Source organism: Microtus oregoni, unplaced genomic scaffold (assembly GCF_018167655.1).
Source record: "Microtus oregoni isolate MIOR12 unplaced genomic scaffold, Mior012 000005F_ref0000423, whole genome shotgun sequence".
NCBI lineage: Eukaryota > Metazoa > Chordata > Mammalia > Rodentia > Cricetidae > Microtus > Microtus oregoni.
Window position 1 is genome coordinate 13671272 of NW_024543064.1, and position 256820 is coordinate 13928091.

A 256820-nucleotide genomic window follows, 5' to 3' on the forward strand; every position below is an offset into this window, starting at 1 on the left:
TGACTTCCCGCCTGCCTTCCCTCGGTGCCCCAAATTTCCCTGTCCCAGATTCTCACGCATGCGAGTGACTGTGACCTGCAAAGGTCTGGCAGTCATTGCGTGCAAAGATACATGCATGCCAACACCCTTACTCCAGTCTCCGGCGGCATAGGACGTCGTCCCGTTCCCCTCTAGGCAGATCCAGGGCTTCTCACCCGCCTCTGCCCGCAGTCTTTGAGCCCGCTGGGCCACTGGCAAACTGAGATTCAGGGACGCGAGGTAGGCTGGGGGAAGAGCAAACAATGACCCTCCCAGCATGCCTGTCCTCAGCCCTGTCTAGCCACCTCCCAGCACCACATTCTCACAGGCTGCCATGATGTCGCTGAGCCTAGAACTGGGGGTGGGGGGGTGGGGGAATCTATCCATCATTTCTCCCAGCTGCCTTGCTGCAGTGTGGAGAAGCGTCTATTTAGAGAACGCACCTATCCATCCATCTGTTCATTCATTCACTCTTCATTCATTCATTCATCCAGATGACTTCACACCTACCACCCTAAAGTCAGTGTCTCCTGCAATCTCCAAGCATCTCCTGCCCCCACTGCAAGCATCAGCATACAGCAGGTGCCTACTTAAGTATTAACCACACTTTACAGAGGTCACTGAGACCTGAGCCATCACCGCCATCTCAAAGCATGCTCTAACCAGCCTTCCAAGCTCCTGGCCTTTGATCCTCACCACAGACTTCACAGAGGACGGACACCACCCTTGAATGCCTGTGGCTTACACCGTCAGCTCTTAACCAGATGTGTGGTATGTTCTAGATTCTTCCAGCCACATTTTTTTCTTTTCACTGCTATTGTGTCTTGTTACCAACTTGTGTGTTTGTTGTCTGTGTAAGCTAGTGGGCAAGTACCCTGTCTTATGGGGACAATGCCTTAGTGACAGAGAAGACAGCAGCTTGCCCTGTGCCTCTGTGACTGCCGTGTTTCAGGTTTGGTCATGTTGCCTCCCCTCACCGCCCAGCTCCTTGCCCCCTGACAAATGGCCTCAGCTCCAAGCTCTGACAATTCCCATGCGGCAGTCTTTCTCCTCTGAACCCAGCCCTATATGGTCACTCTTCTCAACTCATGGCCTTTAGTGCTTTCCTTATCTACCCGCTTTGCCTGGAAGTGGGGAGCTCTTGGGATCCCACATGGACTGAGCATAGAACTCTTGAGGGGGCTGTGACACTGGGATGGTCCCTAGAACCACTTTTATGGTCACTGGTCTTTTGAATGCTAGTCAGTGTTTCCTTTGATTCTGAATGACGTCCTTGTCATTTTTCACCCATAGAAATCAGATGTATCTGTATGATAGGTGCTCTAAATATCCTAAGCTACCAGCATTCTGAAAGTTGGACTTACCGCTATATCTGTTTGCTTGGTTTTTTAGTATATGGGAGCATTCCAGTTACTAGGCAAGTCACATTCTTGCCCTAAATTTCATTTTAAAAAATCACTTGTGTGTGTCTCTCTGTGTTGTGTGCAAGCACACACATACCACAGCTTCAAATATTGGTCCTTGCCTTCCACCTTACTTGAGATAAGATCTCCTGTCAGATGCTCTGTATGCCAGGCTTGCTGGCCCTGGAGGTTCTGGTGATTCTCCTGTTTCCTCCTGTCTTGTAGGAGCACTGGAATTACAGATGCTTGCCACTGCATCCGGTCTTATATGAGTCCCAGGGATCTGAACTCAGGACCCCACACTTGTGCAGCAGGGCTTCACCCACTGAGCTATCTCTCAAACCCCATTATTTAATGTGCTAATAAAGAAATAAATACATTGGGAATGGAGATATGGCTCAGCAGTTAAGGGCCCTGGCTGCCCTTCCAGAGGACCCAGGTTCAATTCCCAGCACCCACAGGGCAGCTCACAAAGGTCTGTAACTCCCTCACACAGACATACATGCAGGCAAAACACCAATGCACATAAAAATAAATTTTAAAAAGAAAAGAAATAAATATATCATCATGCAAGTTTGCTTTTTGAATACTTTGGTGACTTGCAGTTTGAACTCTTTTCATTGCATGAATTGTCAGAATGCAAAAAAAAGATATGGTTTTTGTTTGTTCTTTTTCAAGACAGGGTATCATGTAGCCCAGGCAGGCCTTGAATTTCTGGTGGTCCTGTGTCCACCTCCCAAGTGCTGAGATTACAGGCACAGGACATCATGCATGGTTATACACCAAGGCCTTGTGCAGTCTAGGAAAAGCTGCTCTTCCAACAGCAACATCATAATACATTGTTTTATTTGTTTGTTGAGATAGTAAGGACTCTCTGTGTAGCCCAGGCTGGCCTTGTACTCCCAGAGATCCATTTGCTCTGCATATAGATGCTGGGGTTAAAGACCATCATATGCGCCCTCATAGTGCATTCTGATAAAGCATTCTGAGCAGGGACTGAAGACTTCATCAGATGTCTGAGAAGCCCATGGCACGGAAAGGGTTAAAGGGCCATCTTTCTGAAAAAGCGCCATACAAGCTTTTCCAGGAGCACTCCCTGCTGCCAAGTTGCCCTAGCTGGGTATAAAGCCCTCTTGGGGAGGGACAGTCCTGTCCTGAGCACCGAGGGGCTCAGACATCCCATGACCCTGGATGGACTCTTGCTTGAACCATGTCCTGCAATGGAAACTGAGGAAAGAGCTCCTGGAGACACTAGGCCCTCCTGAATCAACGGCAGGGCATGAAGGAGAACATGCTGAACAGAGGCCGGACCTGAAGAGGACCGCAGATCCTTGGGATTGAAGGGCCCCAACAGAGCTGTACCATTGTGCTACCTACAAACAAGAGAGCTGGGATGCCGCTCATTCGCCACAGAGTGGTACCAGCGGTGAGTCGTGTGTCCTGCTCTTTGTGCTTAAGGTGAGAGGGAGAAATACCAACTAGCCCACCAGCTGGGGCACCAGCACCTTCCGGCTTGCCCAGTAGTTGAGGGTTTCCCTTGAAGCAGACTTTCAATGCCCAAACCCAAGATCAGTTGCCCCGCCCTCCAGCCCAGATAGAGCTGGATGCTTCTGAAGCCATGGTTCCTAGCCATCTCTGTCAGCTGGTATTATCATCATTCTGCACTTGTTTGGGGTTGCTTTGGTCAAGCAAACAGAAAGATCTCTGTGCCCATCGTGAGCAGAGCAGCATCTACGACTCTGCCCAGCACCCGCTCCCGTGCCTAAGTTCAGCCTGCTGCCATCCTCCAAGCTTCAGGTTTCAGAACATTCCAATCAGGCTCCTTCTCCAGTGACATGAGAGCGTGCAGTGAGCCATCGTGGCACCCAGGGGAGGGAGTGGTTATGAGTCCTCACAGTGCCAGATGAAGACGCATCCCTGAAACAGGCTTCATTCTAGAGGTGATCCATGGTTCCTCCCCCAAAGAAACAATAATGGCAACAGCGACCAAAAAAAAAAAAAAATTCTTGGCAGAAATGGTGACTAGCGCTCACTTGGGCTCAGTCGCACGTTGCAGAAGCTCATCTTTAGTGGGAGCTCCAGGCTACACACGGCTTTGGCTGTCTGTTGGCTCCACGATTATTCTGGGTGTGTTCACCTTCCTTGAAAAGGGTGTGGATCTCACTAAATTCAGGGCGCCAGAGTGTCCTGCTGGCTGCCCAGAAAGGGCTGGTCTTGGTCAGCAGTCTTGAAGGAGCCCCTGGTGGCTTCGGGCACTTTCCCAATGGAGGATGCCAGCCTGGGTGCCACTGTCTCTGTAGTGTTGTTGGGAACAGGGGACCCGGACTCAGGCACCCCAGGCGATCACCTGTGTGATTCCACCTCCCTAGGCCTCAGCTTTCTCTCTGGGAAATGGGGTGGCGATGGTTTATAAGGCTGCTGTGACATGCTAACTGTCATGAGCAGCATTCTTCCCACCCCATCCTAGATGGCAATGGACTCTGGGCCAAGCCCTCAGGAGGCCAGCCTGGATCACTCTCCAGAGAGCCACAGGGCTGGAGGGCCTTGCCATCGACCTCCATCCCTGTCTCCCACAGACTGACCTCACTCAGCTCATAGGGAATGAAGAAATGACAAACACATATGCAGGAAAGCTAAGATTAGCTAGGCCATGGGCTCCGATGGAGAGACAGCATCAGTTGGGAAATTCAGTGTGTGTTTATTATATACATAGATGGTGGGGGGTGTTAGCTGATGTCAGTGGGGTTCTCTGTTGAGTGCCGTCTCAGGATGGCAGTCATCCTGAGGAGGAAGTGGTGGACACTGACATACTTTCAACTGTGAGCCAGAGGAAGGCCTTGCTGTTGCTATGGGTCTTGAGCCTTGGCGTCCCAAACGTGGCCATGCTCTTGTTGCAAATGCTCACTCATCCAGGGGTACACTCACTCCCCAAACAGGACAGGTATCTCTTGAAGGTGTCCTTTCCCCACCACCCCCTACTCTCGTGACACCATCTATCAAATACTTCTCCTGCAGATGGAGAAGTAGAGGCTCATGGGAGGAAAGGACTCAGCCAAGGATGCAGGGCACAACACAGCGCAACTAAGAATCCAGTTCCAACCTCTCTGCCGAGCCCTCCCGCTCTGCCTATATCTCCTCCCATAACACCTTTGTTTCCTTTCACCCATCTGTATCTCGTGTGTGTAGGGGCAGGGATTGTGGGCACACGTGCCACTGCGGGTATGTGTATGTCAGAGGACAACCTGTGGGAGTTGGTGTAGGTCCCAGTGATGGAACTTGGGTCCTTGGTGGCAGACACCTTTACTGCTGAAGCTGTTTCAATAGCGCCTCCCCTGGCATCTTAAAGGGGAGTGAGGGACAAAGTTGTGTTTTCAGAAACCATAAAATGAGCAGGAAGAGATCTATAGAAGCAGGGGGTGAGCCAGGTGGTGGCACATGCCTTTAATCCCAGCACTCGGGAGGCAGAAGCAGGTGGATCTCTGAATTTGAGGCAAGCCTGGTCTACAGAGCGAGTTCCAGGAAAGACAGGGCTATACAGAGAAACCCTGTCTCGAAAAACAAAAGCAAATAAACAATAAAAGCAAGGGATAGTGGTGACATCACTGAACCCAGAGCCCAGAATTCTGCAAAGCCATTGTATGGTCCTGCTGCTGGGCCTTTGCACATGTGGCCCTCTCTCCAGAACTCAGTCCCCAGACTTTCTGGCTGGCTGACTGGCTCCTGACTTCTTTCTTTGGGACTCCTTCTTGCTTCTTCTTTTGACTCTACCCAGAGGTATAACTTACGTCTGGTAAATGCGCAGGTACTAAGTGTACAGCTCAATAAACTTATAAATGTGTTTATTCACCAGACCACATCCCACACATGGGGGAGCTCCCTCTTGTTCCCCTTCAGTCTCCTGCTCCCTAAGTTGCGAGCACTTTTCTCACACCCTCGATTCCTTTCTGGTCCATTCTGGAACTGCATGTTCTGATGTAGGATGTGCTCGGCTTATTTCTCTCAGCCTGGATGTGAGATTCGCCCCCACATTGTGCACACAGCAACAGTTAGCTCCTCTGCTGTGTGGTGTCACACGGTGTAGACACATCAGGGTAGATTCATTCCATCCTGCTGCAGGTGGACACCTGGGTGGTCCCTTAGCTTGGAGGTGCTGGCATTGCTGCAGACCCTCTCAAAGATGCCTTTGGAAAATTTAGGTACTTATCCATCTGGGGTACAGCCCCAGAGATGGATCATGGCAGCAATGAACTCAAGCAAGTTCAGTGCTAACAGACACGGGCAGACAGCTTTCTAAGCCCACCATTCAATTCACCAAACCTGCAGGAAGTGGGAGTGTAGACAGAAATCCTGAGCCATCATAGCTGCCCCCGCTGCTCTCTCTGCTCTGTGGCATAGCCAAACCTCTGTGACATGTATCCATTAGTATACTGCCCCCTCGCTTCTCACACCTCCGTCTGACCCACAGCTCCCTGGGGAAGATGAAGCCAGGCCGTCACCCCAGCCTTGGCCTTCCCTTTTCCAGATTCTTCCAAGCACCCTTAAAGTCCTGTCTGGAGGACGACACAGGGCCCTCTCTTTGCTGTATACTAACTCATCTGAAGCCCAGTGTTTAATGAGGTGGTTCTTCCCTTGGTGGGGGAAAGGCAGGAATACTGGGCCCACCAATTAAAAGGGGGTGATACCATTGGTAAAGAACCTGTCACACAGCATGAGAATTCCATCACCCACGTGAAAGCTAGGAGAGGCAACATTTCCTACCCCAGTATTACTGTCATTTGAACACAGCACAGTCCACAGAGATGGACCCCAGCCCAAGGAGAAGGTAGGCACCGAGCGCCTCTGTCTGCCACGTGGGCAGCGTCTTTATCCCTCCTCATTACGCCCTGCTCACATCAGCTTCAACAGCAGTGGGTTGAGCAGCACTCAGCACCTGCCGGGCCCCATTCTCACCTAACGAATATAAGCACAGGACCCTTGTGCCCTTTTTAAAGATGGAGAAACTGATGATGGGAGAGGAGAAGCTAGGCAGCCAGAAGTTCCTGCACTTGGGGACCCAGACAGCCAAGGTCCAAATGTGGAGGCAGGTCCTGCATGAATACAGTGCTGTAACTCCAAGGGTCCTGGAACGACAGGGATGGGAGAGTAAGGTGTCCTCAGTGTGCTGGGCCCCTCCTGCCGTCTCTACAGGCTGCCTTTCCTCCCAGTAGAAGACAGCTGGATACATGCACATTTAACCTCCCCAGTGGTGTCATGCCTCAGGGAAAGCCCTCAGAGGAACGCAAGGCAGGTCCTAGTAGCTTTGTGGTACAAATACTGCTGCGGCAATGGTCTTAGCCACAGGACCTCTGGGTGGGAGGTGACCAGAAAAGAAAGGTGAATCAGAAGCCCTATTCCTGTGCCAGCCCTGCCAGAGCCATGAGGAAGAGTAAGGCCCTGAGTTTACCCGGGCCTCAATGACAGTAGGTCTCCTGCTGTCCTCAGCACAAACTTGGAAATCAGTCAACATCCAGAAGTCACTGAGTTAGCTCAGTGACCTCCCGATGGCAGTTTCGTAAGTGCAGACACTTCAGAGGCTAACTCAGCCCACACCTGCCCCCACCCACCAGCCAGACTCAACACAGACGGGACGAACCACCAAGTGCCCAGCGGCAGGTAACAATGGAAGCCTCGGTTCATCCCTATGATGCAGGACTCGGGACGTCTGGAAGGACGACCTATCGATATGGCGGCAAGGAGCAAAGTCCCGGAAGAAGCCAGCTCCTGGTGGTTTACAGTTATGCCCATAGGTTATTGCATGTGTCAACCCTCATCTGAGAAGCTCCTCATGCAGGGGATGGTGATTAACACAGAGACCCACAACGGGTCAAGGGGTAAAGAATATGAAATCATGGGATGCTCAGTCCCAAATGGGACATCTGTGTCACACCCTTTGCTCCGAGACTCGAGGACCGTCTCTGAAGAGAGAGGTGGGGGAGGTTGGGCAAGCCAAAAGGAGTGAGCGACTGTCAGAAAACAGTGCTTTCTGAAGCCAGCAGGGCAGCTGCACATGGGAACAACTCATAGGGGTTGCGGCAGCATGCTCAGGAGCCGTGCAAGCTCAAACCAGACAAAGCCCCAGCTTTCAGAGCTGGTGTTGCAGTGGGGAGGCCGCTTGTTCATCCTGGCTGCCTGGCTAGCTTAGCCCCGATATAATCACACAGAAACTGTATTAATTAAATCACTGCTTGGACCATTAGCTCTAGCTTCTTATTGGCTAACTCATATTAATTTAACCCCTTTTTATTAATCTGTATATTGCCATGTGGCAGTGGCTTACCGGGAAAAATTCCCAGCATCTGTCTCTGGTGGCTTCATGGCGTTTCTCTGACTCTGCCTCCTTCCTCCCAGAATTCAGTTCTGTCTCCCTACCTACCTAAGTTCTGCCCTATCCACAGGCCAAGGCGGTTTCTTTATTCATTAACCAAGAAAAAACAACACACAGACAGAGATCTCCCACACCAGGGTGGGGATAAGATAAAGTCCTACCCGCAAAAATTCCACAAGCTTTTTTGTAATTTTTTTTTTTTTACTGTAACTTTCAATAAAATACATGTAATGGAGCTGGAGAGATGGTTCAGAAGTTAAAAGAGCTTACCACGCTTACAAAGAACTCAGGTTCAGTTCCCAGCACCCACATGGTGGCCCACAAGCATCCAGTCCAGTTCCAGGGCAGCCAGTACCTTCCTCTGGCCTCAGCAGGTACCTGGCTAGCATGTCGTGTACATACATACATACATACATACATACATGTATACATACAGGCAAAACACTAAAGCACATAGAATAGTTTTTGTTAAGTACGTGTAAGGACCAGATGTAGCCTCCTGCAGACAAACTATAATCCCTTCATCAGGAATTTTCTTGTTGGTACAGAATAACCTGTCACTGTCACCATTGGGGTCAAGATCTGAGACACCCACTGGTAAGAGGGGAGGTACTGGAATCAGAGAAGAGAATCTTCTGACTCAGTCATATTTCTGTGTATGAAGCGTCGTTGTCCCCATTTTTGGATGTGGCAGAATAGGTTCTGCAAACATCAGCGAGCATCCTCTCACTCGGGACCCAAAATTCCCAACAATCTGACTCTTCTGTCTGGGTGTCATGAGTCTCATGAAGTCACCTGGAAGAGGCAGCTGGGGGCACACAGTGGTCAGCCTTCTCCACCAGGCCTATGGAACCTTCCAGGCCCTTGACTCACTCTCTCTGCGATCTTAATTATTAGTTTGTCGATGTTAAAGGACGTCTGAAGCCTCAGGGCATTATGGTCTCAGTAGCTCTGTCCATCATTATGATGATGTTTTTTAGAATATATATATTTCTGTGAGTTCCAGGACAGCCAGGGCTATTATACAGAGAAACCCTGTCTTGGAAAAAGAAAAAGAGAAATCTTTGTGTTTGTGTATGCATACATGTGCATGAGTGCAGGTGTGCAGGTCAGAGGTCAGTCCTTACCTTTCACCTTGTTTGAGACAGGATCTCTTCTTCCCTGCTGCATACGCCAGGCTAGCTGCCCATGCACTTCCACGGATTCCCGTCTTCACCTCCCGTCTCGTCGTAGGAATGAGCTGCAATTACAGATGTGCCTGTCCTCCCACATCTGGCTTTAGGTAGGTTCTAGGCATCTGAACTCAGGTCCTCATTCGCAGACAGCAAGCCCTTGCCCACTGTTGACCCCAGAGGGCTGTTAGTACAATCAGCCCCAAGCAGGACTGTAGGAATGACAGCAGTGGTCTGCACCGGCTGTGAATTGTCACCAAGCCATCAAGATGAGCTCAGCAGAGGCCAACAGGCACCCTGAGGCTTCTCAGACACGCTCAGCCATCTTGTTTAGAGCTCCGGATACCAAAGCTGCTTCTGCTGTCACCACAGGCTCTGCCGGTGTCGCATCCACACTGGGGCTTCAGGGACGAACGATCTTAGACTTGTGGGTACAGCATTCAATAGCTCTGATTCCCAAATGAGGCCTTATTCGTACCCCTGTGTACTTCCCCTGTATTTGACAAGGAGAGTTCCCCTCTATCTGTGCTCAACACCTTTTGGTCCCTTTTCAATAGACACAATAGGCCCAGCCCCTGGCCCTTAGCTGGAGCCTACCTGGAATTCCACAGCCCCTGCCTGCTCTTATCAAAGCTGATTTGTGGCTATGTCTATGGGAAATTACATTAATTATGTCGGTTGGTGTGGAAAGACCGCGTCTAAAAGTGGGTGACACCATTCCCTAGGCGTGGGTCCTGGACTGTATAAAAAAGAGAGAGAAGGTGAACGGAACGCATGCTTGCATGCATTCATTCTCCCTCTGTTCCTGACTGTGGCTGTGATGTGACCAGCATCTTCAGGTTCTCGCTGCCTTGACCTCCCTGCAGTGATGGACTGAAGTCTGGGGTTGGGAGCTGAAACAAACCCCTTCGCCCCTAAGCTGCCTTCATCGGGCATCTTATCACAGGAAGAGAGATGAAACCAAGAAGCCTAGGATTCCCAGAGAAATCTTCCAAAAGTAAGCACATCACAGCTTCCAGCATCTGTCTCCCATAAAGCCGTGCTGCCCAACAACCACCCAGGCATATAGGCCTGGGTCACAGCACAGGGCCACCCTGGAGGCTACTGGTAGTCTCCAGGCTTGCCATGTAGCCTGAGCAAGGCGCACCGTCCTCCATTTCAGCTCCTCCCGGGAAAGCGGCCTGCTTTCTCTTGACCTAGATCCTTGGCCACCTTCCTGACTCCTGTCTGTGTCCCTCCCCTCAGGCCAGTGACTCCAAGATCAGCCCTCTGGGTAAGAGCCACTGACCTAGCTATCTAGACGGCATTCATAGAGTCCCTCTCGAAGATCTTGTCTCTACACCTGCTGGGTTCACAACACTGGGCTCCCGGGAGGACGGGGCACAGTCTACTCCCTGATGAACCCCCAGCGGCTGGAGAGGAGGAAAGGAAGTGACTCTGAGATTGCACCGGAGCTGTGACAGGTGAGAATAGACTTCAGATGTGAAACAGACCACCTTGAGGTTAGCTCAGTGTGGGGTGTGGGCTGAGAAGCGTGTTCCAGGCTGAGGGAGCAGCAAGACCCGCCTCAGAGTGGTAGAGAGAACCGTGGTATGCTCTCGGCTGCGGGGTAGAGGGGGCAGAATTGAGGACCCTAAGAGCTGGGATCCTCAAGGACATGAAATGTCTTATAAAGGGTTTGGAGCAGGAGAAACAAACAGGGAATGAACTGGTCCAACCTGTGTTTAGAAAGCAGCCATGTTGGGATTCCTCTCCTTGTTCTCACCTCCAAGTGTCTTCCAGACCCTGCCGCAGCCAGGCAAGGCCACGATGTTCCCAAACCATCCGCACTCCAAAGTGACCAGGGAACACCACCACCCTCTCACAAGTCATAGCCTTTCTCTCCTTCACCAAGACTAAGGACCTCCTTCCTATTTTCTGGCAAGGAAGAAGAGACAGCTCATACCTGTCGCCTCCTCGTCCCCACTCTGTGTGACCAAACACTGCCATTCCTCTGTTGCCATAACTGGACTCTGCCCTTTCCCAAGGCCAGTCCAACCCTTGGGTGTTGGATACCATCTTCCGCCGGGAATATGCTGCTCATTTTGCTTATTTTCACAGCAAAACGTCACCAAAGAGTGGAGCATTTTCTCAAGTTATTTCCATTTAAAGATATATCAACAAATCTAACTGAATACAGAGCAACAAACTATGATATGATCATGAACCAAGAAGAATCTCAGGGAATGAAAAGTAGAGAAAATGAAAATTAAAAGTCAATGGCTAGGGGCTGCAGAAATAGTTTAGTAAGCAAAGGTACTTGCAGCCAAGTCTAATGGTCTGAGTTCGATCCCCAAGATCCACACAAAAGGAGAGGCCTAGCGGGGCAGTGGTGGTGCACGCCTTTAATCCCAGCACTCGGGAGACAGAGGCAGGTGGATCTCTGTGAGTTCGAGACCAGCCTGGTCTACAGAGCTAGTTCCAGGACAGGCTCCAAAATCACAGAGAAACCCTGTCTCGAAAAACCAAAAAAAAAAAAAAAAGAGGTCTATGAAAAGTAGAGAAAATTAAAAATCAATGGCTAGGGGCTACAGAAATAGTTTAGCAAGCAAAGGTACTTGCAGCCAAGTCTAACGGCCTGAGTTCGATCCCCAGGATCCACACAAAAGGAGAGGCCTGACTCCCTTAAGGTTTTATTATATCACTGGATTCAATAGCTCCTAGTGTTAGCAGAAAATATAGCAGGGGTCTGGGGATTTTGCTCAGTTGGTAGGAAGGGCCTGTCTGGTACACACAAAGCACTTGGTTTGATCCCTAGTATGGAATAAACTGGGTGTGGTGGTGCATGCCTTACTCCCAGGAGGATAAGATGTTCAAGGTCGTCCTGCATTGCACAGTGAATTTGAGACCACTGAGCTGCACAAGACACTGCCTCAAAGGGAAAAGAAGGAAAAGGAAAGAATTGGAAAAGAAGAGAAGGGAAGCAAGTCAGAGAGAGCATACAAGGAGAGTGGAGAATTCTTGGGAAGGGCTGCCCAGGCCTGCCTTTGGGCCATATGCTACTTCCAAACTCTGAACTCCAGGGCAGGGTTGACTAGCACCAGGCAACTCTAGACAGTGTGCTGGATTTTTTTATGTATCTTCTTTCTATCCCCCAACCTCACCCCCATCACTCAGAAATGCCCAGTATCTTGGAGGTTGTCAAATTCACACTGTGACCAGGTGGGTCCTCTAGAGAGCGTCACTGACCTACTCACCAAGGGCAAAGTCTATGGAGAGTTACTCAGAAGTCCTAACATGTATAGCCAACATCGAGGCTAACCTTGATGCTGGTTCTCTGGTTTGCTCTGCTGCTCTGAAATCTCAAATCCAGTTCTGGAAGACCTCCAGAAGGTTACTTGGAGGGCTGGCGGTGAGGGGCCACCTGCCTCTAAAGACAAATGCAATAAGCATCCCTTACCACTTCCTCCTTCACCCCCACCCCCAACACTATGAGCATCAGACCTAAGGGGCTGGCACATGCTAGGGAACTGGTTTACTAGTGAGCCACACTCCCATCCCCTAAACTTTATTTAGAAGCAGGGTCTCACTAAATTGCCTAGCTAGTCTAGAACTTGCAATGTAGCCCAGAGAGACTTTGAACTCACCATCTTCCTGCCCCAAGGCTGGGAGGGCATGTGTGTAGCTGTATACCCAACCACAAACAGAGTTTCATCTCTTCTCTGAGATCCTCCCATGAGGGAGACACCCCTAGTGTTCTTGAGAACAGTTCCTCCCTGTGGATGGAAGGTCTTCCAGAAAAGCCTGAGGCAAATGGGGTGTATGAGAACATACCGCTCTGTTGAGCCTGCAAGGACCTTCCCATTTGTGCAAAACAGCTAGACATGGCGCATCAAAAAACCTTCAAATTGCTTTAGCCTAGCACAGACTCGTAATAAAACGTTCTTAAGCAATGAGACAAAGATGTAAAGAAGCACTTACAAGGTTATATAAGAAGAAAACTTAGAAACGAGCTATGCCTCAGGGGATTTCCAAGAGGCTTAACACAATGGAGCCTTTGAGAGAATGCTTAAGGTGCTGGCTGAGGCGGCTCAGCACGGAGAGCTCGACCAACCCTCTAGCCCCACAAGGTAGAATGAGAGCCCCCACTCCTGCAAGCTGTCCTCTGACCTCCACATGAGTGCGCAACACCTGCACGCACTCACACACAGATATATAAAAAAAATGCAATAAAAATAAAGAAAATAATGATGTGGAAAGATAGTCACAAGAAAATGTAAGAAAAATGTGTGTTTCAGTCACTTTTTACATCTTAGGCATACAAAAAAATGGAAATAAATGTAGTAAGACTTTCATGGTGGTTTTATCGGGGTGCTTGTGTTTGGTGTTTGTTAGTTTTGAGATAGATCTCACGTAGCCCTGGCTGGCCTCCTGCTGGCTGCATAGCTCTGGATGATATTGAACTCCTGACCCTCCTGCCTCTATCTCCCAAGTGCATCCTGCAGGCCTTGGCTTAAACACGTCTATGATTCTATGATGTATGTACCTTCCCTCTTTCTTCTTCTTCTTCTTCTTCTTCTTCTTCTTCTTCCTCTTCCTCTTCCTCTTCCTCTTCCTCTTCCTCTTCTTCCTTTTTTAATTTGGTTTTTCCAAGACAGAGTTTCATTTTGTAACAGTCCTGGCTGTCCTGGAACTTACTATGTAGACCAGGCTGGCCTCAAACTCACATAGTTCTGCTTGCCTCTGCCTCCCAAGTGCTGGGATTAAAGGCATTCACCACCATGCCTGACAACATAGCTCCATTTTCAAAGAATTTTCAATGGATGTAAACACTAATACAGGTAAGATACATTAGTTATGTACAATTATTATATGTCAATTTCAGTTTTTAACTTTTATGTGTTTGTGGTATTAGGACTGAAACCCAGGACCTCATAAATACTAGGCAAGTGCTCTACCACTGAGCCCTATCCCCAACTCTTTCATTTGTCTAATTATACAAGGAACACAGAATGACAGCCTCATGGTAAAATAGTCAAACAGAATTCATAAAGCTATCATCATCCACAGCCACCACTGACACCATCTGCCAGTGTCCATTTCCCTCTGGACGTGTGCACTGAGAAGTGTGCAGGCTGCTTTTGAGGCTGGAGAGACGGCTCAGCAGCTAAGAGTACTGGCTGCTCTTGTAGAAGTCTTCGGTTCAATCCAGCATCCATATGGAAGCTCATAACCAACTCGTAACTGTAGTCCCAGGGGATCCAACACCCCATTGTAGACTCCAGGGGTACTTCAGGCATGCGGTACACACCCACACATAGAGGCAAGACACTCGTGCACATAAAATAAAAACAAATATTTTTAAGTAGTCTGCAGCTGTCTTCAGGCTGTTTCTGTTTCTTGTATCTTTTGATTCAGAATGTGGACACTGTACTGAGGAATCCTGGGCACCTTCTTTCCCATAGGCCCAGGAGAGCTTTACATGGTGGTGCAGGGGGATCCCCTCCAGTCCCTGGAACCCACAGCATGTACAATCACAGTTTCCTAAGCAATCCCCAACTGTTGGGTGCTTAGGTTATTCATTTATGGTTCCTGACTTGTCTTCTACAGTCATGGCCCTGTCCACACTCATCTCTCTAGGGAGATTCTGAGAAGCTGGGTCCCTTGTCACACATGTTTTAAGTTTAAGTTGCTAGCCCTCAGTTGATCTCTGACAAACAACACTAAAGGAAGTAGTTTTCCCAGTTCCTTTGCCAACATATGATACCGAACTTTTAAGGTTTTTTTTGTTTTGTTTTGTTTTGGAGTGTGTGTGTATGTGTGTGTGTGTTACTACTTTGATTCTAAGGAAGGAATCAGGGTTACCAAAAGTCACCCTGATTACTCTTTGACCATCTGGTGCTTGACTGGGCTCTTCATCTTCCCCAAAGGATATATCAGACTTCTTTGTCCTCCATGACAGATAAGAAACCAATGTTGGACTCAGTGCCCAGCATTGACACAGCTAAGGCCCTACTTCTGCTGCTACCAGCATCTGTCAGCTGTCTGTCCACCCAGAAGAGACTAATGCCACTGTCTTAGTTAGGGTCTCTATTGCTGTAAAGAGACACCACGACCACAGCAACTCTTATAAAGGAAAAGCATTTGATTGGGGTAGCTTTCATCTTCAGAGGTTTAGTCCATTGTCATCATGGTGGGACATGATGGCATGCAGGCAGACATGGTGCTGGAGAAGTAGCCAAATATCCTACATTCCTGGCTTGCAGGCAGCAGGAAGTGGTCTGAGACACTGGGTGTAGCTGAAGAATATATAAGATCTCAAATATGACCTCCCCACCTTCACAGTGACACACTTCTGCCAGCAAGACCACGCCTACTCCAACAAGGCCACACCTCCTAAGAGTGCCACTCCCTCTGGGGGCGCCATTTTCTTTCAAACCCCCACACTGCTCCTTCTACTCCCTGTAGCTCCAACCCAGGCACCCTAGGTCCCTTTCTCCTGCATGCAGATCAGTGCTCCCTCTGGCCCATGCTAATCCCTCTGATGAAGACCTCCTTCATCCTAGCCTTGTGCAGCCTGTGATGACCTGTGCTCAGAAGGCTCCTGAGCTTGGCTGACCCTGTGCAATGCCAACTTGAAGCTGAACTTGGGGGTTGGTGCATGTGAAGGTGTGGGCAAGCATGCTCACATATGTATGCGCCTGTTCGTGTGGAAACCAGGGTCCAACGACAGGGTCATCAGCAGTCCACATTGGTGTGTAGCCCAGGAGCTCTCACTGGTCTAGAACTTTCTGAGTAGGCTTGGCTGGCTGAACAGTGAACCCCAAGGATATCTCCATACTTCACTATATCCATCTTTCTTATGTGGGTTCTGGGGATCAAACTCGGATCCTCAAGTGTCTTGACTAAGCCATTTCCCTGGCCCCCAAGTGGAAGTTATGAAGGAGGGATTTCATTTGGTCACTTTGTACTGGGTCTGAAAATTACCTTATGTAGATAGTCTTAGGTATGTGTGAGAGGGAGGCAGGCAGACAGACAGACAGACGGAAGTGAAAGCTGCCGATGATATTGACACCTCAGCCAGTCCCCACCCCACTGTTCTGAGCCAGCTTCATATACCAACAAGCCAAGACTTGGCCAACAATAGCCCCTCTCAGTTCCACACATCAACAACATAAACAACCCCTCCTAGTCTTTGGGCTGTTAGCCAAACACCCCCACGCCCACAGGCCACAGCCTCACTCCACTGCCAGGCGTGGGCTCCTCATGAATTTTTCCCAAGGTCCTGTCCAGCTCTTGGGAGACTCAGCTGGCACCAGAGACTGCTGACGGGTGATTTCCATTAGCCAGGTGTATATGATGGGCTCATTCCCACAGCACTGCCTGCCAGCTACATGCTGGACCTCATGCCTGGCAGTGCATAACCCGGATGATAATGTTGACTTGCCTGGGTCAGAGGTTAGCAGCTGGGCCACCTTCACTAAGCCAGACGCCAAGCTGAGTACTCAGTAGATGCTCAGTTAATGCTCCCTAGAATGTTTCTGACTCTGAAAAAAAAAAATCTATCACCCAGTGACGAGAACTGGTCACACACAAGATGAACATAAAAGGAAGGGATGCTAAATGTTCAGTCCGAAGATGACTTCAAGCCATGGCAAGATGGAGATTCTTTATTTTAAAACAATCTCTTTATTTTACATACCAACCCAGGCCCCTCTCCCTCCCCTCTGCCCACTCCTCCCACCTTTCCCCACCCCACCCCCATCCACTCTGCAGAGAAGGTGAGGCCTCCCATGGGGAGTCAACAAAGTCTATCACATCACAGGACCAAGGCCCTCCCCCCTGTATCTAGGCTGAGCTCCCCGCTGTATCCAGGCTGAGCATGGTATCCCTCCATAGGGAATGGGCTCTGGAAAGTCACTTCTTGTACTAGGGATAAATCCTGGTCCCACTGCCAAGTGCTCTCACAAACTGCCCAAGCCACACAACTGTCACCCACATTCAGAGGGTCTAGTTCCGCCCTACGAGGGAGAACAAGATGGGGATTGTTAACTGTAGCTTGGGCCTTCTGCAGACTGGGAACTCAAGTTTCCAGAAAGTGGGGTGGCAAGGAAAATGGCAGACATGTTCTGGGATACTGTTTCCTAAATCACCACGACTAGGGCTGAGGCGGATGAGGACTCTACAGACATTTTCACAGCAATAGAAACCTAGCTAAGCCGGGCGGTGCTGGCGCGCACATTTAACCCCAGCACTCAGGAGGCAGAGGCAGGCGGATCTCTGTGAGTTCGAGCCAGTCTGGACTGCAGAGAGAGTTCCAAGACAGCCAGGACTGTTTGTTACAAAAGAGGGGGGAAAATCCTGATATTCTACAAGTCCAGGGATTAAAGGCATGCACCACCCCACCACTGCCCCAGCAGCCTTGAACTCTTGATCCTCCTGCCTCTACCTCTCAAATCCTAGAATTACACACACCTGATGCTAAATTAGAACTCTAATCTCCAGGATCTTGAATAACACCGAGACCAAGTTGGTGACTCAGGTAACCTGGCTGATGGGAGCGAACTCAGGAGCTACCATGCTGCCCCCCTCTCTCTCAGTTTCTGTGTGGCTCACTCCTCTGCCTGAAAGCCCACTGCTTCCCCACAGCCCGGCCTCTACGCTGCAGCCCCTGCTCGAACCCTCCTTCCTCTGGCACAGCCTGAGTGACTTGGACCAACTCGACTTCTCCCCTCTGTACACATTTCCATCACCCATCCCGCATTCCCTACTTCCCAAGCAGGATCCCCTAAACCCTCCGTCTTTCAAAGCCCAACTGTTCTTGTCAAGGCCATCATGACCTCTGAGCTTCCGAATCCAAGGGTCACTCTCTGCCTCTGTCTTGTGTAACTTGTTACCAACATCCAACACAACTGACCACCTTAGATCTTTCTCCTCTCTTGATTCTCACAACACCTTTTTCCCCAACTCTCATGACCCTGTTCGTCTCATCTTTATTCAGAGACTGAGGGCCTACTATGTGCTATGCCTTACACTAACTCTATAGGTGGTCAATCAAATCTTTGCTCCCTGTGGAGAAGCATTTTCGAGGCAAATTTTTTTTTTTTTTCTGTTATAGTGTGTGTGTGTCACAGAGTTCAGGAATCAGTTCTCTCCTTCCACCCTGTGGGTTCTAGGGACACAGCTCAGGCTTGGCAGCGTGTGCCTTTACCTGACAAGTGCCCTATCGGCCCAAGGCCAATCTTTATCACTGTCAACCACAATGTTGGCTTGTGCTACAACTAGCCGGAAACCCCTGAGCTCACCCTGTCTGGTGACTTTAAAGTCCATCCACATGTTGAGGACTCAAATGTCTAGACTAGCTCTGCCTGAACACTTGAGCTGCCCCCTGACATGACGGTTTGGCTCATCCAGCTATCACCAACCGGCCTCGCTGTGATGAAAACAGCCTGTCTCCTTCCCTTCACTCCCAGCCTGAACCTGTTTCTCTGCCTGTCAGTTTCCATCTCAGTCAATGGTCCCGCCATCCACCCAGTTACTCAGGCCAAAACCCGGAATCATGCCGATGCCTATCTCCTCTCCCAATCCATCAGCAAGCTCCACCTCTCTTCCCCTCTGGCCACCCTGGACTAGGATAGCCTCAGACCTCTTGGACCACCAAGATAACCTCCTAACTGGTGTCATCACCCTCATCCATTCCTCATGTCTAGCCTGAGGGACCTTTAACAATGTAAATGGGATCTTGTCCCTCCTCTCTCTTTAGAGCCCTCTGATAAACAGTGTGGGAGAAGAGGACATTGGCAACATTGTGAAGACAATGAATTAGTAATGCAAATATATAAACAACTCCCACAGGTCAATTAGAAAAAGGCAGCCTGTTGAGAAAAAAAAAATGGGCAAGGGATATAAACAGGTACTTCCCGAGAGAAGCAACTCCCAGTGCCAATAAACATAAAATTAGATGTTCCACTCCCAAGAAATCCAGCAAACGCAAATTAAAACGAGCTGTCGCTTTACACCCAAAACACCATCAAAACTTTAAAAGGCTGACAAAATCAACTCTTGGCAGGGGTTCAAAGACAGAGGAACTTTCAGATGTGGCCAATGGGAATAAAAATCAGCCTGGGGACTTCTGGGAGCCAAGGGACAATGTCTCATGATGCCCAAAATGTGCCTACCCTCGGGCCTGCCAATCACTTCTTCCCAAAGGAGCTATGGAGAGCAGGATGTGGTGGCCCCATCTGTGTATACCTGCACCCAAAAGCTGCTGGCCTCACTGTATCATTGCTATTTTCCTATGCGCCCACCACTACTTGCTGCTCCCCACTGCCCCCACGGTCCCACCATCGCAAGCCAGGCCTCGAAGATCAAATTCAAAATTCAAAGTATAGTTTTTGAGGAATCCAGATCTAGTTTAGCCAAAAGAAAAGTTGGAAAAATTAAGTTGGGAGCTGTCGAGATAGCTCAGTGGGTAAAGGCACTTGCTAAGCAAGCCAAACAACCCCCTCCCTGAGCCCAAAGACCTGAGTTCAATTCCTGGGATCTACAGAAAGGTGGAAGGAGAGAACTGACCCCACAGAGCTCTTGACTGACCTCCACATGCATGTCATGGCACTTTCATGCGTGTGTACACATCATCATCATCATCATCATTAGCAATAATCACTAAATTTTAAAGTTGTTTTTTACTTTATATTTAGATAGTCACAAGCCAGGCACCATCTGTATAGCAATTAACAACAAATTAATCACACTGGAGATGGAGCATAGTGATAGAGTACTCACTTTGCAGAAAGGCTGCATGCTCCATTCCCAACCTTGTTGAAAAATAGATCATGGATAGCTAACTGACAGCCCTATAGCTATTAAACATTGTCAGGAAAAGGAGCAAGCCACGGACAATGCTCACACGCCTCTGTTTGTGAAAGTTTAAAATTCTAAACTTAAGAAGCCACTGAAGATGTGGCTTAGCAGGTAGAGCCCTTGCCTACATGCACAAAGTCCCGGGTTTGGTCCTCACCACAGCATAAACTGGGCATGGTGACACACACCTGTAATTCTACACTCAGGAGGTGGAGGCTGGATGATGTAATTCTAGCACTCAGGATGGTGGAGGTTGGAGTTCAAGGTCCTCCTCTGTTATTCAGAGTTCAGGACTAGTGTGGGCTACACGAAACTGAGGAGAAGAATAAAGAGGAGGAAGAGGGGAGAGAACAGACAGGGAATGATAGCTTAGAAAAATGGCTTTCCATGACCCTCAGTGTAAAACCACAGCCTCTGAGCGGCAATGTGGTCTGCGTGGTCCAGCCCTTGCTCACGCCTCTGGCTCCATCTCAATCCATTCAGTAAGTTTCCTGCCTTTTCATCAGCCCCAGCAACGCTGCATGGCACTTCAGCGTGACAAAGCCTTCTCTGTCATCTCCAGATAGCCATTTGTTTATCTCCGACCAGACGTAAGCTCCGAGGTGAAAGAATGTTCCCACTCTCATCAGTGATGCTCCGACGGGTGGTATGCAGTAGGTGCTTAATGCCTTCTTAATGAATGAGCAGCCGTGACTTCCTCCAGGAAGAGCTTCCTGAATTCCTAGAGCAGGAAGCACAAGTCAGCCCGCATGCAGCTCCTGGCATGGCTGCCTCAGCTGAGGTCTGACTGTGGCTCAGGAACTGGGGACATCTGGGGAATCAGTTGTAGCAAAATGCCCCATGTGTGGGCGTAATACACTCTCTGAAGCAAAGGCTCGTAGTCCTCTCATTCACTATCACACCAACACACATACACATGCACACGCGTGTGTACACACACACATTCACCAACACAAACACAGTCTGCCCTCTGTCAGTGGGTTATAAGTGGACCACATCCTCCAGCCTGTGGATGTCTAGAAGCCATCAAATTCCCTGCTGGTTCCCAAAATGCTAGGTCTAATTGTAATATGTCAGGCTCAGTAAACCCTTGACTGGATGGATGGATGGATGGATGGATGGATGGACAGATAGATGGACGGACAGATGGGGAAATGAATAAATGCTTTGAGGACCTGAGTACTATTAACCCTATGACTATGTAACTCTCAGACTTCCTGGGAGCCTGACACATTGAGATTTGAAAGACCCAAGGAGCCAAAGCCTGCCCTATGAGCAAGAAGGACTACTCATTTGGTTCCTGGGCCCAGTGGGGTTCTAGACATGGCTACTCTTGTGCAGCCCAAACTTAACTCTTGGGTCCACTAAAGCTTCTGTTCTCAATGACCCCGCCTCCCGGAGGAAGGCAAACCTCACTCCTCCTTTGTGTTGCCCTGGAAGGCAGGCTGCAGGCATGGCCTCTTCTTGCCTCTGGACAGCCCTGGAGCAGGTGTGGTGCAGCCCAGATCAATGTGATCACCAGGCCAGGCAGTCCCATGGAAACCCAACAACAAAGCGGCACAACAGACCCAACCCTCCTGGGAAACCCAAGGGGTGCGGAGGGCACCACCTTCAGTGTCCGGAATCCAGACTTTCTGGTGGATCCACTGAGCCGCAGGTGCAGGACACCAGGCCCATTCCAAATAAAGAAATCCCAACCTCCCTAACAAGGTCCCGTCTGTCCATGTACCAAGTCTTTGTCTAAAGTCACAGAATCCCACCTGTCTTCTGTGTGGTGGGGGAAATCTTCCAACCACAGAAGTGTGCCCAACCAATCTGCTTACTCTAATAGACAGATTCACAGATAAGTCATCGTATTCCATAAATGGTAATAGGCCAGAATAGAAATTTTGAAAGGACAAATTTTTTTTTGATATACATGCATATTAAATAAAAGTTGGTCTTAACCCCTTCCCATGGGCAAACATCTCCAGAGAAGTTTGCAAATGCCGCCCAGGCAGGCTGACCCTCGGGTAGCAGAAAAGAATTTTATACTACTGGTGCCCAGGCACCTGCCTACCATGTGCCAGGCCTTGCACTAGATGGTCGACAATGTTCCTTGTTTGGGGTAAAGTCTTGCTATGTTGCCTAGGCTAGCCTCAAGCCCTAGGTTCCAGTGACCTTCTCCCCTCAGCCTTCTGAGAAACTGGGGTTATAGGTAATCCAACACACTTCACTGATGACCTACCTTAGAAAAAAAAATATTTTAGCCTGGCATAATGGCACATGTCTTTAATCCCAACATTCAGGAGGCAGAGAGGCAGGTGGATCTATGAGTTCGAGGCCAACCTGGTCTATAGAACGAGTTCCAGAACAGTCAGGGCTACACAGAAAAAATCCTGTCTTGAAAAACATAGATAGATAGATAGATAGATAGATAGATAGATAGATAGATGGATAGATAGATAGATAGATTTTTATGGTAGGGTGTTTTGCCTGCATGCATGTCTTTACCACATCTGTGTGGACACCCATGGAGGCCAAAAGAGGAAGTCAGAACTGGAGTCACAGACAGCTGTGAGGCACTATGTGGGTGCTGGGATTCAAACCCCAGAGCTCTGTAAGAGTTGTCTGTGTTCTTAACCACTGAGCCACTGCTCCAGCTCTAGCCCCTTGGGATTGTTTCTAATTCCAACTTGGAACTTTAGCTGGCAAATAGGCTGAGCTCAGAAGAACGAACGAACGAATGAATGAATGAATGAATGAATGAATGAACTAAGGCAGACGAATGGGTGAGTGAGCTTCTCGGGTCCCATTCTCTCCTCTTAGTTCCTGCCACAAGAAAAGAAGACATTGAACATTTCTTCAGGGGGTCTGGGGGTGTCTTCTGAAAAGTCACCAGGAACATAGCTTATTCGTATACCACTGAAAAAGGAGTCACATGTTCACCCGTCCAAGTTTCATACCTTGGAGGCTCCCTTTGTAATGGGAAGAAACCTTCAGCACAGAGAGGAAAAAATTGTCCAAGATCACACAGGAGGCAGGAGAAGTACAGTTATTTCAACTACCCTTGGAAACCAGTCTTTTGTTCTCTCTCTTTCTCTGTGTGTGTGTGTGTCTGTCTGTCTCTCTGGGTCTCTCTCTGGGTCTCTGTCTCTGTGTGTGTGTGTGGTTCTGGGAACTGAACTCAGGGTCTTGAAGACCAGACGAGTGCTGTACCACTGTGCTGCACCCAAATCTTGCTCCTCTATGTTGGCTGCTGAAGGCCACAGTTCCTCCACAGGACGGATAAGGGTCTACCCAAATCCATAGGCTGACTAGCCAGGAAGCAGTCTCCCAAGCCCCTGTTTAGAGGGAAATGAAACAGTACCAAACACATTCCGATGATCTCAGTAGATGTCTGGGCGAGGAACCAGGCGGGATCTGGAGTGTTACCCACAGATGACAAAATAGGAGCCCAGGGAGGGCTGGCTCCAGGATCCTGGAGCGTAGTCAGCAAGGGGCTTGTCTGCCTCCTTGCTCACCCTCCCTGGTGGCCCGGTAATGGGCTGGGAAGACAAAACTCAGTCTAGAGTGGGCACAGGGCTGTGGTATCTGGGCCCCACCACAGCCTGGCCCGGCCCAGCCCGCCAGGCTCTCAGCAGACATAATACAAAGGCCTTCTCAGAGAGGCGGACAATTCACCCTTTCAGGAGAGGGCGGCCAGGCAGCCATTCCAACCCCTCTGCTTCCCTTTGGCTCCTTCAAGTGAATCATTCTGGCTAATGACCCTGGGAACAATGAACTGGGAGCAGGTGTGGGTTCTTCTGGCCTAGACAAGGGGCTGGCTCAGAGGGAACACCCATCCCATCGATGCTGATAGAGATCAATGCCGTGGCTGCGTTTAGGACCACAGAGCCACACACCACGGGACCACGGGATCACATCAACTGTGAACATGAGAACAGCAGAAGGCTAGGGTCACAGAAACACAAAAAGCCAGCGCCCTAGACACATCTAAACTCCAAGAATCACCCTGAGTACCTGGCTATTAGGCCTGGCCCTGGGGCCAAATACTTGACTCCACTAAGGGACAACGACACCATATGTAGATAGAAAAATTAACTTATTTCTGTTTAGGCGAAAACTAGGGAGAGAGAAGATCTCAGCCTGCCTCTATCCTGTCTATCGTGGTATCAAAGTATCTAGAAAAAAAATGAAAATCAAAAAGCATCCAGGAAACAGACATGTGCAGACTCAGCTATGTGCTCTAATCATCAGAAGCAGGAGGAAGAAGATCCCAGGCTGTCATGGGAATCAGTCCTCAGTTCACCATGGAATTTCATTGAGGGTCTCTGTGGGCCCTGGAACACAGAATCTAAACCCACCCACCAGCAGTGCCGGACCCTACATGCTGCAAGAGGAAAGAGGCCAAATGCTGTACTGTCTGAAACTTCATTGCTGCAGTTGGAGAAACCCAGTCAGCTGACTAAGATGACAGAGTGGGGGCTCACATCCAAGCATCGCCACTTCTTATCTTTACCATACTTCTGGGCAAGCCAGGTATGGTGGCCCACAGCTGTAGTCCCAGAGATAAGGAGGCTGAAACTGGAGGATGCTGAAGCCTAAGATGGGCATGGATGACATGGTGAGACCTTGTTAAGGGAGGGGAGGCAGAGAGGAAGAGAAGGGGAAGAAAAAAAGGAAGACAAATAAGGAGAAAAGAAGAGGTAGGGGAGGAAGTGAAAAGAAGGGGGGGGCAAAAGACAGACAGGAGGAGGAAAAGTGGGGAGGAAGAGGAAGAAGCCTGAACTTCCAGCCCCTGGTGGGGCCACCCTCTCTGGAGTGGGCACCGTCCTGACGCACTGGGCACCTGTGGTCCAGCCCTGCTATTGTGCTGACTGAGAGGCTCTGGGAGCCTGGTGACAGGATAATGCATTTGGCATGTCAGGACAGGCTGGATTCTTTTAGCCAAACCCCATTGCCTGCCTAATAAGGAAGACAGAGCACCCTGCGATTCTACCTGGGACTCTGCTGACCAGAGAGAGCCGATGTCCTAGGCTTCTGCCTGGGGCATACCCTCACCGGGCATCGCTTTAGGTCACTGCCGTGATGCATGGGAACTCCAGCTCCACTTCCCAAGGGCTTTTTTATAGGCTAGGCTGGCAGATGCTGCTAAAACCAGACAGACTTCTGCCCACTTCCAAATTGCACTCTCAAACTTGTGTGTGTGCGTGTAGATAGGAACACGATGGTCACACATACAAATGCTTCCAACAGAGGCTTCATGGGAAAGGGCAGCATTTAAAACGTCCCTTTAAAGTTAGGTTGTTTTATTTTTGCTTTTGGGAGGCAGGATCTTACTCTGTAGCTTGGCTGGCCTGGAAGACACAGACACCTGTCTGCCTCTGACTCGCTAATGCTGGGATTAAAGGTGTGCGCAACCACACCTGGCATGCCATTAAAGTTTTATCTCTATTAGCAACTCCCGGCCTTTTGCTTCAGTCAGTGATGACAACTGTACCTGTAATCCAACACTCAGAAAGCTGAGGCAAAGGTAGACGTAATGGCACACACCCGTAATCGCGGGAAGCAATGAATCTCTGGGAGATCTCTGTGGGTTCAAGGTCAGCCTGGTCTATACAGTGAGTTCTGGAACAGCCAGAGCTAAATAGTGAGACCTTGCCTTGGAAATACAAAAATAAATAAATAAATAAGTAATCTGAGGTAGAAGATTGTGAGTGTGAAGTCAGAAAGAAAAAATGAACAAAGTATATAAAAACATCTGTTGCCAAAGATTGAGAATCCAGGCCGCCGAGATGGCACTAAGGGTAAAGGCAGACCCGTGCCACCAAGACTAGTGATCTGAGTAACCCCCTCTCCAGGACCCATACTGTCAGCGGAGAGAATAAACTCTTGCAAGTTGTCCTTTTACTACCAGAATGTCATGGTACGCATCCCTATTCGTACACTCACATAGACTAAGTGAATAATAAAGTTTAAAATGCAATATAAATAAATAGAAAAGAGAACCAGGAATATTCTTTAAAAAAAAAAAAAGTGGGAAAGCCAATGAGTAGTTTGTCCCTGGAGTCATATTCCTGATCATTGATGAGAGACAATCATCCTACACAGCACACGCTGATATTGCTGGCTTCAGAAGTTGAATTTTTCTGCTAGGAATTGTGTGGGAAACCATGGATATAAGACCACCATCTTCTCAGAGTGTAGGATGGGACTACATGAGGTTATGCAAAAAGAAACAGGAAAAGTGCATGGCAAGCAATTCCCAGGTCCCGCAGGAACAGAAGGTGCTGGGGTCGGAGCTATACAGTGTGGAGGAGTCACCGTGGAGGCTCCACATAGAGCTTGCACCTTAGATGCAAGCTGAATTGTCCCCAAAGCGAGGGTCAGTCCAGAGGGGACACAGCAGAATTTGAAGACAGGCTTCAAACCAACCAAGCAGATTGGCTGGTAACCAAGGTACCTATGAAAACAAAGGCCAGCTCTAAAGGGAAACGACATGGTAGAGACAGGGCATTGATAGTTCCTGATGAATATCACCCAGTCATACGTTCTACACATGCCAAGAACCAGAAACCAGGAGGAGCACTGAGCAGAAGAAGGGGGTCCAGGGAAGGGAGAGCTGGCGGGACAGTCCTTAGAGGTGTATATAGTCATCACAACAGGGATGAAGGATGTAAAGGAAAGGATCACCACAATGAAGAAATGGAAGATGAAAAAAAAAATAAGAGGGAGATTCTAAAAGTAGAAAAAAAATTAATTCTCTTTTCTTTCTTTTCCAGATAAGATGTTACGATGCAGCCCAGACTGCCCTTGAACTCAAGACCTTTCTACCTCAGTTCTCCACATGCTGAGATTACAGGCATGTACCTCCATGTACAGAAGAAAACCTTAAAGAGAGAAAAAAAATGGCAAATCATGTATCTATAACAATGGCAAGAATTCAGAGACTTTTAATCAGAAACTGTGGTGGCCAGGGGATGATGGGACGGCTCCAAAATGCTGCAAGAAACACGCTATGGACAGGGTCTGAGGTCCAGCAACGAATGAAAATAAAAGCCTTTTCCAGAGAAACAAAAGCTGAGGCCAGGTGCGGTGCCAAACACCTTTAATTCCAAGACAAAGACAGACAGATCTCTGTGAGTTCCAGGACAGCTTGGCCTACATAGACCCTGTCTTGAACAAACAAACAAACAAACAAACGAAGCTAACCACGTCGGTCACCAGCAGACCAGCCTGTCAGCAACAAGAAAGGAAATTCTGTAAAGAAAGGAAAGTGATCCAGGGCGGAAACTCAAAAGTACACAAAAGTCTAACTCAGATCAAAAAAGAGAGCTTGTGAATTAATACTGGGAGAGCCAAGGTTTTCAATCTCTAAAATGATAACTACTTCAAGCCAAAATAATAACAGTACCTGGTGGACAGTTACAGTGTATCTAAAATAAAATCGATTGCAACAGTCCAGAAGAGCAGCCCCTGGGTGGGGTTGCAGCACCACGAGTTTCTTCCTCTTTCTTTTTTTAAAATGTATTTTCTTGTTTTAAGTTTCTTTCTCTGTTAAAGAAAAGCTTTCATTATGTTTCTAAAGCCGACCTGGGACTCACTAAGTAGCTGAGGCAGCCTTCACATTGTTGTAATCCCTTGTCTCAGTCTTCCTGCTGCTGGAATTACCACAAGCCACCATGCCTACCTTCTCTTAGATTTGATCAGATTTAGCAGTGAAGCCCCAGGTCCTGCGTCTGTCTTTATTGGAGACTTTTTTTATACTGATTTTTTCCTTTCTTCCTTTCTTCCTTCCTTCCTTCTGTTCATTCCTTTTGTTTGTTTTGTATACAAGACAGGTTCTCTCTATGTAGCCCTATCTGTCTTGGAACTCTCTCTGTAGACCAGGCTGGCATCAAACTCAGATCTGTCTGTCTTCAAGTGCTGGGATTAAAGGTGTACGTCTCTACTGCCTGACTCTTTTTTTTTTTTTTTAAGTAAAAAGTAAGAGGAATTTGTTTGAGACAGTCTCAGGCAGTCCAAACTGACTTTGAAGTTACTGTGCAGCCAAAGATGACCTTGAACTCCTGATTCCCCTGCCTCTGCCTGCCAAGTAAAGGGATTACAGGCCTGAATCACCAAAGTTGGTTGGAATTTTTTATGATTAACCCAAAGAAAGGGGGCAAAGAGAAAATAAGGGACAAAGAAGAGCTAAGAAGACAGTGGACAGAAAGCAAGATGGCTTAAGTCCAGCCAGATCATCACCAAACGCACACTGTTGGGACAGGGATGTGGCCCAGTTGACCGAGAGCTTTGCCCAGCATGCATGAAGCTCTGGGTTTGGTCTCAGCACCACAGAAAACTAGATCTGGTGGCCCATGCCTGCAAGGCTAGCACTTGGGAGGATCTGAGTTCAAGATTACTCTCAGCTACTAAGGAGTTCAGGGCCAGCCTGGACTACAAGAGCCCTTATCTCATCTTTCAACGCCCCCCCCCCCCCCCCGCCAAAAAAAACTCTGTAAACTGCATGCGTGGTCCTATTTAAAAGGAGAGGTTATTAGACTGGATAAAAGGAGGGGAAAAAACCCTAATTGTATGGTTTGTAAGAAAACTACCAGTCATGCTGGCTCATAATCCTAGCACTTAGGAGGCTGAGTCAGGAGGATCACTAAGAGTTTTATGCTAGCTAGGACTATCTCAAAAATAAATAAATCTACAAGGCAGTGGCGGCACACACCTTGCAGAGGTAGTCAGATCTGTGTGAGTTCGAGGCCAGTCTGATCTATAGAGCAAGTTCCAGGACAAGTTCCAAAGATACACAGAGAAACCCCGTCTCAAAAAAAACAGGAAAAAGAAGAAGAGGAAGAGGAAGAGGAGGAGGAGGAGAAGAAAAGAAGAAGAAAGAAAAGGAAAATTGCTTTACATTTCTTTAGATTTATTCATTTTATGTGTATGAATGCTTTGCCTGCATGTATGTCTGTGCACCATGTGCATGTCTAGTGCCTGAGGAAGTCAGATGAAGGCGGTAGATGCCTTGGAACCAGAGTTATAGAAGGTTGTGAGCCACCATGTGGGTGCTAGGCCTGAACCCAGGTCCTCTGCAAAAGCAGCCAGCCCCAAGAAAATCATCTTAAATATAAAGAAATAGAAAGACACAGAAACGCTAAATGGAAAAATACCTAGTATGGACAAAATACTCCTGGAGAGAAAGCCAGAGAGGTTGTATTACTGTCCCAGTGACTTCAGAGCAATTATCAGAGATTAGTAGGGACATTTGTCACTGAGAAAGAGGGTCAGTGAGTGATGATGATGCTCTGATGCATCTAATGCACCTGCACCTCGTAGCAGGGCTCCAAGGGAGTACAGACGACACACCTGAAGGGACGCTAACAAAGCCATCGTCCATTCTGGAAGCTTCCACACTCATTGTTGATGAAGCAGATGGAAGTCAAAGCCTCAAACACTGTCACCCAGCTGGACCTCGCTGACACACTGAGCACCCCACCCACCTGCAAAAGGTGACATCTCCAGAGTACATGGGACTCAGAGGCTGGACTGTAAGAGAAGCCCCCAGGCATTTCGAAAGAACCCTCATTCTGTAGCGAGATAAGGAAACCCCGTGTTCTTATGAATCAGGAAATAAAAAGCAGGACCTTGAACATACTGCCTCTAAGTTGCAAGGCTGCTGAGAGGTAGCCGGGATGGCTTCTACACTGTCCTGGACTCCTAACACCTTTCAACACAGCCATGAGTCAGGAGGGACTCCAGGCCAGTGCAGTGTGTCACCTGCCGTGAGAGGAGCAGACAGTAATGGCTTAGGCAAGAAGTAGGCTTGTACGTCACCCATCTCCTGGATCCTGAGATGACTCCCACTCCTGATCCTCCTCACAGCAACCCAAAGGCAACTCCCAGTCAAGCCAGTAGCATGTTCTCGGCCCACCTTCACCCCCTGCTGGAACAATCACCCTGAGCTGAGGGCTTTGCCCTGTAGCTTTCTACACCAGCTCTGGATTCTCCCTCAGTCTCCTATAAGGTCTGAAAATCTCTCAGGGCTGGTGAGATGCTTAGACAGGGGTAAAGGTACCTACTGGCAAGTCTGATGACTGGAGTTCAGTCCCTGGAACCCGCGTGATAGGATGGAAGGAGAGAGTCCACTCTCATACGTTGCCCTCTGAGTACCATGTGAATGTAGGGGTGCACACCAAAAGGCGGGGACAATGCAGCAGCCCAGGGATACATAGGGGGAGTCAGCAGTGACAGAGGAAAGGTAGTGACCTCTGTTTAGATAGACCTTTGACCCAGGCTTGCAGTTTTCTGTTCTGAGCATCTTCTCACTGTGCATGCTGAATCTGAGTGGTGGTACACCCTGTAACTCAATGACGGACACATCTCCCTGTGCCACGGGCTTTCTTGTGAACTCAAGCACGTCCTCGAATCCAGTTGACGTAATCACCTCTTCATCAGTCCTGTGTGTCCATCACAGTCCACCGTCTACCTCCACCCCTAGTGTGATCTACCTATCGCCTGCCTTGCCACTGAGAAGCCACACCAAGCCTTCGTATGAGCAGCTAAAACTCCTGCCAAGCCATCCTCATGGTGCCTCCCAGCTTAGGAGACTCAGATCACGTGTAGCCTCTGCCAGGAAGCCTTTCCAGGTACACCAGCCCTTCTCTGAATTCACATAGTGTTCTGTGCAGGCCTGTACCACCATGGTGACCTCAGGACTCTGTGGCCACTGGCTTAGCCCTTTGTGACCAACTCAAGTTTGGCTTTGCTTCTCAGGTCCGAATCCCTGTGGCTACACAGCCCGGCACCTGCCACTCCATGGGACAGGTTGTCCTACTTTGCTTTCTGTTGCTGGGATAAAACATGGACTAAAGCCAACTTGGGGAGGAAAGGGTTTGTTTTAGCTTACAGATTATAGGCCCTCAGCAGGGGAAGCCAGGGCTAGAACTCAAGGCAGGAGCTTGAAGCAGAGACTACAGAGGAATGCTGCTCACTGACTTGTTCCCTAATGGCCTGCTCACCCTGCCAGGCCCATCTGCCCAGAGATGGCATTAACCACATGTGGGCTCTCCCACATCAATCAGAGTACCCTAGACATGCCACAGGCCAATCTGACGGAAGCAATTCCTCGGGTGAAGTCCTTCTTCCCACGTGACTCCAGTTTGTGTCCGACTGTCCAAAACTAACCAGCTACGGATTCTCAGTGGACAGCGGCGGACCAAACAAAAATGAACACGCATATGTCACTCTGGACCCGTTGGGCTCTGCTACAAGCGCCTGACATAGTCCTTGACATAAAGAATGGCCCATGAGGTAGGCACTTTACAGATGGGAAAGAAGAAACGCAGAGAACTCAAGGTGCTTGCTGAGAATCACACAGCAAAAAAAAAAAAAAAAAAAAAAAAAGGCAGAGCCACGATTTAAACCCAAGCAGGGTCTACTCTCTCAGACACCACGCCTCGCCATGGGAGAATGAACAATGAAGCCAGGAACGAAGACACAAGTGACCGATAGGAAAGGATCGCATGAATGAATGCCCCGGCCTGGCATCCTGATGCCGTGACCAGTGCGTTGTCTTTGTAGTCACTGACAACCGCTCTGATGAACACGTCCCGGCTGCTTTCGATCTCATGCCACTTTTCAAGTTTTAGTTGATCCCGAGTGGCCCTTTGCTTGGTTCCTTTACCATCACCTGCAAAACCTCCCCCTCCCCCACACCCCTCCATGGACCCACAGAGTACTGAGTACCAGGATTGCAGGATCACTGAGTTTCAGAGATGCAAGAAACACATAGAGTCTGTCCAGTCCAACCCTCTGCTACATACATGGAAAACCTGGGACTCAGAGAGGCCAAGCAACTTATCTGAGGCTACACAGCTACTACCAGGGTCAGGCGTGGGCTCAGCCTCGGCTTCCACACACACCATTTCCATTCCCTTCTAACCTCAGCTGGATCCAGGTCGGCTAAACACACAGATCAGACCGTCTATGTAATGTGTCCCCCAGTTACTACTGTCACTTTAGGGCAGGCTCTAAGAACTCTTGTGATGGTCTCAAGCCCCCTCCCACACTCCCAAGGCTCTCCTTATAGAGCCTCTCCCTCACAGGAGGGTCTCTGGCAGGCTGGGATCACACGTGAACCCATTACACCTGCCGATCGCTGCAAGGGGTGTGGAGGCACACCTCCCTGCCCCTTGAAACCCCGGGCAGAGCCCTCTCTGGCTCTGAACTGGGTGGGTCATGAGTGACTTCCAGAAGCAGCAGAAGGTGGCATAGGGCACACTGGAAAGATCTACACACAGCCCAGGCTGCCTGGAGGGGTCAGAGGGCAAGAGTAGACAGGCTGCAGGTGACAGAGGACTCACTTTAGTGACTCCCAGGTAGGGCCATTAGAAAGAAGAAGGAGGATGGGTACACACACTGGAAGGCCAGGACTAGGCAGAGCCTCCCACTGAGCAGCGGCCTGGAACCCCATTCATGACCTTCCCAGGAGCCCAGCAGAAGAAAACAGGGAAGCTCTTACCTCTGCATTCCCACAGAGGACAATACCAGCTGTGGTTAGGCTCTCTTAGCACTTCAAAGGCAAATGATGCGGAGAGGGGGTGGGGGTGGGGGTGAAAGGGAAAGAGTGGTAGCTAGAGCCTGGTGGGTAGCTGAAGCTTGGGGTGGGGGTCTCGGGACCTGGAAGACAGTTATGGGCACTAGGGTCTTGCAGGGGCCAAGGGTCCTCTGCAGCAGCCAGTAGCCAGGCCCACTGACGTTCAGGTGGGTGCTATTTTCCCCACCCTGGTACTGTGCAGGGCCTAGTGACATTGGCAAGGCAGGCTCTGTGCAGGATAGAGCATGTTCCAGGAGGGTTGGGGAGGGGTGGACATGCAACAAGCTAAGCCTAGCATCTGGCCACGGCTCGCCCCGCTTATCCCATCCCAGGGCTGAGCAGGGTACAAGGCACGCCAGAGGGGGCCAATAAAGACCTTATAAAGTGAAAAGTGTGTGGTGAGTCAGCCCCAGCTCAGCGGCTCTGCTCATTCACAGCAATGGCATCTCTTTCAGCTCTTTTCGGCAAAGCCTTTCTCCGCACTGGAGGTGAAGTCATCTTTTGGTAAACACTGCCTTGCGGTCAATTTCCTCTGAACTTTCTGCTCTGTTTAATCTGTCAAGCTTGGAGGGGAGCCGGCAACCCGGGGAAGTGCAAAGGTCCGTGGTTGACTCACAGGCCCAGCCAAGTTCAAGGGCTGCCTGACTCTGTCCCACTCTGGCTGTCGGTGCCTGTCCCATGCAGGTCACGTCTCTGGGCCTGTTTCTCTGTGAAGTCGCCACTGTGGAAAGGAGTCTGAAGAATGCACAGCCCCGTGCCCTCTAGCCCCAAACACTTAGCGGGAGCCTCATAGGGATCAGGAACTATGCTGCGACAATGGGGATCCAGCAGTTTCCAATGGGAATACACTCATACATGTGTGCACACATTCTCATATTTAGGCTTGTCCAGCATGTATATACATATATACGGTAGCACATGTGCATATGCGCACACACACACACACACACACACACACACACAGGAGTTATACTCTTTGCCCTTTAAAAAGACCTGTTCTGGGGCTGACAAGATGGCTCAGCAGGTAAAGGCACTTGCCGCCCAGCCTGACAGCCGAGTTCCATCCCTGGAGCACATATGTGGAAGAGAATCAATTCCTGCACCCTGTTCTCTGACTTCCACACTAGAGAGAGAGAGAGTATAAATCAAGGCTAAAAGAAGTTTCTACATGTACACTCTGGTGGGGAGGGCACTCGGGAATCGGATGTGCCCATCAACAAAGAGCAAAGTACTCTGGGATTGGGTGCTGAGGTTGGAACTCCCGCAGTGGAGGCAGGAGCTGGGTCCCAGTTGGCTCTGCACTTGCCTAGCAGGTGTGAGACCCTGAGTTTGGTTCCCGGCACAGGTCTGTAATGGGGATTTCAGCCAGTGGGGAGCAGGCAGAGCAGGCAGGATGTCCCAAGGAGAATTGATGGGGTAGGAGGTGGAAGGGTGATAGGACAGCGCTCAGGCAGAAGCTGAGAGCTGAGCCCCCGGGGTTCTCCCAGGTCAGTAAGAAAACCCCTCTGCTCATCACCCTTGGTCAGGACAGGGTTGTGGGTGGCAGGAAAAGCAGGGGGACACAGAGCTAGTAGCTGACCAGTGTGAACCAGTTCCTTTGGGGAGCAAACATTATGAATTGGTACTATAACTAATTTGGGGGCTGTGACACTAGTCATACTTACAGTTATGATGTGGACAAGAGGCGACGAGTCCCCAAATACACCTGAAGTCACTCTGTCCAACAGTTCTGTTTGCTGAGATCTGATGAACTCTAGCACAGTTTTGTTCTGGTGATTTTTAATATTTCAGTACAATTCATGGGGTAGCAGATTACCAGAGCAGGCTAGCCTCCTGGGTCCAACTAAACTCAGAATTCACTTCCCTAAGGCATGGCACCCACGGGGCTGCCAGGTGGTACCTCAGGGAGGATCAGTAGGACGCTGTGGAAGCTTCTGGAAAACAAAGTACCCACAGCTGTGGCAGTACACATCCTTTTACTTCCGGGGCAGAGGAAAAAAGCAGGTCCCAGAACCAGGCACCATTTCTCTAGAACATGTCTGCTGGGCAGGCCTTCCTTGGCCAGTAGTGACCTTTCACTTGACCTTGTATAATACATGAAGAATGCTGGGGCCAACTGCTCCTTAGAAATATGTATATCAGGGCTGACCACTTCTGAGAATACACAAAGGGGAGAAGAGGAGGAGGTGGAGTGGGGAGAAAACAGTGGGAGTGGGGAGAGAGATGAGTAGGGAGGAAGGTGAAGAGGAGGGTGAGTGGGAGGAGGATGAGTGGGAAGGAGGGTGAGTGGGAGGAGGGTGAGTGGGAGGAGGGTGAGTGGGAGGAGGGTGAGTGAGAGGAGGGTGAGTGAGGAGGAGGGTGAGTGGGAGGAGGGTGAGTGAGGAGGAGGGTGAGTGAGGAGGAGGGTGAGCGAGGAGGAGGGTGAGTGGGAGGAGGGTGAGTGGGAGGAGGGTGAGTGGGAGGAGGGTGAGTGGGAGGAGGGTGAGTGGGAAGGAGGGTGAGTGAGAAGGAGGGTGAGTGGGAGGAGGGTGAGTGAGGGGGATGGTGAGTAAGGAGGAGGGTGAGTGAGGAGGAGGGTGAGTGAGGAGGAGGGTGAGTGGGAGGAGGGTGAGTGGGAGGAGGGTGAGTGAGGAGGAGGGTGAGTGGGAGGAGGGTGAGTGGGAGGAGGGTGAGTGAGGAGGAGGGTGAGTGGGAGGAGGGTGAGTGGGAGGAGGGTGAGTGAGGAGGAGGGTGAGTGAGGAGGGTGAGTGGGAGGAGGGTGAGTGAGGAGGAGGGTGAGTGAGGAGGAGGGTGAGTGGGAGGAGGGTGAGTGGGAGGAGGGTGAGTGAGAAGGAGGGTGAGTGGGAGGAGGGTGAGTGGGAGGAGGGTGAGTGAGGAGGAGGGTGAGTGGGAGGAGGGTGAGTGAGGAGGAGGGTGAGTGGGAGGAGGGTGAGTGGGAGGAGGGTGAGTGAGGAGGAGGGTGAGTGAGGAGGAGGGTGAGTGGGAGGAGGGTGAGTGGGAAGGAGGGTGAGTGGGAAGGAGGGTGAGTGGGAAGGAGGGTGAGTGAGAAGGAGGGTGAGTGGGAGGAGGGTGAGTGAGGAGTAGGGTGAGTGAGGAGGAGGGTGAGTGGGAGGAGGGTGAGTGGGAGGAGGGTGAGTGAGGAGGAGGGTGAGTGGGAGGAGGGTGAGTGAGGAGGAGGGTGAGTGGGAGGAGGGTGAGTGGGAGGAGGGTGAGTGAGGAGGGGGGTGAGTGGGAGGAGGGTGAGTGGGAAGGAGGGTGAGTGGGAAGGAGGGTGAGTGAGGAGGAGGGTGAGTGAGGAGGAGGGTGAGTGGGAGGAGGGTGAGTGGGAGGAGGGTGAGTGAGAGGAGGGTGAGTGGGAGGAGGGTGAGTGGGAGGAGGGTGAGTGAGGAGGAGGGTGAGTGGGAGGAGGGTGAGTGGGAGGAGGGTGAGTGGGAGGAGGGTGAGTGAGGAGGAGGGTGAGTGGGAGGAGGGTGAGTGGGAGGAGGGTGAGTGAGGAGGAGGGTGAGTGGGAGGAGGGTGAGTGGGAGGAGGGTGAGTGAGGAGGAGGGTGAGTGAGGAGGGTGAGTGGGAGGAGGGTGAGTGAGGAGGAGGGTGAGTGAGGAGGAGGGTGAGTGGGAGGAGGGTGAGTGGGAGGAGGGTGAGTGAGAAGGAGGGTGAGTGGGAGGAGGGTGAGTGGGAGGAGGGTGAGTGAGGAGGAGGGTGAGTGGGAGGAGGGTGAGTGAGGAGGAGGGTGAGTGGGAGGAGGGTGAGTGGGAGGAGGGTGAGTGAGGAGGAGGGTGAGTGAGGAGGAGGGTGAGTGGGAGGAGGGTGAGTGGGAAGGAGGGTGAGTGGGAAGGAGGGTGAGTGGGAAGGAGGGTGAGTGAGAAGGAGGGTGAGTGGGAGGAGGGTGAGTGAGGAGTAGGGTGAGTGAGGAGGAGGGTGAGTGGGAGGAGGGTGAGTGGGAGGAGGGTGAGTGAGGAGGAGGGTGAGTGGGAGGAGGGTGAGTGAGGAGGAGGGTGAGTGGGAGGAGGGTGAGTGGGAGGAGGGTGAGTGAGGAGGGGGGTGAGTGGGAGGAGGGTGAGTGGGAAGGAGGGTGAGTGGGAAGGAGGGTGAGTGAGGAGGAGGGTGAGTGAGGAGGAGGGTGAGTGGGAGGAGGGTGAGTGGGAGGAGGGTGAGTGAGAGGAGGGTGAGTGGGAGGAGGGTGAGTGGGAGGAGGGTGAGTGAGGAGGAGGGTGAGTGGGAGGAGGGTGAGTGGGAGGAGGGTGAGTGGGAGGAGGGTGAGTGGGAAGGAGGGTGAGTGGGAAGGAGGGTGAGTGGGAAGGAGGGTGAGTGAGAAGGAGGGTGAGTGGGAGGAGGGTGAGTGAGGAGGAGGGTGAGTGAGGAGGAGGGTGAGTGGGAGGAGGGTGAGTGGGAGGAGGGTGAGTGAGGAGGAGGGTGAGTGGGAGGAGGGTGAGTGAGGAGGAGGGTGAGTGAGGAGGAGGGTGAGTGGGAGGAGGGTGAGTGAGGAGGAGGGTGAGTGGGAGGAGGGTGAGTGGGAGGAGGGTGAGTGAGGAGGAGGGTGAGTGGGAGGAGGGTGAATGGGAGGAGGGTGAGTGAGGAGGAGGGTGAGTGAGGAGGGTGAGTGGGAGGAGGGTGAGTGAGGAGGAGGGTGAGTGAGGAGGAGGGTGAGTGAGGAGGAGGGTGAGTGGGAGGAGGGTGAGTGGGAGGAGGGTGAGTGAGAAGGAGGGTGAGTGGGAGGAGGGTGAGTGGGAGGAGGGTGAGTGAGGAGGAGGGTGAGTGGGAGGAGGGTAAGTGAGGAGGAGGGTGAGTGGGAGGAGGGTGAGTGGGAGGAGGGTGAGTGAGGAGGAGGGTGAGTGGGAGGAGGGTGAGTGGGAGGAGGGTGAGTGGGAAGGAGGGTGAGTGGGAAGGAGGGTGAGTGGGAAGGAGGGTGAGTGAGAAGGAGGGTGAGTGGGAGGAGGGTGAGTGAGGAGGAGGGTGAGTGGGAGGAGGGTGAGTGGGAGGAGGGTGAGTGGGAGGAGGGTGAGTGAGGAGGAGGGTGAGTGGGAGGAGGGTGAGTGAGGAGGAGGGTGAGTGAGGAGGAGGGTGAGTGGGAGGAGGGTGAGTGGGAGGAGGGTGAGTGAGGAGGGGGGTGAGTGAGGAGGGTAAGTGGGAAGGAGGGTGAGTGGGAAGGAGGGTGAGTGAGAAGGAGGGTGAGTGAGGAGGAGGGTGAGTGGGAGGAGGGTGAGTGGGAGGAGGGTGAGTGAGAGGAGGGTGAGTGGGAGGAGGGTGAGTGGGAGGAGGGTGAGTGAGGAGGAGGGTGAGTGGGAGGAGGGTGAGTGGGAGGAGGGTGAGTGAGGAGGGGGGTGAGTGAGGAGGGGGTGAGTGGGAGGAGGGTGAGTGGGAAGGAGGGTGAATGAGAAGGAGGGTGAGTGAGAAGGAGGGTGAGTGAGGAGGAGGGTGAGTGAGGAGGAGGGTGAGTGGGAGGAGGGTGAGTGGGAGGAGGGTGAGTGAGGAGGAGGGTGAGTGGGAGGAGGGTGAGTGGGAGGAGGGTGAGTGAGGAGGAGGGTGAGTGGGAGGAGGGTGAGTGGGAGGAGGGTGAGTGAGGAGGGGGGTGAGTGGGAGGAGGGTGAGTGGGAGGAGGGTGAGTGGGAGGAGGGTGAGTGAGGAGGAGGGTGAGTGAGGAGGAGGGTGAGTGAGGAGGAGGGTGAGTGGGAGGAGGGTGAGTGAGGAGGAGGGTGAATGGGAGGAGGGTGAGTGAGGAGGAGGGTAAATACTAAATGTGCTTGTCTGTGTAAGTTTCCTGCAAGCATGGAGCTGAGACTTTATCACTGAACTCTGATTATTGGGTTAGCAAAAATTTAAATGACTTTTTGGTATAAATAATGTTAAAACTGCTATATGCTGTTTGTTTTTTTTAAATTGTATTATAGATCTTCCTTTGTTAGACCCATGTTTTATTTACTTTAAAATCTATACATGGGTAATTTTTTTAAAAAATCATAAGGCATAATTCCATTTTAAATTTTAGATTGCCATTTTGCTAGAGTTAAAAAAATAAAAGGATGCCACACGTTTTCACTGCCATCTTGATTAAAGGTGACCACGTGGAGTGGGCCTAACAAAACTCCAAAATAGATTGGGGTAAATTTTTGCATGGTGACTCATGTCCCTTTCTAAAAAGTACTTTATTTTTAATATTACAAAAAGACATTTAATAGATTTTAAGTTTTTAAATAAATTTATAAGGCTGTGAAACATCTGTATTATAAAATGTTTTATATTATGTTTATATTGTTAAGGTTTAGGCTATTTGGATAAACTGAGTCATAAATTTTTTGTATTGATATTAAGAAATTTAGACCTCCCCTTCTGGGAAAAAAAAAAAGTTTGTTTCTATGTCAATCACTCTGGGGTAATTAAAAATTCAATGGCCTTGTTGATGATACAGAACAAAACACTTACAGAGAAGCTGGATAAAAACTTGTTCAACTGGTCCCCTTGGTTGACAACCTTGCTTCCAGCTCTAACAATCTTGCTTCTTATCAACAGACTTGACGGCTTTAGTTCAGAACGGGTCAATACTGTTCAGCTGATGGTATTGAGGTTCCAGTGTCACCCCCTTGGGGTCCCTGGACAGACAGGACCCATGATTGAGTCCTGTCATCGGCACTTGTGAAGGGGGAAAATGTAAGGCCTAGCGCAGTTTTCCCAGGTCACCTTAGTTCACACCTGCTAAGATGGGTTCTATAAAGCAGCAGGAAGGTAGACCTTAGGACAATCTAGCTCTTAGCCACCCTCCTGTTCCCATTTCACCTTAGGACCTGTTCCTTGCCTTTGCAGGAGACAGTATTAACAGTTAGATATAAACTTGTTCTGTATTTACCCTCGGAATGACTAGTTCAGTTTCTTTATTAGCTTTAATTCAAAATCATTACAGCGTGTGTAGTTCTAGTCTTGTAAAAGCTACTAACTTATTATAGACTATTAGGAAATACTACTTAGTCATCTTTAAAGTACTGATACGATTAGTTACAGGAATAAGTCTTATTTAGTTTAGTTCCCTATATATATTTTCAAAGTCAAACTTAAAGCAAGTAATAAAAAACAAAGTTTGTCTAATCTGACATACCTAGGCAGCCCTCACACTTCAGAGGTCTGCAGAATAAGGCATTTAAAATAATGATTAAAAAGCTTATGGAGACTCCGAGAACCTAGCAGTAACCCAAGGTTTCCAGAGAAGATTATGAGACACCATGATGTCTCCACCTGGATTACGATGATGCTGACCACTGGGCGAGGTGACCCCCAGTTCAACACCGGCTGCCAGGACCAGGTCCAGACTGTGAACAAACAGCAGGACCTTGGAGAATTGATTGCACCACTTTTGCCTAAACAAAATAAGGTCAGTCTTTTCCATGTCCCTCTTCCACAGAAAACGAAAAGTTCACCTTGTGGGCCTGGCTGAGACAGTAAGACTGATGTTCTGGATATTTCTGCCTCCAATGCTACGGAGACCTGGGTATGACTAACTGTATATGGACTCTGGTCCCTGTCATTTTCAATAGATCTAAAAACTATTTGGTCTGGACTCAAATATACTTTATTTATCCTTCTGGGATCTCTGATAGTATTGATGGCTAGGGCAGTTATAATGTCAGTTTAGCAGCAAAAGGTACCCAGATCCTTCCACAAAGCTACAGACAGCTTGTTAGCTCATGAAAAAAAAAATGTTTTAAGGTCTAAGAATATAAAAGTTCATAAGCTTTAGGGTCTAAAAAAATAAAAAAATATAAATAAATGTTTCTGATTTCTTCCCTCCTCTAAGCTAACAAAGTAATGACTATTTACTGTGTGGGTCGCAAGCTCAAGATTTTAGATCTATTCTGGTTGCCATTTAAATGTGAACTTAAAGGTGTTTAGTTTTTTGATAGGACCCAAAGGTAGGAGTCTATTCTTTCTGTTTACAGATGCCCATTGTCTGCTCTTTCTCTACAATATGGGTTATTTTTTAAGCAAATAAATTTTAACTTCTGTTCCTAGTTTAGACTTATCTAAATAAGCCTCCACTTGGCTGGCAGATGCATCTAAGCATCAGTTGCTGACTACAACCTGCTCTGAATGGTGACGAGCCCTGGACTTCCTGAAAGCTGATGTGGACCAGTCCAGCTGATAAGAACACTCCCTGTTCCTTCAACAAAGTCTGATGAGTGCCCCATTGCTTAAATGCCGCCCCCACTTTTGGCTAGCCTTTCTACCTGCTTGGGTCTGGATAACAATGCCCCAATGTCAGCTTGAAGCAGTTGCGAAAAGGAACACGTCCCATGCCCGTTGCCCAAAATAAGTTAAAAGGCTGATGATACTCAGGGGAACTCCCTGGCATGGGGGACAGGACAACTACCTATAGTGCCTGTTAATATACTAGGTCCAGAGTTGTCAATTGTAGTTCCATGCCTTCTTAAAACCAGAAGCAAGCAGGATGCAAGATTGGGTCCTGTCATGGATGCCTGTGAAGGGGGAAATGTGGGGGGCCAGCCATGATAAGCTAAGTATGGACAGGTCACCCAAAGGAGGTTCTTTACTTGCAACCATTATCATCTGTCAGAGTAAAACTCGGCCATTGATAAATTCTCAGTAGTTTACCCTGAAGAAATGCTTGGCTGCAGGAGGAACCACAAAGTGAGATTACCTAGCACCACCCAGAACAGACCATCCAAAGGAAATGCCTGGCATTCCAACTGCTCCTCCCAGAACACACTCACCACGACACCCCTAGACAAATGTCAGCCAATCAAGGGTCCTAAATCTCAGAAACCCCTCATCCCCACCTTTACTACTATAAAAACCCATTTCTAACTGAGCTCGGGACTCTCTGGTTATTCCAATACATTGGACATGCAGAGAGATTTTTGCAAACTTGATTAAAATAAAGGCTCTTTGCTTTACATATGGGACTCGGTTTCCTTGTTGACTTTTGCGAGGACTTTGCAGATTTGGGCATAACAAAGACCTCCACCCCACTGCAGCTCTCAGCAGTGAGCATGTTCACCGGAGCCCCCAGCACGGGAGAGTCTCTCTGGTATTACTGGCAGTCTTAGAAGTCAGGTGAAAGCAGCTCTGTGGGCACAATGGTGATCCACAGTGGGAACTCTGGATGCAGGTAAGCCTGGATTGTCTAGGCGCTCGGTGATTCAGAGAGCCCTTCCCTCCCTTGGAAAAAGACTCACTTTAAACAAGGGCCAACCACATACTTAGCCACTTCATGCTCCATTACTACCTGCCTCAGTTGACTAGAATGGATTCAGCCAAGCCTTGGGTTAAATAAAGGTCACCAGGAAATGGCAGGCTCACACTTCACTTAGAAATCCATAAAGAGTCTCAGAACCATCAAAGCCTTGTTAAAGGAAGCCAGAACTAGGCTGCCACTGACCCAAGACATTCCCCTGAGAATGCCTTCAGAGCAAAGAAGCAGAGGCACACAGCCCCAGGGAGAATCTGGGCATCTGCACTCACCTCAGCATAGCAAGAGTCAGGGAGAACCAAAACTGGAGCTGGTGTGGGTGTGCATGCCTGTGATCCCAGCCCATAGGATCTGAGGCAAGAAGGTTGTGAGTTCAAAGCCAGCCTGGGCTACACAGCAAGGGCCTGTCTTAAAGGGAAGGAAAGAAAAGGATGAGGGAGAAAAAGGGGAAAGGGATGGGGGCAAGGGGAGGGAAAGAAAGAGGGGGGAAGGGGAACACTTAACATACACTTGCAACTTTGGCTGGGTGCCCTGTTATCTTTGCCCATCACTAGACTCTTCTGGAAGGTCACAGATGTCCCATCTGGAGGGATTCCCTGATGATTATTTTGTCCCAAAATGGAATGAATGTGGGACTTAATGTGGGATGTCCTTCTGTATATGTGTTGTTTCTATTGGTTGATGAATAAAGCTGTTTGGGCCAATGGCTTAGCAGAGTAAAGCCAGGTGAGAAATCAGAATAGAGAAATAGAGAGTAGACAGAGTCAAAGAGATGCCATGTAGCTGCTGAAGGAGGATGATGCCAGAGCCTTACCCTTTGTCGTGATACACAGAATAATAGAAATGGGTTAATTTAAGATGTAAGAGTTAGTTAATAAGAAGCCTGAGCTAAAAGGCCAAGCAGTATTGTAATCAATATAGTTTCTGTGTAATTATTTGGTTCTGGGTGGCTAGGAATGAAAGAGCAGTCTCCATTTACAAAATGATGCCCAAAATGGGGCCAACTACATCCACATAAAATCTGAGAGAGCTTGGGAAGGAATTATAGACACAAAAGAATAGAGTTAAGCACAGCTTCTTGGTAGCAGCATTTTATCCAGTGGGCTCTGTTTGCTAGAAGCAAACAGAGGCATGGTTCCTTTAGGAGGTTTCCTGACTCAGCATCAGCAGCAAAAACTGTGTGGCTCCTTTAAGAGCCGGCTGGCTTCCTGGTTCATGCTGGTCCTGTTACAAAGCACTTAAATGTGGTCTATGAGTACTGTGTTACAAATTGCTTAATGGTGACATAGACCTGCTGTGTCTCTGGAGCTGGGGCGAGCATGGCTTGCGCTTGGACTGAGCAGAGCAAGCAGGCAGGGCCACGGAGTTGGTCCTAGCCATGCCTGCTTAGCATTAAAAACAAAAGGCGCTCCTGATCAGAAAATGATTACAGATACACAATAAAGACAGACTCAGTCAAAAATAAACTTCTGAATAGATCATAATGTGTTTACAAAATGTACATAGGCTTGGGAGAGAAGAAAAAGAGCATAGACAGTTATAAAGAGAAATAGTTTTAAAAAATAAAACAAAGTAGAGACAGTAAAAGTAATATAAAAGAGTACAGACAGTCATAGATTAAAGCAGTAAGGAAAAATAAGCCATGTAAAGATGTAATATACACAGAGTCTGGATTATGTATAGTATTGTGTTTTCTTTGAATTTTTTGACTGCAGAGAGACATTTGATTATGAAGGCTGCTAAGTTAAAGCAACATAAAGTTATCTTGATTTCAAAATTTGGGTCTAATGATATGTTGCTATGGAAAAGAGGTTCTGCTTTTGTTTCCACAAAAGATAAGGCTAATGTGGTTTGATGGAACAAGACCCTCCAAAAGGTCTCTGTGAACCTAAAAAATCCTTCACTTAACAAACACAGGAAGCAATTTGGAGAAAATTATGCCCAAACTCCCCAAATGATTGCTTGTAAATGTTTATTTTCATTTAAAACAGGTTGGTTATAAGTATTTAATGGTCACAGTCAATTTCTAAAAATAAATAAATAAATAAGGGAGCTATGATATAGAGATGAATACATTGTATTGGTATGGATCTCAGTCTATTGATACAAATTTAAGGTCAATTTTGTTACACTATATATATACATATATATATACATACATATATATTTCTACTCTTATTTAAGGTATTATGTCTATGCAGCTCATTTAAGAAATACAGGTTAATAAATGGCCATCTATAATAATCAAACTTTTAATCATGTTAGGTTTTTTAGGTATATAGAGACATATTTCAGTTAGATAGATAATCTTCAACACTTCAAAGCCCTACAGAATATGGCATTTAAAATGTTTTAAGAACTTAGACTTTTCTCAACAGTGAGACATGTCTGCTTCTGGCAGCACCAATTCCTTCAGAGAGGTTGGTAGAATTGAAAAAAAAAAACTCGTTATGGAATTTGCCTTCAATGTGACAAGGTTAGTCATTTGGGCAAGATACTACTCTTACCTGGACTTCTAGATGGTATGCTGTATGAACTGGACGTGTAGGACCCACAGAAAAGTGACTGCTGAACTTCCAAAAGATGGGATGGTCCTTCAGGGTTCCTGCCTCACAGAAGAAACTGCCCACAGAAGAGAATGACTGACAAACTGTCAATATAGGTAAAACAAATCTTCAAATTTCCTGCTTCACTGAAAAGTCTGTCAGATATTATGGGCCTATAGGCTGAAGATGGATGCCCCAATGTTATAAAAGAATTTTGGGTGACTGTCCAAGCAGCAAGATGTCTCTATCAATTCTAGAGTTTTGGAAGTTGCTTACAATGCACTTCCTGTGTACTTAGGTAATGTTATGTCCTTCTGGGGTCTTTGGTGGAGTTTAATAACAGATAGTTATAATTATAATTTTCCTTAGTTATGATAAGAGATAAATTAGGTATGAAACTTTAGATTCACAATGATAGAATAGATGATAAAGCATTATCTTTAATTTGCCAAATGTAAATGGAATAAATATTGTAACTATAATTATTGCTTGATAACTGTTTTTTTTTTGTTTTTTGTTTTTTTTTTTAATAATTTTTTTTATTAAGAAAAGAAGAAAAAAAACATAAACAAAAAAACAAGTTTCCACCTCCTCCCAGCCTCCCATTTCCCTCCCCCTCCTCCCACCCTTCTCCCCCTCCTCCCACCCTTCTACCCCTCCCCCCACTCCTCTCCCCCTCCCTCTCCAGTCCACAGAGCAGTTCAGGTTCCCTGCCCTGTGGTAAGTCCTAGGTCCTCCCCCCTCCGTCCATATCTAGGAAGGTGAACATCCAAAGTGGCTAGGCTTCCACAAAGCCAGCACATTAAGTAGGATCAAAACCCCGTGCCATTGTCCTTGGCGTCTCATTAGCCCTCATTGTTCGCCATGTTCAGAGAGTCCGGTTTTATCCCATGCTTTTTCGGTCACAGTCCAGTTGGCCTTGGTGAGCTCCCAGTAGATCAGCTCCACTGTCTCAGTGGGTGGGTGCACGCCTCGTGGTCCCGACTTCTTTGCTCATGTTCTCCCTCCTTCTGCTCCTCATTGGGACCTTGGGAGCTCAGTCCAGTGCTCCAGTGTGGGTCTCTGTCTCTGTCTCCATCCATCACCAGATGAAGGTTCTATGATGATATGCAAGATATTCGTCAGTATTGTTCTCGGATAGGGTCATTTCAGGTTCCCAATCCTCAGCTACCCAAGGAACTAACTGGGAACCTCATGTTGGGCACTTGGGAGCCCCTCTAGGGTCAAATCTCTTGCTCACCCTAAAGTGGTTCCCTTAACTAAGAATTGTGGTTCCGTGCTCCCCTATCCACCTTTCCTTTATCCTTGATAACTGTTTTATATATGTAATTTTACTATGTTAAAGTTAAAACCTTACTTTTTATTTAGACAGAAAAGGGGAGATGATATGGGATGTCCTTCTGTATATTCACTGCTTTTATTGGTTGATGAATAAAGCTGTTTGGGCCAATGGCTTAGCAGAGTAAAGCCAGGCAAGAAATCAGAAGAGAGAGAGAGAGAGAGAGAGAGAGAGAGAGAGAGAGAGAGAGAGAAGGCAAAGTCAAAGAGACACCATGTTGCTGCTGAAGGAGGAAGATGCCAGAACCTTACAGCTAGAGAGGAGGGGAGGGGAGTGGGGAATGGGAGTGGGGCAGAAGCATCACATCCAGAGACCATGGGATTTTGGAGCCTTGTTTGTTTTTATGTTAGGTGTTAGCCCCAATTTAAAAGAATTTTTGTTAAAGGTAGCCCAAGGGCATTTGAAGATCAGGCTCTGAATCACAAGAGCCCATCTTAGAAGTCTATGCCAAATTTTGGGATTCAAGCCTATAGGAATGTATCTACCGTGTCAGGGCTCTTGAGTCAAACACGGGGAGGGGTTGTGGGGGGTTGTGGGAAATGAGTAGTAGTCATCTCTACCCACTCAGTGCCACCTCAGTGAGAACTTTCTCGATGCTTGTGTCAGGCACCTGGCACAGAACTGCCCGAAAATCGATAAACATAAAATGGGTCCCAGACCCTAGCGGCATGTACTCGAAAAGGAGAACTCACTGAGACGAAGCTGATCTTAGCGTGGTGGAGAGCATGCGTGTGAAGGGTGTTTTCCAACAAGTGGCCCTGGGCCTATGGGAAAAACAGCCCCTCAACCCCGTGGGTCCTCTAAATGTTAAGTATTTTCTGGCCAACAAACCTCTCGGCAGATAATCCCAGTCAGACCAAATCAGACCAAATTAAAAGATACCCAGGTTTAATGGATGGCAGTGGATGACAATACTCCTGGGTAGGCCTGGGAAAACATGGAGAGGGGAAGAGGGAAAAAGGGAGACCACGGGGAACCGAAGACCACATGTTCATTCTCTGGAGGGCAGTTTAAATAGCCTGTGGGAGGGGTCTTGACCTTCCCTGGGGAAGGGTCACCATTTGGTGGTCACCATTTGGATGGTGGAGTTTGGACTGAGGCAACTCCCAGGGGAGGGAGCTTATGCCAGGAGCTGGGTGAAGCCCCCAGGTAAACAGGATCTTGACAGGGGAGAGTTATGCATACAAGTAATAACCAGAAAAAATTAAATCCAACAAAGAAATGGAAGTGGAAAGTTCACTAGAGACAGGATAAAGATGGGGAAATGGTGTGATTAATGTATTCAGTGTGGAACCAGGGGGCAGCGGTGGTGAACAACTTTCATCCCAATACTCGGGAAGCAGAGACAAGCAGATCTCTGTAAGTGTGAGGCCACACTGGTCTATACGTGGAATTCCAGGACAGGCTCCAAAGCTACAGAGAAACCCTGTCTTGAAAAACCAAACCAAAACAATTCAGTGTGGGTTCGGTGAGAATAGCTCAGCTGGTAAACACACCAGCAGAGCAAGGCTGCCTACAAAGATCTCAAGCCCCGGAGCCCATAGGAAAACAAAAGCTGATGCAATGGTTCATGTCTGTAATCCCAAAACTTCTACAGTGAGACGGGCGCAGAGACCAGAGAAACACCCAGCCAGTGGCTCACAGGACACGGAGCTTGGAGCACTCCAAATGGCAGAATGTCAAGGTATCATGGTGGAGACATACAGAGGAAGAGGTCATGAAAAGACAGGAGGCCAGAGCAGGGGTGGAGGATCCTAGCTCCTTTCAAAGCTAGCCTCTCCAGGGTCCCACCTAACTGACAGATTCCAGGGTCCCAGCAGAGGTCCTCAATCTCTTGCTCAGGCATCAACCCACAGCACCCAAAGGCCTACTTCTGCGTGGCTGCTCTCAGGACCAAGCCCCCCCCTCACAGGCATCCTAGGGACCTGAATTGCATCCAGTTAAGCAGACCCGAGTGAGTGAGGAGGCCACTGACCTCTTAGCCATCCTTCTGTATATCGCTGTATCAGCTGACATAGCCACTGGCCAAATCTGAACAGTCTTCACACATCTGTCACTCTGTCCAGGCAGCTGTTGTGCTGTCCTAAGGCAGGCAGGTCAGTTACGTCCTGGAACCTACAACATGGGAATTTATTAGGAATGCAGCTTCTAAGGTCCTGCTTGAACATGGTGGGCCAGCCTGGGCTCTGCCTAACTCTTCAGGCCCTCCCTATACAAAGCTCAGCTGATAAAGCTGGGGGTTGGGGCGACTTGGAGGCCAGGCTTCTCGTAGGGAGCCTGGAAGCAGAAGCTTCCATATTTTGCTGCTCGCCTGAGGCCACCATGACAAGCCTGGGGTCAGATGGAGTTGCATTTGTTGACCTATGGCCACAAGGGAGAACACACCCCAAAGCAAACAGAGGCAAAGACAGTAGTGTTCCAGGCTGTGGTAGAAGGGAATTCAGTCCCGATGAAGCCGTGTGCAAAGGGATCCACACAGTCCAGACCACATGTTCATCCTCGAAAACCACAGTTAAGGCAGAGCCACTGCCGTGGCGCTGCAAGCCAGTAGCAGCTGGGACCTTCAGGGCCTTTCTCCTTTCCTGAGACTCCTGAACCCAAGCTGCTGGCTGCCAATGAATAAAGAGACATTTCCCAGTCAGTGTGAAGACAGTTGTCCCCCACAAACATGGGTAGTTATGACATCTCAGGTTAAGACGTGTTCTCAGTAGTGAGATCTGGCCTCTGCTAACTCTGAAGTTAGTTTGATTCAAGTCTGCCATTTCAGACTGGCCAATGGCTGAACAGAATGGTACATTCTCAATCCAAGGGAGTTTTAGATGTTCTATTATTTTATGTATATGGGTGATTTGCCTGCAGGTATGTCTGTGTACCACCCGCATGCCTGGTGCCCAGAAGAGGTCAGAAGAGGACATTGGATTCCCTGGAACTGGATTATAGGTAATTGTGAGCCACCATGTGAGTGCTGGGACTCGAACCTATGTCTGCTGCAAGAGCAGCCAGTGCTCTTAACCACCGAGCCAATTCTAGCCCCATCTCAAGTAAGTTTTGACATTCTCAGGTTGAAGGTGCTGAATGAGTCCCATTCCTGAAGCACTTTCCCAGAGCCTGGCAAACAAAGTGAATTGTAATTAGTATAATTTTATACCTAAGACATAAGTGAATGCAAGCAGAACAGACGACCGTGGCGTAATTTAATTACGTGAGTATTAATTGAAATAATAAGGGTTGTGGTTAATACGTAAAAGGGGGAAGGTTCTTGTTATTCTTTCCCTTGGCTCCCATTCTGTAGTAATGAAGCCTGGATTAAGGTGAGTGCTTGTAAGCATGATGAGGCCCTGGGTTAGTCCTCTGCACGGAATAAAGCAGCCACGGCAGTTGGCTCTTGTAATCCCAGCACTTGGGAGGTGGAGGCAAGAGGATTAGAAGTTCAAGTTCAGTGTCAGTTAGTTACTGTCCTCGTCAGGGTTTCTATGGCTGTGAAGAGACGCCATGATCACTGCAACTCTTATAAAGAAACATTGAATTGGGCTGGCTTGCTTGCAGTTTCAGAAGTTAACTCCATTATCATCATGGCAGGGAGCACAACAGTGCGTGCAGGGAGACGACATGCTGGCTACAACTTAATCCCACAGTAACAGGAAGTGGACTCTCTATCACACTGAGTGAAGCTTAAGCAAAGGAGACCTAAAAGCCCGCCCCAAGAGCAACACACTTCCTCCAATGAGGCCACGCCTACTCCAACAAAGCCACACCTCTTAATGGTGCCACTCCCTGTAGGCTTATGGGGACCAATTACATTCAAACTACCACAGTTACATAGTGAGCTTGCGGACAGCTTGGGCTACAAGAGGCATATATGCACACACACACACACACACACACACACGCACGCACGCACGCACGCATGCAATGCATGCGCACACTCACAAGTAAGATCCCAAATGGTCAAACTTATGCAGGTTAACCATGCCCAGAGCTGGGCTGGGGGAAAGCAGGATCATATGATGAGATTTGAGTGGCTTCCCCCCACCCCCGCCCACCCCGCCTAGGATTCATGCCCTGGAGGTTTGGTCCCCACTGTGGCAGCTATAAACTTGGTGAGAGTCCCCCAAGATTAGGTGGAAGATGGCAGTAAACCTAGTCACTCCCTTGAACCCCCCTCATGCTGCTCATTGGCCCACACCCCTCCGGCAGACAGCAGGTTCCCTTGCTGTCTGTGATACATTGTGATACAGCCAAGGGACAATGTACCAGGATGTGGGAGCCATACTATTTGGGGCTTTCAGTCACAAGAGTCATGAACCAAATGAACCACTTTCGTTAGGAAGAACCCTGCCTCTGGCACTTTACTGTAGCAACAGAAAATGGACTAGGATACTGGAAGATAAAACATTTAGCATCTAATAAGACAAAATTCATAAGCCCATCATTCCCAGGCTTGCAAACTGCAGCAGTTAGAAGGCACAAATTTGGAGTTAGCAGGCACAGATGTGGCAGTTAGCAGGCACAGATGTGGCAGTTAGCAGGCACAGATGTGGCAGTTAGCAGGCACAGATGTGGAGTTAGCAGGCACAGATTTGGAGTTAGCAGGCACAGATGTGGCAGTTAGCAGGCACAGATTTGGAGTTAGCAGGCACAGATTTGGAGTTAGCAGGCACAGATGTGGCAGTTAGCAGATTGTGACATTTCATGTAGTACAACTAGATCCATTTGTTTAAAAGCTAGAGGAAAGAGCAAACTGTTTGTGTGTGTGGTTTCTTGTTTGTTTTTGTTTTGTGACTTTGGTTTTGGTTTTGGTTTTATGTATTGGAACAGGGTCTCACTACATAACTCGGGTTAGCCTGAACTCATGATCCTCCTGCCTCTGCCCCCTGAATACTAAGATTGCAGGTATGCACTGCCATGCCTGGCAAGACTGAACAAGTTATGTAGAAAATGGAAGATCTAAACAAGATCCAAATCAAGTTCAGAAAGACAAAATGTCTAATGGAGGCTGGAGAAATGACCAGCCTGGATTGGACTATGGGATACTTTGTCTCAGAAACAATAGGAACAATGGGTAGGTAAGAGAACTTGTTAATTAATTTGATGTGGTGTTGGAGTCACAGTGTATGTGTGTGTGTGCATGTATATATGTGTGTTGCATATATATGTTAAAACTATAAAACTGAGCTGGGTGTAGTGGCGCACACCTTTAATCCCAGCACTTGGGAGGCAGAGGCAGGCTGATCTCTGTGAGTTGGAGGTCAACCTGATCTACAGAGTGAGTTCCAGGACAGCCAGGGCTACAAAGAGAAACCCTGTCTCAAAATAAAACAAAACAAAAAAACACTTTTTCTTCCCTGGTAACAAAGCCAGAAAAGAAATCCTGAAAGGACAAGAGCAGCTCAGCGCAGAGCAGGGTGCCACCAGCAGGTGCAGAGCCTTGAGTTTGTCCCAGCACCTCAGGAAGGGAGGGAGAGAAGAACGGAGGCCACGGAGGGAGGGAAGAAGAGATCAAGATTCCTCATAAACACAGAAACAAAAAAATATCAGCACAGTGAACCCAGCAAAACACACGCAGAGGCTGGCACCTTATGGTAAGGTCCATCTTAGAAATGCAAGATTAGTATAACTGTCACATTGGCAGCTGAAGAGGAAAGCCACCAAAAACAAGACAAAACATTCAAAAGAAAAAAATGGTTCAACAAACACAACAGTGCCTTCACAGTCAACCTGCCCTCTCCCCCTATACACCGGGACCACAGGTAGCACCTGACTTCTTCACCCAGTAACAGGCGTCTGTAAAGACCTACAGCTGACACCACTCTTAACAGAGGAATCTGAGCTGAGGCAGGGACGTCTGTGGTCACCCTCTCCGTGCACACGGCTGTCAGAATGGTTAAGACAAAAACCAGAATGGACCTGACAACACCCAGCCCCAATGTAGAGGGACTGACCTATGCTGGCACCCTTCCCATTGGGAATGAGAAGGCAACTTCCACAGCCACCAGAAAGACAAGACAGCCGGGTGGGCTTGCTAAAGTGCAGGCCACTAACTCTTATCCCTAAAGTGCAGGCCACTAACTCTTATCCCAGTTAAGTTGAAGACCCCTCGTCTAAAATGCTCAGAGCCTCAAGTGTTCTCCAGCTTTTGTTTTGTTTTGTTTTGTAAGTATTGGCATGCTCCAAGGAGACATCTTTGGCAGAAGACCAGACTCAACCACAGATCCCTTACATTTTGCCTGCACCTTCTCTACGCAACCCTGAGGTAACCAACTTCCTGCTGTGTTTTAACTGAGCCCCGTCACCCAAGTGGAATTTTCCACTTACGGCATCATGGCAGCTGTCTCCAAGTTTCAGATTTTGAGATTTTTGGCTTTGAGAAATAGGGACGCCTCCACCATCTCTACCTGAGGGAACTGAAAACACATCCCGCAAAGGTTTGTATAAACCCAGAGCCCTGTTCATATATCAACAGGTCGGCACAACCCAGCTTCCTTCTGAAGAACAATGTTGAACAAAACCAGATACGCTGTGACAATGGGCATCAGAAAGGAAAAAACAAAAAAAAACAAACAAACAAACAAAAAAACCCGCAGATACTTGCTACATACCCCTTGGGTGAACCATGTAATGGCATTTCATTTGTATTTTAATAAATAAAGCTTACCCGAAGATCAGAGGGTAAGACAGCCCCACTGGTCAGCCTTACAGACCAGGCAGTAGTAACACACACCTTCAATCCCAGTAGCCACACCAGTTGCCATAGAAACCAGGCGGTGCATGCCTTTAATCTCAGTGGTGCACACCTTTACTCCCAGCCGGAGAGAGGATTATAAAATGGGAGGAAACAGCTCTCAGGCTCAGTCTTATACTGAGGCAGGATCACCATTTTTAGACTGAGGCCGAGGTCAGTGGCTAGGCTGTTTTGCTTTTCTGATCTTCGGGTTGAACCCCAATTTCCCTCTCTGAGTTTTTATTAATCAGGCTTCAGAACCTCAAAGCCATCATGTTAAGAGCACATCCCAAGAACACAAGCTGCAGGAATTTATTTACATGAATTCTACCTCGGGAAGGGAAAGTTTGGGAACAGCTTTAGTTCCAAGGGTGGAGATAGACCACAAAGGGACAGGAGGAAACTTGGCTGTGGTGTGACGTCATCACCACTGAGAGAATTAATTGATGTTCACTGGACAGAATGCTTAACGTGGGTGACTTTCACCGAATGTGCAGAGAAAGTCACCATGGAGTAGAAAGCTACAGGAACAGGCTGGAGCCTGTGACCTAATTCACGTCCGCTCTGACATCCGTGCACCACAAACTGTCAGCTTTCCAAGGCAAGACTGACCAAAAGAGGAGTTACCATGGATACAGCCACCCGGTCCATGGAGCAGGAAGGCGCATGACCCAGTAATTGCAAAACAATATGATAAGGCTCCACTAGAGCCCCAAACACCGAGGGCACTGCACAGGGAGTATCAACCCTTCTGGGATGGGGAGACAGGGTGCTGGAAGGGGCTAGACTCTTAGAAGCTGAGACAAGACTGTGGGGACACTGGGAGCTGAGAGTGTAGGGGCACTGGGAGCTGAGACTGTGGGGACACTGGGAGCTGAGACTGTGGGGACACTGGGAGCTGAGACTGTGGGGACACTGGGAGCTGAGACTGTGGGGACACTGGGAGCTGAGACTGTGGGGACACTGGGAGCTGGCTTCAAGTTCTTGACCATTGCCTTCCTCTTCCTGCCCACCAAAGGGCCAGGTGACTCTATTTTTAAATTATTACATTCTCTTGTGTGTGTGCACTCATGTACATATAAGCATAGGTCATTGTTATTGGTTTTTTCTTACTCTTTTGCTCTTTGGAGGGGGGCCTCTGCTATCCAGCTCCCCAATAACACACACACAGAGACTTATTCTCATTTATGAATGCTCAGCCTTAGCTTGGCTTGTTCTTGCCAGCTTTTCTTAACTTATCCCCTCTATCTTTTGCCTCCAGGCTCTTTCCTTTCTCTATTTCTATATATCTTTTCTTATTTCTTATTTCATGTCTGGTTGTGTGGCTGGCCCCTTCTTTTCTCGCTCCTTCATATTTTCCTCCCAGATTTCTCCTACTTATTCTGCCTGCCCTTTATTCGCCCTACCCTTTATCCTGCCTTGTTATTGGCTGTTCAGCTCTTTTATTAGACCAGTCAGGTGTTTTAGACAGGCAAGGTCACACAGCTTCATATAGTTAAACAAATGCAACATAGAAGAATGCAACACATCTCTGCATCATTAAACAAATGTTCCACGGGATAAACAAATGTAACACACTGCAAAATAACAGGCCACAGTGTATGTGAGGAGGCCAAAGGATGACTTGAAGGAGTCGGTCCCCTTCATCTAGCATATGGTTCCAGGATCAAATTAAGAAGAATCGTCAGGCTTGGCAGGAAGTGCCTTCACTCACTAAGCCACCCCACTGGTCCTCTTTTATATATATATATATATGTGTGTGTGTGTGTGTGTGTGTGTGTGTGTGTGTGTGTGTGTGACATCAAATCCATTCTTGTCTGTAGAGTTTCCTGATACCTTCTGAGGACAGTCAGAGTCCACCTGAGGTGGTGCAAACATTATGTTGGGCCTCTCTAACCTAACTCTGAGGGTAGCCATGGTGAGCATTGTCTGCATGCTGCTAGGATCCCAGAAGCCAGCTAGGATCTCATAGCTAGGGTGGCTATGAGAATAGGGTCCCATAGGGAGGGGACCCTCAGTAAGACCCAATGTGCTTAACGAAGTATCCATCTGGCCAGAGCATAGTTAGCAAGTTACCTTGAGAAGTCACAAGGGTGTGGGGTATAAACTCTGTTCCCAAGGGCAGGGCAGAATCTTGCCATGTATGTGATATTGTCCATGAGTGAATCTAATTGTCTGTCGCATGGGTGTAACTTTGTCCCGGCTACCTCAGCAACCCTGAAGGGCAGAGCCTGGATCACAGGGCTTCCTTATATGCCTAGAAAGGAGGAAACAATCTCATTGCCTGCCTGTTGTACACTCTGGGTTTTTTTTTTCTTTTTTGTTTATTTGTTTTTCAAGACAGGGTTTCTCTGTGTAGCCTTGGCTGTCCTGGAACTCGCTCTGCAAACCAGGCTGGCCTTGAACTCAGAGATTCACCTGCCTCTGCCTCCCACTTGCTGGCATATGTCATCACTGCCCAGCTTTGATTTTTTTTATTTTTTTATTTTTTTGTTAACACACTTATTTGTTTTGGTTTATGTTTGTGAGGTCACAGTGGTATATAGGTCAAAGGACAACCCCAGGCACTGGTTCTCACTTTCTCCCTTGTTTGTAAGGTAGTCTCTTTTGTTGTTTGAAGCCAGGCTGCCTACTTAAACTGGCCTATAAGCTTCTAGGAGATTCTCTGGTCTCTGTCTCTCCTCTGGGGATCTGAACTCAAATCACTGCGCTTGTACGGCAAGCACTGTTACCTGATAGGCTGTTTTCCCAGCCCCCGCCGTGTGGTTCGTGAGCACCATATGCATCCAATTTTATGTTCAGGTATAAACTTATTCCACGCCCCTTTTAGGACGAGGAGATCAAAGTCCAGGCGAGGCACAGTGACTTCGCCAAGGTCATACGGCAATGCAGCCAGGACTTAGCCACTGATGCGCTTTACTGAAGCCCCAGAGACACAGGGTACAAATGAGACAGGCCTGATCAGCCCTGGGAAGGGGCTGGCAATAGGCTGTCTGAGGTCAGTGCCTACTTGCTTCCCTGGCTCCCGGCCTCAGTTGTCCCCGGGTGCTAGGAAAGTCAGGATTATCTCAGGTATGACTAAGGCTAGAAAGATGTACTGAAAGTTAAATCCTCTGACTAAGAGGAAGGAAGGGATGTCCTTGGATTCCCACCCCAGCCCCACACAGTTGTTTCCCAATTCCTTCTACTGGTTTGGCAGTCTGGGCAGGGAGGTGTGGGCCTACAGGATTGCGACAGCCTTACCAGCTCTAGCCAGCCGCCTTGCATCACAGAGGCTGCCCGGGTGCCTGCCATCATCACTTGGACCCTTTAGGGTTTTTTATACCCAGAGTTGAATGTAATTCTTTGGCCTGTATTTGGTACCTGGCCCTTCATTCATCCCCACAATTCCCTGACAGGAAGGGAGGGAGGGAGGGAAGGAGTCTTGCAAGGTGCTTAACCTATAGGTGGGGGTGTTTTTTGTTTTTAACATGCTGGGGACCAACCCCAGGCTCTTCAGCATGCTAGGCAAGCTACCATCTGAACCTCACCCCCAGCCTCTATGTGTGAGATGGAGCTAGAGAGAAAAGATTCTCCGAGGCCTGCTTGCTAAGGGGAAGGAAATGCATTACCTTCCAAAGTGCGTCCTCTTGGTTGTTTTGACGGTGATTGAGGTACTGCACGCCCTTGAGGGTATCTTTTGCACATCAAGAGTTCTACTAGCCTCCTGTAAAGGTCCCGGGAGCTTGTGGGGCACAAGCTTGTTGAGCTTATCTTTCTCTTGTCTGTTAATTAGTCTGTTGTTAGTCTGTCAGTTTGTTTATGTTTGTTCATTCGTTAGCTTTTATGACCCTTTAAAAAAATGTAAAATCCAGGCTGGGACTGTGGCTTAGAGGTAGAACCCTTGTCTAGGTTAAATATATATATATATATATATATATATATATATATATATATATGAATGATCTGGATTTAATCCCAAATACTGCAAAAGGGGGGAAAATGAAGGGAAAGAGAAGGGAGAGGAGGGGAGAGGAATGGAGGGGGGAGGAGAGGGGAGGAGAAAAAAGAAGACTGAGGGGTAGTTCAGTTCGTAGAGTGCTTGCCTCGCACACACAAAACCCTGGTTCCATCTTAGCACCACATAAACTAGATGCTGTGCCTTGGGAAGGTGGACACATGTTCAAGGCCAGCCTCAATACAAGTTTGAGGCCAGCTTGGGCTATATGAGAGAAAGAAGGAAAGAAGGAGGAAAGAGAGAGGGAGAGAGGGCAAAAGAAAGAGGCCAACGTCATTCTCAGCTCAAGCTGCACATGGTCCAGGAGTCTTACATGGCAACCTAGACAGAAGAAAACCACTCTGCTCCCTGCCCCCCACACCCAGTGTGGCAGAAAAAAGCAAAGATCCTTCCAGGGTGCCCACAGTCTACACTGGTGGGTTTTCCCCAAGACCCTCTTTGGGGGGCATCTTGATGATGCAGGCTCACGTTCCCCAATGTCTCCATTTATCCACACATGGGCCCTGGATCCAAGGCCCTGGAAATGAACCTAGGACACCAGTCTACAGACAGTGACACTAGTGACTATCTTAACTGCTCCCACAGTGGGCTCAGGAACTCGCTGCCTGGTGGGGAGGGCAAGGTTTTCTTCTCAGCCACCTCTGTACAGTGAGGGCTGGTACGGAGTGGGGGTTTGCAGTCAGTACTGATGAGCAGGGACCACAGCCTGCCTTGACCCTGACCTCTGGGGGTCAGGACTCGATGGCCTGTGGAATGGAACTGTGTGAAGGCCTCTGTGACCCAGACATCTGAAGGCAGCTGAGAGGGACGCTGTGTAACCAAGCACACATCCTACAGCAGCCAGACAATTGACAGGCAAGGAAAGCAAGGTAATAACCATAACGCACCACTGTGTCCCCAAGTGCAGGCTGCCCCAACCTCAGTATGTCTCTCTCCCCAACCTAACAGGAAGGCTTGGAAGCACAGAGAGTCTGGTGACCTGCCTGAGTCTCACTGCGGGACATGTGGCACCTGGACCTCACACCAGGCCCTCTCCCGTGATGCTCTGGGGAATATCCAGGGCTGGGATGCTTGCTGTGGATAAGGTTTTGCGAGTCTGGGTCAGAACCATCCTCACACACAGAAGCTAAAGAACAAGGTCTCTTTGGTCCTCTGTGCAGGCTGGCCACACTTTGGATGGTGTCATCTAAGCCATGACACGCACTGGGCAAATTGATCTGCCAGAAATCTCAAGAAGTGACACCGGGGTCCGAAATGGGACAAAGACACTGTCAGCTAAGAAAGGTCTTTTCTGTGGCTGAGACCCTGAGCTTGCTGAAGCCATCTTCACCTCTCAGTCCCCTGCCATGGTCCAGAACCTCCCCCTTCCCGCCCTGGACCACTCTTTGCCTGTCTCCACGGCTTTGTCCAGCTTCTCCACTGAGCTGCCAGCACTGAGAGCCATGTCACTCTGATTCAGCCCTCCTAGGGCTTCGGGGTCCTGGTCTGAGCTCTGCGATGTGGTATAGACAATTCCTGCCTGGCCCTGCTGCCTCCTCAGTCTCTTGTCCTTGCTCCCCGAATGCATCTCTGGGTCTTAGCTCCCTGTGATTAGCAGATCTCCATTCTTGCTGGCTTCCAGAGCACCATTCAAGGCTCATCCAACCATCCCCTTTCTGAGAGTCCCCCGCCAGGCCCCTCGGCAATGGAGGACTCCTCTCTCTGAGCAAGGTGCACCCACAAAGAATCTGGCTAAGAATCAACCTTTGGCCCCCAGGACCTGGTTAAAGAAAGCACGGAAAGGAAACCAGGCCAGCAGACGGGCAGGTACCTGGCTCTGCTCACTGACCACATGTACAGGGTCCCAACCCACAGGCCAGCCCAGGTGGAGCTGGGTGTCAGTGGGAACCCAACAGGCCAGGCAAGAAGGTGCTTGCCTGAGACCCAAGCCAAGGGTGACCTCACCGCTGAGTCAGCCTCCCAAACATGAAGGGTGGGGGGGGGGCAGGGGGTCCACCCTCCCAGGAGGGGTGGCACCTGGGACGCTTTTAACAAGCAAGGTGCATGCTTGGGGGCCAAAGAGCGAAGTGGTGAGTCAGGGTCAGGGCACCGCCTTGCCCTTCTAAGGGAGCCACGGTCCTCTCACCTGGCTCTCCTGAGCACATCACTCATTAAGAGACAAAAAGACAAGCCATGGGAGGGAGAGGGCCTGAGCCTGGAGCTGGCCTTGCTTCTCGGAGACAGTTAATGCTCATTCGGAAAAAATGACGATGACACCATCCCGGGCTGAGCCAAAATAGGAGCCCCAGGTGTGTGCCAGGTGAAATGCCAGGATCCAGCCTGCCTCTTCCCCACAGCACTGTGCCCGGGACCCCACCTATCAGGCTCCAAACATGCCTGTCCCTTCACGGGGGTCTGGGGGTGGGGTTGGTGGTCATTCATGAGGTCTCAGTGCCTCCCAGGAGGATTTGGGCTGGGCCGGGCCACCAGTATTCTGGAAGGAGGTGAAGGTGGGAGAAAAGATGTATCTTTCCCCCGCCCTCCCTGCCAAGCTCTTGTTAGGTGCCCACTAAACTCCATCTGCCCCAAGCCACAGAGGAGCTGCAAAGTGGCTGCCAGAGACCCGATGCGTCTTTGTCCCATCACGAGTGAGAGGCAATGCCACCAAGCAGAAGGCAGATGCCACTGCCCCCACAGTATCATCCTTCTGAAGAAAGGGACCCTGTCCACTGTCATTCTCAGGCAGTGGCTGCTCCGTGGGGTCCCCATTGAGGGCAAGTAGGGCAGGAAAGGAGCTGAGCTATGGCTGTGGTCACTGGGGATGGTGGGCCACCATTCAGTGGGGTGTCAGGAAGAATCTGCTCTTTCAAAGCCCCCTTGGGCACCCCCAGTCCTCACAGACACAGGTCTGCCTGCGTTCTCCAGTCCTGAGAGTTTACCCTGACTCCTGAAAAAGGGCTCCCGGGTTCCGTGGGTAGTCTACTCACCCTGGGAAAGAGGGAGCTGGCTCAGCTCGGGTGTCTGTTGACATCCACTGTGCTGAGCCAAACCTAAAGGTGACGGCCATAGGGCTCGTGTGAGGGCCTTGTTTCTAAGGTCTGCTGGGGTCCTACTCTCTAGATCACCCCCAGAGTGTCCTGAGGTGGGGAGGGAGTCTACAGGGGGGTCAGGTTATAGGTGGCCATGAGGGTGGGGATGTGGCGTACAGGAAGCCCTGCGTTGAGTCCCCAGCATGGAGTACACACGGTATCATAGTGCCTGCCTGTAATCCCCACTCTTGGGAGGAGGAAACAAGAGGACTAAAAGTTCCAGGTTATCCATGGCTACAGAGTGACTTCAAGGTCAGGCCTGGGCTACATGAGACTGTCTCTTAAAAAATAAATAAATATAACTAAATAAATAAGATCTTGGGTGAGACCCCAACCCGGGCAACTGGGGTTCTGCTAAAAGGGGTGAAATCTGGATACTACATACCCAGAACAAAGACCATGTGAAGGCTGTGTGGCAGCAAGGGCAGGGGAGTGTCCTTGGCAGTCAGAAGCCGAGAGAGAGGCCCAAGCCATGTCCCTTGGGCTTTCTGGTGGCACCAACCCACCAATGCCTGGTTCTCAGCTCCGGCCTGCCCATGTGGGAGGCCAGAACTCTCTGTTATTTTAAGTCACCCAACTGTGGTGCTTTGTTCTGGCACACTGTCACCTCCAGCCCCTACCAAGCAAGCTGACGCAGCCAGCTGCATGCATGTGTGACCGCCACTGTCACGCAGGGCTCAGAGGGTCAAGTTTGGCTTAATGTCTGTACTTGCCAGCCCTCTACCCTCAGGGGCTCTGCATGAGGGGCCCACGTGTTCATTTGGCACAGGACCCACTGATGAGGGTTTGAGTTATGAGACCTCCCAGGCAAGCCCCTGCCGCAGGTCCAGTGCTTCCCCAATCACCAGGACCCAGCTTGGGGCAAGGCTTGGGTATTCAGTGGGAGTTAGTTAGCCTAGCCAGGCTGTGAGCCTAGGCTGTGACTCCAATGCTCTGATGGAAATTGTTATCGGGCTTCCTCAAGGGCCTGCTTGGGATAAAATACCCCCACCATGGCTCTCAAATCAGACTCTTGGGTGGTGGCCCCGCCAATCACAAATCTTCCTAGCTTGAGCTCATGGGTGTGTGTGAAGCCGGGGTTGGGGTCCCCAGGAGCCAAGAGTCTTAGCCACCTCCTAGACCCACCTAGTTCTTTGCTTCTGCTTGATTTGGGTCTGGTTATCCACCTTCTAGAATAGTTACTCTCTTGAAGGGTTACCCGCCTTCCCCCCAACAGAGCAGACTTTGGTCTATTTTTTGATTCTTTTAAAAGCTAGCCAACAAGCCCTCTGGGAGGCTGGCAGGCCACCCAGGTAAAGTCTTCTGGGAGGGTCTTGTTCCTGCCACTCAGGAGGGGGTTGAGTTAGCTTCTCTCCCACAACCCAGCAGCAGGGAGGAAGCCCTGGGCTGGGAGAGACCGGGTGGAGGCAGGAAGGGGGCCTGTTTTTCAGCCAGCCCTCCTGCCAACCGTTGTGTTTGGAATAATACAGTAACTCCCGGGTAACAAAACCCTGGTCAGATGGGCAGATAAAAATAAAGCCAGGATAATTGAGGCCTGCAGGTAATCCCTCAATCTGACTTTAGCTTCACCTTTTCCGGCCAGTGTGAATTCCCCTCCACCTTGCCCCCACCCAATGACGTGATGTAGTGGTCGTGGGCCAAGAGAGGGGGCCCCTAGAAAGTGATTTGGGGACAAGCAGGATGCCTGAGCCGCCAAGCCTGAGGACCTGAGTTCAATACCTGAGACCCCCATGGCGGGGAGGAGAGAACTGAACTCTGTACATGACAGCATGGATCTTCTCCTTCATGCAAAATAAGGAAATATATGTCATGTAATAGGAAATTCTTCTAATAAAGAGACGAGATGTTTTTGATGGTCCTGAGGAGGGTAGTGCCAGCAGGACCTCCTGGGAACAATGTCATGGCCACTGCTCAGACTTCCCTTTTTTTTAAACTTCCCTCTACCCAGCCAACTTTGCCAGTGCCCTGGCACACTCCTATGGAGGCTACCCATCTTTGAGGTGGGCTGGGTACCGCACCTAGGCCTTTCTTCCTGGCCGAATGATGTTTCCTTACAGCCAGGGCCCTTTGGGTTGAGTGTTTGGCCTCTGTACCTTGCCTATTTAGGTCCTGGTCCAGAAGGAGGTGTGTGCAGAATCTTTCCCGGGAGGGGACACTCCTTGGATATGGGACATTAGAAAATCAGTGAGGAAAGTGTGGCTGTGATCTCCATGAATCTAAGGAGCAGGACAGGCAAGTGACTCTTGCCTGTGTCCAGCCCTGGGCCTCTGTCTCTTGGCACGCACGCGCGCGCGCGCGCACACACACACACACACACACACACACACACACACACACACACACCCTTGGCAATGCTCAGACCGTGAAGCTTGTTGGGTAGTACCTGTGGCTGCTTTGGTCATATTCCTGACATGGGCTCCATGGTAAGCCATCAGCTCCCCTCCCAGCCCCCCTCCCGGAGTAGCTCAGGCCAGCCAGGAAGCCCAACAGTTTGCACCGCTTAGTGAGCATTGGGGATGAAGTTCCTATGGATCTCAAAAAGGGAACAGAGAGTAGAGGCTTGAGGAGCCAGCCTGCCTTCCTAGGGATCATCAGAGAGGTTCGTGCAGGATTCTGGAAGTATTCAGGCGTGCTTCACAGTCAGAGATGGACCTTGGGATGTGGAAGAGCGAAGCAGCCACAGGTCACCCTTCACCTTCATCTGTCACGGTTTTCTTCCTTGCAGGGCTTTCCATGTGTGGCTTTCTGCAGAGGGGAGAGGAGGGAGAGACGCCTCTGGAGTAGGAAGAGGTTACCTGGCCACCTCTTCCCTAGGGTCCTCATTGTTCCAGCCACAAAGCACATAGAAGCCCTTCTCTGGAGGGTCTTGAGTCTCCCTGGGCTCAGGGCACATTCTGTAAGGTCAAGGAACCGGCCACACCTCAAGTGTGTGCACTGCAGAAGCACACAGGGGACTAAGAGAAGGTCGGTGGGGAGACTTGGGGCTTCCCCAGATCACTGGATTGGCACTGTTGCCCTAAGAATGTTACCCAGGCCCTGCCTCCATTCATTCTTTTCACTCAGTCCAGCAGTCAATCAAACTTCCCAGAGACTCAGGCAAGAGGAAGACAAGTTGGCCCATTGGGCAGCTCATCTCTGATGAAACAAACAACCCAGGATAATCAGAACTTGGCATGCTGAAGGCACCATGGAGCTGCCCTCTGACCTCCAACTTCCATGGTAGCCCAGGGAGTTCCCAGAGAACAGGAACCCAGCCTCTCTGTCCCCACCCACCAACAAAGGGTGGGAACCCAGGATGGCATCAGAGCCAGGGCTCCCTTGGTACACACTGCAGCAGTATCTCCTCTGTCTGCCCTGGAAACACTAAAGATGCGTATTGTAGACAGTTCGCCAGGGTTGGAAAGACTGAAGGCCCAGCTCCCTGAGATGGGCCTCAGCGGCCCTTGGTAGTTCATCACTTAGGATCATAGGCAGAAAAGTACTTGTGAACTGGGACTGGGGGGATGGCTCAGTGGTTAAGAGGGTTTGGTTCCCAGCACCCGCATGGTGCATGGTGGCTCACAACCATCTGTATGTCATTCCAGCCCCAGAGGATCCGATGCATTCTTCTGGCCTCCATGGGCACTGCACACGTGTGCTATGCATACATACATGCAGGCAAAAACATCCATACACATAAAAAGAAAATAAACAAATCTAAAAGATTTTTAAAGTACTTATGCACTAGAAAGCATAGGGGTATGCTAAGAACTTAAGTCTTTCCAGAAAACCCTATATTGTTTTATACAGAGCCTCCATGCTCAGCCAGGACTTGAGACGACTTTCAGGAGACAGCCAACAGCATAGGAGGCCGGCCCAGTCAGTGACAGGTGTAGGTTAGGCACTGGGAAAGCTTGGAGGAGGGTGTAGAAGTACAGAATTAGGAAGCCTTGGAGATGATGGAGAAAGTCTCCTGTCAGGGATTAGCCTTGACAAAAAAACACCTCTTGCCAGGGTAGGCGCATGGAGATTTATAAATATTAGTAAAGAATACAAAGACACATGAAAAACAATAAGACAGAAACCATAGACTAGTACTGGGAGGGCTTCCTCACTGGCTACAGATGTTTGGCAGGCACATTCCTCAAGCTGACTGAGAAGTTAGGTTCATAGCCGGGCGTGGTGGCACACGCCTTTAATCCCAGCAATCTGGAGGCAGAGGCAGGAGGATCTCTGTGAATTTGAGGCCAGCCTGGTCTACAAAGTGAGTTCCAGGACAGCCAGGACTCTGCTACACAGAGAAACTCTGTCTCAAAAGTAGAACAACACCAAAAAAGTTAGGCACATGGCCTCTCCGGAAGTCTCCAAGCAGAGAGGTGGATGGGAGTGAGTGAGGAGGAGGGTGAGGGGCAGACAGGACTGGCAAGAGGCAGAGCAGAGTCCTAGTGGCCTGGGGACCCTGAGGTTCTCCTGGTGTCAGGCTTCTGCTTGCCTCTCACAGGAGCATCCTCTCATTGGAGGAGCCCATGGCTCACAGGCCCGCCCTGTGACAACAGCCACCTCCTCAGCCAACCTCCATACCTCAAAGCCAGAATGGAGAATGGCCTGGATTGGGGTCACCCAACAGTCACAATCAAAAACCAGGGTTGAAGAGATGACTCAGTGGTGAAGAGCACCAATTCTTAGCATCCATGTCTGGAGACTCGCAACTGTCTGCAGCTCTAGTTCCAGGGGGCTCTGCTACCCTCTTCTGGCCTCTGCAGGCACCCACAAATATGGCACACAAGTATACAAGAAGTAAACAAATTATTTTAATTAAATTAAGAACCAGGAGGTATGGAGATGCTTAGTCAGTGAAGGGCTTGCAGTATAAACATAAGGACCAGAGGTCCATGCCCAGAGCCCACGTTGGAGTAAGGCTGTGGTGGCGTGCACACCTGTAACCCCAGCTCCAGGGAGGTGGAGACGGGCAGATCCTGGGGGCTCATTAGTCAGCCAGTCTAGCCAGATTGCAGTGCCCTGGGCCAGTAAGAGACTTTGACTCGAAAAACAAGGTAGATGATGCTTAAAAAGTAACAGCCAAGATAGTCTTCTAGCTTATATGTGTACACGATCATGTGTGTGCACGTGTGTGAGCATGATGTGCGTGCACGCACAAACACACACTCTCTCGTGCTTTGTGGGATAGACAAGAGCAATATTAAGTCATTTGGTCATGTGGATGTGGATGCATGTGTATGTACAGGGCATGTGCCTCTGTGTGTGTGTGTGCATGCATGCATGCACGTGCGCACACATACATCAACTCTGCCTGCAGCCAACATAAAGTCTCCCAATCACCGCATGTCATGAGTGTAGACTAGGATGGGTGATGTCAGCATGACTAGACAGCTGTCAGTCACCCTACTAGGCAATGCAGATGGGAACAATATCTAAGCAGTCCCCTGAAGCTTATGACTGGGTCCCAAGGTCAGGCTAGAACCTCGGTTTTTCCTTCTGTAAAATGAATAATAACAGTTCACATACAACACTTACTCCAGTCCAGGCATATGTACTGACTCCTCATTCCAGTGTCTCTGGTTCAACATCCCAACTTACAAGAGGGAGGGCTGAAGCACAGGGCATCTAAGTAACTTGCCCAAGTCACACAGTTAGTGTGTGGCAGAGCTGGGACTCAAATCCAGGTCATGATCTCCCAAGTCCCTGCACTGAATGCCAGGTACCCACTGTGAACCCGAGACAGCCGTGAAAACTAAGGTAAGGACTTTGCCCAAATGCTTGGCATCAGCTGGCACATGGGTAGCATTTGGCTGTTGCTACTTCCACCCTCTACAGAGGTGAGAGGGTGTGGGAAGAGCCCCTGCATGACCTCTCAGAGCCTAGGGCACTCTTGGGTCACAACTCCCAGGAGGCAGTTTCCCTGTGCCACCCCCAGCAGAGGCTGAGCAGGGAATTCTCCCTGCGTCTTCCTCATAGCTTGGCGCGGAGGCCTGGGCAGGTGTGTGATTCAGGCTCTGAGAGCCTGGAGCTGATGGCTCTGGGACAGTGTGTGTCTGAGAGGGTGGCCAACCAGGTCAGGAGTGAGGTGTGGGCACCCTGTCTGGGTTCTAATGATGGCATCATAGATAAAACCAATCACATAGGTCAGAGGGCTCTGAGCCTGGGTGTAGCCATGGCCAGAGACCCATGCTAGTTAGAAGATGGTCACCCCTCAGAGAGCTAAAGATCTCCCTCAGAGAGCTAAAGATCTCCCTCAGGGTTGGGAAGATGGCTCAGTCAATAAAGTGCTTGCTTTGTAGGCACAAGGTCCTGAGCCAATTCCCAGCGCCCATGTACAAGCTGGGTGTGGTGGAACATGCTTGTAATCCCAGCGCTGGGGAGGAAGAGACAGATCTCTAGGGCTTCATGGCCAGCCAGCCTACCTGAATTAGCAAGCCCAGGGTCTCAGTGAGAGACTTTGTCTCAATTGACAAGACGGATAGCACCCAAGAAATGACACCTAATGTCGGACTTCTGGCTTCCACATACATGTGCACACACGCATGCACACACACAATGATCTGACTCAAACTGACCCACCAATAGTTAGAACAGTCCTGCTTTAGGCACAGCCGGAGAGATCATTGTCTGGGCTTCAGGCTCATCCTGTAAGATGGTCCCACAAATTGTAGGCACTTTTGTGGAATTTCTTTCTAGAAAACAAGGTCCCCCTCTGGCTTTGGCCTTTCTTCCCATTTCTTTGGGGGTCCATCGTTTGAACAGCCAGATAATCAGATTGAGAGATACAAGTGTCTCTTTAGAGCATGTTCACTGGACTGGAGAGATGGCTCAAAAGTTAAGGTTAAGATTGCTCTTAAACCCTCTCTGCTTCTTGGATGGAGGTGGGCGGTCCTTGGACTTCCCACAGGTCAGGGAACCCTGATTGCTCTTCGAGCTGCTGAGGGAGGGGGACTTGATCGGGGGAGGGGGAGGGAAATGGGAGGCGGTGGCGGGGAGGAGGCAGAAATCCTTAATAAATAAATAAATTAAAAAAAAAAAGACTGCTCTTAAAGAAGTCCTGAGTTCAATTCCCAGCAACCACAGGGTGGCTCGCAACCATCTAGAATGAGATCTGGCGCCCTCTTCTGGCCTGCAGTCATACACGCCGGCAGAACACCGTATACATAATAAATAACTCTTAGAGTATGACCACTTCTGCCAGACCCATTACCATGTGGCCACCCTGTGCACACAAACTCAGTTGGTCAAACAGGAAACACCCAGGGAACCGCACACCCAGGTGGTAACAGAGGGTCCCTGTCCATGAAGCAGAAAGAAGGATCTGTGACCCCACCCCCTCAGCTGGTGACTGTGACCTCACACCTGACCAGACAACAGTGTGAATAGGGAGAACAATCAGGGCCATTGCTCCAGAGAAAGGGCTCAGAGGGCAGCCACTAAGGCCCATGCATTGGTCTGGGGCTGCTGATTGCATACCTGAGGAGTGAGGCCACCTACCTGTAGGAGTTACCACAAACCTCTGCCCACAGTCCCAGGCCCAGGTTGGCAGGGAGCCAGGATAGAGCTTGGGGAGAGCAGGAGGAAGAGCCCCAAAGCTATCACTTGGACAGCCCCTGCCCAAGGCCTGCTGGATCTGCCGCTGGGCACTGAGTCCAAACCACTGGTCCAGTGTTCTTGAACAGTCCCCAGGGTGATTTTGAAGCCCAGGTGAGGACAGGAGTATATGCATTCCGGCCCTACCCCAAACCGTGCAGCATCCTTCAAGCCAGGGGCCCATCCCTCCTGAGAGGGTTTCAAGACTTACCTAGGAAAGAGTGACAGGAGTGGGGGTCACCCAGGAAACGGGGTCCTCATGATTGTACAGCATGTGCTCTTAGCCACTGAGTCATCTCCCAAGGTTTGTTTTTTTTTTTGTTTTGTTTTTTGAGATACAGTTTCTTTATGTAATCTTGGCTGTCCTGAAACTCACTCTGTAGACCAGATTGACCTTGAACTCACAGAGACCCACCTGCCTCTGCCTCTGGCTTGCTGGAATTAAATGCGCGCACCACCACCACGTGGCTTGTTTGTTTTTTGAAGCAATCTCGTGTGGTTCAACCAAGCCTAGGACGCTCATAGTAGAGGATGGGTTTGAACTTCTTGTCCTCCTGCTCCAACTCCTGAGAGCGGGGACGACAGACGGGCTGCAGCAGCATGTTTGACTTCTGTATTCTTCTTAAAGCATCTACTGTGGTTGAGCGCAGGGGTACATGCCTGTAATCCCTGTATTTAAAAACCTCAGGCAGGAGAATGGTGACTTCAAGACTGTCCTGGTGCCGTGCACACCGTGCCCCATGTCTGCACTCTGTGCACTGGCACCCAGTTCGCAAGCTTCGGGCCAGGGGGCTGGAGGTTAAAATACACAGACACACACAGACAGAGAGACAGCAACATGGGTCATCCTTGAATTCCCCAAGAATGCCCCCTTTATTGTGTTCAGGGGCAGATTATATAGGGATAGCCATGCCCCAGCCAAACCCACGAGAAACTACTCTCCTGCCATCAGGAACTCCTGAAGGTCTCGTACTCAGAGCAGCTGTAGGCACTCAGATCAGGGGATTACAAAAAATTCAGGATCTGGGGTCTCACTGCTCCCAACATCCTGGGTTTCGTGGAAAGACCTTATCTCAAGGTACTGAACAAAAGCAAGACCTGGTGCGATAACCGAGTGCGGTGGTGCACACTTGCCAGACTGTAAATGTCTAAAAACCTGGGGCCAAGGGCTGACAGGGCAGCTCAGTTAGTCTGGCTAGCATGCAGGGGAGCTCTTGCCTTTGATCCTCAGCACCTGAACCAAGTGGTCCAGAAAGTGGAGGCAGGAGGCTTGGAAATTCAAAGTCATGCTCAGTTGTAGGTTAAGTTTGACTTTAGAAAAGATCATGATTCAAAAACAACAAGAACACATTGGGTCTAATGGTCAGGGATGGTGCTACATGCCTTTAACCCCAGCATGTGAGAGGCAGAGGCACACAGAGCTCTGAGTTCAAGACCAGCCTGGTCTACTTAGCGAGTTCCAGGACAGTGAGGGCCACACAGAGAGGAGAGGCCCTATCTCAGAAGAAGAAGAAGGAGAAGGAGGAGGAGAAAGAGGAAGAGGAAGAAGAAGAGGAGGAGGAGGAGGAGGAGGAGAAAAGGAAAAAAGATAAGAAAAAGCAAAAAAAAGAAAAGAAAAAAGAAAGAAAGAGAGAGAGAGAAAGAAAGAGAAAGAGAGAAAGAGAGAGAGAGAAAGAAAGAAAGAAAGAAAGAAAGAAAGAGGAAGACAGACATTGGGTTTGGAAGATGCGTCAGCAGATTTGCCAATCACTGCCAAGCCTAGCAACCTGAGTTTGGTCCTAGAATCCCCAGGGTGGACGGAGAGAACTGACTCCTGAAAGTTGTCCTATGACCTCCACATGTGCATCATGGCACCTGCAAACCTACACACATATGAAATGGGGGGCGGGACATGGGCCTTGCAGTTACTGGAAGCAGATATAAGGACACTCAACAGCACAGACCTTTTAAAATGGGAAGCTGAGCTGGGGCTGGAGAGATGGGTCAGTGGCTAAGAGCACCTGCTGCTCTTGCAAGAAGACCCAGGTTCGATTCCCAGCACCTACCCACACTGCAGCTGACAACCATCTCGTTCTAGGGGATCCAATGCCTTCTTGTGAGCTCTGCAGACACCAGGCATGAACACGGTCAGAGCATATTCATACATGCAGGCAAAACATTCATATGCATAAAATAAAATCTTCCAATCACAACACACACCACTTGGCTATGGGGTGAGGGGCTGAGGCCGGGTGTGTGGCTCCCTGTTGTTCACCTGCAGAACGAACACGCAGGTGTATTTGCACAGGTGTGTCTACACAGGTGTTATCTGCTGCTTCTTGTACCGCAGAGCCACAGTAGTAGTAACTCTCTAGGCCAACACGGAACAAATGTCCCATGCTGGCTTACCCTGCCACCCCCACCCCAGAAGCTGCAGCTGGTGACTAACGGTGTGAGCAACAGTGCTCACACGCACTTGGTGTCTGAGGCAGCCCAACCTGCCCCTGACGGTGCCTTTGTCCTTTTGAAATCACATTCCCTGGAACTGCAAGAAGATAAGAAAGGTCCCTTTCGCTGAGCCAGACTGAGAACCGCCCAGCTACAGCAAGAGAATGGACCTGCTGAGCCAGATCAGCCGAGATTCTGGGCAGGATGGTGGGGATGGACTTGACCTTGGGTGGTGATCTCGAAGAAGGCCTCTGTTCCAAGGAAGTGGGTGCACACTCCCACCAGAGGATGCTGGAAGGCTCGGGTGGGGGCAGGGGCAGGGGCAGGATGTCATCATCAGTTCAGCCTTGTCCTTTGCTTCCTGAGCTGTAAGCAATGTGAATTAAAACAGAGCTGGAGGTCAGCCAGGCTCTGGAAGTCACCAGTTCTCATGACATCTTTTTGGAGGACTTCCTGGAGGAGGATCCTGTTGAGTGTGGAGGGAAATGGCAAGGATCAGCAGGAAAGAAAGATGGATCCAGCAGACAGAGTGAGCTCAGCAGCCACGCCACAATCCCGTCGGTCGGCAAGTGTGCGCTGTGTACGGACTTGCTGAAAGCTGCACTTTATGCTTTCAGTTTTGGACTTTTACCTTTTCAGAGACAATCTCAAGACTGGTCTTAAACTCACCACCCTCTGCCCCCACCCTTCTGCCCCACCCCCACCCCGAGTGTCAGGGATTACAGGTACTTTTTGTTGTTGTTGTTGTTGTTGTTGTTTTGAGACAGAGTTTCTCTGTGCAGCCGTAACTGTCCTGGAACTTTCTCTGTAGATCAGTCTGGCCTCAAACTCACAAAGATCCGCCTGCCTCTGTCTCCCAAGTGCCAGGATTAAAGTCATGTACCACCATTACCTGGCTTCTGGCTTCATTTCTAAACATTCTTTGGTTGTGATCTATGATTAAGTAACCTTATACACTTGGCATCTCTTCTATGAGTTTCTTTTCTGAATTTGGTGACCAGGAAAACTATAACCATCTAGTCTTCAATCTCCGGAGACCTAAGAAGGATGAAATACTACTTGAGTCAACAAGAAGTGCAGAGCAACTTCCAATCTATAGAAAGGACAAAACAGGTAGCTGCCTGGACCATCATCCAAGGTTCCTCCATAATGCTGAGGCACACATCTTCAACCTACAGACCTAGAGCATCTGACAGACTTTTCTGTGGAGTGGGAATTTTGAAGGACTATCGTACCTTGTCTTGGCAAAGTTTTGCAGTCACCTTTTGTTTTGTTTTTTTTTCTGAGACAGTGTTTCTCTGTGTAATAGCCCTAGCTGTCCTGGAACTCACTTTGTAAACCAGGCTGGTCTCAAACTTACAGAGATCTGCCTGTCTCTGCCTCTAAGTGCTGAGATTAAAGGTGTGCACCACCACCACTCAGCCAAAGAAGTCACTTTCTTTCGTGCCCTTGCTTGTCCAACTTGAACAGCATGTTGTCAGCAATCCAGGCAAGAGCTGTTTCTTGCCCAGTGGGCTAACTTTTGCCACAAAGAAAGCAAATTCCATATGGAGCTTCTTAAACGTCTATGACCTCATCTGAAGTAGATTGGTGCTGCCAGGAACAGATGTGTCTCATTGTCATGAAAAGCCTTATGCTATTAAAACATCTTAAATGCCATATTCTGTACATCTCTGAAGTATCTGAAGACCATCTATCTATCTAAAACATATGTTTGACCTTAAAAACATACATAATATAGCCGCAAATCTGATTGTTAGATGACTAACTACTAACCTGTATTTATCAATTATCCTAGATAGTTTATAATAATAACTTTCAAGAACTAGAAATTTATATTACATTGTTAAATGAGCTGCATAGGTACAATACCTTAAACAAGAGTAGAAACACATATATAATACAAAAATAACCTCAAATTTGTATCACTATACAAAAATTCATACCAATGTAAAATATTTAAGACTAGTAGTCCCTTTTTTTGTTTGAAAGTAAATCAATATTCTACCCTTTTATTCTATCATTCCTATACCCCCTTTTCTTTTCAGAACAAGATCCCTGAATCTAATCTCTTTTGTTTAGTTTCCTCACTGACCAATAAATAACTTGCAACCAACACCCCCAAAAGATGATAAACATCCTTAACCCATGGAATGACCAAAAACCACCCACCCTACCTCTTGGGAATGTGGATGTCATGTTTTTTAAATTACTTCCTGTTGTCTGGGGGTGATGGTATCTTTAGGGGACACTGAAAAAACATGAAATAATGATCAAGTACTGGGAGAGCTGGCTTGTTGTTCAGTCTCCATGTGATGGGAAATTGCAGGGCTTATCTGAAGTCTTAGTCAGAGTACTCTATAGGTTGGACCATCTTAGCTAACTGGGGGCTCACACTGTCCAGCCTAGCCAAACCATGGCCAGCTCCGGGTTCAATGAGAGACACTGTTTCAAGAAAGCAAGGCAATGAGCCACAGGTACCCATTGGTTTCCTCTGGCTTCTGCGCAGGCACACATAGACGTGTGTATATCATACCACACACACATATGCAGGATGAAAGGATGGGCTGGATATGCAGCTCTCTTGGTAGAGTGTGATTATGAAGGACCATCGTCAGGCTGGATCTCCTGATGCTCCTGTCGGTTGTCACTGCTGCTCTGATTAGCTCGGAGGAAGGCATTCCATAGTATCTTGCCAACGGAAGATTGCAGGCCAACTTTGTTGAGATGAGAGGGCCATCCCAAGGGATGCTCCCTGCGCTTTGGGTTTGGTCTTCTAATGATGATGTCAGCTTCGGTTGTTGAGGTGGTAGCTGTGTGTGAGCTTTTGTTTGTTTTAGCAATGCTAGGGACTGAGTGTTGTGCCTCACGCATACCAAGCAAGCACTTGCCTACTTATCCACACCCCCAGCTCCAAGTTATTCTTTCTCAAGAAATACTTTGAGAGCAAGTAAATATCCCAGGGCCAGTGAGAGGGTTTAGCAAGGTGAGAAGCTTGCTGCCCAGCCTAGCAACCTAAGTTCAGTCCCTAGGACCTAACTGTCGGAAGGCAAGAACTGATTCGTGCAAGTTGCCCTTGACCTTCAGCTGTGCATCCCAGCCCATGCATGAGTGTGCAATGCCCCCTCACACACACAGTGAAATAAAGAACAGCATTCCCCCTTCATCACACTTCCCACTTACTGGTTCAGTTACAGCAGCACAGACCTGTGGTCTATCGTCAACAATCGGCCACCATTGTCACACTTTAACTGCTGTCCTTTTCTTGAGCCATGGGATGGGTTAGTTTGTAAATTATGTGTATGTATGTGTGGGTGCCCACAGAGGCCAGAGGCATCAGGTCCCCTGGAGCTGGAGCTAAAGGCAATTGTGAGCCACCTGATGTGGGCACTGGGAACCAAACTTACGCCAGCTCCAGGAGCAACAATCATCTGTAACCACTGAGTCACCTCTCAATTTTTTTGGATAGGGTCTGACTATGTAGCTCAGGCTAGTCAGGAATTCAGAATCGTGCTGACCTGGCCTCCTGACTATGTAGCTCAGGCTAGTCAGGAATTCAGAATCATCCTGGCCTGGCCACCTGAGTGCTGAGACCACAGGCGGGCACCACCACACCTTGCTTTTGGACACTTTTTGCTGCTGCTGTTGTTCTTAATAACCAAACACTTCCAAATTTGGTCAGACAGCTACGTAAAGTGGCTCCTGGAACCTGTTAACATACCACCCTTGTTCTTGCGAGCATTTCCTTACTTTTTGTCATGAGGTATCCTGGGCTCATTCTTTTTTCCCCTGTGCTAAAATCAGTCCTAGCCCAAGTCAGTTCCCAGAAGCTGGGAGCGGAATGAGTGTGCACCACACACGCCACACACACACACCCAGACACACAGACACACACACACAGGCACACACACACAGACACACAGACACATACACCACACACACACAGACACACACACACACACCACTTGCCTCTGCAGTTCCATATTCTCAGAATCAACCAATCTCAGATGGAAAGGAGAATACAAAACAAACGCCATTCATACTGAATGCTCACAGGCTTTTTTTTGTCGGCTCATGAGTTATTTACATAGCACACGTATTAGATATTATAAATAACTCAGAGATGTTAAATGTCTATGCGAGGGCCACGGGAAGTGGGGTACAGATCTAATCCCCTCACTTGGGCATCTGGGGCAAGAAGAGTGTGAGTTCAAGGCCAGCCCGGGCTACACAGAACAATCTTGGGGTAGGGAGAAAGGAGGGGAGGGAGGAGAAAAGGGAAGCTGGGAGAGTCATATGTAAATAACGTCCTATTTTATAGAAGGCATCTGGGCACAGGAACTTTGAAAACTGAGGGAGACATTCTCTCTCTCTCTCTCTCTCTCTCTCTCTCTCTCTCTCTGTGTGTGTGTGTGTGTGTGTGAGAGAGAGAGAGAGAGAGAGAGAGAGAGATAAACATACAGTACACATTTCTATCTGTATTTACCCACCTCTCTCTGATATTGAATACAATGAGCTCATACAGGCACCCAAATTTCAAGCCAACCCAGCCCAGAGAACTCACATCATTTAAATTCCTTCTCATGAGAATTTCTGCTTTTATTACTATTGTTGTGAGACAGCTCTCACTCTGTAGACCAGGCTGGCCTTGAACTCACAGAGACCTGCCTGCCTCTGCCTCCTGGGTTCTGGGACTAAAATGGTCCACCATCTGGCTGATTTCCGTCTTTTTGCTTCTTACATCTTTGATCACTGTGTTCAGCACCTCCTCTCTGTCTGTCTCCGTTTCCTGTGTCTCCTTCCTTTCTGTTTCTCTCTCTTCTCCCCTCAGGCCCTGGCACTCCCTGCCAGACCTCTCCCCTACCAGGTAACCCTATCTATTGCCAGGATCTACCCATTCTGGGATACTTATGTCCTATGGACTCCTCAGTTGGTGACCAAGCTGAGATAAAATCCTCGGTCCGTGTGACAGACCCCCAGCTCTTCATCACATACTCCCCGAGAGCTGCAGAGTGATTTCCTGGCTGGCATATATAGGGACTGGAGGGAGTTTGGCTTCAGATAGGACCATCTGGGAGTAGGAAGGGCACCCGGTAGTCCCCTGTCTCCTTCTGCCTCCTGCAGGGCCCACAGGCCTCCCCATGTGAACTTGGGACTGGAACACTTGCTAACTGGCTCTCACTTCTTTATGTACTTACTTATTTTGTTTTGAAGTGAGATCTCAGATAGTCCACGACGACCTTGAGTTTGCTATGTAACTGTGAAGATTACTTTGAATTTCTGATCCTCCTCCTCCCACCCTCGGAGTATTGAAATTAAACCTGTGTACCACTGTGCCTGGCTTTATGTGGTCCTGGGGAATCAAACCCAGGGCTTCCTGCATACTAACACCAACTGACCAACTGAGCCCGTCCCCGGGCCCACAGTTTTCTTTTCCATGGCACTTTACAGATTGCCGAGACTGCGTAAAACTGAGCCCTGTGAGGTCTCAGGTGAGGCTCAGAAATTCCTTCTCCACTTGGTGCTTTGGAGCCTGAGTCTTCAGCATCCACGGTGGTAGCAGAGACCAGGACACACTTAGGACTGCCTGCCAAGGCCTGGGCCTCTGCAACAGCTCCCCAGCTCACACTAATCCGCCTCCTTCTTTGGGGATGTTTGGCTCAGGAGTCTCCTGTCACCCCTGAGCCCCTCCTGGGGAATCCCTGGGTCACACATCATCAGAACAGGCAGCTTGATCCCTGCCCCAGAGCTCAGAGTCAAGGGCTGACATCACAGGGCAGTTTGGTGCCCACACCCCAGTCTCCTGGAACCCACATCCTCCCCTTCCTGGAATCCCCACCATGTTCTTCCTTTCCATTGTAACTGGCATGTCTTGTGTGTCTTCTGGCATCAAGGGTTAGCCCTTTGTTGCCTCATGCTCCCTCATGAAGTCCATGACCTTTCTTAGGACGGTGGCTCCAGCCCATCTGAGACTCACAGGCGGAAGCCAGCAGCAAGGACAGTCAAATCCCTCAGTCAGCAGGCCCCAGTGCCAGGACCGCCTGTGGGTGAGGGCGGCTGCTCCAGCAGGGAATTTGTTCACCTACTTGGGCTTCATCTTAGGCGGGGTGGCAGGCTGGGCTGGAATATTCATTAGGTCCGCACGTGTCCTGGGACTGAGCCACCAGCGCAGCCTCGTGGGAGCCCCAGGGAAACCAGGTTCCTGTGGCCACAGCACTGTTGTGAGTCAACTCCATGCTGAGCTCCGAATGGAGCTCCTGGCCTAGTCCCACGGGGGACACCACTCCTGGGTTCCTCTAAGTTCCAACAGTGGGAGGCAGAGTCCAGGTATCCTCTGGGTGTGGGGTTACACTAAAGCAAGCAGAGGCAATGCCCAGCAGGGAGGGATTTCCAGCAGGCTCAAGACCTCTGCCCACCCTGAAGCCTGCAGGCCCTTACCCTCTCTAGTACTTCCCAAGGGTGCCCAGCTCCTCTTCCCAGGCCAGAGAACAAGGTCACAGCCAGATAAGGGTGGATCAGGGGCAGGACCTTGGCTCTAGAATCCATCCCTGACCCTGGAAAGATGGGCTTGTACAAAATACCGAGTCCAGTGATCTGAGTTCAAGCCCTAGGACGGAGAGAACCAGCTTGCACAAGCTGTCCTCTGACTTCCACACTCATGCCGTGGCACACTTGAGCATGCACACACACACACACACACACACACACACACACACACACACATATTCAACAAATACATGTTCAAAATAAATAAGAGGCAATTGCTCCCTCTGCCCCCAGTTCAGAAGAACTGTGGCTGAGCCAGCCATGCTCATGGCATGGGAGCAGGGACAGGGCTGATGTCAGCGGGTAAGGACTCTGAAGCAAGACAGGACATTAGACAGGACAGGGGACAGTATGGGGTGTTCAGCCAGAGGCCCTGGAAAGGTTCCTTTGATAGTATGATTCGTGCTCTAAGTCTCTCCTGGCCTGAAGGAGCTCAGACAACCCGAGGAAAGGATGTTCAGGCCCTAGGCAGCATGAGCAAAGGCCCTGGGGTGGACAGGGCTCAGTTTGCTAGAGGGAAGAAAGGTTAAGACCTTTCTTATAGTCCAGGTGGCCTCATGGGGGTGCCTGCCTAGATCCCTGCCTAACCCAGGCACAGGGTAAATTCTCTGTTTCCTTTCTCCTACAACTTGGCTTCCCTTGACTCCTGATTTGGGGGGCAGAGCTTCGCGATGTCAAGAACTCCTGTCCTTTGGGAACCCAAAGACTCAGGAGTAGAGAGAACCATGGCTACCTGAACAAGCTGAGAAAATTCCCAAGACATTGAGCTCTGCCCCCGAACCTACCTGAACTCAGGTGCCCAGACACGTGCCAAGCTGACCCTGAGGGCTCCACCCTGGCAGACAGAGCTTGCCCGAGAGGAGATGATGTCATGAATTGTGGTCCTGGGACAAGCTGTGCTGAGGGTGATGGAACAGTGTGTCACCGGCAGGACAGGGATGAAGGCTGGGAATGTGTCATGTGCCATGGACCCCAGCTCCTCTACCCTCCCGGACCTGTCTGGGGACCTGAGAGATGCTGCTGCAGGAGACTTTGCTGAGGACAGGGGGAGATGGGCTGACCTTGGGGAAAGGGAGAAGAGGAATACAGAAGAGAGAGAACAAGCATGCTAAGGAGCTGGGGGAAAAGGAAAGGTCCAGGGGTAACCTTCAGCCTTGGAGGGATTGTAGGGACTGTGGCTGTAACCCAAGCATCAGCTGTTCTACGCAGCCACCTGCAGCTCCTGGGGGGAGCTCACCTGAGCTCACTTGAGATAGGACTTCTCCTGGGGTACTCAAAGGACATCCTTGTGTGAGATGGGTTGCTGGAGAGGATCTCAGTAACAGGGTTCTGTGTCCCAGATTGCATTGGTTTAGGGGGCTGAGGACAGGGGCTTCCTCTGCCTTATCTATAACAAGGTCCAAATGGGCTTCACAGGGGGTGCTGACAGCAGACAGAGTATGGTCTCGTTTCTGTGTCACAGACCTTTGCTAAGGCCTTGGGGTCTGTGGTGACCTGGATGTACACAGACATGTCCTCCACCCCATCCCATCCAGTTCCCTGGTGCTGGGCACTTTAGCCTGATTTCTAGGTGTAAGGCCACCCCCTGATCTTGAACCAACTCCTTCCAGTGTCCCCTGTCCTTTGCACATAGACTGTGGTGCATGCACACTCCCATACAAAATAAATAACAAATAAATATTTAAAGAGGCCCGTAGGCTCAGACATCAGAGAAATCTGGACATGTATTCCAGCTCAGTCCTTCCCTGCCCTGAGACCCTGGAGTAAATGCTACCCTTTCTTGGGCCTGTTTCCTTCTCTGTCATTACAGAACACTACTCTGTGGAGTTGGCACAGGGTGAGAGCAAGAGGAGACACTTTCCAGTGCCTACCATGGCCTGTCCCCTGCTGCAGAATATCCCTTTACATGGTGTGAAGATGCATGCTGTGATTGGTTTAATAAAGAGACGAGGGCTGGAGAGATGGCTCAGCGGTTAAGAGCACTGACTGCTCTTCCAGAGGACCCGGGTTCGATTCCCAGCACCCACATGGCAGCTCACAACTGTCTGAAAATGCAGTTCCATGAGATCTGACACCTTCACACCAACGAACATAATAAAGTTAAATAAATAAAAAGTAAAAAAAAAAAAAAAAAAAAAAAAAAAAATAAAGAGACGAATGGCCAATAGCTAAGACAGAAGGAGGTCAGCTGGGACTTCGGGGGACAGAGAGGTCTCGGGGAAGAAGGAAGAAGTCACCAGTCAGATGCAGAATAATCAGGCTGGGCATAACAGAGACAAAGTGACAAGCACATGGAAGAACATAGATTAAAAAACATGGGTTAATTCAAGTTACAAGAGCTGGTGAGAAACAAGCCTAAGCTAAGGTTGAGCTTTCATAATTAATATGTCTCCGTGTCAATTTTTTGTGTGTGAGTTGGTGGCCTAAGAAGAAAAGCCTTATTAAAACGTCGCCAAATATGGAGCCAGATATAATCACATCAGGCTTGAGAAAGCTTTTTTAAAAAGTTCAGAAAACAGAGTCAAATACGGCTTCCTGGTGACCACAGTCTCTCAGGCAGGCCCAGTGGTGTCCAGAGGTGCAGCTACTGGCTGCTGCCTGCAAGCCAAAACCAGCACCATGCTGAGTCATGCCGGTGGCTGACAGAGCAGTTTAAGATTCGTCTCATGTGGTCAGAGAACGCTATAGGTGCTTGGTAAAGAGGTCCAGATGGGAAAAAAACCTCTAAACAGGTGACAGTGTGCTTTAAAAAGGTGTGTAGGCTTTAAAAAGAAAAGAAAATGGGTAGAGCTGGTCATAGAAAAAATAGTTTATAAACAAGATAAAGCCTTTAAAGAAAAATAAAATAATATAAAAAGGATAAGTCAAGTAAAGATGGAAAATACAGATTCCTATATGGTGTCTTGTTACTTCTTTTTCTTTCTTTCTTTTTTTTTTCTTCTTTTTTTTTTTTTTTTTGGTTTTGGTTTTTCAAGACAGGGTTTCTTTGTAGCTTTGGAGCCTGTCCTGGAACTAACTTTTATAGTCCAGATTGGCCTTGAACTCACAGAGATCCTCTGCCTCCCAAGTGCTGGGATTAAAGGCGTGCTCCATCACTGCCTGGCAGTTACTTTGAATTTTTTTATTGCTGATGAGTGAACAACAGTTGCTGAGAGACGTGGGGTTGTAAGAGGGACTGGTGAATTAGACCAACCTAGATACTTAGGGATGCCTTAACTTTAAAATGGAAGTCAGAAAACATATCGATTTGGGGAAGAGGTTGTGTTTCTGTTTCCACAGGAAATGAAAGCCTGTGGATTTCTTCAAAGTTGATAGAGATCAGCTTTGATGGCGGAAGACCCCCTGAAAATCCTGGCTACAGACATAAAGAATAAACCTAGAAAACTACAGGACAAATGATGTATCTTTTACCTGCTCAAACATAAAAAAAAAAAACATCTTTGGCTGGCTTGTGTACAACACATAGTCCATACTTGTGTTAATATAGATATGTATGTTACCTTTGAAAGTTGTGTGTTTTCAGAGCAAGGGGACCAGATACCAATGAAAACTCGTGGCCCAGGTGATCCAGTCTCTCAGAAGGCCTGTTACAGTTTCCTCAGAGTTCTACATCTAGAACAATTTCAAGGCTGAGATGGTCCAGCCTCACTGACTATTCTAATCAGGACTACAGGCAAGTCTTTCACTGTCCCATTGCACAGAGACTGGACAACAAATGTTATGGCTAGTTCTCCAAGGACTTGACCATTATCTCAATTTTCTCAGGGTTTCCTCAAGATGCTGTCACCCTAGACAATAGGAAGCAGTCTGGATAATATGAAGCCTCCATTCCCAAGAGGTGGGGTGGGATGGACTTGAAGACTAGATATTATAGTTTTCCTTAGTTTTCTATAGTTCCTTCGAAGGTAAAATAGGTACAAAACTTTGGACTAATTAAGAGAGGATAGATAATTAAGAGATAGAGTATTTCCTTTGAATTTGCCAAAAACAAATAGACTGGACATTATGAATGTAATTCTTACCTGGTAATTGTTCTTACTGTTTATAGTTTTATTATGTTAGAGTTAACATAATATTTTATTTAGACAAAAAGGGGTAATGTTGCAGAATATTCCTTTACACTGTGCGAAGATGTGTCACTCTGACTGGTTTAATAAAGAGCTGAATGGCCAATAGCCAGACAGGAAGAAGTTAGGCAGGACTTCTGGAGACAGAACGGTCTCAGGGAAGAAGACAGGAGTCACAGTCAGATGCAGAATAATCAGGATGGGCATAGCGGAGATGAACTAACGAGTGTGTGGAAGACTGTAGATCTAAAAATTTAATTTAAGTTATAACAGCTAGTCGGAAACAAGCCTAAGGTAAGGCTGAGCTTTCATAGTAAATCTCTGTGTCATTTTTTGTGAGCTGGCAGCCCAAGAAGAAAATCCTGATCACAGTCACCATCGACCTCGTCAGCAGCATCAGGCCTTCAACACTGTCATCATGAGATGACAATGCTCTGCCCTGTACCCACGAGAGGCAGGCAGAGTTCCCCGGGCTCTACAGCACAGAGCAGGGGTGTGGTGTCCTGGGCTCATTCAGCCTGGCCACAAGCATGGGTGTCGCCTTATCCTTCCACACCCTGGGCCTTGGCTCCCCAGTGTGTGTTGAACTGACTTAATTCAAGGTACCCGCAGACGGCCTGATTGCTCACAGCACTGAGTGACAACCAGCAGGGGACAAGTCTGGGGACGGGAACCATACCACTGTCCAATCCCCAAGAGGTCCAGAAATGGACAATTGAACAGAGTAAAGTGGAAGACTGGGGTCAGGGGTGTTTCCAGGGACACTGGAAAGGGGCTCTCAGAGGTGGAAACAGGGTAAATGAGGGTTGGGGTGGCCTCCCACGAGGCCCAGAATCACACCTTCCCCCACTTCTGCAGGCCCATGTTGAAGGCACTCTGTGCCTACAGCCAGCCCCGCCCAACCACCTTCCCCCAGCACTAGCAGGAGGCTTCCCCAGCATGTCCCAGGCGGTGCCTTCTCTACCACAAGAAACACTACTAAACTTTGCAGGTGTGGCTCCTCCAAGTCCCCCCTCCTTGATGTCCACTCTGCTCCCCTTCTGTCTTGGTTGTGCTCCCTCAGTCGAGGAGCTTGATGTGGGAGTCCCCTCTGTGTGTTCCTTGTATTGGCTAATGAATAAAGAAACTGCCTTGGCCTAATAGGGCAGAACTTAGGTAGGTGGAGAAGACAGAACTGAATTCTGGGAAGAAGAAAGCAGAGTCAGGAGACACCATGGAACTGCCATCGGAGATAGACATGCTGAGACTTTGTTGGTAAGCCATGATCTTGTGGTGATATACAGATTAATAGGAATGGGTTAAATTAATATGTAAGAGTTAGCCAATAAGAAGTTAGAGCTAGCCGGGCGGTGGTGGCGCATGCCTTTAATCCCAGCAGAGGCAGGCGGATCTCTGTGAGTTCGAGACCAGCCTGGTCTACAAGAGCTAGTTCCAGGACAGGCTCCAAAACCACAGAGAAACCCTGTCTCAAAAAACCAAAAAAAAAGGGCTGGAGAGATGGCTCAGTGGTTAAGAGCACTGGTTGCTCTTTCAGATGTCCTGAGTTCAATTCCCAGCAACCACATGGTGGCTCACAACCATCTGTAATGAGGTCTGGTGCCCTCTTCTGGCCTACAGGCATACACACAGACAGACTATTGTATACATAATAAATAAATAAATAAATAAATAAATAAATAAATATTTACTCTCAAAATTTCAGTGGATCGACATTATTAACCAAAATTTTCTGGCTTGTATTAATTAGAACACCCGTGAAACGGCCCAGGCCATCAAGGGTATGCATATCCAAAAAGTCACCAAGTATCTGAAAGATGCCACTTTGAAGAAGCAGTGTGTACCATTCCGATGGTACAATGGTGGAGTCGGTAGGTGCGCCCAGGCCAAACAGTGGGGCTGGACATGGGGTTGGTGGCCAAAAAAGAGTGCAGAATTTTTGCTGCACATGCTGAAAAATGCAGAGAGCAATGCTGAACTGAAGGGTTTAGATGTGGACTCTCTGGTCATTGAGCACATCCAGGTGAACAAAGCACCTAAGATGCGCCGATGAATTTACAGAGCTCATGGCCGGATTAACCCATACACGAGCTCCCCCTGCCACATCGAGATGATCCTTGCTGAAAAGGAACAGATTGTTCCAAAGCCAGAAGAGGAGGCTGCACAGAAGAAAAAGATATCCCAGAAGAAACTGAACAAACAACAACATAAATTCAATATGAAATAGATGCAGATAAGGTCCCAATGAGGAGCGGAAGGAGGGAGAAGATGAGCAAGGAAGTCAGGACCACGAGGGGTGCATCCACCCACTGAGGCAGTGGGGCTGATTTATTGGGAGCTCACCAAGGCCAGCTGGACTGTGACTGAAAAAGCATGGGAGAAAACCGGACTCTCTGAACATGGTGAACAATGAGGGCTGATGAGAAGCCAAGGACAATGGCACGGGGTTTTGACCCTACTTCATGTTCTGGCTTTGTGAGAGCCTAGCCAGTTTGGATGTTCACCTTCCTAGACATGGACGGAGGGGGGCGGACCTTGGACTTTCCACAGGGCAGGGAACCCTGACTGCTCTTTGGACTGGAGAGGGAGGGGGAGAGGAGTGGGGGGAGGGGGAGAAGGGTGGGAGGAGGGGGAGGGAAATGGGAGGCTGGGAGGAGGTGGATACTTTTTTTTCCTTTTCTCAATAAAAAAAAAAGTAAAAAAAAAAAAAGAAGAAGAAGTTAGAGCTAATGGGCCAAGCAGTGATTTAATTAATACAATTTCTGTGTGGTAATTTCGGGCTAAACTAGCCAGGCAGCCGGGATGAAGAAGCGGCCCTCCTTCTACAGGAGCTCATCCCCAACACCACCTCCTTCAAGAAGTTCCCTTCTGCCTAACCATACAGGCGTTCTCCTTCCCTTGAAGCCCCAGGCTGTCCTTCCCCTTGCTTAGTGCTCTGGTCACTCCTTGCATCTGTCCCCTGCCTGGCAGGGACTCCTGATGTGATCTTGAGAGTCTGGAGGTGGCCTGTGGGTATGTGTGTGGGGAGGGTCCTGCAGGTCAGCCCTGGGCCAACACTATTCACACTAAGACTTACGGGGTTCGTGACAGGCAGCTGGTCCAGGACACACTGATCTCACGTTCAGGTGACTTGTTTGAGGTGTTACTATCTCTTTGAGGATCTGAAATCTAGAGAGGCAGTTTGCTCAAGGTACCCAGTGTGATAGTGGCAGGGCTGGTTGACTGGCACCAAAGCTGCTTTGTGAATTACCCCTGCCGGTAGGCAGGAGAGGTGGCACAGCAGTAGTTAAGATGCTTGATGCTCTTACAGAGGACCAGACTTCTGCTCCCAACACCCACATCAGGTAGTTCATAACTGCTGGTAACTCCAGTTCCAGACTACCTAACACCCTCTTCTGGCCTCTATGGGTACCAGCACACACATGCACACATATACATACGGTAAAAAAAAAAATCTTAAAGAAAAATTACCATTTCCATCCCTCAGGCCACCTCCAGTGTCAGCCTGTAGGGACAAGTTCTTTGGTTCTTCCATCTGAGTTCTGGTGGAGGCCACAGCCTCCCCTCCCAGGCTTTCTTGGGGTGAAGTGTGGTCATATGGTTTAGACTCAGCCAATCAGACACATCTGACCAATGGTTCAAAACAGCCAGGCCATGGGATTGGGAATGGGGCGTCTAGGTAGGGGCTGGTGACAGGGACAGTCATGCCCAGTGTTAACACATCCTGTTAACAAGAACAGAAGGAAGGACTGCGCTGGATGACTTAAGAGATGGGCTGCAGACATTGTTGCTGCCCTCCCACGAACGGGAGCCTGGGCAGCTGGGTGCCTGCTCTGTGCACCCCAGCAAGAACTGTCTATCAAAGCCAAGTGTCTTCCGACAAAGACCAGATGGGTGAGGGCCTGCATTTGGTACATGGGACAGCGAGGAGGTTTATAGGGGCAACGTTTCCTAGAGGGACTACAGAAAGCAGTGGGCTCTGTTCCTCAGGCATGCTTAGGTGGGCTAGGGTCATGGGTGATAAAGGAGCCAGGCTAGGGGGAAGCCCACAGTCATTCAGAGGCCCTAGCCCAGCCCATCTGCTGCGTCAGCCACACCCAGAGCCACATAGCAAGTCCCTTGATGATCTAGGTTAGCGTGTGATGGTCTGGACTCCCAGCTGCTGGCTTACCGTCCTTAGGGTCCAACCGTCTCTACTATAGTCCCGGCTCCCTGGGCCTGGCCCTGGGAAGCTGCTACAACTGGAGTTATGGGGAAACCCAGAGTCAGCCTGCTAAGGGCTTCTCATTCAAGCTACTGCCTAGCTGGATGATGAGTCCTTCAAGGCCACTGTGGTTCAGTTTCCCCACCTGGACAAAACCAGCTGCCGAAGTTGCCGTGAGGACTCTGGTCAAGTGTGAAGCTTCCAGTCCTAAGCTGACTCCGATGGCTGCAGCTGTGACTGTCACTATTACACACTGTGCTTAACATTAAACCCCGAGGGAGGTGTGGCCGCATGCACCTCACAGGTGAAGAGGCGGTCTCAGGGCATGGTGCTCACCCACCTAAGGCCACTCCAAGCTCCTCTTTGAACCCATAGCGGTTTCATTCCTACTCCATGCTGTCTGCTGACAGAAGGAGACAAAAGTCTTCTATAACCCACCGGTGTTCCCTTGGCCACTCTTGCAAGCTAAATCTCTCTCTCTCTCTCTCTCTCTCTCTCATTTTTATTTATTTATTTTATTATTATTATTTGCTGTTTGAGACAGTTTCTCTCTATGTAGACCAGGTTGGCCTAGAACTTTTGATCCTCCTGTCTCAGTCTCCTAAATACTGGGGCTGCAGGCCTATGACACTGTTTCTGGCTTGCTGACCTTTTTCTGAAGCGAGCCAAGGAGCTCTTGCGGGCTTTTAGGCCGCACACGGTGTGTGGTGCCCCCCTGGCTTCCCTTACATACCTGAAGTGTAAATGCACTCACATGTTGCAATTGTCCCGGCCTCAACAGCCCTACTGGAGCAGACGCCCCACAACTAGTGAAGCCAGCCCTTCAGGGACCACAAGAAGTCACTCGGTTCATCCCACACTGAGCTGGGACTGAAGACTAAGATTAGGCAGCAAAGAAACAACGCCCAGGGATGGCGGCCAAAGGGGATTTAAGTCCCAGCTCTGACAGGGTGGCCTTGACCTTTCATGGAGCTGGTCAGACCATTAGGCTTCTCAGCAGCCAGTGACTGTGCCCTGGGAAGCACTGCGCCTCTCGGCTGGATGGGAGCCTCTGAACAGCAAGTCCACCAGCTTTTGACAAAGCTGGGTTCTGAAACTCCCTTCCCCTAGGGTTCCTCCCAGTTTCCTTTTTCTAGAAGTCCTTGACTGGGCTACATTGCCGAGGCCCTTGTGTCCTTTTGGAGTTACTAAGATGCAAACAGGGGCCCACCTGCTGTCCACACTGCTCACCTGCCCTGGCAGGGAAAGCCACAGAGCTCAGCCCTGGAGGTGGCAGTGTTCCCTGACCCAGGTCCTCTCCAGCTTCTCTCTTGGCACTGGGGATCCTGATGGACACTCTGACTCACTGGGCAGCCCTGCAGAGTAACCTAGAGACCTGGTGGCTCAGTGGCCCCATAAAGATCTCTCTTCTGACCCCAGGGAGACACCTCCAAGAACCTGTGACTCCATCTACTCAGAACTGCTGGTGCAGCTGATGGAAAAGCAGGGATCACAGGGAGCGAGGCAGAGGCGCTACAGCCAGGATTAGGACTCAGGGCTGACACCAAAGCCCAGGGGCTTCCCATTTGCTAGGAAGCCTTACAACCAGCATGACCTTCATGACCTTTGACATCATCGCTCCACAGAGTATATCCGACTGGCCTGGCCTGGATGCCTCTTGGGACAGCCGTGTCTCTTCTACACAGCTCGTAACCACTGCAGGATCCTTGGTTCTTGCTGAGTTTTCCTTAGAAGTCAAGCCCCTCCCAGGGTGAAGTCATTTAAACTACAGCCGAGGCATGCCCAGTTCATGCGTGCAGAAACAGCCCAGAGAGGTGAAGGTCTTGGTCTAAGGACACACCCAGAATTGAGATCTGACTCCAGACTGTGACCCCAGAAACTTTGTCTTCCGGCCCTGCAGCCCTGACCTTCAGGGCCCACACACGGCTGAGCGAAAGTGTGGATGGAGTGAGAACCTGGGATCTCAGTGTGGCCATGTAACAGGATGGCTGCTGAAGCACGTCTGCCCTCCCGACCCCTACTCACAGATCAGGGCTCCTAGGCCTAGCATAAACCTCAGCCCCTCGTCATCCCATCCCCAACGCTCCAGGCCTGTCTACTACACCATGTTCACCCGAGATTCCAGGCAGGCATGGCCGTGCTCTGGGCCCCTGGAGCCGGGATGTGACTAAGGGGTTTTCTCATGAGGAATCATGAGCCCGATGGGCCCCAGTGTCCCCACTTCAGGTACTTGGGGGGCTTATACTGTCTGAAGTTCCGTTTTCACTCCGCTCCATGACTTCCCCAAGGCCTCTGTGCTAATGGAACCAGCAGAGTCTCCTACAGCTAGTGTGGGCACAAGAGAACCGCACACTGGTTGCTGGACACATCCTTGGAGAGGCCTCAGGATGAACACCTCTGATGCAGAACTGGCAAGGAAGGGCCTGTGTGCCAGCAGCGTGGGCACGTCCACGGGTGAGGTCCCATTTGAGAAAGTGCCTTTGAGAGCAGGGGTATCAAGCGAGATTCACTGGGAGAATGACCAGTCTGGGGACAATTGCTTCTGTAGCCAGAAGAGGATGCAGCGTTGCCAGGTAACAGGACTGTGCCCGTTTCCACGGACAAGCAGATTACTGCCACACGAAGGGCCGGGGCTGAGAGGCTGAGTGGTTGGGGCTCAGCCTTCAGGGTCTACCAACAAAAGCTACCTTCTAATTGCACTGACTGGTGCCCAGAACCTGTCATCCTAGCTCCCAGCTGGCTCTCGTGGTCTTGCATCTCATCCGCTCTCCGGCCAGAAGCCTAGTTCCCAGCGTGAGGTCAGCTAACCTTTGGCTGTGGCTGCCACACCTGCCCGCCAGGCTCTTGGCCAAACCCTGGCTCCTGAAACCACTGGGAACTGGGACGATCTACATCTGTGCCTAGACAGACAAGGAGTTGGGCTCAGACAGGTGGCACAGAACTGAATCTCACTGACAAGCTGTGCCGCCTTGGGCAAGTGAGCTGTGTTCTCTGAGCCTCGGGCTTCTCCTCGAACCAGGAGCAAAGAAAACCTAAGGATTCGAGATCATCTCAGGTGCAGGGCTTAGAATACTGCAAGGTCCTCAGATTCCTAAAGCCATTAACAGTCTGACGGTGTCCGGACTTGCAGAGACAGATGAGGACAGCAAGAGTGGTTGGACGACAAGGGCACAGGAACAGGAGGTAGAGGGATGAAGCCCAGACAGCAACAAGCACAGACCCCACCCCCATCCCACAAGGTGGTGCTCACTTTCCCACAGATGTTTCCTTGATTGCCCCCATGTCCTGGGACCTCATCTCTGTCCTCTCTGGCTCTGTCCCATGAAGCTCCTGAAGGGGACAGCTCCACCCTCCTGCAGCAGGAAGTCACGGTTCCCACAGCAGCCTGGGTTCATAGGAGGCTGGAAGCAGCGATCCGTATTGGGCCTGGGAACCCAGTGTAATGGATGAGGTGAGCTGGGGACACTGTACTTTTAGTGACAGTTTATTTACAAGAGAACACTTTCGTTTCTGTACCCCTACCTCTTCTCGTGTCCCTCCTTTGGTTCACAGTGACAATTTTAAGTGCTGCTCCAGCCCTCTGTGCCCAGGACAGTAGTCCCTCTCCCCCTCTGCCCACTATCCCCAGTCCTAGATAGACAGGGCCAAAACAAAGGGACACAGACTGCTGGTAGTGAGGTCTTCTGCTGGGCTGGACCAAGGAGTCTGGGTGGGTAGTGCTAACAGAATGAGCGGCAGAGATGGCCCTGTGTCTACACATGTCTGCTTCCTAGTCCGGCCTCTCTGGGCTTGTTGCAGAGGCCATCAGATGAGTGTCAGCCAAACCTTGGTCAGGGAAGGGAGGGGTCCCACCTGAGACAGGAAACACAGAGCAGCAGAGGCAGGGCTAAAGCTAAACAGACATCACCTGGGCAACTGAGCTCTGCTGGCCGGGAGCGTGCATATGTGCACGTGAGTGGGACTTCTGCCTGATACTGAGAGATACAATGGCTGACGTGTTCCCTAAGGGCTCCCACTTGGTCGTCCATGACTCCTTCCAGCCTCCTGTGGTAACACTGCCTGTTAAAACATCACAATGAAGGTGAAGGTATCCTCACACAAACAGGATAGGAACCTTGCCCTGCCCCTCCTTGAGACTCAGGAGCCCATGGAGGAGACTGCTGCCCTTGGGAAACATCCCCCATAGTCTCAAGAGCTCAGGCTGGCCGGAGGCTGCCCCCATTCTGTCCCAGACCCACCTCTGCCCTCACTTTGGAACTTCTGCTCCACGTTATGTGAACTCATTTCTGTCTGACCAGGGGGTCAGATGCCGAACAGAACTATCTGGCCCAGTTCTTCCACACCCCACTGTGTGCCCAGTCTGGTGGTTCCTATGGGCATGGACAGAGTCTGGGCCACATCTGTCTGTCTCATCATGGCTTTGCCTCTATTAAATGAAAAGAGATCAACTTGTCCAATGCAGAAATCCCAAGTGGCCAGAAGACAGAGACTGGGTCTTGGCTCTGCCGTCTCTGTGGAAGCCCCCACAGCACGTGGTTCCAGGGGTTTGGCCTGGGAACTCACCTCCGCCCTCTCAGCTGTCCCTTAGCACGACTGGGAGGGCTCAAATTGAAAAAGATTTAGTGTCCCAGGACACCACAGCCAACTCAGCAAATAAATGACCCTGAAATCAGGCACGGGGCAGGGCTATCTGATTGAAAAAAGGGATACAGTTCAGCAGTAATAGTAGTGGGGGGTACCCCAATCTGTCTACCTGGTAAGGGGGCTGTCTCCCTCTAGGGAACCTGCCTGGTACAGCACGTGGGGCGGAGTCCACACCAACCGAATCCTGGAATGAACATACAGATGTGGAGTAATGACTCCCTTAGCTCTCATGTCCCCAGCAAGCAAATGTCCTCTGAGACACCACTGCCCAACTCAAAGCTGGTGTCAGAATGAAGGCAGAGCCCGGCCCAGGCCTAGTGGGATGGGGGTCACACAGCCCTCTCCCAATCTCAAACAGGGTAGTATACTTGGAGAGCTAGAAGCCAAAAGGGCTGTGGGGGTGATGGTAACGGGCTTGAGCAGTGAGAAGAGCCGATGGCCTTCCTGCTGAATGACTTTGGGGACTTAAGGCTTCAGACCTTGCTCGGCCTAACAACTGGCCTCAATCCCCTAGAACCTGCAGCGGGGAGCACCATGGCCCCAGGAAGGAGGACCGGCTCATCTGGCGTCCTTCATTGTTCCTGCTATGGGATGCAGGTGTGGGAAGGCAGCCTGTTTTCCACTACTGTGTAGGCACAGCCAAGGCCTGGCCCTGGGACCTGGCACGGACCTGCAGGACTGCCGTGTCAGCAGCTTGTCTGGGATGGTGCAGAACCGCTGGGAAGTGCCCTTGAGCAGACACCTAGAAAAGCTGCACAGTGAAATCAAGACACAAATGGGCTGGGCTCAGAATCCTCGGAGGCCTTGTAATATGCATTCTGTGGTAAGTGATGACACGCTACTTAAGCCAAGAGCAGGCTCGAGCGAGGGTGGAGGCTGCACTGTAGACCCAAGCATGTGTGTCAGATGTCGAAGGCCTGGTCCCTGGCTCAGGCTGGCTCTTGATTCTGTAATAAGGACAGACCAGCCAACATCTGAGGGTGTTAAAGCAGTCTTTGAGAACGTCATCGAGAAGGGAAACTGTTTCCAACAGAAGTCCCTACTGTTGACCCATGTCAGAAACACCCGAGAAGGAAAGTGATGCTCAGCTCTGAGAACTCTGCTCTGCCTGGCTCCTCAGCTGGGGACTCAGTTGCCCCAGTGCGGCTTCCCCAGTCTCTGACAGCCATGAGCTACGCTGTTTTGTTGGCTCTCCACTGGCCTGTTCCAGCTCTCTGTGGGACATTGTGAGTGCTATTTGATTTGTATTGCCTTGCTCTTTATCAGCTACTTGCTACTTCATAAGCTCACTTAAAACCACAAGCAAGGCTACCCTAGGTTTTTCTCCCGACGGGACAGAACAGGTCTTTGCAAGAAATAATAAAAAGCGGGAGGGACCTTGTAAAGAGTATTGGTGGCTCTTTCCCTCTCTGCAGGCTTTGGTTAACCTTCTGAAGGTGCTGCATTACTATGAGGTGTGATCAGAAATGGGGCTTGGCCTACAGCAAGTCCCCATCTGCACTGGCAGCCCTTGTCCCATATGAAGTTGCTCCAATTTGTTTCCTATCAAGTGACAGGATGGTGGCTGTCCCCTCCCCCCAATGCCTGAACCGAGTCTCTGGAGTCCAGCAGGGCAGACAAGCGTGTCTAAGGGGGAAACCCCAACACTCAAAGCCAAGGTCTCCATCCTCCTTGCTGAGCCCACCCAGGCATGGAGGCACAAAGAAGAGGGTTACAGAATCTAAGCAGCTAGTCAACAGGCCCTCTTCTAAGGGGAGCTACTGTGTTGTTCTTCTAGGACAGGCAGGTGATCTTCCCAGCTCTGGGTGGCTGCCATTCCTCTTTCATAGGTGAGATGCCTACAGAGGCACCCAGGTGTTAGAAGCAGGCAAGGAAGCCAGATCCAGCTGTCCCAGAGCTAACTCATCCCTCAGTGTGCTTGTCCGGTCTGCCAGGGCCTCGGAACAGTACCCAAACCAATCACCTTTGTCTCACTGTTAGGTCTGAGCACAGTACTTCTGCCTTGTGGCTGCAAAGGCTCTGGGGGAGTGACATGGTGCCTTTGCTGTGCAAGGCTTCCAAATGGAACTGAGGCACCACAGGTCCACATGGTCTGGTCCAGGGAGTGAGCCTTGTGAAGCAGACATTCAGAGGCGCTGATGTCACCCAGAGCCTTTGGTTGAGTGACCCTCTAGAACAAAGGAGATGAGAGCTAGCCAGCTCTCCTTCCCCACAGGGCTATGATTCAGCCTTTTGCTGAAGTCTGGGAAAGGCTCTGGGGAGTCCAGGAGGTGGGGAGCAGGTCTCAGAGGCACCACACTGGTCAACTGAGGTCCCAGTTGAGGACTTGGGGTGCTGGGTGATGCACAAGCTCTTTCTTCACACAGCTGCTAGGGAGGGCAGGCAGAAGAGGCCTAGCAGTGGGAATAGCTATTCTCGCCATCTTGAGTCTTCCTGGGGTCTCTCCTCTCTGCAGGGCAGTCAGCAGGAGACTTTTGAAGCAGATGCTGACCAGGGCCTGCTTTGCTGAGCCCTCTTTTGGCTAAGGACTAAAAAACCATCTCCCCCCCAATCCTTCCCTCAAGATAGCAATTCAAATTCAGCAGTCTTCCTGGTGCATCACCACAAGGCTGAGAGCTCACTGGAGAGCACTGGGCAAGCAGCAGCCAAACCCCCTTTCCAATGTGTACCAAGTCATTCATTTATTTCAAGATGTGCACACTCAAGCTGGCTGGGACAGCTCACAGCTCCTAGGTATGTATAGGTCCTTCAACAGCTTGGGCTACAAACAACTTCATAGCCAACGCAGCACACACACGCGATAGAACAGGAAGTCTACAAACCCCAAGCCACTCCAAGAAAAATGAGGGAGGAGAGGGGGTGCTAATGCAGCATCCGTGGGGGAAGTGAATGCACACGGAGGGGCGAACGAGGGAGGAAGGCAAGCGAGCTTCATTTCCGTGATCTCATTTCCGTGGGGATTGTCAGGGAATTGAGTTCAATAGGTCCTTTAGGAAGCCCTCTGGATCGGTGACTTCTGACAGAAGACCTGGAAAGCAGAGGCAGAGTGGGAGTGTAAGTGGCACACAGTGCCCCCAGCCCCACCGCGTCACAGGCACCTCCTTCACACACAGAACACACTGAGGGCAGCATGCTCCGATGGAACCACTTGCTGGGTTCCAGCAATGGCGGGGAGGTGAGCAGTGTGGCAAATGCACACAGTGATCCAGAAGGGGTGCCAGTCTCAATTCCCTGGAGCAGAGGATCTCAACCGGTGCAGGGGCTTGGAGGTGACTGGAGAGGCTGCAAATCACAACTCTAAGGTTGTTTATTCTTGGTGGGCTCCCGACCCCAGACTGGCCTCAAACTCACTATGCAGCTGAGGCCCTCCTCTGAACTTCTGTGCTACCACGCCTGACATAGTCAGTGTAGGGGACTGAATCTAGTGCTTCCTGCAAGCCAGGCAAGCACTCTTTAAGTTTAGCCACACTCCCGCCCCAGAGCCGTGACCGGTGTGTGTGAACAGCGAGTGTCTTTCTTCATTGCCCCTACCTTATTTTCTAAGACAGGGTTTTAGAGTTTGCTGGCTGGCTAGACTGGCAGACCAGTAAGCTCAGCAGGGAATCCTACCACTGGAGCACCTACCCACACCTGGTTTTTATGGGTGCTGGGGATCAAAACTCAGGTCCCCATGTTTGCACGGCAGACCATAGCGGAGCCGTGTCCTTATCCTCTGTCATCATCTTAAATTGACCAAAGAGGCAAATACCAAGAAATGGTCTTGTGGGCTGGAAGGGCAGAACAGGCAGAGGCCTCTGGCTTCTTCTGGGCTTCAATCTCACCATACCCCCAGATTCCTTAAGCAAGATGCCAGAGCACAGGGGCTCCCTTTCTTCAGTTCTCAGAAAGAGACAGTAGGGAGCCCTCCCTGCCTGCCATGGAGACTAACAGGAGCCTTCTCGGTGGAAGAACCCAGGCATCCTCTATACCAAGTCCCAGCCACCTGATCTCATCAACAGTGCAGAGGGGACACGAAGTCTCAAGTTAAACACGAACGTCCAAACAAGTCACCTCCCAGCATCTGCAGTAATGGAGGCAAAGCAGCCAGGCTGCTTCTCTTGGTCCTGGAAGTTGTTTTGTTCTTGAAGTTGAACAGGCATGTCTGGTATTCTGGCAGTTTAAAGGTCTGAAGTATGTGCAAAAGCCTGGCTTCGCAAAAAGGCTAGAGGCTTACTGCTGCCAGAGCATGCCCAGGTGCCAGGCCTGGAGGCAGCTGAGTCCTTTGCCCCTGCCCCTCTTCTCATTGGCTCTGACAGTCTCATGTGACAAGCACAGGACCTGAGGACTCAGCTCTGAGCTGCTCTTGGTCCGGATTAACTCTGAGGAAAACAGTGAGCTGCTGCTTAAACAGCCGGGCTGGAAACACCATCCCAGGGCAGAACCCCCACTGGGCCATGAAGAACATTTGTTCTCAGAGTGTCCAGAGCTGGGCAAACAGAAGAGCGCATGCAGACAAGATCCCAGGGTTTTAGTGGGTCTCCTTCCCAGAGGACAGAAAGGGAAGAGGGAGTGTTAACAGAAGTGGTCACTCGGCAACAGGGCCTGGGGGACTGTCCCCTGCGTCTGCACACAGTCCCCACAGTGAACACCAGAAGGTCGAGAGGCAGGAGCTGGCCTGGTCCGGCTCCTTTGCTTTGGTTAGCAGCCCTCCCTTCTAAGACAGCACCAGGAGAGGCTGTGCCACAACAGTTAGGAACTGAGAGGGGTCATCTGTAACCCTAGGTTGTTTTTCCCAGGCCTGAGCCCGAGTCACGCCCTTTTCAGATATGAAATCCAAGTAAGTTTCAAAGTATTTCCAAGTAAGTGGCCAATTTGTACAGATGATTTGTGGATAGGAGAGAACAGACTTGAGCTCTGGGAGCTGCAGCACAAATGCTCAGACGCTGCCCTCAGTGAGCATCCTCAAGGCGCTCCATGCTGTCTCTATCTACTTAACATCTGCAGCTGCTGGAGGCAAGGAAGACAAGCGCCCTTTCTCCTGTTAAGCCTGAGCTGTCGCTAAAAGTCAGAACCTGAAAGAGCTTGTCTCTTCTGTGCTACCCATATCCGCTTAACCTCCACAGCCTCCATGACAGCAGCGACAGAGGGAGGCTAAGCAGAGTAGCCCAGACCACTGAGCTCATGTACCACAGGCAGAGGTGGAGCTGGGGAACCGAAGCGCTTTCACCTGTCAGTCTGATTTTTTTGGAGACAGGGTCTCTCTATGTATAACTGACTGTCCTAAAACTTCAGGCTGGCCTCAAACTTAAGAGATCCGCTTGCCTCTGTCTGAGTACTGGGATTAAAGGCAAGTGCCATGACACTCAGCAAGTGGGCTGCTTGAATGAACACCTCTCCTATGACTGGAAGTGGCTACTGTAGGCCTGTTTAACTGCAGGTCTACTGAGTCAGACTTGGGCTTTGCCCCAGAGAAAACTGTGCACTGACCTGCTGCATCGAGGAACTCTGAGAAGGTCTCCACTGGCATGAACTCCTCCTGGAAGGTTTTCAGGGCTTTGTCGGCAGCTTCGTAGATGGGCATGTCATTGTGGCGGATGTACTCGGCCAGAGAGCAGGACCAGCCGCCCTCCGTGTTACTGGTGGGCACCTTCTACAAGGACAGTATGCCACGGGGCCAGTGAGTAACTGAATGCAGCCAGCTCTCTGCCTCCATCTCAGCACTGTGGTGAGTCCACCCTACACGGACCAGAGCCTTCCTAGACTAAGGAGGCCCGACCTCCAGGGCCTACCGGCCTTAGTTACTCTCCACAAGACCCTCTTTGTTTACGCAATGTTCCGTTTGAACCCGTAATTTCAACATGGGACTTTCCCACATCTGCATTTTCAAAACTAGGACGACTGGCACCTCTGGCTGGACCATTCCACTCATTATCACAGGGCTCACCCCATACACCAACCCTCCTAAGACACGTGGGCCCAAGCAGATAGAAAGCAGGACATTCTACTTTAAGCGAGGCTATGTCGGGCAGATTCACAAAGAGTAAAGTGTTACGCATAGGCAAGGACAAGGGTGAGAAGGCTGTCAATGTGCTCAGAGCTCACTGCTTGGAGTGTGCATGACAAAGTGGTCTCAGCTGTGAACAGCTGGATGTGCAGGTCTGAGCTGAGGGTGCATACCTCTCCCCAAGTAGAGACCTTTAGCTATCCAAGGGCAAAGCACCCAAAGTTAGTGAGGAGCGTCGGAATGTGGCCACCAATGGGGTTTAGGCAAGGATGCACACATCCCATACCTCTTGGAACTGGCTGGGCCCTGGATGTTTCCTTACCTTAAACATGTTGTAAATGAGATCAACAAGAGCCCAGAAGAGCAGGGAAGAACGGTAGGCAGAATAGTCCTTCACTGCCTTATCTGTTAGCCTGGAAAAGCAGAGCAAAGACATCTGTAAGGGCCCTGCAGAGACGGGACACTGTACTTGGGGACTGATGGTACCCAGAAGCTGCTGCACATGGCCTGAACAAAAGCAGCTGTGGGCACGGAACGTGGATGCCCTGGCTCCCAGGGCTGCTTTAGGAGCTCATCTGACAGTCTTAGCACTTTCCTAAACTGGGCTATCAGGAATAGGTAGACAAAGGTAGACACGGCACCCAAAAGCTCTAACCTAAGCAAACACAAGGATTCCCTGCTCCCTTGTACTCTGCCCCTCACAAGCTCCCAAATGTAACGATGTCTAACAGTGAAGAAGAAAAAAACAAGGTTCTAACTCAGGCTATACCTGCCACCAGAAATCTACTAGACAGCCAAATGCATCAAAGACGCACTCTGCAGAAACCCAGCAAGCTGATAGGAAATTCACATTGAGCAACCATGATATCTAGGACTGCCCAGGCAACCACACAATACTTCCCAAATCCTAGGGTAATCTTGGAGCTGCTCAGACACCCCTTTATCTCTAACAAGTGTCACGAACACCCGAGTACCTGGCACAGGCTTGAAAGCCAGCAAGTGCTGCATGAACTCATCTGAGAGTCTTAGCACTTAGAACATGGGGGGCACCTCTGTCAAGGTTCAGTCTGCAGTAGATATCCCTCTTGTAAGGGGTGATCCCACTGGGCTCTGAAGGATCAGAATGCTCCAGCACAAGGGGAGAGCTCATTCATGGCTGTGGAAAGTAAAGGCCAGATGAGCCCCTGTGGTGATTTAAGGTCATCTTCTACATCTCACAACGCTCTGGTACATATCCTAGGACCAAAAGACAAGCAGCAGAGTGCTCAGCATCGGCTGATTTAGTTTAGGGCTTGCCTACCACGAGAGGCCCAGCCACAACTGCCTGCAGCAACCGTTTAACTCACAAAGTTAAGCCTATTGGCATGTGCTTCCTGTAGCCTCTGCCGTGTTTCCTCCTGCCCACCTGCTTGAGAGGTGGGGGGTGGCACAGCTGTAAGATGGGACTAAGGGTAAGAACAACCGTCCAGATACCACGTAAGATTCCAGTGGAAGCCTAGACAATTTCTAGGCTAAAATACCCGCTGAATCTATTTTGCTGAATGTTAGACATGCAGAGTCATTAGCTTCTCTTGAGCTCTAGTCTATACCCCCCTCCTCGGTGTGTGTTGTTGTTGGAAACTGAACTTGGAGTCTCACACATGCTAGGCAAGTGCTCATCACTGAGTTATAACCCTGGCCCTTTAAACTATAGTTTTGTGTATCTGCTACTGCCTCCTACCCCAACCAAAATGTACAGGACTTCAAACAGAACTTGATGCTAGCAATAGCACCCAACGCCACAAGAGAGACACCTTCTCCATGCCCTTGGCTGAAAGGCCTCTCCTTCAAGGGTGTCTCAATCCCGGGCAAGCCCTCAGCACCTTTTATAATCTGTCTGGCAAACAGCAGGCTTAGAAGCTGGACCACAGCCGGGCTTGGCCCTCTGTGGCTGTCCTGCTTTGGTGAACATGAGTCTTGGGTGACCCTGCCCAGCTTAATTATTTACAGCTAATTAGGAAAGGTGACTAAACTGTTACACAGAATGGCAATGCTTGAATGTAGCCCAAGCTGGATTTCCTAATTAAGCCATGACCAAATCAGCTTTTCCTCAACTGCTGGGACAGAAATGAGTTCCACTCTTGGCCGATAGAACAGCTCGGGTGGGCTCAGCCTCTACTCCGCTGTGGAAGCCTACCTGATAAGCACATCCATCCTGTGTGCTACAAATGCAATTTCTGTTTCACTTAACAACTTCAGCATCTGAAGACCTAACTTCTGATTTCAAGCAGCTAACTATTAACACTAGGGCTCCTGGGATATCATGGATGTGATATGTTTGGAATGGGGCAGGAATCTAACTCTACTACTTCACACTTGGCTCAAATAGGCTTCTATTGGCTGGAATCAAGATGACAGCAGCAAACTGGTCACTCTGGGGGCATAAAGTATCAGAGCTAAAAGAGGAAAAGCCTCAGGTAGCCAGTTCAGGTACTGCTGTACCATAGGGCATGCCATCACCATGGCTGGAAGGGAGCCTCCTTCTGCTCCCTTCCTGGCCTCGAAGTGTGAAAATGATCCCAGAGTCTAAACTTACGAGTTCAGAGACAACAGCAGGACCACACAAGGACACCAGGTATTCCACTAGCAGAAATAAGCTACCAGGCCACACACTGTGGTGCAGCTCCTGGAGGGTGAGGGTGGGGGGTGGGGAGTAGGGACTGTCCAGGGCCACTAAAAACCCTTGAAGTGGCTGGGTCTATTCTGTGTGTGTGCTGTGACCACTGGGTATTGTCAAAGAGCTTGAGATGAAGGCTCTGATTTCATTGCAGATGGCTCTTTCAGATAACCCCCAACTGACTCAAACAAACAATGCAAAGAACTCCTGCATGCGCTCCTTGATTGGTGCACACACGATTGTGAAGAGGGTCTAGAAAGCCTGAGGAAGGTGTGGCAGATGAGACAGGAAGGAAGGAGGACAATCTTTAGTCACTGGACAAGAAATCCCCAGCCACAGCCACACTGAAACCTCCCTAGTTTACACCAAAGCCAGCAAGAGCCAGAAAGTCTGGCTCCCTGGCTTAGCCTTGCTGCTGGGTCTAATTGCCTCACCAGCCTTATCCCTTGAATTCTGGCTGTCTTCCTTTCTGAATTTTCTACAGATGGAAACCTAAATCTACCTTTTCAGTGGCTCAACACAAGACTCAGAGGGGCTCAAGCAACTGTCAAATACCAGTCTAGACTCTTAGGGTGCCGGCTGGAGCCAGAGTTGAGAGCCAAGTCAAATGAGCACACCTTCAACAGACACACATCATGTGACAGAGACAGCCTGGAAACACACGGGAAGACACTAAATGCTGCAGCTTCCCAAAGCAAGCACTGACCTGGTAGCTCCTCCTGGAGCCACTGCACGGGCATGTGAGGCCACCAGCAGCCTGCGAAGGATCTCCACACGCATGGCTCTCCACTGCTCAGGGGGTATGACGTGCAGAGCCAGGATGGTGAAGTAGTGGGGCCCGTCTACCTCGAAGGCGCTCTCCACCCACTTCTCTTTGGGCTGCTCCAGGAAGCCTTGTAGGTTCTTCTCCTCTCGGGATGTGGCTCGGGTTCTGGAGGATAAGAATTCAGATGGCAGCAAGGAAGGAGCAGGGTCAACCAAGATGGCCCTGAACAATCTTGTGGGTTTGTACTTCCTCCCCTCTAGCAGCACAAGCCTTCTACCCTTTCAGGTCCCTGACTGTCACTTCAACACAGATCCCAACATCTCCTGGCTCTTGGACAGGGCATGGCTACCAACTCTCCACTATGGACTTGTCATAATTTTTCTGGAAGCTCAGGGAAGGAAGGTGACTTACCAAAGTCACCAAACCAGTAAGCTATAACAGAGTGGAAGAGAAGGTTCCATAAATCCCACTATGCGGTCCCCTGGCATTCAGGCTCCCCACTGGGCTGTTTACTTGCAGCATGTCCTCCCTCCCCGTCACCAGCAGTTTCTTCTGGGTGGGCAGCTGTGTGCCAATGACCACAACACACTGACTGCCAGGCATGGTTCTCAGTTCTGCACGTGACTTATTTCATTTAACAGGCATAAATAGCCTGTGAGACAAGAGCTGCCTGTCCAAATGTACAGGAGAGTAAGCTACAATACTAGGATCTAAGCACCATGCTAAGCAAAGATTAGACTGAGGTCCCAGGCCTGGTTCTAGAGTCTGTCATCAACTCTACCCCCTTTTCATGAAAAAGTCTTGCCAGTGGCAGGACCCACACAAAGAGGCTAAGACTCTCCAGTAGTGTCCCTATAACCTACTGGTGATCATATATGAGGGGAAGATAAAACAACAAAAACCCCATGTCCAGGCTGCAGGCAGCGAGCCATAGGGATGCAGGAGGATGGGGCAAAGGTACCCTGTGTCCTTTCGCTTCTACAAAATGGGCATACCCAGGACCAACTGGAACCCCAACTAACTCTCCACCCTTGTCGGGAAGCTCAGACTTCTGGCCACGGCAGTTTCTTCTGAGGTTCAGGTTTTTGGCTCACTAGTAGCTCTTGTGTGTAAACGTCCCATCAGAGGCCCAACTGCCTTATGACCAAGCTCATGCCACTATCCAATGGCTAGCAAAGGAAGCAGCCTATGGCTGAGGAGGTCCTGCCTGCCCAAGGAGACAACAACAGAGCTGACACCTGAAGTCACCAGTTCCATCTGGCTGGGTCAATCCTGGGAAGTGTTTTCTTCCCTGGGTCTCTGCCTGAGCAGTCCACCCTAGCTTATGGCTGCCAAGAGGCATGTCACTGCAAAACCCACAGCCTTTGTCAGGGCCCCAAGAACACTGGCAATTAGCACAGATGGGGCCTGCAGCAGGGTCCAGACAGTAGAATGCCTGTGCTGCTGGCAATGCCAGGTGTCTCTCTTGACAGCCTGGGCATTTGGTAGATGATGTCATGTGCCCTGCCCTGCGATTTAACAAAGAAGCCTGCAGTCTCAAGGTCAGACTTTATCTCACAAGGAAATGGGAAGAAGGGAAAACAAACTGTCTGAGGGGAAAGGACAAGAGCCGACTGACTGCCTTGGTACCTACCTCAGTAGTATGGTAATAGTGTGGGAGGACTGTGCCCAGCCTTTCCATGGCTACCAGCTCTGCCTACTAAAGTCATGGATCTCAGGAAGAAAGGTCTGCAGGCAGGTCTGCACTCAGCCAAATACTCCAAGTGCAGGCACAGAAATACCTTAATGTGCTTCTAAGCCTGGCTGCGAGTGCGAGGGCTTCTGCCCCCTTGGGGGGCCTCTTTGATGCCCCATTTCCAGCACCACAGACACAAACAGTTGTTTCTTCCAGGCCTCATTACTGTTCAGTTGCTTTCCCAATATTCAACCCCCTCCAGCCCCATCCTTGTCAGAAGCATTACTGATGGGCTAAGAAAGCTAGTGTTCCATTGGTGTGGCAGCCTCCATCCCACTGGAAGCCTATCGTTACACCCATGTGCTCTGACAATGACATGATGTGACCCTCAAAACAGTGAATTAAAAACCCTTCCTCAGTAAAAGCTGGGGGATCTAGCTAAGCAGAGAGGGACAAGGAGTGTCAGCCAAGGTAGCATCTGGGGCCACAAGGTACTGACGTACGTGTTCAGGACGTAAAGCACGGTGTGAATGATGTATGGGATCAGGTGGATGTTGCTCTCCCGGCCGCCCCCACCAGTGTCTGCACTGAACGATTGCTCCATGGCGAAACGCAGGAATAGTAGTTTAATGTCATGGATGTTGAGCTGGTACGTGGGTTCCCGCTGGCCCGTACATTCTTGGAGGTAAGTGTTGTGCCTAGGGAGAAGCAGAGCCAACGTGTCATGGAAGCCAGACTCCTAGAAAAACTCTGGGATGGAGTGCAGAGCTCTCTTTCTGGTCACTCTCATCCGCTGACTGCAGAGGTCAAATGGGGGCTGCCAGACAGACCTTAGGACATTGCAGCTGCTGCTGCTGTGACTGCATGTGATCTCTCAATGTGGGTAAGAGGCTCATTTCTTAACTGATAGATGCCATGACACATTACGGAGAAATGTGAATTTACTCATTCTGGTGACAAAGTAATTTATCCTTAAGAAGGATCTTTTCACCCTCCAATATGTTGTGCTTTTTTTTTTTCTTTCTAAATCAATATCCATTTGATTCTGCCTCTTATTAACTGAATGGCCCTGGGTAAATGACTCCCCGTATGGCCCAGATTATTCATGTGTGCAGCAGTAACACAGTACACAGCTGAGTATGCTACCTACCATCACTGTCATTACTGTCGCCAAGTCTCATGTACTAAGTACTTTATACCCCTGGGCTTTAAACTAGAACTCCACATGGCCTCACAAACATACAAGGACCCCAGAGAAGCTTCAGTTATTGCAGTCTAGTATGTGGGAACAGAGAGGCCTTAGAAGGAACTCCCATCCCACCCCACACCCAAGAGTTTTCATTACTTAAAAACACTAGAATCATTGACCAGAAAAGTGAACTTTGGAAATTCTGGTCCCGAGGACTAAGTTAGAGGTTCTGGGTATTACAGGAGAGCTAATGAAAAATCTTGCATGGAACCCAGGAAACCAAGGAGGCTGGTTTTGTTCCAGCAGGTCATTTTACTCAGTCCTATCTGCTCAGAGCAATTCTGTGGTCTGTTAGCACAGGCAGACATAGACATCCACTGAAGTGCCCAGGAAACTGCTCCTTTCTGTGATGAAAACATTCAACACTCACCTTGCTAAACAAGTGGCAAAAGCTGATTCAGGGACGTGGGGGCCCCAGACTGGAAGGAGCCCATTGCACTTTGTGTTGGCATTCTGCAGGGCAGCACTCTCCCACTCTTCCCGGCCTCTAGCCAATCTGGATGGGGACAGGGAGGAGAGCAGGGACAAGTAACTGCTGGGATTACTCTGGTAATGAGACACCAGGGTGCCGAGGGCTTGCTAACACTAACCCTGGCCCTAGGGAGAGAATTAGCCATTTGTGAACTCCATAGGTAAAAGTTTGCTTCATTAATTCAGGCAAGCAGGACTGTTTCTACCAGCCTTGGCCAAGGCCAAATATCCAAAGTCAAACACAGTTTCTCACAGGGTAAGTACAGTTCATGGGTCTATGGGGGCTAAGGGAGACACCCTACTGCTTGGAGAGAAGAAAAGCAGGCTTCAGCCTCAGAGCTAATAACTCCAGCCCAGCAGCCCAGGACCTGAGCCATGGCCCACTCATTTGAAGCAATACAAGTCCAGGCTGGCTAAAGCCATTCTGCAAGAGCCAACACCTACCTGACGGCAGCTAGGTGACAATCGTAGTGCACAATGTTGAAATGGGACACAGTGCTGTAGCCCTGCTGTTTCCGGGGCTTGTTCTCCATCTCTTCCAAAGCTACCCGCTTGGTGAAGGTATAAATGCCTAAGACCTTTGTGGGCTGCAAGGACAATACAGAATTGGGGGGGGGGGTGAGGAGAAATTCCCAGCCAACCTATGCAAGGAAGTGACAAGGTGTGGAGAACTGAGCATCTCCTTTCAGATTGGAAAGTGGTCACTCTGGTGCAAGCATCATTTGCTGCCATAAACTCATGTGAGGCTCAATTTCTCATTGTGGATTTAACAGAAACCTAGGAGACCCCAGTATCCTACTCTTGAACATTCAGTACTGTGAGCTAAATAAACTTCTTTCTCTCCTCCCTCTCTCTCTCTCTCTAGTTCTAGGAATGGAAGTTAGGGCCTTGTGTATGGCAGGCAAGCATCCTATCACTGAACTACACTCCCAGCACCAAACCTCATAATTCGGTGGGGGGTGGGGTATGGGGGGCAGAGATCCCAGCCTATGCCATCTCTGCCTGTGCTTCATCTATCTAGAAGGGAATACGCAGAATTTCCATGGCCACAACTTTACATCAACCGGGACACTGACTCTTCCAGAGTATAGGAGCAAAGCAGGGCTAAAGAGGAAGAGGTCTCTCTCGGTACTGTCAGAAAGCAAACAGGCCACCTCTCTACTGCTCCTTCCAGGTGTCGCCTCACTTGGACACATAGAAAGTGGGGCTCTAATCGCTCATAGTTGTCCCGAACAGAAGCAACACAGTAAGACCTGAAGTCCCCAGGCCTGGGATTAACAGAACCTCAGCTGGAATTCTGGCTTTGCCACATGCCCTACCCATCAGCTGGGGCCTTTAACAGGGTTTAAAGACAAGTGCCCTGGCACTGATAGAGGATGCCAAAAGGTGGTCTCTTTAGGTGCCAAGGATGTTCATGCTTAGATCATTTGCCTTCCTGCCTACAAGGCTAGCTAGCAGCTGGCACTGGTGTCAGTCCCCCAAAGCACAAGCTTATCTTAGTACAAAATGGCTTGCAGGAAACTAGCATGTCTAGACATACAGCCAGGCTGTGCTACTAACAGCCAGAGCATGTGCAGCCATGCGCTGCCCAGCAGCCTTACCTGGAACTTGTATCCCTCCCTGCAGATGCAGCACGTGAGGCCTGGCTCCTCTATTAGCTCTTCCATCTGCTTCAGGAGCGCAGTCTTGGTCACCACTTGGCCCTTTTCATTTGTCTAGAAGGGAACATAGGCGGCATGTCACAAGAGGATTCCCACATGCCTCTCACCCTGGCTTGAGATAACCACACACAGACATAAAGGAATGAAGTGTGGAGAGAAGAGCCCTTCTACTGTGCTGAGAGGGGTGGAACTGGGGCCTTGACAGCCTCAGCAAGTGGCAAGCGCTCTACCTCTAAGCTACACATCTGCTGTCTCCACTGACTTTTATTGAGGGTAAGCCCTGGGATTCGTTCAGGAGCCATCAAAGCAGAGGACACCAAGCAGTGGGAAGCTGGCACATTGCCACGTTGCCATTTGCTACCACAAAGCCCATTTGGTCTGTGCCAGCCCCACCACGACTCGGCTGCCAAGGGCCGCTGTGTTCTGATCATTTACTGTCCCCAGCAAGGATCAAACTGCTGACACACGAGTTTGCTTGTTAAGACAAGGCTCTTCCAGGGCCACTATTTCCTCCAAAGTAGGACAACAGAGCCCTCTGGATCAGTCCTTGTTCAAAGTCCTGTCCAAAGTTTGTAGCTATATGCCATGGTCAATGTGCTTCACTTTTTTTATCTGGAAATGGGTGTAATGATGTCAAGCCACAGGACCACTTGATGGCTTAAATATATCATATATGAGGTTCTTTCTGGTAGTGTCTGGCATGCAGCAAATCCTGAATACACAGTAATTAGTATCTTTACTTTTACTGTTTGCATAAACCTGCCAGGTCAGTTTTCTTCAAGTCTCCAATGTAGTATGGCAGTAGCCACATCTGGAAGAACCCAGCACAGCTACCTCTCTGCCTCTCCTCTGTGCAGCCCTCCCACCATCGTGCCCAGTTCTCCTGGGAAGCACATTCATCTGCCTGTGGGGTTCCTTGTCCACTTAGAGAGGGAGCTTTACCGTCATGCCCAGAGTGCCGAGAGCCTTCTGCCTCATGGCCATGGCCATGCGCTTCTTCTCAGCTCGGGTCTCCCTGCGGGCAGCATCAATCTTCTTGTTCACATCAGGGTGTTCTCGCAGGGCCTCCAGCAGGTTCTCAGCCAGGGTCCCAATGCCCTCATCACTGGATACCTGCTCTAGTTTATGCAGGTTTGTGATGGAGTCCGTTCCAATCAGAACCTGCAAAGAGAACCAGTGAGATGTATGTATCTAGTTATAGAGGCAGCCTTCTACCAAGGCTCAGAGCCTTTGACCATAAGTTGGCGTGCACAATCTGTCCAGTTACTGAGGGAGCCTGTTATCCAGGCCCAGTCAATACTTCATGATCAGTCCAAGCGCACAAGTTTGTGTCACTAGCTTCACAGAAGTCAGAGCCTGAGATTCTCTACTGCAAAAGATGCAACTGGGAGGTTTGGCTGCCAGGGACCTCTAGCTAGCTACTCTACTCATTAGGTCCAGCATTCTCACACACAAAACAGGGACAGTGTCAAGGCGGCTGTAAGGATGGAAGGAGAGGCAGCACATGAAGCACTGTGGACTATGCCTGCGAAGGGGAAGCTAAAAAGAGCTGCTCCTGCTAAAAAACAGTGGGGCACCTGGCAGGGCCTGTGCAGGAGCACCCTGGGGGCAGAAGCCTGAAGTCGCAGGAACTCCCATTGTTCTGCAAATGGGTGCCTGTAGCCATCAAGCTGGTGGCAGTCCGCCCAGTCTACAAGATACTAGAGGCAAAACTCCAGCACGTGGGAGTGAAAACGACAAAAAGTCAAACGGCTAGGCTATCAACGCTGGGCGTGGTAAAGCTGGCTTCAAGGCCCCATGGCCCCATGGCCCCATGAGACGGGAGCTGAGGCAGGTGAAGGGGAAAGGCCTCCAGGTGAGCTCGGTGGGTAGTCTCACCGAGGCATCACAAGTTAGTTAGTGATGGGGTTCACTCTGTGTGATGAAAAACGGAAAACAATAGTGCCAACTTGAGAGGAGAAAGCCTGAGCTGTCTGCCTCAGATTATTCAGTAACTCGTAAACCTGCCCTTCCTACAGGACACCGCAAACTCACACCTCAGCAAAACTGCATGTTATCTCATGCCTCGTGCTCCTAAATGCTGAGTGAGCCCATGTTTAAGACCTAGCAAACTTTTCCACAGGCACCCACACCCCAAACTCAACACCCTAAGTGTTTACTGTGAGCATGCATGTGCGTGCACGGCAGACATGTGCGAAGTAGGAGTAGGGAAACCACAAGGCCTTGTCCACACAAAACTCACAGACAAACAGGAAGGGTGGCTCATCTGTGCAGGACTTGTTCACCATCCCTCTTCTCTCATCCTCAACCTTGTCCATCTCCTCTGATGGAACAACCATTCTTTTCAACACTGAACCAAAGGACTGGGCAGAGTTCTAAAGTTGCCAAGCCCTTTCTTTCCAAATCCTAGTTAAACAACTCCCAGGTCTCTGCTGAGCCCATTCACTAAGTTGCTCGAGCTACCACTGGACCAAGACAAAAGCCCACCATATGGTCATCATCTTTCTAACTTCTTGCAGCAAACATGGCACTGCCTTGGAGGGAGCTCCATATTCCTAAGCCGAGTATGGTGGTGCACACCTGTAATCAGAGCACTTAGGAGCTAAGGCAGGAAAATGGCTGGGCATTTGAGGCTAGGCTGAGCTTCACAGGGAAGACATGGCCAGCTAGCACTGACAGTAGTAAGATGCATGAAAAGCCAGCACATTTTGCCTTTGGTCAAATCACAGCTGTTCCTTGGTACACTACACAAAATACAGCTGTTCCAAAGAAGTGGAAACAATGTGTGCAAAATCTGACCATAAAGGCCTATCATCTGTGGCTATCTGCTGGACTGAGACAAAGGCTAGCAATGACAGAGATTTGAGTAAGACCTTCACTGTATATGACTGAGTCACTACACTTGAGGTGAGTTATCAGAACAGGCTGCCAAACAAGAATGCACCCTATATTCAATGCAGAACATTATGAAAGCAAAATAATTAACTCTATGGATTCTCAAAACTCAGCATTAAACCTTATACCATCTACCTAGAAAATAGCGAGACACAAGAGCCATTTCATGCAAAAGACCTGTACAGATGAAGCACAGGAAGGCAGTGTAGCATCATTAGCCATCGGGGAAATGCAAGTCAAAACCACAGCCATGCAGCACTGCACTCAGCAGCACGGCCAGGGTAAAAATAGCCAGCAAGTGCAGCAAAGATAAGAGAACTGGGCCACTTATGCACGGCTGCCAGAAATGTAAAACGGGCCTGCTACTTCAGGAGAGTCTGGCAGCTTCTTTTTATAACTGCTGTGTGTGATATGTCAATGTGAGCGTAGGCACGTGTGTAGGGGGCAGAGGAAAACTGTCTAAGCCAGTTCTCTTCCTCCACTCTTGTATGGATTCTGGTCAGAAGGTCAGGCTGGCATGGCAAGTGTTTTTACTACTTACTGAACCACACTGCTGGCCTGGCAGGTTCCTATAAACTAAACGTATAGATACTACCAGCCAACAACTACCCACCAGCTACTACCCCAGTAGCTACACACTTTTGGGCATTTCCCCCAGAAAATAAAAACATTCAAACAAAACCTGTCCCTCAATTTCACAGCAGCTTGGTAAGGAGTACTCCAAATGGGAAATGACTAGTTGTCCTTTAACAGGAGGATGGGGACAGACTGGGATGTGTCCCTATGCTAGGACACTACTTATGAATAGAAAGGACACAAAACATGTGCAATGACCCAGAAAAAGCTTCAAAAAATTCAGGCGAATGGAAAAAAACAATCCCAAGGTTACATGGTCCATGGGTCCACCTTCATGGAAATGGACCCCATTACAGAAATGGAGAGCTTAGCAAGGGTCTGTGGGAGGGGCACAGAGGATTGTGGACACTATGCAAGGGCAGAAGAGGGACTCAGTACTAAGTTCACTGTTGCTTTTAATATATACTGAAGTTCAGCAAGATGCTTCTCCAATGCATCTGTAGCCCAAGAATCTATAGCTATCTAAAATGGGGTGGAAAGAAAACTTGAAGCCCACATCATCCGCATGGGACAACACATAGGACAACAGGGCTGAGAAGTCAGGAGTGGGTCACAAAGCTGTCAGCTGCCTGAGGCAGAGCAGAAAACAGTGGTGATGACGTTTCAAACATCCAGCCATCTGTAGTGTCAGCCAGAACACTTGATTCAACTGCAGCATGCCGAGCCCTCACACTGTCGGACTCACTGCACACAGAGAACTAGAGCAGCTGAGGGTGCTGCCCTAGAAGCCTCAGGCCACAGGGTAAGCCACACCATGAGCGACTTGCTGGTTGTACACAGATGGTTTATGACTTTCTCTTGTTATCTGTCTACTCACCTGAGTGGCAGGGTGCTGCATGGCCAATCCCCGAAGAAGCCTCAAAATAAAAGGCAGAGCAGGGCGAGACAAAAACTTTTTCCAGATGTCAGCATCCAAACTGCAAACAGACAACAGCACATGAGCAGCCAGGAAGCAACGCTGAAAATCTGCTGCTGAGTCTGGCTTGTTCAAACAGGATCTTTCATGAATGTACTAAGGGATCAGTAAGGGTAAATCCAGCTGAGAAGTCAGATGAAGATGAGCACTTGAACAGAAGCAGAAAAAGTCCCAGGACTCTACAGTGCCTAAATGGCACTGGACAGGTCCCTGAAGGGGGAGGGACATAGGGCACACAGGAAGCACCACACTCAGACGTTTGAGAAAAATGGTCATGTATGAGAAGGGGGCACAGAGCTCCAGGAAGGGCGCCTTACTTCTTGGCACTGGGGATATGCTTTTTCATGTAGTCCAGAGCATTCTGGGTGATTCCCTTCTGCAGGATGAGATCCTTCAGCTGGTGTCCATTGCTGTTGTTCTTGATACCAGCAGCAATTTTGCAGAAACAATCCAGGAAGACTTTGTCATCCCCACTGTGGTCTTCATCGTACCTAGAGAGCATAAGGCAGAGCTCACATCACCCTCTTAGGTAAAAACTACGTGAACCACTTAGAGGATCTAGTCTAAACTCCTACAGGGAAAGGAGACCTCAGACCAGGACCCTGCCACTCTCCCTTCACCTACCCTGTGCCCAAGCCTGCATTGTTCTTTTGCATCTACGGGCTTTGCAAGTGTAGCTCCCCCAACCTAGTCAGGTCTTTCCCCCATCATACCCTTTCAGTACTGTTTTAATATAATGTGATTTGGTGACTGCCACCCCACTAGACAAAGTCCCTTAAATTCCAAATCACACACACAAAAAACTCAACAAAAACCCAGGTTACTCACTCAGTCTCACAAAGCTAGCTTGGAATTTCTGTGGGCATCCCCCACCCCCAGGCTTGTTATATCAACTCCAGGCTCATACTTATCAAAGCTGCAGTAAGGCTTGAACCGTTCCACCAGAATCTGCATCTTCTCCACCTCTCCAAAGGACAGGTATGGGATGATACGCAGCAGACCCTGGAGCACACTAGGGTTGGAGCGAACAAAGGTGCTGTTGATCTGGTCCAAGAGCATCACCAGTTGATCCTTGTCACCTGTGAGGAGGAGGTTGCCCTGCAACAAAAGAGGATGGAAGTCAGGATGGTGGTTGTAGCCAAGAACTGACCCCAAAGTCAGCCACTCTCACCAGACAGAACTGTTCTGTTCTTTATTTAGTACTTGATAGAACAATAAGCTGCCTGGATTTCCACTGCTGAATTTCCAAGCTGCTGAGATGACCAATGCAACATCCTGCTCCCCAGGAGAATGGAGACTACTAGACACTCCTGGGGTCACAGGCCCCCTAATCACCAACCCCAGAAGGCAGGAAGTCCAGGTGCAGACGGGAGAGACTGCAGTGTAGGGCTGTACCAGTCACAACCCCTCTCAACTCTAAAGTGAAGGGCTAGAAACCAATTATGAGTGAGTACATCCCATGTTCATCTTTTTGGGTCTGGGATACCTCACTCAGGATAGTGTTTTCTATTTCCATCCATTTGCATGCAAAATTTGAGAAGTCATTGTTTTTTAACGCAGCATAGTACTCTAATGTGTAGATATTCCACACTTTCTTCATCCATTCCATTGAAGGGCATCTAGGTTGTTTCCAGGTTCTGGCTATTACAAATAATACTGCTATGAACATAGTTGAACAAATGCTCTTGTCATGTGATAGGGCATCTCTTGGGTATATTCCCAGGAGTGGTATTGCTGGGTCCAGGGGTAAGTTGATCCCGAATTTCCTGAGAAACCGCCATAAAAAAGGGTCACGGAGTCTACACTTGGTGATCCCAAAGAAGCTAAGTAAGAAGAACCTTCATCTGGTGATGGATGGAGACAGAGACCGAGACCCACACTGGAGCACTGGACTGAGCTCCCAAGGTCCCGATGAGGAGCAGAAGGAGGGAGAACATGAGCAAAGAAGTCGGGACCACGAGGGGAGCACCCACCCACTGAGACAGTGGAGCTGATCTATTGGGAGCTCACCAAGGCCAGCTGAACTGTGACTGAAAAAGCATGGGATAAAACTGGACTCTCTGAGCATGGCGAACAATGAGGGCTGATGAGAATCCAAGGAAAATGGCACGGGGTTTTGAACCTACGTAATGTGCTGGCTTTGTGGGAGCCTAGCCAGTTTGGATGTTCACCTTCCTAGAAATGCACGGAGGGGGGAGGACCTAGGACTTACCACAGGGCAGGGAAATCTGACTGCTCTTTGGGCTGGAGAGGGACGGGGAGAGGAGTGGGAGGAGGGGGAGAAGGGTGGGAGGAGGGGGAGGGAAATGGGAGGCTGGGAGGAGGAGGAAATTTTTTTTTTCTTTTCTCAATAAAAAAAGTTAAAAAAAAATACAATAAATAATAAATATATAAATAAAAAAAAATAAAAAAAAATAAAGTGAAGGGCTGAACTACATACTGCCTATTCATCTAGGTCATGCCTGGGTTCCATGAATGAGCACCTTCAGACTGAAAGAACATCCTTGGCAGCTTTGTTCCCCCTGAATGCAAAGGTCTCAGACTCAGTACAATGACATCACTCTGATTAGAGCCCTGGTCACTCCTAACATGAGTTCAGCCATTTTGAGTTGAGTTCAGCTACCTTCAAACAAGCCCATTGTTGGTTCTCAGTGTCTATGGGCAGAGGGACCAGGCCCCCACTCACCTTGTCCTCACTCAGGGGCTCTGCATTGGACTCATCTAGAATGATCTCCATGATGCTCAGCACCTGCTCAGCCACAGCAGCTCCTCCGCTGTCCTTGCTCTCTTGTTCAGCTACCAGAGCCTGAAGGAGGAGACCCAGTGACTGTCAGGACACAACCACAGCCACTCCCTGCTGGTGACCTCCGCTGCCTTTCATGGTCTTAAAGCCCAGTGTGTGTGTGTGTGTGTCTGTGCATGCGTGAAAGTGTATATATGTGTGCAATGCATATCTGAGAGGGAGACAGTGGAAATGGGATGTTCTGGGCCTCATTCTTGGGTGCCCTGAGGAAAGAGAGGCACTGCGTCCTTGCAGTGTTGGGTCTGCTCTGCTTCTGGTCTCAGCTCTGCACTCAGCAGAGGGACAGGAAGCTCGGAGAGGCCACGAGAGCAGCATGCGTGTGAGTCACCAGGAGAGAATTGAAGAACCAGGCTGAGAGCCGAGATCTCTCATTCAAGACTGTCAAAGCCAGTCTTCATCATCTGTGGCCTGCACTCTTACCAAGTTTAAAGTCCCCAGCATGACATTCAGAGTGTTCATTTCCAGCTTAACCAGCTGTTGCCGGTTGACTTTCACCTTTACGCAGTAACTAAACAGCTTCAGCAGCACCTGTGAAGAGAGGCCAGCTCAGAACCACGAGAACACCCACGTCCGTAAAATGTGCAAGCATGAGTGTCAAAAGTGCCTAAGAAGACGTCTCAAACAGTAGATACTCCTCCTGCAGGGCAAGGTGACCCTTAAATGGCGGGGTCAGGTGGCTGGGATCCCATACAAGGTTGGCAGCAAGTACCAGCATTCTCCAGATTTCTCTCTACTACCCTTACATGATAGCAGTGATAGGGGTCCCTCATACATTAGTTGGTGTCCCACCATTCTGGGGAAATCAAGTACCCAAGACTCTGAACTAGTAGCAGACAGAACACCCCAACACACGTAGCCTATGGAGGCCAAGAGCCAGGTAGGGCCACTTAAAAGACACAAGAGTTATTGAACACCCTGGAAGGTAAAGATATTAGTGAAATCTCTGTGGTTCCACTAGAATCCCCTGACTAGTGAGACAGAGGACCCTCCAGGAGAAATCAACATCTATTTAAGAGGCAATCATAAAACAACAACGATGACTAGCACAAGAGCAGTTTTTAGGGGAAACAGTTATTAGTTCCTCTGATACCTAAAGAGATACTGGAGAAGACTGCCACCGCCCTGGTTTTTAGGTGGAGTAGGCCAGGAAGACGGCAGTGGAAGACTTAGATGTCAAAAGTCTGGGATAATGCCAGGTCCTTCACTGGCTTGCACTGGTCTCTGCTGCACCATACTGCCCTCTAGTGACAAGTGGCTCAATGATCACAGCTTTGTGTAGAGAGAGCCCCCACCAGACTGCCCACAACTCACTGTTAGAAGGTGGCGTCCCTGCTTAAAATCTTTGATTCCTGCTAGTCTGTTAAGCATGCATTCTAGACCCCCACACTGGGCCATCACACTGGCCATCTTGTACACTTCTTCCTCATCTTCTTCTTCATCTGGGAGGAAAGGGAAATGAAGAGGAGGAGAGAAATAGAAAATCAAAGTAAAAGGATAAAAACACACAACCCTTCCCTGGGCTGAGAACACGGCTCTTTCCCGGTCTGCAGGGTCATTACTCTGACCTATATGCTCTCACTCCCATAGGAGCCTTGCTCCAAGTGTAAGATAATTAATGTTTTCTGCTATTACAACAAAGTACAGGCAAAAACTTTTTCAACTACTTCAATGGAACAGAGAGCTAAGGCAGGAAGAAATCTAATCTCAAGTCTGCTAACTGCAGCTTGAATGTTTTTATCCCAATCAGGTATCCAAATCAGGCCACGAATGTCTGTCTTTCTTCGCTACAATTATGATGCAGAGCACAGGCTACCATCCTTTGGGACATGGCTGCTCTGGCCAAAGTTCAATATGCAGCACTGTCTATGTGGAGCGCCATACCTGTGGTGGAGTCCAGGGACTCAATGAACTCCTCAGTGGCATCACCCAGCAGCCCCCGCATTCGATAAACAATCCTCATGGGTTCTCCCTAAGCAGAGAAATTTGGAGAGGTAAATTTAAAAAACAAAGTCACTCTTGAACTTGCTCAATGCTGTGGTGATATAACAGTGGAGATGTAAAGCAGCCTAAGTTTCACTTGGTTCAGTGTCTGCTGTAGGCCTGGCACTGTGAAGCACTGCAGAGATGCAATTCTAGCTGGTATCATTAAGACGCTAGGTAAGCACTCTGACAACTAGCCCCCAAATGTTTTACTCCGTGCTGAGTCCTGTGCTGATCAGACCTGTTAGACAAGGTTGGACTGTATGCTTGCCTAGGCTAGAAGTTGAGGCCCAATTCTAAGCCTGTGCCCATCAGGACAAACAAGTGTATCTGGACCAAAGTGTGTGGTTCAAGGTTCAGGAACAGAGAGCAGGTACATCAGTCTTTCTTATGGACGATCACGGTCTTCATTTACGGCACACAATACAGAAGGTTCATCCCAATTACCAAACTGACACCCACAGCCTGGGATTGTCCAGGAGCCGCTGGGATAGTCTGTCTGTGCCAGCACCATCCTGGGGACCCTAGAGGTCCAGCCTCAGTTCAGAGGTGAGAAGCAAAGGTCACTCAAGATTCCTTCAAGTCTACCTGACCCACACATTAGCTAAATGCCTCCCAAGCTGACAAGATGGATTTGCTTCACACACAGAAAGGAAGTAGAGTTACAGTGGCCACACGTAGGTCATGATAAACATCAGTTCCATTAAATCAGTCCTTAAGGCAGAAAAGGCAGCCCACCCCAGATCCCGGAGAGAAAGCAAGCACATACCTCATTCGTGGTACACCAGACCTTCTTGTAAACCTCCGCCACAGGCAGGTCCAGGCTGATGATCTTATTGTTCACTAGGAGCTGAAAAGTAGAGGAGGGGATTACTAACGTGACTGCTTATGACTCCATATAAAGACTGAAGGTGCCTAGGCAAGGGTTCATGGGCTCTGTCAACACTTAGCTCTGGAGAAAATGCGTGTGCACTACACCCAGCATTTTGTGTGCAATGTTGGAGACAAAGACCCTTAACCCACCATGGATTCCAGCTCTGATCCAACTGAAGACTTTTTACCTTGAGCCTATTTTGGGCTCAGCACCAGAAAATCCACCTTTGCCTTTAGTCACAGAGATGGTAACACCAGACCTGGGAAGTCATCTGCCAGAAGCATAAGGCTCAAGGTGTTAACAGGAGCTATGACCCATGTACCAGAGTCAAAGCACCAAGATCCCCGGGGCTCCATTAACCTGGAACCTCTAGAAAACTCCTCCAGAAGCAACAGTAACAAAATCCTACCACTACTCCAAGCAATAACTACCAAGTTTCCTCCTGTTTCATGCCAGGAACTTGTCAGAGTATTCCATGGGTCACTGACCTTATCAGCAGCAGAGGCAGAAGATGGGATCTGCCCCACTTTACAGACTAACTTCCTATCTGGTTAACCAATGACCTACAAGAAACATCCAGGTGCGACCCAGCCCACACTGGTGGTGAGTGACCAGCGCAGTCTCTTACCTCCATCCCACTGTCATCCTCCAGAAGAGCCACCAAGTCACAGTCCTGGCAAATCTTGTTCTTTATGTCCCTCATAAGAGGCCCAATGCCTGGCTCATTGCTGCTATATGGGTTTCCAGGCATCCTGCCCTGTAGAAAGTCCTCTTGCTGGGGATCCTTCTCCAGGGTCACAAAGAACTCAGTGACTTCATTCTCCTCCTAAAGGAAAAGAACATGTCAGAAAGGACAGCAGAGAAGAGTTACAGCACTGACTGTTCTGTGGGCACCAGGAGGAAAACACAGCAAGTGCAGCACACCTTACACTTGCACACTTGGGGACAGTCGCCCCAAGGTCATTCTAAACATGATGTGAGCACCTGAAGCATCATACTCTCCTCGAGGAGAGACAGCCTAATGGAACAAGGTGCTGTCTGGTGAGAGACGGACCAGCCAGAGGCTGGGCAAGAGTCACTGGAGACTTGGAGTAGAGAAGGGGTTTCTCTCAGTGATACACTCAGGCACGTCGACCCCAATGCTCTTTCATCAGTAACTGAGGATGTTGATGTTTCAACAATAAGAAAGGTCTCTGGACCAGACCATAGGAAAGACACATATGTGGCTAGCATGCATATCCCAAGGTATAGAAAAGGAGGAAGACGTGACAGTGTACATAACTGTATTCCAAAACTGCTGCTGCACCTGCAACGGGCTGTGAGATCTAATTTTTAAAAAGGCAAATTATGCCAGACTGTGGTGGCACATACCTTTAATCCCAGCACTCGGTAGGCAGAGACAGAAGGATCTCTGTGAGTTTGACACCAGCCTGGTCTACAGAGGTAGTTCCAGGACAGGCTCCAAAGCTACAGAGAAACCCTGTCCTAAAAACAAACAGACAAGGGCTAATCTTGGCCCACCGTAGGAAGCTACTTCCACTTTTTGTCAGTGGATCTGGTGATAATGATATTATTACAACAAGCACACTGCTTACAGGGTAGATGATGCTGCACAGTCTCTCAAAGATGAACACAGGAGTCCGGTAGTCATCCAGATTGTAGCGCTTGGCTGTCTCAATGCACACAGCCATGAAGGCTTTGGTTTCAGACTCTGTTCCTGCCAGAGAGCAAAGGAGCCATGAGTTAGGAAAATGCTTCAGCCACATGAACTGAGCTGAGACAATGAAACACCATTTTTCAGATTCTGAGTGCCCTACATGGGAATATCAGTAGTCCTGTTGTGATAATCCTACATCCCAAATCAATCCCCTACATCACAGCTAGCTGTGTGCTTTTCTGCTCTCTCTGGGAGCACAACTTCCCTTAAGGAGAAGGAACACACCTCCTTTGACCTAGCATCCTTTCCCCCAAACAGGCTCCCCCAAACATCCAAGGACTTCCCTCTTGGGTATTCAGGCAGATGAGGGTCATTAGCTGAACTCTCCACACCCAGTACTTGAAAACAACTTCAAATCGACAGTGAACTATTACACTAGTGAGGAACAAAAGCCTACAGAAGTAGTTTGGGCCCAGAGAGAAGCAGTCACAGCAGTTTAGGTCTTAAGCTTTAGTGTCCATGGCCTGCCAGGATGGGGAGACTGCATACCCTGCAACCCTCTAGCCATCCCACATCTGGTACCTTAGCAGCATAGCTAAGCTCTAGGTATGAAGATCAACTAGGAACCACTTTCTCTTTTCTCCATCCACACAACTGAAAGCAAACAGTTCTTCACAATAATGGTAGCGAGCAGGGGGACAAATACGAGAGCTAACAAGTCATCCCCTCCCACATGTGTGATGCCCAAACTTTACACTACCAAAGTCTGAGAAAGTTGGATGAAGGCATGCCAGGGACAGCCTAGGGGTCCTCACAGAGACAGCAGTCACAGACCCACCTGGAGAAGACCAGCTTGCACAGGGCCTGAAGAATGTTCTTTTCCTCTGCTTTTATTGATTTTCGCTAATGTCTATGTGTGGGGGTCTGTGGGTCTGTGCATGCATGTGTTTGAAGGAGGCCAGAGGAGGGTGTTGGATTCCTTGGGACTGGAGTCACAGGTGGTTGTGAGCTCTGCTGGAACCAAGTTCAGACTCCCTGCAAGAGCCGCAAGAGCTCTGAAGCACTCAGCATTTTCCAGCTCTTCTCTTAGTGGGTTTTGGTTTTTGTTGCCCCCCACCCCCCAAGATCTCTGTGTAGCCTTAGCTGTCCCAAAACTTGCTCTGTAGACCAGGCTGGTCTTGAACTCAGAGATCCACCTGTCTCTGCTTCCCTTGTGCTGGGACTAAACGTGTGCACCACCACTGCACGTGTTCTCTTAGTTCTATGAGGCAGGGTTTTGTCATATAGCCCACACAAATCCTCCTGCCTCAGCCTCCCAAGTGTTAGATAATAGGCAGCTGCCGTCATTCCCAGCTTCTAAGGAATTTCTACAATAAACTTTAAAAATAAGAAGTCAAAACACCATCCAAATCATAAAACACCAGTTTGAGAACACCACCTAAGAAGCAGAAAGACAAACAGTAGAACAGGCCACAGGAAATTTAAACAGAGTGATCAAGCACAAATACATTTCATAGATTATGAGAAAGTTAAGAAATGAGAAGTCTCAGCAGAGAGGTGTCAGTACATGCCTTTAATCCCAACACTCTGCAGGTCTCTGAGTTCGGCCAGCCGGGGCTACACAGAGAAACCCTGTCTTAACCACTCCCTCCTCAAAGAAAGGAAAGAAAAGAAAAGAAAAGGAAAGGAAAGGAAGGAAGGAAGGAAGGAAGGAAGAGAGGAAAGTCTCTTGGCTACAAAATCTAGAGTTCTAAGAACACAACAGTAGAGTAACAGGATAAATAGTGAAGAACAGACACAGGGTGGAGTTATATAAGGAAAAGGTAGCAAGAACACAGCAAGGCCACTGACATTCCAGATGACTGAAGATACCAGCCTGAGACCTCCAACCCCTTCCTTCCCTATGAGCGCAACCCAGGAAAAGTACACGTGAGTTCAGCCCTAGGACTATAACACTGAGCACCACAGTGCTCTTGAGATAGGCTTCTCTCCCCAAGTGTGAGATTTGTAACCCATTCTCTAGTACTGCGGCACTCAGAGACAGTGCATATGTGCACCTCTGCAGCCTCAAGCTGCCAGGGGGCATTACCTGTGGTCATGTCCTCTAGCATCTCCAACAGCATGTCCTGAGTCTCATCGATGAGCTTGGTCCTCTGCAGCACTAGCTTCCGCAAGCACAGGTACCCATTCAGCACAGTGCCCACCAGGCGGCTCTTAAAATGCCTTTTGATGGACTCCACCTCTACAAAGGAGGAGAGAAGGCCTGCAGGGACAGGGAAAACCTGCTGTGAAATCTTGGGAAGAGAATACGGTAGGCCTGGGCTATCCAAAAGAAAAGGTGAAAAGAAAAAAGCAAGGACTGTGCAAGTGTCTTCCTTTGCACAGACGCTCAATAAACCAAACGGCCAGCAGTGAGGACTCAGAAGTGCAGCCCATCTACGAGGAAAAAAGTCCCAGAGAGAAGTTGACCAGCACCAAGGAGCAGCGGCTCAGGACTAAAGCATACCCAAGACACCCAAGGGAAGGGCTGGGTGGCTCTCTACCTGTGAGACTTTTGAGGGCATAGCCCTGCTGCAGATCTGTGCTCAGGGTGGCCTCCTCCAGGGCCAGCAAGCGGGCGATTTCCTAAACAGGATGACAAGCACAGTGTGACAGGGCCCGCCTCCACCACCAACCAAAGGTGCTCAAAAGTCATGCGTTCATTCTAATCCTTGAAAAATGCCTTTCCAAGAAGCCAAAGATGGCTGGAATACTGCCGAGGAACTGCTTAACCCTGAAACAGCTGAAATTCCCCCAACAGTCTGCCATGGGTCTTCTAGTTACAGTAAAGTCTGGAAAATAATTATTTTCAACAAATGCTTCTCAGAAAACAAGAATCCGACAAAAGAGCCTTTCAAAGCAGAGGAGGAGCTGGGGAAGGGATAGATCACCTTGGTGATGAGGTTGCCTACATAGGGCAGGACTCCCCGAGCAGCCAGGTAGACTTTCCAGTGACATGAGGCGATGAGTTTCTGGTAGAGAGCCAGGTACTCTGCAGCACACTCCCCAGCTACACTCAGCTCGTCCAGGTAACTGTACCAGAGACAGGGCAAGGCACCTTTAGGGACTAACATCACAGAGCCCAGCAGCTCCCTCCTCTATATCTACTGCTCAGCCTCTCTTCCCTCCTTCTTGAGGTGGATGGAGGTCATCTGAGAAACCTCACACTTTCCTTGCTGAAAGGATTCACAACACTTCAGGGAATGGCTGCCAAGCCTCTGAGCACCCGTGTCTCCATGCTCACTGCTCGAGGACTGCAGAGGACAATGAGTGACAATTATGCCTGTGCTCAGAGGCGCTCAATGAATACCCACTGCTGTTTTACCACTAATAGTCCTAAAGCTCTGTGTGGTTTCTGTGGCAGGGACCAAGATGGTTATATACCACTCAGGGGTGCCTCCCAACCCTGACCTATGTATTCACCAGAGCACAAGGAAAAGGCTCGATCACGCTAGCCACTGTCCCAATCTACCCTACCCCCACATGGTACCTGGTGAGGAGGTCAAGGACCTGTTGCTTGCGGCTGGGGACAGTAGCAAGAGCTTCCACGATGGTACACGCTGCTTGCCGTGCTGCCTGTGTCGCTGGGGTAAAGAGTACCTGCCAGACACAGGAGAGAAAATAGGGCCAGCTCAGAGGCCACCCTGTTTTTCTAGGCCCAGAACATGAGCTGACTTCCACACACCCAGAATTCTGACTATTTCTCTGGGCACAGTGAAGGGTCCACACCACCAGTTAACCCAGTACCCAGTGGCTGCAGACTTGAGAAAGGCTGCTAGAGAGCTTCTTGCTTCACAGAAAATTCTCCAAGCAACTTGGAGAACACACTGCCCCTAGTTAGCATTAACTGTTAACTTGACAAAGTGCAGAATTACCTCAAAAGAGCCCCAACTGAGTAACTATCAGATTGGACTGTGAGCATGCCTGTGAGATACTGTCTTGATTGTTAATTGATTCAGGAGGGCCCAGCACGTTGCAGGTGGCACCATCCCCCGGCAGGTGGTCCTGAGCTATATATAAGAAAGCTGGCTAAGGATGAGCCCGTGAGCAAGCAAGCCATAGTTTCTGCTTCAAGTTCCTATCCTTCCGTCAATGATGGCCTGCGTCTTTGATGAACAATCCAAATAACTCTATTCCTTCTCAAGTTGCTTTTGGTTGGTATTTTACCAGATCAACAGAAGGGGAATCAGAATAGTACCAAATGTCAATGAGGGAGGAGAAATCCAATGAGCATTCACATTGGCAAGCCCTCGAGAGTTCTTTCTTGGGGATACCTATTAGTGGGCTAACTCTAGTTGAGCGTAAGCTGAACATCTCTTGCTTAGCAACAGAAAACGAAGAAAGACTTTCTTGAGGGGAGGGGTAGGAATGGGGGTGGTTTGAGACAAGGTCTCACTGTGTAGCCTTGGCTGGCCTGAAACTTGATATGCAGACCAGGTGCCTCCCGGGTGCTGGGATCAAGTGCCTGGCTAAAGTTAATTCTTGAAAACTTAGCTTGAGGGAGGGAAAGAATAGTGAAGCTCAATAACAGAAGGCAGCAAGGGAAATGAATACAGGCACTGGTTTGCCTCTCTGGGGGAACTGGGTGGCATGTCAGGGGGCACAAGCAGCAGAGGCCAGCTGTACTGACCTGTCCCTACTGGGGGCTGCACTCAAGAACTTCCACTGAAAGAACGCAAACAACAGTAAATGGAGAGCGAGAAAGCAGGGCAGAGAACGGCAGTTGGAGGGCACTCACCTGCCGCAGCCAGTTGTTGTGGCCCAGCTTGAGGTCGAGAGGGGTGGTCCTCTTCCCCCGCCGGCTCAGGAACTGTTTCCATCTCCACACATACTTCTCAGTCAAGTAGAGACGGTGGAGCTCTGACTTGCTGGGGGACTTCCCATTGCCATCTACTCCTGCAAGGCAAAGACAGGGGTAAGCAGGAAAGCACAGCGAAAACAGGGGCTGCTGAATGAATGGCTGGAGGGAAGAGACCCACCTCGGGTGGGCAGACACTTCTTCCAGGCTTCGTAAGATGCCTTGGGATCTCTCTTGAGCCATAGCTGGGCCTGGGCATGGATCTCGTTGCAGTATGGCTTCACCGTGGTGAGGGCCTCAACAGGGACATCCTGAATGAGAGAGCAGAACAAGGTGAGATGTAACCTGCATACCTAGGCCCCAGCGTGGAGTGGCACTGACACTCCAGAAGCTTCATGAAAAACAACATGCAGCTCTGCTGCCCCAGCTCTTGCTAATACTATCTGCACCCACGTGAGGTCTGCACCCACGTGAGGAGGGCCATCTCCAAGCTGACGCTGAGGCCACAGACTTTGGAGTGCTGGCTTCGTACAGCCGCACACATGTGACTGCAGTTAAGAGTTTTACTCTCCACTTAATGAAGACTTACTGAGCAGCTATTGAATGCTGGATACCACACTAGGTCCTAGGTCTTAAGACACAAATTAAGTCAAACCATCCTTAGACTCAACGAATTCATTACATCATTTATTTTTTCTAAGTTTCGAGGTGGTCACTACTTTACATCTCAGAGATGAGCAAACTGAAGAATACAACTAGCTTGCTCAGTCTTGATGTCAGTAAACAGCAGAGCTGGGATTTGACCTCAAGTCTATTTCAGGGTCATGGATTTCCACCCATATTCATAAAGCATGTACAAAGGTGCAGATGTAGTAAAGGGAGTCACAGGCCATCTGTCTCAGTATTTCAAAGGTCTCGCTCTGCTCTAGCTTTTATACTGTATAGTTTATATTACACTATACTCCTCAAAAATCCCAACCCACCTCTGCTGAACTAAAGCAAAGACAGCCTGGTGATCACATCAGTCAGAGAAGTGACCTTGAGGAAGCAGGGTACAGTGCTCAGTGCTCAGAGGCTATGTAACTCTTCAAGCCCCATCTCCTCCCCCCACCCCGCTCATGCCCAATGGCACATCACCTTGTTTTTCTTGCTGGTTGGGGCAGGTGGCTTAATCAGCTTCTGTAAGATCCGCAGGCACATAAGGGTGATGTTCTCAACAACCACTGGTGTTTTGATGTTCACGGCCATAAGGAAAAGACTGAGTGCTGGTGATGAGAAGAAGCCACAATCAGTACACATGGGTTACCTGCCCCAGCAAGGCTGCCCGAGTCATCTTCCTCCTACCTCTTGCCTGGGTACCAGGACTGCACCTTTCTGTTTTCTGAAAAGCACCCACCCAGATGGTCCCCAAGCTCACCACAGCGTAAGCGGAGCTCCCAGCAGTTGTCCTCCTTGGAGATGGAATCCGTCAGCAGCAACATCTCATACTGAAGACTGCTTGCCTGGAAGGACAACAGGATGAGGGGAGTCAGGATCTAAACTCTAATTACAGGTCTCCTATTAAAATCTCTAGCCAGGGGAGGCCTACTAGGACAAGGAGACATCAGAGACCCTGTGCTACAAGCTCTAGCTGACAATAAACTCTCTACACACAGTCTGGTCCCTCCCACTTTGGTCTTCAACACTGGCCTGGAGAAGTGGTCAGCGACACAGAAGGACCGCAAGGAAGAGGTCAGAAAGGACAGCTGCTCTGCTTACCAGGTCAGGATTGGCCCAGTGGCCTTTCAGGGCTGTGGAGACTTTGCCAATGATCAGGTCGTTCATTTGCTGGGTGGCCTCTGGGTTGTCTCTGGGGAAGCAAAGAGTCTTGTTTGTCACAGTGAGCATGCGCGCTATGGTGGTCTTCACACCCGGAGCCCAGAAAAAAATGGATGCATGGATGGCAAGGGCTATCTGGCCCCGACTTTTCTACCTTCTTCCCAGGAGCAAGACTACATCTTTGAACTTACTGGGCCTATGATGGGAGGGGATGAATACAGCCCCTTTTCATAAGGACAGCAATAGAAGGATGCACGCATTAGCATGGAGGGTCATGCTGTAGGTGGTGGCCCTAGGAGCTGCTGGTGTCCATCTCCAAAACCTGAGTCCACGCTCAGTGTGGACTCCATATCACTTCCTACACAGCACCCCATTTCCCTTCTATGTTAGTCCTTAATAACATCTCTACTATTATTATCAACAAAATACACTACACAGGAACCCAAACGCTCAAATAGTACAGCTGTTTCCAAGTGCTAATACTCCTTTCCCTCTACACCACCTGTATCCTTGTGCTCTCCAGCTCTGCAGGCCTCTGCCACTCTCGGCATCCTGGAATAGGCCTATCCCAGCCGGGAACGGAATTCCAGGCCGAGCCTTCTCTCCAGCCCCCACTTACTGAATTTTCACCCCTGACATCACCATCTTTAAGGTATTTGCTATTACTGATATTTCTCAGATGAGTCTTTTGTCCAAGGTACACAGTGCACAGTGCCAGATCTTAAACCCAGTCCTTTCTGACTAGAGTCTAAGTACTCATCCCTAAACCCCCTCTGGCTTCTTTTTCTTGATTTTTTTTTTCTGCAATTTTTTTGAGTTCAAGTGTTACTTTATTCCCTTATCCTCTCCCACCAAGGAAGTTCCCTCAGGACACACCACCACCTGAACCAACATGCCACTCACAGGACACACCACCTGAACCAACAAAGCACCACCAAGCAGCACACTCAAAGAGCTGACTATGGTGCTTCCCCTATCCACCTACCTCCCATCTTCCCTCACTTCCTCTGGGATAAACTAGCCTACCGCTTGGCTCAACTTTGCACTCCTAGTGCTAGCATTGCTGTTGCCACCACCTCTGGGTCAAGGAGCAAGTTCTGACCTAGTCAGGAGGCACATGAGCTGGCGGACCTCTTCACGAATGGCTGAAGCCCCTCTGCGGAGGTTGTAATCAAAGAGCTCTCGGATGAGGCCCTGGGAGACGAGGATGTGCCTCAGAGCTGGATTGGTGGCCAGGGCTCTCAGTAGTGTGATGCAGTGCTCTGTGACAGCTGAGGCACAGCCATAGCACTTGGTGGAGGAGGTGTGGCCACAGCCTAAGACAGACAAAGCACGGTACTGGCTGGCAGTGAACGTGGGCTGCACGGATGTTCGGGATGACTTTGTGGCTGCTTCCCTTTGCTGTAGATCATATTCTAAGAGCTCTTTGCGTGAAGCAAAAACTTTCTAAGAATGGAAAGATAAGAAAAAAAATTGACAAATAAATGAGAAAGAGGAAAATTGGCTTGCTATGAATTTACATGTATGATATAATTTATTCTTCTCAATAACCCTACCACTTATTTATTTTATCCTCATTCAACAGAGAATGGTCAAGGGCAGAATTGGAAATCAGACTGATCACGGGCTTGAACTCTTCACTACTACAAACACTGTCTTTTAAAGGGTTAGAAAGCCAGATCATTTGGCAAAGGTCATCAGCAACTTAGAGAGACAGGACAACTGGCTACTCTTCTGGGACGAGGATCCACTGCTGATGGACAGCATCCTACCCACGGAAACCATGTGGAAACATTAAAGGAAAACATGGCCCACCTTGGCTAACTGCAGCTGGAGTGCCCTGACCCTCCAGCCTGAGAACACAGCAGCCAAGAACAGGGAGTAGAATCTCAGCACTCACTTTTAGAAACCAGGAACCCCTCTACTAAACAAAGATGTGTTGTCTACTAATGTCCCACCACCACTGTGCCTGATGATTCTGAATGCAAATAGCCCTGACAAGTAGGCCTCACCCCCAGAGAGGGAGGAACCATTGGTGCAGCTGCTGAGCCAGCATCGACCCCTAGGCAAAGACAACACCTAAGAACGGGAGCCTGGCTAGGGGAACAGTTGTTCTGAAAGCATAAAGCCCCCTGCAAGCTACTCCCATTCCCTACCTGGATGATTTTGGAGAGCTCATCAAATGAGTTCTTGCAGTCTCCACAATACTCCTGAGCCAGCTGCAGAATGTAGCGATTCACACTGGCTGAAGTGGAGCTGATGCCCCCTGCCGTTCCGGAGTCTTCCTGCAATCCCAAGAGATCACGTGTGAGACTTCTGCCCTAGGAATGACCTCACCAAGGGCAGCCTTCCACTCCTGACCCAAATACCCCCTGGTCTGGGACCACCTGTGGCTTTTCTGGAGCTGCTTCGTTCACTTTGCAGAGTAGGTTCTCCAGCTGTGGCCGATGTCCCATGAGCTGATGGTAAACCCGGTCAGCTTTGTCCAGAAGTGTGTTAATGTTGGAAACAGCCTAGAGCAAAGAGACAGGTACTTGAGGGGGACTTTTCAGCTTCATTTTCCCTTAGTGGCCCTAAGTACTAGTCACCTACTGAAACATGTCCTCTACACAGACCAGGTACATGGCTCCACACAATCTGTCCTTTACAACAACCCTACGAGGTGGCATGTTAGTCTTTATGGCAAGCAGTGTGCAATGTATATGGACTAGATTCAAAGAATTTCTTGCTGAAAAGTAACTCACAGCAGGTCACAGACACAAAACAGCACAAGTGCTATGAGAACTGTTGTCCTGACTCCAACGGCAAATGCCCCACTGTCTCCCTGAACAGGCACCCCCTATCCAGTGCCCTTTACTTCCAGACCCAGATGAGGCTGACATTTGTCACCTGGCTCCTATCCCCAAAGCTCAGAGAGCCAAGCCATGACCTGGGTCTAAGACAGATGCGGCCTTACCTTCTTTCGATCTTCTTCATTCTCGATGGGATCCACAGCGCAGCAAGGCTTGGCGTAAAGCATGAAATCAAAGCGGGCATATTTACAGAAGCCACAGGCATTGCAGAGGAAGGGATCCTTCTCATCATAGTTGATGGACCTGAAGAACCACAGTGCTCAGGTCAGTGGGAGCAGAGGTTTGGGAGAAAAGGTGAGTAAAAGGAGAGACGATAGCACATGCTTGCCCTGGATGTGCAGGACAAGTTACCTGCACTTGTGACACTGGTATACATTCTCGCCACAATTGCCACAGACGCCTGGGTTGGCGGGAACGGAGGCACTGCAGCGAGGACACTGAAGGGTCTCTGTGGAGGCCTGGTAGTTCTCATAGAAGTCTGCAAACTCGATCATCAGGTTAGAGGCCACAATAGGCAGCGGCAGGTCAATCTTGACTTCTGTCTGTCCAGGAGTCAGCTGAACTTTCTTGGCTTTGTGCCAGCGAGCTGGCCTAGAAGAGATGACAAAAGCTCAGTGACAAAAGACTGACAGTGTGAGAAAAGCCATCCTGCATGTTCCTCTAAGGAAATTAAGTGACTATTCAAAGAAAAATCTTTTCCTTTATGGTTTCCTCTGAAAAAAGTATAAGATGGATCATTCTCCAAGGTAGTCAGGTAAGTGTAATCCTCATGCCACCATCAAGGGACTTCTCTTTGCAACAGATAGAGACCAATGCAGAAAACAGTAATGGATCAAAATGCAGAGTTGTGGAGCCCAAACCCAACTGATACATCTACAATACAGGCCCTGCACCTAAGGCTCAGGGGTCATTTCAGAAGGATCCTAAGCGCCAGAGGACCAGGAAGTTTGCTGGGAGACTGTTATCTCTTAGACACATCAGAGAAGCTACAGTTCTCTACCATGGCGACCTACACACTACCTGAACAGACAACAATGACAGATATGCTAATGTGGACGAGAGAAAAGCTCACAAGGCCTTAACTGTAGCAGAACTACAGGCAACTAAGGAATGCTAAGAGCAGGAGAAACAGTCTTCTTCAGGAAAGAGCACACCAATTGGCTATCCAGTATCAAGGGGCAGCCCTGAAACCATTACCAGTGGCTATGCTTACTCTCTGGGGAAGAGCCTACCTTGACAGGCAACAGCCCTTTCAAGGTCAAGGACTTCTCCAAAGAGCAGATTTAGGCAGCGCCCTGAGTCACTGGTTACTGTTAGCTGCCTTCTCCTTTTGTGTGCACAGCAGCACTTGAGCTTTAATTTAACAGACCAGTCACATCTACCTCTGCTCAGTAATACCCAAGACTCCCTGGGGAGCCAACACATGCAGCACATAGACCTATGGCATGCCTACTCCAGATGCTGGCTTGTGGGGGAGGGGGGCAACATGTTGAAATGGAAGAACATGCAGTGGAGAAGACTCAGAGGAATACTTCCCGCTCTATGAGCAGATGCAGGGCTGTTTTGTCTAATGCACAAGGTTTTCCACAAGGCAAGAGAACCTGGAGTCCCTTTTCAATGAGCCCCCACCCTAGGCAGGCTGTGAGGAACTGTCATGGTCCCCTAGGGAGTCACTCAATGTCAACAGCCTGAGAAGCCATCACTTCACTGCAGTCCCTCTGCCAGCGCTGCTGTGGCTGAGAGGATGCAGATCCGCTGCACATATCTGCTCTGCACCCACAGGACACAGCTGCACCTGGTGATGCCTGCAAAGCCCGTACTTGTTTTTCAGCTCCACAATGGCCTGCACAGTTCGGTTGTTGTAGTACAGGTTGATAGTCCGCACCATCTTGGTCCGCTTCAGGTCCCCAATTTTCACTGTCACCTTACTGATGGTGTGACTACCAATGAGCTTTACAACTTGCTGGGTCGTGGTGTACCGTGTGTCCACTTTAATGGAAGATAGCTTGATATACTAAATACAAGAGCACACAAAACAACACAGTGAGCACTAGACCATCCATCTTCATCAAAGCTGATCAACACCGCCCCCTCTCCAACCACAGATGAAGTGAACTCAAGGTAGCAACTGTGGTGGGCAAGAATCCACAGTGCCAGGCAGGAACCTGAGAGGAACCCCTAAGTAATAGTAACTAGTCTTTGGAAATAAGAACCACAGAGCCAGAAAACCTCTAGACTGTCCTGCTCAAAGTATTACTTACACAGAATGGCACCTCGGGGTTATTACACACCAGGCAGGGGTCACTCTCCAGGTAATAGCCATCAAACTCCACTAAGCCAGACAAGGTGCTAGGGAAGAAAGCAGTCTCAGCATCAGCAGAATCCTCCAGGACCATGCCAAAGCCATCCCCACTCCCCACTCCCCCTGTGAGGGGAAGGAAAGGGATTACAGCTCAGAGGTCTTAGTAGGCACAGGAAGAAAGGTCAACTAATCCACCTGGGGTGTTTCCTACTTTTAAGCTGATGTCTGAATCCAGAAAGGAATTAAAATCTCAGAGTCATAATTAAATTTACTATTTATAGAAAAAAATCCTAAATTATGTTAAAAATGTTTGTGTTATATAAATAATACTTAATAAAGTTGTTTTCTAAAACTTAAGGAGCCAGGAAGATGGCTCAGTATACACAGTACTTGACATGTAAGCATGAGGACTGGAGTTCAGATCCCAGACCCCACATCAATACCAGCCAGCTGTGTATGGTAGCTTGTCTACAATTCCAGCACTTGGGGAACAGGGACAGGGGATCTAAAGCAAGCTGGCCAGAGCATCCACAACAGCAAGCTCTTGGCTCAAATGAGGGACCTTGCCTTAAATAAGATGGAAAGCAACTTAGAGCACCGGGACTCTATACGCTGTACACGTGTGTGCCCACACACAAGAACACAGACACATACGATATACATGTACACATTTAAAATGTCATTACTAAGCCAACATAATAAAGAAACATAAACTTAATGCTCTCTTCTTTTAAAAGTTTCTGTGAGGCTGACAAGATAGGTTAGAGGGGAAAGGGGCTTGTTGAGCAAGCCTGACAATCTGAGTTCAATCCCCGGAACCCACATAAATGTAAGAGGAGGGGATAAAACTGACTCCACAAGGCTGACCTCTGACTTCCACATGTGTCATGGCATGCAGCCCTAAGATATCACAGGCACACATGTGCAGGGATACTTCTTTTTTCTTTTAATAAAAAAGGTGGACATTTCTGTAAACTTGTTTTATATGGTTAGGTTAAGTTCTGCTGTACTGCTCACAAAAGTGAATTTGGTAATTATATCTATGTGCCTTCTAGAGTCCAAAGATCTGGGCTCCACAGGAGATGAAGGTCAACTACCTAGGGGACTACACCTAAAGGGCACTCAGTTCATGCACAAGCAATTTCAATGTGCAAACAACTACTTCAAACTGTGACTGCTCTTCAAATGGCAGGAAGAAAGAGGGCTCACTTGTATATGTTGGAGTTGGGATGGTTGGTGAGAATGTGGTTTTGAGTCCTCAGAATCTCCACGGCCTTCTGTGAATACTCCTTCAACTGAGAACAGAATTCAGGAAAGAAACATGCTGGTTAAAAACCCGAGTCCTGAGCTTGCAAGATGTCTCTGGGGTAGAACTGTTGCCACCAAACCTAGTGATCTGAGTTTGATCCTCAGGACCCACATGACAGGATAGCAAGTGTCCTCTGACTTCCCTGTGTACATCAAGGCATGCAGCGTCCCCAATACCCAAACATCAATCAAACAATAAACTCATTAAAGGCATTTTAAAAGCTAAATCCTATTGGAAAAAGACTTGCTCTTGTATTTCTGACTATGGTCCTAACTCATAATCCGTTAACAGATTCTACCTTCCTCACTAGGCAGCCTTTGCCATCTAGAGAAAGACTATTAAGCTCTTACAGAAGTCGGCAAGTGGCTGTCTCATTGTGGTGGCATTCCTGGCTCCCAAGCAGGCCTCCCAGCTCAGTAAGTAGCACTTCCTTTCCAAGCTGAACCAGCTACCTTTCCCTCCCCCACGTGACCTACTTCTCCACCAGCTATTTATAGGACATTTAGACTAGAGAAAGGTAAACTGTATTCAACAGTAACAAATATAACATTAGAAAGATTCAAAAAAGATTTCAGGTGTGGACACTCTTTCTAGAGAAAAATGACTCCAAGTGTGTGTGTGTGGAGGGGCTTCTCTCTTACCTTCTTCTCTGTCTGTGCAGTTTTCAGGGAGAAATAGCCCAGAAGGTCCACAAACTGGGCAGCCTTTCGACCGTATGCTGGGAGTTCTGGCCAAATAGACCACATGAGATCTAGCAAGAGCTCTTGCTGAGCCTTGTTGGAGTTTCTGTGGTAGAGAGCAGCTCTGGTTAGCAGGCAGCCACGAGTGAGGCCTCTCACTTACCACCAAGGCCTCAAGACTGTGCCTGCACTGTCTCTTCCCACATACAGTCATGGGTCAGGCTGCCAGGGTCTTGTGGCCCCTGACAATCCTTGCAGATGTGGTACCACATCAATTTACTGGCTTCATCCAAGCTTATTCCAGAGCACAGGCTGAGCTTCTCTAGCCAACCATCATTTTTAGGAGCTCCTGACTACAACCCTCTGAGTGGAAAATGTCGCCCGCCAAGGACATTAGCTTATTAGTTATAAAGCATATAGCTCAACAAAAAGACCCCCCAGAGCTTGGTATGGGCACAGACACTGACACAGTAACCACGATCATGCCCTGGCCCACCTGTAGATGTGCAGGGTCAGGCAGTGGGCCTGCCAGCGCACTGAGGAAGAGTTGGACTCCAACAAGAAGCAGCGCAGGAACTGGATCAGAGTCTCCTTGTCTGCAAATCTGTTCAGCTGGTTCACTAGAGCTGTGCACAGCTGGTCCTCCTGGCTGCCTGAGCTCTCACCTGCAACACCAGGGCAGGACCAACTCACCCAGGGGCCCAGAGTCTTACGACCAGGTGGAAAAGTAGGAAATCTGTCTTTTAGAAAAATGTCTGCTAAATAGTAGCAAATTGCCAAATGATTTCTCTTAGGTAATATTTCTCTTAGGTAATATTGCCAAATGATTTCAAGTTATTTTGGGGACAAATGGTTTGGCCCCACCTGGTACAAGGTGAAGAAGCCAAGGGGAGGGCTGGCCAACAGAGCAGGTGTTCAGCGTGTGCAGGGGATTATACAGTCTTAGTGCTAACAGCGTTCAGCGCACCCTGTCCTTTCCTATTTCTATCGCTTGGCACAGAGAGCCACAGTTAAGGTGTCCCTTTCACCATGACAGAACATGTAAACAGGAGGAGACACAGGGAGCATTTGGACAAGCCAGGGTAAAAACCATCCAGAACCTGCAGTTAAACAATGTGCACTGAGGGGTTAGTATGTCACCCATCACAGGACCACACAGCGACTCTTACCTTCTTTTTCTTTTTCCTTTTCTTCTTTCTTGCTCTTTTTGGTAGAAGATTTGGACTGAGTTGTTGCTTGTCCAGAACTGGTCGCACCAGGGGCTGATGAGGAAGCCACACTGGAGGACCCTGTGGAGGCCGCCAGGGCTGCAAGGACTTTGCTCCCACACAGGGCACAGGAGAGTAGCTGCAGCAGCACAGGGGACACCCCCTCATCCACCAGGAAACTCACTTGCAGGAGGAAGTAGAGGACAGCTGTGAGGGGAAAGATGGGAGTCAGCTCTGGAATGACTGAACTACTTAGAACAGGAGCAAGAGATGGGACTTGATTAGAACTGTAGATGGGACAAGGCTTTTTCTCCTCCAATTCTCTCTGCCAGATGCTACCAGGAGCAGTGGAGTGATCAGAAAGGGATGGGGGACTACAGAGGGAAGCCAGCCCCTGTTGCCTTGACGAGTAAACAAGCTCTACACTTCTCTGTTTTCTGAGACTTTACTGCTATGGCCTGAAAACCAGTCACTCCTGCTCTGTGCTCCTGCAGCAGCCCAAGTTTACACAAGCAACCCTCATCACTGAAGTTCTGGTTCGTGTTCTGTTAACAGGTCTATCTCCAGCCCAGCTCACAGCTTAATACAGAGCATTCTCCACAGATGGTCTCTGCAGGGATGAAGAGTGGCAACCCAGGGAGGACGGCTTACAGTCATCTTTGATGCAGAACTTCTGCCAGTTGATGGTTCGCTGGGCGGCAATCTCTGCACAGGCCTTCAGATGCTCCATCTGAAACAAGAGTCAATCACAGGTGAGTATTGCCATCAGGCCATGAAATAACACCAGCTGCTGTGTGTGCTGGTCCTGGCTTGGACCACAAAGTAACCCTGAGGCAGGTGTCCTCTGGATTGGGTGGTAGACCTGGGAGCAGGGCCCACACTCTCCTGCAGCTTATAGGCAATGTCCCTGTTCTGCTTCCATCCACCACCCCATCTTCTCCTGCACACCCCCCAAGCCCAGTCTTCAGTTTCCTGGGAAGCTTCAGGTTCGTTACTAAGGCAAATGCAAGCCATAGCCTGAGAAGCTCCAACTCACTTCCCTATTCCCTCTATCAAAAGGACACTGAATGAGGAAGCGAGGCTATCCTTAACACCAAAGATGAGATGCTCAAATGAAAAACATTCCATTCACTATCTCAAGTTCAGTCTCTCTTTAGGCAACAGAACATATTTATACTAAACCCATCTCTTCTTTAGTATTTAAGGGCAAAAGCAGAGGTGGAGGTGTACCAATCTTAGGTTAACCCTATTTGTGAACAAATGACACTGGGTAAGATACTCAGTGCACCCAATTTACAGGTACAGAACCCCTGATGGTCTGGGTAGGAATTCCAGACCCTCAAGTCAACTACTCAATGTCAGTGACTTACCTGGCACTTGACTCAAGACACGGCATTTTCTGAAATATTTTAAAAACTTGCACTGACCCATGCTATGACCTCTTTGGCTGAGCCTTATCACATGCCCGCCCCTGGCCCTATCACCCCAACCCTCGTACCAGGCTGATGAGCGTGTCATACTGCAAAGCAGAGCCAGAGCTGGCTGTGACCACACTGGCCCGGAGGAAGATGCCCTGCTCTTCCAGCAGCTTCTTGATCCCACGCACATGGGAGTCCAGGGTGTGCAGATCTCGGAGCTGTCGGTACTTCTCCTTTGATCCACAGATGAAGAGCAGAAGTTTTCGAACTTGGCGACGCACAAAAGGGGTCTGCTGGATCATTAAGTACTTGAGGGATAAACAACACAGTTAATGATTCAAGGACTGTAAGCACCACTGTGGCTACAATACCCTGTTTTGTTTGGAAAACAAACTGTTACTATAAACATAGGAGAATACAAACCAAGCCACAGTTATCCACAGGGAACTGGGTGGGGGTGCTGATCCCTTATGTAAGATGGTGTTGTATTTGCAGATAACCTCAAACATCTTTCTTGCAATAATGATCTCTAGGTTACTTAAGGGCTTTCTAAGTGATTACACTATGCTATTCAGGGAATGCTGGCAAGAAAAGTCTGTAAATGCTCAACACAGATGTCTTTTTTTGGTACATATTTAATTGGTTATATCTGTAGGTACAGGACACATGGATACCAATGGTCAAGTGAGTCAACTCCCAGCCTTACTGGCCTCTGAGGAACTTAAGAATTCCTTAAAGGGACCAAGAGGAAGTAACACAGAAAGAAAATTTTTTACCTGGGGTGGGGGGCAATAGTCATGTTTCTCTTCTCAAACACTAAGGAATCTATACAGAAGCTGGTCTCCACACCAGCCCAGAGTGAAACCCCAACTCTGCTTTTCAGGTAAGGAACTGGAGATGGGGCAGGGAGGCACAGCACACACCTCCGAGCAACTCTCAGTGTCTTCCCAGAGTTGATCTTGGATTACTGTACTGGCTCAACTAACATCTCAGCTTCAGATCACCTCACTATACTCTGCTGTGAGGCCTGGCTAGAATCAGGCAGCCTCAACTGCCTCTTGGTGCTTCTTAGTACCTGCTTAGTGCCTGCAGTTGGGGAGCCTTAGGGAAGCTGAAGGCAGGAGGTGTGGGCTGGCTCAGCCCCTTATATGTCCAAGACTCAGCAGCAGCCATTCACAGAAGAGCTAGAGCGCTCATAGCAGCTCTCCTCCCTGCCTGGTCTACAGTGCATCTCCTGAGAGCTCCAGGGCACCAGGAGCAGCTCACCCTCCCACAGAGCTATGAGCAAGATGCTGGCTTCCTGTTCCTGCTAGGGATGCTTTTGGGTGTGGTTTCTCTGTGAACTATTTCACCAGTCACCAGTCTGTCACTGTATCCCTGGGAGATGGAAAGTAGAGTATTCTGTCTTCCTGACTGAACTCAAAGACCGAAGTGGCAGCCAAGCCTAGAGGGACATTACATGGACACAGACACGAGAGCAAACAGGTGCTCTGATCCATGTACTCCAGCATCACTTCACAACACATTCCTGAGGGGCAAGGGCGTGGGCCTAAGTGAATGGAAGGGCTCTGTGCAGGACACAGAGTGAAAATTAGAAGAAAGGGGAAAGTGGAACTTATCTCTGTAGGAACAGGATACTGTTCAAGGCTTCACTCACCTCGGAGAGAAAGTAGAACCAGGAGTGATCAAAGACAGGAGGAGGAATTCGAGAGCTGGTGTCTGCGATCTTTTTGATTTGGTAGGGAAGCCGCAGGACCATTTCTGTGAGCAGCTGGGTGTAGGCTTCAAACACGTCAGCAGCATGACCCTTATAAGAACATCTCTGTAAGAACCTGGGCTCACCAGTCTTCAGTGCTCACAACCAGGAAGAAAGCTGGTTAACCACTAAGCATTAAGATGCCTTTCAAAGCTGGAGCCTTAGTGCATACAGAATGACTGAGGAGACAGAGCATATGGTTCTTGAAAGCTCTGGGATTTGTACAAGATGGCTCAGTAAGTAAAGGTTCCTGCCAGAGTCTGACAATCTGAGTTTGATCCCTTGGATCAACACAATAGAAGGAAAACTGACTTTCAAAAGTTGTATACACACACACACACACACACACACACACACACACACACACAAAGGGGGTGTACAGGTGTACACCCATATATACATTTTTTCAACTGTAATAAATTTTTTCATTTAGGATTTATTTATTTTATTTTGTGTTTGAATGTTTTGCCTGCATCCATATATGTACAAAACATGTATGCCTGTTGGATCCCCTGGAATAGGATTATAGATGGTGGTGAGCCACTATGTAGATGGCAGGAATCAAACCCAGGTCCTCTGTAAGAACAGCAAATGTCTTAACCAGTGAGCCATCTCTCCAGTCCCCAATTAAAAACAAAAACAACTTATTTTTAAAATTGTGTGTCTGTGTAAATATCACAGAGGCTAGAAGAGGGTTCCAGATCCCTGGGAACTGGGGGTTACAGGCGACTGTAAACAGCCTCAGTGCTGGGAATGAGAACAAAATTCATGTCCAGCAAGAGCAGCAAGTGCTCTTCACTGCTGGGCCATCTCTTCAGTCCCCAATAAGTACTCCCCCAAAAGATATTATAGACCTGGAGAGACAGCTACTCAATGATTAAAAAAGATTACTGGCTACTCTTCCAGAGGTCCATGTTCAATTTCCAGTACCTACATGGCAGCTTATAAATATCTGTAACCCTAGTCCTAGGTAATCTAACACCCTCTTCTGTCCCTATGGGCACCAGGCATGAACATGGTACACTACAGGCGGACAAAAATCTATACACATAAAATAAATTTAATAAGTAAAAGTTATTTAAAAAGACAGAGAAACAGAAGCACATGGTCATACTGACATTTTTTTTTTTTGCCTATTATTCAAAACAAGCACTGGTCTACTCTCCTGAGTCTACTAACTGGACTCAAAGAGAGTAAAGTGTAACAATCGTTACTACTGATAACGATAACATTCTGGTGGATGCCAGGCACTAAGTCCTTTATAAATATTAAGCTGAGCTGGGCAGTGGTGGTGCACGCCTTTAATCCTAGCACTTGGGAGGCAGAGGCAGGCAGATCTCTGTGAGTTCAAGGCTGGCTTGGTCTACAGAGCTAGTTCCAGGACAGTCGGGGCTACACAAAAAAATGCTGTCTCAAAATAGTCAAAATAAATATAAATAAGTAAATATTGAGCTGGCGGTGCTCATGACCCTAGGAGGAGTAAGATTTGTATCCTTATTCTCCAGGTGCAGTAGCTGAGGCTTACTGAAGCGGGGCTGAATTTCTCCATTCTTCCTGGCTGGTAGGTAAGAGTCCATGAGATTTTCTTTATCCTGTGCTCATCTAACTGGAGGCCCATCATAACTAGAATATTCATGAGCCTCTCATGAAGTATGTAGACTATGTGACATACAAATGGGGACATGACCAATGGGTCATGTTACACCCTCACGTTTACCCAAGGAGCTTCATAGGAAATGAACTGACTCATTTTACTTGCTTCCTCGGGCTTACAAAAAGAGGGAGGAATCAGAATCCCCCCCAGAAGTGGTTGGGAGGACTGCCCATTGGTTAAGTCATTTCAAGATTAGAACCCACCTCCCTGTGTGGCTCCCAGTGCCAGTCTTCCTAGCTTAGGGAGGGCAGAACACATAGCTCTGAGGAGAGGCCTCACCTTCACATATTGGCGGAGAAAGAATGGACTCATATCTGGTGGGGATGATGTTGTGTGTGGTTTCAACAATTGGCTGGTGGCTACGGGCTCCTCATCATTCTGCTGGCTCTTCCAGTATTCCAGCAGAGACTTGAGCACATGGAGACAATAGTCCACAGCCCCCGAGCTCAGCAGGGCTGCTGCCGTAGCACTGGAGATGAGGGAAGATGACTAAAAGGAAAAAAAAAAAACACAGAGAAGGCAAGGATGTGGTGTAAAAACTGAATCCGCATCAGCCAGGCAATGCACTCAGCACACAGCAGTCTTAGGATCAGTCCTTACAGACACGCATTCACCAGTCTGTTGCATAACAAGTTTCTCGACTGCCTTAATCACTCTCCCAGCTCTTTCAACAACTATATCTAAGAGAAAATAAATGCTAATTCTCAACCTGGCCTCACGACACCTCTGTGCCAGGGAGGTGAAACCATGATCACCTTTCTCTCCAGAGCTAGACTTTCCCTTTCTCCTGAAGCAAAGCAAACAGCAGCTATTTTGTTTTTTTTTTTTTTAAATATTTATTTATTTATTTATTTATTTATTTATTATTATGTATACAATATTCTGTCTGTGTGTATGTCTGCAGGCACCAGACCTCATTACAGATGGTTGTGAGCCACCATGTGGTTGCCGGGAATTGAACTCAGGACCTTTGGAAGAACAAGCAATGCTCTAAACCACTGAGCCATCACAGCAGCTATTTTGAAGGAGAGACAAAAAGTTCCACTCTAGGTCCTTCTTGGCAACCTCTCCCTCCCAACAGGGTGCTTCCAGAAAGCCAGGCTCAGATGGAGATGGGGTGAGTGAGCACATGCATAAGCAGCAGGAAGGAGCAAAGCTACTGTACATAAGACCATTAGGAGAGCCTTAAAATCCCAGCAAACCCCACAGCCATAAGCTCATTAAGATTGGATGCAGTTCAGCCTCGATTTCCACCGTCCCTGCTTTGTGCTAATCTCCTTTAAGCACACACACTTGGCTTTCTCTCTGCTCTATTACCATACCTTATAGCGACAGACACTGAGGAATCCTCTTAGCTACTCTGTGCTGTGCAGAACAGGCCCTTGCTTTTCAATAGTGGAAGCCCTTTAACCCCTCCACTGGAGGGATTGTTGGTAAAGACCTGGGCTTGGAAGAGACTGTGAAAAGCGGAGAAGTTCTGCTCCTGAAGAGGGACAGACTCATACTTTCTTCCTTAGGTGACAATGGTTAGCCGAGGACTGTCACCTCTGCCTGCAGCCCTGCACTAACCACTCCATCCTCTTACCTTACCTCCAACCTGTAAGCTCAAAGCACAAATACCTCACAGATGGAAGACTTGGAACCGGACTTGGTGCGGGACATGAAGACACTCAGGAGTCTCATTACAACCAAATGGACTTCGTTCAAGGCACTGCGCTCATTCTTCTTGGAGACATCCTGCAGCAGAAACAGAAGTTCAGATGCATATGCCTCCTCTAAGCTCCTACAAGATCCCCCACGCCTGGGGCAATAGAGGCTGCTGCACTCAGAGGCCATGGGAAGATCCTTCATGCTTTTACTTTTACTTCGCGCTAAGGGAGGTACTGCACTTACTATTTTTAGTCCCCTGAACTAGAGGCTACAGTAGGCATTTACCCCTTGTGATGGTTACTCTAACTGCCAACTTGATATAATCTAGAGTAACCTGGGAAGAGTCTTAATGAGAGATTTATGGATCAAGCTGTCATGTGTAAATGTCTGTGAGGGACTGCCCTGATTAATTAATGTAGAAAAACATAGACTGAAAGCAGGTATCAGACACCATTCCTGGAATCTGTGCTCAGGACTATAGAATAGAAAAAGCAGTTGGGCACTGAGAGTGTATTTCTTTAACCCCAGCAGGGAGGCAACAGAGGCCCACCTGGCCTAAGAGGTCAAGGCAGTCAAGGCTATGAAGAGAAACCATGCCTGGGGTGTGTGTGTGTGTCTATCTGTCTGTCCACCTCCCTATCTATCCATCTATCCATCCCTCCTTCTATCTCTATCTATCCATTCCTCCATCTACCTATCCCTCCATCCATCTACCCATCCATCTATCCATCTATCTCTCCCTCCCTCCCTCCTTCCATCCATCCCTCTACCCATTCATCCTTCCCTCCCTCTTTTCATCTATCTATAGACACACAGAAAGCTAATTGAGCACTACCATGTGTCCATTCACCCTGTACCCCGCTTTTCCCATCTTTCCTGTAGTGATGACTATAACCTGATCAGTAAACTGAATAAATCATCTCTCCTTTAATGCTGCTTCTGTCACAGCAGCAGAAATGAAACTAGAATCCAGAGGAAGTCCCCCTAGGAAAGGAAGAACCTAAAAAAGACTCCTGGCTAATCCCTGCTCTTCATACCTTTCGAGTTTTACCTTTTTGTCCATGCCAAGCTCAGCAATGAGCTGGGAGAGCAGGTTGTCCAGGGCCCCCTTGTCTTTCTCATCTTCTCCATCCAGATCTGTTGTGAGCATCAGAATGACCTAGCAGGCAGAGAGTGAACACAGAGAGTCAATTTTCCAAGGCAGAATGGAAGAGCATGTGTGTCATGAAGCAATCTTGACCTTGCTGACTTCTCTGCCCAGCCTGAGATGCAGGGGATAATTCTAGATTCTAAGGTCTGCCCAAGTTTAAGTGCTCAGAGTTGTAAAAATCAAATTTTAACTTGTGCCATTTGGGGCATCGTTGAAAAGACTTTATAGAAACTTTATAAAACTATCAAGTAACACGCCAATCAAAGTGGTGTGAAAGAGGATACTGTGTTCATCTGAGAATTAGAGAACAGTGTACTCTAGTACTGAGGATAGAGAGAAACGCAGACTGTGTGTCAGGAAAAGCCTTGTGCTCTAGTTCTGTCAGTTACCTTGCTGGACGACCTTGGGCATCCCCTAACCACAGCTATAACCTGAAGGGCTGAAACTTGCAGCTCAGGCTGCATTCCATCCTTTTTGTAACTTTAACACCAGCCTTCTGAGGCCTCTGAAAAAGTGCACTGTCCCAGGGTAGCCTAACAGTAACACAGCTGATCCAGGAGAATTGTGAGATACCTGCATGTATGGGATGGCTCGGACACCCCCAACGTTTCGTAACTGGGGTAGTGTCTGCAGTAATCTCTCCAACAGCATCAGACGAACCATGTGCAGTCTGAAAAGCCAAGGAAACAGGGAACATGAAATGGCATATACAGCTCCTGCCTCTGCCACTGGGGCCAATGAGGAGCTGGATACTTAGAAATAAGCCTAGCATGGTAAGCAACTAAGGCTGGGCACAGTGACATATCCCTGTAATCTATCTCGGGACACAGGAGACTAAAGCAGAAGAATCTGAGTGGGAGACCAGCCTGGGCTCTGAGGGAGCTACAGGCCACCACTTGTGGGTACTTAGAGAGATCCTCTCTTCCAAGAGTAAAACAATAACAATAATAGAAATTATGATTACTATCAAAATAATAATAGAAGTTATTATTAAAGTATTATGAACAACTTTATGCCCAACCAACAGCTTTAACATAATAAACAGATTCTACATAAGACACAAAATGACTAGACTGATTCATAAAGACACAGAAATAGCTGAGTGGTGGTAGTGCACACCTTTAATTCCAGCACTTGGGAAGCAGAGGTAGGTGGATCTCTGTGAGTTCAAATTCAGCCTGGTCTACAGAGCAAGTTCTAGGGCAACCAGGGCTACACAGAGAAACCCTGTCTTGAAAACCAAAAAGAATAATTCTCTATCACACACACACACAAAAATCCCCCCCCCCCTCTGTTTTTGTTTTTCAAGACAGGGTTTCTCTGTGTAGCTTTGGAGCCTGTCCTGGTACTCTCTCTCTAGACCAGGCTGGCCTCAAACTCACAGAGATCTACCTGCCTCTGCCTCCCAAGTACAGGGATTAAAGGCGTGCGCCACCACTGCCCGGCAATTTTGTTTTTTTTTTTTTTTTTTTAAGTCTTCCCTCAAGGAAAATCCAGACTCAGATCAATCTTTACTGGTAAATTTTTCTAAAAATCTGTGAGAGACATAAGAAAACTGAAACCAGCCCAAACTCATTTTATGAGGCCAAAAGATCGTGACACAGATATTTCAAAGAAAAATTCCAGACCTTAGCAAACATTAGCAAAGCAAGCCCAGAGAGGAAGGGTTAACTTACGACCAGGCATCCCCACAGCTTTGCTTAGTACAGCAAGGCTACTACAACTCACACTCTTCAACTGCAGTGTGGGTTCTGACTTAACACCGAAAAAGAAATATAGTACTACAAAAAAAACCACACTCAGCTGGGTGCCTTCCACAAGCCCTCAAAAGCTGCTCCAGCCAGACATTAGTCAAAGCAGCACAGTCCAACTCCCAAAGCATTCTGGGAGGCACAGCACCCTCAAGTCAGCAGTGGCTGGGAGGAAACCGGCAGCTTTCATTTCCTTTAATACTTGGGAGCCCACAGTCTTAGCACCCACCACTCCATCTCCCAGTTCTGAATGCTCAAGCAGGCCTGGTGTCAGTGACAGGCTGGTCCTGACCTGTTGCTAGTGTGCACATCTCCTTCAGCTTCCCCTTCACCTTCTCCCTCAGAGCCATCTCCCTCCTGGTGCCCAGTGGTGGTGCTGATGGCGCCTGTGCTTGAGCTGACGCTCCCTGGTCCAGCTGGGTGCCCCTCAGCTGTGGCATCACCATATGCACTGCTCCGGCCAGACACTGGAGGGAAATGATATTAGAAGCACATCAGTTTCCAAGGTCGGCCCTAATGGGAAAATGTTAGCTCTCGACAGTTTCCAGCTTCATGAAGGATGGCAGAACCCTGGTGTGGTCCTGGTCCCACCTGAAACCTTTCAGATTTTACCTGTGCAACTTGCAAAAATGCCCTTGGCCTCAGCTCAGAAACTGCTAGCGTGTGCAAACCTCACAGTAGGTATACTGGGAGAATGGCTTGATTAACAATGAATTCCCTCAGGAGGCTTCCATATTAGCCACAGAATTTGAGCTCTAGTCACAGAACACTTGACATTCCATGGCTGAGGTCAAATGAACTCCACCAGACTCTGTGAGTCCCCACAATTCTGCAGAAAGCAATCACAGGACCTTCCTACCTTGTCTGCCACCCCTGCCCCCCAAGCCCAAAGAGATCAAGACACCCGGGCACATTACCACTGTGCTCGCCAGCCACAGAGTCCACGGCACTTCCCCCGCTCTCTGAGCCCACACTCCCGCCATGGTCAGCGGGCGAGGTCCGCAGGGTGGAGCCATCAGTCGCTGCGGTGCTGCCCTCATCATCTGAGGCTGGAGCTGAGAGAGTAACGAGAGCTGTTACAGGTACAGACCCCTCCTTGGGGCGAAAGCACCACAGCACACTGCAGAGGACACAAGGCAGTTTGAGTGTCCCGAGGTTACAGAAAAAAGGGCAAGATCTGCTTTGCCAATTGATCAACGAAGGGAACAGACACTCTACAGGGTGCACTGCCAACAGCTATCAGACAGAAGTGAAAGCCCAGTATACTGGGCATTTCCTTCACTGTTATAGCATGTGCAGATTCTGTAAGATTCTGTGACATGGACAATGAGTTTTCTAGCTGAATGCTTCATGGTCACCATTGTTGAGGTGTCCCTGACACCTACTGAGAGATCCAAACTAGCCATTGCCATTCAGAGCACAGAATTCAACGAGGCGTGCTCAGCAATCCATCTGCTGTTATGAAATCACTAGTCATGAGCTCAAGTCAACTGTTTGATTTTTGTCTTTTGTTTTTGTTTTTTTAATTAAATGACCCAGAGGAGAGCTCATTAGAAAATTTCACACCTCTTCATCCTCCTCCTCAGATGCTAATAATGAAGCAAGGAAATTCCCCAGAGACAGCCACAGCATCCAGGATCAGGGCTGAGCTGAGACAGGAGGAAAATGCTGGATGAGATACACAGGGGAGGAAAGCCAAGACAGCCAGAAAGCATGACAGACATGACCAACACAACACCACGACCACAACCACGACCCTTAAAGCCTGAAGTGAGGGCAACTGAAGAGACCTCAGAGAAGCAAAAAGCCATGACAGCAGGCAGGGACAGCCACTCTGTTTTTTTGTTTTGGTTTGCTTTTTGTTTCAGATCTAAGCAGGCTAACCTTCCCAAAAGAAAAGCAAATGCAGGGATGCAGCAGTCTGAACAAGAATCCATCCCTTCATGTCTGGGTTGATTTTCAAAGGATCTCTCCCATGTGCTGCTGCCACCCACAGTTTGGTCCAACTCTTTATCTGGAAATTTATCAGGCTAGGAAAGAGACTCAAAACAAAGACAACATAAGTGAAGGTTTCCTAGAGACTGAATGGACCAAAAAAACTCTCTCCCAAGCTCACAGGTCACTGCTGACTGCTTATGGTTTTAATTGATTTGCAAATGAAGGCTTAGACCTAAAAGTGTAGCTTTATTTCTCATCTCTTTCCATACTGTCTAACATGTTAGAACTCTAGCACAACACTGTAAAGCCAACATGATGTTCCTCGGATCTCTCAGTATCAGCCAAAGCCAGGCAGCATGCAAAGAGTGAAGAAGTGAGGTCACAAGCACTGATGCGAAGTTGCAGCACTATGCCTTCCACAGCACATGGCTAAAGCCGAGGCAGAAGCAGGAAGTCCAGGATGGCCTGTCAAAGCAGCTGCCCGTCACACTCTCACAGCACTGAACAGGGCTGAAGGGTCTTGAGGCCCTGAGCCAAGTTCCTTGCTGTGGACAGTTACCTGATGCTGTGGTGTCAGAGAGGGTTCCTGCGTCCAGAGAGGAAGAGCTGGGTGCCTGGCCGGATAGTCCCAGGCTCTGCAGGCCCAGGGCACTGCTGCTGCTGCCTGGGAAACAAGTGGAGAGTGAGCACAGCATCCTGTCAGCCCCATCCACAGCACTGCTTTGGCCATCTGCTGCCCTCAGGAGTCCAAACACCAGCATATGACCTGTCTTGGCCACTGCTGTCTACCCGCCAAGTTTAGTTATAGATTCAAGATGTACCCATCCAAAATCAAACCAGCAGTAACTATGAGACTGGCTTCCAGTCTTGAAATGTCAGAGCCATCCCTCACTCTCCACCTGTACCTCTGAGCAGCTCTCACCCAGATCAACCTCTCCCCCAATTGGGGACAAGCTACATCAGCAGGGTATCAGTAACTGCCACGCCCTCTTTCCTGTGCAAGGTTGCTGTGTTCCTGGCATTGCCTTCTACCTTGCTGGTCCTGCTGCAGGCTCAGGGCAATGGCTAGTTCAACCATGGTCTCGTCATCTGCATCAGGTGGGATGTCCAGCATGGGAGGAAAGCCCTCAGCACCTGCCAGCAGGGCCTCCAGGGGAGAGGGGTTGCCATTGTTGACATTTTCAGCTGTTTCCAGAACCATCGACTCAGACTGCAGAGAGAAAATTTCATCAGTGTCCCCCAGCACACAGTAAAGCTGTTGAGTAGGAACCAGAGAGGAGCTGGAGGCTCCTCCTCCCCTCTTCTGCCACCAGACTCACCACCATCTCAAAATCTCCGTGGTCTACCTCACTCTGTTCCTGGCTTTCCTGACGAATGTGACCACCATCGGGGATGCCTGATGGCTGCATTTTCTCATCTGCGTCATCATCATCGTCATCATCCTTGTCTCCTGAGTCAAAGAAATCCCAGTCATGTAAAGGCACTCCTTCAGTGACATATAATGTGACTGGTCATATAGCACGGAAGCCTAAAGAAGGCCCCAGCTGGCACCCTCCACTTGTGAGGGCAAACTTGTAGGCACTGCACTGGAGGCCTACTTTTCTTCTTCCTTGCAACTAGCAGGGTCTAGAGAAGATGGCGGTTGGCAGTAACAGCCCATTCCCCTTCCCCCGTCCGCCCGACAGGAAAAGACTCTTATAGACGAGAAAGGATTAAAAAAAAAAAACAACAACAAAACCCAGAAAAACAGAAACTAAACCACCACAGGCCCTACAGGCTCCATTCTCAGAAGACAGAACTTTGACAGGACAGGGAATAACTCAAAAGAATGTTGTCGTCCCTGTCACTGCAGCCTAGAACTTCATTCTCTAAACAGGTCTGTGCAATTCAAACTACAACCATGAGAAAAGCCAAAACCAGGACTGAAATCTGAAGCCATAGACTGGAAACTGAGGCCATGTAACAGGTCCTAACAGATTCCTTGTTTGGGGTAAGGCTATGGAAAGCCCTCTACCAAGCAGGAGGCCCCGGTGAGATTTCGGGCTGTTAGAAAAGGATGGAGGACTGTCTTCCACTTGCTGAGTTGCTAAAGCAAGTCCTTTCTTAGAAATTCTAATTTCCCATACTGTGGGTGTGGAGGCCAGGTAGATGTCAGTTGCCCTCCCTGTCACTCGCTAAACCCAGCACTCACTGACTCAGGGTGACTGGCTGCCAGTCAGCCCCAAGCACCAGCCCATCTCCACTTTCCCAATGCTAGGGGTCTAGACGCCAAGTCCTTGTGCTTACAAGGCAAGCACTTTACCAGATGAGCCACCTCCTAGCCCCTCACACAATAAATCTTAATTCTGAAAGAGTGCCTGAAAGTTACAGACATATACATTCCTCAAGATATGCACTGTGGGATGGAAATACAGTTCAATGGTAGTGCGCTTGTCTAACATGCATGAGGCCTAATTCAATTTCCAGTACTGCAAAAGAAGACAGGATTGTTCCATATTAGGGACCAGCTACTGAGCACCTGAAACATAGCTAGTCCAAGTTGACAAACTCCCAGAGGGAGTCAGACACTGGATTTCAAAGACAGCACCACAAAATGTAAAGCATTTTAAGTTTTTATACTAACTCCTAGTTACAACAGCAATATACCACATTATCTCTAAACTTATTGTAACTTATATCTCTGTATTCTTCACAAGTGTGGCACTTAGCCATGCAAGCACATCATGAAGGAAGTCTGACATTTGCTGCCTATCATTAGCATAGTCATATAATAAGTCCACTCAGGGCTCTGCTTGTAAGCAACACATTGGACCTTTAATGAGATTGTTATGAAAAGCAGTTTCGTTCTAAATAAAAAATAAAATATATTTAATGTTTAGTCATTGTGACTACTATCTATTTTCTGTGGGGTGTGTCATAGCTCACATGTAGAGATCAGAGGACCACTACAGTGATCAGTCCTCTCCTCCTACCACAAGTCCCACAAATCAGCTCAGACTCAGGTTGTCAGGTTCAGGAGGCTTTTCAATGACTACTGAACCTTGTCATTCCACTGGATAGCCCAGGCTAGCCTTGAGCACCGAACCCTTCTGCTTTATCATCCTTCTGAGTGCCAAGAATACAGGCTTAATAGCATACTCAATAGCATGCTTGCCACATAGACCATGCTAGCCTTAAATTTAGTCTCTGTACCCTCAGCCCACTCCTACAACCTCAATACCACAGTGATCTTTAAAAATATTTATTTATTTGTTTGTTTTTAATTTAATGTGTGTAAGTACTATATGTCTGCATGTCAGAAGAGGGCATCAGATACCACGCAGTTGCTGGAAACTGAACTCAGGACCTCTGGAAGAACAGCCAGTGCTCTTAACCTCTGAGCCATCTCTCCAGCCTGCCACAATGATTTTTAAAATGTCTTTTACATGTTTTTCCTATGGTTCTAGGATGTTTCACCCAAATGCAAGCTCTTCATTTAACCACGTGGAAACTGATAATTAGACGCTGTGTCCTGGACATGTTATCATGGCACCTTTATGTTCCCATGGCTTTGGCCTTATTTTATTCTATTTAATGCATTTTTATATGCCACCCTACTGTATAGAATATTAAAGGAACAGAAAACTGAAAAGACCCTGGTCAACATGAGTGCATATCCCAAAGCTGTACCTTCTTTCTGAGCCCCCTGGCCCACCCGGAGTACAACCTAAAGCCAAGACTTCACATTACCCATTGGTGTGTTGCTTCGAGGGGAGGAGGGCAAAGTCACGTGTCTCCGCTTGTTCCTGGGCCTTAGGACTCGAATTAGAGCTTGTTTGCAGGAGAAGCTCACTGCAGGGTCCTAGGGTTTGAAAGGAAAGTGTCAAGCTCAGGTATTCCATCAACATGAGCAGTGACTCCACCTTCTTCTACTATCAGCCACTTACATAAGGCAGAAGTCTGTCTACTCTCACCTGCGTCCTCCTGGCCAAATGCAGCAGGATGGAGCAGGCCAGCCTCTCCAGATTTGACATGGTAAGACCATTCACCACCTTTCTGTCTTTTAGCTGCTGGGGACAGTCTGCAAGGCCATTTGATCCTGAAGCCACTTTGGCTCTCTACAAATGAGCTTTGACTTTTCATCAGATAATCAAGCCCTGACGTTCCTCTTTGCTCCATGCCATAAACAGCACTTTTCACACTTATCTTCAGGAACAGCACAGTAACACAGTCATTCATGCATTCATTTCAGCAGTATTTACTCAGCAGTAACCCTACAGCAGGTGTCGCTGGGAAGAAAGAACTAAAGAAGGACCTCCCTTCCCAGCCTCACTCTCTACAGCTTTTATTGCTGTTAGCAATTACTGACTCCCATTAATTTTTTTAAAAATATTTATTTGTGTGTGTGTGTGTGTGTGTGTGTGTGTGTGTTTTGCTTGCATGTAGGTTTATGCACCTATGTGTATACAATGCCCAAAGAGGCCAGAAGAGAGTAAGAGTCACAGGCAGTTGTTACTTGTCATGTGGTTTCTGGAAACTGAGCCCCTCCACCTCTCCAGCCTCTCCCAGTAGATTTTAAGTCTATCTGATTTCATTATGTTGGATACTTCAGGCTATTTTCCACATACTCCCAGGCTGAGCAGAGGCACCCAGGGTTGTGCTGATACGTACAGGACACAACAGCATCTGCATGTAGATCTTGGATGCTGTGTTGATACAGTCCAGCTCGCAGGTACAATAGCCATGGATAATGTCTACCAGTGCATTAACAGTAGCTTCAATATGAGTGAGGCCTAAATGGAAGAAAAGGATCATCTGAAAATCTGCTAACAAAAACAACCCCAGACCTTGAAAGCTTGAGACAAAAGCACAAATCCTCATCACATTGAGGACAGCTAGACAAAATCAGGCATACACACAGCAAAGCAAACCGATAAAACACGCTGTGGTGTAGCCCAACTGTGGCTGGGCTGCTTTTATTAAGTCTGCCAATTCTATGAAAGTCCTCAAAAGCCCTTGCAGACCCTGTACCAAAGAAGTGGGGATCAATGCAGACAGTCACAGACAAGGCAGGGAACCTCAAGGTGGGCAGATAACAACACCCTTATGCTCCCCTAAACCTGAGGTACTGACAAAGTAGGTCTCTGACAGGCGCCTTTGAGGGTGTAGGTCTCAAGTGATCTTCAAGCAACAATGGGGGTATCTACTCTTCTATTTGATTATAGGGTCCTACCTCTTCCCCCAACTTTGAGGAGGTAAGAGAACCAAAGCAACAATAGCATGGGAATAAAAACACTTTTCATGGCTGTTTCTACTACATTCCTACCTTCTGAATTGTCTTTCTTATTTTTTTTTTTAAACAAAACAAAAAACAGGATTTCTCTGTGTAACAGCCCTGACTATCCTGGAACTTTACTTTGTAGACCAGGCTGACCCTTAACTCACTGAGATCCACCTGCTTCTGCCTGTGCTAATATAAAAGGCATGCACTACCATGACTGGCTCAAGTCTTTAGAATGCTTTGTTTTTAAATAACAATCAGAGAGTTGTCATGACGATTGTTCCCCATGTCAACAACGTAATCCCACAAGAAAAGAGGATATATACAAGGCACGCACACACACCTGCCTACCACACTGCTAGTTCCCATGGGTAGCAATGCACTGAGTTCACACATGGATCTGTGCTACTGCTCTGGAGGAGGAGGTCACGCTGTTGAAGGGCTTACAGCTAGTTCACTAATATCAAGATCCAAGAATCCCTGTTACCCTGTTAACATGATACCTGGCAGGCAGGCAGGTGCCAGGAAGGCATTCTTGGGCTTAGAAGCATGGAGTTTCCAGAAGTGGTTCACAAGCTGAGTGATGAAACTACAGCCATCTCCTTCCACCTGCTTCTGTGGTTCTTTCCCCTCATCTGCTCCTTCTACGCAGGAGAAAGGAAATTATTAACGATGGTAAATCTAAGACAGAATTTAATTTGTTTTAAGGTTAACTCAGGTCAAGGAAGCTTGCCTGCGGAGGGAGTTTCAAGTGGGGCCCCAATCAATATGCCAACTATCCCTAGATTCCAGCAGGCACATCTGGGAAAAAAACAGTCTGGGAAAGGAACATCACAGAAAACATTGTGTGTTAGAATTAGACAGAGAGGGGAGCATTCGGATCTTTACAGCAGAGTCAAAGATGCCTGTTCCAACTGTTTGACTAAACCTAGGGGAACGTCTGAGATTCCTCTAGATTGATTGCAAGATTGTACCATTAGAAGGACAGACAGGAAAGCAATGGCATACAGGAACACGCAGGTGATAGGGGATGGCAGAGGCATCAACAAGCTCTTTCTAATGATGTCAAGTCAGGTTTGGGACTGAGCCATAGCCAGCCAGTGTGAGGAGAGATGCCAGAAGAAGCACTGAGAAGCCACTGCACACAAAGTACTACTGCCAGAACAGCACCACAGCACACAGCACACTGCCTCCAGGTACAAGGGCAAAACCAAGCTCAGCTTCACCCAAAAAGCATAACCTTCTGCACCCCTCTACAAAGAGATACAGTGAAAGAAAATTCCAGTCCTGCCTGTGGCACCAGGGTGAAACTAAGCTCAGTTCACCCTGGAATAACTAACTTCACAACAGACTAGCTGAGGTACAGAACACTAAAAGCAAATTTAAGGATGGTCAGGTTAGTTAAAATGGGACAATGTCAGAGACCCTACAAAGTTAAAACACAGGGAACAGATTATCTGTCATCAGAACCAATAAGAGCAGGAAGAGCACCACAGAGGGCAAAGAAGGTGCATTAAGCAGGTCTCAGGACCACGGCCACATAGGCCAAGTTCACCTGTTTCCATCTGGGGCAGCTTGGACTCCGTAAAGTGCACAAGGTTGCTAGGACGCATGATGGCAATCGAGCGAGCTGTGATCACTAGCCGCTGGAACACCTCAGGGTCCAAGTCCTTGCCTTCTTTGCTGGATGTGTTGAGACACTGCACAGCTTTGCTCAGCAAGGCCTGGTCCTATAAAACACAGGGTCACAGAGGGTCAACCGTAAGCAAAGGCAGGACAGTAAATCACATGGAGGACTGGAAACTTCTCTCAAGAGCTGTCACCAGATATCAAAACCCATCTTCAGGCTACCCAGTGCTCAACTGCTTGATACAAAAAGTCAACAATTGGCCAGGTGGTAGCGGCGCATGCCTTTAATCCCAGCACTCTGGAATCAGAGGCAGATGGATCTGAGTTCAAGGCCAACCTGGTCTACAAAGTGAGTTTTAGGACATCCAGAGCTGATACACAGAGAAACCCTGTCTTGAAAAACAAAAGACAAACAAACAAAAGTCAACAAGCACATTAATGGCTTCACAGTGTACCAGGAAAGTAACATGTACTCAATCAACAGAACTACAGTAGCCCATCACTTTCTCTGGCAGCAGTCATCCCTCAGCAGGGTCTTTATCCATGGATGATGCAGCTAAAACAACCTTTCCTTGGGAAGCTGAACTCAGCTCTTGATGTTAAACGACAGAGGCACAAATACCAGGCTGGCCACGCCCCAGTACCTTTCCTCCTACTGGTCTGCACTGTCCTATTTCCCATCTACCCAAAGAGGCCCAGCTTACTTCCTTCAGCAGATAATGAGACCCTCTGAGGCCCAACAATAAACCCTCATGCAACAACCCCCTGCCACATATGCATGCCTCTCACCCCAGCCCACGGCTGAGGGCTTGGGATAACAGTATATTAACCACCTATGGCACATTCCTAACCTTTGCATTCTCCCATGGGGAAGCAGTCACCCATACTCACTCTCTTTTTTAAAACTTGCTGATCCTGTCAGAGAGACAGAAAAATAAAGTGACATGCCAGTGGCCTACTAGATTGCTTTCTTGGTCCAGAGTAGTATACATCTCTTGGGAGAAACTTGGGACTGACTCTAATCTCAGTGTGAGTTCCTTCCTCGTGCTTACTCCACTAGGGCCCTGCTTTACAAACGAAGAGCCAACTATTTGACTCCCTGTCAGGACAATTGCCATTCCTACAGAAGGCCTCCCAGAGCAGGAACGATTACCTTGTGGCTGTGATAGGCTGAGCGGCTGGTGTGTAGGCTGGCCAGGAGGCTCTTTGACTGCTGTTGGACACTGGCAGGTGCTGGCAGGGAGAGCAGCAAAGTGGCCAGCTCCTGGGCTGCATGCTTGTTTCTCTCCTGATGTAGAAGACAGCAGGGTTATCACTCAGTCCTCAACAGTGCAGAATGCCCTCTAGTCTGCCCTCTCCCTCTCCTCCCTCAGGCCTGCCAAGGTTACCCACCACTGACTAGAAAGAGCAGAAAAAAAGGTTTCAAAACTACAACCCTCCTATGAAACAGGTACAGAGCTCAGGGATGTTTTCAAAATCAAAGACTGTGCTGTCAGTATTCTTACGCACCAAGGCAGCAGGGCCTCAGCCAACAACCCTACTTCCTGCCTCTTCAGAAAGCTCCTGTGTGCTTTGAAGAAATAACTTGCCTTCTCGATGATTGGGCCAACAGCAAAGCAGCTTTCCAGGGCTTCCAAAGAACTCACAACCAGCCTGGGGAGACAGAAAGCCTGGCCTGAGTACAAGCACGCGTCCTCTGCTCATGTCAGCCTGGCAAGCTGTAGTTGTGTGGACCTTGGGGACAGCTATCGAATGCCAAATACAAAATCAAAGCACAATAAAACCTGCCACAGGCGCCGTGCATATCGCTCCCCGTGTTACAGGCCAGAAGAAACCTCGCTCCTGCTCGGAGATCAACCTGAGGCCATGTTCATAATCCGTCACTCAAAGACAGGGCTTTTCTTCCTCAAAGAGGATAAAAGTGCTTCCTTCTACTGCCTGTGGCAGGGATCCTGAGATGGGCTTAAGTCTCGATGCAACAGTGCCCGAAGCTCAGGTGCTCAGAGATCAGTGGGCAAAGGGGGGCACAAGGGAGAAGTTAAAGCCATCTGTTTACACTGGCAGTGTTAAGGTTAGGCTTCTGCTTACACAACCAGGAAAATGCACACAGGCATTTCCTATGGGTTTTAAGTACAGGAGCAAACAAATCATTTTTAGATGCATGTCACTGGAACATTCAAAGGAAGAACATGGAACTTCTCCATTAGGGAAGAAGCAGTAAGTTCAGCCGTTAAATAGTATCTATCAGATAACATGCTCTAGGCTTACTCCTGTGAATTTAAGTGACATAGTGAAACAACCATCACCCTGACAGTTGGGGTCTGGGCAGGAAAGGAAAGCACTGAAAAGGTCGCCAGAGTGAAAAAGGGCAGGGATAAAGGAAGGAGCCAAAGATAGAGGGAAGATGGAGGAAGCACAGGATAAAGGGAAGTATAACAAGCTCCAGGAGCTTCTGAACTGGTAGGGCATTTTGCCCTTCTACCCCCATCCCTTTGCATCCGTCGTACAGAATGAGCAGCAAGGATGGGTTAAGGAAGACGGAGCCGAGAGGCTGATGTGGCCAACACCAAGGGTGCACTCACAGTCCCAGGGAGGCTCCAGTTTACACATGGAGAACTCTGCAGCCATGCAATGACCAGAACAGAAAGTAGCAGGACTTGGAACAGAAGCGAATCAGCGCAAAGCCACACCAATGCGGACGCTGCTCTCTGACACACACGCACTCGTGCAGAGAAAAGAAACAGGGCATACTAACCGGTCCAGCTTGGTTAGGGACTCAGTTTCAGAACTTGGGGGAGAAGCAAAGGGAAAAAAAAAGGAAAAAAAATGTGAAGCTCAGAGAAACCTAGAAACACATCCTAAGCAAACGATATATGAACCAAGGGGAAAAAAAGAAAGGCAAAGTGGGGAGGCTGCTGGTGGGACGCAGCGACTCCAAGCATGGCTACCTCAGGGCTTACAATGTAAGAAACTCACTCTTACATCAGGACCTGCTTCATCTACCATGGCAAACCAGCAGCCACCCAGCACAAAGAAGCCAAGCATGTGCTGACGAATGCCACCGTAGGGAGCTCTAAGGACACTGCACTCTTCTGCAAGATGCTGCAGCAGCCTCTCTTGCTGGCAGTGTTATTACCACAGAGTAGCAACTTCCACAGAGAAAGACGAGAAGATGATGCGATTGGCACAGAGGGAGGATGCTTGCTGTTGATGCAGTCTGGATTCTAATCTAGAGCATGGGTATAAACACTTTCTAGCCTGCGGCCTCTGGCTATTCCAAATGCTTATGGAATATTAAGTAAATGACCAAGCTTCTGTCTGGACAGAGATCCAGCATTAGATACCTCTGAGCCCATTTCCCAGCCTCTGTATGTATATTAGGAAGAAACTGAATGTTCAGGGGACTGTGTGAGAACTTGACAATCACAGATTAGGCTTGGGAGACTCAAGACATAGGACTCTGCAGTCAGTGCAAAATAGTTAAGAACTAAAGTCAACCCTGCCAACACTGGTACCTCTCCAGGACAGTTCCACTGGTCGTAGTTGGAGCGACTGAGTCACTCTCCCCAGTGCCATTGCTCTGATTCAGGTTGGAAGGACAGATGTTGCTGACAGAGGCAGAAGGGAATTCTTCTGGGGGTTCGTCAGGCCAGCCAAACTGTTCCTTAGTCTTGCCATAAATTTTTACAGCATCTATCATGGTAACGCCTGCTGGATCCACTGAGGCACCGACTGCAATAAGCAAGAGAAGCCTTTAGGAAGCATATTTACAGAGCGCTCACACCACCGTCCAAGGTAAAGCACAGCAGTCAGGCACATGTATAAATCACGTCCGTCTCAGCATTGGAAGCTGTGTCTGCTGAGACACTTGGCAGCACTCAAGCTGAATGTACAAGGAACAGTCCAATGGACCACAGTCTGATGTCTCCCACTTGGGGAGACCATGAGCATCACTCTAAGGATCCTCTGGTGCTCACTGGTATTCCACCTCCCAGCCTTTACTCCCAGTGGTCTCTAAGCACTTTCTTTGTTCTGAGTACAGGTCATCTCCATACACACAAAAGCAACTATTTCTAGGAGTAAGAACTTCAGCCAAGTGGCCAGGAAGTGCTAGAGAACACAAGGCTCAGAGACATGTGACATGTGAAGAAAGCCTGGGGCTAGGGCTGCAGTTCACTTAAGTGCTTGCTGGGTTCCATCCCTAACACCACATAAACTGACATTATGACATACACTTCTAATTCCAGAACTCAGGAAGTGGAGGCAGGAGGGTCAGAGGTTCAAAGTCACCCTCAGCTATACAATGAGTTCAAGGACAGCCTGGAATACACAAGACCTTGTCTATAAATGCATGCATGAATTACACACGTAAAAAGCTTTGAGCCAGGGATATTGTTCAGTTGATAGGGCACACGCTTCCTGATCTCATCTATCAGTCTCCATCGATAAGGCCATTGTAACGCCAAAGCAAATAGCTAACTGAGCCTGCCCTCTCACTACCACCACATCTATTCCTTTAATAGGCCTGCTGGCACTGGCCTATAATCCCAGATACTCAGAAGGCTAAGGCAGGAGGATCCCAAGTTCAAGGCCTGTTTGGGCTATAGAATGGGAGACCCTCTTCCAAAATAAAAAGTTTAAAAAAGGTGGGTGATGGCCGGGCGGTGGTGGCGCACGCCTGTAATCCCAGCACTCGGGAGGCAGAGGCAGGCGGATCTCTGTGAGTTCGAGACCAGCCTGGTCTACAGAGCTAGTTCCAGGACAGGCTCCAAAAACCACAGAGAAACCTTGTCTCGAAAAACAAAAAAAAACAAAAAAAAACAAACAAAAAAAAAAAAGGTGGGTGATATAGCTTAGTGGTAGAATATTTACCTAATATGTACAAAGTCCAGGGTTCAATTCCCAGTACCATCAACAAGAAAAAAAGCAATTTCCTTTCCTGGCAGCCTACCTCTTACACCTCAAAAATAAGGGAGACTTATGTGGAGCAGGGGTTCCCTAACAGTGGAAGGCCACCTAGTGGCCATCTATTCTAGTCACAATGAGAAGGCTGCAGCCTGCCTTGGGTGGCTCACTTACTGAAGAGGTTCAGCTTCTTGTCAGCCTGCAAGGCTTCCTCTCTGGTGAAGGGAAAGTCAAACCAGCGGGAACGGCTCAGATTGAGCTGCATAGTCCTGCCAAAAATCTCGATGTATGATGGGGCCCGTTCAATTGCCTGGGTCCCAATCTGGATCCGCATGCCTGTCATCACCATAGTGCTGCTGTTGTTACTAATCTCAATGGTGAAGCCGCCAGGCTGCAAGGACAAAAGCACATATCAGAAATCTCCAGAATCCTGCTTCAACCTAATGGCTACTAGTCAAAAACCTCATTTCTTTCAACTCCATCCTAATCATATCATGAACAAGGAAGAAGAGAGGCAGTGTAAGGCTTCTTTCACCCGAAGATTAACCAACCCATGTTGTCCTGTACATAGTAACCCTGCTAACAATGGAGAAAATTTAGCCTGGTGGGATTCAAGACCTTCAGCAGTGGAAAGAATGTTGATTTATTCAAGGATCATTTGACCAGAAGTGAGCAACTCTGAGTACATATTCTACGTCTGATTCTAAAGGAAGATGTGAGGCTAGTCCAACTGCTCAATGGAGGAGCACCTGGGTTCAAGGCTAGTGTCAAAAAGACAGGCATGAGTTGTTCAACAAAAATGGTCAAGAGTGCTAACCCAGAAAGTGAATCAGCCCTGTGTGCTCCTCACCTTGGTATTAGCCACGTACATGCCAGTGGAGTTCAGCCTGTGCTTTATCTGTTGTGCATTGTAGACTTGCAGGAGGTCATTACCACCAAATTCCACATCTGTCAGCTGTTGGTTGTGTTCAAAAAAGTCGATGGGGAAGGTCACCTGGCTGGATGTGCGGGCAGCTGTGGGGACAGAGTCAGATTGCCAGAGTTCACTGGTGTGTGGTTTTAGTGCCTCTGCTCTCACTTCCAAGGCTAAACACTGAGCCCATGCTCACATACTCTGCTCTAACCAAATGAGATGCCATCATCTGTTCATCACAATGCTTACTTGAGATCAGCTCTCCAGCATACTACCCCTGACCATGTGACCCACCACACAAAACCTGGAGAGTACAGTTTAAAACACAACAGAATCTATTTCTTTACAGGATGATAAGCTACATCATCATCTCAAACACAGACTCTCTAGAACAAATTTAAAGAAACATGATGATGCCTGCAGTGTACTTCACTTTGCTAGGATCATTCCCTCCTAAAATCATGCTTCCTCTTCTTTAAAGTCCTCTCAAGTCAGGAGCAAGACCTACAACATCTACAGTATTCTGCAGGAAACTAGTCAACTGAAGGGATCTACCCTTCATTTAGAGCAAATGCACAGGTAAGCCACCTTCCATAACCCAAAGAAAACTCAAAGCTGAAGATAACATTCTTTATGGGGCACCAAGAACTGCTGGCACAAAGTAGGTAGCAAATGGTGGTTGCCACATGGGCCTTTGTTTCACAAAATTGGCTAGGACTGGTCTCTGACCTCACCAAGTGTGCAAGCGGGAGAGCCAGTTCTTCTTCCGACTAACACAGAGACCTACTGTGCACTGTCTAGAAGACTGCTGAACCCATGCCCACGGGGTCTGCAGGGGCCTTACTGATAGTAGCTGTTTTGCGCTTTCGCACAGGCTTCATGATGCTGATGACGCTGCTGGGCTGCAGGGAGGGCTGGAGCCAGTAAGAGGTATTCTCTACATTGGCCATGTAAATGCGCAGGCTGCCATCCTCACACAGCAGGATCATGGTCGTCCGCTGCTGCTCATTGCAGGCAGTGTGCCTAATGGCAACCATGTCTTGGATCTAGGAAGAGAAGAAAAAAGGGGAGCCAGGGTGGGGGTGGGAGGTACACTGAGTTAGTACTCACATCTGTGGCTCAAGAGCCACACAAAGGAACAAAAACCTCAGGCTCTACAGGTGGGTTGGGGTGCAAAAGGGCAGCAAAGGCAGCAGCTAGAAGAGACATCTTTCATCTGTTTGTTTCTTGAGATGGGGGCTCAATACGTAGCTGAGGCTGACCTCCAAACTCTTAATTTCCTTGCTTCAGCCTCCCCAGTGCTAGAATTATGGATTTGTGGCACAATATGAGATGGGAAAGTATTTTCAAGCTGTCAGAGACAGAATAAATTCCTAAGTAGGAAACAGGGGAAGAGCACTGACCTTTGCTTTGGCAGGAAGAGTCTTAATCTCCTGGATGAGGAAAGTGTCTGGTTTCACCATGACTACCAGAGGCACGCCAGTAGTTTGCTGGACACAACAGACCAAGCCAGGGTGGTTCATCACTTCAGACCACTGGCAAAGGGCAGGAGAAGTCTTACTGCCACCATTGGAGCTGCAGAGAAGAAAAGCGGATACGGTGCCACTCCCCATTTTTCAGTTCCTTTCTTAAAAAGGATCATCCTATGAGTAGCTATGAAACTCAGAACAGAATCCCTGGCCAAGGAGTCAAATTTGCAATGGGTCAGTTTACTAAGAGTCATGTGTGTGCTACCATCACTCCAGTGTGTGCCCCCAAGAGTCCTCACTGACATTGCTACTTGAAGTAAGTGACCTTTTGAGACTATCAACTACCAAGGTCATAGGGCTAACTAAGGTGAATGGCACGGCGTCCTACACCATTCTTTTGCCTATGTGATGTCATTCCAAAGCAGGTTAATTTCCTACAGATCTAAAACAGCTCTTCAGTAGCAGATGAGGAGTAGAAGAGACTCTGAATCTCCTCCTCTTCTTCTTCCCTAAATATAACTCACACCTCTGACATCCAGAAAATTGATGAATAGACTTACCTGCCTCAGTTCTAGCCACACCCCCAGGAATGATTTACTATTTACTTATGGGGAAGGAAGGGGCTTCTCAAGGAGGCAAAATGAAAGGGTCTTGGGGGCAGGATCAGTGCCTCACGGGCACTGTCTCCTCCTTGAATCTTGGCCACTGTTAAAATCACACCAGTTGCCTTGACTACAAGTTTTCTCTCTGTGTAACAGTGAAACTCTTCAGCCCCTAAAAGGCTACCTCTTACAGCCTGGTGTCTCCATGGTGAAGAACAAGCAAGTGGGTAGCCCAACTTGCCAAGCATGGCTGTTTGTCTTTAAAGATACTCAACTGGAGTAGTACAAGCCTGGTTAGAGCCAGTATGTGAGGCACTAGGAGAGGCGAGGGGTAAGAATGAGAAGGGAGGGTGTCTAGGAGGCTGGCATTCCACGATTGCTCTCACCTTTTGATGTTGATGGGGAAGAGCTGCAGCACCTCCAGAGTGCTCCTGCTGACGGTGGCTGCAAAGGACTTGCCCTGGCTGTAGCTGAAGAAAAGCATCTGCAACACATGTGAGTAGTACACAGACACACCGCCACCTGCCACCTGGCTGTTACTGTCCTGCAGGAGAAAAGAAACACATGCGCAGATTTATTTATTTCACTTACTGGCTGAAACCCAGGTTCTGGGGTAGGACTTTAAACCACCACAAGGTACTTCCACACCCTAAGCATGAGACTTCTACAAGTAAGCTTCCTATGAAGGTTGAGATGGTTTTAATAAACTGGCATCCTTAGAAGATATTACACCACACAAAAGTACATTCTAGCTAAAGGAGCAGTGATTCTTCAGTGCAGATTAGAGACGATGACCCTGGTGGACATGGGCTTCTATCAGGAAGAACACAATTCCGCCAGGTAGGCAGAATGACCCTGGTGAACAGCTACCTGGGAAAAGCAGCCCTGATCTGTCTCAGACCTGACAATATTCTACACGGTAAATCTCCCAATCTGTCCAAACAACCAAACCTTGGGACCTCTGTCTCTGTAAAATATGCCTAATTGTTCCAAGTGTAACTTGGGCCCCTGAAACTATTTAAGCTGATGGGGATTTCTGTTCAGGACCGGTTCCCTTTTGTGCAGTACCCATTGGTCATGTGCTATTATTAAAGAATTTTTCTAGCTGGAGAGATGGCTCTAGTGGTTAAGAACACTGGTTACTCTTCCAGGGGACCTGGGTTCAATTCCAAGATCCAAATGGTAGCTCATAATTAATGATCTGTAACTCCAGGTCCAGAGGACTGATACCTTCTTCTGGCCTTCAGAGCCAGATGCATGTGATAACATGCAAGGAAACACCCATACACATAAAATAATGATACTTTTTAGAAAGGTGTTTTTTCTTCAGTAATCCCTCAGTGCTGGAGTGACTTGTCACTGGGAATGCATAATAACTGATTACAGATCCTAAGAAACAAGGACCTTGCAGTTGAATGGTCTTAGTGATTTAGATTTTGGTATTAGGTAAAAAGAAGCTAAGCACACATGCTTGCACACACGAGAAAAAGTAAGGAAACCAAAAGGAGACAACAGAGAAGTTGCTAAACAAATCAAATATGGAACAGAAGGAAGTGGCAAGATGTCCTCTAACCTTCAGGTCTTCGTGATTTATTTCCAGAACATTAGTGACGTAGAAGGGCCCCTGCTGGGCACTGCTGGCCTCCTCCATGAGCTGTGTGTACATGTACCCAGCAGAGGACATGATGACAATGATGCTCTTGCCTTCCTCATTGAAAAGGAAGGTAACATCTCTTATCTTTGAGCTCGGCAGGAGAAAGTAGTAGGTAGGACTCAAGGCATCAACAGACAAGTCGTAAATCTGCAGGGTGACAAAGAAGGTGATCTCTTTCAGTCCCCAAAACACCTTAGTGACTTCTAATAGCTGGAACTTCATAGTGATGGGCATTCACTCTAACTAATGAACTAGTCCCTAACTAGTAAGCCAGCATCATTTACCTTGACAAAGTCTGCTGTGACAATGGCCAGCTCAGTCTGTGAACCAGGTAACCACACAGCTTTGATGATGAAGTTCCCTGTTGCCAACTGGGGATGTAACACTAAATGATCCGAAACAGAGCCCGAGCTACTGAAGGTGAGCACATGGCAGTCCTGGGCATGGGTTAAAGAACATAATGTTAAAATGTGACTGGTAAAGTGGGGTAATTCATTCCAGAGTTCCCATCTTTCCTTCCTAACATCCCCTGCCTCCAAATCGCACCTCAGACTGCCTAAACACTCAGGTTTCCAGAACACACAGAGAGCGGAGCAATCAAGAAACATGGACTGAGCTCAGAGAAAGACCTCTGCATTCCAGTAGCTTTTAGGCTTTCAGCTATCCGTGAGGAGGAGGAGGAGAAGGAGAAGGTGAAGCTGAGGCCAGGAAAGACTTGGTCAGAGCTCACAGCTCTGGGAGTCACTCCTGTATTGGATTTTACCTTCAGCCCACACACTGCCAGGTAGTCCTCCTTGCAGGGGTTTCCAGTGAGACTCAGCACTGTGAAAGGAACTGGGGCAGAAGCCAAGCGGGTCAGAGTCAACTTCCTCTTGCTGGAATCCGCTTGTTTCAGGAGTGCAGAGAGCTGTAGCACTGTGATCTGCAAAGGAACAGTCACCTGCTTAGCCCTAGTACCAGGGCCATCCCTCACAGTCCAGAACAAGCAGCAAGGCTCCCTGAAAAGGGTGTAGGTCACTGGGCTGCTTTATGGATTAAGTCACTTAGAAAATGTCTAGATGAAGACTGGCCTCTATTTCTCCCCAAAGAAAGACATGGAAGGTCATTCATGCCCTTCTCCCAATGAGGGCAAAAGAAATGAATAACAAAACCAACTTTTCTATGCTAAATCTTTTCATAATAGTTAATTCTAGCCTGGCATGGTGGTACATGCTTTTAATTCCAACACTCAGTAGGCAGAAGCAGGCAGATCTCTGAGTTTGAGACCATCCTGGTCTACAAAGCAAGTTCCAGGACAGCCAGGGCAGTTACACTGAAAAACCAATTGAATAACAACAACTATAAATAATTAATTCCTATGCACTACTGTCCTCAAGCATCCTGTTAAGTACTTTCTGGGTCAGCTAGATGTTTTAAGGACTATCCATACTTTCACTTAAGGTTAAAACAACAGCCCCAATGAGAGGCAAGAACAGAGAACAGATCCTAGCATTCCCCAACTTAACAGCGCTGCATTTCTGAAGAGCAGGAAGGAAACACAAGAAACACTGGGTCTGTCCATGAAGGCTTCTGCCCCTCAGCTTGTGCCTTTCAGGGCCCAAAATGGGCACAACTGGGAAGTAAGCTGTCCTCGACACCAGCTGATCACTGCCTCTGCCAGGGCCTTTTCCTAGTCATCTCAGTTCTAGGGATAACCAAATGACTCAGGTTCAAATCAAAAGGTTTCTTTTGATGAGATAAGTCTTGAAATTAATTCTCACAACCAAAGCAGCAATGTTCCCCTTACTGGGTCTATCTGAACATGGTCATCTCTCTGCTCCACGTATATACTTAAGATAATCAGGACCTAAAATGACTAGGAAGGAATCATGAAACCCACCTTGCCCTTCTCATGGCTGACAGCCAAATGCTGGCGACGCCCATGTGGGGAAGAAAGCACACACATAGCCACCCGCCTGAGAACATGGGCACTGATCAGCTGCCGTATAGTCTGGCCCTGGTCTCCACTGTAATTCATCCGAACATTCTCAAAGGCACCTTCCTGTGAGCCTAAGGTAGGAACCTGGAAGAAACAAGGAGCAGAGACAGTATGGGAGTAAGCACTGGATTTGGGAGGAGTTGATCAAAATAAATTATATGCAAGCATATAATTCTCAAATAATAAAATTACTAACAACAACAAAGAAAAGTAGCAGGGCAGGGCGGCAGAAGCCTTTAATCTCAGCACTTGAGAGGCAGATGGATCTGTGTGTGTTCCAGACTAGCCTGGTCCATTATAATGAGTTCAGGCTAACAAGGGATTAAAAAAATATATTAATTAATGTACTTTGGCTTCTAATACACCATGCATAGCTAAGTAAAGACCACTATTTTCAGTCTATTTAGAACAGCGGGGTAAATTTCCAATGAAAGTAAATTAAGTCCTGGTTGCTTATTAAATGTTAAAATCTACTTTCACTTATAAAATGATGGTAGTGATATATTTTTCTTTCATGCATTCCGCTTGGTGAAAGTGAAGTTGGCAACTTGATGGGTCTTTAACTTATGTCTTTAGCTCTGGATGTCAATAGTCACAACCTTACATTCTCTGCTCTAAGAGGATCGGCATCAATGAAGCACCACCATATGTCCACGTTTGTATTCCTGGGGACAACTCTCTCTCCAATAGGCCCCTTCTGAAACCTCTCATGACCTCATACCTGGTGTCTATTCTTGCCTCTTTGGGAACTGCCTCTACTTACCCTGCAGGTCAGCAGTCTGCCGTGCGAAGCTAGGAAAATAGTTCTAAAGCAGACAACTGACAGGCTGCACCCGAAGTTGAAAGAGTAACTAAAGGCAAGCTATCTTTAACTCAAGGCTAGAGGTCAGAAAAGGACAAAGCTACCGAGCCTTAGGAAGGAAGACACAGTCAAGAGGCTTTCAGTTATCTACAAAGGACTTCTGTTTCAGTGCCCCAAAACGGAGCTCCTCACGTCTTAGGAGTTCATACATTTGGAAGCTTTAATAAAAAGAGGACTTACTTCCTAAATACCCAAATTCATGCCAGATATAACTCATCTGTGGGTTACTACACTGCTCAGAGTACAGCTAAGGAAGGAGGTGACCACTGATTCTAGGTTATGCATGGCCTGGGACCAACTAATTCTAAATCTATTCCAGTTGCTCTGCCACATACTGGGATGCTGTGCCGCACAGGTTGTAGTAAGCAAACCGTGCAACCCCACACACTCACCATCAGCTGGTCCGTCATCTCCACAACCTTGTCCACTGTATGCAGCTCACTAAGGGCCTGCTGTGCTCGGCTGCTGCTCCCCACGGCTGAAGCCTGCTGAAAGTTGGTCTGAATGGCATCCATGAGGAAATTGAGCATGTCTAACACGAGAGGAGCGAAGGAGAAATTGGCCTGAGAGAAATCGAAATACACAAGTGAAAAAAAAAAAAAAAAGAGAGAAAGAAAAATCACAGGTCACATGCAATAATCTTGACAGATTCCCTTCTCCAGAATCCTAGCTCTGACTACAGTCAATGAGCTACTGCTGAGAGGAGCATTTCTAAGTCAAGGTCCCACAGGCACCCTACGTCATTCAAGACACCCAGCACATATAACCACCTCTCTCCTATCCATACAAAATGGGAAAAATTAGAAAACTCAATGGTTTCCTGAATTCTGGGCCCAGATGAGAACCCCTGGTCAAGAAAGCATGTTCTAGAATATCACTGCTGCAAATCCTTCCCCAGACACTCCTTGCATGCACACTTCAAGAACGAGAAAGAAGAAACTGGGCTGCCAGGAGAGCCTCACAAACTACTGACTCAGTCTGGCTAAACTCTGTCCAGAGCACTAGTGCCCATCAGGAGGCCCCACCTGATTTTGCAACTCTTCACGGCACCCCTCAACTGTGCGGCACAGGCTGCTCTTCTTGGGCTTCTCTTCATCAGTAACCTTCCCATCACTGATGGTGACCTTGGCCTTGTCAGCTGGTGAGGTGCTGGCATGGCGCACCAAACTCTCCGAAACCCTAGGTTCACTCTGAAACGCCGACTCCTTCATGGTAGAGCTCATGCCACTGCTAGGAGTTCGCTTCACCAGTGCCTAGGGACAGAAAATGGGAGTGCTCCTAAGTTCTTGCCACAGCCAGATGAAATACTGTTAAGATACTGGAAGTAGAGGCGGCTATATATGTGATTCCCAAGCCCAGATCCAAGGGGCTTACTAAATGCCCATCTTCGCTGCCCACTCAGAGCATCAGGCCTTGACTATACAAGGTGGTTGCTGCTTTTAATGTTCTAATTACTTGGGCCACAAATGGATACATCACTCATAACAGGATGAGAACAAATTCTTGGCCACACAGAGCTAATATGGGAATTTTCTGCCTTAGACACTCCTGTGTTACTAACAAGTTGCCCATATGACACTGTGAAGGCTCCATCTCTCACCAAGCAGCTGCCATCTTCTTTGGCTCCACAGTCACAGAAAAAAGAACCATACTTGGCATAGGAAATCTCATGATCCTTGTGGCACACCTTCGCACACACCGTGCACACACCCACCCCATCCACCATCTTACAGGTATGACAGTGGTACCTACAAAGAACAGAAACCAGCAGTAAGTCACAGGTCCCAGCACTAGAGGCCCAGCTGGCCTCACTTTAAAAGAACTCACCAATGCTGGTTCATAAATTCCTTCTGCGTGATGGTGAAGGTGCAGAGTTTATTGCAGAGAGAATCTTCATCCTTCAAAGATCAATATGTCTTTTTAGTCAGACACATAACTCTGCATATAGGGACCCATAAAAGCACGTCCTCCCATATCCCATGGAAAGATATACCCATGACTAGTGAGAACCTGCCCTGGTTTGAAAGAACCAGTTATCGGAGAGCCTCCTACAATTTCAAGTGCAACCTTCTAACTGCTTTGAGGGTGGGGGGGAGCAGATAATAAAAACCCTTAAGGCTTTTGAAGGTCCCCCCCCCGCCATGAAGAATGCACCCCCTCACCCCAAACTTGGGTGAAGCAGAACAAGTAGCTCCAGAGAGAAGAAAGGTATAACTCATTTAAAAACAACTTCCCCAAGAGACTGGCTTGGCATATCTGCTCTGCAGGACCAAATAAGCACAAGAGCAGAGTCCTGCACTAGGCATGTGGGCAAGAAGGCTTAAATATGCTAGACAGTCACTCCTTTCTCTACTTAGCACTTACGGAGTCCTCAGCCTGGGAATCTTCCTCCTCCACCGCTAACTCTTCTACCCAGTCTGAATCCACCTCAATGACACGCTCTTCCCCATCCACGGAGAGGTGACTGGGTCCTTGGCCATTACTCTGACTCAGGGCATTTGTGACATCAGCCAAGTAAGACATAATATGACACGTGCACTCCAAGACCATCACATGCTGCAAGAGAAACCGCAGAAGCTTCAGTTCTCAATTTATCTTACAAGATAAAGTACATCTGGGACTGGGAGAATGAAGTAAATAAGGAAACTAAGGCCCCTCAAGACAAGACGGGTTTCTAAGAGTCTCATCAGCATTCTCCTGCTGTTAACATTATCATTCATGCAAGCTGTAACAGGTTTTAATCTGCAGAAAGAAACAGCTCCAAAGACCAAAAGAGAAGCAAACCATAGCAGTTAGCTTTGTGTTTCTCTTAAAAGTCCAGTAGACAGAGGGTGGGGAGACACTCAGTAGTGAAGAGCACAAGCTGCTTACAGAGGACTTTAGGTAGCCCTCAACTCCAGCTCCAGGGGAATCTAACACCATTTTCTAGTCTCTGTAGGCACCATCCCCTCTCTCTCACAATTAAAAATAGAAAGGCAGGCATGGTGGTGCAGGACTTTAATCCCAGCACAAGGGAAGCAGAGGTAGGTGGACCTCTGAGCTCAAGGCCTGCCTGAATATATCAAGTTCCAGGAGAGCCAGAACTACAACAGAGACTCCACCTCAACCCTCCCCCAATTAAAAATACAATAACATAAAATAAATTTTAAAGCATTAATACACCTATAACCACCAAGTCAGATATCAGACTCAGATTTCTAAATTCCCAGGAGCCTCTTTACTCTGACAACTCAGTGCCAAAAGGACAATAATTCGTAGCTAAGGAGGGAGAAACTTACTGGGGTTCAGAGCCCTGCCCTGAATCTAGCCACCCTGCTAGGTTTCATGGGTGGGAACCAAGCAAAGTACTTAACCTAAGACTTTTGTCATCCTCAAGCCCCTCTGCATAGTCCAGAGCTCTGCAGGCACACTGATCAGCTGCAGCATCTGGACTAGGGCTTAGAATGCCACCCCTCACCCACGTAACACTGACCCAAAGCAGCAACACAGGAGCATCTCAGGCCGCAACAAGTCCCTGTGCTTAGAAGGACTCTGCTGAGTCCTTCTCAGAGCATCACTTCCTGAGACCTGCAAGAGGCCCGAAGGCATGCAGTCAGCAGGTACACTTTACCAGTCAAGAGTCACTTCCTGCAGGCCAAGATACGTAAGAGCTCCAGAGAGAGACTTCTATCTGACCGAAGATAAGAAGCTCTTTCCTGGCTCCCTGCCCTCAGCATTCCTCATTTTCCTTACCTTTCCATGCATTACATTGGCATTCAGTTTCTCAACCACATTCTTCTGAGACAGGTACTTCTTGCTGTCCCAAAGCAAAGAAAGAAGACACACAATCATCTAAGGCACCAGTGGAAGTACCTCCTCTAATCAATCTGAGACACTGTCAAGCACAGGAATCTGTTCACAGAGCACTGAGAACACGGCTTGGGCTTGGCTGGTCTTAGGACAAAGAGTGCATTCAGTATTGTTTCTCCAGAACTTGTGACAAAGAACCAGGAAACTCCACTAAAAATAATGAAGACAGCTAGGCATAGTACATGTGCCTACAGTCCCAGCACTGAGGAAGTTCAGACAAGTATTTTGTGTTTGAGATTGCCTAGGCTACATAGTGAGACCCAGTCTCAAAGGTGTGTGTGTGTGTGTGTGTGTGTGTGTGTGTGTGTGAGAGAGAGAGAGAGAGAGAGAGAGAGAGAGAGAGAGAGAGAATACGCCCAGCTACGTAGGTAGTCTGAAATGAAGAGACATCTGCGGCCATACCCCTAGTTAGATCTTAATACTCAGAAAGGAAGAAATTTTAGGCTCATTTTATACTACTAACTCTGAACTATAAAGGAAGTAACTTGCAATTACCTGCCTCTCCTCTGAGCACCAAACAGTTATAAAGGCTAGTCCCTCTTACCATCTGCCCAGCCAGTCCACAGCAGCATTGTGAAGCTGAAGGTGGCCAGCGCCTTGTCCAGCACTAGCTAAAGTGGCCATCACAACCATGAGTTCGGGGAAGCCAGTCCCGTCGCCATTTGCCAGCATCTCTGTTGCCATGGGGGTCAGGGTACCCAGAAGCACGGCACACACACCTTCTCCGACTTGGCTGGTGGAAAAGAAAAAATTGACATTCTAAGTGCAGTCTTTCAAAAAAGAAAAAAATTTTTTTTTTGTTTTTCGAGACAGGGTTTCATTGTAGCTATCAAGCTCTTGTAGACCAGGCTGGCTCGAACTCATAGGGATCCGCCTGCCTCTGCCTCCCAAGTGCTGGGATTAAAGGCGTGCGCCACCACCGCCCAGCTAGTCTTTTATTTTTAAGAGCAATTAAGACATCAGGTTTCAATGGACAGTTCAAAGCTTATGGTTACATAGCGGTGCCTGGGTAAATTCAGTGGGCCACAAACTACAAAGTCATGAATGTGGGAAAGGGACTGTGGGGGCAGGTGACAGGGGTGAGAGATAAGCGAAGCTATGGGAGCACTGGACAGATGGCTCAGCAGTCAGAGCACTGGCTACTATCCCAGAGAACCTGGGTTAGATAACCAGCACCCATACGGCAGCTCACAACCACCTCTCACTCTTGTCCAGGGGCCCCAGCACTCTCTTCTGGCTCCCACAGGCACGGGCACAAAAGTGATATACAAACATCATGAAGGTAAACACTCATTCTCATATTCACACTTATGCAATAAAATAAAATACTAAAAAAATCTTCTTAAGAGGCAGGCAGATCTCTGTGAGGTCAAGACCAGCCTGGTCTACATAGTGAGTTCCAGAGCTAGAGAGATCACACCTAAAAGCAATGGGGTGTGTGTGTGTGTGTGTGTGTGTGTGTGTGTGTGTGTGTGATCAGAAAGCATTATAAACAGGCATGAAACCATCAAAGTACAAATTTAATTACTAAAATCTATTAATATTATAAATTAGGTATTAAATACATTAAGTAAACACACCAATCTTGGAACTGGATTTGAACTACTAGAGCACAAAACATCTACTGAGGTTGCAATTGACAGGCTAAGTCAGCCCAGGAGTTTCTCCATAGGGAAACTCAAGAAGCTATGCTAGATTCCTCGAGTGGGCAGGAGAGATGTGAAATGCCCAAAGGCAAGGCAAAGTTCTGCATTCTAAAGCCAGCGCACACACTTCCTACCTGTTTTCCCGCACGATGTATGTGGTCAGCAACTGCAGCAACTGCCGGTTCTCCTGAATGACCTCCAGCTGGTCAGAATCCTTTGGGGGTGATGTTGTCATGCGGGTGAGCCAGGCCTGCAGGCGCACCGGCTCCACACAGGCCAGCTGGGCAAGAGAGCCACAGAGATGAAGGAGGCTTGGGTTAGGGCTCTTCTCAGCTAAAACAGGACAAGAGGCTTCCGTCAGTGAAGAGGGCAGGGGCCTCTAGGAAGGGGCAAGAAGAGGAAGAAAGGTCTCAAGAGTTTCAGCACCTTTCCCAACTTTCTCTGAAGGATTCTCTACACTTGTTAGCACTGTCAAGCTGTGGCTAATATCAGGCAGAAGCCCGGCACAGTATTAGCCAGACATCAAAGTTCCCATAAGAAGATTACCAAAAGCTGTCACTCACTCAGTTGGAAGAGTTTGGTGAAGAATTTCAAGACGCGGTTACAGAATTTAGCAGAGAGGTCCTCATTGGCTGTGGCCATCATGATCTGCACAAGTTCCCCACTGCAAGGCATGAGGGGAAATGAGAGACCCACATTAAGACTCATATAAAAAGAACCTGCTTCTGCTTCAGTCTCATTCCCTGGGGGAAAATGGTCACTGTGAACAACCATACAAGGTGCCCATGGAATACAGGTCCTCATCAACAAACTCAAGGAGGCAATCAGCAACCCAAGTCCTCCCCAGGAGACAAACACCCAAGCAGGCCTTCTGGTCCCTGGGACATCTGAGTTGGTATAGCTGTCTATACCACAGCCCCCTGCTTTCAGGAGGCCTTGAACACGGAGTTAAGGGAGACAGTGCTCACCCATCAGAGAAGAACTCCTCCATGGCTTTCCGGGCCTGGCTGCTCTCCAGCTGCTTTTCCAGATACTGCAAACATTCCTCCAGGATGGACTCATCCAGCCCACTGAGGAGCAAGAACACTATTCAGAACCCTCCCAGCTGACTCTGAAGAACATAATGAATGACTAGACTTGTGGAAGCCTAGCATCAACACTGGCACATAGTAGGTATTCAATAAATGTTTAATCCAAGAACAGCAAGACCTCAATTTTATTTTACTACCTTCTTTCCAGGGAAAATAAAAATGAGAGATAAGCCAGATGTGGGTTCACATGTGTGTGATCCCAGCACTCAGAAGGCAAGAGTATCAATTTCCAGGCCAGTCTGAATTCCAGTGACAGATCTAGTCGCATAACATGAAAAGTGCAAACAAAAATCCAAAGAGGAAAGGCATCTGAAGTTAGGAGTGAGCCACAGTCAGTCCATGGCTGTTCCCAGAGGAGGGAGACAGTCTGCATGAGTCACTTTTGCAGGGCTAAATCACCTTAAGTTCCTCATGTTCAAAAAAAAACAAAAAGAGACTAGGGAGAGACTCTGTATGTGAGCTATTTGTCACACACGAATGAAGGCCAGAATTCAGATCCCCAGCACCCACACAGATCCAGGCAGGTGTTGTGGACCCATACACTGGAGGCAAAGACAGGATTCCCAGGTGTGACCTAGCTGACTAGCCAAAACTGAAACCCTGAGAATGACCAAGTAAGACTCCCAGGGTCAGCCTTGGGCCCCGCCCATATCCACATAAGTGTGGAGATGCATATACAATATGCAAAAAATACACACTAGTAATGCCAGCACTTTGAAGGCTGAGGCAAGAGGAACCCAAGTTCAAAGCAACCTGGCTGCACAGCAGGAGGGGGGGCGAATGAGAATCTGGGAAGGAAAAGAAAGGAAAGGACTTGACAAAAAACAACAGCTCCTGGTGCGGGTACAGCACATCCCCACAGCACAGCCTAGAGAGGCAGGGCAAAGACCTACTTTCTCCAGACCTTCCATTTCAGACAGACAGTCACAAAACATGACTCTGGTACCTCTGTATCACACCACACCTACTCTCACTTCAATACTTCCAATATGAACATCTGACATTTCATTCTCTCAACTGATTCCTAATTTATAGAGGATTCCAGCACCTCTTCACAAATGCCCAGAAGCACAGGACCACGGAGGTACCTGTCACCAGCATGGCACGGGGCAGAAGTGGCACATCTCACCACCAGTTGCAGTAGCACTCTTTCAACTGCTTACCTGCTGGGATCTGCATGGTTGGCCAGAATGCTGTAACACCCGGTGATCAGCTTCTCATACACACGAGCCAGAAACTCATCAGACTCCGCAGGTCCCAAGATGCGCTCCAAGGAGTTACTGCTGATCTCAGCCACACTCTCTGTGCTCGACTCCAAGAGAAGGGGTAGTAGGGTCCGGATGACCTGTGCTGGGTTCATCTCATCCGACCAGCTAGAGTCAGGGAGGCAGAAGCAAGTTAAGAAACGTCCTAAAATGCTGCAAGGTTGGGGCAAACCTTAGTTTAGTCTCGTCCCTCCATGATAGCTGTTTCTTTACATTTTTCTTTTTCTATTGTTTTGGGAGGCAGGGTGTGTTCCGAGATAGGGTTTTTCTGTGTAACAGCACATGCCTTTAACGCCAGCACTCAGGAGGCAGAGGCAGGGAGATCTCTGAGTTCAAGACCAGCCTAGTCAACAAAATGAGTTCCAGGACAGCCAGAGCTACACTGAGAAACACTGTCTCAAAAATCAAAACAAAGCAAAAATCATTTATTGAAACAGCAAATTAATAAGATACATTTGTGTATTAGGCATAAAAGAAACTAAAAGCAGAGATAGCAATCCATCCTCGAATACTCTAGAAGAGCTGTCAGGTGACCATTGTGAAGGCAATGCAATGTATTCTCCTTTGACCAAACTACAGGAAGACAAACTGTCCTTCTGGTAGCCTGCCCTATTCTTTGATTCTAGCAAACATGATGTAGGAATGTCACTACTGCCTCAACTGTACTGTACTCTTTCAGCCACAAACAGCACCCACATCATGAACATGTTTGGGGGGAGGCGGGCTGGGCTCCAGGATCTAGTACTCACACTATCAGATCCCCAGTCAACCTGACCAGGGAGAGGAGGGTATGCTTCAGGGAAGCCGCCAGGGGTAGACTCTGGCCACAAAGAGTCCCCAGATGAGCAGCCTGCACAGCACTGATGTAACTCTCAGACGGGATGGTGTCATTGGCAAATGCATTGCGCTGAAAGAAGAGAATTAGGAGTAATAAAAGGATTGTCTACCCTGCACAAAATTCACTGTCAGATTTACAAAAAGCCAAAGCAAAACAAAACAAAATCTACCATAAGCTAAGGCCTCACTAGGTTTGCAAACAGTGCTCTTCCTGAGGATGCTGGGCAGAGGGGAGGAGGCAGTTAAATTTTATTTAGAACAAGGTCAATAGTTAAACAGAGCAAACACCCAGTACTCCCTCCAACTGATCTGAACATGGAACAGTAAAACTCCTGCTTGTCTGGAACAACTAGGGAGGATCTGGACTTTGCAAGGTTGCAAGGCATCTCATCTCCATTACAAGGACAGTAACTGCCCTAAGTCCACAGTTTCAAAACCAAAAGAGGAAGATGAGTCATCCCTTGCTCCTCCACAGACGTTAAAGAAAAGAATAACTGTCCACAGAGGTAGTCTGAGTGGCAAAAACACAATGAGAACGCCAACAGCACTCAACAGCCCAGAAAGCCTAAGATCTGCGGCATCAACTTGCTGTGGACCACTCTTTGTACACTGTAAATATGTGTTGCTTTCATTGTTAATAAAAGCTGAGTGGCCGATAGCTAAGCAGGATTTTCGGGGCACAGAGAATGATGGGAAGAAGGGAAGTCTTGGGAGTCACAAGCAGAAGCAGAGGGAAGCAAGATGAACACACAGTGTTGAAAGAAGGTATTGCCACATGGCAGAGAATAGGTAAGAAATTTAAAATTTAAGCGATAGCTAGTAACAAGCCTGAGCTATGGGACAAACTTTTACAATAATAAGTCTCTGAATGGCTATTTGGGAGCAGCCACTGAGACAACTCGGCCTTCATCAACTCACTGCAGAGATCAGCACCTGACACAGGCAAGAAAACAGTCACCACTGAGAACTCGTGCAACACAACATTGACCACACATCACACTTAAGCAGGATTAACAGGTGGTGCAGCCATGGCTCAGAGAAACACAGTGGTCTGTGTTGTGGTGACATGGATTGCTAGGCAAAGGGGTCACATGAGAACATCTGGGAGATCACACTACGGATTTACTATAGGAAAGTATATTACCATGAGATCATTTCCCAGTAGCCAACTAAAGAATAAGGACACACAGAGTGGCTTAGTGCTTTGAATAAGCCCTGGAACCCAGAGGAACTCACCCAGGATCCAATGTTGGGAAACTCATTAGTGTTGATATTATTCCAGGACTCACAGACAGTCTGCACTGATGACGGTAAATTCTGCACCAACGTTGGACCTGGAGGTGACAGTACGGATGAGCAATCTGAGCAATCATCACAAGAAAGAAGGAATGATGGAGCATTTAAAGCAGCCCCCACTGTCAGAACCATTCTGTACTATGCCCAAGAACCAGTTAATTACTCTGAAGCTAACAATTGCAATGGTAAGGCTTTCATTTCCCATCAGCCACTTTCTAATCTCAAGGGTAAAGATGACAACTGAAAACAAAGGAGGGGATGCATTTCAGCAAGTCAGGCTCCAATCACCATCAAATCTGCCCACCCGCATCCCCATTCTCAGAGTAAGTATTGCTTTGAAGCCCCCCCCCGCCTCCCCCCCAAAATCCTGAGGGCAGGGATCATGAAGCCACATGAACAACGTTCATTGAAGCAGTACTAATTAAGACTCCAAAAAATTAAGAGTATTTAAATGTGACACTGAGGACACACAGACGGTTGTAAACTGTAAAGGGGAATGTCTGAGCTGAACTCCAATTCTGCTCAAGAACTCAGATTTTCTGCCCTATTTTTTGCCAGATCATTCCTAGGGCAGTGAGAGACTGTAGGCCTGATGCAGTCGTCAGTTCCTGTTACTAAACTCTGAAAGTCAAAGAACGCCACGGAGGAGCACAGTAAAAGCAAGCAGCCTGGTTTAAGATTTTGGCTTCACTCTTTGCATAAGAGTCATGATGACAAATGAAGCTCTCCTAAACCTCAGTTTCCCTGTAAGTAAACTGGAGAAACTTAACTTCACAGAGTTATTGGGAAGGTGCAATCAGATATACCTAGAGAAATGGCTGACACTCAAGGTGGCTCCAGTTAAGTGGTAAAGGCCAGCAAAGCACATGCTCACTTACCCAGTGTGTTTGCCTTGCACCTGCTAGAGCCAATAGCCAAAACAGCTGCAAAGCCGCGCAGCTTCTCCTGGGAGGGCTTCTCAGTGGATCCCTCTTCGTTAAGGTTCTGGAGCAAATAGGCTCTGAAGGGAAAAGAGGAAGAAGAGAGTGGGGGAACTGAGTCCTGCCATGCTCAGAAGAAACTAACCTTAAAGCTCAGGAACCATCTGTTCCCAGTCTATTCAAAGACAGGTGACAGTGCCGGCCCCTCCATGGGCAAAGGGCAAGAGCTTCCCAAAGAACAGTCCACCCTCAGAAAAGTTCCCAAAATACAATTCCATGACAAGCAAATCTGAAGGGCACTGAACACTCACTCCTATCCTCCATCCCCCATCTTGGAAGACCAACAACCTATACATACATATATGTGCACACACGAACACACACACACACACACACACACATACATACTCTGAGGATATATTTTAAAAAATAAGACAAGTGGTGGTGGTTCACACCTTTTAAGCCTAGTACTTAGGAGGCAGAGACAGGTGGATCTCTTGGAGTTCAAGGCCAGCTTAATCTACAAGTGAGCTCCAGGACAACCAGGACTATACAAAGAAACCTTGTCTTAAAAAACCAAATCAATAAAAGTAACAAAAACAGCAACAAAAAAACAAAACCTGTTCAGCTTGAATTTACCTAACATTTCCCAGCTTATTTGCCAGGGAAAATCCACCAGCAGCTCAGTTTTGGAAGCACTGGCCCAGGAGGCGGAGCAAAGCCTAGGTTCTGCAAAGAGCAGGCCCATCCACACTTTGCAGTGTCTCATGTAGCTGAGTCAATTATTTGTGTATCTGCCTCCTAAGTGCTAAGATTGCAGGCATAGGCTACCGTGCCTGACTGTTCCCTCTTTTCACTCCCAGTACTGAGGACAGAATCTCCCAGTTCCAATTTAAGAAAAACAAGAAGTCTCAATTTGTGAGCGATCTCCACTTTGTATATATTGAAAAAGAATTTTAAACCTTTTAAACGTCATTTGCTGAGCAAATTCTATAGGACATGTAGTTTACAAGGTTTGCTGAAGAAAGAGAAAGGTTTTGAAATACCCTCCAACCCATTTAGTAATATTTGTCTCTCAGCCTCTCAGGCCTCTAAGTCCAGCAACAGGAGGCTAAGACAGGAAGACTGCCACAAGGTCGGGAATAAACAACACAGTGAGACAATTTCAAAACAGAGTTAGTAATTGCTCCTACATCTGGTACAGTAAATTGGAAGCCCTGGGAGTGCTTCATTCTCACTGAGAACTGGAATGGTGGCACTCAGAAAAACTCCTATTCTCTGCAGCTTAGAAGTCCTTCATGGAATTATAAAAATTCAACATCCTGTGACTTTGCCTCTTGGTCACCCCTTTACACTCTATACTACAGGGAAAACGCAAAGCTGGCACACAAGGAGGGGTACAAGCCGACACCCCAGGGATCTCTCAGGTGAGTCTCCATACCTAGTGAACGAGGCATAGGTGTCAATGAGTTGCAGCGTAGCTGGAAGGAGGTTCTTGGTGATCTCAGATGACTTATGAGGGTCAGTCTCTGCAGCCATCTTAGAAAAGTGCTCATCCAGAGAGACCTGGACCTTTGAGATAGCCGCATCCAGGGTGTAGATGGACTGCAGACTAGGGATCTCATGCAACTGCAGGACGGTGGTGCAGTCAATGGAGCAGAATGATGAGATCTTTAAAAAGACCCAGGATATTAATTAGCTATAGCAAAACAAAAGACTATAGCAGAGCCTGGTTCTGTTGTTAGGGTTAGAATAATAGCACACCTGTCGGGCGAAGTACTCTTCCACAATCTCAACGTCGTACTTCACTGAGCTACACTTGGTGGAGGTCAGTTCTATGACAGAGCCAGCATGCTCGGGCTTCATGCCCTGTTTGATAAGGTGATCCTATTTGGACAACAAGAAAGAGTGTTTAGGAAAATAACCTGGAAATCCAAAAGCTTTCACTAACTTCACAAGTCCCCACAGTGTGAACCAAGTAGCCTGTGGAACTCCCTCACAGCACTGAGCTCCCCTGTGGTACCTTTATCCAGCTGACATAGGAGCTGATCCGGAGGCGAGATGACCATCGCAGAGTGTGTAAGATGTCACATTCACTCATCTCAGGTAAGTTCGTGGCCAGCTGGTTCATGTAAGTCTTTGAAGGTGGCAAAATTCCCAAGATCCTCCAGAGTATCAAGAAGTAATACTGCAGGGCGCAGGCCTCCTGAGGAGGTGAACAAAGCAGTGGAAGCATTGTGACATGCTAAGATCTCCCTAACAGAACAGCTGTTAGAAAAGATAGTCTTTCAATCAGAACTGTGTGCCATTGTGAACTGAGAGGCCCCTGAGGTTCCAAAAGATAGCCTTTCAAACAGAACTGTGTGCCATTGTGAACTGAGAGGGCCCTGAGCATCTCAGCACACAGAACTGCCTAGTGTGAACTAGGCCCTCAGAGCATCTCAGCACACAGAACTGGGTGCCCAGTGTGAACTGAGAGGTCTCAGAGCATTACACCAAACAGGCAGATACACTATGACAGTATGCTCTGTTCTCTACACTTGAGAAGCTACGAGGATACTCTCCAACAGCCCTGGCACCCCCTACTTTATCATCTAACCAAGGGAGAGGACAGGAGCTGGGCAGGGCTGCAATCAGACAGCCCTTTAATAAACAGCGTGGAACTGTGCAGACCTGTTTTAAGGCATCTAGAAACCCACATGCACTAACAGGCATAAAAGCTCATGTGTTAGCCTTCTAACATGACACAACACCCAGCCATTAACATGTAGGCAGTCACCAAGCCTCAGTTACATACCACTCAACATTAACCAAAACATAAAATTACAGCTGACAGAACCATGCAAACTTTGTAGAAATGCTACAGAAACAGTCGGTTTTGCAAACAAATGACGAATAATAGCTTAGGCCCAGAAAGGAGCTTCAGGCCAAAATGATCGATCATCACACGCAGACCCAGCCCCTCCCAGGGTCCACAGTCTTACCAGAGCAGTCACATTCTTATTCTCCTTTCTCCTGACTGTATCAAACTGAGAGCCAGCTGCAAGCAGGGCTGTCAGTGAGGTGTAAAGTTCATCGTACTTGACAAGCTTGGAGAAAAGAACTTCACATGCCTAAGACCAAGAAAGAGACCAAGAAAGACCAAAAACAATTTAGGTCTAGGTGTTGTTGCACACCTTTGATTCCAGCACTCAGGGAGATGAGGTAGGGGGATCTCTGAGTTCCAGGCCAGTGGGATGAAGAGGGAGACCCTGCGGGGGGGGGGGGGGGGGGGGGGCAAACACTTTTTTCTTCATTTTCTCCTCCTGGCCTCACATGATCACTTAGTCTCCTGGCTGTAAAAACATCCAATCAACTTATTCTTAATTGGTTTCTCCTTGCAGCAGACTACGAGTTCTGGGCCTCACACTTAAGTTTGTACATTGATACAAGCACACAGCTGCAGGCTTTAGAATGAGAGAGCAAGGTAACCATTTTGTTGAATGATTTGTTAAATTTCTGAAGTTTTCCTTTAAGACAGTCAAATGCTGACGTGTATGTGTGTGTGTGTGTAGTAAAGAGCACTCAGTGTGGGGGAGTGGAAAGCATCTGACCCACAGGTAAAAATGGCTTTAAAATTCTTGAGCAGGGCAGGGCGGGGCGGGGCGGGGCAGGCCAGACCTTATAACCCCAGCTACTTAGAAAGCTGAGTCAGGATGACTGCTTGACCACCCTCAGGCTTTCAAAGTTAGTTTAAGAGCATAAGAAAAGACCCTAACTCTGAAAAGAGGATGAGGAAGAGAAGAAAAAAGGCAGAAAAAGGAAAAGGAAAAAAATTCCAGAGAATAAGAAGAAATAAAGAAAAGAAAAAAGAAAATTCCAGAAGAAGGAATAAGAAAGAAAGAAAAGAAGAATAAAAGAAAATTCCCAGTACCATAGAATCAAGTCGGTGCAAATCCTCCTCAGAAGCCTCTGGGGACAGGACGCAGTAGAACCTGGGTTGTGGGGCTGCATCTGGAAAACGATGAACTTGTTAATCAAGTGTGAAGCATATGAAAATCAATTTCTACAATTTTCCTGAACTGGCAGGTGATGGACCACCGTCAAGGGGGAGACTGAGGCCCAGGGCCACAGCTCCTCCAGGAGTCACTGAGCTACAGATTCAGTGCCACCAACAAGGACCAGAAGTCATCACCCTCTTGCTGACAATCTTATTTCTGACCTGATGAAAAATGTTTGGACCAGTTTTCTTCTACTTCCTTGAACCCATGATACAGAGGACTGTTGGCCCGGCGGCTGCTGCTGTCTTGGGATCCACTTGCCCACCCAAAAGGGGGACTCAGCAGGTTGTGCTGCACCTTTGAAATACAACAGACATTCGAGTAAAGGGTATAGTCACTACCTGCTTTTCACACCAAGGACAAAAACAGATCTAGTTATACAAAAACTTGTTAGCATCAAATGAAAATTGGAAGATTTTTCTATGATTTCTTTTGGAAAGTAATTTCTGATAATGCATCGTGGGGAAGACTGCTCCAGGAATTAATTTGAAAACTGCCGAGCATAGAATCTCTGACCCACCGTCTCATCCTCTTTGGTGTTGTCAAAAAAGGCTACAACTACAGCATTTACTGTGAGACCCTTCCCCAGACACTAACGCACATGTGGAGCCAAAGTTGAGGGCATTGTAGCTACACAAGCAAGTAGGTTGGTTGAGAAAGAACAGTCATGAGTGAACAAGATGACACCCACTAGTCAACAAACCCATCAAGTAGCCTCCAGTTATCATGTCAAGCTAAACAGCAAGTCTAAACCTAAAGACGTAGCTAGCCCTACCCCATAAAGCCTTCAGAGCCACAAATAAAACCTTACTGCCTGCAAAGAATGGAGCTCTGGGCTGAAGAGATGGATGGCTCAGAGGTTAAGAGCACTGACTGCTCTTCCAGAGGTCCTGTGTTCAATTCCCAGCAACCACATGGTGGCTCACAGCCATCTGTAATGAGATCTGGTGCCCTCTTCTGGCCAGCAAGCATACACACAGACAGAACACTGTATACATAATAAACAAATAAATCGTAAAAAAAAAAAAAAAAGAATGGAGCTCTCAGGAGAGAGAGGAGATGGTACAGGTCTTCACCTGCTCAAACAGATACACAGGGGCTTTGGAGTACTGATGAAGCAGGTAGTCAAAGATCAAAAGGAGGCGCGCCAGGGTTAACGGCACGGAGCGCATCTGAACCTCCATGTTCACACTCAGCTCCTGGATGCTCTGCACCAACATGGTGAAGATGGTCCTGCGGCCCTTCTCAGAGAAGCTGTGGAAGATGAGGAGCAGCAGCTGCAGGTGCTCGACATTCAGGTCCTCTGTCTCACTGGGCATCACCCCCTGCAGTGCACTCTGCTTCATTGTAGACAAAAACCTGGCACAAAAAAGGGGGAGCATGTCTGGTGGAGAAAACGCAGAAAAGCCCCAAGATTACAGCACCCAGTGCTGGAAGGAGAACAAATTAAAGAAAAGAAAAGCTGGTGCAGAGAAGCCAAACAGTCAGATGTGGGACCAACAAGGTGGCTCAGTGGGGTTAAGATGCTCACCACCACGCCTGCCACCCCTTGTTCCCACCCCAGGTCTCACATGGTAAGAGAGAACCAACTCCACAAGTTGACCTCTGACCTCTCCAAGAATGATGTGGCACATGGGACTGACTGCCATGTATGCACAAGCGCACACCTACAGAGTTCTAAGCCAGGCAGGAGGAGGGGTGGCAGAAGGGGAGTGGGGAAGAGAATATTATAATATTTGGGAACTTGTCAGAAGAGCCTTTAATAAAAAAAAAAAAAAAAAAAAAAGAATGAGCACAGTCCATTGTCTGCATGTTCTTTGGCTTTTAGGAAAGAGGTCTGTACTTTAACATGGGTGCCCTTCCTTCATCCCAGCTCCCAGAATACCATAAAGAACACAGTGAGCCTCTGGCATTCAAAGAGGGCTATGATCTTGCAAATCCAACATTACAGCTATTTGATCCTGGGCTAGGGGATAGAAGAGCAAAGCCTTTTAGGAAACCAACAGCTTTGAAGCCTAACCATGAAAACAAACAAACAAAAAAAAAATGGCAAAAAAACAGGTCTATCTGAGGATTTGGGTGATTAAGCTGAGCTTCCCCCAAGGAAACAAGTTCTTTAAAATGTATCCAAAACTGCAGCAGCCACTCTAAATGCGCTTGTGTGGGAAGCACCTGAGGCCTTTCTCCTTCAGGACACTGGTCATCTTTGGAATCCAGGCTCTGAATGGCAATTGTAACCAAATCTCCCATGGCTATTGGAAGTGTCTTTTCTCAGACCACACTGTTTAACAGAACATCCTCCACACTCCCCATCACTTCTCCACCCACCTATACAGACAGAGAGAAGCTTCTCCCAGTCAGACTGCCAACCAACCAGTGAAACCCCTGCACACAGCACTCAATCACCCACAGACCTTCTGTTACAGTCTTACCTGTCCCACACTTTCAGGCATTCTGGGACATCAGGGTCACCTTGTGCTCCAGCTTTATGTTGCCAGATAAGCAGGAGACGAGAGAGCACAGAGAGGCCTTGGGGGTGAATGTACAGGGGCCAAGGGCCCTCGGAGAAAGGAGCAACTCCTAGCTGCTGTAGTAGTGTATTCTGGAAAAAAGAGAGACAAGGAACAAGTCAAAAGGTTGTTCATTCACCAAAGCTCCTTTTATGAATAATAAATAACAAAAGGACTTGTGAGTATACGGCTAAAAGAAATCTGGAGAGGGGGCTGGAGAGATGGCTCAGCAGTTAAGAGCATTGCCTGCTCTTCCAAAGGTCCTGAGTTCAATTCCCAGCAGCCACATGGTGGCTCACACCCATCTGTAATGAGGTCTGGTGCCCTCTTCTGGCCTTCAGGCATTCAAGCAGACAGAATATTGTATACATATAAATAAATATTATAAAAAAAGAAATCTGGAGAAAAATTATGTTGCCTACCAAATGAGAAAAACAGGACAAACCCCAATCACACCTGCAGTTTAATTAGTGTCTACGCAGGCTTTAGAAAGGACAAGTGCTTGGAGACAATGGAATCAAAGCAGTTTTCAAAATGGCTGGAAAGGGAGAGTTGGAAGCCTTTAGAAGAAACTCAACACATGTCAGAGCAGGGTGGACTGGGTTTGTTTGTTTTCTTTTGTTTGTTTTTAAACAGCATCTCTCTGGGTAGCCCTGGCTGGCCCTGAACTCACAGAAACCCACCTCCTGAGTGCTGGAATTAAACGCATGTGCCAGCACACCTGGCTAAGTGGACTTCATTTAAGCTAGTTACCTCAGACAAGTAACATCCACGGGGGTTGACAACTTGTGTTAAGTAGAAAAATGCTGCCTGTGAGAAGCCAATGTGTGTTACTCAATAGGGCCATCTGTTGGGAGGCCCTGCTGGTCATCAGTTACAGTCTGCCATGGCCTGGAGGCTCTCCCAGAATTTGCAACATGGAGGACCCATCCCCAGCAAGACTTCTTGCTTTCTACCTGCCCTTATTTGGAGAAGGTCTCTAGGCCTGGAGGCCTGACCTTATCTGAAAGCTGTCCCTAAGCCTGGCCTGACTTATCGCTAGTGTGACCCTTGGCAAAGTTCCCTGATAGAGCACCCCAACCTCCCCTTCCATAAGTAACTAGGACTTGTACTAAGGACTTTATGATAGAAGCATGCTGTTTAATGCAAATTAGGTGATGCCCACCATTGTCCCCTGCCTTTATATCCCGCTCTCATTCTGGAACACTGTCTCCCCAGAGAGTGATCTCAGTGGACTCACAAGCCATTCAGCCCTGCTCACTCCTTCTACTCCCTTCCCTTTGGTGGACCAGAAGCCCATGATCCCTGAGAAAGAAGAACTACAGCTGTCCTTGCTTCCAGTTGAGTACTGTTCCCAAGGAACTAAGGGCGCACACAGTGAGCAGGTGCCATCGGAACACAACCCAGATGGCTCATTTGCCATACGGCTGTGAAAGGCACAAATCATGCTAGAAGAAATTACTTTTTCTTTTTTTCCCTTTTTTCTGTTTTTTTCGAGACACAGTTTGGCGTCCAACATCGGGCTATTTTGCCCCCGACTCAAGCGGGTAGCCCGCTAGCTAACACAGCACCCTCCTGGGTGCTGTTTTTTAGTTCGTGACTCGGGCCCCAGTGCCGAGTCCGAGACACACTAGGCCACACAGGCCCATAGTAGCCAACCATCTGTAATGAGGTCTGGGGCCCCATCTTTTTCCTGGAAACTTCAAATGTCACTTCAGGAAAAACTCATTGTTCATTGTGAAAAACTTAAACATTAATCATATATATATATATATATATATCCACTGAAAGGCATGATAGATATATTCAATGAAAAGTATGACAGATATGGAGAAAAGCAAAGATGTTTTCTAAACTCATATTTCTTTCTGTCCCATATCATGGCTCTTGACATGGGACAGAAACTCCAGAAACTCTGGATTTTTCTCTTATTAACAGGCTTGGAATTGGAGAGGGACTGACTTTGAATTTTCCTGCTTCATGGAAATGTCTGCTGGATACTATGGGCCTGAAGGCTGAAGATTGATGCCCCAATGGTACAGAGGAACTTTGGGTGACTATACAGGCAGTGAGATCTCTCTGTCATTTCTAGGTTTTGAAAATTGCTTACTTTTTGTTTGCTTAGGTAATATTGTATTCTTCTGGAGTCTTTGATGGAGTTAAGAATAGTTAGTTATAGTTATAGTTTTCCTTAGTTATGATAAAGATTATTGTAATTTTTACTTGATAACTGTTTTGTTATATGTAATTTTGCTATGTTAAAGTTAAAGCCTTTCCTTTTTGTTTAAACAGAAAAAGGGGAAATGATGGAGGAAGGTCATTGGTTAAAAAAATAAACTGCTTGGCTGGCCCTCATAGGTTAAAACATAGGTGGAAGGAGTAAACAGAACAGAATGCTGGGAAGAGGAAGTGAGCTCAGACTCGACAGCTCTCCTCTTGGGGGGGGCAGACGCCTCAGAGAGACACCATGCTCCCCGCTCCCGGGAAGATGCATGCAATGAAGCTCCGACCCAGGATGGACCCAGGATGGACGTAGGCTAGAATCTTCCCGGTAAGACTGGTGCTACATAGATGATTAGAAATGGGCTAGTCCAGGTGCGAGAGTTAGCCGAGAAGAGGCTAGATAGAAATGGGCCAAGCAGTGTTTAAAAGAATACAGTGTCTGTGTAGTTATTTCGGGGCATAAGCTAGCCATGTGGGCGGCCGGGGTGCTGGGGACGCAGCCCCGCCGCTCCTATTACTACAACAGTTTCACTGTGTAGCTCTGGCTATCCTGGAAATTGCTCTGTAAACCAGGTTAGGCTTGAACTCAGAGATCCACCTGCCTCTGCCTCCTGAGTACTGGGATTAAAATGTATGAACCACTACCATCTGACAACTAGAAGAAATTTCTGACCAACTAAATTCTATCTTTCAGGATCCCTAATAACACAACTCCTTGGAATTCAGCATCAATCCAATGCCATGGATCTCAAGGGCTGTTTCAAGTACCAGGCAGTTACTCCAGGCCAAGCACTGCACTAACAGCAATGCATACACTTCCTAGTGAACTGACAGCCTCCAAACAGACAGGGATGAAAAGAGGTTGGGAATTCCCTGTGTCATGATGTCACAAGTCTGCACACACACATTAGCAGTTCCCTCTCAAATGCTGAGGGCAACATCACTACAAGAAGCCTAGGGACTCCAGTCCAGAGAAAAGTATTTCGTCTCTGTTCTCTAGACGAGTTAGGTAAAACAAGGTTATGAACACTGAAGCTTCCCTAAACAAACTCCAACTGGGGGAAAGAGCTGAGCACTGTGCAGGACCAGCTTCAGACAGTATAGGAAGTTGCCACAGAGGCCACACTCTTAATAATTCACTCAACTCTCATTTCCTTCCTGCCAAAATATTTCCCTTAACAATAGGCAGGAATTAACACATTTCATAACCATCTTCTTAAACTACAGAAGAAAACTTTAGAGATTCTGCCAACAGTTTGGGATTCTGAGAATTTAACTTTTTCCAATAGCTTGCAAGATTTATCCCTTTGGGAAAAATTGACAAGCCCCTAAAATATATCTGCTGAAATCACTTTTGTTTGGATATTTTGAGATTAAAGTTTCATTATGTTGCCAGGGATAGCCTTGGATTTGCAATCCTCTTGCCTCAGCCTTCTGAGCAATAGGCACTGAAATAATTAACAGTAAAAGAAAAACTTTCAGAATAGTTTCCAGTCAAATGTGGAGATCACTGAATAAAGGCACTGGGAAGGGTATCCAAAAGAAATGATCCTTTTGTCTGTGGTGCTAGAATCAAAGTCAGGGCCTGCATGACCAGGCACATGCTGTACCACTGAGCTGCACCGCTGAGCTGTACCGCTGACCCAGGATGCACACTTTAGAGAAAAGTTATTCCCAGGAATCCACAGGACGACCCCAGCTAAGACCCTAAGCAATAGTAGAGAAGGTGTCCGACCTGGCTTTGCCCTGTAGTCAGACTGATGACTATGTTAATCATCACCATAGAACCTTCATCCAGCAACTGATGGAAACAGGGGCAAAGACCCACAGTGGAGCACCAGGCTGAGCTCCCAAAATCAGTCGAAGAGTGGGAGGAGTGATATGAGCAAAGAGGTCAAGACCATGATGGGGACACCCACTGAAACAGCTTACCTGGACTAACGGGAGCTCACCAACTCTGGCTGGACAGGGAAGAAACCAGTATAGGACCAAACTAGACCTTCTGAACATAAGTGACAGTTGTATGGCTGGGGCAGACTGCGGGGGCCACCAGCAGTGGCACCAAGATTTATCCCTACTGCTTGTACTAGTTTTTTTTTTTTTTTTGGAACCCCTTCTCTTTGGATGGATACCTTGTTCAGTCTAGATATAGTAGGAGGGCCTTGATCCTTCCTCAAAGCAATGTGCCTTACCCTCTCTGAGGAGTACATGGGCGGGAAGGGGGGTGGGGAGATGGAGGGAATGGGAGGAAGGGGGGGAGTGGGATTGGTATGTAATATTTAAAGGGATAGCTTGTTTTCTTTTCCTGTTTTTTTTTGGGGGGGGGGTGTTTTGTTTTCTGTAATTTTGGAGCCTCTCCTGGAGCTAGCTCTTGTAGAACGAGCTGGCCTTGAACTCACAGAGATTAGCCTGCCACTGCCTCCCAGTACTGAGATTAAATGCATGTGCCACCACTGCCCAGCTTTTTTTTTGCTGTTTTTTAATTAAAAATTTCCACCTCCTCCCCTCCTCCCATTTCCCTCCCCCTCCCCCCACTCCCCCTCCAGCTTTTCTTTTAAAAAATAAAATAAAAAATAAAGACAACTAAGTTATTATTAAAATATGATATTGCCGAATGTGAGAAAAGGATGTGCATCCACACGATCTGACTCCTTGTGTGGGAGTGAGAACTGCAAGTCCCGTGCAGTGTGGCCTGATGTGCTGACTCTCACAGTGACAGCCCCAAGAGACTCACACTCCTCCACCCACAACAGGGAACATGATAAGAAAGATCACAGCAACACTTGGGATGCAATAAGCCTGGACACAAATCAAATGGACTTCAGTGGAAACAGATGCGTCAAGCGGTACAGCATAAACCTGATAGGTAGCACACGGCATGTAAATAAGGGCTACAGCAATCCTCACTGTAATGTGAAACTAAAGAAATGAGGACCTTGAGACTTAGGGTTCAAACCACCACCCATTTCAGTAGGGAGGGACTCATGCAGTTACATGTTCGTGAAGGTCTTGAACTCAGTTTGGGTGAAAGGTTTGTAAGGGAGAGCAAACATGTTTCCTGTGTGACCTGATGGCCGCTTTAAAGTGCCTTTGACTTTATATTCCCCATCAGACCGGTGAGCATCTGCCACTCTTACTTTGTAAACAACTTTTGGTGAGTTCTGTCTATTGGTCTACTATGAGAAGTACTGGGAGCTTGTTCAGTTGTTTGCTTCCTTTCTTTAAACTTCATGACATGGGGAAAAGAATATCTTTTTCTTCCAGAGATCCTAACCACTGCACAGGGGCACACAGAACACCCAAGCAAAACTCTGACCAGCAGAGAGTAAGAACAAAGCACCCTTCAATGATGAGAGCCACCATGTCACAGAGAAGGTGTGAGGCGTTCCCGCCTAGGCAGCCACAGTAGACACCAACCTGCAAGTTCGGGGACTGTAGGTCAGAAGTTACCAGGGAGTGGTTGAAGTGATAGAGAGCAGCAGCAAAGTCCTCATCTGATGACCCTTAGGACAAAGGGATACAGTTACTCAGGAACTTGGAGCCATAAGTGCCCTACAACAACACCCAGCCTCTCCACTGACCCTTGAGTCCATCTTTGTCCACCTCCTTAATGATGCTTGCCAGGGTGGCCATATGGTGCTCTGAAAGAGACACACTCAGATAGTTCCGGATGAAATTGTTCCGAGAGTTCAGCATGGAAGATGTGATAAAGTTCAGAATGTTGGAAGCCAGACCTAAGAACTAAAAGGAACAGAAAACAATTCGGTTCAGGGTCATGTGGTACAAACTTCAATCAACCTTAAAGTCAAGCTAGAATTTATACAAACCCAGAAACCCCCATGCCAAAAATGAAGTCTATCACTTAATTCTTACAATAGAACTATATCCACAATGAAAACCACCTGCACAGAATGGTCACCCACTTGATGGAGACCTCAGAAAACACCCGTTTTCTGAGCTAACCCACTAGTTCCCCTTTGTCCTCCAGAGCCCACCCCTGTCCAACTCAAGACATTACCAATAACATACTGGAGATTGACCCCTACATACATCAATAATTATTACACTCCCCTTTCTCTATTATTACACTGATTTGTCATTATTATAAAGACTAATCATAGGCTGGAGAGATGGCTCAGAGGTTGAGAGCATTGCCTGCTCTTCCAAAGGTCCTGAGTTCAATTCTCAGCAACCACATGGTGGCTCACAACCATCTGTAATGAGGTCTGGTGCCCTCTTCTGGTCTGCAGGCATACACACAGACAGACTATTGTATACATAATAAATAAATAAATATTTTTTAAAAAGACTAATCATTAAACGATTACATAAATGTTTTATGCTCATAACCTTGAAATAGGAAGGTATTTAAGGCTACGTGAAAGAATTGCAAATGACCCATTTACTGATAAATTATCAGGATAAAGGCTGAAACACAAAAGATAATCAATATTGGCTGGATCAATAAGTAAGCATTTATGATGCAGCAAACCTATGCTACAGGCTTTGAAACCACCTTCACAACGCCTTTTGGGATGGATGCAAATCACCCCCCAACACATTCAGATTCTGGCCCAGAACCATTAAGAGGAAAAAGTAAGCTTCAAATCAACCTCTATCTAAGCCAAAAAAAGAAGACTGTACTAATAACCATCAGTACTGGAAGCAAGCTCTTTAGTGATACATAATTACTCCCTCAAAGTCCTGCACAGGGGAAGATCTAGGTATCAAAATTATCCAACTTAGAACCGCTTTAACTCAGACGGTCCACTTCTCAGCTCAACCACTCGACTGAAGTAATCTCCCCTCCTCCCACGGCCCGAACCTCAGAATCTACTCTTACCAACTCAGGATCTTTGCGACTGGCCAAGATGTTGCCCTTCTCACCAGAGGCCTGTTTACTGGGGCTTTTAACCCGAGGAGAGCTTTCCAGGGGAGGGGGCGGTGGAGGGGGTGGAGGTGCAGTTTTCTCTTTACTGGGAGAGATGGTCTCCTCAAACCACTGCCCCAAAATGGGCTCGCTGTCATCATCTGAAAAGAGAAAAGTCACAAAAATAACCACCTCTGTATGTGTGAACCTGTTTTTTAAAAGTGCTCAAGCCAAAAGACCCCACAGCATGCTGATGCCAAGGATGGGGACTGCTCCTGTCAATCTTTCAAGACGACTAAGTGGATAGTGTTTCCATCTTATTATACTTTAATTATGGTGTAGTGAAACTGATTTTTTTTTTAAGGAGTCCAACAACAGAAGAGAAACCATTTTCTCTTATCTACCTGCCTGAAAAGAAGCCAAACATTTACAAGAGCAACCAAGTCTCACCAGCTGCATGCCCAAGATGCTAAGAATCACACCCCTTGGTGTGCCATACTGTCCCACAAACTTGACCATGGAAGGGAAGTGGAGAATTATCTTCTCTACTAAGTCTTCAGTTCTGACCTATTCATCCCTAAGCTACAAACCCACAATAAAACCAAATCCCTGCCACATGGCCCTTTGTCCTGCACAGGGAGAGCAGAAATCCCAGCATGGGCCAACAAAGGAGGAAACATGAGCAACTGAGATGTATTTTGATTCTGGCAGAAATGAAAATCTGCATGGGCTTAGCTGAAAGCAAGATTTATCATTTAGTATAATACACTCAACTTATTATTTTTGAAAAAGGTCTCAAGTAGCCCAGGCAGGCCTCTAATTCACTAAAGCAGTCAATAATGACCTTGAACATATACCCCTCTTCCTGCCTTCCTAGTGCTGGGATAACAGGTAAGTGCACCACACCTGGTTTACCAGGCTGGGACGCTAACCCAATCCATCACACGTTCTAGAAAAGCACTTTCCCAGCACTCCCTGCCCCTCGAGCATGTCATCTCTGAAAACACATAAATGCAAAGGCAACCAGGAAGGGGAGACAGAGAAGCACAGCAACTAGAGGGCTATCTCTGACTACCTTGGCTGCTGTCCTCCTCTGTGCTACTGAAGTCATCCTCATAGTATGTGTTGGAGTCGGTGGAGGCACTGGCATCACTGCTCATGGAGCCCTTCCTCTGCCGCTGCAGGACACATGCCTAGGGAAACCACAAGGTTGCAGAAAAGATGAATCCAGAAAAGAGCTGAACAATTTCATCTCCTTGACGACCTACAAGCGTCTCCATGTCTCAGTTGCTTTTCAAATCAGGTTTCCCCAAATGCTCCCCACGCAGGACTCTAGCTGCTTTATCTTACATAAGCACTCAACCGGAGACATGGCCAAGGAATGTAAAGGAGCATTCCTGGAGTGTCCACCACGCTTCTGCTCCAGAACTGTCACCACAAGTCACCAAGGGTCAACATAGATCTAACACTGGCATTCAATAGCTGCTTCCAAAGCTACAAGGACTATTGTCTTTGTCAAGCTGGGTACAGTGACATGTGCCTGTAATCCACGGAGCCTGAAGCAGGAGGATCACTTGAGTGCAGGAATGCAAGCCCAGAAAGGGAGGCAAGAAGGGAGGAGAGAGGGGTTCTAGGGAGGGTTCCTTTCCAGAACTATCACCACAGTCTGCACTGATAAACACCACGCTCTTGTCAACGTCACTCCAACTTATGAGTGGCTTGATTTTTCACCCACCTTTCTGTATGAAGTTGAAAGTAAAGTCAAGAGCAGGTTAGTCAGCGGGACAGAGTCAATCAGCCGTTGAATCCTTTGTGTGGAGGTGCTTTGGGCCATAATGCTTAGGACTGCAGGGGGACCATCTGTCTCCCAGCCCTGAAGACAACAAAACCAGAGGTGCATTAGTCCTATTACACTGTTAAGAAAGAACCCTCACTGATGGCTTCAGCCAGCATGCCGAGTAAACCTCAAACCAATCTGCAGACTCCAAAGAAGAGCCACCTCACCTTGTGGAGCGCCTCCACCTGCAGGTCCTGAAACAGAGATGTCAGCAGCTTGATGGCATGGTTTGCCAGGATCACTGAGAGCACTCCAAATCCCTGATGCCTATACAAATGAAAACAGAACACAGACCCTAAGATCTTTAGCAATGAAGCACAACCTCAGAAATGGCTGTTATCTTGCCATTCTAGCATCCCAGACCCCTTTAAAGGATCTACAAACCTTTCCACTGAGTACTATACACATAAAAATCACCCTAGCACTGCAGCTCATTAACAAAGTCCTAGCCACCAGCTAAACTCACCACAAACAAAAGAAAAATCTTACTCCTCTCTTTCTCCAATCTGCTTCTAACCCAATAGTCCCTATTTCAATGCACTTATACAACCCAGATGCTCATGCAAAATGTGTGTGTGTACATGCACACACCAATGTGCATAAAGGCCAAACCTTTAATGGTCAACCTTGGATGCTGTTCCTCAGGGCAATACCCAGTAAACCCGAGTGATCTTCCCATCTCTACCTCTCCTGTGCTGCAGTTATAAGGTACTCGAGTTCTAGGAACTGAACGCAGGTCCTCATGACTGCACAAGCCTCTAGCTCCTTAGCTCCAGGCCAAACACTTTTTGTGTCACACTGAGTCTGCTGAAGCTAATGCTTAATCTACTTCCACATCGACCTAAACAATTCCTTTCCAAACACAGCATAACTCCTGCTAACCTCTTGCTCAGGCCTCTTTTTTTTTCACAAGACTTATGACAATCTAAAATGGACTTGCTAGTACCGCTGTTATTTCTCCACTTAGAGAATAAAATCCAAAATGGGTGTGATGACAGACTCCTATAAAGCCCAGTACTTGGGAGCAGAAGCAGAAGAACCAGGAGCTCGAGGTCATCAGTTACACCACAAGTGTGAAGCTGGATGGGCTATCAGAGACCCTGTCTCAGAGGGAAAAAAAGAACAAAGAGGAGCAGAGCAGGAGAGGTAGCTCAGCAAATAAGAGCACTGATTGCTCTTACAGAGGAGCCAGGTTATACCCAGCACCCACATAACTTATGGCTTTTAACTTATATATCATCTGTGGCTCCAGATCAAGGGAATATGAAGCCTTCTTCTGGGCTCCAGGCACATACACATAGGCAAAACACCCATACAAATACAGAGAGATAGCTTAGCACTTAAGAGCACTTGTTGCTTTTGCAGAAGATCTCCCAGCACCCACACGGTGAATCACAACCATCCATAAGTCCAGTTCCACAAGATCTGATGCCTTCTTTTGACTTCTGTGATTAATAGATATGCATACAGTATATATATGTATGAAGGCAAAACATTCACATATATAAAATAAATCTTAAAAGTAATATACCCATAAAATAAATTAAAAAGAAAAAAAAGGAATTAAAAGAATAAATAAAATCCAGCAATGTCTCAATTGAAGGAACCACCTGAGCAACAGGTAACATTCACTGTTATCTCCTTATCTCCTTCCCAGCAAGTGCCACTCACCTCCCCTCCACCCCCCACCTGCCCAAGACAAGGTCATATGTAGCCCTTGCTGTCCTGGAACTCACACTGTAGAGCAGGTCGGCTTCAAACTCACAGAGGTCAGCCTGCTTCTGTCCCCCACTTCCCAAGTTCTGAAATTAAAGGCATGTGCCACCACCACCACCCAACACATATCTCATCTTTTGATATGAACTTGTTGGAAACTAAATACACACATCATATAATCGTTCTGTCTCTCAAAAATGAGGCAATGGGATCAAAACGAACTAACCTATCTAGATGCTAGAGCAAGAGGCTAACTTGAACCCTTGGGACAAGGTATGCACAGCACGCACAGACCCTGGCTACAATCTACAGCACCAAAGCAAACACACAAGCTCTGATGTGGGGTCAGCAGCTCATGAGCCCTGTGAACTAGGAACAGAGCACAGCATCCAGAACTGGAGCCAGAGGCAGACACATACCCTTTGCCAGGCCCCAGTTTGGGAGAGCCTACTCCCTCTTTTGTACGAGAAAGGATGTCTCTGACTCGGAGAGCAGCCAATGGGTCCTTCTCTTTCCCCTTGTCAGCCAGGGCAGTGGGGCTGAGATTCAGTATGAGGAAGAGGCTATTCAGCAGACACCAGGCGCCCAACAGCTGGAAGTTCTGGAAATGCTGGTGAGAAAGGACAAAACCAAACATCAGCGGGGAAAATCACACCTGACAGGAGGTAAGCACAGCACACAAGCCTCTTACCTCACCACCAGCACGGCGGGAGCTGCTGATTGCCTGTCCGATCATGTCGTAGATCTCAAGCTGCCCAGGAACAAACAGACATATAATCTGAGCAGCTCAGGTCACCATCACAGATCTAAACCTTACAACCTGAGCCAGTTTACTGGAAGAAGTATAACTGTCATCAGGTCACTCGGTGACCTATCACCATCAGTTTCTGACCTCATGGGGAACTACCTGTACCTCTCTCAGGGCACGACACCTTCTTAGGTGTTCCCATATGCCCAGCCCTGCATCAGCCAGCTTCCCATCCCAACCAATTCCTTTTATGTACTTACAGCAAAACCTTGTTTGCTACGTCCTGCCTGAAAATACATCAGCACCCAGTAAACCCAAAACAGTTCACTGAGTAAATCCTTCCCAAGCAAGGCTTATGGCTGCCACAAACTTACTGTGTTTACAACAAGACCAACACAACACAGAAAGGGGAGCATTTATGAATGCAAATATGCAGAAGACCTTGGCTGAGTCCATCTTAGAAACACTGTCCAGGGAAGGAGTGTGGAGACCCTAAGCCTTTTCCTCCATCAAGAAAAGAAGCCACACTCCCACATGTTAACAGTCAAGGTTTCCATGTCACCGGACACTTGACTTACACATTTCTGGACAATAGTGGCCGCATCACTTTCATAGTCGTCTTCTTTGGAGCTTGTGGACCCTGTCCGCACTTGCTGGGCACTACCCACATGAAGAATGGCCATGCAGGTGGCTACACTCACGCCTGGAAAAGAACAGGCACAGATTTCAATCTTGGCGAACGGCCTCAAATCCAAGATACAAAGATGGAACACGCTAGCCACAAACAATTCCATTATTCGATTCCTCAAAGAACTCCAAAGGTCGAGTGTAAATGCAGTCCTGCCACATAATCCAGCCGCCATACTCCTAGTTACTCACCCAAATGAGAAAACCCCACACCACACAGGAATCTGCACATGAACATTTAATGACGCTCTATTTGTAACCACCAACAAATGGAATCAAGCAAGATATCCTTCAAGATGAACAGACAAAGCCAGGCATGGTTGTACATACTTATAACCACAACATGCAAGAGTCTGAGGCTCAAGTCATGCCTGGGTTACAGAGTGAATTCAAGGCCAGCATAGGCAACTTGGCTGCCATGTCTCAAAAAATAAAAAGAAGGTTGCATGTATAAACTCAGAAGTATAACACTTAGGCCTAGCATGAGTGAGGTCATAGATTTAATCCCCAACGTATCTCTCTCTCTCCCCCTCCCTTCTTCCCTCCCTCCTTCCCTCTCTCTAAATTGGATGCACTACACAGAAAGGCCATGGAAGAACCTTCATGGCCGCTGCTAAGTAAAAGAAGCCAGTGTGAAAAGGCTCCAACCTATACGACACTGATGACACAACATTCTGAAAGGCTAACACTACAGGGACAGTAAGAAGTCCAATGGTTAGTGAAGGGTGGGGAGGAATACAAGATAAAAGGAGCAGCAGAGGGGATATCTGGGGCAGTGACTATTCTGCTTGCTGTGATAACAGTAAAACATGATATTATACATTTATGAAAACCCAGAATCCCACCACACAAAAAGAGGCCTACGGAGAGTAGGAGATAGCTCGATTGGGCCAACACTGGCTATGCAAGAATGAGGACCTGAATAAAGATCCCCAACGCACATGGAAACCTGGTACACAGTGCATGTCTGTAACCCCAAAACTAGGGAAGATGGAGACAGAAAGATCCTGGGAGTTCACTGGCCTTGTTTATGCAAACAAGGAGTTCTGGGTTTACTGGGAGATGATATCTCAAAAAATATACAAAAAGATAGCGGAAGACACACTTGATTATTATAACCTCAAGCCCCTAAAGACATAGGCTCAGATGAGCACACCCGTGTGCACACACAGGAACATACTCATACAACCCCCAAACACACACACATAGAACTATGGATTAGTTCACATGTGTGGCGATATTTATTTGTGATCTAGAAAATAAGGCTTGCTTGGAAATCAGCCACTAGTTAGCGATAAAGGCCAGGCAGTGGTGGTGCACAACTTTAATCCCAGCACTCGGGAGGCAAAGGCAGATGGATCTCTGTGAGTTCAAGGCTTCACTGGGCTACGCAAGATTGATCTAGTCTGAAAGAGAAACAGAGCCAGGCAATGCTGGCTCATACCTTTAATCCCAGTACTTGGGAGGTGGACAGAGGAAGGGATATGGCTGGGCGGAGAGAAGAATATAAGGTGGGAAGAGACAGGAGCTCAATGCAGTTAGTCTGAGCATTCAGTCTGAGGACTTGTACAGACAGGATACCCCATTCAGTGTGAGGATTTTGTAAAGGTAAGAACAAGGGGCTGGCTGCTCTGCTTCTCTGATCTTTCAGCTCTCGGCCCCTAATATCTGACTCTGGGTTTTTATTATTAAGACCGATTAGAATTCGTGCTACACACCTATGTCAGTAGTGGCTTACTGGTGACAACAAATGGATGGATTATCAGTAGGGTACCATGAGTCTCAAAGGAAGCGTGTGAAAATCGTGTAGTGCCTGCTCATTCCAAACACCTTTAAAAGAAAATCTAAGGCCAGGCGTGCCAGTGCACATTATTTCCAGCACTCAGGAGACACACATACACATAAACAATAAATGAATAAATCTAAATTTTTGAGGGGACAAAAGAAAGATAGGGGACTGGAGAAATGGTTTAATGGTTAAAAGCACTGGCTGCTCCTCCAGAGAACTCAGGTTCAATACCCAGCACCCATGGGTTGCTCATAATTGCCTGTAACTCCAGTTCTAGGAGATCCATGCACCAGATATGAACATGGTGCAGAGAGGAAACCCTGCCTGGGAAAACCAATAAATAAGTAAATAAATAAGTAAGCAGAGAGCAAAAAAGGAAGGCACCTGACACTGACTGGCCTCTACAATGTGCTCACCAACAGCAAGTGCACAGGAATGAACACACACTCACACCACCAGCTGTCAGGCTCCACTTCTGAGGGAACCTGATTAACAGTAGGAAAGGGGCTGTATGAAAACACAAAGAACACTCTTCATCTACACAGGCACCAGCTTTCCCAAGAAGCCATCCTCAAATCAATCTCACAGCAAGACTCAGCCTCTCCTTGATCTGTACCCTTGCATTCTGCCTTATGTTATTCCACTTAGCCCTCTGTTCTCCAATGCTCCTTGTGAGCTGAGTTCCAGCCCTTGAACCCATTTTAAAAAGCCAGGCATAAGTGGGGCATGCTTGTAATCTCAGCACTGAGGAGGTCAACAGGTGGCTCCCAGAGACTTGATGAACAGCCTATTTGGTGAGCTCTCAGTCAGTAAGAGACCCTGTCTCAGATCTCCTGAGTAAATTGGGAGCATGGGAACCTTGGCGGAGGATTGAAGAGGGGAGGGGAAAGGAGGGGAGAGAAGGGAGGGAAGCAGAGAAAAATGTAGAGCTCAATAAATATCAATTAAAAAAATGTTTAAAGCCGGGCGGTGGTGGCGCACGCCTTTAATCCCAGCACTCGGGAGGCAGAGGCAGGCGGATCTCTGTGAGTTCGAGGCCAGCCTGGTCTACAAAGGGAGTTCCAGGACAGGCTCCAAAGCTACAGAGAAACCCTGTCTCAAAAAACAAAAAAGAAAAATTAAAAAAAAAAAAAAAAAGTTTAAAAAAAAAAAGAGACCCTGTCTCAAAAAAGAAGGTGGAAATAAATAAATAAATTTTAAAAAAACAAAAAAGAAGGTAGACAGCTACTAAAGAACAACACCCAAAGTTGACCTCTGGTCTCCACATGCACTCACACATATGTGCACAGACACACACACCTGTACATACACACGTTCACACACACACACAAATTGAGGCCAGCAGTTAAACAGCAGGGTCACTTCAATGCCCGTAACGGTTTCCCTTGGCCTTACATGTGATATTAGATAGTCTCAGAAGTAATGATGCCAAGGAAGGAGAATGGAGTTCTCAAGGTTTTTATGACTTTCTCGAATCAAACCCATGTTTGACTAAAGAAAATTATAGCAGACATAACTTCTTACCCGCATACAGACAGCTGAGGCTGAGAACTGTCACATCTTGCAGACGTGAAGGATTGAGGGGTTCCAACACAGGTAGAGAAAGGGTATCCAAGGCCATGGTTACATCAATCACTAGTGAGTGAAAACTGGAACATTACAGAAGAGGATCAGCAACAGTCCTAGGACCACTTGCTTCTATAGTCTAATAAAGAAAACCAGCACGGGTAAAGACTAATCAGCTCTATCCCTTGGGATTAGAATGAAGTACAAGGTCAAGGAGCAACTTACCCATTGCGAACAGCAGTGGCATCAGCTACTGTTGCAGGCATGATGAAGAAGGAATTGGCTACCACTGCATCCTGGAACCGATTGATGTAGCGCAGGAAATATGGCAGGTTCAGGCACACTCGGAGCAGCTTCTCTGAGCCACCTGGATTAACAAAAAGACACACTGTCCAATGGGCCTCTGTCTGAAGCCTGGTCCTTCTCCACATGGAAGAAGCACAGGCAAGATATTTGGGTAAGCATATAGATCAGCTTTCTAACAGCAGACAGGCTCCTACCAAGCTCTTGAAGGCTAGCCACATTCTGAGCTATGAACACGTTCTTGGTCTTGACAGCAGAGGCTTGATCTGTGGATGGCTGCTCATCATTTTCTCCTTCCACCTGAAGAGAAACACAGGCCCTAGCATGACCACTTGCCTGCTGCCAGGCACCATGCTGGGTACAACAAGGCAGCTTCTTGGAAATGCTTGGACATTCAGCTACAAGTGAGAAACTGCTGACCCAGGAGAAAATACAAGCGAAGTTGAGACATAAACAGCTCATGAACTGTATGTTTTCACCAGAGTGGGAGCCTTGTGAGGAAATCTGCACATGTTTCTGTGGCATTCACACTGAGGAAAGCACGAGAGAATGACCCACAAATGGTCCAAACCACACAAAGGAAGATGGGAGGCAAATCATTTGGTATGATTTGTTTTGTATATTCTTCCACCAAAGCCCGTCACTTAACGGTGGGAATATAGTCTAAGAAATGCCTCATTGCATGATTCTGTCATTGGACAAGTACCTGAGTAAACTTACACAAACCAAGATGTCTACAAGGTCACCAGACAATAAAGTTTTATGGCTCTATCATCACCTGTATGCTCCCTTCCTGATCAAAATGGTATACTGTATCTTGTTTTGTTTTCAAGATAGGGTTTCTCTGTGCAGCCCTGGATGTCCTGGAACTTGTTCTGTAGACCAGACTGACCTCAAACTCAGAGAACCCCCTACCTCTGCCTCCCAAGTGCTGGGATTAAAGGGGTATGCCACCACCCACTGACTTTTTTTTAGGGGGGAGAGGGAGAATGGGGCTATATTTTTAAATAAAATATAATCTTTTCTCAGTTCTATCATCTTAACATATTCCATGAAAATGAGGATATTTGGGTAAAGAACTCACCAGAGCCTGTGGACTAATGGGAGGAGATGGTACGGTTCTAGGGTTAAAAACTGAGGTGAGCTGGTTCAAAAAATTCATCTGTACCTCCTTCTGCCTTAGCTCAGGGCTTACTGGAGACGCCAGCTCTTTCTGATCTTCCACTACAAAATTCAGAAACGAAAAGGGGGGGGGGGGAAGATGAGGAGAATGCCAACAAAAAGCAACAGTGGCCACAGAGGGGGTCATGTAAGTAGGGGTGTCAGACACACACCATCTGAAAGCGTCTTCACTGTTTGTGGAAGCTTGGCGGACTTCATCATTGCTGTGAAGGTGATAATTTCCGTTCTGTCTAGTCGGCTACAGCCAGTGCACAGGCCTTTGATCAGCAGAATCAAGTGTTTCTGAAAACAAAACATATCCACACGTCTTTTAGACGGTTCTGTACTTTGGGGAGTCTAACTAGTGCGGGGTCTGAGTTAGGTGCACACAAATAATTGCCGTGTGAAGGGCTGGGAATGTACCACAGTCCCGGGGGGCCCCAGAAGGGGGAGGAGAGAAAAAAACATAACTTCAGTGAAAAATACACAGGCAGAGATCTCAAACTGAGGTCACTGAGAGTTAATCAGTTTGCAAATGTCTTACTCTCACAGACTGCATAACTGTTTTCTGTTTTCAACTACAGCTGTGGCTAACTTTTGTAAAAACAGAAGGCCTTAAAACAAACTTAGATTCCTTATGAGTCTCAATTATCCACAACAGGCTAGCTTGATGCCTCCATTCCTGCATGGTAACAATCAGCCATAGCCAGAGTGTGGTAAGGCCTGGTCCCTTTTCTTCCAAGCCTGCCAACTTGTCAAACAGCACACCCTTTTCACTGCTACCTGCTTACACATACAGAAACTTTCCATCCTTGGGAGACTCTAGCCTGTCTACAGCTAGCAGGATATAGCATATTCATTTCCACTCCTGTGTTTGCAGCATAGACTGCTGGCAAGCTGCAAGAGACACAGTATGGCCCACAAACAACTATCTGATCAACCTCAGAAAAGGTTTACCCACCTTAGTCTGACACCATTCATCCAGTTCCCATACTTACAGCTGGTTTTAAAATAAGGGCCACAGCACTTGGGAGGCAGAGGCAGGCGGATCTCTGTGTGTTCGAGACCAGCCTGGTCTACAAGAGCTAGCTCCAGGACAGGCTCCAAAACCACAGAGAAACCCTGTCTCGAAAAACCAAAAAACCAAAAAAATAAATAAATAAATAAATAAAATAAGGGCCACAAATGGACCCTCTCCTCTCACCTGGGACACAGCACATGCCTCATCCGGGTTCTCCAGACGAAGGAGAGAAAACTCAATGAGGACTTTACAGGCCGCTGCCACCGACTGAAGCTGGTTCCGGGGAACTGAGAAAGCAAAAACAGTCACTTAATTGGCAACAGGTCAGCCTCACATGCAACACAGCAGCAGAACAAGCACTGAGCTCACAGGATCTGCATTCTTAGCAGCAATCTCCCCAGATGACAAAAGCTAACTAGTATTTAGTAGATATTAAGATGACTTTAACAGGAAACACACCACACTTCCTGCACTTCAAATGTATCAGCTCATCTAATACTTAGGCCGCTTTGTAAGGGAAATACCATCCCAGCATATTTTTAGGCTTATTTATTTTGTTTTGGAGTGTTTTGCCTGTACATATGTATATGCATCATGTACATGCCTAGCGTCCGTGGAGGTCAGAAAATGGTGTCAAACCCACCCTGGAACTGAAGTTAGGTATGATTGTGAGCTACCACATGGATGCTGGTAACTAAACCTGGACCTCTGCAAGGGCAGTAATTGCAAATAAGGAACAAAGGTCAAATCTCTTCCCATACCAAAGAACACAAGAGATTCATGTTCACACAAAATCCAGGGAGCAGAAGCCTCCTGGGGCACTAACCCAGTCATGCCTACCAGCATTGCCCTCAATAAATCAGTCCGCTAGCAGGTACGTGTATATATGAGTTTAACAATGCTGTGACTCCAGGCCAGTTCAAGGCCAGCTTGGGCTGCCTGGTGAGCTCTAAGCCAGCCTGGGCCATAAGTCTCATCAATGAATACAGAAAGGAATGGGGGAGGGGCTAACAGGGCCCCAGTCCCATCTGAAGGATTACTGATAAATGATGGAGAGTCATTTTTTTCTTTAGGGGTGTGGCCTCTGGCAGGCTCCAGTGAATGGATCCACACCTGTGTGCATCCAGGCAGCACTAATATTATATATAAGAAGAGGCTGGAGAGACAGCTTAGCAGTGAACAATTGTGGTGCTCTTACAGAGGACCCAAGTTTGATTCCCAACACTCCTAACAGGCAGCTCACAAACATCTGTAACTCCAATTGCAGGGGTTCCAACGCCCTCTTCTGACCTTCAAGAACAACTGCACTCATGTGCACATCCCCACAGAAGGACGTGCACTCATACACATAATTAAAAATAAAAATAAACCTAAAAAAAATAAAATAAACAGTGAAAGCAAGCACAGAATAACATAAAATGGAAATGGCAGGAAACTTTTTTTTTTTTAAAGTTCTTTTGATTAAGAAGAAAAATGGGCCTGGCTTCATGGCTATGAGGCAGGTGACAAAGCCAGCACTTTTCCAGATCCTGTGGCAGGCCCAGGAAAGGTCTCTGCACTCCCTCCTGGGGTAGGAAAGTGGGAAGATCAACAGCTGCTCCCATTCACAGCTGAACAGTCTGGGAGTTGCTCAAACAAAACTTCATTAGCTAAGCGTTCAAGGAGAGACTACCCCCCCCACCCCCACCCCACCAGCCCTCACCGGGTAACAGGGCAGGCATACTCACTGAGGCTACAGACTGTGGTGATGTAGTGTGTGGACAGTGCGACAAAGGATGAGTAGAATGGCTCATACTGCTTCTCGTGGTGCAGGATTTCTGACTCACTGCAAGGAAGACAACGTCACCAACAATCCATAACCATCATGTGCCCCACATCCCTCTAAGAATTGCCTTATTCTGTCCTTTCAGCAACCTACTTGGTAGGAAGTAAAGGAAATGGCTACTTATTCCTATATTCAATGTGTGGGCTGGGGATGGTGCTGGGACACAAGGCCTCAGCACCATAAAAACAAACAATAAAAAAGCTTAGAGAATAACTGTAATTATACTGTTTAAGAAATCAGACTTAGTAAGAAGAGGCTAATGAAGAAAAAATATTTTATTTTTCTTTTTTTCTTTTTTTGAAACATGGTTTCTCTGTACATCCCTGGCTGCCCTGGAACTCACTCTGTAGACCAGACTGGCCTCACAGAGAGCCACCTGCCTCTGCCTCCCCAAGTGCTGGGATTAAATGTATGTGTCACTATCACCTGGCAAGAAACAATTTATCAATTCAGAAATTGTTTAAAAAGGGGGGGGGGGGTGGAGCAGGGCGTGACAGCGCCCATCTTTAATCCCAGCATCAGGAAACAGAGGCAAGCAGATTTCTGTGAGCACGAGGCCAGTCTGATCTATATAGCAAGCTCTAGACCAGTCACGTCCACATAGTGAAACCCTGTCTCAGAAATAAAGTTAAAAGGAAGCTGGAGATGTGACTCAGTAGAAGAACGTATGGGGCCTTGTGTTCCATCCCCAACACTCCCCACAAGCACACACAAAACAGAAGTAAGGAGACACAAGTGAAAATATAACAGAAGGGCCGGGCGATGGTGGCGCACGCCTTTAATCCCAGCACTCGGGAGGCAGAGGCAGGCGGATCTCTGTGAGTTCGAGACCAGCCTGGTCTACAGAGCTAGTTCCAGGACAGGCTCCAAAGCCACAGTGAAACCCTGTCTCGAAAACCCAAATATAAATATATATATATATATATATTTGTATATAAATAAATATATATATATATGTATGTATGTATATCAGAAGGCTGAGGCTATGGCAATAGCAAAATCCTGACCCCTAGCATTATCAGACATACACACACAGCCCAAATTACATTACCAATTTATTCTATATTACCCATTAGAAAACACCTTAATTGTTGACGACCAAAAGAGGGCAGGCTAGGGCACTCACAATATTAGTAACAGAAGCAGATGAAAGTAATCCATTCTGAAGACCAACTACAACACAGAGCGCAGGGACTTGGAAGAAAAAAAATCAACAGCTCACAGCAAGAAGTCCCCTAAAGCCAACACCCACTTCACGGAGGCTAACACTAGATGGCAACAGAATAGCTTGTCCCTTTTTTTTTTTTTAATATTTATTATGTATACAATATTCTGTCTGTATGCCTGGAGGCCAGAAGAGGGCGCCAGACCTCTTTACAGATGGTTGAGAAGCCACCATGTGGTTGCTGGGAATTGAACTCAGGACCTTTGGAAGAGCAGGCAATGCTCTTAACCACTGAGCCATCTCTCGAGCCCTAGCTTGTCCCTTTTTAAGCCTCATCACTGCATTTAGCTCAGGAATTGTCCTCTTCTGCGAATATATGGAGCCCAACGCACTCTAAAGGCTGGATACATTTAAGTCACTTTATCAAATGAGAAGCTAAGGCACAAACCATGAACTAAGGCAGGCAAAGAAAAGAACAAAATGTATCTTATTAGATGCAAAGAGCAGAGAGATGGTTAAATCGTTTCCTCAGTGAATTAATCCCTAGCAAAAAGTATCCACCCAGCAAGAGAAATGTAAACAGAGTTGATCCATTCACCAACACGCTTATCTTCCTGCCAAATGAATACAAGAGCTGAAACGCCAGGTCTGTGTTTGGAAAGTGCCAACGTCAGTGACGGATCACTTCAAAACACTCTCTGGAGTCTGGCACTGCGAGTGCTTTGCTGTCTGAGGATTAAATCAGCGTGTAGCAAAGATTAGACCCTCATTAGAAGAGTAGTCCTGGAGCACCTGGGTGCGCCCGGGCCTTCCTGACCATAGAGTCACACTCCTGTTTATCATGGTAGGTAAAGACAAGGGAAACAGAAAGCTAGCTCCAAGTAGCACTCCTCCCTCTCTAAGGCTCCGCACTACACCCTTCCATTCACCAACACACTTGAGTTCTCTTGTCTACCTTCCGGCTTCTTCTTCTTTTTTCTTTTTTCAGTTTTTTTGAGACAAGGTTTCTCTGTAGCTTTGGTGCCTGTCCTGAACTAGCTCTTGTTGACCAGGCTGGCAGAGATCCGACTGCCTCTGCCTCCAGTGTGCTGGGATTAAAAGCATGCATGTGCCACCACCGCCCAGCCCTTCTGGCTTCTTGAGTGTTCCTACTCTCAATTCCATGTAGTCTGCTGACTCACTGTCCTTTGCTGTTAGTTTGAAAAGTTCAGATCTGTTTACCTCCACTCTTTTCAGCTAACAAGTTTACCAAGTCTTAGAGAAAAACTACCCACTCCAAGGATGAACTTATTCTGCACGTTCATTCCCATTCTGGTAATAAAATAAAGTTATTAACAGATAAACACACATGCACCCACTGAAATAAGTACACTTATTTAGATGCCTGGCTCAGTCAGAGGTGTGGAGTTAGAGCTGGTGAGTGGTTGTTGCTCCTGTCCCCTCTTTGGTTTTTATCTAATAATGCAGTGGTTCTTAACCTTCCTAATGCTGCAACCCTTTGATACAGTTCCTCATGCTGTGGTGACCCCCAACCATAAAGTTGTTTTTTTGTTGCTACCTTATTACTGTAATTTTTCTACTGTTATGAATCATAATTTACATATCTATGTCTTCTGACGGTCGTAGGCAACCCCTCTGAAAGGGTCCTTTGATAACCCAAAGGGTCGCAACCCATGGGCTGAGGACCACTGGTCTAAATTATCCCTGGCTGGCATGGAACTCAATAAATATCTGAGAATGAATGACACCCAATGTCTGTTCCTTCTGCCTCCACTTCCCAGGTGCTGGAATTACAGGCATGTGCCAAGTATATGTTGCCAGGCAGAAAACAAGTCTGATTTGAGTACTGCTGGGGATTTGAACCCAGGGCTACGTGGATGTTCTTAACTGAGTTACATACATTCCCAGCTCTGTGTGTGTGTGTCTGTGTCTGTCTGTCTGTCTTACCCCAGGGCCATACAGATGCCACTATGATATATCAGAAATTCAACCCCCTCCCTTACAAATATACAGCAACCTTACTCCAATAATGCAACAAATATGTATTTTAGGGAGGAAGATAGGTATTGGTAAAGAAAAAGATGGTACTATATTCAGCTCCACTTACAATTTGTTTATGGTAGACTAGCAAGACAGCTCAGTGGTTAAGGGCACTTGCTACAAAAAGCCTGGCAACCTGAGTCTGATCCCAGGAATCCACATACAAGTTGTCCTCTGACTTCCAAATGTGTGCCAGAGCACAAGTGCCACATACATACATGCACACACAATAATTTTTTAAATAAAAATAATATGCTTAGGGTAGCTAGGGATAAGGTCGGGAATAAGACCTTTTAAAAAGGCTAGAAAGAAAAAATAGGTATAATTCTCCTATCTCTTGCTTTTGGAGAAATGTCACCAAATAACAATTTGTTGTCACCCATTCGCCCAGAAAACCTATAAACACAGAGATCCCAGCAGATGCTAAAACCAGAGAAGAGGAACAAAGGGCAGAAGAGTCAGTGGGAGGGAGAGCAAGGAAACCGAGCACAGACATCACAAGGAAAGTGGTGAGCCTTGAAGGCATGTCAGCTTTCTTGAAGCACCCACCACTAACAAACTTTGCAATGTGCCCACTGCACCTATATTGTTAGACAAAGACGATGAGGGTTTCCTATCCTAGTCAGTGGAAAGAAAAGAACAGAAGGCAGCCAAGACAGCAAGACAGAGACTATATCTGATGTTATAAAAAAAAAAAAAAGGAAGAACTAGCTAGCATCTGGAAATATCTAGCTTATTTTAGAAAGAGTAGGGGATCTGAGGAGGGACATAACAAAAGACTAGGGTTCCCTCCACTTTCCCCTTAGATAACACACTGTAAGTCTATTTCATAGACTGTGAAAGTGCAACAACTCCCTACCCCTTAGCAACTTCAACTTCTGCACACAAAATCCATTGAGTTATTTCTTTCACATTACTTCAGGGTGCGCACACAAACACACACATACACAAGTGCATTCACTAGTGTACACACAGGCAGATAGATACACATATAGCTATTCATTTAACCCAAGAACTGTGAGTTTTCTGACCAATTTTTCTCCCGTGCTTGACAGGCAAGTGGTGACTGTGCCAATGAGACACCAGGACTACCCTCCAAGCACACTCTTTTGGTGATGGGTTCTCCCTCCTGTGGCTCAACTGTCAACTATGTCACACTAGCACATAAAGACAAAAGACACCAGTCAGTGCAGCACTGTCTCTCTCCAAGACTTCCAGGAAGGATCTGCACTACCTGATAGAGTGTTCTAACAGCCTCCCTGCCCCAGGTAGCAGCTCTGTTCTAAATTCCAAGAAATACCTGGAAGACAAAATTTTTTTTCAAGATGCTTATCATGAAAGAAGCCAGAGACACTGGGGGGGGGGTGTTTTTTTAAATCTATGTATACTCAATATCAGCTATGCTCCCAACCATGTCTGATAGAGTTCTGAAAGAAATGCTCTTGGCCACAGAACACAGAGGGCTGCACTCAACACTTAAGAGATTTTCAGTCTGTACTAAAAGACCTGCAGGCTATGGACAATAGAAGCCACCTGCACTCAACTAAATAAACTCAGACATCACTTTCTTTCAAAGATCTAAGGACACTTTTGAGGGTACCCATTATAGTTCGTCCATGTTAATCTACTGCCCTTTGTTTCACAGCATCATCTTAACATCAAGCAATTTGATCACACAGTTAATATCAGACCCTAAGAGTTTTCAATGTATTCTGCCCTCAAAAGGTCAATTCCAATTATAAAGCTTAACTTGAGACAAGAGGTAAAATGGAGACATTGAGAGGAATCTCTCAGGGCCAATATCAGCCCTAGCAGCTCCACAAGAGGCAATCAAAGAGGGAACGGCTGCCAGACAGGGAATAAGGACTGCAGTAACGAAGCCAGAACATCGAAAAAGGATGCAGAGGCCAGCACACTGCCACAGAAAAACAGGGGGTCCCTGGAGGCAAGGGAGAAAGGAGACCAGCTGTAACCATGGGAGAAACAAGGCAAGTGCAGAAGACGAACAGTTGTCCCACAAGCACAACAGCAGACTTGGCCCCTAAACCTACGACAGCCAGAAACAATGCCCACCCCAGCAGAAACCTGGGCTGAACTATACTCAGTGGCCTAACGCCCTAGGCAACAAATGGTTCCACATTCCTGAGTCCCCTACTGCATTTTTCTGGAAAGAAAACATTTGAGAAATTGGTTAACAGGGTATAATTAGTGTGCTCTAAGACAGAAGTCAGCAAACTCGGGCCCAGGTAGTTGCCCAGGTGAGTGGATTTATTATCTTTTAATGTCTGGATGTGATGTGTACATTTAAGGCCCGTAAGAAGTTAAACACATCACATTTGGTCAAAATTGGATAATATCACACATGGCTGCCTTCGTCTAAGATGGCAGAAGTGAACTGCCCACACAGCCCACAGACCTGCAGTTAACACCTGAGCCTTCAGCAAAGGCCACTGATTGTGCTCTACCCTCAACACAACTCTGTTTTACAGCGTAAGGAACTTATGAGGTTTAACTCTTTTTGTACGATCTAATTTCTCCCAAGAAGACAGAACAGGACTTCAAACTTCACTAAGCTATAAAAACCAGAACATGGAATTCAAAACTCCTGACTTCCAATAAAACTCAGTATTACTAAATACACAGCACTTTTCCTAACACCATAAAGAGGTTTCTTCATGTCTACAAACACAGTTCCTGGTTCTCTCAGATGATGAAGAATGTAGAAGGGTAACTTGCACTTAGCCAAGTTCAAATCTAGTTCCGTGTTTGGATTGAACAGGTTGCAAGGGGCTGCTCTAAGTTTAAAAGGCAAGGACCACACATATGGGATATACATGAATGCCAACAAATGGCATTGCAAACTCAGTTCACACCCATAAATACAAAAGAAAATCCTCTAACAGGAAGTGAACATTGTTGATTGTATGTGGTAGGTATGATTCAGGAAAATAGTGGTGATTTAAACACTTAAGACAGTAAAATAGGAGTCTGCATGGTTGGCTGGAGATGGGGAAGAATGTCTAGCATCCAAATCTGGAAACCTGAGTTCAATCCCTGGAAACCAAGATGGAAGAAGAGAATCAACTCCTAAAACTTGTCCTGTGGTCTCCATTAGCACACACACATAAAAATAATTCGATTAAATTATAAGATAGTAGGTTGGCGGTAGAGAGATGGCCCAGTGGTTAAGAGCACTTCCTGTTCTTCCAGGACCCAAGCTCAGGGCCCAGCACCAGCGTCAGGTGGCTCATAACTGCCCATAACGCCATCTCCAGGGAATCTGGAGACCTCTTCTTGCCTTCAATGGCATCCACATACACAGGATATACACGTACACATAGATTTAAAAAAAAAGAAAGAAAAAAGAAAGACCGGTAAAATAAAAAGAGGCTACATAATTTGAGAGTAATACTTTTTGGTACTTGTTTACAACTTCATAACATTATTAAACATAGTTAAGTAGGAAAATCTACCTGTTAAATCTTAAGCTAGCAGACTCAATCACTGTTTTATTATAAATTGTTAAGGAACCTTCATCCAAAGCATCATCATTACTGTGACAATTCTGACAATTACTGTGATAATTAATGTGTCAAACCATGAGCCTCTCTTGAGTAACACACAGCGGTTTCTAACTTTCCAAATAACATTTAGATATACTCTGTTGACCAACAAGCTAAAATGACCCGCTTAGCAATTTCAGGGAGTTACCGCGCAAGGTTTGGTTAGGAAAGGAAAACGAAAGTAAGCAAACGGGCTTTAAAAGCCTTAGTCTACTATTAAACTCATCAAAGAAAAGGCAAATACTAAGATCGCCCCCTTGCCATGAAGAAATACGACTCCTGCAATCCGACGATCTGTATAAAAAGGTAACAGCACATAACAGCAAGACAACGAGCAGTCCCATAAGAGAATGAACGTATTTTATTGAGAAAGAGAAGGACTCGGCTCTCTGACACACGCAGTCAGTGTAAAAGTACGAGAGATGCAAAGTAAAACTAAAGTATTCAGTGGTAACTAGAGGCTTCAGTCAAAGAAACAGCACGTGCCCCCCAGTGATCAGAGCACCAAAGAAAGACCGTTATTAAACTATGTGGTAGATCTCCAAAGTAAATCTCGGGCTCCGCTGGCAGGAGAAATGCAAACTCATCCACGCCCTGACCTTAACACAGAGGGGCAGCCCGGGAGACACCCGCCAAGAAGCACCTTGCACCTCAAAAACCAGTTCGCAAATGCTGGAGGCCACGCCCTCCAGCAAGGGCAGCCATAAAACTTTTGCTCTGGAGGGGAAATCGAGTCAGGAATGGTTTATGCTAGCCACGGGAGGAAACCTGGGAGCTCGTGTCTTCAGCGCCCGGCAGCCCCGAATGCGTGGGGTGGATTCCCGGCGGGAGGCTGCGGGGCAGCGGGGACTCACGACCCAGCAGGTTCTCCCCTCCCCCCTACCGCGCTGCCCGTCGGCGCCGCCGCCCGGTACCTCTCGATGACTGAGGCCACCAGCTGCGACAACTCCTTCATCTCAAAGGCGGAGTAGGACGCGGACAGTAGGGGCCGCACCGCCACCTCCCAGCCCGGGGTCGTGTCCTGCCCGGTCGCCGGGGCTCCGGGCACTGGAGCCGCTGCCGCCGCCTCGTCGCCGCCGCTCGTCGCCATCTTCCGTCGTACTACTGCGGCTCCCTCCGGGGGCTTGCCACCGGCCCAGCGCCGCCTCCCGGGAGGGGGCGGAAGTGACGCAATCGTGCGCGTCAGACAGGGCGCCGCGGGTCGCGCAACAAAAACGTAAGGCGCTGTGCCGCCTCTGACTTCTCAGGGCAAGACCCGAAGCAATGCGCCTGCGCAGCACTGAGCGCTTCAGGGGAGCCCCGGTAGAGAAGCCCTGTGCGCGTGCGCTAGAAGAGCGGGCACCACTGCGCATGCTCGCAGGAGCATTAACTACTGCGCGGGCACTGCCCTAAGGGGAAATATGGTTTCTAGTTTAAGAAAAAATGAGTTTTGTGACTTGCATTCGGAAGAAATGTGCGAGCAGGCGGAATGGCACCATCCTGGGCCGGTCAGGGACGACAAGAGACCAAAGCCTGCTCGCTGTTAACCGCTTCCTCTGCCCAGTGTACCACACGAGCAGGCGTTCTAGCGCTTCCCAGTTCGGAAAGCCCTTTCGCGCACCACCTCATGGCAATGATTTTCTTCACGAGTTCATATTTTTGTTGTCTGTCATTTGTGTGTTTGGGACCCTTCGGTAATAATCATGAGAGGAGGTTGTTGATCTTTTGAAATGTGGTCGCAGCCTTCTTCCCTGAGGCTCTAGACTGCTAGCTTTACCTCCGGAGCCGGGGGCTCCCTATTTAGTACAGGTTGGCCTCGGACCTGAGCAATCCTTTATCTCCACCTCCGGTGGAATTACAGGTGTGGGTCTCCACATCGGTTTATAACCCCGAAGGTGAGGGGTTATTTTTTTCGGGCGTTCCGCTGTAGCCCAGGCTGGCCTAAAACACAACACTCTTCTTTCAACCTCCCAAATACTGAGAAATTACAGGTTGCTAAGCCACATCTGGCCATTGGAAGTAATGGCAAGTCAAATATTTCTGACTTTTGGGTAACAAGAAGGCACTAGGAATAAACATCTTCCTTTTCAAACACATTTCCGTAGTGGAGATTTGTTCTTGTATTGTCTCAAAGACCTGGGATAACATCTGTGTTCTAAATTTAGAATTGAGGGGCTGAAGACAAGGCTTAGCAGAATTCCATTCTCAGCACCCAGGTCTAGCTGCTCCCTAAGGCCTGTAATTCCGGTTCCAGGGGATCTGAAGCCCTCTCCTGGACTCTATGGGAATCTGCATTCCCACGTGCACATAACACCCCCCCTACACACACACACACACACACATATATATGCTCATAAATCTTTTTAAAATGCTTTGTAGTGGCAATGCTGGGGAGGCAGAGGATTACCATAAATTCAAGGCCAGTCTGATCTAAATAGCAACTCTGTCTCAAAAATATACATTTAGATATCAAACACTGAAAAGCAGTTTAGATGAAATACAAGTTTCATCAGTATTCTGACCTAAAAAATAAGATAGGAACTACTGAATAGTAATATTTTAAGAACTAAAACTGAAAAGAAATGTCTTTCAAGCCTGAGAGGCTGGGGAAGTATCTGAGAACTTCAAATCGAAGGCACTAGAGAGAGAGTTCAGCACTTAGTACAAGCTGCTCTTCCAGAGACCCCAGATTGAATTCCCAACACCTACACTCACCAGGAACTCTAGTTCCAGGGAATCTAACATCCTCTTCTGCCCTTCCCCTGGACCTAGAGTTCCTAGTGGGACACGTCATACACATAAATAAAAACAATTTTTTTTGTTTTTCAAGACAGGGTTTCACTGTGTAGGCCCAGTTGTCCTAGAACTCAATCTGTAGACCAGGCTGGCCTCAAACCAGAGATCCACCTGCCTCTGCCTCCCAAGTGCTGGGATTAAAAGTGTGAGCCAACAGTGCCTGTCAAGAAAAATCAATTTTCAGGGAGCTGAAGAAATGGCTCTTTCAGAGGGCCCAGGTTCAGTTCTCAGCACCCACAACCATTGTAAGTCCAATTCCAAGAGATCTGATGCCTTCTGATCTGAGGGCATAGGTCATGAAAATGGTATACACACATATATACAGGCAAAATATTCATGCACATAAAATAAGTCCTTTGAAAATCTTTTCAGTAAAATTTAAAAGCTGGGCAGTAGTGGTGTGTGACTTTAATCCCAGCACTCAGGAGGAAGAGGCACACAGATTTCTGAATTCAAGGCCAGCATGGTTTACAAAGCAGGTTCCAGGACAACCAAGGCTACACAGAGAAACCATGCCTCTTGCATTGTTTGTCCTGAGATAAGCAGCCATGTTGGAAGGGCACAAAAGCAGCCCCTGGACTTTGTCTAGGACACTTCCAATGAGAGTCCCACTGCCCAGGGAACCTTTAAGTCACAGCTAGCACCAACTTGACACCCACATGAGAGGACCATCTCCAGCCCACCTAGCCTTCAGACACCTGGTGGTGACCAACATCTTGGTTACAGCTTCTTGAGCTGGAGTCACTCAACACCTCACCCACAGAAATTAATCAAGGGGGAGAAACTGAAGATATGGCTTAGGGGTTAAAAGTGCAAGCTGCTCTTGCAAAAAGACCCAGGTTCAGGTCCCAACACCCACATGACAGCTCACAACTGTCTTTAACTCCAGTTCCAGGGGTCTGATGCCCTCTCCTGGGTCTTTGGGAACCAAACATGCACATGTTGCACATACATACACATCAAATCAAGATAAATATAAGGACATGCATAGTGGAACACACTTTAATCTCAGAACTCAGAAGGCAGAGGCAGGCAGAGCTTTGTTAAATTCAAGGGCAGCCTGGTCTATGCAGTAAGTTCCAAGACAGCCAGGGCTACACAGAGAGACACTGTATCAAAAACAAAACAAAAAAATTAAAAATGAAAAACAGGATCTCTGAACTTGAGGCCAGCCTGGTCTACAGAGTGACTTCTAGGACAGCCAAGGATACACAGAGAAACTCTGTCTCAAAATAATAAATGATCAGGGCTGTAAAGATGGCTTAGTGATTAAGAGCACTGGCTGTTGTTCCAGAGGTCATGAGATCAATTCCCAGCAACTACATGGTGGCTCACAACCATTTGCAATGAGATCTGGTGCCTTCTTCTGGCATGCGGGCATACATAGAGGCAGAATGTTGTATATATAATAAATAAATAAATCTTTTAAAATAAATAAATAAACAAACCAGGCCAGGCGATTCCTAACAACCACATGGTGGCTCACAACCATCTGCAATGAAATCTGGTGCCTTATTCTGGCCTGCAGCATACATGCAGGTAAACCACTGTATACATATTTAAGTAAATCTTTTTTTTAATATTTATTTTTTATGTATACAATAGTCTATGTGTATGTATGTCTGCAGGCCAGAAGAGGGCACCAGACCTCATTACAGATGGCTGTGAGCCACCATGTGGTTGCTGGGAATTGAACTCAGAACCTTTGGAAGAGCAGGCAACGCTCTTAACCACTGAGCCATCTCTCCAGCCCCTTAAGTAAATCTTAAAAAAAAGAGAGAGAGAGAGAGAGAGAGAGAGACCAGCCTGGTCTACAAAGCTAGTTCCAGGACAGGCTCCAAAGCCACAGAGAAAAGCTGTCTCGAAAAACCAAAAATAAAAAAGCATTTTTAAAAAAGGTTTAAGATGAACTACTGGGAATTCTATGAAGGGTGGGTCACTTCCTGACCATTAGCTACTTTACGATTCTGGCACTTAAGTAGAGAAAAACTAGAATCTTGCAGTCTAACTGTACTATGGAAACACAGCAGGCAGTATATGGGGCTGGACATGAGGCTCAGCCAGTAATAGCACTAGCTGCTCTTCCAGAGGACTCAGTTCAGTTCCGAGGAACCCCATGGTGGCTCACAATCATCCATAAGTCCAGTTCTAAGGGATCCAGCAACCTGGACACCAGTCTGCATCACATAGATGAAGGGAAAACACTCAAAATAAATCTTAAAATAAAAACAAGACAAAACATGACAATGTGATAAGAATTGATGATGTCACTTAGCCATCTTACACAAAATTCACGCCAGTCTGTCTCAAAGTGAGGGCAGGCTATGCAAGGTGCATAGTGGCATATGTCTTTAATCTAAGCATGTCTGTGTGCTCCAGGCCTGCCAGAGATGCATGGTGAGCCCTCGTCATGAAACAAAAGCTAAAGCAGAAAAATGTAATGGGTATCACTATCTTTTCCTGGATGAATATCACAAAGCCAGTGAGGACAGGGCCTCTAGTTGTTTTTTTTTTTTTTTTTTTTGGTTTTTCGAGACAGGGTTTCTCTGTGGTTTTGGAGCCTGTCCTGGAACTAGCTCTTGTAGACCAGGCTGGTCTCGAACTCACAGAGATCCGCCTGCCTCTGCCTCCCGAGTGCTGGGATTAAAGGCGTGCGCCACCACCGCCCGGCTCAGGGCCTCTAGTTGTAAGTGTCAGATGCTCACCCCTTACACTAACTGGACAATTTACAAACAGAAGAAACTTGTTACCACCCACAAGGAAGTTGGCATGATAGCCTTATGCTCACAGAGGCCAGGAGAGGATATTGGATCTCCTGGAGGTGTAGTTACAGGTGCTTCTGAGGCACCCAGTACAGGTAATGCAAACTGAACTCGGGTCCTCTGAAAAAGCAGCAGATACTCTTAAGCACTGTGCCATCTCCCCACTCCCCACTCCTTTTTTTTTAAAAAAAAAAAGACAAGGTCTCATAGCCTACGCTGATATATAGCTGAAGATGTCCAAGTGCCCTATTATAGGGGTGTGCCTCCACATCTAGCTTTGGTCCCCCCCCCATTTTAATGCGAAAGTATCTTCAAAGTAAACTCTAAAGACACATAACAGAGCTGAGGCCAGATCACTGATCATTGCTTTATTCCAGGGAGCATGGTCAACTGCATTGACTTCTCTTCTTCAAAAAGAACAATCAGTACCAGGTTCACAAACAGGTAAAATTTAGGATTCTTTCATGTGTAGTACACAGGAGCCCAGACAGGAGTGCACACACCCCACACAGGAACCCAGACAGGAGTGCACACACCCCACACAGGAACCCAGACAGGAGTGCACACACCCCACACAGGAGCCCAGACAGGAGTGCACACACCCCACACAGGAGCCCAGACAGGAGTGCACACACCCCACACAGGAGCCCAGACAGGAGTGCACACACCCCACACAGGAGCCCAGACAGGAGTGCACACACCCCACACAGGAGCCCAGACAGGAGTGCACACCCCCCACACAGGAACCCAGACAGGAGTGCACACCCCCCACACAGGAGCCCAGACAGGAGTGCACACACCCCACACAGGAGCCCAGACAGGAGTGCACACACATGCCTATTCAGGAGTGTACACACACCCACACACGAGCCAGACAGGAATGCATATACACCCCACACACGAATCCAGACAGGAGTGCACACACACACACACACACACACACACACACAAGTCCAGATAGGAGTGCACACACCCTACACAGGAACCCAGACAGAAGTGCACACACACCCCACACAGGAGCCCAGACAGGAGTGCACCCCCCACATGCCCATTCAGGAGTGCACACACACCCCATACACGAGCCAAACAGGAGTGCATATACACCCCACACACGAATCCAGACAGGAGTATACACACCCCCACACAAGCCCAGACAGGAGTATACACACCTCACACACACAAGCCAGACAGGAGTGCACACACCCCACACACAAGCCAGACAGGAGTGCACACACACCCCACACAGAAACCCAGCCAGCCAGTAGAACATACATATCCCACATAGAAGCCCAGCCCTGGTATACATAGCTAGTTCCAGGCCAGCCAGGGCAAAATAGTAAGACCGTGTCTCAAAAAATAAAATAAGTAAAAAGGTGCTGGGCCCAGCACTCGGGAGGGAGGCAGAGGCAGGCGGATCTCTGTGAGTTCGAGACCAGCCTGGTCTACAGAGCGAGTTCCAGGACAGACTCCAAAGCCACAGAGAAACCCTGTCTCGAAAAACCAAAAAAAAAAAAAAAAAAAAAAAAAAAAAAAAAGTGCTGGGGCTATAACTCAGTAGTAGAAGTAGAGTGCCCTGGGTTTGTCCCAGCATCCTCCTTGGAGGCCCCCCTTAAAACTTAATAAGATTTAAAAACTACTTAAGAAAAATAACAGCCCACATGGCTCACCTTATGGAGAGCTCAGTGCAGAGAACCAGCCTAGCATGAGACCCTGGATTCTATGCCTAATGCCACACAGGAAATTATACCAATGAGATTTAAAATTTACACACTGCCAATATGATGGCAAACATCTGTAATCCCAACACTGAGAAGTCAGGCAGGAGGACTGCAAGTTTGAGGCCAGCCTAAGCTATAGGGCAAACCTCCACCTCAACAATAAATAAGGTTTTTCCTTAATAAAGGCCCTTTTTTTCCTAACAGGGCTATAGGATGTCTGGGGCCCGCAGGAGCAATGAGATATGAGATGCTGGGACATCAAAATCTCGTCAAGACTCAGATAATTTAATAGCTTTAAATAAAGCTTTAGTGCTGGCTGGGTGGTGGTGGCACACACCTTTAATGCCAGCACTCAGGAGGCAGAGGAAGGCAAATCTTTGTAAGTTCAAGGCCAGACTGGTCTACAGAGCGATTTCCAAGATAGCCAGGGATATACAGAGAAACCTTGTCTCAAAAATCCACAAATATTTAAATTTAATTTTTTTTTTTTAAAAAAAGGAAAAAAGGCTTCAGTCTTGCTATAGCTCAAGAGAAAAGCACAGGCTATGTGTAAGAAGCCAAATGACTGTTCTGTACTTGGCTTTGATAGGCTGAAACAAACAGTGGCCAACCATACAAAAGACAGCATGGAACGAAAAGTTTAGTTAAAATTAGTTCTGACTCAACATACGGATCCCTCACTTTCTGTGACATCAGAGAGAAGCCATTGGGTGGGATCAGTCCTGACTTCAGCTAAGAATGGCTTGCATGGCCCCGTCAAGGTCAGGCAGCCAAGTGCCCCTTTAAGGCAGACCTGAGCTGACCCATCAGGCTTGGAAGCAAAAGAGGGAGAAGTTGTCAGAGGATTTCTAGTAAGGCTGGAGACACAGAAGGCCAACCAAAGTCAATTTAAACAGCCTCCAAAGAGAAAAACCAGAGGCCTCATAAAAGGAAAAAACAAAAGCAAAAAACCCCAGGTAGATGGGCTGATCAAGAAAACAGAGCAGTGGATCAGACACATGGAGAGCCTAGCTGAGGTGGGTGTCTGTCCCACAAGGTCTGTGCTTCACTGTATCCCAGCAGCTCAACATGAAGGTCATCCTCTTCCACCAGACTCAAGTGAGATGAGAACCTAATCCAGTGTCACCGATCCACCAATCCACAGCCATAGCTCCTGGGCTGACTGCTTCCCCGAGGCTCTCCACTCTGGCAGAATGCTCGTGTTTTACCGCCAGGCTCGATTGAGGAGTTTCACCTGTGCCAGCCTCTTTGTGATCATGGTGGCAAAAACCAGGGCAAAAAGGACACTGCTGATTAGTACATAGTCATAGTCATCCTTCAGGACATCGAACTGCTTGGATGGGTAAACTCGAGTTTGGTAAATGTCCAAACCGTAGGCCACGACCTGAAAGACAGACAGAATGAGAACTGGGAAGGAAAGGTAGCCAGTGAATCACCAGCACCTCAGAGTCAGTCAGGAAGGAGATGGGATCCTTAGGGCACAGAGCCACACTGCAGATGCCACACGGGGACACTCACCAGACAAGTGGACTCCAGGCCTGACGGTGCCGTGTAGATGCCTCGCATCCGAGAGACTGTCTGGTTATAGTTTATGAACCGCTCTGCGTGGATCTGGACATCCGGAGAATAAGGGATCAGGTTCTCCTCTCTGCAAAACACAGGAGGGGGATGGCGACTCTAAAAGCTCCTGTGAGACAGGCATCTCCTTCTTGGCTGTCCTTCCTGGGAGCTGGGAAGGCTCCAGGACACACATCAAATCATGAATTTCCTTTGAGGACGACCTGAGTTAGGTCGTCACAGATGCAGCAGCTGAAGGAACGGTGAAGGGCTGTACGGAAGGCTGGCCGGAGAATTTGGTTAAGCATCAATTTGATAAGAACATATATAACACAAGCCAGGCATGGAGTTGTATACCCAGAAATCCCAGCACTTAGAAAGCTGAGACAGGAGGACTGCCTCAAGTTCAAGGGCAGCTTGGGCTATAGGGATTTCCAGGCCACCCTGGGCCTCAGTTCCGCTCATCTGCAGGAAGCCTGTCACCCTTCTTCTAGCTCCACCCCTCTCTTACTCCAAGACATACTCCTCTGTTCTCCCACTGCCCAGCCCTCTGGGTGTCTCTAAGTGAAAAGACTTCAAAATATAGGGAGGAGACAGCCCCAGAAGACAGTCGGAGCATTCACGCTAGCGGGAACAATCAACCAGCTCCAGGCCTCCCTTTCCGATCGGCCCCTTCCTCACCTTCTTCCCTTCCTAGGTCTCCACCCTTCACTGTTCCCGTTCAACAACGTTCAGACTCAACAGACAGGACTTGAGGGCCTTGGTGCTGCTTCCTCTACTTGAAACATTCTCCCTCAGATACCATACAGCAAGCCTATGCCAGCCACCTTCAGATCACCTTTTCCCAGGGATTTCCCAGGGCCTGATCTCAAATTCTCCCACACACATCCTCGCGGCTGTCCTGTATGCCCTTCCTCTCTACCAGTGATTAACACCATTCAGTTTGCTGGCTACTTAATGTCACTTCCCACCCAGACACCAGCTCCAGGAGGCCTGCTCATGGTCATTTGTTCACCTGAGACCCTAGCATGGCGGACAGAGAACTAACATTATCAGTGGGATTAAAGTCCTGACAGTCAGGGCCTTCTGCCCACAACAGTCTCACCTGCTTTGTTCTGTTGGGATCTCAGGACGCCGGGGATCCAGCAAGGCCTTGGGAAGAGAAAGGATTGCTCCAGAAGGCAGCCCAACTGTACAGGAAGAAACGACGGTTCACATTTACCTGACCCTGAATGAGGGCTGGTTAGACCGAAGTTTACAATTAAGAGTTTAAAATAAACAAAGAGAAACATAGGTTGTCAAGGTCCCAACAACAACACCTTTAATCCTGGCACTCGGGAGGCAGAGGCAGGTGGATCTTTGTAAGTTCGAGGCCAGCCTGGTCTACAAGAGCTAGTTCCAGAACAGGCTCCAAAGCTACAGAGAAACACTGTCTCAAACGCCTACACACCCCCCCAAAAAATTCAAAACCAAAATGAAACCATCACATGGGTACAAATTAAGGAGCTGGCTCTGAAGACACTGATTTCCTCACATATTCTAGCTAGCCTGAGGCCATGTGGGCTGCTGGGTAATGCAGCCAGGAAGGTAGAAGACCAAGCATTAGACAACATAAGTTTTATAATGGTGATCAAAGGTCCCGTGATACCCAGAGCTAGCTTCCTCCTACTTGGCAAGTAACACCCAGTGCCAGTCAAAGCTAAGAGTCCCAAATGTCTTAAATAAACTCTAAACTATTACTGAGTCCTAATCTTAGACTCTACCAAATAAGTAAGTCTCTGGTTTCTACTCAAGTCTTTACAAGCTGTGTTAAGAATGACATGGGGAGGGGGCTATATAGGGAAAGATGGCTCAGTGGTTAAGAGCACTGGCCGTCCTTCCAGACGGACCAGGGTCCAATTCTCAATTCCCACACGGTGGCTACAACTACTTTTAACTACCTGTATCTAACTCCAGATCCAGTGAATTCAGTGCCCTATTCTGGCTTTCCTGAGCACCAGGCACATGTGGTACACAGATGTGTGCAAACACCCATACACACAATTTCTTTTTAAAGTCTAAAAAAAAAAAAAAAATCACATCAGAGCTAGGCATGGTGATGAACACCTTGAATTCCAGCACCTGAAAGGCAGAGAGAGAATCTCTGGGATTAGAGGCCAACTTGGTCTACATAGTAAGCCATGGGACAGCCAGGGTTTTATAGAGAGACTCTGTCTCAAAAACAAAAAAATCAGGATGCTGAACATTCAAGAGATGGAGGCAGGAGGATTAGGAGTTCAAAGCTACCTTGAGCCATGTAAAATCCTGTCTCAAACAACAGCAAAGAATGACATTAAAAGTCAGACACAAAACCAGGTGGTGGCGGCGCATGCCTTTAATCCCAGAACTTGGGAAGCAGAAGCAGATGGATCTCTGTGAATTTGAGGCCAGCCTGATCTACAAGAGCTAGTTCCAGGACAGGCTCCATACACAGAAGGACTTAGTTTCTGTGTGTGCGCTAAGGTCATAAAAAGTAGAAAGAGGACCATGTGGAAGAAGAGATAGTGGGGGTCAAGAGAAAGAGAGTCTAGGGAACGCCACACTACACAGAGTAGAAGAGGGACTTTGTAGAAGGTGGGAAGAGACCAGCAGAGGGGAAGAGCATAAATAAGAACAAAGAATATTGACACATTATTTTGTATGCTAATCTAAGAACATATTTTCAGCTAAAACAAACAGACATCAGGGATGGCTTTCTGAGATGCAAGAAAGAACCAAAGAAAGGAAATGGTTCATGAGCATGGAGTACTGAGCAAAGACCGTCAAATCTGAACTAAGCAAAGAGAAAGAGAACCAAATATCCCTGCTGACAGTGCATCCCCACTACAGTGAACCAGTCTCCCTGCTGGGCAGTGCATCCCCACTACAGTGTGAGCCCAGTCTCCCTGCTGACACTGCATCCCTACTACAGTGTGAACCAGTCCCCCTGCTGACACTGCATCCCCACTACAGTGTGAGCCCAGGCTCCCTGCTGACACTGCATCCCCACTACAGTGTGAACCAGTCCCCCTGCTGACACTGCATCCCCACTACAGTGTGATCCCAGTCTCCCTGCTGACACTGGATCCCCACTACAGTGTGAACCAGTCCCCCTGCTGACACTGCATCCCCACTACAGTGTGATCCCAGGCTCCCTGCTGACACTGCATCCCTACTATAGTGAACCAGTCTCCCTGCTGGGCAGTGCATCCCCACTACAGTGTGAGCCCAGTCTCCCTGCTGACACTGCATCCCCACTACAGTGTGAACCAGTCCCCCTGCTGACACTGCATTCCCACTACAGTGTGAGCCCAGGCTCCCTGCTGACACTGCATCCCCACTACAGTGTGAACCAGTCCCCCTGCTGACACTGCATCCCCACTACAGTGTGAGCCCAGGCTCCCTGCTGACACTGCATCCCCACTACAGTGTGAACCAGTCCCCCTGCTGACACAGCATCCCCACTACAGTGTGAGCCCAGGCTCCCTGCTGACACTGCATCCCCACTACAGTGTTAACCAGTCTCCCTGCTAACAGTGCATCCCCACACAGTGTGAGCCCAATCTCCCTACTGGCAGTGCATCCCCACTTTGGTATGAAGCCCTCTTCCCAACACTCACTGAGCAAGTGCCGGCTGGTGATGCCCCGCTCGGTGATGGTAGCCTCCATGGCACTGATGGAAGAGGGGAAGATGTAGGACTGCTGGAGGACTTGGGGCAGCTGGGGACGGTCTAGGGAGCTGAAGGCAGTGGCATTATACTGCTCAGTGCCCTCGTAGAGCTCCAGGGCAGTTAGCTCATTGCGCCGCGCCTTAGAGTTCCAATACTGGTACTGTGGGGAGAAGGGGAGGCAGTTTGAGTTTAGTGCTGTATCAACCGGAAAGTGAAGGTTACACTACAGATGCCATTCACAGCAGCTGCAGACTAAGGGAAAAGACCCAGTTGTCCCCTGCTCTTCCTCCTTGTTGCGATCTAGGCTGTCCAAAGTTGTCCATGATACAGGAACTGCCAGGGTTCTCTGGAGTTATAGTAACAGCAGCCACCTTCCAGGAGCTTATGAAGTGCAGTGTTCTGAGCTAGCCCACAGGAGACTACTACTGTCCCTACTTCACAATGCATCCAAAGAGCTCACAGATTAGTTCCAGGTTCTACACAGGAGAGGGAAGAGCAGAGCAAGGTCAAGCAGTCAGATATGGCCCCAGGTCCCACCGCATCTGGACCCTGTGCTGCTTTCCAGGGGCCTGGGGTCTTGAGAAAGCAAAGTGACTGCTGTTTCTGGGAAGAATGTAAGAGTGAGGGACCTCCTGAGCTGCTCTGTGCCCTGGCAGTGACTCCTTACCACCACCCAGTTCTCTGAATGCACGAGGTGGACAGGGCCCTTGGCCTTCTTCTGCACGGAGGAGTGGATGATGCGCCCAGTGACACCATCAATGAGGAAGATGCCAATAAAGGTGCGCTCATGGTGAACATCTGTGCTCTCTGTCACCACAGCCAACAGGTTGGGGTTCAGACTCTAGGGAGAGAAACCACAATGACGAACTTTAGGAACTGTGATAGCATTGTCATGTACTTGGCTCTCCGGTGAGCCCTGGGGCCTGAGGCCAATATGGAGCTCAACAGCTTGGTAAAGGAATCAGTATTGCTGAGCAAACTTGCTTTGCATATTCTAAGGACTGGGGCCCAAGCATGTCTTGCATGTCTCTTAACCCTCTCTGAAATCTTATGATACAGGCACCCCCCACTACATAGCTCTGAGGAGCAAACCCAGCTGCAAGTGTCTTTGTCTGCTGCGCCGTCAAGCTCACCACCACAGCTTTCTTTTGAGACACAATGTCACTGTGTAGTCTAAGCTGGCCTTAAATTTATAATCCCCCCACTTCAGCCTTCTGAGTGATGGAATTAAGAGTGTACCTTCCCTCCTATAAGGTAGTTTGTAGCCCACAAATCACCTCAGTGAATTTCTGATGGACTGATTAACCTTTAACCCCAGAAGACCATAGTCATACCTGTACTATTAATGAAACTAGCATCTAGCCGGGAGGGAGGTCACACAGCAAGCGCTGGGAGATGACAACCACAACCAAAGGAGGAAGGTATATTTGTTTAGGCTGGGCACATAGCTGGATGGCAGAGTACTTTTCTTTCTTTTTTTTTTTTTTTGGTTTTTCGAGACAGGGTTTCCCTGTGGTTTTGGAGCCTGTCCTGGAACTAGCTCTTGTAGACCAGGCTGGTCTCGAACTCACAGAGATCCACCTGCCTCTGCCTCCCGAGTGCTGGGATTAAAGGCGTGCGCCACCACCGCCCGGCTCAGAGTACTTTTCCTAGCATGGCAGAAGCCCTGAGTACATCTACAGGACACATGCACATCACAGACAAAATCAGTACACAAAGGAATCAATGGCTTGACCAGAAATCCAACACTTACTTTCCCTAAAGCCTTACTACTTGGGCCAGCAAAATGCCTCAGCAAGTAAAGACAGTTGCCACCAAGCCTCCTGTCAACTGAGTCCCTACCCCAGGGCCCACATGGTGAAAGGAGACAGCCAACTCCCGCAAGTTGTCCTCTGACCTCCACACACATGACACAGTACATGCCCCATTCTCATAAATACAAAGTAAACAGGCAACAAAATAATAAACAGGGCATGTTAGTGCACACCTTTAATCCCAACACCCAAAGGTGGGGTGATCTCTGTGAGTTCAAGGATAACCTGGTCTACAAAGTTCCAGGACAGACAACCAGGGCTACAATATGAGACTCTGTCTCACAAAACAAAAATAAATCTAAAAATTATACATATTAAAAGCCGGCCTTTCTCAATGTCAGGCTGCTGCATCATACCTTATAGAGCACACTTCGATCCCCCATCACCCGGCCCTGGGAGTGCACGTGCTCGCTGCTGCGCTTCCCCTTCACCTTGACAACCCGCTGCACTTCTGGGGGAATGGTGAGCTCCCAACTCAGTTCCGTAGTGAGATCCTAGGGAAGAACAAGAGCACGTGTGATTAGGAGATCACAGGGTCAGAGATGCAGCCAAGAGCACATGTGATCAGGGGACAGGCCTGAACCAGAGACACAGTCAGAGGCATCCCACAGCTGACCCAGCCTGCAGTGCAGTACCTGAGGCCTGTGCACTAGAGGACCAGAGATGCAGTCAGAGGCATCTCACAGCTGACCCAGCCTGCAGTGCAGTACCTGAGGCCTGTGCACTAGAAGGACCAGGAACAGACCTGGCTTAGGCTAGACGGATAGAAAAGTCAGTGATGTGACTGCTGAGTTTGATTCCCACGCCCAGATAAAGGAAGTCTGGTGATGGCTGCACTGTAATACCAGCACAGCGAAGGTGGAGAAAGAAGGACCCCAGAGGGGTCATGAGACACACGGATGTATGTGCCCACACAGCGAACAGGTAGCAAGGACAACTGGAAATGGGATACAGGGATGTGTATATATGAGGGTGTTTTGCCTGCATTTATGTATGTGCAGCACAGGAGGTCAGAAAAGTGTTGGATTCCCCTGGGGCTAGAGACACAGTTGGCGGTGCTGCCATGTGGGTGGTGGCAACAATCCAGGTCCTCTGGAAGAGTGGCCAGTGTTCTTCATCACTGAGTCATCTCTCTGGCCCCTCTGATATTTTTAATAAAAATTATATTAATAGGGGCTGGAGAAATGGTCCGGGGCAAACAACTATCTGAACCATGAACCCTGGTTGCATGCTCTCTTTCAGAGACAGCAGCAAGGAAAGACAGTTAGGTGGGTGTTACTCCACTTCTCCGAGCTAGCGGAGTTTCACCCCAGCTTTTGAATCTATTTATTTATAAATAGAATGATAGAAATTTACTTAAGGCTGCCTTTAGCCTCAGTGGGAGAACCAGTGCCCATAGGAACAGGATTTCCACCAGGCTGCAGCCTGTGTGGCCAGGCTGAGCTGTAATTGCTGGCTGAAATAGCAGTAGATTAAGGCACAGTCCCTGTGCCAAAGTTAAAACAACAACCCAGTATAAACCCAGTATGAAATGTGTGCCTTTGAATCAGGCACCAGGGCCACTGTTTAACCAAACAACAGGAAAGACCCACAGCACCTCCCAAGGACAGTCAGCTGCTTCCTCCCTACCTTCCGAAGCCGGTATCCACTAAGCCGCCCCTGCTCTGCATCCACCAAGTAGAAGAAGATGGAGGGGGCAAGTTCATGCAGCTGTCTCAAGACATTTCGAGTAGCTGGAAAAGCTGTGACCTTGAAAACACCCAGATAGCCCAAAAGTATTAAATGTAAGTTCAGAAACCTTGAAGCCCATTTCTCAAGAATCACTAGTGTTTGCCCACTAAAGAAAACTTTAAGCATAAAACAGTGAACCATAAAACCAGTCACTGGATCTATTAAAGGCTTAAATATGGCTCTGTTAAGAACTTCAGTGTTGCTGGGCAGTGGTGGCACACACCTTTAATTCCAGCACTTGGAGGCAGAGAAAGGAGGATCTCTTTGAGTTAGAGGCCAGCCTGGTCTACAGAGCAAGTTCCAGGACAGCCAGAACTACACAGAGAAACCCTACCTCGAAAATCAAAAACCAAAAGCCAAACAAACAAAAGAAGCTCAGTATTAGGGACTGGAGAGTTAGCTCAGTGGTTAAGAGCATATACACTGTTCTTCCAGAGGCCATGAGTTCAAGTCTTAGAATGCATATCAGGTGACTTACAACCACCTATAGCTCCAGCTTCAGGGTGATCTGATGCTTCTGGCCTCTACGGATACCTGCACTGATGTGCACATATAAACACATAATTCAACTAAAAAACAAAACAAAACAAAACTGGCCATGTATAATGAGTGGCGTGTGCCTTATGAACTTGGGTGCTCACAAGGGTAGTCATGTTGCTAAGGGTGGCCTGACACCCCGAACATGTGCTATCTGGTAAGTGGGCCACCTCGGTCCCAGTACATGTCTGACAACCCATCCCAAACCCAGCTCCACACACAAGACTCCACCCACCCAAGACAAAGCACCTTGTATTCATCGTCCACCAACAGCAGCACCTTCGCGTAGTCTTGATCCATGACTGGGAGAAGTAAGGACTGCAAGATGGGGCGCTTTAGCACTGGGGGAGCCACCTGGCTCCACTTGCCAAAAATGGGGTTGAAGACAAACAGAGAGCTCATTCCTGTTTCCTACAATGGGCAGAAAACAGTCAGATCCAAACACAGAAGGAAGACACATCCTACAGGTGACCCAGGAATGTTGAGGCGTCAGCTGAACTCCCTGCTCTCTGGTATCTTAGTGGAGAGTAAACTCTTGGTCAAAGATGACTGGTTCCCTAGGCGGATGTGAAAAGGGAAAAGGCTGGACTGATGCTGGCTCCAAATCTAGCTAAGCAGTAGCATGATAAAGAGCAAATCTAAGTCAAGACCAGGTCAAGGTAGCAGTGCATGCCTTTAATCCAGCACCTTCAGATCTCTGCAAGTTCCAGGCTAGCTTAGTCTATATAGCTGCTTTCAAGTCAGTCAGGGCTACATAGTGAAACCCTGCCCCAAAACAACAAGTCAAGCATAATACAGCAATTTAAGATTGCTGGATTCAAAAGAGGATCTTCCAAACCCCACCTCACAATACAGCTAGAAGGGGTCCATGAAAATCCATTCAAAAATTCTAGAGGCAGAAACCACAGTGTAGCTTTGTGCCCTGTTTCCTCTCAGAGAGAAAACAGCCACTCAGCTATCAGGGACAGCCTCGCTGGGAAGGGAAAGCACTGGCTGAAGGAGGATCTGGCTCCTAACCAGTTCCACGTCAGAGCTGGAGGGTCCCTCCACCCAGGCCAGAAAATGGCAGAAACAAGACTTCCAACCCAAGAGCTTCTCGTGGAATGATCAAGGCATGGGAGAAATTTCAACTGTGAAATACGCAAAAGGCAACACACAGAGGCTCCAGGCAGCGTGCCTGGCCTCACCTTGTCCTTCACCAGCAGCGTGCACTGAGGCGGGTGGGGAAAATGAGCAGTAGTCCTCTGGACCAACAGCTTAAAGGAGGAGTCCGGCTTGACATTGGGCAGATACTGTTTCCACAGAATGGTGCCAGAGCTGCTCTCGATGCCAAAGAGCTGCAAGATAAACGAACCCTTGGCTCACAACTAGAAAGAAACTGAAGAATTGATTTGATCCTTGCAAACTGGAACAAAGCAAGCCTGCTGCCGCTGCCTGCACCCGAGGTTTGCTTCCTACGGCTCATGTGCTCACCTTGCCTGAAGCTGTTACCATCACTATCATCTTCTGCAGGTTGAACTCATCTCTGGCCAACGTGTCAATGTTGATCTCATTCTTAATCTGGCTTCGGGGCTTGCGAGCGTCGTAGAACATCTTCCAGAGATGGGAAGTCCAGGCCTGGAGCAGGATGAGCTGAGATGACAGGCGTTTCAGGAACATCCCCAGCAAGCCGTCTGGTGTTGGGGAGAAGGAAGGCACTCCCATCAGACTAGGAGTCCAGCAAGATGTGTGTTTCCCAGGAGGGACTTTTCCCTCTCCTATAGAACCTTCCAGTCATTCACGTTCCAGGCCACAAGTTCAAGGTGCAGTCTGTGTAAGATGCCAGCCGTCCCACACTCTGGTACAGCCATGCACAAGCTTCTGGAACCTCCTTACCTGGTACTTAGGACTTCACCTGCCTTAAATCTTGTAATAGGAGACTAAGGGTAAGGAATCAGCCATGTAGGATGTAGTCATGCTGGGATGACCAGGGGAAGACATCTGGGTACACAGCAAAGCCAGAGGGGTGTGGGTCTCAGGAGCAGTGGGAGCAGGTGCATGCATGAGTGGTGCCTCCATCTCCCAGTGCTTCATTCTTCTTTGTTAACCTGCTCCTAGCATCCCTTCCTGCAATCTATTCCTAAGGCCATCATCCTCCCTTGTCCCTGACTCCATTGGTGAGGCATCTCCCTGAAAGCGTCCCTCATTAGAGATGTGACAGGTGCATGATACCTTGGTTACCATGGTAAGGAGGGTCTTGGGAGTCTCACAGGCCCAAATTAAATCCAGGCTGTGTGACACTGAGAAAAATGCTTACTCCTTGTGCTTCTGGTCCCTCATCTATTACATGACATGCAACTCAGAGGCTTGTTACAAAGAACAGATCAAATGACATCCATTTGGATTGGGTATGGTGCCTGGTACGTGGGAAGTGCTCATTCAGAGTATTATCTTTAGTCAGGCAGTGGTGGCACACGCCTTTAATTCCAGCACTCAGGAAGCAGAAGCAGGCAGATCTCTGTGAGTATTATCTTTGTTCATCTCTTTTCCACCAACCTCAACTCAAGGAGAGGCAGAGAAGCAAGCCACAAGCAGAGCAGTCCACACATACAGGGTGTGTGTCTCACTAATGCAAGTCAGAAAAATGACCAAACGCTAGTCATGTGGGCAAGCAAGGCGCAATGGGCAGCAAAAAGCAGCATTTACCTTGAATCGCTGGGTCCAGCAGCAGAAATAGATAGTAAAGTCAAATTAATTCTCAGATTAAGAAAACATATAACACCTAGCAGTGTACCTGACCCAGAATTCTCAACAGTGGCCTACTAGATAGTGGGCAAAATGGACTAGGGGAGCTGGGAGAAGGAGAACACGGCGGGACAGACACGCAGGAATAGACTGGAGAGGAATGAATCATGTTCATCAAATGCCCATCAATGGAGCCACCTCTGACTCAGAGAACACAGGGCTATGTCCAGTCAGCTCTCTCTAGACACATGTGTCTGTTGCATTTGAGACAATGGGTAGAAGTGTCTGACATGGATCCTGACAATTTTTAGCACCCCAGGCAATGACACTTGGAACTAACTATAAAGTGAAGACATTGTTGTCTCTAGAGGGACTCAGTGAAACTGTAGCTGCATAAACCACTGGGCTACTGATGCACTGAAGACTAGACGTGGGACTCCTTCAAAACATCTGTCTGAACCAGAAGCTGGGGGCACAGTTAGATTCATAAACCCAGCTAACCCTCCCTGTGTAGCCTCCCTAGGTTCATACCTGCCTTCTTGCCAAATTCTCCTTCCAGTTCAGCCTGTGCCCCGGTCAGGGGGAGGTCCACCATCTCCAGGCACACCACTTCTGCCAGGGACTCCTCTCGGCTCCACAACACCACCTTCCCAGCTACAAGAAACCAGTTTGTGAAAGCTCAGCCTGGCTCCCTAGCCCTGAGGAGACTCTTAGAGGTGTCTCAGAGTTCGAGTCTTATGCAAAAGATCTCATGAACTGGGGTCAAGATTCAAGCAAGAAAGATTTTGTATCTCATTTCATGCCCCTAAAGAACTGCGACAGACACACAGACAGAATATTGTATACATAACAAATAAATAAATATTTTAAAAAAAAAGAACTGAGAAAATTCTCAGGGTACGCTCTTCTTGAACCTTTCCCATGCCTGTGCACGCCCCCGCCCCCGCCCCACACTTACACACATACACACACACACACACACACACATACCCCTCTACCGCACATGACTGGAATTCAGAGCAGGTAGAAACACAATGGCTGTACAGGGCACTCACCTAGCTGCTGCAGGAACAGCTGCAGATGGTCCTGTGTCTGCACCAAGGCCCGGTAGCCCACTGAATCATCTTTCTTCAAGAATACCTGGATGTACAACTATAAACAGGACAGTAAGAAGCCGGATGGCTCTAAGGCATTGGACCCCAAGATTCAAAGGGTTGGGAGTTGGCTGAGGTTCAGGCCACAGCATGACATGATGTCTAGACAATACAATGATCATCTGGCCACCAGCAAGAAAGGACATATTCTTCAGAGTCAATGCAACAATGAGCTAAGGCTCTCTCTGGTCTGTCTAGGAAGGGCAGCAAGTACTTGATGGGACTGCTATCCCTTCATGTCCCAGTTGCACCCCACATGGTGAGTGGGAGGCCAGGCCAGGAGCATCCCAGAAGCTGAGGGACACGATTCAATATCCCCAAAGGACAGTGGGTGGGTACATGTGGGAAGTCAGTCTGGAGTCTGAACACCAGAAATATGTCTTGCTAGTTGAAATACTATAGGTCATGGGCACATTTACAAACCAGGTCAGTAATAACCAATCCACAAGACTGCCAAGATGCCCTATGGATTAACACAAAAACAAAAAGGGCTTCGCACACCCAGACAGCTGGGCAAAACAACAGCAGCAGGGCTGGAGGGTCGGAGAGCTCACTGTTCCTTAAGAGGGCACCAACATGGCAGCTCACAACTATCTGTAACTCCAGGATCAGGGGCTCAAATGTTCCATGTCCGCATGTGGTGCACATACACATATGCAAGCAAAACACTCATACACATAAAATAATAATCTAAGCCGTGTGGTGGTGGAGCACATCTTTTATCCCAGGACTCAGGAGGCAGAGGCAGGCGGATCTCTGTGAGTTTGAGGCCAGCCTGGTCTACTAGAGAGCTAGTTTTAGGACAGCTAGGGCTGTTACAAAAAAAAAATAAATAAATAAACAAACACATGGATGAATGTATGTATGTATGTATGGATGGATGGATATATAAAATAATAACAAATCTAAAGCAACAATAGCAGCGACAGTTTTGCTGTTATTTCTAAACAGATAGTGGCTCTGGAGGAACTAGGAGTCTTGTTCTTAAAGCCTAATCCAGGGCCACAACTAGCCCCGAAGACATGAAGCCCACAGAACAGAGTAAGAAAGCCAAAGCTGTCTGTCGCTTACCCGCTCAGGACGAGTGCCCTTCTGCTCCAGGCTGAAAGAAATTGCAGTGTCTAGCAGCCGCCGACCTGTCTCCACTAAGTAGAGGTTAATGGTGTAGGTTTGGTTGAAGCAAGCCAGAGAGTCCTAGAGGTACACACAGCACAGGTCAAAAATCAAGTCCCCTACAGCATGTCCAAGGACAAATCCCCTAGAGAAGGACTAGGTCAGAAGGGAAACATGCATAAGTGAGAAGAGTGCCAAATCCTACGGTGGAAACAAGGTTGCTGACTGAATAAACAAGATCACAACTATAGTGTGCACCCCAGAAAGGAGCCAGAAGCCAGGTGTGGTAGCACACAGCTTTAATCACAACACTTGAGACAGAGGCAGGCTGATCTCTGAGTTTGAGGCTAACCTGATCTACAGAGTGAGTTCCACGACAATAAAGGCTATATAGAGAAACACTATCTCAAAAGACAAAAAACAAGAAAATAAGAAAGCCATCTGTATACAACCACTATGCGAGCTTGTAAAGGGAGCCAGTGTGTACAACTACCATGTACATCTCGGCAGGCCCTAAGTGTGTACATTTTTGAAGGCAGCCGGTGTGTACAGTGAGGCAGAGTGGTCCCAGATTGGCACTGTGGATGGGGAAAGAAGGGAAAAGCCCCAGGCATGAGGCCACAACCAAGACTGTGCCTATAGTTAGGACCTTCACTGCCACCAAGTGTAGCATAAAATGCCACCTGGCTTTGCCAGCTATGGAGATCCAGGGGAATGGCGAAGCTGAGGTTCAGAGAAGGAAATAAGGAGGACAGATCCCAGGAGTCTACCTCCTCATCTTGCCACGAGAAAGGACAAGATGTGCCACTCAACGGACAGTACTTGGACCACCTGAAGCTGGGAACTTAAGGGGACCTGCAAGCCTCAGTTGACCTGGGCTTCCTTGGGTAGCCTCCTGGGTCCCCCTGTCTGCCACCCCACCCAGTAACACACCCTGCCCGCCCAATGCCACATCCTACCTGTGCCCTAGATGCCTCAGAAAAGCTCGCTGTATTCCTGTCCCCAGCACTCCCAGGTTTCTGCTAGAGGTAGACATGAAGACACTCAGCCGAAGGGTTACTTCCCAGACACTCTGTCTCCTCAGCAGTCAAAAGGCAAATCTTACCTCTCATGCCCCACCCCCACAGGCCTATGAACCCTAAGTCTGCAGGGAGAGGAGGGGAGCCACAATAGGATGCCATTCCTAGTGAGAAAGAGACTGTGGAATGAGTTCATCTTTCTGCAGCGTCCTACCCCTGTGCACAGGTAAACAGACTCTGACTTCTGACCGTGAGGGGCCCCGCAGAGAGAGCTGTCATGCACGTATGGTACTCACTTCAGTGCGACAGGTCATGACGGCGGCCACCGTCTTCTCTCCAGTGGTGGCGAAGCTCACCAGAGTGGCCTGTAAGGAACGTTAGGGATCAGTTTCCAGACAATGGGATGTAAGACAAATGTGTCTGGATTCCCAGTTCTGCCTCCTCCCAGCTTTGTCCTGGAAGACCTTCTGGTCCCAGCAAGCACACTGCTGCGGTTACCTGGGGAAAGTTTTTGAGCAGTGTCACGGAACCGTTGTGGTAGTTCAGCAGAGCGTAGTGGCCTGGGGACAGTTGTAGGAAAAACTGGGCCCGAGAACGAGCCATTGGACTGGGCTGTGTGGGCAGCACTCGGGGCTGGAATCCACTTCCAAATTCCAAGTCAGGAGACTGGGTGGAGAGGGGAAGCAAGAAGAAAAGTGGGATGCTTACCCCTCCCAGACCATCAAACCAGGACCTCTGTCACGCCTTGCCAGGGAGCAGTTCTAGACTAGGACAGATAGCTCCAGAAGCTCCTGCTCAGGTTCCCCAAAGGAGACAACGCCCTGCACCCTGACGACAGCTCAGCCAGAGGCCTACACCCTCCCCATGGCTGTCACAGCTCAGGAAAGCAGCAGTAACCTCACAGGGCAACCATGCCAGCTCCTGGCACCACAGAGGGGACCCCTCAGACCAGGAGTGCAGCCTCTCACCGGCAGCGGGATCTGCTGCAGTTCCCACTCTGTCTCCAGGGCCAAAGTGTGGAGGGAATGTGAGCTGGGGTCAGGGCACACCAGGACGGCGTCGTCGACCACACCACAGGACCCAGTGAGACGCTGCAGCCATGGAGTCCAAACCCTGACCTGTGGAGAAGTTCATGACAGACTCATGAGGATCACAGGGGCCCTCTCAGCAGATCCACAGAACCACTGCTGGAATGCGCAGAGGATCCCAAGATCAAAATGCACAGCTGGAATGCGCAGAGGATCCCAAGATCAAAATGCACAGCTGGAATGCGCAGAGGATCCCAAGATCAAAATGCACAACTGGAATGCGCAGAGGATCCCAAGATCAAAATGCACAGCTGGCCAAAAGCATGGCTGGTTTGAGAGGCTCTTCCCATCCTCACCCACCTCCATCAATCTCCAAAGCTCAAGTACTCAGCAGGAGTTTGTGTTTGGTCACTGGGAAAATGCACCCAATAACAGTAAATGCCTGATGGCACAGAGGGGTGTCAGATGTGGCTTCCTGTAATCATTTAATAATCACCTTTGGGGGCTGGAGAGATGGCTCAGTGGTTAAGAGCACTGGCTGCTCTTCCAGAGGTCGTGAGTTCGATTCCCAGCAACCACATGGTGGCTCACAACCATCTGTAATGAGATCTGGCACCCTCTTCTGGTGTGTGAGCATACATGGAGGCAGAATGTTGTATACACAATAAATAAATAAATCTTTAAAAAAAAAATAATAATCATCTTAGAAGAACTTAAAGGGACAGTGCCTAGATCAGAATAGCTTCCCAGCCAGCCCAAAAGAGCACCGTGTGTTAACAGAGTGCTTTAAACTCGTGCTGAGGACAAGTCAGCAACAGATGGGCATCAGGAACAGAACACAGGCAGCTTTTGCAGCTGCCCCGCTGAAGTCCTTGAACCCCCATGCAAAGAAGGCCTCTACCAACTCCTTCCCACCCACCAGGAGCCAGATGCCCTCTGTACCTGCTGAACAATCTCTCCATCCTCCACATTAAACTTGACAATGTTCACATGGCTGAAGGGAACGATGCCAAGGGCCCACACCACCCCGGAGCCGTAGGAATACACCATCTGGTAGTGGATGCTGTCACTAAGAAAGGGAAGAGAAGACAGGGCCACTGACTTAGCCTTTAGACTTGAGCTTCCCCAGGGCTTCCAAAACCATGCTGCCATTTCCTAGTGGATGTCATCATGAGCTGAAAACCCCCAAAGAGAGATTGTGCACCTCACAGAGCCTTTGCTTGTAGGTTCTTTGCTGCTGCCATTCGTAGTGCTAAGGATTAAACTCAGGGCCTTGCGAATGCTAGGCAAGTGTTCCACACTCAGCCCCATCCCTAGCCTTGCTTTTGTCTTGAATTTGAATTTCTCATCAACATTTCAAACTGGTATCACATATATAAACCAGATGGTCAGCTTTTCCTAAATGACAGAAGTGGCATGCCTCCATGTATATAGGGCACCACACCGGTTGTCTAAGGCTATGGAGGTAGGTCAGGCACACTGTAGTGCCCTGTAAGCCCCATCAGGTAGGCCAGACACACAAGATATTTTGTTCTTCTTCCTGTAGGACATTGACTTTTGAGGCTTGGGGGGAGATCTGTCTTTTTTCTTGCCACCATGCTCAGCTAAGAATTTGACTTTTTTTTTTTTTTGGCAAGACAAAGAATCAAACACAGGACCTTGTGCATGCCAGGTAGGCTCTCTACCACTGGTCTGGTCCATATCTCCAACTTAACTTTAACAATTTAACTTGCCCTAAACCTTTGAAAATAGCTGCAAGTGGCTGCAGCCAACCCTTGCCTGACCTTCTAGGCAACCTATTCCTTCCTTCCAATCCCCAGGACCTCTAGAAACACTTTGAGCCTCCCTCAGCTCCTCTCTATCATTCTGACTCTCACCGTGAAGAAAGATTCAGGATACTGTCAAGTGGCAGTTGAAAGGCCCAGAGCACTTCGTGTGTGAGCAGGAACAGCTCCCTTACACGGCAGCACTAGTACCCCAGTTTGTATTTTCTCCGCCCTACCAAGTACACTCCAAGTATGTAGCCACAGCCTTTTCACTCAGACCCACATGGAGGAGAACACTATTCCCATGTGATGCCAACAGGAGGGCCCCTGGCCAAGCACCCTCAAGGAGATGGAGGATGCGTAGGAACTGGGACAAGATAGTCATCACTTCAGAGGAAACTACCTTACCTCTCTGGAAGATGTTCCACCCACTTCAGGTGCCCACTGGAGAGGTGATGGAGGGTGAGAATCGTCTTCTTCAGAACTGCAATGTACCTCACTGACTCCTCCAGGCCCACCAGCCCAAGTGCCTGGAAACTGAACACAGGGAAGAGTGAGGGCACACCTGGATGCCAATGCTGGTTCTGCCTGATCTTGCCTCTAACTACTTGAGAATCTGTCTTGCCTGAGAACCACTAAGGTGCACTGCCCTCAAGCCCCCATGTCTCCCATGAGTTACCTCTTCCTTTCCCTAGGATTTCACAGAACTCAGACTAACCCTCTAGCAAGCCCCATCAGGAAATGCGGTCACTGTTGAGCTTATGACTACGTCCACAACTGGGCAAGAACTTGATGGCAGCTGCCTCACGTGGACAGTGTTCTCATTGCCTGGGATCCACCAAGTGCTAGGAACCAGGGGAACTGCTATCGTAAGATGTGTGAGCTAAAGCCAACAAGCGATAGAAGAATCTCAGCAAAGGTAAGGCAGCAATTCACGCTGTTCTATAACAGAGAGCTAAATTCCAAGCACGGTGATAGAGCTCTGCAGAAATGTCAGAAGTTCAAGGCCAGGACTGTCAAGATGGCTTGGCAGGTAAAGACACTTGCTGAGCAAGGCTGACAACCTACCTAAGTTCAATCCCCAAAACCTACTTAGAGGTAGAAAGAGAGAACTGACTCCACAAAGCTGGTCACTAATCCCTGCATGTGCACTCTGCGGCATGCACACTCCTCCCCACAGACACACACACACACTCACACATTCACATACACCAAAGTCAGCCTCATCTACATAGCTGCTTTGAGGGCAGCCTGGGCTACACGACACCTGTCTCAAAGCAAACAAACGTAAGGAACATGGAAAGCTTTGTACTATCCTCTTTTACCTAGAACACAGCAATCAAAGCTCATATATTATGGTAACATATATTACCATATGATTGGGACAATGTTCAAGAACAAACACTGTGCCGGGCGGTGGTGGCGCACGCCTTTAATCCCAGCACTTGGGAGGCAGAGGCAGGCGGATCTCTGTGAGTTCTAGGCCAGCCTGGTCTACAAGAGCTAGTGCCAGGACAGGCTCCAAAGCTACAGAGAAACCCTGTCTCGAAAAACTAAAAAAAAAAAAAAAAAAAAAAACACTGTATCTAGTACAGAGCTGTTCATCTAATAGGTGCTCAGTTAACTAAATCACAGAAAATCTCATTTGTAAATAACATAGAACTCTCAGTAAATACACACACTATATTTGGTACTATAACAACCAAATCAAGAATGGGCAGCTAAGCCAGATGCAGTGGCACACGAATTCTAGCACTCTGGAGGTTAAGGAAGAAGAATCTCTTAGAGTTCAAGGCCAGCCTGGTCTATGTATTTCCAGAACAGCCAGAGCTATGTAGAGAGACCCTGTCTAAAAAAGGGGGTGGGTAGTTGGGAGACATCTGGGGCTAGAGAGAAGGCTCTGTGGTTAAGAGCACTGGCTACTCTTCCAGAGTACCAGAATTCAACTCTCAGCGCCCACATGGTGGCTGCAATCATCTGGTAATCCAGTGTCAGGGGATCCAAAATGTTCTTCTGGCCCCCCACAGGGACTGCACTCATGTGGTCCATAGACAAAGACATACAAGTAGACAAAACACCCATACACATAAGAAATTTTTTTTTTAAAAGAACAGGCATCTGATGCGCCTGTTCTTGCACCTGTTCTTCAGTGGTCCTTGAAGAAGGGGGGGGGGGGGGCACAAAGGCCCAGAGTTGTTCATCCATCCAGATCCCTTCACTCAGCCACAAGGATTTCCCTACCTGCCACTGTCCAGAGTTATCTCCCAGTTCAGGCCCCCGATGTTGGTCTCCCAAGAACGCATGATTCGCCCTCCATTGGATACAGTGATTGCATCTGGAAGAGACAAAGACCACTGTCATTTCCCACTCTTGTTCTGTGGCCTGGTAAGAGCTGTGGGCCATGATCCCACCTCCAGCTTTGGATGCAGACAGGTGGTAAGCAGGCACCTGCCCTTCACTGTAGGAAGCACCCCTTCTTCTTTCCCCATCAGGCCCTACGCAAAGCCAAGAATCAAGCAAAGGGAGATGGCGCTGACTCCAAACGAAGACGGGGGCCTCTGCTTACCTTGTCCATAGAGCAACATAGCATCCACAGCCCCTTCTGCTGTGCCCTTGTCAACATGGCGCCACACTGAAAGATAAAAGAATCAGACGTTGCTGTGAGTCACTGTGGCCCAACGAGACAGGAAGGGACTGAGATCTTCATTTACATAGCTTTATCCAACTTTAATTAGGAAGTAAGGAATATAATAAGTGCTATGACTATACCCACTCACTGGAGTGTGAGGGAGGAGGGGTTCAAGAGGTATTGCTTTTCCCATCTAGGCTCGCAGCCCCTCCAGTCCACCACCACCCCATGAAACATACAAAGGAACAAAAATAAGATTAACAAAACACCCAACATGGCAGCTCACAACTGTCTGTAACCCCAGTTTCAGAGGACCCGACACCCTCACACTGACATACATGCAGGTCAAACACCAATCACATGAAACAAAAATCTAAAAAATATACCCAAAAATTAATAAAATCTACCCAATTCATAAGTAAAGAGTTTACTCTTTTCACAATCTAAATTTCTACAAACAATCCCAGCAGCAGGGATATCTCAAGGGTAGTCATGCAAGCCTTTACTGCAAAACAGGATAGAATGCAGCTTTTGCAGTGTTATCTTGGTTAAGGACCTTCAGGATTGAGGAGATTACAAAGACCAGCAACACAGATCTACACACTGAAAGATGGTAAGACTGGAGAAGACAAAAAGAAGACGAGCAGTAGGTTACACACTTCAGTCAGCTCCCCTCCCGGCTCCACAGCTCACTCACAGATCTCTCCAGTGCGAGAATTCAACGCTGCAATGACATTCTTCTCTGTGGCCACAACCAATTTCTTGGACCCAGGGGAATATTCCAAGGAGGCAAACTTGAGCTTCCCAATATACTGCTGTCTCCTGAGGAAAAGTGTGGGGGAACATCAGGGCAAAGTCATCACCAGGATGAGACAAATTGCTGGCTTCACACCAGCCCATCTCCCTCACCACACTTAAGAAATGCGTGCAAGGGGGCTGGAGAGATGGCTCAGTGGTTAAGAGCATTGCCTGCTCTTCCAAAGGTCCTGAGTTCAATTCCCAGCAACCACATGGTGGCTCACAACTATCTGTAAAGAGGTCTGGTGCCCTCTTCTGGCCTTCAGGCATACAGACAGAATATTGTATACAAAATAAATAAATAAATATAAGAAATGCGTGCAAACGAAGAGCTCTGACCATCCCCAAGATTTGTGTGTCGTGTGCCTCGTAAGCAAAGGGAGACAGGAGAGAATTACCACCAAATAGATGAGTGACCTGTTACTCTGGCAACATCCCTCCGAGTCCTCAGCCTTACTAACTTTTAGCTGCACCAAACAGACTTCTAGTTACGTAGGCTGCAATAAGGAAGGAAATACTGCTGCCTGGGCCACATTGAGCAAACATGGCATTCAGACTGCATCTCTCATTTAGACCCCTTTTGTTTCAAAGGTGCTAAACTGATAGTAACGTTTAGACTTAGTCTTTTTTTTTTTTTTTTTTTTTTTTGGTTTTTCGAGACAGGATTTTTCTGTGGCTTTGGAGCCTATCCTGTAACTAGCTCTGTAGACCAGGCTGGTCTCGAACTCACAGAGATCCGCCTGCCTCTGCCTCCCGAGTGCTGGGATTAAAGGCGTGCGCCACCATCGCCCGGCTCAGACTCAGTCATTTCTATGTGTATTTTCACGTGAGTCTCTTCTGTTTGTAGCCACGAGACAACCCTACCAAGTCTGCAAGGCAAATGTAATTGCCTACATTTTACAAATGAGGAAACCAAAGTCCAGAAAGTCCAGGGTTCCAAAATGAAGACCTTTTAAAAATACTATTGCTCAGCTGTATGTCAGTTTCCCCAAGCAAACGCAACAGTTAAGCAGCCAAATAGTCGTTTAAACTGAAACAAGCAGGGCCTGAAGGGAGAGTGAGTGAATGAATATCTGGCTGATAGGTTTGGAGAGGACACTGTGTCCAGAGTGTTCCTCGGGGAGGAGGGGGAGAGAGAACGTTAGAACTTTGGAAGCTGTAAGACAAGAGGGCTAAGAAACAACAGGACGGTGAAACTTCACAGGGGGCTGGTGACCTCTGACACCCAGGAGATCACAAACCTGACAGCCACAGAATCGGAAAGGCGGGAAAGGAGGGAATCAGTGACCTCTGACCAAAACCTTAAAGCATGCCTGAACGGCGGGGCTGGTTCCATTGCGGCGCAATCTGCAGAGTCATATACGGGGCGGCTCGGAAAGGTTCCCTGGCTGCTTAATTTAATGATCCCAGGTCTTCGCCTCCAAATTCCTCGCATCTGAAGAAGGGACGCTCACATTTTCACTCTGCACAAGGTGCAGCATTCATTCATTCACCTCTCTCTTAAAGGCCCTGGTGTAAGTTATGAACTCGGTCCTGCTCCATGGCAATCCCCTCCTGCTAACCGGAGGGAGACAGATGCTGGCAAAGCTGACAGCTACTTCCTGGAGAAGCGTCACCTATACGCACCAGTCAAACTTGCCCACTTGGTCTTCGTAGACCGCGGCCGCAGGGAGAAGCAGCGTAACCCAAAGCCAGAAGCCGGACGCCACAGCAGCCACCATGATTGAAGTCCAAGCACCGCCAGCCGCTATCCCGGCATGCACTGGGCCTCAAGCCCCTCCCTGCGCCGAACCATAGAGAGGAAGCGGCGTGGGCGCTCAGGGCTCGGGAGCCGCCGGGATTGGAAGGAAAGGAGGGACAGGAGAGATCTGGGACCTGGGCCGAGAAGTGACCTTCCAGGCACAGAACAGAGTGCAAACGGGGAGAGACAGCCCGCCTCGGTTCGGGTCAGGCCTACGCGAGGGGCAGCCCCGAGCGCCGTCCCAGAAGCCCCCGCGCCGCCCTGGTCCTGACGGGCCGACCGGTCTTCCGCTGCACGTGTCGTCAGAGCGATGCCCAAATCTAAGCGAGACAAGAAAGGTGGGCTCCGGGGATCTCAGCTATGGGGGCAACGGGGACATGGGTGAGACGCCGAGGCCTCTCCAAGGAGATCCGCCGGCCGGGGTGGCGGGTTGGCGTAGAAAGGTCACCGGGAGATCTGGAGTCTGGGCCGGACCGACAGGCAGCTCCCGAGACAGCGTCTTGTGTCCCAGGCTTACCTCGAGCTCGCCAGCGACGAGGGTCTTAAACTGTTGACCCTACCTCCCGGTTCTTGGGGTTACAGGCATGCACCACTAAGCCTAGTTTTTGCTGAGCTACCAGCTGAGCACTGAGCTACATCCCCTGCCGCGCGCGTGTGTGTTTGAAACAGGATCTTGCAATGTAGCTCAGACTCGCTGTGTAGTCTAGGCTGGTCTCAAATTCAAGGGCTTCCCCCTACCTCATCCTCTCCAGAATGTAGGAATTTTACAGTCATGCATCGGCGTATCTGATGGCGGCTAGTGCGGTGTTTTGTTTTGTTTTGTTTTTTGCCTTTTTTTTTTTTTTTAGGTTTTTCAAGACAGGGTTTCTCTGTAGCTTTGGTGCCTGGCTCTTGTAGACCAGGCTGGCCTCGAACTCACAGAGATCCGCCTGCCTCTGCCTCCCGAATGCTGGGATTAAAGGCGTGCGCCACTACCACCCGGCCTTTTTCTTAGTTTTTTAGTGCCGGGTCCTTGAACTCTCCATCTTCAGCCTTCGCCCTAGATTCCAAACTGGGCCACCACATAGTGAACTGGCACTAGTGAACTGTGGGTGTTAGGAGACAAGATAGTTGAACAAAAAGGGTCTGGCGCCATCAAACTCACCGCTTTAGTTCGGCTGTGTGTGTAGGTGTGTATCCTATGTCCCAGTCAAGTTAAGTATGGTTTGGCTGGTAGTAAAAGTGAAGTATGCAGAAAGTGGAAACGGTACTGTTTTGTATGATGTGGTCAGGGAAGCTCTCAGTGGCAAGACGACAAAAAAAAATCCCCAGGAAAGGAAAGTAAGCTGACTGTACAGTTGTCTGAGAGCAGGTGGTTCTGCATAGCAGACCCTGAAGAGAAAGGGCTCTGGAGTTAACATACTGGGGGACAAGAGGCCAATGCGGCTGCAGTCAAGTGGACAAACTAGGGTTGAGGGGAAAGGATCTGGCCTTGGATGTGGCTGTACTCGAAAAGGACCACTTTGCCTCCCTCGATAGCCTGGAGAATATGAGGACAGAGATGAAGCAGCAAGGGCGGACACCACCAGGGGAATGCCAAACTGAACCGAAATCCTAGCAGCGGAGAGTCTGAGAATGGCTGGCTCAATGTGCTTGCCGTTGAGTGTGTACATTGTAGGGACTGTGAGTGGCAGGCAGGGTAGATAAAAGACATTTCACATGCTGGGGACAAAGCTAGGGCTTTGTAACTAAAGTTCTGGTGAGCTCTTATGAAGTCATTTGGTTTTGTGGAGGGAACCCTGGTCAGATGTAGCAAATGCCAGAAACTTTTCCGGAAGTGGAACAGATAGGGCCTTGGTTACTTTTCAGTAGCAGTTCTTGTGCGCCCCACCCCACCCCCAGCATTGTTGTATCCTCAGGTCCGGGCACAAAATTGAAATGTGGGTATGTAGTAGACTAGAAGAGACGTGGTCCCAAAAAGATGAGTCGGTACATGCAAGTAATCCCAGCACTTAGGAAGCAGAAGCAAGGAAATGTATCTTGAGTTCAAGGCCGGCCAAGCAGCCTTGTAGCAAGGTCCTGCCTTTAAAAAATAAAAAAAGGGAAGAATTGTTTCTATTATTCCATAGCCGAGCCTAGCCATTGATAGCCTGTGCACCATGCCCTGTAGCAGGAAAGGGTCCTGCATGTTAGGGCTGCCACTGAGAGCACTCTTGTCAGCAGCAGTGAGTCAGGAAATCCAGCAGTCAGCCCAAGGGACTGAGGGCGCCTGGTTTGTGCTAGGAGCTCTACTTAGGGGTCTCTGGGTCCAGAAGTATTAGATAGTCTTAGATAAGCAAGCACTCTCCCAGCCTTGAATGTCAGAAATGCCAGGATCCATTGCTGCCTCCCTCACACTGGCTTAGTTCAGCCACACCTCCAAAGAACAAAGCTAATCTCTAAAGCATCCAGATTCAACACTCAACACCATCCTTTTCTTGGTTTTAGTTTCCTTAACAAAAACTGCCAAGAAAGGCTTGGAACTGAAGCAGAACCTGATAGAAGAGGTAAGTTTTTGCTCCTTTACTTTTCTAGTATGTATTTCCGGGGCTGGAGAGATGGCTCAGCGGTTAAGAGCATTGCCTGCTCTTCCAAAGGTCCTGAGTTCAATTCCCAGCAACCACATGGTGGCTCACAACCATCTGTAATAAGGTATGGTGCCCTCTTCTGGCCTGCAGGGATACACACAGACAGAATATTGTATACATAATAAATAAATATTTTAAAAAAAAAACCTAAAATCTAGTATGTATTTCCTCGGTAGGCGTGGAGGAGGACTGTTAGAAGTGTGTTAAAATCAGAAGCCACAGTTTTCCATCCTGCTCCCAGGTTCGCAGCCCTAGTTGAGCTCTGTGTACCTCCCACATCAGCAAATGCATTTTCCGCACAATCCTCCACTCCATCCCCTAAGCTTCCCTGTGATCCAGGGCTGGGTGGTGCTATTGCTGTTTTGCACTCTGGGTAATGGAAACTTATTAGTGAGTTTGTAATGCTGCCCAGTATCAGAAGCCTAGAAATCGCCAGGTGTGGTGACTGTGGCCATTCCTCTGCAGCTGACCTGCTAGCCCTCTACTGAGGGCCAGGGAAGCCCAGCCTCCTGGAAGTAGAGCTTCACCGCAGAGAGGCTGTAGCAAGCAGCCTGGCAAGACAGTGCAGATGAGGTGTCTCTCCAGGTTTATCAAAACGATGAGGCTCCTGTGGTTTTCACTTAGGCAGGGGCCTTCCCACAGTGGGTAGATGTTTCTAGATTAACTGTAAGTAGACAAAGGAAAACACTGGTCATGGAAGACCATAAGGTATGGGTTCCTGCTCACCTGCTGGAGTGGGTGACCTTGGTGTCACTCCTGTCAATGGTAAGTGACCAGATTAAAGGCCTGTAGGTGATTCTCTAGCATGAGGCCAGAGTTGCTCGACCCATGCTGCCCCTTCACCTCTAGAGCCTCATGAATTGTCCCACAGCTTCGGAAATGTGTGGATACATACAAGTACATCTTCATCTTCTCTGTGGCCAACATGAGGAACAACAAGCTGAAGGACATCCGGAATGCCTGGAAGCACAGCCGGTGAGCAGGCAGTGGGAAGAGGAAGGAGCACCAGGTAGGAGGGATGAACTGTGCCATCAGAGCCCAGCAGCAGGACTGACCCTTAGGGTCTGCAACTCACTTGCTGAAGGGGACCATTTTTGTTAGAGGTGGGCTTTCCCTGAGCTGCTGGTCAATAGGGCTTGGTGTTTACTTGAGATGTTTGAGATTGGTTCCTTCAGAAAAGTGGCCCCTGGGGTCTGGCTTCCTGGCAGGCTAGAATGTCATTATGTGTATCCACAGACTGACCCCGAAGCAGGCTGCAGCAGCTGATGGGTTGTAGTACTTGGGTGGGTGTTTCTGGAGTCAGTCTCCCCACAGTCACAAGATGGGTGGTCTGTGATGTTGGCAGTGAGCTGACTCAAACTGTTAGCAAGGTCGGGTTCTCTGGAGAAGAACATGGAAACAGGAATTGTGAGGACACGTGGGTGGGTTACACGGAGAACAAAGCCTCTAGCCTCTTCTGATCTGAGCTCCCAGGACTCCTGGCACTGGCTCACAGCCCCGTTTCTTTATAGGATGTTCTTTGGCAAAAACAAGGTGATGATGGTGGCCTTGGGGCGAAGCCCATCTGACGAATACAAAGACAACCTACATCAGGTAGGTACTGGCCCTCGCTAAGTGAGGCTTGAGCTCTGCTGCCTCCTCTCCTGCTCTTCCCTGTGCTGGGTGACTTCGGTGGGTTCAGAAGAGGCAAGCTCTGCTTAAATCTGTCTTCTCCTTAATCTGCAGACTCATGGGGTGGTTCCTATTGTGCCCTCCTGCCCTGTGTACTAGGGGTTGTACCAATCAGAAAAGGTTTCTGATGATAACCGGGCGTCCCCAGTGCCTGGGGCCCTTAGTGAAGGAGCAGTGGTGCTCACTGTCGTTTTTCAGGTCAGCAAGAAGTTGAGAGGTGAAGTTGGGCTCCTCTTTACCAACCGCACAAAGGAGGAGGTGAACGGGTGAGTGTCTCTGAGGGGTGGGGGGAGAAGCTGAGGGTCGGGAAAGCTGAAAGGGTGGTTCCGTAGTGACATCGAACTGGGGCTGGGTCCTGGAAGCCTCTTACTAGAACCAGATTCTGTGACCAGGGTCCTCCCCTTTGGGTGCTAGAACACAGCCAAGATGGACAAGGACAGGAGGTCCTGCATTGTGTGCACTCAGTGGAGGGTCAGACTTGTGAATGGAGACACAGCTGGGAACTTTCCCATCACTCTTCTCTGCCTTAGGTGGTTCACAAAGTATACTGAAATGGATTTTGCTCGAGCTGGGAACAAAGCAACTTTAACTGTGAGCCTGGATCCAGGGCCCCTGAAGCAGTTCCCTCATTCCATGGAGCCACAGCTGAGGCAGCTGGGCCTGCCCACTGCCCTCAAGAAAGGTAGGTGGCTGGAGAGGTGGCTCAGGGTTAGGAGTAGTGGCTGCTTTTACATAGGACATGGGTTTGACTTCCAGCACCCTCTGGCCTCCACAGGCAGCAGGTTTTCACATGGTCCCACTATCATACATTTAGGCAAAACACCCCTACACATAAAAAATTTTTTAGAAAAAGAAGAAAGGAAGGAGCCAGACAGTGATGGGGTAAGCCTTTAATCCCAGCACTGAGGAGGCAGAGGCAGGTGGATCACTGAGTTTAAGGACAACCTGGTCTACAGAGTGAGTTCCAGGACAGCCTAGGGCTACAGAGAGAAACCCTGTCTGGAAAGAAGAAAGGAAGATTGTAAGAAAGTCTAGAACGAAAAGCCACTCAAAACCACCTTCCCCCAGGCTCTCCCCTCTGACCAGCCACTTCTCCAGTTTCTCCTGAGAAGGCAGGGCTGTGCACTCATCTCTTGCAGGACATGGAAGAGGCAGCCACTGTCCCTGTGGGTGCTAAGCTACAGGGAAGAGAGTCTGAGGCCAAATGCTTCCTGGCACCGAGTGCTAGCAGCAGGGGCCTTGGGAGCTCTGCTGGGAGTAACTTGCTGTCCCCCAACAGGTGTGGTGACCCTGCTGTCTGACTATGAGGTGTGCAAGGAGGGCGATGTGCTGACTCCAGAGCAGGCCCGGGTCTTGGTGAGTCTGGGTCTGCAGCCTGGGGGAAGAGCCGTTGTCATTATTAACCTTCTGCTGGGACGTGGTTCACAGATGCTACTCCTCACTCTGCTTTCTCCTCCTGTTACAGAAGCTTTTTGGGTATGAGTTGGCTGAATTCAAGGTGACCATCAAATACATGTGGGATGCCGAGTCAGGGAGATTCCAGCAGATGGACAGTGAGCTGCCTGAAAGTGCATCTGCTTCTGAGGGAGAGTCAGAGGAAGAGGATGACAGCTGACTCTAGAGCGTGGGACGGAGGACTTCCAGCAAGTTCTTTATCTCCATTGTCACCAGGACTGCTGTCACCCCTCTGAGGGAGCGGCTCTTTATTTTGATGTGGATGTGGACAAGAGAGGAAGCTGGGGTGGGACTTTGTTTCTACAAAGAATAAAATCTTGTCCTCGGGATTTTTCCTGTAGATGGCAAGAGACTTTTCCTAGTGAAAAGGCATTCAGCTTTGTGCTTCTGTTTGAGCCTGCACAGCCTGGCCCCTCGACACCACAGCCCTGCAGATAGCTGCCAGCAGCACCCAGGCTCGGGTGTGCTCTCTAGCCCTTTGTCTGAAATGCATTGGCTGAGGAGAGTTTTGAGCCCGGGCAACTTCATCACACGGGAGGGGAGGTAGAGACAGGTAGATTAGGAATTCAAAGTCCACCTGACCTACCAAAGACCTTGTCTCAGAAACTAAAACAAATAGCTTGGTAGATGAATTGGAGTTGAGGGCATTGGTCACTTGTTAACTTGTATTGCGTGTCATAGATCCTTCAAATTTGGGGAGAAAAAGGAAAGGGCTAATACTGGTACCTTCTACCTGTCTTCCACCTAAGTGTTTACCAAAGGTTAGTAACAATTCAGCAGTTTCTTCTGGTTTTCTTTTTTTTTTATTTTTTTATTTTTTTTTTTGGTTTTTCGAGACAGGGTTTCTCTGTGGTTTTGGAGCCTGTCCTGGAACTAGCTCTTGTAGACCAGGCTGGTCTCGAACTCACAGAGATCCGCCTGCCTCTGCCTCCCAAGTGCTGGGATTAAAGGCGTGCGCCACCACCGCCCGGCTTCTTCTGGTTTTCTAACAAGGATATGAAAATATATATTCACACAAAACCTTATATATATGTGTGTTTCTCTGTTCTTTAAAATAATACATGTACATATATTTGTGCATACATGGCATGTACATGTATGTATGCACTTACATGTACAAACCTATATACTTAGATGACATATACACACATGCATACACATGCACACATATGTATTAGAATCTTCTGTATCTCAGGTTGTCTTCAGTCATGTAGTTGAGAATGACCTTGAACTTCTTGTTCTTTTGCCTACTTAGTGCTGGGATGACAGGTGTTGGAAATCTCACCAGGATTTTGTGACCATGGTGCCCTCTACCAACTGAGCCATATATCCACCATCAAGGAGACTTTAGAGTTGGTCACGTGGAAGTGACAGAATACAGAAACAACCTAAATGTCCCTCTAGGTAGAGTGGGCAAAGGACTAAGCTGTGAACTCACGGTAGCAGAGGAGTCTCAGCAGGTGGAAGAAGCCTCGGGGCCACACGCGTGATTCTGCGTGTAACACTGCTGCAGAGACAACTCCACGGGGACAGGAAACAAGGACAGAAAGGCGGCTCGGCAGTTAAAGCACTGGGGGCTCTTCCAGAGGACCAGGTGTGATTTCCAGCACCCACATGGCCGCTCACAACCTTCTGTAACTGCACTTCCAGGGGGTCCAGTGCCCTCTCTGGCTCCTCCGCTAATGCAGACCCCAGACCTTGGCAGAACTGACTCCATGATGGAAATACCATTCAGCTTATAAAACTCAGCATGGAGACAGCATCACCTTTTCAAATGAAGCAAAAACCTAATCCCTCAGATCTATAGTTCTGGGGATGTCTCTCACTGTACCCACCTTGATTTTTGTCTTCTGCAGTACTGTTTCTCGCAAACACTGAAGTATGTTAACCTCAAATATGGTTTTTGTGCTTAAAAGCTCACCCTGAGAAAGGCTCAGGGCTACACTGGGATCCCAAATGTCTAGTGTAGTCTCTGGCCGGCTAATAGAGACTTGCTGTTGGCTTAAACCCTTGTGTGAGCCACCTTCTCTGGTGGGTACCCCACAACACTCCAGCACCAGAACACATACCATTGGCTTCCAGGGTCCTGGGAGAGAGGATATGTAGAACCGTGTTGGGTGATGAGATTGTGTGTTGATTTGGGTGGCTCAAGACTATGCCACTGTCAAAACTAAGAGCTGTACACTAAAAAGAGGGTCTTTGCTAAGTGTGATGACACATTTTTTGAGAAGATTGCTTTCATGTTGGAAGCTAGCCTGGACTATATAGTGAGGTCCAGTCCAGCCTGGCTTACAGTGTGAGACCATATTTCCAAAACAGAGAAGGGAAATCCTCTGTGTTCATACAAACACAAATCCTTCATGGACCCCAGGACAGCAATCACCCCTCTGGGAGGAGCAGCTCTTTATTTTGCTGTGCATTAAGACAATGGAGGAAGCTGGGGCAGGACATTGCCTCTATAAAGAATTAAATTTTGTCCACAGGGTTTTCCCTGTACAGCAAGAGATTTTGCCTAGAAAAGGCCTTAAGCTTTGTGCTTCTGCTTGGGGCCTGCATGGCCCTGCTCCTTCAACATCCCAGCACTAACTGCAAAGCTGCCAGCATCTCCTGGAGTTGGGTGTCCTCTCTGGCCCTTTGTCTGGAATGGATTGGCTGAAGAAAGTTCCGTGTCTGGGCAACTGCACCACTTCCCCATAAGCGTGCAGACACACAGACACAAACCAGGGCTAAGGCTGACGTGCCAGGATCGAGGGCCTGTCGCTAAGGCAGAGGGAAGTCACTGCTGGGAATGGGAGCAGTGGTTTGAGTCAGACTCCCCCTATGTAGCACAGGCTGGTCTTGAATTTGCAGCAATCCTCCGGCCTCTGAGCCTCAAGTACTCCTGTGTGATGCCGCACCTGGCTGGTTAGCTGTGTCCCACAGGAGGGCAGAGCTATATAACTCAGCGGTAAAGCATCTGCCTGCCAGGATTACAGTTCCTTCCCTAGCAGCACACAGAAACTGATTCAAGTTGTTGGGCCTGCAGACCCCTTTAGATGTCCCGGCCTCTGCCCCAGAGAATTTAAAGTGCAGAGAGACCACCCAGACTGAATAGATGGACTTCACAATCATGGACCTACAAACCCAGGACAAGCCAGTGTGCTCATGCCTGTAATCCCTGCACCTCAGAAAACTGACGTAAAATTGAATGTTTGAGGCTGAGCCAGACATGATGACACACATCTTAGTCACAACTCTTGGGGCGGCAGAGGCAGGTGGGTCTCAAAATTGGAGCACAGTCTGCTCTTCATGGCTGGCTAGTTCCAAACCAGCCAAGGCTACGTAGAGCCTGTCTCAAAAAATAAATGATGCCAGTCTATACTATAAAAAAGCCAGACATGGTAAGCACACCAGTAGTTGGGAGCTAAAGACAAGGAGACCTGATATGCAGCAGATTCAAGGCAGCATAGTATATAAAGTCTCTGTCTCAAAACCAAGAATCAGAAAACTGAGTAGGTAGAAGCTGTGGAATCTTCCTTTACTCTATGTAAATATACGTCCCTGTGATTGGTTTCAAAGAAGCTGAGTGGCCAATAGCTGGACAGCATAAGGTTAGTCAGGAGAACCAGACTAAGGACACTAGGAAGAAGAAGGGCAGAGTCAGAGGGGTCTCCTCCAGACACTGAGAGGAAACAGGAGGTGCAGGAGGAAAGAGAGGTAATGGCACTTGGCAGATGGAGATTAATAGAAATGGGTTATGTCGGTGGCCATGTCAGAGGAGCAACAATGGAGATCAACTTCAGGGTGTCAGCCCACCAGGAGGAAAATCCCTGGCGGGTGAGTCTCAGACAGACACGGCCCCGAGACCACAGACTCCAGAATGTCTTTGACTTCTGCTGTCTTTCTCTGGTATCTGGTATGGTGTGAATGGTGTGGGGAGATCCCCACTGCCTGCAATGTAGCATGATTATCTCATAGGAACATCCCATTCTACTGGGCGTTTTACCTGTGGGGTGTTTTTAAGATGATTTCTTCTTAAACTCTACTGATTGATAGTAATAATGTTAGTTATTTCTGGTGATTAAAAATAAGTACAAGGAAGTGTTCCACAGCTAGGACCTTCAAGTTTCACCTGAGGAGCTGCAGAGATGCAGGTCAGGTTCATAGTTAAGGAAACAATTGAGTCCCCAGGAGCCAGGCTGGCTCAGATCCTTTTAATGTCAGTGTTGGTTACAGAGTACATCTTACCGGAGATAAAAGATTGAAAATAACTTAAAAGTTAGACTGGGATGTTTTTGCCAAATAGCTCTGAGGTGAAAAGCCCACGAGGACGGTCTGAAGGCACACAGTTGAATGAGGAACTCGTTAAGTCAGGGAACAAATGCACAGCAGCCCAATGTCTACTAGATGACGTCATGTTCTTGCTAGGACCAGTGGTGATCAAAGATGATTAATTCCTAGTGCCCATTTTTGCCCTCAATCTCCTGACATAAAAACTATTGATGAGGGGGCTGGAGAGATGGCTCAGAGGTTAAGAGCATTGCCTGTTCTTCCAAAGGTCCTGAGTTCAATTCCCAGCAACCACATGGTGGCTCACAACCATCTGTGATGGGGTCTGGTGCCCTCTTCTGGCCTGCAGGTATACACACAGACAGAATATTGTATACATAATAAATAAATAAATATTAAAAAAAAAAAGAACTATTGACGAAGGTGGTGGCACACGCCTTCAATCCCAGCACTTGGGAGGCAGAGGCAGGTAGATCTTTGTGAGGCCAGCCTGGTCTACAAGAGCTAGTTCCAGGACATGCACCAAAGCTACAGAGAAACCTTGTCTCAAAATACCAAAAAAAAAAAACAAAAAAAAAAAATAAAACCCAACAACAACAAAAAAAAACCATTGATGAGTGGGTGTGCACCCTAAAGGTTTAAAGCAGAGCTGACTGATTCTTTTTCATATAGAAAAGTCTAGATCTGTGATTCCTTTAAGATTCCTTGTAAGATTACTTTTCATGATAATGAAGTGATTGGTCCTTTCTTTGTAAACACAACACGCAGTCTGCCGGTAAAGAATATCTTGCTGGCTTTTACACAGTTAATCTATAACATGTTGCTTGAGTATAAATGTACATGGGTTTTTGGTTAACTTCTTTTTCACCTTTAGTATGTAAAAAGTTTAATCATGTAAGGGAGATGGAAAATATGCTGTTTTATGCTTGTATTCATCGTAATCATTCACTTGAGAAACAGAATGTAACCACATTGTAATATTCATATTTCCTGGAAGATTTTGCTGGGGTGTATAAGCTGTAAGGGGAAGAATAAAGATAAAATGGGTTAGATTGAAATCATCAGGAAAGAGAGTTAGGATCAAAGTATGTAACTTTTGGCAGACATGTTGAGCAGCACCAGATTCTGCCCAGCACTTCCTGGTCCACTGAAGCTCACAGAAGGAGTATACAGGTCTCTCAGGGAGCATATACCAATCACCAGAGATATATTCCAGGACAGCATAGAATCTCCCTAGCCGTCCTGGACACATGGCTAAAACATGCTTAGCCTCTGTCTCACTCATGCTGGGGTTAAAGAGATCCACCTGCCTCTAGGACGACACACCAGCACACCTGGACTCACTGCGACATGCGAAAGAAGAAACTTTGTCATCCCAACATGGGAAGAAGATGTCCTTGCCTGAGACCTAATGCTTTGGGAGGGGGGCTCTGATCCCAAAGAGGCCTTGTGGAGTTGGCGGGCTGAGGAGAGGAGGAGGAGGACAGGATCTGAGCGTGAATCCAAATGGCTGCCAGCAGGATTTTATTAAGAAAAGATTCCACCTTTTATGCTGTGTAGTTACACATAGGATTGAATGGGAGACAGACAAGGAGCATGTGACTGGGATGTGGCCTCAAGTCAGGGGTTAAGAAGTCTAGCATTGACCTTGACAATAGGCACCAGTGTTAGTGGCAGGGCCTTAAGTTCCTCACAAGGGAATGAATGGAGACCCTTGCTTATCTAAATGCCTGACCCTGGGAAAAGGACTTGTGGGGAGCACTTATAGTACCATTTCTTATTCTTATATGGACCTGTTACCCTCAGAACACTCCCAAAAGGGAAGGTCATGACATCTTACTCTTTTCCCATGATACCATTCATAGGAAGTAGAAAAAGACAAGATCTCCTGAGTAAATTAGGAGCTTGGGGATCATGGGAAAAAGCAAGGGGGGGGGAGAAGGGAGGGGAGTAGAGAAAAATATATAGCTAATAAAAACAATAAAAAAGAGAAAAGAGATGAAATTGGAAAACATCAAGAACAAAGATAGTTAGAGGAAAACATAAAAAATAGAGAATGCAAAAGAAGAATAGAGAAAAGGTCTGAAGGAAACTATCAGAGGATGGGTGAGTTGTTTTTTTTTTTTTCCTTTACCCCCTCAGATTAAAAGTCAGAGTATAATGACTCTGTGAATTCCCTTTAAACCCTGAACTGCTGGGAGGTTGGTCCCCCAGGTAGCGATAGGTTAATTTAAATGGTAAGAGCTAGTTAGTAATAACCCTGAGCTATCAGCTGAGCATTTATAATTCGCATTGAGTCTCTGTGTCAGTTATTTACAAACTGGCAAGGCAGGAAAGAAAAGTTTGCCTACAAGAAGCACTTGCCAGCAAGCCTGACATAACACTGCTCAGTATTCACCTACCCCTCTCTGCACAGCCTCCAGGCTACAGCTTCAGAGACAGCAGTGCTCTGCTGAGGAAGAAGAGGGGACTGAAGGCAGCTGCAACTGCTTGCACAAAGTCAGGGCTGAGGGTGTGAGGCAGCTGCAGCAGAAGCCCCAGCAGGTGAGAGCTGGTGTCAAGGTCAGAGAGGACGTCAAAGTGGCTGAGCTGGCCCCGCTGAGGAATGGGAAGGGGTGCCAGGAGGGGTTCCAGGGACAACGTGCAATCCATGGCAACAGGCAGCAAGCTGCCTAAAAAGGGGGCACTTATATGAGAAACCCTAGTGGTGGGAAGCAAGGGCATGGGCTGCCTGAATAAAGACCCTGCTAGAAGGGGCAACTCGGGCAGCTGCAGAGCAGCAGTGAGAGGCCGCTTCGATGTCTCGTGCCTCATGGTCGATGCCAAATAATGAGTTTGTCTCAATTATTATTATTAATAAAAACCCGGGCATCAGATATTAGGGTAAAAACCTGACTAATAAGAGCAACAGCAGAAAAAAAAGGGACTTCCTCTATCATTCCTTTCCTGATCCATAAGCCTGAAAAATCTTTCTACACCAATCCCTACTACATCCTGTCTCTCTATACGTACCCAAGTCCTCCGAAACCTCTATGGTTAATTCTGGTCAGTTATTTCCTAACTCCACCCCCTGATTCAAGGTGAAACTTTGGCCGGGCGGTGGTGGCGCATGCCTTTAATCCCAGCACTCGGGGAGGCAGAGGTAGGCGGATCTCTGTGAGTTCGAGACCAGCCTGGTCTACAGAGCTAGTTCCAGGACAGGCTCCAAAGCCACAGAGAAACCCTGTCTCGAAAAAAAAAAAAAAAAAAAAAAAAACAAGGTGAAACTTTGTTAAGAGTGTCACAATGCAATCAAATGTCCCACAACACTTGGGGATCTGATTGAACCCAACACTTGGGGATCTGATTGAACCCACACTAAGGACCTGTCTCGTGCTGTGTTGAACTGAGTCTGGGGAAGCCTGGGCTGACCAGAAGACTTTTCAGCTTCTTGTTGCCTGTATTCTTCATGAGGGATGGCGGTGGAAATTCCACAGCCTGCGAGCTGGGTAAGCTGATGCTGTAGATGAACGAGGAGACGTCACCTGGGGCAGAGCCGCTGTCCACTGCTGTGCAGAACCATGGTGGGGAGGAAGGCAATGCCTGGTGCCGGAAGGATCCTGGGTGTTTTTCTGACTTGAGCCACCACCAAGCCCCACTGCTAGAGAGCAGGCCTCCCGCGGCCTCTGCCCTCTGAGGACCCGGCACATTCCTGCACCCTTCCCCTGGACCCTCAGAAGGAAAGCAAGGATTAAGCCAAGCAAATTTCAAAGAATAAGGCCACCAGGTCTGCTGCAGCCTGAGCTACAGCCCTGACAGGTTTTATTCAACAGGAGGAGATCTGGATGAGGAGGGAAAGAGCAGCTGACTTGGCTCACAGCCCAGACTAGCCAGGCTAGAACACAGCCTGACAGGCAGTGACCTCTACACCTCCTCAAGTCAGAACCAGCCTAGCGGAAGTAGTTGGGGCAGTCATGAGCAATCAGGTCCCAGGCTTGGTCAAAGGCCTCCACGACAGCCGGCTCCAGGGGCCCTTCTTCAACAAAGGCCAAGTTCTGCTCCAATTGCTCCAGACTGGACATGCCCAGAATGACTGCATCCCCATGGGCGCCCTGCAAGGACATACAGATTCCAGCACACATCTGCCATCCCATCGACTCATTACCCGCCCCTCCAGCCCGTTGCTTGCTGAGGTTTGGGATCTGTTTTCACTTGAGTATTGCTTCTGGGAGAAATGACTACTGCCTCCAAAGAGCCAAGGTCTGCCAGGCTCCTCTGCCCTGCAGGACAGTTTGGGAAAAACTTAGATTCAGGCCTGACATTTACCAAGAACTAAAGGGGCAACATTACCCCAGAATGCCCACACTGGAGAAGGGACTTAAGGAGAGGAAGTGGGGACAGCAGACAGAAAGGGATGCTCCCAGGGACACAGAATAGAGTTGTCTCTCCAGAGAGAGTGCTGGAAGGGATGTTAATAAACAATTTGTTTTTAAATGTACCTTTCAGAGCCAAATCTATGCTTTATTTCCTACACCATGCAGCTGTAGGACTTTAGCAAGAAAACCTCTTGCTTATATGGAGAACCAATTTCTCCGTATGGAAATAGAAATCATGGGAGCTGGAGGGATGGCTTAACCGCTAGGAGCAGTTTTTGCTCTTGAAGACAACCTGGATTTGGTTTTCACTACCCACCTGGTGCTGGCTCACAATCACTTGTAACTACAATCTTGGAGATGTGCCACCCTCTTCTGGCTTCTGCTGGAACTACAAGCACATGTGGCCACCAGAAAAGCACTCATACAGACAAAATAACTAGAACTTTAAGAAAAACAATCCAGGGGGCTGGAGAGATGGCTCAGAGGTTAAGAGCACTGACTGCTCTTCCAAAGGTCCTGAGTTCAATTTCCAGCAACCACATGGTGGCTCACAGCCATCTATAATGAGATCTGGTGCCCTCTTCTGGCATGCAAGCATACATGGAAGGAATGTTGTATACATAATAAATAAATAAATCTTAAAAAAAAAAAAGAAAAAGAAAAAGAAAAACAATCTAGACGACTAGACTTCACACAGTCATTGGAACACAGCAAGGTAAACTAGCACTACCACATGTCACCAGCCTGGGAGAAGCTGGGCCAGAGAAGATGGAATCTCCAGGGAATTCAACCGCGTACCCCCCCCCCCCCCCGCATCCTACTTCACAGCAGAGGCTGAACCACCAGGACCTCCTGGGCTACCTTGAGCTGTGAGTGATGGTACATCCACCGCAGGGCGGCCGAGGTCATACTGGGGGTGCTGGCGCCATAGCTGGATTTCAGAGCCTTTTCCACCAGAGCGATGCCCTTGAAGTGTTCCTCCTTCCAGTACCTGAATGGGTGGGGGCAGGGGGGGGGGACGACAGTGACGTGGGGCCAGTTTCTCAGGTGTCACTAGAGGGAGACCCAAACCCTACATTCCTGAAGTGGCTTCTGTCCTTAGGCAGAGCTCTGCCCCTTCAGCATCAGAACACACAGGTCTCCAGACCCCTTGTCAGGTCAGCGAGGGACATAGAGGACAAGAATCTGGTATTTTACATGCTCATTAAACATTAACAATACAGCTCCCTAAGTGAGGACTCTCAGCTGCCACAACACACTTGGGAGCCCTGGGTCACACATGCTAAAGTCCTGGGCACCAGTCTGGCTTCTGTGGTCACCTCCTTTCCCTGCACTCACTGGTCTACTTCCTGAGGAAGGAACACTCTCCCTGAAGTCTGTCTTAGCATCACGGTCAGAAGAGAAGCTGATTGCGCTGGATTCTGAAGGGCAGCAGGCCTTGATTCTCTGGAGGAGAACCCTGGGATCTGACACTGTGTGAAATGCCTTTAGAATCATCATTCAAGGCAATGGTTTGTACTCCAGGCAGAAGGATCACAGACTGTTAGTGGGGGGAGGCTGCAGTTAGGGGTTCTTTGTGGTTGCCATTTTGTTCTGAGGTGCTGAGCATCAAAGGCAAGGCATCCTCACACCCAATCTTTGCTCTGCCAGTGAGCAGCACACTCCCTACAGGTCAGGCTTGAATCAAGCAGAATACACAGTCAGGCTAACACACTCTGCTCACTGCTTTTAACTTTGGATTTTTCCAATCAAACCAATATCACAGCCTCCTGTAGGAAGCTTGCTTGCTGGGCCTTTCCTTCCCAGACAGAGAATACAAACAGCAAACGCGTCAGTCTATGCTCAGCAATGAACCTTGGAGACATGGCAGCTAAGATACCAGAGGGGAGGGAAGTGTAAGAGTTCCACAGTGGCTGGACATGGAGACATACACATGTGATCCCACATCTCAGAAGGCTGAGGCAGGAGCATCACAAGTTGTACACTATACTGGGTCAAATTAGATCTCAAAAAAAGTCACTGGAGCCGGGCGGTGGTGGCACACGCCTTTAATCCCATCACTCGGGAGGCAGAGGCAGGCAGATCTCTGGGAGTTCGAGGCTAGCCTGGTATACAAGAGCTAGTTCTGGGATGGGCACCAAAGCTACAGAGAAACCCTGTCTCAAAAAACCAAAAAAAAAAAAAGTCACTTGAAAGAAAGATCAAATCTTTGATAATTTTTCTTTTTTTTCTTTCTATTTTTGTAATGCTGGGAATCAAAGCCAGAGCTTTAAGCACTCCATCCCAGGCGATAGGCTGGCCTTGCACTTGTAATCTTTCTGCCTCAGTTTCCCCAATCAGATACATTTTTGGATATTTAAAATTTGGATTAGAGCATTGTAAAAGACACTAGGAATCCTAGCTCATTGCCCAAGTGGTGGTGGCACACACCTATAATCCCAGCACACAGGGGGCAGAGGCAGGCAGATGTCTAAGAAAAAGGCCAATCTGGTCTAAAGAGTGAGTTCCAGGACAAACACACACACACACACACACACACACACACACACACACACACACACAAACCCTGTGTGGGGGAAAGAAAAACAAATATCCTAGGTCTTTATGTGAAGGCATGAAGATCAGGAGTTCAAGGTCAACCTCAAATATAAAGCAAGTTTGAGATTTAACATCCAGAGTCTTAGGGCTGAAACCACAGTAGGGCTGGTCCCCAAGAAAGCAGCCTCAAGGATCCTCCCTCCAACCAAGGAAACCTATAGCACTTCTCTCCCAGACACAGCCCCTCATCACAGCTCACCGGTTAAAGGTAACATGAGCAAACTGAATCCCAAAGAAGCGGCTCTCAGGCTGCTTTTTGTCCTTGTCCTGGTATTTATATCTGCCAGTCAGCAGACCACCTGCAGGAAGAGAGCAGTCAGAACCTGGTCCAGACTCCTCCCAGAGACAGCCAGGTCATTCTCTGCTAGGAACTGGAAAACAGGAGGGAGTCTGGAATGAGGAGATCCAGGAACCCCTTCTCGAAGCTCCAGACTTCCCAGGTCTGAGATGAGCATTCACCAGGCCATCAATAGGAGAAACATGGGCCAGGCATGTCCACTCACCCACACAAACACATGGCCGGTCCCCATGAGAGCCCTTACCAGCCAAAGGATTGAAGGCATAGAATCTCAATCCAAAGTGTCTGAGACAGGGGAAGAGCTCCTTCTCCACCTGCCGGGTGGTGGCATTGTACATGCCCTGCAGGGAGACATTCGGAGAGGGAGGACATGTCAACAGACACCAAATGTATCTTCCTAAGTCCCTCACTTTAGTCCTTAACAATCTCAGACCTAGACATTCAGGGCATTCACACAGTGCTGTCGGCAGGTCTCATGGTCATGCCAAAGATTGAGACTCAATGGAGCCTTGGACCCCAAAGTCTGGATGGTCCTAAAACACCAGATTCCTCTCACCTGGTACACAGTTGGCACGATCCAGCCATTTTTCTTGCAGAGGGTACAGATCTCAGCCACTTCCCAGGAGGCATAGTTGGACAGGCCAAGCTCCACAAACTTGCCCTGCAGGGGAGAGACTCCATCAGAGCCCAGCTCAGTCCAGGAGACCAGGATGGGGGGACTGACTGGGAGGGCAGCCTGGAGTGAGGTCTGTGCCTGCCCTGCTGTGTGTTGCCAGCACTCACTCCCCCAGCAGGGTCAAGTTGGAAAGGTCAGAGAGCATCTCCCCAAGCTCAGGGGCCACACTCACCTCCTGATGCAGCTGGTGGCAGACCTGCAGCGTCTCCTCTATAGGGGTGTTGTGGTCTGGCATGTGTAGGTAGAAGAGGTCCACCCGGGGACATTGCAGCCGCTTTAGTGACGTCTCCAGCTGGAACCGGACATCATCAGGCTTCAATGTCTTCCCAAACATTGGACAAGCCTTGGTTGCAATTTTCACTTTCGGGGTGGGGGGGGAACATGCAAGTTCAAGTCACTTTATCAAACATAGTATCTACCGTAACAGTTGAGGAAGAGAACTGGGACTGGGCCGGATATGGTGGTACCTGCCTCTGTTCCTAAATCTGTAGGGATGGAGGAATGGATCAGGAACTCAAGTGTTACGGCATGCTTCTGTACACTGTAAATATGTATTGTTCCTATTGGTTAATAATAAAAACTGTTTGATCAGTAACCAGGCAAGAAAAGGTTAGGTGGAACATTCAAACTGGGGATTCAGATGAGGAGCAGAATACTAGAAAGAGATGCAAGCAACTGCCCAAGAAAAACCATGCCAGCAGACTGGTAAAAGCCATCGTTACATGGCAATACATAGATTATTAGAAGTGGGTTAGCTTAGATGTAAGAGTTAATGTAAGAGCTAGTTAGTAATAAACATGAACTATAGGCCAAACAGTTTGGTATTAATATAAGTTTCTGTGTGATTATTCGGGATCCTGCAATCAGGAAAGGAAAGCTCCACCTCCATTTGAACTCATGGTCATCCTTGCCCACATAGTACAAGTCTAGGTCTATAGGAAACACTTTATCAAAAAGAGCAGGGGAAAGGAGGAAGAGAGGGTGAATAGAGGGGGAGAGAGAGAGAGTTAAGAAATATACAGACAAACGCAGAGATAATTGGGTTCAAATTGCAGCTCTGCCACTCATAGCTGTGGCCTTAACTAAATTGAGTGTTCCTCGATGCTGCCAACTGTAAATCACAATGGGACTGATAATGGCTTACGGAGAAACCCTGAAGGTTGACAGGCATAACTGACAATGAACATGAAGAGTGGTTGGTATCCTCGCTGTGACAATTACCTACTGGGCACCTAGGTGAGCCAAACCAGGCACTGGGGCTGGTGGATGCGGAGGACCTGCGCTCAGGGCCTTGCAGAGTACAGGCTGCTGTTGAGTAGTGAGGCAGGGGAGAAGTTGAGGTTCCACAGGGGGGCAGAGCAGGGAGGCAGAGGCTAGCCTGGGGTCACAGGGGTTCCTGAGAATCTCATCTGAGTGTCTAGGGCAAGTGAGAAGCTAGCAAACTAAGAACAATAAGGTACTTGTTCACAGGGAGGAGGGCTTTAGAAACCGTGAGCAAAAAGGCCCTGGGTGGGAGCCACACCTGCCAATCAAGGCACCAGAGCACCAGGTCTGGGGTGAGGGACACGGGGAAAGAGAAAAGAAAACAGAGCTGGAGAGAAACCACATTACTTGACTTTCCTGATGGGACATCAGCTTCAGAGCTGAGCCATGGTTTGGCCCAAGCAGCCCTGAACTCAACCAGGGGAAGGAGGGAGGGCTCAAAAAAGCAATTTCAATCAGAAATCAGATCCAGGGCCAGGCGGTGGTTGCGCACTCACAGCACTCGGGAGGCAGAGGCAGGCAGATCTCTGGGAGTTCGAGGCCAGCCTGGTCTACAAGAGCTAGTTCTGGGACAGGCACCAAAAGCTACAGAGAAACCCTGTCTCGAAAAAACCAAAAAAAAAAAAAAAAGAAAAGAAAGAAAAGAAATCAGATCCAGGTTCTGGTGGTGGTAATGGGTAACATAATGTATAATGCCAGCACTCTAGAAACTGGGCAGGAGTAGCCCAGCCTGAGCTACATGTAGATCCTAGGTTTGCCTGGGCTGCATAGACAGATCCTATCACATAATACAACTCCTCCTTTCACTTGGAGGTAGGCAGGGATCTACAAACAGCAAGGCACCGAGTGTACAGGTCTGCTTCTGTTCTGGATTCCACTGTGCGGTGAATCCCTGAGTAGAACTCCATAGGGCAGTGGTCAGAGTGCAATGGAAGAGGAAGAGTTCCATACAGCATAGCAGCAGCCCAGAGAAGTGCAGTGCTGCCTGTAGAGGCTGAGGCAGGGGACTAACTGAGTGTAGACAAGACAAGCACAAGACAGCTGCACAGCTCCAGGCCCCTGTTCCTTTTGTGTAGAAACATTGGTTTCTTTATTTAACCTTTTTTTTTTAAAAAAAGTACTAATTACATACATAGTGCATGTAAACAATACAAGTATTATGTATGACATAATACATACAAATTGTATTATGTATGTGCATAATCCATACATAGTATTCTGTCTGCACCAGACCTCATTACAGATGGTTGTGAGCCACCATTGGTTGCTGGGAATTGAACTGAGGACTACTGGAAGAGCAGTCAGGGCTCTTAACCTCTGAGCCATCTCTCCAGCGGGTGACACTGGTTTCTATGACCACTGCCCGGATGAAGCATGAGGCCCTGTTAACCAACAGGCTCACTATCTACAGGATCCAGGGCCATAAGGAGGAAGGAGGTTTCTGTCTGGGATGGTGGTACTGAGCAGCGCCACCGACAGGAGTCCTGTAGATAACGTGCCTCCAGGGCACCTGCTGGCAGCAGCCCAGAACACAAGCTAGGGCTAGCCACATGGGTCCAGGCTGGACTAAAGCTAGGCACACAGTGTGAGGAGGATCCTCAGCTACTTTTTCAGAACAGAGTGTGGAAGAAGACTGTCAAAACGAAAGCTAGCTATGTCTGAAGGGTTTGCATGCCTGAAAAGGTGCAGTTCTCAGAGCTCTTGCATAGACAAGGGGAGACCAGGGCTCCAGGAGCCAGACAAAGCTGTGCAGGAGCAGGGGATGACAGATTTGACTGTTACCTTTGCAGTCACTGCGACCCAGCCCGAGCCCCAGGCTGCCCAGGATTGTCTCAGACCGGCCTTCCGTATACATAAAGGCTGTGTCGATCTCGGTGTGGCCACGCTTCAGGAAGGCTTGCACCGAAGAGGCGCTGGAGGTCTGATCCATGCGGCCCCCCATTTCCATTGCACCCAGCACAGTGGCAGGACGAGCAAACGACATGATGGCTCTGGTAAAGGTGGAGGAAGGCGAAGGATAAGAGAGGACTGTGGACCCAGGAGTTTGCAGCTCTAGCGCAAAGACGCCTATGGCTTTAATAGCTGCTGTTAGTGGCCATGCCCATGGGGCGGAGCGAGCAGAGGTGGGCGGAATTTGCAGTCTGGTGTGAGAGACTTCCTCAAAGCTCTGAATCTGCCCTGCAAATCTTGAACCTACCTGTGCACCCTGAAAGAAAGTAAGCTGGCACCCTTCCCTGATTGTTCTCTCTGCTTCACTCCTGAGCCACCCTGGGTCTCTGTTCCCTTTTAGGAGTTTATGGGGTGAGTGACCTCCTGCCCAAAATTCCAGTACTCTACAACTGCTGAGACACAAGTTTTAGTTTTGTTTTTCTTTTTTAAAAAAAGATTGATTGAATGTAGCAAAAAATCAATAAATTCGGGTGTGTGACCTGGGCTTGTCCCAGTGCACTTGGGAATGGAGGTAGAGACGGAAAGATTAAGAACTCAAAGTCCACCTTGCTTACCAAAGGTCTTGTCTTACAAACTAAAACAAATAGCTTCATGAATGAATTGAGGTTGAGGGCATAAGTCAATTACTAACTTGTATTGTTGGTGATA

At 48.4% G+C, this 256820-nt stretch overlaps 4 protein-coding genes and 1 pseudogene across 8 annotated transcripts; 2 read left to right on the forward strand and 3 right to left on the reverse strand.

Moving 5' to 3' along the window:
- The first annotated feature begins 81599 nt into the window (after positions 1-81599).
- LOC121448549 lies at positions 81600-82070 on the forward strand (annotated as a pseudogene).
- Positions 82071-91357: 9287 nt separating this feature from the next.
- On the reverse strand, positions 91358-205566 carry Ubr4 (ubiquitin protein ligase E3 component n-recognin 4). 2 transcript variants are annotated; one of them, XM_041652997.1, is made up of 106 exons: positions 205391-205566; positions 197611-197708; positions 196067-196170; positions 195036-195165; positions 194786-194925; positions 193899-194001; positions 193624-193765; positions 193357-193481; positions 189935-190059; positions 189300-189359; positions 189028-189218; positions 187060-187159; positions 186791-186928; positions 186131-186248; positions 185029-185216; positions 183767-183926; positions 183603-183688; positions 177885-178054; positions 176529-176811; positions 175614-175749; positions 175326-175405; positions 174397-174525; positions 173436-173618; positions 173177-173299; positions 172854-173083; positions 171371-171492; positions 170433-170530; positions 169109-169266; positions 168258-168467; positions 166972-167073; positions 166567-166667; positions 166138-166336; positions 164902-165090; positions 164241-164304; positions 162873-163064; positions 162336-162406; positions 162109-162256; positions 161534-161761; positions 160901-161071; positions 159548-159730; positions 158432-158590; positions 157953-158105; positions 157588-157815; positions 156401-156558; positions 155347-155518; positions 154788-154989; positions 153881-154044; positions 153205-153421; positions 151641-151857; positions 149715-149778; positions 149279-149413; positions 148052-148226; positions 147000-147140; positions 145887-146008; positions 144966-145077; positions 142556-142686; positions 142269-142446; positions 141796-141900; positions 140216-140347; positions 139591-139765; positions 138121-138217; positions 137449-137556; positions 136368-136484; positions 135027-135236; positions 132995-133144; positions 131418-131645; positions 130571-130649; positions 129881-130126; positions 129208-129376; positions 128673-128817; positions 127932-128017; positions 126682-126769; positions 126241-126434; positions 124772-125011; positions 124525-124663; positions 123956-124081; positions 123725-123853; positions 122671-123014; positions 121509-121599; positions 121168-121252; positions 120888-121015; positions 119932-120061; positions 119691-119848; positions 118443-118552; positions 117844-117985; positions 117457-117538; positions 117003-117176; positions 114852-114973; positions 113885-114082; positions 113152-113232; positions 112284-112371; positions 111714-111841; positions 110823-110930; positions 110286-110405; positions 108507-108697; positions 107917-108090; positions 107501-107600; positions 104095-104313; positions 103093-103206; positions 101936-102078; positions 101391-101516; positions 100275-100469; positions 98037-98261; positions 94997-95087; positions 94158-94320; positions 91358-91719 (listed from the first exon to the last, which is right to left on the reverse strand). In XM_041652997.1, exons 1-106 carry the CDS (start codon positions 205564-205566, stop codon positions 91655-91657), a joined length of 15540 nt encoding a protein of 5179 aa, XP_041508931.1. In that variant the 3' UTR covers positions 91358-91654. The 2 variants fall into 2 exon arrangements, with proteins under 2 accessions (XP_041508931.1, XP_041508930.1); XM_041652996.1 differs by having other exon boundaries at positions 140216-140353.
- Positions 205567-211514: 5948 nt separating this feature from the next.
- Emc1 (ER membrane protein complex subunit 1) lies at positions 211515-235135 on the reverse strand. 4 transcript variants are annotated; one of them, XM_041651651.1, is made up of 24 exons: positions 234917-235135; positions 233190-233314; positions 232430-232495; positions 232105-232198; positions 230272-230400; positions 229040-229166; positions 228038-228187; positions 227568-227735; positions 227366-227434; positions 227010-227069; positions 226009-226131; positions 224839-224935; positions 224315-224437; positions 223745-223753; positions 222533-222732; positions 222247-222396; positions 221309-221470; positions 220421-220540; positions 219148-219285; positions 217645-217818; positions 216927-217137; positions 214394-214478; positions 213250-213379; positions 211515-213115 (listed from the first exon to the last, which is right to left on the reverse strand). In XM_041651651.1, the coding sequence occupies exons 1-24, from the start codon at positions 235009-235011 to the stop codon at positions 212936-212938; spliced, it is 2985 nt and encodes a 994-aa protein (XP_041507585.1). In that variant the 5' UTR covers positions 235012-235135; the 3' UTR covers positions 211515-212935. The 4 variants fall into 4 exon arrangements, with proteins under 4 accessions (XP_041507585.1, XP_041507583.1, XP_041507587.1 ...); XM_041651649.1 differs by having other exon boundaries at positions 227010-227072; XM_041651653.1 differs by having other exon boundaries at positions 227010-227072; positions 233190-233311; positions 234917-234939.
- On the forward strand, positions 235115-241092 carry Mrto4 (MRT4 homolog, ribosome maturation factor). Its single transcript, XM_041651654.1, has 8 exons — positions 235115-235369; positions 237498-237556; positions 238509-238612; positions 239149-239230; positions 239507-239574; positions 239839-239990; positions 240588-240664; positions 240774-241092. Exons 1-8 carry the CDS (start codon positions 235342-235344, stop codon positions 240921-240923), a joined length of 720 nt encoding a protein of 239 aa, XP_041507588.1. The 5' UTR covers positions 235115-235341; the 3' UTR covers positions 240924-241092.
- A 7690-nt stretch (positions 241093-248782) lies between these two features.
- LOC121448319 (aflatoxin B1 aldehyde reductase member 3-like) lies at positions 248783-256288 on the reverse strand. Its single transcript, XM_041652229.1, has 7 exons — positions 256005-256288; positions 253132-253319; positions 252840-252944; positions 252528-252624; positions 252185-252284; positions 250249-250378; positions 248783-249123 (listed from the first exon to the last, which is right to left on the reverse strand). Exons 1-7 carry the CDS (start codon positions 256204-256206, stop codon positions 248962-248964), a joined length of 984 nt encoding a protein of 327 aa, XP_041508163.1. The 5' UTR covers positions 256207-256288; the 3' UTR covers positions 248783-248961.
- Between the last annotated feature and the right edge of the window lie 532 nt (positions 256289-256820).

What these genes read in the sequence shown, in the direction of transcription:
- Ubr4 (XM_041652996.1), bottom strand. Translation starts at nt 205,566, where the DNA reads ATGGCGACGAGCGGCGGCGACGAGGCGGCGGCAGCGGCTCCAGTGCCC. An exon ending in GTGGACTGGCTGGGCAGATG is followed by an intron (nt 164,305 to 164,901) that starts GTAAGAGGGACT and finishes GCTTTGGGACAG; the next exon opens with CAAGAAGTACCTGTCTCAGA. An exon ending in TAAATCACGAAGACCTGAAG is followed by an intron (nt 156,559 to 157,587) that starts GTTAGAGGACAT and finishes TTTCTCCTGCAG; the next exon opens with GACAGTAACAGCCAGGTGGC.
- Emc1 (XM_041651649.1), bottom strand. Translation starts at nt 235,011, where the DNA reads ATGGTGGCTGCTGTGGCGTCCGGCTTCTGGCTTTGGGTTACGCTGCTT. An exon ending in GTGGAACATCTTCCAGAGAG is followed by an intron (nt 229,167 to 230,271) that starts GTAAGGTAGTTT and finishes TCCCTTTCTTAG; the next exon opens with TGACAGCATCCACTACCAGA. An exon ending in GCCTGGAGTCCACTTGTCTG is followed by an intron (nt 213,116 to 213,249) that starts GTGAGTGTCCCC and finishes TCTGTCTTTCAG; the next exon opens with GTCGTGGCCTACGGTTTGGA.
- Mrto4 (XM_041651654.1), top strand. Translation starts at nt 235,342, where the DNA reads ATGCCCAAATCTAAGCGAGACAAGAAAG. An exon ending in ACAAAGGAGGAGGTGAACGG is followed by an intron (nt 239,575 to 239,838) that starts GTGAGTGTCTCT and finishes TCTCTGCCTTAG; the next exon opens with GTGGTTCACAAAGTATACTG. An exon ending in CAGAGCAGGCCCGGGTCTTG is followed by an intron (nt 240,665 to 240,773) that starts GTGAGTCTGGGT and finishes CTCCTGTTACAG; the next exon opens with AAGCTTTTTGGGTATGAGTT.
- LOC121448319 (XM_041652229.1), bottom strand. Translation starts at nt 256,206, where the DNA reads ATGTCGTTTGCTCGTCCTGCCACTGTGCTGGGTGCAATGGAAATGGGG. An exon ending in GGGTCGCAGTGACTGCAAAG is followed by an intron (nt 253,320 to 256,004) that starts GTAACAGTCAAA and finishes CCACCCCGAAAG; the next exon opens with TGAAAATTGCAACCAAGGCT. An exon ending in GCTCATGTTACCTTTAACCG is followed by an intron (nt 250,379 to 252,184) that starts GTGAGCTGTGAT and finishes CCACCCATTCAG; the next exon opens with GTACTGGAAGGAGGAACACT.